Consider the following 255,672-nt stretch of genomic DNA (forward strand, 5'->3'; position numbering starts at 1 on the left):
AGAAGTGATCCTGGCAATTACAGGCCGGTAAGTCTAACATCAGTACAAGAGAAATTAGTTGAAACTATAGTAAAGAATGAAATTGTCAGACACATGGATGAATATAATTTGAGGGAAAGTCAACATGGTTTCTGTAAAGGAAAATCATGCCTTACTAATCTGCTAGAGTTCTTTGAGGGGGTCAACAAACATGTGGACAAAGGGGATCCAATGGATATAGTATACTTAGATTTCCAGAAAACCTTTGTCATAACCATGAAGGCTCACCAGCAGCCTGGTGGCTAAGGGGTCTCCTGTTCCTAGCCAGGTATCTGGTCAGCTAATAGTAATGCAGATAGGAATTTCAAACTGGGACAAAGGAATTTTTAAACTTTTCTCTCCTTTGTCAGAGTCAGAACAGTTTCTTTCAGGTAACATGGAGATGCGAGGCCATCTCTTTCTCCAAGGAAAGTCTTTTCACAATATGGGCAAAGTTTAGTTAACCCATCAGGTTTTATTGTTTTATGGTTTGGAAATTTGGAACTGATGTCTGAGCTGTTAAAAATGTTTTTTCTCTCTGGCTAGGGAGAGACGTAGACACGCTGGAGGGCAGGGATAGGGTCCAGAATGACCTAGACAGATTAGATGATTGGGCCAAAAGAAATCTGATGAGGTTCAAAAAGGACAAGTGTAGAGTCCTGCACTTGGGACGGAAGAATCCCAAGCATTGTTAAACGCTGGGGACCGACTGGTTAAGAAGCAATTCTGCAGAAAAGGACCTGGGGATTACAGTGGATGAGAAACTGGATATGAGTCAACACTGTGCCCTTGTAGCCAAGAAGGCTAATGGCATATTAATGGCCAGCAGATCCAGAGAAGTGATTATTTCCCTTTATTTGGCTCTAGTGAGGCCACATCTGGAGTGTCCAGTTCTGGGTCCCCCACTAGAGAAAGGATGTGGATGCATTGGAGAGGGTCCAGCAGAGGGCAACCAAAGTGATTAGGGGTTGGAGCACATGAGGAGAGGATGAGGGATTTGGGTTTGTTTAGTCTGCAGAAGAGAAGAGTGAGGGGAGATTTTATAGCAGCTTTCAACTTCTTGAAGGGAGGTTATAAAGAGGATGGAGAAAGGCTGTTCTCAGTAGTGGCAGATGGCAGAACAAGGAGCAATGGGCTCAAGTTGCAATGGGGGAGGTTTAGGTTGGATATTAGGAAAAACTATTTCACTAGGAGAGTGGTGAAGCACTGGAATGGGTTCCCCAGGAAGGGGGTGGACTCTCTATCCCTAGAAGTTTTTAAATCTTGGCTTGACAAAGCCCTGGCAGGGTTGATTTAGTTGGGATTGGTCCTGCCTTGGGCAAGGGGCTTGGCTTGATTACCTCCTGAGGTCTCTTCCAGTCTATGATTTTATGAAGCTTTCTAACCCAGGGAATTTTCTCTGAGTATATCAATTGGTGGCCCTTACTATCTAGCCACCTTAACTATGCTTGCAACGGTAGTATTGATAATAGAAGTTTGGGCTTTTTTTCTAATTAACCGGTATTGGTTAATTTTTGTGTCCTGGTGTTATCTTAGGGATGAAATTTCCCAAGTGATTTCTTCCCTGGCTTTCTTACAAATACTTGGGTGATGGTAGTGGATATTCCCCGAAGTCCGCGTAGTAGGATTTTGAGGGGGAAGTTTTTGTACCAAAGCCTGTAGAGATAAGGTTTTGGGGTTCTTTTGTGGATCCCCCACTTCTGGTTCAAAAAAGAGCTGGATACCCCTTCATGGACCTAATCTCCATGAATCTATTAGCCAGGATTGGTAGGAATGGTGTCCTTAGCCTCTGTTTCTCTGGAGGTGGGTGACAGGATCACGTGAAGATTACCTGTTGTGTTCCCTCCCTCTGGGGTATCTGGTATTGGCCACTGGGCTAGATGGACTTTGATCTGATTCAGTATGGCCGTTCTTATGTTTTAGAGTTTGTCTCTTCATTAGGAATGTACGTGACTTGTTGGCTACCTGGTAAGAGGTTATTGGGTAGCTGAATCACTACTTGACTACAAGCAAGAGGGGGAGAGGGAAGCAGGAACCAGTGCTGGGGGGGTTCCAGTTTAAATGCTGGTTCCCTCCCACAGTGTGCTGGGGAAAGAGGAAGGCCGGGAGCAGCAGAGCCACAGCAGGGTTGGTGCTTGCTACATTGAAAAAGGCAGAGCCACAGCTGTCCAGGCTGGAGTTGCTAGGTGTCCAGTTTTTGCCTGTACTGCGTCTTCTGTCTGATAAAAAGAAGAAGAAAACAGCGGACATGTCAAACATGCGGCATTTTCTGTATTTTCTGTTTTTCACGGAGGGAAGGCCAGCAGGGACATTCTTCCCCTGCCACGTCTGGCGGGGGCAGGGGACAGGGGCATTTAAAGACGCAGTGACTTTTTTTTTTTCCGCTCAACCAATTTTTTTCCCTGCCATGTTTGGGATTGTTTGTGGGAGCATCTGGAAACTCGAGCGGGACAAGGCGTGAGCGGTGACTGCTGCGTCCCAGCGTGGGACGCGCCTGGCACCCGCCTCCTCCCCAGCTCCGCTCCGCCGCCAGGGCCCGGCTCTGCACTCGCCGCCTGCACTGGGCCCGGGACCCTGCAGCGCAGCCAATGACCCGGCCACGCCTTCCCCGGCAGCCGCAGGCGCGACCCGCAAGGGGGCGCCCTGGGGCAAGGGACAGGAGGCAACCCAGGCCCAACCGCGATTGCCCGTTGCTAGGCGACAGGAAGGGGCGGGGCAGCCCCGCCCCCGGGGCGCTCACTGCCCAATGAGCGAGCAGGGCCGGAGCGCTCTGCGCAAGCGCAGTGGGCCCGACGGCCTGGCTTGCCTGAGGTGGCGGCCATGGCCGGGCCCCAAGTGCGGAAGCACCGGCGCACCACGCTGGAGCGGGCCGAGAAGCTCCTCTCCGAGTGCTACTTCCCCGACTGCAACCTCCGGGGCAGGTGGGAGCCGGGCCGGGGCCGGGGCTTCGGCTTCTCCCCCCGCCCCTGCGCTGCCGAGTGCGCGCGAGCCCCGCGCGTTCCAGGGCTCTGACGCGGCGCGCGCCTCGGTGAGCCCCGCCCTGCAGCGGGGGCAGCTCGGGACGGGGCGCGCGCCGCTGCTCTGAGTCCGGCCCCTGCAACCTGCCTTTAACCCCCCGGGGGCGCTGCTGCTCCCCCCCCTCCCCTCCCGCGGCTGCTTCCTCTGCAGCTGGGCTGGTCGGGTCCAGTGCTGCTGCCTCCGGAGTGTCCCGCTGCAGGGCCGAGGGTCTCCTCTCCGCCGACGCCCAGACTCACTGGAGTGAATAGTGATAGAGATGCAGCCGGGTTAGTCTGGGGTAGCTGAAGCAAAATGCAGGACAATGCAGCACTTTAAAGACTAACAAGATGGTTTATTAGGTGATGAGCTTTCGTGGGCCAGACCCACTTCCTCAGATCAAATAGTGGATGAAAATAGTCACAACCATATATACCAAAGGATACAATTAAAAAAATGAACACATATGAAAAGGACAAATCACATTTCAGAACAGAAGGGGGATGCCTGTGAGTTAATGATATTAGAGGTGGGGAAGGGTAGATGTCTGTGAGTTAATAGTGTTAGAGGTGATAATTAGGGAAGCTATCTTTGTAATGGGTAAGATAGCTGGAGTCTTTGTTCAGGCCTCCGCAGAGAGTGTCGAATTTTAGCATGAAGTTAATAGGGCTTCCTTCTCTACAGATGCATTGCAGGGCTGGGGCCTGAAACTGCATGCCCAGGAAACTCAATGTGAGATCAGCCATATTGCCACACAGGCGTGTATCCCCTTCCACCCCTGCCCATCAGGTGCAGAGGAGTCAGGCAGGCTGGGCTGGGTGGGAGAAAGTGGGAATCTACCAGTCTCAGATTGATACATCTGTTCTCACCGTTAGTTCTCTGCTTACACTCACTACTCAGACAGCAGCACAGTGTAGCCACCACTACTGTGGGGTGATAGCTTAAGAGAGACACCTTCAATATTTTTTAAAAAAATCCTTCTATCATATTTTCCTGGAGAAGAAATCATAGACGGTCAAAAATCTTAGTTCATGTGTGTACACTAATTACAGTGTAACCCCCTTCATAACTCACATGAAATGAGGACTGCATGGTGCTGTTTGAAAAGTGCAATTTCTATCTGGGCTCTACATTTCTTCCTGCGCAGCTAGTATCTTTGAAATCTGTACAAGTAGATAATTGTACTATGTTACCTTTGTACCTAGTTCATGTGAGTACACTTAGGAACAGATCCTCAGCAAGTGTCAATTGTCACAGCTTCATCTTATGCTAATATAAGGAATACCTGTTCTAGCCTTTGCTTGAAAAGAGCTTTCTAGAATTTCTGTCCTTTAAATAGAAACAAAAGGGAAATGTTGTTAGAGCATGGTGATCAATTGTTCTTTGCGTCTGCTGAGGTCAAGTTTAGTTTGCAGCAAGGGAGATTTAAGAGGTACAGTTGGAAAAACTTTATAATGATAATTAAGTTCTGGAGCAGGTTACCTAGAGAAATTGTAGAATCGATGTCATTGGGGATCTTTAATGGTCCAAGTTTATTTGGCCCTTTTTCAGCACAGAAAGCTGGGCTAGAGATTCTATATGGTTTGTGGGAACAAAGAAAAATCCCCATGGGTTGGCATTTGTGGGAGTGAAAACATACAAGGCGCAGATACAGTTGCTCTGCCGCTGATGGTGTTCACATTCCATGCTGGGCACTCAGGCTTGTCAGGCTAACGCAGAAATGTAATGGTTAGTTTTTTAAAACACGGGGGTTTTATTTTAATGGAATGTTTATGTATTCTTGGACCTCCGGGGGGGGGGGGGGGGACAAGTGTGGCAAAACTTTAGCCTTGGTTGGGAGACTTGAAGACTGATCCTAGTACCTCAAGGTGTTTTGCTTTATTGCCTATCATCTTTACTGCAGGCTTTTTGGGGACACCTACCCTTTGGTGTCCCTCTCCTGCTTCCAGAGCCCACAGCGAATCCCATATGATGAAGCTGTCAGACAAGAATTCAGACCTGTGAAAGTTGGGGACTCCTTTGGACCTACGTAAGTATCAGCCTTAGAGGAACAAGATGACCTGGGAGTTTGAATTGATTTTTAACTGTCTTTTATTTAAATGAGGTAGTGATGTGAAGTCACCATTGTTTTTGCTCCTTGAGGACACAATGAGCTGGGTGTGTGATATTTCATTTTTTACTGGGGCTTCATGAAATAGGGTTGATTTAGTCTCTTGTCCCCCCTTCTGAGACTTTTTCCTGTCTAGTGGGTAGCTGGTATTTTCCTGCAATTACAATCTCCTCTGGTCTCACCCCACCTGTAATGTAAGACCCCCTTTGTGTGCATCTTCTGCTTCCAGCATGGCAGCTCCTTTGTCTCCATGGAATTGCTGCCTCCTGCACTGCCGAGCCCTCCTGGATTGGAGAATGCCATGAAAATGGGGCTACTGTTATCTCTGTGTCCTGATTTCTCTGAGACAGTGGGTCAAACTGCTATTAGACAGCTGGATGGTCCACCTGGCAACTGTCTGAGATGCCCTAGCTCGTTGGGGACCTGGGTGGAATGTGTAGGTGTGTGTAGATCCAGTTCCTAGGAGACATTCATCAAGGGGGTAAAAGCCTGAATGAGCTGTGGAGAACAAAGTGCCCATGGATGTTCCTGATGAGTCTCGCTTGATGTGTATCAGTATGGGATGCTTGTTATGCTGCTGAGCATGCTCTGTCGTACCAGATCTACACAGAGCAGACCTGTCTTGGGGGCTGTCAGTTCAGTGTTTTTCACTCCTGTTAAAATATAAAAGGAGGAGCTGTCCCCTGCGTGCGTTTGAGCATTGGCACGTGTGTGTCCTGCTTGGCTTCTTCACAGACGTCCTTCGAGATTCTACTGAGGCTGTGATAGCATGTTTGTGTTAGCCTTGCACTGGGAAATACTTCCTCATGCATGGCTCAGCATGAGTTCTGGAGTATATGGGCCTGTCTTTGCCAGGTGGTGGACCTGCTGGTTTAAAGTGGAGCTTAGCATCCCCAGGGAATGGACGGGAAAGGAAGTGCACCTCCTGTGGGAGAGCGACGGGGAGGGGATGGTGTGGCGGGACACACAGCCAGTCCAGGTAAGTGCATGTGTCTGTGCTAGATCTAACTTAGAACTAGGCCAGGGGAATTGCTGCAGTCAGAGCTGAGTCTGTGACGTATCCTCTGTCTCAGCCCTCAGAAGGGGGCTGTAGGAATTCCCTGCCCTTTGTTACGTGGCTTGAACCAGACTGGATTTTAATTTCCTCTAAGTACCTAGCATGTCCCTGGTTTGTGGATTTTTTTTAATACAATATTTCTGATCATTGGCAGGGAATCCCCACGGACTTGGGATTAACGCTAGTGTAGCAGCAGCTCTCCAGGGAAAACCGGCCCTTTCCATGGTGTTTTCAGTGTGTGTTTGTCAGGGGATAGAGACTTGTCCTGTTGAGGATGAGCTAAATCTCCTTCATTTGACAGGGCACTGCAAATGCTCTTTGTGCTAGTCCTGTAGGCAAACAGCGAGCACAGCTCTCTGTAAGCACCACTCCATGATAATCTGCTATGTGTCCAAAGGGGCCCTTCTGCTGTTCTGGATCGACAAGCCAGGGGTTAGCGACTGTGTATTGCTGCAGAATGGCAGCTGTTCCCATTGAATCTGTGTTAATCTCTCTGATGTGGGTGTTGTCATGGTGCTATTTTAATGTCCCTTCTCCCTGTCTTGATACACAGGGTTTGACGAAAGAAGGGGAGAAGACCAGCTATATCCTGACAGAAGCCCTCAAAGAGACAGACCCTCACAGGTGGGCATTGATGCTTGCAGAAATTCAGGGAATCCCTCACCCTGCACTAGTTGGAGGGCCCAGGAGACACGCCTGGTGTAGCCGTACCACATGCTTCTGGACATGCCAAGGGACAAGTGCTCAGGTCTCTCTTTTCAGAGCTGTGTGAGGAACGGTGGTGCAGTGTTGTCCCTAGGGCTGTCAATTAATGCGTGTTAATGCAGGGCAGAGTTAATGCGTTCAAAAAATGAACACGTGTTAATCGCACGCATTTTTCATGGAGCCCGGGATCAGCTGTGCGTCGCTGACCCTTTGAAACGCTGCCACAGACTTTCAAAGGGGCAGCACCGTGGAGAGCCTGGGGTCAGCTGGAGTCCCCAACTCACCCTGGTTTCTGAGGCATGTCGAAGGGGCAGCACCACATGGAGGCCAGTATCAGCACTATACGCTTTGTGTTCTGTGTTGTAATTGAAATCAGTATGTTTGAAGATGTAGAAAACACCCACAAATATTTAAATAGATAGTAGTCGTCTTGTTTAACAGCGCAATCAATCACAATTAATTTTTTAATTGCTTGACAGCCCTAGTTGTCACCCATTGGCTGCTCCGCACATGAGGTGACATCTGGCTGGATGACAATGGCAAGGATTATCACTGTGCTTCAGGGTGTGAACGGCTCACTAGCTAGGACCAGGGCGAAGTGCGTCCCCCATGGGATAGTGTTGCAGTTCGGTGGGTGTAATATGCCTGTCTCGGGAGCACTGGCCATCCTAAGATGGGATACTAGGCTAGACGGGCCGTTGGTCTGGCTGCTCCGACTGTTCCTCTGCTTGGGGCAGATCTTGTTTCCTACTCTCACTCTGAGAACACAGCGAGTTGCCCATTGACCTCAGGTGACTTCTGTTTCCGTTTCTGCAGTCTTACTGTCTACGTGGAAGTTGCCTGCAATGGTCTCTTCGGGGCAGGAAAAGGCAGCCTCATTGCACCTCCTGACCCTGAGAAGAAGTTCACCCTGAATCAGGCGGAACTTGTGGTCTTCCACAGGGATGTCTATGAGCTGCTGGTGGATTTTGAGATACTAGTGGACATGGCCAAGGTAAATACTTTAATCCTCAATCTCTCTTCTCCAGCTCCTCTACATTCCTCCCCACTCCTTTTTTATGACTCCCTTGGATTGTCCTCCTTCCCCAGCACGCCAGTCTCCACCAAAAAGACCTGAAGGAGGGAACAGGTATTTGCCATGGTAACTTTTGTGCAGCTGGAAGTGTCGTCTTTGTCTCCTAATGCCAGCTGACAGCCGCAGAGTGCCAAGAAGCATACACTAGGTGAAGGAAACGCCACTTGGGCTCTGTATTGTGTTGGGCTACGTGTGTCCTTGGGATAGAGGCAGGCGGTTGGTAGGACATAGCTAAGGGGCTGTCCACATGTGCAGTTGCATTCGGATGGCTGAGTCAGGAGTCGGCCCTTGCCTCATATAGATGCTCAGCCTGTCCAGTATAACCGAGTTGCTGAGCTGAGCTTCTGTCGCTTCTCACTCTTGCCTTCCTGCAGTTCCTCGGGGAGGAAAACCAGCGGAGCTTCCAGGCGCTGTACGTGGCCAATCAGATGGTTAATCTGCTTGACGTCACGGACCCCGCTACCTTCCCTGCAGCGCGGCAGCTCGCTTCCTCCATCTTCAGCCAGAAGAACGGAGACAGCCAGCACACGATCCACGCGATGGGGCACTGCCACATCGATTCTGGTAAGAACGGCCCAGGCGTCGCGTGCCTACTGACAGGCCTGTGGTTGGCAGGGCTAGCCAGTGATGTTGGGTGCTGCTAGAGGGGAACAGCTCCCAGATGATCAGGCACTGAGGGAGCTGTGGAAGTGACGCTCTGAGCCTCTAGGGCAGGGGTTGCTGACACTCAGAAAAATCAGTCAGGGGCTGCACACAAGTGAGAAGCAAAAAACCCAACCCTCACTGACGTGGCCCCCACTGAGAAGGAGAAAGACTTTCCCCACATTCCCCTCACACACCAGAGCTTAGGCAGGCCCAGGCTAGTAGATTTTGTGGGCTCCAGCCCCACAGAGGGACAGCAGGGGGGCAGGAGCACCAGTGCGGGCTCCCCAATGCTGAGGGGGAGCCCCAAGCCTTGGGGGTTGGATCCAGGCAAGCTGGGGGCCACATCCGGCTCTCGGGCCTCAGGTTTCCCACCCCTGCTCTAGGGGAAGGGAGAGGGACGTCGTGGCTATCAGTTACAAAATGTGCACAGCCATGTCGTCTTGGCTGGACTGCCACAGGGCTGAAGGCTTCTTTTACAAAGGGGCATGTCGAAGCCTTCCGTTGCCAGGCCCCTAGAGTTCAAATTCCCAGTGGGGTTTTCCCACGCCAGGCTGTTGTGGGGGAGAGGGAGTGAGGTCCCCAGGAGAGGCAGCAGCCCTGTGAGCCGGGGACTGCTCAGGACTTACAACCATGCTTCAATCCATTGCGGTTTTAATAGCATGATTTCCCCATGGCTTCAGTAGCCCTCGGTATATACAATATACAGCAGCCGTACATACAGTAACGGCCATTTAAAATGAAAAGGCCACATGGCCACAGGGAGATCAGCCTGCCCCTGTCCCTGCAGCCTGGCTGTGGCCATACGAGGAGTCTGTCCGCAAGTGCGCTCGCAGCTGGGTGACTGTCATACGCCTGATGGAGAAGAACCCGGAGTTCACGTTTGTCTGCTCACAGGTGAGTTCGCATCTTCAGGTGGGCAGCGAAACACCTGGAACAAAGGCAGTGCATGTTCTGTGGAGCTGGAAGGGGCTGCGGTGTGTGCAAAGGGGGACTGCTTCGTTCATGGGCTCCAAGTTGCTTCTACCATGCTCCCAATCCTTGGTGCAGAGAGATTAGTGCCCAAGCCTCGTGCACAGTAAGAGTAGGGATGGTAAAGACTAATCAGCTGGTTGATTATCCAATAAGCAAATGCTTATGCTAGTTGCTTCTCCCTCTTTGCTGCCTCTATCAGATTGAGGCAGCAAGGGGAGGAAAAGGGGGGTACTTTGGCAGTGCCGCAGGGAGCCTGGGCTCTGTGTGGCGGTGTTTCAAAGGGGCAGCACCACAGGGAGCCCGGGGTCAGCTGAAGTCCTCAGCTGACCCCAAGCTCCATGCAGCGCTAAGCCTGGGATCAGCTGTGCGGTGCTGCTGCATTGAAATGCCACCACAGCATTTCAATGGGTCAGCGCCCACGGAGCTCAGGATCAGCTGTGCATGGAGTGTGGGGTCAGCTGGGGAGTCCCCAGCTGATCCTGGGTTCTGTGTGGCGCTGCCCCTTTGAAACGCTATGGCGGCATTTCAAAGGGGCAGCGCCGCCCTATCGACTAATCGAATAGTTGATGCAAAAAATGCATCGACTATTCGATTAGTGAAATACACGCTACTTAAGATCCTTAACAGAGAGTTGTCCTGCCAGGCCTACCCAGTCATGCTAGCACTGAGCTTCAACGCCTGCAGAAAATGCAGGTTGTCAGCTGCAAGCCAGAAGTTTTATACAAATTGGCGAGAGGCATGTTTTCTCCCTGAAGCTTGTGGGGTAGGGGAACCTCCGTATGTGTTTATGGCTCTGTCTTCTCTGCAGGCCCAGCAGTTTGAGTGGGTGAGGAACCGGTATCCTGGCCTGTATGCTCAGATTCAGGACTTTGCCAAAGAAGGGCGGTTCATACCTGTCGGCGGCACCTGGGTAGAAATGGTAAGAACACAGCAGCTCTTCTGCACTGGTCTGACCGGATCAGTCACCGAGTCCCAGACACCTTCTCTTCAGAGTGCTCTGCTCAGACCCTCAGGAGAGGGGCTTTGGACCCACACCCTAGCCCAGGGAGCCCTGTCACGCTAACCCTGCCATCTGGGAACCGTGGGATAGCGTTGCAGTTTGGTGGGTGTAGGATGCCTGTCTCTGAAGCCCTGGCCACCCTAAGACACGATGCCAGATTAGACGGGCCATTGGTCTGGCTGCTCCGACCGTTCCTCTGCTCATGGGCTGCTGTGGGGCACAGTGGGGTGGCCGCTCCCCTTTCTCTGCTGGCAATGGGAACGGATCTGCACAGAATTCCTCAGGGCTGCTCTTGTCTACAGGACGGGAATCTTCCCAGTGGCGAATCCATGGTGCGTCAGTTCCTGCTGGGACAGCGGTTTTTCCAGCAGCAGTTTGGGAGGCTCTGCTCAGAGGTACGTCTTCCTCCTAAGTGGATCCTCTACGTGATCTCTCTCTATGGGAGGGAGCTGCGCAGTGTGGACCCTTCCAGAACTGATATTCCCAGTGTTCCTGCTTCGTTCTTGGGGGGACACGCTCGCTTAGGAGTGAACTCTTCGTATGAATGGGGCCCATCGCTGTAGTATTGGAGTTCTTTCCGTCTCTTGTAGCTATCCTCATGCACTCCTGGGGGTAGAACATTCTCATTGTACAGATGGGGATTCTGAGGCACAAACAAGCAAAGTGACTGGGCCAGGGATATACAGGAAGCTTGTGGCAGAGCAGGGACTTGACACCAGGTCTCCCAAGGACTGATGTGTTGGGCCAGCCTCAAGAAATTCCAGCCAGAGGCTGCTAGGGCACTGGTTGTATCAGTGCTGCATTCCTCCTCCTACTCCCCAGCACCTACTACCTAGCAGTATTTTCACCAGTTTGGGGGCCCTTGTGCAGGGCAGTAGGACCGAATATACAGCACCTCCAGAACTTGGGCCTGTTCCCATCTCGGCCCTGGAGGTGTGAGGGGAGATGGGTGTGCCTGGCTCGGATGGGAGTTGGGTTTCTCACGTGCTCTCTTCTCTTCTCTCCCAGTTCTGGCTGCCCGACACGTTTGGCTACTCAGCCCAGCTGCCCCAGCTGATGCGTGGCTGTGGGATACGACGGTTCCTCACTCAGAAACTCAGCTGGAGCCTGGTGAACACCTTCCCGGTGAGCTGGGCTTCCCTGCGTGTGTATTGAGTCTGCCCAGTGGGCTTGCCCATGGCCGATCCTCCCCCAGCTGACCTGTTCCTTCGGCTCTTTGGGCATAGGCCCTCGGACAGAGAGCTCACCTGGTATATGGGGCACTGACCTCGGTTGGTTCTGGAGCCCTGGGAGTGGCCTGGAGATCGCATCTAAAGTCCTGCCCGACAAAGACGCTTCCTCCACTTTCTGTTGCTTCCTACTAGCCAATAAGAAAGGCCTTGCGAGGGCAGCGACAGAACTGGAGAGACACAGCCCTAGTGGCCGCTCTCTTATTCTATCCCCTGACAGCTCCTAAAATGTCAGTCGGAGTCTCCGGCTCCTTGCCCTGCCCAGCCCAGCCTGGCCTATCCTGGACAGTAGGGCAGCGCGAGAGGAGCCATGATCCTACCCTTGCACTTGCCAAGAGCTGCAGGAAGAGGGGGAGGAATGTGACCCAGTCCAAAGCCTCCTGTTCTGCTGATTTCCCTGCTTCTTTGCTTGGCATTTGGTTTTGATTCAGCCCAGGCCTGTAAATTCTGTGTAGCAAAGTGCATGTGCCGAGGACAATTGACTGTGTGCCAGCAGTCGATGCCTTAAGTGACTGTCAGTAGAGGACTGAGGGAGGGTACCCATGGACTGTAGGCTTGTACAACGTGTGTTTGGACGTGCGGGTGTGATCCATGCACAGGCTGTATATGCGGGCTAGTCCGTTTGTGTGTATGAGGCTGCCTGGCTCAGGCATCTCCTAGCCCACAACCAGGCTCCGGACCACATCGTGGTAAGATGCTGAGTCAGGAAGACCAAGAAGTTTGAAAAATGAATGGTGGGCAACCTGAAGCTTCTTTTCAGTAACTCTTGGACTAAGGCATTCCCTTCTCGCTGTTCTGGGAGGCTGTAACAGATGCCCTTTTGGTGACGTTTTCCTCTCTTCCAGCACAGCACCTTTTTCTGGGAAGGCATAGACGGCTCCCAAGTTCTGACCCATTTCCCGCCAGGCAATTCCTATGGGCTACAAGGTCAAGTGGAGGAGGTGAGTGATGTGACGTCGAGGGCAGATGGCGTATGCATCTGCCTGTCTTGCTGTACCCAGCTTGCAAGGGAGTGTCCCCGCCATCTGGGACGTAAGCAAAGGCTGTTGGAGGGGAGTGCCATGTGGCGCGGGGGCGGGGAAAGGTGACAGGCTGAGCAGGTGGCGACTTGGGACGTTTGGAGCAAAGCCCAGATTTGGCTGGCTGCGCAGTGTCAGGGCCTGGACTTGTTACCGTTAGCTGCATTTTAAAGATAGAGTCACAAGGGAGAGGGGAGCTGATGAGTCACTGCAGGAGAGGTCTCAGCTCCTCCAGCCTCTGTGTCCCTTGGCCCGGGTGAAAGTATTCCATGAGGCGGAGCCAGAACGAGAACGATCACAGTGGGAAGGCAGCAAGCTAGTGCCTGATCTTTATGCCCGCAGGGCTCTCCGGGTCGTGACTGGGCAAGGGCCTGACACCACGTGTGCTGTGTGTGCGCAATCTCCTCTAGATGCTGAAAACCATGAACAACAACAGAGACAAGGGCCAGGTGAACCACAGCACCGCGCTCTTTGGGTTTGGAGACGGAGGCGGCGGCCCCACCCAGAAGATGCTGGACAGGCTGACAAGAATGAGAGACATAGATGGGTTACCCAGGTCCGCGGAGACTCTGCCTTCTCTCCTTGCGCATCCTTCAAAGTCCATGCCAGCTGCTGACTCTCGGGAGTGTTCGGCGAACCCCTTGGGCCCTAGCGTGGTGGAGCGTGGGGCTGATGATTCACGACGGAGGCCGTCACTTTTCCATGGCTCCTCGTTCCCTGGGCAGGGGGCAGGAGTTGCTCAGCTCAGCCTGTCTGGTCACACCCTGCATTTCTCCCCCATAGGGTTCAGATGTCCACACCGGATCAGTTTTTCTCTGTGCTGGAGAAGGAAGAGCCCCAGCTGTGCACCTGGATAGGAGAATTGTTCCTGGAGCTGCACAACGGCACTTATACGACCCAGGCCCAGGTTGCCACTTGACCGGGGCAGGGAGAGGAAATAAGGGGTAGAAACTATCTAGGTCAGGGAGGGAAAGCTGGGCTAGCGAGCGGGCTTCCTTCATCTCATTGGGCCGCAAGCTTGTTGTAGCCACGATGCTGTCCCGGGACAGAGGAGCTTTGCTACCTGCACTTGCTTGCGTACCTAGAATTTTCAGGATGCGCCGATGGAACCACAGCAGTGCTGTGATTGCTGTGAGCTCCCCTGGCAGCCAAACCTGCCTGCAGCAACAGTAAGCAAAATGTAGAACCCAGATGGGCCGCAGGTTGCCCACCATGGCACTGATCTAGATCAGTGTTAACTCTGACTGTACCACACGCTTCTGCTCTGAATCCACCTCCTTGGCATGCCGTCCTTTGTGCAATTTAGCACCATAGTAGGACACACAAACCTTGTGAGTCTCTAGAGCGATGAGCCCATTTTAATTTTCCTGGTTTGTCCAATTCACGTTACCAGGACAGAGCCCAATGTCCTATTGATCAGTGCTCTGGCTACACTGGGAAAATGAACAGAAAACTCTCATCTAACTTGAGCCCTAGTTAGACTAGCCTTCTGCAGACAGCCCATTTTTAATGACATATTTTTTAGCCCTGTGTTGAGCAGGTCTGCACTGAGTTCAAATATAAACACATCCTCCTCTTTCTAGTCGGTTCTGCTTGCTAGGCCTCATGCACTGGCCCAGGATTGGTGGGTTGGGTTTTTAGCACTGCTGGGCAATGCTGTTTAATTCACAGACCTTAAGTCTCAGCTTTAAACTATTTCTAAGGGTTTCTTTGAAGTGTGTTTGAAAATTTGAGGGATGCTCTTGTTTGGACCAGAGATGAACAGAAGTTGCTCATTAGGATCTCGGGTTGATTGCTCGAGTCAGAAGAGCGCTGGAGAAGATACCCCCAGAGAAAAGAGAATCTCATTGCTAGCTGTAAATTTATAATAGCTACAGTCTGCATTATGATGCCTGAACTAGTGTTTTGCTTACAGCTGGCAAAAATCTCTGATGCAGATCTTGCTAAAAACCTGTTTTGTTCTGCTTTGGGATCAGATAAAGAAAGAGAATCGGGAGTGCGAGCGGATACTCCATGATGTTGAAGTACTGAGTAGTTTTGCTCTGACCCAGAACAGTACCTTCCCATATCCTTCCAGCAAACTGGAGCATCTCTGGAGGTAAAGTAGCTCGTCCGAGTGTCATCCTCGGTTGAATAAAGCCGCAGGGATAATTAAAGCCCTCAGTGGCTACAAAAATTTGGATCTGCATCTGTGATGCTTAACAGATGCAGATCCAAGTTGTTATATGTATCTGCACCAGTACTCTACCTCAGTGTTAGAGCACTGCAACAGACAGGTTTAGAAGAATTTCTTCTATGGACAAGTATATCGTAGTTCATAGAGTTTAAGGCTAGAAGGGTCCATTAGATCATCTGACCTCCTGACTCTCCCAGGCCATTAGACAAAAACGTGTGGAGCCCAGGAAGCTAAAATACTGTGGCCACAGACAGAGGCCGAGATGCCACCAGTGCCCGAGGCTGCGGCCTTTGTGGGGAATTGAAGAACCAAGTACTTTTGCTTCTGTGAGTTCCCAGCCGTGCGCAAAGAAAACTCCCGGCTAGGGATGTTAAAAATGGTGTGTTTGGGTAAGCATGTAGCCCCTGAAATGTTTAGCGGTTACATGTTTACACGCAAGGGGGCAGGTGGGAGCCAGCTCCCCGCAAGCACTGGCTCCCACTTGCCCCTCCCCACCACCTTTGATAGGCAGCCGTGCTGGGGGGAGGGAAGGCGGCTCTGTGGGAGCTGGTATGCACAGAGAGCTGGCTTGAAAGCCACTTCCCATGTGTACTGGCTCCCACCTGCCACCCCCTCATGCTGCTGCCTCTTCTCCTGAGCACCCACTCCCACCTGCACCCCACGCTGCTGCCTCTGTGGGAGGCAGTGCGGGGGGGCAGGCAGTTCCAGGAATGGGGAGCCAGCTCCCCATCTACCCCCCATTCCTGTGGCTTCTGATACAGATGCAGCGGGGTGTGGGGGGAGGCTGCTTATCGGTTAACTGTAAACGAGTACACGGCTAGTCCCAGAAGAAGGCCAGGAGATGCCTGGCTCAGCTGACTGCTAAGAGAGCTCAGGGCCTGCGAGCCGGCTGCTCTTTTCTTGTCTCCAATAACAGCAGAGCAGGGCCCAGCAGAATAGGCTGAAACGAACGTTTCAGAATAGGCTGAACGAAGCCAGCAGGCCAGTTACCACATGCATGGGAGAATTGCCTGACGGGTGCGGTCCCCATCGGTCTGCTGCCAGATACAAAGGCTTTGGCCACTAGAATGAGGGGGCCGTAGTTCATTTACGGCGAGATTAATCTATTGCTCTCTTCTGGTGCTTGCCTCGATCCCCTCTGCTCAGGCTGCTGCTCCTGAATCAGTTTCATGACGTGCTGCCGGGCAGCTGCATCCAGCTAGTTGTGGAGGATGCCCTGAGGTATTACGCAGGTGAGGAGTGATTTGTGCAAGTGGTTTGGATTCATTGTAACACTCCACCAGGTGGGCTTTGAAAGGGCTTGGTCCTGCTTTCTGACCTGATGCCTCACCTGCTTTGGTCACGGTTTGGTTTTGTTCCAACCCCGAGAGATGCTGTTGGTGTTGATAATCACCAACAGGTCCTGACCTGCTGTCCTGCTCCGCACATCCTGCTTCCTACTCAGGCTAGTAGGAGGAATGATGCCGGCTGCGCCAACTGCACTCAGCCAGTCTGCCTTACGCCCCTTGTTGATACCCAGATTATACAGGTTCCACCATGTCTGGTTCCTGCCGGTGACGACTCCGGTGACACTGGCGTAGATGGTATATGTGAAGGGTGGCTTTGAGCAGTGGGCACGGGGAGGATTGCTGGGAAGGTGCAGAGATTCATCGTTTCCAAGGCCAGCAGGAACCATTGTGATCTTCTCAGGCTTTAAAGTTAGACAGGACCATCACGTTCATCACCTCCTGCACTTGGTAGGCCACAGAGCCTCATCCACCCACTCCTGTAGTAGGCCCATCATCTCTGGCTGGGTTACTGAAAGCCTTGAATCATGGCTTAAAGACTTCAAGTTACAGAGAATCCATCATTTGCACTGGTTCAAGCAGCAAGTAACTCATGGTTTGTGCTGCAGAGACAGCAAAAAACCTCCCGGGACTTTGCTAATCTTACCCTTCCTGACCCCAAATGTGGCGATCAGTTAGACCATGAGCATGTGGGCGAGACCCGTCCGCCAGACAGCTGGGAAAGAATTCACTGACCTCCAGTATGACACGGGGTGGAGAACTTGTGAAAAAGAATTCCCAGAGCAGATATTTTAGAAGAAAAATCCATCCTTGATTTAAAACTTGTCAGTGATGGGGAATTCTGTTGGTAGGTTGTTCCAGAGGGTAATTCCCTTCATTGTTAACAGTATTTTCTGGCCAGTCTGAATTTGCATGGGAGATGGAGAATGTTAGTGTGGTGGAAGGAGGGAGAGCAGGGCTTAACTGGAAAAAATACAGCTCACGATTAGTGGATGGGAGTTGGGAGAGTAGCAATAGAGAGAACTTGTTTCCTACGATTAGGCGTGGCAGGGCGGATGGACAGGCAGCTCTGAGACCCGCTGCATCCTTTCTCCCACTCCCTGGGCTTTTGGTGCGTCTCTAGAGGGCCCGGCTGCCAACTTTGTGTAATTAATAAGAGTCTGCTCTGAGATGCCTTTTCTTTGCCCAGAAATCCGTCACGTTGGCACTCTGCTCCACGAAGACGCTCTTCAGTCCTTGTTTGGAAAACTTTTGCCGACTGGTCCAGAGACAGCAGAAAGCCTCCTTGTTCTAAACACTTTGCCCTGGGAACGGACTGAAGTCATCTCCAGGACCGGAGAAGAGACCTTAGGTGCCATTGTCCTGCCTGCCTAAAGATTTCGAGATCATCCCCCACAAAGCCCAGCGGAACGCCAAATCCCCAAAGGGAAGGACGGGTAGGGAGGTGGGCCAGGAAAAATAGACCCACAAAGCAATGGCTGGCTAATTGCAGCCACACAGAGCCTTTGCCCCCTCACTGCTGAGGGAGACGCTGGCTTATCCATGCTCTCTAGATCAGGGTTACCCAGGATCTCTAGGAACAGGCTCCATCTCCCTCAGCACCACATGGAAAAGTTATTCTCGTGGGCAGTTCTGGACCTCCGAGCAGAGGGGAGGTGTTTCCTAGTGACAAAGGGACAGGAGAGAGGGCGTCTCTCTGAAAGGGAAACACGTCTGAGTGAGCTGCTCTGCCTCTCTTCCTTTCAGCCCTGGTGAAGGTGCCTAGCATGGGCTACTCTGCCGTGAAGGATTCCTTAACACCGCCTCATCCCGTGACAGTGGTGAAGCAGGTAAGCCGCTCTGGGGGTTCCTCACACTCGCACCAGGAAGCTCCATGGGTAAAGCCCCCAAGCGGCGTTTGCAAAGACCGTGTTCAGTGGCATTTCTCCCTCCCTGCCCCCGGCACTTTGGCAGAGGGGGACTCTGTGCTCTCCTCTGATTCTTTCCTCTTCCTCGCCAGGCGGATGGCTCTGTTACCATGGAGAACGGGGTGATCGCAGCTCACCTGGACTCCATGGGACGCGTGATATCGCTTTGCTTGGTGCACTCGGGGAGGTAGGACCGTCAGTGTTGGGGTTTATTGTGGCTGCGCCTGAGGGCCAACGCAGGTTGGGGCCCCCTTGTGCCAGGCACCGCGCGAACACGGGAGCAGATGGACCCTGCCCCAGAAAGCTGACGGTCTACAGGCTTTTTAACACTCGTAGAATATGGATCTGCTCTCACTCAAACCATCTCAGTGATTCCATCTCGGCTGGCAGCTGGGGCAGTGAAATGCAGTGGGGAGTAATCTGAAGCCTCCTCTTCCCCTCAGTTTCATTATATCTGAGGTCTCTTGTGGGGCTGACCATCAGCCTGCCAAATGAAGGGCTGGTTCCTTTTTTGAGGGGATTCCCTGGGGCAGCCTGCAACTGTGGGACCACTGCGCTCCCCCAACTCTCCAGCCTGGGCTGTCTCTCCCGGGGCTTTGCTAGCGGCAAACAGCAACCCCCCAGGCGCTGTGGAGGTCAGCACCCCCGGCTGGATTGCCTGCATGCTCTCAGAGCCCTCCTGAATCACACAGGGAGGCACCCCCAGCTCCCACCACCGCACCTCAGGAATATACAGCCTGCAAGTAGAAGTGGACTTTCCCCAGCCTTTGTAGAACCTGAGCAAATTTACCACACGCTTCAGGCAAACTCGCTGGTAAAGATTAACAGTTGAACAAATATATTGACTATAAAAGGTAGATTCCAAGTGACTTTTAAGTGGCAGGCAAAAATCTCAGAGTGAGTTACCAAAAAACTGAACTGTAAGCGCACAGTCTGAGCGCTTGAGCCTGTTAGACTAGGCAACACTAAGAACCGTGGTGTCCAGCATGCTAGCCGCTAGCCACATGTGGCTGGCCAGTTGAGTGTGGCTAGTTTGCTATAGCAGCAGCCGCTGTAATGGCTACTGCTTCAGAACTGGTTGGACACCACGGCTCTAAAATAAGCAGTTTTCCTCACCCCATTGGAGATTGCAGTTCATAGGACACAGGGTCACCCTGGAAACCCGGGCTAGTCCCCTCGGTTGGAATCTTCTCCGTGTCCATGACGCTTGCCGCAGGGGAGGAGGTGCGAGAAAGGCTAAGCAGGGCTCTTGTGGTCTTTCTTACAGCCTCACTCCCATAAGTCTAGGTGTGTCTGGTGGGCCTTGCTGAGTCCCCAGGCAAGATTGAACAATTACCCTCAGCCGGGTAAGTCACTGAATTGTAGCTCCCTTGCTGGACAATGGCTCTTGATGGTTATTGTGACACCTGCCCAGGCATTGATCACGCCCCTTGCTGTTATCTCTGGGAAGCTAATATCTGGCTGATTCTCCAACCTACAGCCTGTTTTAGTGACAACCATACAACACATCGCTTTGTGTGCCCATGGAACAGTGACTGTCACCAGATCATACCTTCCCTGATACCTTACATGACATGCTTTATGTGCAAGATCACCATTCTATAGAAATGAGGAATATGGGGTTTCAGGTGCTCCTCCAAGGTATGGAACATCACACGTTTCACCACCTAGTATCCTGCCAGAGAACTTAAAGCAGCAGGTGTCTGTTTCCAGGCTAGTGGAAAGTTGTGGCATCTACCCGTGCTGATCCTCTGCCTCATGCCTTTGTTTCAGAGAGTCGGTCCAGGATGGCCACTGTGCTAACCAGTTTGTGATATTTGATGACATTCCCTTGTACTGGGATGCTTGGGATGCGATGGATTATCACCTGGAAACCAGGTAGGTGAGCAGTGCATTGTGAGTACTTCTTTAGGACGCTGCAAAGCTCTTTGCTTCTTGGTATTATAGCAACAAACCAGCTTTGCAGAGAGAGGACTAAGCTTGGGATGCCATGTGCTTGTCCTTCCCGGCCCTGTGTGTCCAGGGAGTAGCGTGGACTAGATCACACAGCCTCGGAGGAGTTCTGAGCTCAGAAGAAGGCTGCCATAGGGTTACCTGGAAAGTTTCTCTATCACCCCCTCCCCCTGTCTCCCAAGTGTCGGAGCCTTACGTTAACTTTTAGAACTCAGAGCTGTCACCTCCTGAATCCGAACCCTTATGCTTGACGTCTGTTTTAGGAAGCCAATCACATCTCTTCTGAAGCCCCTGGAAATCGTCCTAGCTGGGGGCCTGCGTGGAAGCGTGAAATTCTCTCTGCAGATCAGTGAGCGGAGTGTCATCACCCAGGAGGTGATCCTGGATGCCATGTGTCCTTATCTTCGGTTCCTGACCCAGGTGCGGAAAGGCCTGTGCGGCCACACCCTCCTTATCGGACTGCGGGGCGGGGGAAGGGAGGAGAATCCCAGTGTTGAGAGAGGTGTGTGCACGCACACACACACACACACCCACCCCTTTAAAGCACAAAGCCCAGGCCTCGCCTTGCACCCAATGATGAACTGGAAGGCAGCGCAGCCTGTGGAAGCCATGCACAGCACGCTGAGTGAGCAGGCAGCTGCGTTCAGCACCAGCGAGTAGCCCCAGGGCGAGTGCATTGCCTGGAGGTGGCAAAGAAGCGGCTCACTGGGGCGAGGTCCGAGGAAAGGTTGCTTCCTAGACAGGCCAAGGCTGGAACTGGAGGGAGAGTGCTCTTGACTGCTTCGGTGTATGGCCAAGAACAGGGGCAGATGACCATTTTGTGGGGTCCAGGCAGCACAATTTTGCGGGGCCCCCCTTTGCCACGGCGCATGCACGGTGGCGCCACGGCGCATGCACAGGGCTTCTTGAAGCACGGGGCCCGGGGTGGCCGCCCCGCTCGCCCTGCCCTATACCCGCCCCTGGCCAAGAAGCAGCCAAGATAGCGAATGCAGGTAACCAGAGGCCTCAGCTGCCTCTCCTGGATGCCCGTTCCCAGCCAGCATACGCAAAGCACCGGGAAAGAGCTTCGAGATGGTTTTATCTGTCTTCCCACATTCCAAGGGCAACAGTTTTAGCCCTTGCTTGATACTTTCCTGCTGCTGTCCTTGAACCAGGTCTCTGCTGGGTAGGCATGGATGGTCGGTGCAGCTGGGACTGGGGGAGGCAGGCCCCCAGCCCCACCCCCATCATGGGGAGGGGAAGAGTACGTGCGCCCCAGCCTCTCCGGAGGAGCAGGGACAGAGGAGGTCGTGTGGTCCAAGCCTCCTTGGCCCCCAGAGCAGTGGGAAGAGAGGCAGCCTTGTGGCCCCAGCCCCCCAGAGCAGCGGGGAGGGTGGGCAGCACGTGCCCTGAGCCACGCCGGAGCACGTGCCCGAGCCACGCCGGAGCACGTGCCCTGAGCCACGCCGGAGCACAGGGAGGGCGGGCGCTGGGGGCAGTAACACTCTGCCCCCCAGAACGCCCGCAGCCGGTGTTCTGGGGCGGAGTGTGGGCGGGGCCAGGCTAGCTGATTGAGAAGGCAAAGCCTGCCCCCGCCTAAGCCACCGGACACCCACGTGGGTAACTTCCTAGCAGACAATGGGAGTTCCTGAGGGAGCTGCATGGGGGAGCCACTGTGGTGAAGCCGCCGTCTCCCCCACAATGACCTGAGCCTCCTGTTGGCTGCCACGGTTGCTGCAGGTGGACTGGAATGAGGCTCACCGATTCCTGAAGGTGGAGTTCCCCTTGCGGGTTCGGAGCATGAATGCAACGTATGAGATTCAGTTTGGGCACCTGCAGAGGCCGACGCACTGGAACACGTCCTGGGACTGGGCTCGATTCGAGGTGAGAGGGCAGCGGCCAGGCCCAGCACGCTGGGTAGAAATAGCCCCGGTAGATCGACACCGTCCCTCCCTTCGCCTCCCCACATGCCCCGAGAACAGCTCCTCGTGGGGCTTGCTCAACACTGAACTCCTGCAGGGACAGGCTCCCTTAGGGGCTGGGGGGGCAAATCCACCTGGAGCAGGTTCCCCGTATCCCAAGAGAGCAGGGACCCCAGTGAGAACAAAAGCTGGAGGCACCGAGTCAAACCCTTCCTAGCGAGGGCACAGATACATCGTACGTTGCCACAGCAAAGGGCCAGCTTCCCCCTGGCCAGTCGCGCGCACCCTCCGGGATCCAGAGCGGGGCTCAGCTGCCTTGGCCTGCGCTTTGCTGCTGTGGGAGCTGCCCAGCGGCAGAGGAGGTCACGTTTCTGTCTGTGGGTCATGTGGTTCCCCGAGCTGGGGAGTTTGAGTCCTGGCCTCGCTGCAGCTGCTGGTCAGTTTGATGAAGGAGCCCGAGCTGCCTTTCCGGCACGGGGCTAGCTTTCCCTTATGTGCCTGGCTGGCCCCAGGGGCCTTTGTCTGCCTCCGCAGCCACCCCCTATGTTGGTGATCAGCAGGCCAGTTTGTGGCGCCTGCCTTGTCCGGGGTGACAGCCAGGCCGGTGGTTCCCCCCAGGTGTGGAGTCACAAGTGGATGGACCTGTCGGAGCACGGCTTCGGGGTGGCCCTGCTGAACGACTGCAAATACGGCGCGTCGGTGCACAGGAGCGTGATGACCCTCTCGCTGTGAGTGGCGGGGGCGGGCCGGGCCGGGGCGCTTGGTTTCCCAGTTCTGCTCGCTGGGGATGCTTCCAGCCCGCGTGCACTGGAAACAGAAGCCCTAGTGCAGTTTGTCCCCCAGTTGTAGCGGGATCAGCTGCCTGCCCATTCTGCCAGGTACGGAGATAGCTTGCCTGCAACAGTGAGGCCTGCCTGCCACGAGGGCTTGCCTGCGCTTGCAGCTCCGTGCGCTCCACGGCCGGATCTGCTTCTCGAATGCTCTGATCCTAGCGGGTGACCCGTCCGGACAGAACGTGTCCTGTGAGCGCCGCGGGCGTTCGCTCTCATGGCAGGACTCCCCGCAGCACTGCCACGGAGCCTGCGGGGCAGGGCGCAGGAGACCCTGCTGCGAGACGGGGTGGCAGGGCGGCTTGACGCTAGCCAGGGCTGTGCACGTGGACTCGCGCTTTCAGGGAGCGGGGCTGGGTTTAGTCACGGCCAGGGGAAGAGGCTCCACTCCATTAATCCGCCCCTCTCCTCCAGGCTGAGAGCCCCAAAGTCACCTGATGCCACTGCAGATATTGGGCACCATCAGTTCACCTACGCCGTGATGCCCCACAGGGGTGAGTTTTGGGGATGGAGCCGATGGTACAGATGTGCCCCATAGAGACGGCCAGTTCATGAAGGGAGCCCGTGGGGCAAAGATGAGCCACTCCCCGGTATGGGACAGAGTGTGTGCAGCTGTTTCTCGAACTGCTCTGTGCTTAGCTCCTGGTTGTATTCTCTGCGCAGGCTCCTTCCAGGAGGCGGGTGTAATCCATTGTGCCTACAGTTTGAACTACCCTCTGCACACTATTCCTGTTGTCTCGGTGCCATGTCCAGCCTGGAGCGCCTTCTCCGTGGACTCCCCAGCTGTGGTGCTAGAAACCGTCAAACAGGCAGGTGCCCCCAAGAGGGATGCGCTGAAGGCAGCCAGCCGTGGTGTCCACAGACACACAGCACTGGTGTTAGCCTCATGCTTTGTTACCGCGCTTGGGATTGACAGAGGCCAAGTCCCTTGCGGGCGAGTTCTCGCTACACTGGCAGGGCAGGCAGTGTGGGTTAGTGGTTACAGCAGGGGTCTGGGAATCGGGCTGCCTCGCCTGCTGTTTGGACTTAGGAAAGTCACGCTAGCCAAAACCATGAGAAGCTGCTACTGCTCTGGGTTCTTCCATTTTTAGGCACCCAACTTGCAGTGCCTTGGGCCTGATGCTCAGAGCTGCTGAGTGCCCACAAATCCAGTCGGCTTTGCTGGGCGGAGACCTGGCCAAGCTCCTGGGGGAGGCTCCTAAACTCTTCCCACTGGATTTCCACCTGTTTAAAGGGTGAACCCAAACTGCTGTTTCCCACTGAGGGTGGGCGGGGCACTGTACTGTCTAGGCAACGTACGTTAGTGCCTAGAGTGCTGCACTAGGGCTAGCCCCAGCTCTGCCACAGGTACAGCCTGCACGTAGGTACAGCCCTTCCCCTCTCTGTGCCTCAGTTTCCCTGTCTGTACTCAGGATGATGATACTCCCCCCTTTGTAAGCATTTGGAGAGCAGGTATTAGCAGTTCTCTTGCTGCTCCTGAGAATAATGTTTCTCTGTCCATGAAGGCTGAGGACAGGCTGGACAGCCTGGTGTTGAGGCTGTATGAGTCATATGGCAGCACAGTGGTCACATGGCTCCGGACTGCCCTTCCCATCAAGGAAGCAATTGAGTAAGTAGGTGGGGAAGGAGGAGGCTTCTGTGAGACCTTGTATTCTGGAGCCTCAGCTTCATTCGCCTTCTCTTCCTTCCCCAGCTGTGACCTCCTGGAACGGCCGGACCCCAGCAGCCATCTGCCACTGGGGGAGCATGGCCTAACACTCTCCTTTACGCCGTTCCAAGTGCGCTCTCTCCTCCTGATCTTGAGGCAGTAAGAGGGCGACTGCTGCTGGCAGCCCGGCCCCTATCCCAAAACCGGGCAGAGCTCCCCATGCTCTGGGCGGTTCGCTAGCTGCTCAAACCACGGGCGCTTCGGCACCATGACGACACAGCCGAGGTGATGAAGAATGCACCGTCCGTCTCTGTGTGCTCCAAGCAGACAGCACTGGGCAGAGATGGGCTGCGGTGGAGGGCGTGTCTGCGCTGATTCTGAGTGTAAATGCCTGACTGGTGGGGCACTAACTTGGGGGCGAGGACCACAGTGAGCATCCTGAATAGAGTCCTTCCCCTTTCAGGCGAGTGGTGCAGGGGTTTGATCCTGGATATGATCAGAATCGGTTTCTTTTACTCCATGTCCTACAGCGCTACAGGCCTGTGCTTCCTAACGAGTTTTCTTCCAATCGCTAACACTGGCAACTTCACTTTTTCTCCAGAGATGCAGCTGCTTTCTGTAAAACCTAAAGAAAAGCCTGGATCAGTTGCAGAGTAAAGCTCTGACTGACTCTTGCCTGTGGCCCTTCACTCAGCCCAGCACAAGGCAGGTCATAAAATCCCTAGTGTAGGAGCTGCAAAGGGACCCAGGCTCCTCAGACCTATTTTTAGGCTCCAAGCTCCTGTTTAGCTGCTGTCTAACCCTGCAGGTAGCCTAGGTTTTGCAGAAGTTCCCTTGCTGCCTGGGTCTCTGCCTGTTCACAGGTGCATTGTTGCCTCACTCAGGGTATCCAGCACCTGCCTCCCACCCCACAGGGAGGGAGCAAGAAGTCCTGGCTGTGGCCCACTGGCATGGGGAGAGGCAGCCTAGCTGCACGGGACAACCCAAAAGTCCCTGCCTGTCAGCTGGAGTCCAGAGCAGCGATGGGGAACCTGCGGCCCAGCGGCGTTCTACATGTGGCCCGCCAGACACTTTGTTCACTGTTGCCCATGGGCAGGGCTGTCCAATTCTGCTGGTTTCTGTCGGGTTTTTCCTGACTGTGTGACCAGGCAGGTAGGGCAAGCAAAGGCCCCCACGCTGAGAGCCTGGCGCTCCCTGTCCCAGTGCTGCCCTAGTTCAGTCAGCCCCCCAGTGCCCACTTAGCACAATACCCCATCCCGGGAATGCATCTTGATTAAGACGCCTGGCGGCCCCCTGCGCCAAAGGATGTTGCATAAAAAGCTTGAGCCTACTTGATTTTACACAAATACACTAAACTGTAAGGTCTGAGGTTTTAAACTGCAACTCATTGTAACCTTTGTCAAACCTTGCACCTTGCTGTAATCTTTGTAAAACTCAGCCATCTTGTTTGTAACTTGCTCTAAACTGCATTCTCCTCACACCCTGAGTGAATGAAGAGAGGAGGGTGTGGGTGTGTTTTTGAGGTTGCAATGCTGAGGCTGGAGCACATGGTGATGGGTCATCAGAGACTGCTGCTTTGCTGGATAAAGGGAAGTCTGGGCATGCTCCCTGGTGCCAAGGTATGAGAGTCTCAGGGGACATACAGATACAATATAAAAGGAGTGGGCACACAAGTGAGACTCTTTCTTCCCCTGCTCCTGAGAAGTTCCTCTCTACAGCAAGACTGTGTCTACACTGGTGTGATCTTGCGCAAAAGTAGCCGCTTTTGCACAAAAACTTGCTGCCTGTCTACTCGGGCCACATGTTCTTGCGCAACTAAACTGACGTTCTAATGTATAAAATATGGGCTTCTTGCACCAGAACTCTGATGCTCCTGCTCAGGAATAAGCCCTTTTGCACAACTGTTCTTGTGCAAGAGGCCAGTGTAGACAGGCAACATGAATTTCTTGTGCCAGAAAGCCCTGTGGTTAAAATGGCCATCAGAGCTTTCTTACGTAAGAGTGTGTCCACACTGCTATGGGTGCTCTTGTGCAAAAGTACATCCCTTGCGTAAGAAGCTGCCAATGTAGATGTAGCCCTAGTCTCTTTCCTGACCAGCTCCCCAGCCATGATCAGAGAGAGAGACCCTCCAGGATCTACATTCTTTGGCTCCTTCTGCAGCTCATATGCCTGTGTAAGTAGGAATGAAGGGGTGTGAATGGATGGAGGGGGGTGTGTGTGAGAGAGAGTGAGAGCTGGTTCCCTTTAGTTTAAACCTGTAGTGGCAGCTCTATTGTCTTTGGTTTTACCTTGTAGTGCAAACAGTGGAGTGCTAATTCCTCAAGCAACAAACCCATGCTAGTGTAATCCGGGGGTGAGTAACAAAGGAGGCTGCTTGTACCAGCCGCTCTCCTGCGTTCGTGCTGGCAGGAGACCCCTAGTACAAAGCTCCCCTCTGATGAGAAGGGATTTGAGCAGGGGTTTGCTTCTGCTCCGGTAGGTGCCCTGACCCTAGGACAGGCAGCTGGAATCTCCTGCCCTTGTTTCACTTTGACTAATTAACAAGGCCAGACACAGGGAGGGAGGGATGTGCTGCACTGCAGAGCCACTTGCCATGCTCACAGCTGCATGCCCCTGCTCTCCAGCCCCAGCCAGTGTGCATGGGCTGGTGGCTTTCTCTCAATTTGCTCCCCTTAGCAAACACCTCAGGGGCCAGAGACGCTGCTGCCGTCTCACAGGGCTGGGGGGGGCTCCTGTGCTGCTGCCTGGAAGCAGGATTGAACCAGGGCCCTGCTATCTCAGGGGCCCCCTTTTAATTATTTATTGAAAAGTCATCGCTCCCTCATTTGGCCCCAGTGGTGCCATAAGTGAGGCTCCTGCCTCCTCTCCCCCCCCCCCCCGGGCCTTGAACCCACCTGTCAGGGAGGCCTCCCCCTACCCCCAGTGAGTGGGAGAACCCCCTTCAAGCAGCCAGAGGTGCCTGCAAAGGTGGGGGGTGGTCCCCCTCTTGGGCCATGCATGGGGGAAATGGAAAGAATCGCTCGTCGAAGCCACTCTTCCCACGGGAGACTAGAACTAGGACCCGTGAGCCAGCTACCCAGCAGACTACAGAGCAGAGCACCTTTGGCTAGTTACCTTTGCTCCTTACACCCAGGCCCCTTGCCTCCCCCACCCAGAGTCTGAGTGGGGCTATGACAGTCTGGGAGCTGCAGCCAAAAGCCAGGCCCCCTGGGCCAGCAGCGAGGACCCTAGGCACAGCATGGAGAACCAGGGTGCAGGGCTGGCAGCCAGAGTCTTGGATGGAGGACCTGCAGCTAGTGCACTGGGTGGATCATGGCATGGGCTGCTGGTGCACTTCATGCAGAGCCCAATCCCAAGTGCAACACCAACAGCTGGAGCCCCAGACACAGAGCAGCTTGCCTCTCTTACACTGCTGTGCTGTGAAAACAGCTGCTCCTGGGCCAGGCACTAGCCCCCCCCCCCCCCCCCCCAGCTGAGTGATCTGAGTGCTCTTAGCCAGCCATTCCTGCATGGCATTGCAGCATGCTGCCAGCACCTGCCTCATCCCAGGCATGGCCCTAGACATGGCCATCCTGTAGGGTCCAGCTCCTGGACAAGACAACCACCTGGAATGTCCATTTCATTCATAGAAAATGATACAGCGTTTCCCCAAACACTTCACTTCATATGCACACGGATTTCGATAAAAGTTTAACTACAAACAGGTTACTTGGAACCATATAACCTTTCTGAGGCACAAAAATCAGACGTGATCCCAAAGAACTCAAAGGTAAAATGCAAACGCACAGCTAACGTAAGTGAACTTTAAGCCTATGGTGAGAGCAACCATATTGCTTTAAAGTCATCTGGCTGGATTCTTCCCCAGTCTGGAGGCAGGCCCCATCCCCTCAGGCCAGTAATGCTTTGTCTTTCCAATGCGGATGCTGTGAGTGGAGATAAGGAAAGAGAACACTACTCTGGGGCCTCTGTTCCTTGTTTTTATCTTTTCCTCTTTAGAGGATCTCCTCCAGCAGGAGTTCAGGTGACAGTTTGTTTAGCCCAAACTGTTCCACTGCCCAGCTGTAAATTTCTTGCACATATCTTTTAGCTGATTAAGCAGCCTTTCTTTGGAAGGAAGATAGTCTATTTGATTATGCTGACAGTTGGTGGCACTATGGCCTAGTTTTGGTGTCTGGGGCCCAAATTTAAAGCTGTTTTTCTAAATTTGGAACATGTCTGAATAACACCATAGAATTTTATAAAACTTTACATGTAGGCTACGTCTAGACTGGCATGATTTTCTGGAAATGCTTTTAACGGAAAAGTTTTCCATTAAGAGCATCTAGATTGGCACAGACGCTTTTCTGCAAAAGCACTTTAGATTGGCACGGACACTTTTCCGCAAAAAGTGCTTTTGCAGAAAAGCGTCCGTGCCAATCTAGATGCGCTTTTCAGCAAAAAAGCCCCGATCGCCATTTTCGCAATGGGGGCTTTTTTGCGGAAAACAAATCTCTGCTGTCTACACTGGCCCTTTTGCGCAAAAGTTTTTCAGAAAAAGACTTTTGCCTGAACGGGAGCAGCATCGTATTTCCGCAAAAGCACTGACAATCTTACATGAGGTCATCAGTACTTTTACGGAAATTCAAGTGGCCAGTGTAGACAGCTGGCAAGTTTTTCTGGAAAAGCGACTGCTTTTCTGGAAAAACTGGCCAGTCTAGACACAGCCGTAGTGTTGCTGCACATGTTTTACCAGAACAATAATGTTCAGCAGATTATGTGATTTCAGATGATATTGTACAAGGCACACTTTGTACACGAGCTTGATAGTTTTGTAAAATTGGTAAGCATTTTCGACTGCCCTTCAGCTTCTCTGCAAGGCTACGTCTACACTGGCAGCTTTTTGTGCAAGAGCATCCATGGCAGTGTAGACGCTCTTCCGCAAGAAAGCTCTAATGGGTGAGCCTGCCTTATCCCCACTACACCACCACCCAGGAGCCACCTGAGGTAAGCAGTGCCCACATCCCGAACTCCTGCCCCAGTCACGAACCCCTTCCCGCACATCACGCCCCAAACACCATCCCAGAGCCTGCACCAAGAACCCTTCCTACATCCCAAATGCCTGCCCCTCTCACACTCCACATCCCTTAATCCAACAGCCTGCATCCCAACCCGGTGAAACTGATCTCCTGCTTAGAAAGGTTGGAGACTCCTGGTTTAGGAAAAGGTTTTATTGTTCACACTAAAATCCAATGACTAAAAGCACTGACAGCTGGGTGGCAGCAGCACACGCTGGAGAGGCTGGCCCAGCGGCTGAGCCTGTGACCTCAGGGCATTGCTCTCCGGGCAGCCCAGATCGAGGGACTCGTTCCACACAGCAGCCAGGCGTCGGCACATCCCCAGTTCTGAGAAGAGCCACCTTGGCTGTCCTGCCTTCTTTTCCCTTCCCCTCCTGTGCTCAGGGACATCAGTGGGGACAGCAAGATGGAGACGAGCACGGCCACTGCCCCAAGACTGCACATGGGAACAAAGCGATCCCCTCTTCAGATGAGTCTCTGCTGCCACACACGATAAAACGCTGCTGCTCTGCCACGCTCAGCCCTCCTGCAGAGCAAAGGGCAGAGACCCTGGGACCAGCCAGGGCAATAAAAACATCTGCAGAATAAAAACCCGTAACCGAGCAGGGAGGCTGATGCTGCAGCTTTCCCACCATTTTGCGGGGCAGGGGCTCTTGTGGCGGTTGCTTGGAGCCCCCGCAGCGAACCACCTCCGAGAAGGAGCGAAGCAGAGTACGGCGGGCACATCCGCCTCAGTTACCCCAGCAGCTGCTCCCAGCGCGTTCCCCCAGCACGTGCAGCAGTAGCAAGCGAGTTACTCCAGGCAGGAGCAAGGGCAGACGCCGGGCCAGACCAGTCATTCAGCCTTCACCCGCCTGGACCTAGTGGCAGCAGCAGCTGTTCCTAAGAGAGGGGAGGAAGTTGGAGCAGTGAGAGGACAAAGTTTGACAGTCCATCTGCCTGCTCCCTGCGGCAGGGGAAATTCACGTCCTCAAAGGGGGAGGCTGAAGGGGGCAGAGACTCTGGGGGGGGGGGGGGGGGGGGGGGAGGGGAAGGGGTGCCAATTTCCTCCTAGTACAACTCAGATCTCAGTCCTGGCCAGATCCTCTCCTTCCTCCCCATGACTGCAGGTGGGGTCCTCAGAGCCAACCCCAGCACCCCTCGATTAACCCCTCCCCCCAGCCCCTCACGACCAGACCCTCTGGGTCGATCCCCGTCCCATGCTTGTACTGGAGCCAATGCGGAGCCCTAACCTGCGCTCCTCCGAGCCGGCACCCGCCTCTTCGCAGCTGAAGCAGGAGCTTCCCTCGCGGGCGGCTCTTGACTGGCCGCCGCTTTCCTTCTGGGCCTGGTGCTGGGCTCTCTTGCTTCAGAAGCCTTGCCATGCTCAGCTCCTGGGACCAGCTCTTTCCCCTTCTTCCTGCCAGATCGAGTTACTCCCTTCTCTTGGCAGCTGCTGCTCTTCGGCCTTCTCTTGGCTGCCGGCTTTGTGACCTACGCAGGGGATTGAAACAGGCAGAGAGAAGTGACACTTGCTTCTTCTGGGGACCTGTCATAACCCAGAGTGCTGGCCTCCTAGCCAAGTGAGTGGTCAGCCAATAGAGATGCAGGTAGGAATTTCAAACTGGGACAAAGGAATTTTTGGATTTCCCTCCTTTGTCTCTGGGCAGTTCTCTCTAGATCCTGAGGGAGACAGAAGACATGTCTCTCTCCAAGAAAAAGACTCTTCATAATGTGTAAGTAGAGTAAAGTCTACATAAATCTGTCAGGTTTTATTGTTTTCTGGTTTGGGAATTTGGATCTGATGTCTGTGCTGTTAGAAATGGGTTTTCCTCGCTTTTGCAACTCAGCCATGGAGGATTACCATGAGCTCAGGACTATGTCTAGACTGGCAAGTTTTTCCGCAAAATCAGCTGCTTTTGTGGAAAAACTTGCCAGCTGTCTATACTGGCTGCTTGAATTTCCGCAAGAACACTGACTTCCTACTGTAAGAAATCAGTGCTTCTTGCAGAAATACTATTCTGCTCCCGTTTGGGCAAAAGCCCTCTTGCACAAATGATTTGCGCAAGAGGGCCAGTGTAGACAGCACAGTACTGTTTTGTGCAAAAAAGCCCCGATGGCTAAAATGGCGATCAGGGCTTTTTTGCGCAAAAGCGCATCTAGATTGGCACAGACGCTTTTCCACAAAAAGTGCTTTTGCGGAAAAGCATCCATGCCAATCTAGACGCTCTTTTCTGCAAATGCCTTTAACAGAAAAGTTCTCTGTTAAAAGCATTTGCGGAAAATCATGCCATTCTAGATGCAGCCTATGAGTATATTAATTGGTGGCTCTTACCATCTAGCCATTACAACTATACTTGTAACTGGGGTATTGTTTTAATAATAAAAGATTATTTTCTTTTTCTAAGTAGCCGGTATTGGTTCATTTGTGTGTCCTGGAAGGTCTGTCTGTATATCTACCTGCCTGACAGAGGCAGCCATAAGAGACTCTAGTTTGTTTCTCTCTTTTTCAAGCTCTTTTGGGAAGAGAGCTTGGGGTGCCCGGGGCTTGGTTTCATGTCCATCCCTGTTTGTGGTTTCAAAAGCACTTGATGGTAGCAGCAGATTTTTATTCCCCAAAATCTAGGTTTTTAGGATTGGGGGGGGGGGAGTGGGGCGAGTTTTATACCAAAGCCTGGAGAGATCAGGTTTTGGGGTCCTTTTGCGGGCCCCCACTTCTGCATTTATTGTGCCAGAGTAGGGAACAGCCTTGACAGGACCTCACTAGAACCTCTGGTGCCCAGGGGAGCCAGGGGCAAAGGCTGTTGAGGGAAGTGCCGGAGCTGTTCTGGGATCAGCCTACAGCTGCACGGCTTTAGCCATCCGTGCTATGGAGTTTGCTCCACACACTTCAGGAGGCAGCAAGCCGGGCAGGTTTTAAAACGTGGCTGGCCTAATGTCAGGTGCGGAGTTTGGCCTTGTTCTCCCCAAAAGTCTGCTCCTCAGGACACGTCACTAGCTCCTCACACAGCCACCCCCAGGCCTTACAATAAAGCCCCACAGAATATCAGGCGCTGCGCCAGGCAGAGACAGCGGCACGGCACTGGCTTTGGAGCAGAGACCTCGGCTGCTCTGTCTGCACCGCACCTTGTGCGGCGAGCTCCTGGGCTGGCCCGGCAGCTCTATCAGAACAAACATGATTCTCTAGTACAGGCAGACACAGGCATTTTACAATCTGCCCCTCAGAGTGTGTCAGGTTGTCTGAGGATTTGCAAATAGTTAAACAACAGGGAACAGATGAGCCGTTTCACTCTGAACTCAAACACAGGCAGCAGGATCCGTAACAGGTGCAACAGCAGCTGTTTGGAGAAAACATCTCCCATGGACTGCAGCAGCTAAACACAGCTGCATTAGGGCCAGACTTCAGATGCTTCCTTTTTCCGGTCGCTCAACTTGTGTTGTTCCAGACATAACTTGACCCTGTTTGTGATTTGTCCCTTACTTGAGGAACACACATTTGTGGTGCATTACTCACCTTCAAACGGAAGGCGAAACAACACCTGGACAATAGACGTGTGTTTCTTTAATCCCACCCAGAGATCAGCAGAGACTACCGAAAATAAAACAGCCTCTGTTCTTCCTGCCCTGAGTTCGCTTTGTCGGGGAACGAGCTTAATGAGAGGGTGAGGCTGAGATCCCAGCTATCAGAACCTCTCTGGAATCCTGAGCCTCTCTACAGAGATGCGTACACAAAGAGAACACGCACATGCACACCAAGGGTGAGGCTACGCACCAGTGAAGCGGCCGCAACTTAGGGGGCTAGTAGAGAGAGGTGATATTGTCCAGGGAGCGGTTACAGGACAGGCGGGGGAGTTTGGGTTCTATTCAAGCCCCAGTTCACTGACCCCCCCCCCAATGGAAACACATTGGGGAACGGGGAGGGATCGGTTTTCTCATCTGGAAAATGGGAATAGTGGGGGCTGTGAAGGCTGATTTGATGTTTTGCATCTTCCATTCAAGGATCCAGTGACATGCACAATGGGGGCAGCAGGAGAATGACTCTGGGAGTAGAGAGCCCCCCAAACCCCAGACAGGAGAGACTCTAGACTAAGGCTCGGTACCTTTGGATTCGGAGGCTCGGGGTCAGCTGTCACACGTGAGCTCTTCTTGCGGGACTTTTCTCCTGCATGAGAGAAAGACTACCTGAGCGCGGGCAACTCATGAGGCTAGAGAGGGACCTGGCTGCAGCTGAGCCAGGTCTAATCCCCAGCCCTCTCCTCTGGGAAGAGAAGCTCCCCCGTTGGCCTAGGAGCTTGGAGATGGCTCTGAGGGTGGTTGGACACGGCTGGCCTGGTTTTGGGACATCTTGCCTGGCCTGCACACGAAGTGAGCGTACGGGGGGTGCTCAGAGCGGGCCGGGTGGCGGACTCTCCCTCCACAGAGCAGGCATAGCACAGAGCAGGACAGTGCAAGCTACTCCACAGTCATGCGCAAGGACACTCGGAGGATGCACAGGGGCTGCCAACAACGAGACCCTTGGAGACGCACGTTCTCCTTTCACCCGCCCACCGAACTGCCACTCGGCGTAACCGTACTGGCCTGGATTCGGGGCAGCGAGCTACCGTTTGAGAAGTGTCGCTTGTTCCCTGATCCGCAATAAACACGGAGGAAGTGACGGAGCTCCCTGTCTCTCCCAAGCTACCCAGGAGCAGAGAACCCTGCGAAGCGTGGAGGAGCAAAACTGACGTTCACCTTTCGGGGCCATAGGTCCAGGCTCCCCCTGCAAAGGAAGGAAGAGCTTTTAGACAATATCCTAACCCAATGCAAAGGGCCCTCGAAACCCCCCTCGGGCACTGAAGGGCTCAGCAACGCTGCTGGACCCACTAGCAGGGGCAGCAGAGCACTAGCCGCAGCTACAGGCAGTGACAGGACAGAGTCTTGCAGCTACAGCTGGCTCAGTGCAGTGTAAGAGTGCTAGACTGGGCGTCTGTGGTTCTCAGTTCTTCGGGTTCTGCTTCACTCCACTAGGGAGCTAAGAGTTTTACTGGTTAACTGATAAGCATTAACTAACAGGTTAACCTTGATGGTTAAACTGGACCACCATGGGGAGCCCACAGGGCTGGTGGTGCCAGCAGCCGCCGAGAGCCGTGGGGCTGGAACCCTCAGGGCCAGCAGCCCATGTAGCATCTAGCCATGGAACCGACTGAATTTCGAGTGATTACACAGTGGGTTTAAAAGAAAAAAAAAATCACATCCCCTACTCTCCACCCTTCCTCCAAGTTGCCTAGGTGGGCAGGGCGGGCTCTCCAGAGCACATCTGGTCCCCCTGCTGGCGAGCGGATCTCAGAGACCTCCACGTCGCTAAGGATAGACTGTGCCAGGCCAAGCCAATGTCCTGCCAGTCTCCTCTTGGAGCAGAGCCCCAAGGTAGGGGGAGCAATCACGACACAAGCCCTTTGAAATGCAAACCCCCATGGTTCAGACCTTACTGCACTCTTGCAAGGGCTGCACAGAGTCCTCTCTCCCTGTCCCAGCCCAACGCCACATACCCAGCCCACCCCAGAGCCTGCACAGCCCTGCCTTGACCACAGTGTGGATCTCCAAAAAGCAAAACCTGGGCCTGTCTCAAGTCTGGTGCACATACCCTGCAGGCAAGGTTTGGGAGGGAGAAGCTTTGAGAGGCAGGAATGTTTTGCATAATAATTCAGATTAGGCGGTACAGTGAGACCACGTCAAGACCACACGACAATCAACCTAGTACTGGTACTTCTGTTTCTGATCAGTAAAAGTTACAGATGCGGCCATAAAACTGTTAACTATGCACATAGTTTTTGCAACATCCTGAGTAGCAGGATGTTCCCCAAATAGTGCATTGGCATTGCATGTATTTTACATAATCAATTGGTAAATATTATAAGAACGACCAAGTCTCGCTTTGCTATAAAATGGGCTTATTAAGAAGCAGTCCTTTTTTGTAAGGGACAAAGTTGCTGAGGGCGGGGGCGTGGGGAGAGGAAGCCACGCATACCGTCACAAAAAAAGCACTGGTAAAAAGAATCGATGGGAGGGAGGGAGCCATAGTCCTGCTCGTCATAACTAGAAGTAAAAAGACCCTTCACACCCGCTATATCAGTGCATGGCGTCCAAACGGGTGGGAATCAAAGGGACCACGACCTCTTGCCTGGTACTGTAGGTAGCATATGGGTGAAGTGTAAGTGAACTAGGCTCTATTATTGTATTACAGTAGATCTTCTATTAATTGCTTTTGCATTGCTTTGGCCTGTATTAATTGCTTTAGAATGGATAGTTGTTAAGGTTTAAATTGTATAGTCATTGTTCTTAAGGCTTGTAAAATGTGAACAACTGCATTAACTGCTTAACACTTGCAGTAAATCAGAAAGTGGTTAAGTCTCTCTGGAGTGTCCTGGTTTCCCTTGGATCTAAAATAAATGGAACCACACAACACACACACACCCAGCCAAAGCCCTCACCTCCCTATGCCCCAACCCTCTATCCCAGTCCTGAACCTCTTTCCGCACTCTGAACCCCTCAGCCTTTGCCCCGCCCCACATCATCTCCATGTAGGGGCACAAAACAAAATTCACCCCGCTCATATGGGAGAAATCAGAGGGCACATGGCTCCTACCTGAAACCAGATGGTCCTGCCATTGCCATCGCGCAGCGACCGCATGCCAGGCACATAGTAGCACTGCAGCCATGCCTCGAAGGCAGCGCTGTCATCCGAGTGCTCCGGGCCATAGCCCTTCCCTCCTGATGGGCACAAAAACAAGCATCCGGAAAAACACTGAGCAGCCACAGAAGTGAGGGGCCGATCAGCTGTGGGCTTTGCTCTGCGCTATCCTGACCCCTGCTGGGGGTACCAGCAAGGATCCGCTTTCTGCCCCTTCCAGGGGTTCTCTCACCCCCAGCGGGGGATGGCTTGGAGACAGATTTGCACCTTCGCAGCCTGCTCGCACGTGGTTTGAAAGCATTCAGCTCTTAAGAGCCTGGCGTTTCTCAGCTTCTATTGGAGGATGGAGACAGCAACTACTCTGACCCCCCCCCCACGGGTGTCAGTCTGACCCAGGGGAAAGTTCCTTCCTGCCCCCAAATATGGCAACTAGTTAGACCCTGAGCATGGGGGCAAAACCCAGCAGGCAGATTCCTGGGAAAGAATTGTCGGGAATAGCTCAGAGTGTTCCCCTGCTGTATCCTGTTTCTGGTGGCTGGGGATTTTTGCTCTGGGCCTGTGGCAATCGCTACCCGTTGAAAGCCATGCCATTTCAGAGTGAGGGAAGTCGCTCCTGCAGCCCAACAGGAAGGCCTAGGGTTCCCCATCCTCCCACGCAAAACCCAGCCGCCTCCCACTCCTGCAAACACAGCGTCCGAGCGTTTTCAGAACCTGCTTCCTGCTACCCCTGCCCCAACCCTCCTGAGCAGGGCTCCAGCCCTTCCCTCCTCCATCACAGAGGCAGCAGGGATCCAATCCCAACTGCCAGATCTCAGTGCGGCTCCGTCACCCCCGTCCACAGGCTCCATGGCCCGCTCCAGGGCAGGAGCCTGCAGCCACCTCCTTACCCATGCGAACGACCTCCATGGGCACCACGTGGCAGAGCTCCAGCAGGTCTGGATTCTCCCGCTTTAGCTTCACTTTCTTGCTCAAGGTCAGGCCAGGGCTCTGCGGGGTTTGAGAGGAGGAGATTCAAAGGGGCAGCCCACCAAGCCCAAGCCAGCCCCCTCCCTTGCAGCCCTTCTCCACCCAGCCAGGCCCCTCTCCTCCCTGCCAGTTTCAGTGAGGCAGCTGGAGCAAAGACAGCTCAGGTCAGCCGTGCCACTCGGCCTGCCTGGTGGGCCTGCCCCAAGCCCTTTTACAGCTGCAGGTTCCACAAAAACGCACCCAGCCTCGTGCCCTCCTGGCAGCCAAGCCAGCCTGCTCCACTCTCCCCTATTTCCCTTACCAGAGACCTAACCCCGCCCAATCCACCTTCCTGGTCTCCAGTGCTAAATGCTCCCGGTTTCCTGTGGCCAGGCCAAGTTGAGCCCTGGAGGCACAGGCCGGGCTAACTCCATGGACTCAGCAGGGGCAGCTGCAGCCGAGAAGGACTCCGATCTGCAGCTCTCCAGTGCCCACTGCCCTATTTCAGCCCACGCATGGGTGAATGGCGCCTGTACGCCCAAGCCCCCTTACGGCTGGGATGCATCGCTGACTGCGCCGGAGGCATTTGTAGCTTAACAGCTGCTACAGACCGGCCGGGGGAGGGGCCAGGGAAAGGCTGATCAGACAGAAACTGTCTTTCGGGGTTTTTAAAAATAGCTACTTCCCCTCCACGGCCACTGGAGCAGAATAGGCAGATTTGGAGCCTAAGCTACCGTGATTCCATTACGCGTGGGGCAATGTCACACCAAGTTAGGACCTCTGGCTCAGAACCCCAAAGGGAGTTAGGCTCCTCCTTTCCGTTTAAGCAATGGAAGTTCAGTGCCTAAATACCTTGGTGTATATGGAGATTGGCTGGGGGAGGGAACAGTAAAGTGACCGAACTATGCAGGTGGCTACTGCACAAGGCAGAGCACAGTTCCCCTCAAAGGACGGTGCGCACACAATGCGGGAGCCAGAGATGTATTGGCCAGGACACGATTAGCAAGCCAGCTCGATGTGCAGAGCAACTCCTGGGAGTTAAAGGCAACGGAGTGGACGTTTGTGGAGCCTCAGTCCTCCCAAAGGCCCCAAAGGCCTCCAACGTGCTCTATCCCCTCGCTATATCCCACGAGGGCATCCTTCACGGAGGAGCCAAACGCAGTCACTTGTGCTCTGAACTGCGGCAACTGTTAAAGAGCCTGCAGTGGGGCCGCGCACGGGAGGGAAGAATTCTGTCCCCTGCTCAAGCTGCGTGGCCAACAGAGGCAGCCAGAACGCAGTCTCCAGAGCTGGGATTCGACCCGGGGCCGGGCTGACATCCCTGTATGGACAGGGCTCCAGGGGACCACATGGACTTGCGCTGCAGCTCTCGGAAAACACCCCTTCCAGCAGCACAGCGACTCCAGACCCGGCCTGACTCGGAGCCGTTCACTCAACAGGCTACACGGCTCTCCACATGTGCCAGCCGTGGAAACCACGCATGCAATGATCTGGCTGAGCCAGGCCCACACATCCCTGGGGGGTAAGGCCCAAAGAATTCATCTGAGAAGGGAGTTTGAGAGACACGGATCAGCCCCTGAAGCATCTGGCCTCCTGGTTCAGGATGAAGAACCACCTCCAAGACAGCAGCCACTTCTAACAAGAACAAAGAGTAACGGGCCCCAAACCAGAAGTGGTGGAAATTCCAAGGTTAAAGCTACAAGTCACGAGTGGGGGGCTGCAGGAAGTCCGAGAGCCACCGACGTGGTCATGCCCCATGCGCTGTGATCCTCAGGTGCTACGGTCCAAGCTCTGAACCTGGAGTTCTCTGTGACGATTGGAACGTGTCTGAACCTTTTCCACCCGCCTCACCTGCTTTGGATGCTGAAGAGCCTCTAGCACCGTCCGTGCCTTCTCAAAGGGAGGGATCTTTAACCTAGGAAAGGCCACCGGTTACGTGAGGACCCCAATGCAGTGGCAACTAGCACCAACGGAGCCCCGGCAAAGGGGAGCAAGTTGCCGATGCAGCGGGGAACAGCAGCGGCTTTCCACTCTTGTGAGCTGGATGTGATTTATGCAGTGAAACATTGGCGCATTCAGACAGCCCGCTGTAAATCATCTGCCTCGCCCCAGGCAAGGTCCCAGACTGAAAGCGTCACTGCGGGCCAGACCCCAGAGGCCTAGCATATTTAGTCCAGTCAGAAAAAACACAAACAAAAGCTCAGAATTATTTGGCACGAGTCTAGTGCGAGCACAGCAGAGAGCTCAGAGCGGAGGTGCGCTGGCCACACCATGCGGGTACTTAATGCTGGAACGGCCGTGGGCTTGCTGGATTTTAGAGAGGGAAATGGGCAGCCCATCAAAAGTGTAGACCCACATGGTGCTGGTCTTGCAGCTCCAGGGGTGGGAATCCCAAGGTCTGGCTATCTATTTACTGCGTAAAAGGGGCACGAGCAACCTCACGCTCTCACAACCCCTAGGGCAGGGCTAACACTTCCACTGTATGCACAGGGAAACTGAGGCACAGGGAGGCTGCAGGATTGTCTATATAGGGAATTCAGACCAGTTAACTGAAACTATGAAGTTACAACACATCAGTTCAAGTGTGGCTCATTCATAAGTAAACTGGAATGCATGTGAACTTCACTTCTTTAGTTATTCCACCTGGATTTTCCCCAGTATCCCTGTGTAAACAAGCCTGGCTTGCTCCAGATCCCACAGGGAGCCAGGGTGGAACAGGGAATTGGACCCACATCTCCATCGGGCTGGCCTCCTCTTCTCCACTCAGCCCCCTACTCACCTGTAGAGAATCTCAGCTCGGAGGTAGTTGCCAATCCCATTGAAAAACTTCTGATTTAACAGGGCTTCACAGATGGGCTTGTTGAAAGCCTTGTCAGACAGATTCTTCAGCACGTTCTCCCTGGAAGACAGCAGGGCTGGTCAGGCAGGCTTTCAGCTGGGGGGGGGGGGGGAGAAGAGGCAGAGAAGGCCCCTACCCCGTCAGAGGTTTCCAACATGGTAACCAAGAGGGGTGTGGTTGTTCTCCAGTGGGGGCCTCTGCTGCAGAAGGGTCTGCCTCCGAACACAATCAGCATGGAGAAGTGAAACTAAATGATGGAGGTTGTGGTCTTGTGGGAACAATTGAAACCTGGAGGAGTGGGGGGTTCTTATAGCAGGACTGTAACTATATAGATGTGAACAGTCTGTGTAGGAGAGAGAGAAGGGAGCAGCATTATGGTAAGAGAGGTGCAAGCTGGTAACGATATAGGCAAAACTCCTTTTTCGGGGGGTAAGATACAGGGATAACCTGCTGGTCCCTTAGCAGGAACAGCACACACATTTGCAGTTCCAGGGGTGTACGTTCCATGAATTCAGCCTCATAGGGAAGGGGTTCCCAGAACGCAGCAGCTCTAAAGGTCCTGGGGTCCAGGCAAGCCAACGAAAAGACTGAGCATGAAAAGAGGAAGCACTGAAGATGCAGCACAGCGCGAAGAAGGCTGGAGGAACAGTAAGAGCCATGGCCATTAAGACATGGAAGGCTGAACTCTGAACCGGATGAATACAAAACATGAAGAGCTGCTCTAAAGTCTGCATACAGGAGCGCAAAGAGATAACGCAATATGAACTTTTGGAGTCAGGAAAGGCTTGCAGGAAGAGACAAGGGTACAAGGAATGCTGCCAACGGGCAGTAAATTAAAGCAGCCACACAGAAATGCACTGATGAGTAGCTCATTCATCAATGAGGAGGGAGGTGAAACTAACAAGGACTCACAAAGACTGAGCTAAGGGGATCCTTTTATGTAATATGTAATCTGCTCCGGGAATTGACCAACAAACTCACCGAGCCTGCGACTACTGAATGGGACACAATCCAGGAAAGGTAGGTTTCGGAATACGAGGGGGGGGGGGAAGATCGCAAAGGAAGTGGTGGAAACCCCAGTGCTCAGCAGATCCAAAACTAATTCTGAAAATCCACTAATAAACAAACCACATGGCGCTTGGGCAGACCAGCATGCATGTGTGGTTCCGACAACCCAACGATCCCTTTCAATCTGAGGCTTCTCTCAGTCTGTGGGGCACCCTTCAGCTATGAATTCTACCTGTGAATACAAAGTGGGCACTTTGGCCTACAGCCTCTAAGGTAGTTAAGCCTTTTCAAAAGACGTTAGGAGCCTCCGTACCTCTGAGGACCCAGCCCCTTGGCCTGCCAAGCTACAAAGTCCCTCCCTGCCCTCCGAGGGGTTTTGCTGGTGTTAAATTAGCTACAGCAGGATTCTCCCTTTCTTGCACTGCTTCATGACTGTGATAGATGAACAATAACAGTAAAAAATTCACTTGAACAAGACAATACCACGGCCCACTGGGCATTCTTTCACAGTCAATTAACAGAGGAGCCCCAGCTTTTCGCAAGCCTTTCACTTTGCATAACAGACATCTTCTCCAATTGGTACCTCGTTCATTCCCCACCATTCAGAACCCCAGCTTCCCCGGCTCAGTTCTCAATATGATGAATGGAAGGATCAGGATGGTAATCTGCATAGCCACTGGAGACCCAGTGGTGTATGGGTAACATCTCTCCGCTGTGCTCATCCCTCTTCTAACCTTATGATGTTTTTGCTGTTTGCTTGTTACACAAGACAAAAACCATGCCGTAAGGTGTTTAAACCAAGCCCATTCCCTCTTTCATAGCAAGATCTCTGGGAATGCAAAGCATCAGACAAACCAGGCTTCAACCCAAGAGAGTTTCCATAAATGTGAGCTACAAGTGTTCCTGTAATAGCGAAAGGCCCAGTCAGATAATCCAACAGTGAAGTCTATCATTCCTGTCCCTTCCCTTGACACACACTTTCTGAGGCAGAGAGGGTAGCTCTCACCTGAATTTCTCGTACTCCAGCATCACACATGGCCCTCGGTCCAGCTGCCACGTCCCGTCCACTTCCCACCTCCCAAAGCGCCTGAAATCCACGAAGCAGAGGGCTCGGCGCGGGCTCTCCTTGGTGTAAAACCGCAGGTGGGCATGTTTGGGCAGCTCAGCCTCAGGGGTGAACTTGAAGCTGCCCGACATCCCAAAGCGGAAAACTACATCCATGGGCTGCTGAGGTCCGTTCTGGCTTTGCCCTGCCCTGCCCCTCTCTCTGCCGGGGAGCACCTTGTTCTCCTCTTTGAGGGGCATCAGGGTCAGCTTGACCTCCTTGCCCCGGGAGACGGCAGAGATCACGTACGCGTCGCTTTCAAACGGCACCTCGGGGTTCTTGCTCACTTCAGACTTCTCCACCTTCCCAGAGAAGATGAGCCCTGCACATACCGTGTTGATGTAGCAGCTGGCCAGGTGCAGCTCGGGGCCCTCTGGCATCTTGGATACCTGTCCAAACAGCAGCAAGACCCTGGCATAAGACAGAGCAGCTAGGGTAGCATATGCACCGTACCAGCCGAGCGGGAAGCTCGCTCAGTCCCTAGCTTTGCCGAGCCCTCCTGCCCAGTGAATACGGACACAGCAGCAGATGTGCAGGGGCCGCTGCCAGGCTGGGCCTAGGGATGCCACTGAGGTTGGGAACTGGGGATGGGGCCACCTGGCCATGGGCAGAGCCACCAGCCCCTTCCATGAGGAGCCAGGGCACAGCCAGGACAAGGGCACCGCCAGGGCCTGGGGCCAGCAAAGGAGATGGGCTCTGGGTCGCCTCAGCCAGGAAGCTCCTCACAGGAGCCCGGGCTTCCCCCGCCCCCAGCCTGCCCCCCCACCAGCTCCCCTAACTTGCAGCCTGCCCCCCAACTCCCAGCCTGCCCCCCGCCTAACCCCCCCAGCTCCCAGCCTGCCCCCCCAGCTCCCAGCCTGCCCCCCGCCTAACCCCCCCAACTCCCAGCCTGCCCCCCGCCTAACCCCCCCCAACTCCCAGCCCGCCCCCCCCACTCCCAGCCCGCCCCCCGCCTAACCCCCCCAACTCCCAGCCCGCCCCCCGCCTAACCCCCCCAACTCCCAGCCCGCCCCCCGCCTAACCCCCCCAACTCCCAGCCCGCCCCCCGCCTAACCCCCCCAACTCCCAGCCGGCCCCCCCCACTCCCAGCCCGCCCCCCGCCCCCCGCCTAACCCCCCCCAACTCCCAGCCCGCCCCCCGCCCCCCGCCTAACCCCCCCCAACTCCCAGCCCGCCCCCCCCACTCCCAGCCCGCCCCCCGCCTAACCCCCCCAACTCCCAGCCCGCCCCCCCCACTCCGAGCCCGCCCCCCGCCTAACCCCCCCCACTCCCAGCCCGCCCCCCGCCCCCCGCCTAACCCCCCCCCCCAACTCCCAGCCCGCCCCCCCCACTCCGAGCCCGCCCCCCGCCTAACCCCCCCAACTCCCAGCCGGCCCCCCCCACTCCCAGCCCGCCCCCCGCCTAACCCCCCCAACTCCCAGCCAGCCCCCCCACTCCCAGCCCGCGGCAGCCTGGCCGGTCACTGCCCACAACCCCCCAAGCCCCCTCCCGCACCAACCCGGCTCAGCAGCGGGCTCCAGACAGTTACACAACCCGCCCCGTGAGCACAGAGCCGGCTCGCCCCGCCCCCTGCCCATTCCTCACGTGAGCCCAGGGCCGAGCCCCACCAGGCATCTGAGCGCGCGCTCGCCCTGTTCCGTCAGCAACCGCAGAGTTCAAGAGGCCCCGGGAGGGGCGGGGCAGCGCGGGGCACGATGGGAGTTGTAGTGTCGTAGGGAGCCTCAGCCTGCGGGGCGGGCGCTCTCCAGCAGCGCGGCCTGACTCGGGCTGGGGCTGAGATTGTCCTCCGGCCCCTGCCCCGCCCCACCGCCCCGCGCCTCCCGCTCCCGCACCGACCCCACCTCTACTGCACGGGCCCCCCGCTCCCCCCTGCCTGCACCCGCCGCATCCACCTACTGCACGGGCCCCCCGCTCCCCCCTGCCTGCACCCGCCCCAGCCACCTACTGCACGGGCCCCCCGCTCCCGCCTGCCTGCACCCGCCCCAGCCACCTACTGCACGGGCCCCCCGCTCCCCCCTGCCTGCACCCGCCCCAGCCACCTACTGCACGGGCCCCCCGCTCCCGCCTGCCTGCACCCGCCCCAGCCACCTACTGCACGGGCCCCCCGCTCCCCCCTGCCTGCACCCGCCGCATCCACCTACTGCACGGGCCCCCCGCTCCCCCCTGCCTGCACCCGCCCCAGCCACCTACTGCACGGGCCCCCCGCTCCCCCCTGCCCTGCACCCGCCCCAGCCACCTACTGCACGGGCCCCCCCGCTCCCCCCTGCCCTGCACCCGCCCCAGCCACCTACTGCACGGGCCCCCCCGCTCCCCCCTGCCTGCACCCGCCCCAGCCACCTACTGCACGGGCCCCCCGCTCCCCCCTGCCTGCACCCGCCCCAGCCACCTACTGCACGGGCCCCCCCGCTCCCCCCTGCCTGCACCCGCCGCATCCACCTACTGCACGGGCCCCCCGCTCCCCCCTGCCCTGCCCCCGCCCCAGCCACCTACTGCACGGGCCCCCCGCTCCCCCCTGCCCTGCCCCCGCCCCAGCCACCTACTGCACGGGCCCCCCCGCTCCCCCCTGCCCCGCCCCCGCCACCTACTGCACGGCCCCCCCGCTCCCCCCTGCCCCACCCCCGCCACCTACTGCACGGGCCCCCCCGCTCCCGCCTGCCTGCACCCGCCGCATCCACCTACTGCACGGGCCCCCCGCTGCCCCCTGCCTGCACCCGCCCCAGCCACCTACTGCACGGGTCCCCCGCTCCCGCCTGCCTGCACCCGCCCCAGCCACCTACTGCACGGGCCCCCCGCTCCCGCCTGCCTGCACCCGCCGCATCCACCTACTGCACGGGCCCCCCGCTCCCCCCTGCCTGCACCCGCCGCATCCACCTACTGCACGGGCCCCCCGCTCCCGCCTGCCTGCACCCGCCGCATCCACCTACTGCACGGGCCCCCCGCTCCCCCCTGCCTGCACCCGCCCCAGCCACTTACTGCAGGGGCCCCCCCGCTCCCCTGCACCCACCCCAGCCACCTACTGCGCAGGCTCCCCACTGCCCTGCACCCACCCCACCCACCTACTGCGCAGGCTCCCCGCTCCCCACCCACCTACTGCACGGGCCCCCTACTGCCCCACTTTCAAGTAGGAATAAGAAATCTTCCGGAAAAGGCTTTATTTTCTGGAGAATAACGTCTAGACTGGCGCTTTTCTCCGGCTTTTCCCCAAGCTGGAAAAAAGCGTCAGCCATGTTAATGCAAATGCCGTGGGGGATATTTAAATCCCCTGCAGATTTGCCTATTCCAACGTGCTACATTAGCATCTCTTTTCTGGAAGGGATGCCAGCGTAGACACAGCCCCACTGTTTTGTCCTCATTACACCTCTCCCAAGCTCATGTTCTATGAAGTTGGCATCTCTTCATCTGTGGGCGGCTGGGAATTGCAGCCCACGCTGCAGGCAGGTCAGTGTCTTGTCTGTATGTGGCTGTGCCCTTCTCCAATTTTTCTAGGGTCCCCTCATTTAATGATTTGTCAATTAGTTCAGTTCTGTTGAGTTAACAGTATCCCCTCCCCTCAGCTCCATTAGGAGGAAGCCAGAATCACCTCAGAGCCTCCACTTCCTCCCTGTCATTTCCTGCCTCATGAGCCCCTGCCCGCTGTAACAGAGTCACTACAGAGCCAGCCTCCGTGTCCAGGGGTGTTTATTTTAAATGACAAGATTCAGCTCCAGCCAAGAGACTCCTGCCATTCTAGGCAGAGGAAGCAGACTGCACATTGGCAAAAACCTGCAGCCACCATGGACAGTTTCAGCCAAGCCTTCTCTCCTGCCCAAGAGAGAAAGACATTCAATGAGGACTAGGAACTTCTCCACCCCTCACCCTGCCCACCTAGACGACATGGCCAATGCACAAAGTGCAGCCATCTGTACATGTTGTGTGCACCATTATCCATACCCAAGTGGAGTTTGTCTGCCTGACAGGACAGGTGCCTCCGTTATAAATCACCACTCAAGATCCACCACTGCCCAGCTTGCCAGTAGGTGCTTCAGCCAGCAGCTCAGCCAGCCAGAACATGCTACAAGCAATGAGGCCATTGGAGGTCTCCTGTAAGCTAGACAATTGATACCCTCTGACGCCATCTCCTCTGTGATGCTGCCTTCCTTGCTTCCATACGATCTGTTAGGAGATTCCTGGATCCTCTGTAGGCATCCATGATGACTAGGGGGCCCACCATAACATCAGCTTCTGCTTCTGCTTCTCTCCTGGAAGGGGAACCTGTGAGGGGCAGAGGCAGAAGCAGCAAGAACCCATTGAGTTTGCTGTTAGTCTCACTGTGGGATGAGAGACTGAACCACGCAACTTACCATGTCTGGAAACCACATCTCTTTGGAAGGGCTTTCCTGGCCATCTCTTTGAAGGCTTCGCTCTCCTGGTCTGCCTTCCAAGCAGGCCACAGTTCCCAGTCTCACAGCACCTGCAGATGTTTCTGGTGCCCTCCACTGGAGACCAGCTGACACAGAACAGGAACAGGGGAGAAGCCTGAGCCAGGCTGCTGTTCCTATCCCTCCCCAAGGGTGTTCTAGATACTCACAAGTTGCCTGCTTTGTTGTAGGAACAAGCCTTGCTCAAGGGACCTGGGGCTTGCTCGGCTGCAGTGACTTTCAGGTGGCAGGTGAGATAAATCTGGAGGGAAGTGGATGAGTTAGGACCATTGCAGGGGACAGCAGCACTCGCTTAGTGTGAGGAAACGCACTTGAAGCGGAAGTCTGGGAGCTCACCAAGTTCCTGGCATCCCCTGCAAACCTGAACACATCCACCATGAACTGCAGCGTGTCCTGCCTGGGCCGGGGGGATACGAAGGCAGAGGAGGCATCATCTGATCTCCCATCCACCAGGCACCTGGACACAAGAGTCTGGTTAGGAAGAGCCCCACCCACACTAGGTAGATCTGAGACTCAGGAGGGCTCCTAGCTCTTACCCGTAGAAGTCAATAACAGCGTAGCGGGGAGAGGAGTGCCTGTCCGGGCTCAGGGTGGCCACACAGCTGTCCACAAAGATCCTCAGAGCCACGTGGCTCCCAGAGCTGACCTCCGCCTGGATGTGCATGACCTCCCCCAGCTGGAAGCCATTGGAGGCTCTCTCCACGCTCCAGTCATCTGCAAGACAAGCTCACCGTGAGCAGGGCAGGCAGGCAGGCAGGGCTGGGCTCCCGGAAGGGGCTTCCCACCTACCATTCATCAGGCGCAGGGAGAAACCCAGCCTCTCCTCTGCAGACAGGGTGGAGCTGAAGGGAACCCACGTCGGCTTGATGGCCTTACTGCTCACGTTGTCCTTCCTGGGAGAGGACCAAACCTCAGTCACCCTTCCGGCGCTCACAACAGGGCCCAAATGGGAGGGAGGGGACCGGGCGTCTCAGACTCACCTGGGGTAGTGGCACCCAATGGGGATCACAGCTGGGCCGGTTCTCAGGATCACTGGGTTGCTGGCAGGGGTGGGGTTATAGTTCAGGCTTGTGCTGTACACCAGGGAGTCCGGGGTCATCTGGGACAAGCCAGACACAGAAGGGTTAACACTAGCGCGCAGGGCATTTCAAACCCCGGAGAGGCTACTGCGTTGGAGGGAGGACGTTAGAGGGGAGGGAGATGAGCGTTCAGATACTAGGGCTGCCATAGCCATACGAGCACCACGGCTGTGCCATTTGGCACAGCTCTAGTCACCACTTCCCTCTGTGCACTTTGTGAAGGGACCTCCCTCTCCCCCACCTATCATCTGCTTTTGGGCCAAGTTTCTGTCCCTGGCTCGCCTAGCACCTAGGTAGAGCTCAGCCAAATGCCAGCCAGTGAATGAGCCTGAGAGATCCTGTCTGGAGAGCAGGACTCGGGACCTCCCAGGCAAGCTGGATCTGGCCCTCAAGGCTCACCCCCCTCCCAGTATTGGGGAGCCCACACGGCATTCTCCCCCCCACACATCTGCCTGCAGCACACAGCTACTAGGTGGAACCCAAGTTACAGTGGGGGAGGTCTAGGTTGGATATGAGGAAAAACTATTTCCCTAGGAGGGTGGGGAAGCACTGGGATGGGTGCCCTAGGGGGGGGGGGGGGAGAATCTCCATCCCTAGAGTCTTTTAAGTCCCAGCTTGACAAAGCCCTGCCTGGGATGATTGAGTTGGGTTGGTCCTGCCTTGGCAGGGGGCTGGACTCAGTGACCCCCTGAGGTCTCTTCCAGCTCTGGGATTCTGTGAACCCGCTGGCTGCTGCTGCGTGAGGGGAACATGGGGCGTGTCTTTCTGGCTCAGTCAGTGAGGGGTAGTTTGCTTGTTTTTTGTACTTCGCTTGTGCCCCCCCCCCCAGCTAATTTTTCTGTGGGTCAGTGCCCCCCTCTCTCCCCGCCCAAACAAAGGTCCCTCACCCCAGAGGAGGAGTCTCCAGACCAAGTTTGAGCAGGGCATCCAGAAATAAAGCCTGCCTGAGCCACCAGCCTGCCCTGTGCTGGCTCCACTCACAAGCCTGCTTTGGGAGCAGAGCTGGGCAGGTTCTTGGACTGGTGCCTGGGACAGGAGACGCAGACGACGCTCTCAGGAAAGACTGGGAGCTATTCCCTGCCTCCATTTTTAACACCATCAGACAAGAAAGTGGGGGGAGGGCCAGCAGGGGCTCCCAGCCTGCATGAATCCTTACCCGCAATGCGCTGCCACACTCATGGAGCCCAGCTACAAAGGTCACCGTGTTCGCCGCAGCATCGAGGGAAGTGAACCGGCAGGCGGCCGGGCCAAGGCTCAGGTCAGCAGCTCTGATCAGGCGCCCGGTCCCAAAGAGATCCCTGTGCACCGTGATCACCATCTGAGCCGCCTCACACTGCAGTACCACAGGCTGTGGTGGGGACACAGCCCTGGGCTGGGCAGCAGCAACCTGAGCCCAGGGGTAGGGCCGGGCCAGAGAGGGCACATGGGGCTGTCTGCGAGGGGGCTCCGCCCTGGGGGTGGGTCTCCAAATGGCTGAGTCTCTCCTAGAGAAATCCCAGGGATTGTAACAGGCCACCCCACTGACAGCCCAGCACAGGAAAGCAAAGCCCAGGCCACCACCATACCCCATCCTGCCTGCTGCAAACCCAGCACAGAGAGCCACTGCTGCTCTGGGCCCTTTATACCCTGCACCTAAACCAGCTCCCAGCTGCCCCAGGGAATTAACACCCTCCCGGGACTGCAGGCAGCTGAGCCCAATCACACCCTGGGGCAGGGAAAGAGGAGGATCCTTGGGATTTGCCCCACCTGGTAGTCAGCTCATTACTGGCACGCGGGGGAATCCAGCCCTGTTTCACTCCAAGAAAGGCTAAGGGCACCCCTGCCCCACAGTTCCAGTTACAGGCCTGTCAGCCCTGGGTTTGGTGCCACTGTGACCCACAAGCCACCCAGCAAAGTCTGTAGGTGCCGAACTTCGCTCAGGGCCCCCTAGGCCCTGAGCAGTGATCTCCCAGCTAAGCCCAGCGCAAGCCATGAGCCAGGGAACTTAGGTGTCTGGCTGCCTTGTCACACGTGGGCCCGTGTGCTAGCTGAGCTGCTTATCAGAGTGGGTCCCAGCCCCAGTTCCTCTGGAGGTGGCAGCCACCCTGTTGCTTTTAGCCAAGTGGTCAGAGCATTCACCTGCGGTGTGGGAGACCCAGGTTTGATCCCTGCTGCAGAGGGGGGAGAATGTGAACAGGGTGGCCCACCTCTCAAGGGACTGCTCAGGCCACTGAACTACGGGGAGTTTAGCTGTGTGACACCCATCATCTCTCCCACTAACACTCTTCTGTTGTGGATACATCATCAGAGGGACCAGACCTTCATGCTCCCGCTGGGTTACAGCAGCATGCCTGGACACTTGCACTCGCTCTCAGGGCTGGCTGTTTCACTGTGGCTATGCACAACGCTGAAATCTCTTCCGGAGAAACGCGTTCTCTCTCTAGTAGCCGCATAAAGAGAGGCCTTCCCAGCTGGGCAGTCACCTTCCAGGGTTGGAGTGGAGTTTTGCAGAGTTAACACCCCAGAACTGCCCCGATTTCTCCCCTGCCCCGGAATGGTTTGTTTTTCAAAGCAGGAGAGGGACTTTCCTGAGGGGAGGATCCATGTAAAACGGGGATAGGGACTGTGAGACTTCACAGGGCAGCCAGGGCTGCCTCCTGTAGGAGGGAGCCTGGCCTGTTCCAGGTGGGTACTAGCTCACCAAGACCACCAGCCCATCAAGCACTCTCATCTGGATCAGCACAGCCCTCTCTTTCACCTTGCAGGTGGGCAATCAATGTGCCCCAGGCTTCGAGTCCCTGCAAAGTGGCCAGCTGTGGGGTCGAGCCCCTGCCCACTGGCTGCCCACAGAAATCCCAGATCCTGTTTCCAAAGGACAGCGCACCTCCCTTTACCAGTTAGGCCTTCACTCACTGCTCTTGTAGCACACACTGCTCCTGAGTTCCATCACAAAGCCAAAGGATATTTATTTCAGCCAGAATAGAGATTCAAATAAAACCCATTGTGAGAGCTGCAAATACACACCTAGCTACGACACATCATAACCCATGCTCAACGAACAGGGTCTCCTCCAGCCTAAAAAAGTGTCTTTCACCCAAGTTCTCACCAGCATTTTAAGCCAAGCCTGGCATGAGAGTCCTTTTCGTGATGTGAACTCGCTGTCACTTTACGTCCTAGGCAAATGATGTCAGGGGGTCTCTTTCCCCTAGCGTGCACCAGAACACACCCTTGATGTTTCCTTCTAGCTACGTCCCCCCTCCAATGTTTACTTCTCCCTCTTCGTTTCTTTCTGAACTCTCCACCAACTCTTCATTAGCTTTTAACTTAGATTGCCAATGGAATAGTCCACTAAGGAAATAACACACACACCCTGTCCATAGGGGTTTGTTTCAAGACCTGGGGGCTGTGTATAAACTGGCAAGTTTTTCCAGAAAAGCAGCTGCTTTTGCAGAAAAACTTGCCAGCTGTCTACACTGGCCACTTGAATTTCCACAAGAACACTGATGATCTCATGTAAGATTGTCTGTGTTCTTGCGGAAATGCTATGCTGGTTCCGTTTGGGCAAAAGCCCTCTTGCGCAAATGCTTTTGCGCAAGAGGGCCAGGTAGACAACGTGGTATTGTTTTGCGCAAAAAATCCCCGATGGTGAAAATGGCGATCGGGGCTTTCTTGCGCAAAACCGTGTCTAGATTGGCACAGACGCTTTTCCACAAAAGCAGCTGCTTTTGTGGAAAAGCATCCATGCCAATCTAGACGCTCTTTTCCGCAAATGCTTTTAACGGAAAAACTTTTCCGTTAAAAGCATTTGTGGAAAATCATGCCAGTCTAGACGTAGCCACTAACTCTGAGAGGCCTGTTGTAACTACAAAGTCTGACGAACCTAATTTTCAGTGCGCCTCACATATTTCCCATACATGCTTCTTGCAGTGGTGATGATGACTGCTGTAACCCAGGCTTTCATTAGATACCTTACATGACATTCTTCTGGTGAACCTGCCCTCTGCTAGCTGGCATCAAGCAGTTCTTGAGCCATAGGTATCCTACTGGAGTCTAGGGGCCTGCATCAAAGGCAAGCTCGAAAAACGAGTCCACATGAAGTTATTCGGTTTTATCTCTGGTTTGCTGGAGCACCCAATGGGACTGCTGCAAGCCCTGCATGGAATGGGAGGCTATGTCTACACTGGTGGGTTCTTGTGCCAGAAATATGCAAATGAGGCTAAGCATGGAATATCGCTGAGCCTCATTTGCATATCTAATGAGCCGCCATTTTTGCGGAAGAGGCTCTTGCGCCAGAAGGAGCATCTACACTGCTCCTTCTTGTGCAAGAAAAACCCTCTTGCGCAATGCTGCTACGCTGATTATTTTCAGGAAGAACGGCATTGCGCAAGAGGGTTTTTCTTGCGCAAGAAGGGGCAGCGTAGACGCTCCTTCTGGCGCAAGAACCTCTTCCGCAAAAATGTTGGCTCATTAGATATGCAAATGAGGCTCAGTGATATTCCACGCTTAGCCTCATTTGCATATTTCTGGTGCAAGAACCCACCAGTGTAGACAAAGCCACAGTGTCTCTAGAACAAGATGTAATGGGGAAAGAACAGGTTAGGAACTATTTAGAAAAGCTAAACATACATAAATCCATGCTTCCGGACTTAATACATCCAAGGGTACTGAGGGAGTTGGCAATTGTCATTGAGGAGCCTTTGGCCATCATCTTTGAAAAGTTGTGGAGATCAGGAAAGATCCCAGATGATTGGAAAAAGTCAAATAAAGTGCCCATCTTTAAGAAAGGGAAGAAGGATGATCCAGGGAACTATAGGCCGGTCAGTCTTACCTCAGTCCCTGGAAAAATCATGGCGGGGATCCTCAAGGAATCCATTTTGAAGCACTTCGAAGAGGGGAAGGTGATCAGGAATAGTCAGCATGGATTCATGAAGGACAAGTCGTGCCTGATCACTCTGATTAGCTTCTATGATGAGGCAACTGGCTCTGTGGATATGGGGAAGTCAGTGGCTGTGATATACCTTGACTTTAGCAAGGCTTTTGATACGGTCTCCCACAATATTCTTGCCAGCAAGTTAAGGGAATGTGGATTAGATAAATGGACGGTAAGATGGCTAGAAGGCCGGGCCCAGCGGTTAGTGATCAACGGCTCAGTGTCAGGATGGCGGTCGGTTTCTAGCGGAGTGCCCCACGGTTCAGTTCTGGGACCAGTTTTGTTCAACATCTTTATTAACGACCTGGATGAGGGGATGGATTGCATCCTCAGCAAGTTTGCAGATGACACTAAGCTAGGGGGAGAGGTAGATATGCTGGAGGGCAGGGATAGGGTCTAGAGTGATTTAGACAAATTGGAGGATTGGGCCACAAGAAATCTGATGAGGTTCAACAAGGACAAGTGTAGAGTTCTGCACTTGGGACGGAAGAATCCCAAGCATTGGTACAGGCTGGGGACTGAATGGCTAAGTAGCAGTTCAGCAGAAAAGGACCTGGGGATTACAGTGGATGAGAAGCTGGACATGAGTCAACAGTGGGCCCTTGTAGCCAAGACGGCTAATGGCATATTAGGTTGCATTAAGGGGAGCATTGTCCATCGATTCAGAGATGTGATTATTCCTCTTTATTCGGCTCTGGTGAGGCCACATCTGGAGTATTGTGTCCAGTTCTGGGCCCCCGATTACAGGAAGGATGTGGATGCATTGGAGAGGGTCCAGTGAAGGGCAACCAAGATGATTAGGGGGCTAGAGCATATGACCTACGAGGAGAGACTGAGGGATTTGGGTTTGTTTAGTCTGCAGAAGAGAAGAGTGAGGGGGGATTTGACAGCAGCCTTCAACTTCCTGAAGGGAGGTTCCAAAGAGACTGGAGAAAGGCTGTTCTCAGTAGTGACAGATGGCAGAACAAGGAGCAATGGTCTCAAGTTGCGATGGGAGAGGTCCAGTTGGATATTAGTAATAACTATTTTACTAGGAGGATGGTGAAGCAAGATTTTGGAGTGCTCTTGTGGGCCCCCAACTTCTGCATTCATCATGCCAGAGTGGGGAACAGCCTTGACAGCAAGTTACGAATAAAACCCAGGTCTCAGTTACAGAGGACCCCAGTCTCAGCCATGCTGCTGTCTCAAATGGATGCATGAGGTTAATGTGCTCTGTATAGAATCATAGAGCTGGAAGAGACCTTAGAAGGTCATCAGGTCCAGCCCCCTGCCCTAGGCAGGATCAATCCCAACTAAATCAACCCAGCCAGGGCTTTGTCAAGCCGAGACTTAAAAATCTCTAGGGATGGAGACTCCACCCCCTCCCTAGGGAACCTATCCCAGTGCTTCACCACCCTCCTAGGGAAATAGTTTTTCCTCATATCCAACCTGGACCTCTCCCACCACAACTTGAGACCATTGCTCCTTGTTCTGCCATCTGTCACTACTGAGAACAGCCTCTCTCCATCCTCTTTGGAACCTCCCTTCAGGAAGTCAAAGGGGATATCAAATCCCCCCTCATTCTTCTCTATCCACTGTGCTACTCAAGAAACCCAGATTCTCTGCATTATATCTGCCAAGCAGCTACGAGGCCCACTGGCAGAAATATTAGGTCAAGAGGCAGAGGACTGTGGCCAAATCAAGTGTCTACCAATGAGACAAATTTGGCTCTACATGATCAAATTGCTCTTTTTCCAGTTTAGAGCAGGTTGCAGCTGCATTTCTATTAAAAAATCCCATAAATGGTGCCACCTTTCACCAAGGCACCCCCAGATGCTGGAAGATCAGCAGGTTGGGTGCAGCACCTTCAAGCATTGAACTCAGTCTTCTCATGCCGTAGAAGCAATATTTGGGGAAGTTGGCTACTAAATTGGGCTTAGCAGCACCGGCCATCTCTCCTGTAGCTGTGTGGGACACAGAGCCAGGCCATATCAGAGCCTTCGCTGGGAAACAAGGCCTGCTGTTTGTCTAGGTACATTCAGCTACATTGGGGAGGAAGAGGAACAAGGTGAACACAGAAAGAAGGGAGATGTGAGGGATGTCAGGCCCCCCTCCCACCCGGGACGCTCCAAGGCCCAAGAGGGAGGACTCCAAGACTAGGTCTACACTGGGGGGGTTCTTGCACAAGAATGACTGTTCTTCCGCAGAGCATCCACACTGCCCGCCTGCTCTTGCTCAAGAAGATTTAGAGTATGGCTTTGGAAGACAGGGCTTCTTGCACAAGAACTATGCTCTTTAACAAGTGTAAGCTCTCTTGTGCAAGAAGGTAGTGTAGATGTGTGACGTAGTGGGGGTACCTGGCTGGTTTCTATGCTGCTGGCTCTGGGGGAACCCCCACTGGCTGCTGTGGGTACCACGACCCAGCAAAACAGGATGAGTCACTATGCAAACCAGTGGCCAGACACCCCCCATGGAGAGGAACAAAGGAAGGTGGAATGCTGCCTTGGCTGGGGGGCAGGGCTGGAAGTTAGTTAGTTGGTTGGTGGCTGTCTGTGAGGATGGATGAGACAGCCTAGGGAGAGGAGCTGGAGTTTAGGGGCCCAGTCTCCCCCATCTCAAGGGGGCCTGAGGCATCCTAGCCCAGTTCCTGTAACCAGATTACATCTGTGCTGCGCTGTGCTGGAGGAGCAATAAACCACCCTCAATTCCACTGGCTGGTACAGTCTGTTTGTGCCATTTCGGGGTGCAGGAGACGGGGAACCCCCAACGTGCCGTCACAAGATGCACGGCAGAGGTTTCTCGCACAAGAAAGCCCTATGGCTAAAATGGCCATCAGAGCTTTCTTGCACGAGAGCATCCACACTGCCATGGATGCTCTTGTGCAAAAGCACATGACCATGTGGATGCGTTCTTGCACAAGAACCTGCCAGTGTAGACATTGCCCAAGGAAGAAGAAATGTGCACCTACAGCACAGGGGCTGGCTCAGCTGGAGGGACAAGAACAGCAGGATCAAGGAAATATGTAGTGGAGCCAATGGTGCGGTGGTTCAGACACCAGCTTGGCCTTCAAGACACCCAAGTTAGAATTCCATACTGTGCCAAGGCCTTTCTGGGCAACCCCTGCCCTTCCCCATGTGCTGAGAGAGCCATTTGATGGCGAGTGTGAGGTGCTCCAAGAGGAGCTAACTCCCCCCAAATCAGCACCTTTATAGCTGACTGAGGTATGCAGCCAGCCTGCAGGGGTCACTGCTCAGAGTGGTGCATTTACTTGAGGAAAGGGGGCTGCTACAGAGAGCTAGAAGTGCACAGCAGCCTGTTCCCTGTACCCCCTTCCTCCCCCCCCCCCCCCCCCGCCCCCTGCAGACAGGGCTTCTTGTTTGTCCAGCCTGGGCTCTGTTTGAGCAAGCGAGCTCTTGGCCCAGAGGAGGGTCGGCTGCATTCTCCACTGTGAGGGCACAGAGCCCTTCAGACGTGGGTTAGAGGAGGCTGCCCTGGTTGTGTGGTCAGCTTAGAGCAGGCCTCACAGATCTGCAAGTCATGGCCCAGACGTAGCACAAACAGGATCTTTGAGCCCATTTCTGCCTGGGGCCTGTAGCCCTCTGGCCTACACGGCTAGAGTCGCAGAACGCCCAGGGGAGGGGATTTTAGTCCATGAGGAGGAAAGACCTGGTTAGCCTGCTTGCATTAGACAAGGATCAGGGGGAAGTTACCCTAGATCACCTAAGGCTAGAGTCAGCCAGCACTCCCTCTTGGAGTCTGGTTCACATTGAGGGCGCTGTGGCTGGAGGCTGATTTGTGTTCTCCCTACTGCGGAAGCCCTGTAGTGTCTTGCTGCTAGCTGGACATGCACAGATGGAGAGAGGTGAAACTCCACCACCATTTGTCAAGGATAGGCAAAGATAAAGATAACTAGAGGTCCTACCACAACATCTGCCTCAGCTTCCCTCACCAAGGGGTCACCTGTATCAGGGAAAAGAAATTATGGTGTCTTTCATTAGTCATATTTCAGACAACCCCTGGACCTTCAGCTTGGCTAGCAGAGCTGGCTCTGAGCAGAGCTGTGTGGTGATTAGGTCTCTACCTATTAACACCAATTCTAGACCCTACCATGCCTGGAAGCGACATGTCTCTGGAAGCGCCTCCTTGGCCGTCTGTCCACAGGGCCAACTCTCCCAGATTGTCCTCCAATCAACGCACAGTTCCCGGTCTCGCAGCACCTGCAGATGTTTCTGGTGCCCTCCACTGGAGACCAGCTGACACAGAACAGGAATAGGGGAGAAGTCTGAGCCAGGCTGCTGTTCCTATCCCTCCCCAAGGGTGTTCTAGGCTACTCACAAGTTGCCTGCTTTGTTGTAGGAACAAGCCTTGCTCAAGGGGTCTGGGGCTTGCTCGGCTGCAGTGACTTTCAGGTGGCAGGTGAGATAGATCTGGAGGGAAGTGGATGAGTTAGGACCATTGCAGGGGACACCAGCACTTAGTGTGAGGAAACGCACTTGAAGCGGAAGCCAGGAACTTGGTGAGCTCCCAGACATCTCCTGCAAACCTGAACACATCCACCACGAACTGCAGTATGTCCTGCCCGGGCCGGGGGGATACGAAGGCAGAGGAAGCATCATCTGATCTCCCATCCACCAGGCACCTGGACACAAGAGTCTGGTTAGGAAGAGCCCCACCCACGCTAGGTAGATCTGAGACTCAGGAGGGCTCCCAGCTCTTACCCGTGGAAGTCAATAACAGCATAGCTGGGAGAGGAGTGCCTGTCCGGGCTCAGGGTGGCCACACAGCTGTCCACAAAGATCCTCAGAGCCACGTGGCTCCCAGAGCTGACTTCCGCCTGGATGTGCATGACCTCCCCCAGCTGGAAGCCATTGGGGGTGCTCTCCGCGCTCCAATCATCTGGAAGACAAGCTCACCGTGAGCAGAGCAGGCAAGCAGGGCTGGGCTCCTGGAAGGGGCCTCCCACCTACCATTCATCAGGCGCAGGGAGAAACCCAGCCTCTCCTCTGCAGACAGGGTGGAGCTGAAGGGAACCCACGTTGGCTTGATGGCCTTACTGCTCACGTTGTCCTTCCTGGGAGAGGAGCAAACCTCAGTCACTGAGCCGGTGCCCACAGCAGGGCCCGAATGGGAGGGAGGGGACTGGGCGTCTCAGACTCACCTGGGGTAGTGGTACCCAATGGGATCACAGCTGGGCCGGTTCTCAGGATCACTGGGTTGCTGGCAGGGGTGGGGTTATAGTTCAGGCTTGTGCTGTACACCAGGGAGTCCGGGGTCATCTGGGACGAGCCAGACACAGAAGGGTTAATAATGCACCCTTGGCAGGCAGAGACCCAGTGACACATTTCCTATTAATGGAAAGCCCTTCAACTCATGGAGCAACCATGGTTGGGAGGTCTCAGAGCTCACGCCCAAGGACGACATCCTGTAGGCCCCAGTGCTGCAGCTGTGCTCACCATCTCTACTGCTTTAGCTCCCTCCTTCCGTCACTGTGGACGAGCCAGTTTCCTGCCAATAGGGCTGACACGTTCTGGGAGACAAGTGACATCTCACTCCCTTTGGCCACTCCAGTTCTGCTGGGAGTCACCGGTCTCCTGGCAGGAACAAGCAACACAACTGCTGTTGCTTCCTGGAACAGGAAATCTCCCCTTCCTTGCAAGAGGACAATCCCAGGGGCATGGCTCAGCTCCCGGGTCTCAAGGGAGAGGCCATCACTCAAAGGGGAACTGATAGCAGTGGTCTCTTTAGCCCTGCAAGCAGGGGAAACTGGAAACTCAGCCTATGGCTCTAGGTAGTCAGGTGTCTGGATGCTAAGAGAAGAGATGGGCCTAGAGCCACACATCACAGCACCATGCATCACAGAAAGTTGCTAAGGCCTGCATGATGGGATGGCTCAAGATACCCATCTGAAGCTACCTTACCTGCAAGGCGCTGCCACACTCATGGAGCCCAGCTACAAAGGTCACCGTGTTCGCCGCAGCATCGAGGGACATGAACCGGCAGGTGGCCGGGCTAAGGCTCAGGACAGCAGCTCTGATCAGGCGCCCGGTCCCAAAGAGATCCCTGTGCACCGTGATCACCATCTGAGCCTCCTCACACTGCACCATGACAGACTGCAGCAGGGACACAGCCCTGGCCCGGGCCAGAGAGGGCACATGGGGCTGTCTGCGAGGGGGTTCCGCCCTGGGGGTGGATCTCCAAATGGCTGAGTCTCTCCTAGAGAAATACCAGGGATTGTAACAGGCCACCCCACTGACAGCCCACCTGCATTCTGCTACAAAGACCTTTTACATCTGCACTTGAAAGGGAATCCTCTGAACTGTCATTCATGTTAAAATTCGACACTCTCCAAAAAGGAATGAACAAACACTCAAGCTATCTTACCCATTACCAAGATAGCTTCCCCAATTATCAACTCTAATACCATTAACTCACAAACATCCCACTCTCCCCACCTCTAATATCATCAATTCACAGACACTTACCTTCCTTCCTTCCCCCCCCCCCTGCATCCCTCTCCTGTTCTGAAATGTGATTTGTCCTTTTCATATGTGTTCATTTTTTTTAATTGTATCCTTTGGTATATATGGTTGTGACTATTTTCTTCCACTATTTAATCTGAGGAAGTGGGTCTGGCCCACGAAAGCTCATCATCTAATAAACCATCTTGTTAGTCTTTAAAGTGCTACATTGTCCTGCATTTTGCTTCAGCTACCCCAGACCAACACGGCTACATTTCTATCACTATTCTGAACGCACTGTGTGCTCACAAGAGCATTTGCAACCCAGGCCTTGGATGGGCAGATGGACCAACGCTCATCAGTAAGAAACCCTTGGACCATTCAGCTGAGTGCTGAGTGCCTGGAAGCAGCCTCTCTCACAATGCCCCTGGGCCAGCACATCCTCAAAGGGATTTAGGTGACCATAGGGAGTTAAGAACATGAGAACGGCCATATTGGGTCAGACCAATGGTCATCCAGTCCAGTATCCTGTCTGCCGACCGTAGTCAATACCAGGTGCCCCAGAGGGAGGGATCACAACAGGTAATCCTTACATGCTTCCTCCCCTGTCTACCACCTCCAGACAAAAAGAGACTAGGGACACTATTTCTACCCATCCTGACTAACAGCCATTGCTGGGCCTAACCTCCATGAATCTATCTAGCTCTTTTTTGAGCCCTGTTAAAGTCCTAGTCTTCATCACATCCTCTGGCAAGGAGTTCCATAGGTTAACTGTGCACTGAGTGAAGAAAAACTTCCTTTTGTTCTTTTAAACCTGCCTATTAATTTCATTTGGTGACCCCTAGTTCTTTATTAATTATAATTTATTATAATTAATTATAATTATATTATATTATATTATATTATGTAAATAACTTTTCCTTATTCATTTTTTCCACACCAGTCATGATTGTATAGACCTCTATCATATTCCCCCTTAGTCACTTCTTTTTTAAGTGGAAAAGTCCAAATCTTTTTAATCTCTCTTCATACGGGACCCGTTCTAAACCCCTCATCATTTTTGTTACCCTTTTCTGAATCTTTTCCAATGCCAATATCACTTTTTGGGAGTTAGGCACCTAAATCCCTTTTGAGGAGCTAGGTTTGAAATTTTCCAGGTAAGTGAGATGAGTGAGCATTTCTGCAGCATTTCTCCTTTGTGCCCATCTCGCTCACACTCCTGAGCAAGCAGGATGCACCCTCGGCAGAGAAGGGACCGAAACAGCCAATGCAATGGGGCCAGTACAATGTTCCCTTGAACCTGTTCTATCCACGTGCAATTTATTTTCCCAGCCGTTTGTGAATTATTGTTTCCATGGCCTGAGGCACGTTCTCATGTGCACCACGAGTGGAAATACAAACCCGTGCTGTGGGCGCTCTGCTAATCAGCCAGGTGGCATTTGAAGTTCTCCTGAGCGGCCGCACAAGCGCCCAGCTTGGGGCGAAGGGGGTCCAGCGTTGCAGCTGGGGGTTGGGTGGTGAGATTCTCCCCTATTCGCAATTGCATTGGAAACAGCTTGACATGTTCTCACCCTGTCTACCCCCAACACACACACACACACACTCTGGTCTTGGTCCATCCTCTCTGACCCAGGTGGTATCCAGGTGCGCCTTTCGTGGCAGCGCCCCGAGAAGTGGAGATTGAGCTCTCGTTCAGTAGGCCAAGACCCTGGAAGGTGTCTGGGCACCTAACTCCCAGAGGAGTCGCCTACAGAGCTGTGAGGAGCTGGAGCCACAGCAGGATCGGGGCCTGCTGCTCCCCTGTCTGGCACCTTCTCAAAACAGGAGCTTTTTGTGCCACTTGGCACAGGTATAAATGACCATCGGGTGGAGTCAGGCCCTGATTCGTGGGGTGGGATTCCAACCCTGAGACTCCCCTGTGTGCAGCCTGAAGAGTTTTTTAAGGGAAGGAAAGCAGAGGGGGCATCTCTGGCTGCTACAGAGCTGGGGTAATGGCTGTACCCTAGCCCTCCTCCTGGCCTCAACTACAGGGGCCAGGCTAGAGGCAGGAAAGGGTGAGCCAAGGGTCAGGAGGGGAAGGGCTGGACTGCCCCCTGCTTGCTGGGGTCCTGGGAAAGAGCGTCACTTAGTGCTGGCTGCTCAAACATTCAGCAGGGCCAGCCCAGCCCCCAATTGCTTTGGAGACAGCTGCAGCTCTGAGGCTGCTTTGCCTTCCTGGCCCACGAGGAGGGATGGAGGTCTGAACCAGACCCTTGACCGTTGGTGTAGCAATGACCAGCACCCCTTGCTCCTGCAGTAGCAATGTGCTGCCAAAGCACACTGGAGACCCAGGAGCCCATATTGCCTTCTGACCCCCGCTGCCGGGGTGAGGGGTGCACTGAATAAAGGGAGACGCTGGGGAATCTTTGTCCGAACCGTAACCACATAGCAAACCAACCTCTGTCCGCTGTTACTGGAATCGTTTGCCCCTGAAGTCTCCTGAGCTAACCTGTGCCATTGGAAATGGAGGGCTGGGGGTAAGCTGAGGCCTGAGTGGAGAACCGGGATGCACTGGGTCCCAGGAACCGTCCCAAGCGTGCCTGAAAGCAGCTAGAATCTGGTGCGTTCCAACAGCAGGACACTTGCTCTGCAGAAGTACTTAGCTGAGGCTCGTGGATTGCATTCCTCTCCGGCAAGGGGGATTTAAGAGAATCCTGGTGGGCGGGGAGCTAGAGACTCCATCAAAGGCCGGGAACTCCCCACCACAGCCCTCTCTTCACCTGTGGGGCAGAGGTTCAGCATGGGTTGCCTGCTAGCCCCCTCTTGCATATCGTTGCCCTACAAGCTCATGGAGCCAGTCCCAGCCGCTAGGTCCCCTGTGTGATTTCAGCTCCTGCTGGCCAGAGATCATCAAATGTAGAAGTCTTGGGGCAAACAGCAGAACACACAATCTCTGCCCCCTAGGGATGAAATCCAGATGCCTCCTGGGACTCTGCAAAGCTCAGTTAGGTTAATTAAGAGCACTCAATCAACTGGTTTTCACTAATGACTCTGACCACCAGCAAGAGCATCTGGGTTTCAGGGGCTGCTAGAGAAGGGGTGTGTGTGACACGTGTGGGTTGGATTAAAGCTTTCAGTGCAGTGACCTGAGACCTGCGGGTGGGGACCACCAATCCCCAGGACTTGGGGCAAACCTCCAGTACTTCTGCACCAACCCAGAGCTGGTCTGGCTGAGGAGGGTGAATTGCTATTTGCTGGTGCTAACAGCACGATGTGTTATTTTACACACAAAGGCCACGTTGCCATGTGTAATTATTGCCAGAGGCCATGTGTTATTTTACACACAAAGGCCATGTGGCTGTGTGTTATTGCCAGAGGCCATGTATTATGTTACACACAAAGGCCACATGTTATTGCCAGAGGCCGTGTATTATTTTACACACAAAGGCCACATGTTATTGCCAGAGGCTGTGTGTTATTTTACACACAAAGGCCGTGTGGCTGTGTGTTGTTATTGCCAGAGGCCGTGTGTTATTTTACACACAAAACGTCTAGTTGAGTCTCCCCTGACCTCAAAATGCTCCCAATAAAGCGCACAGGCAAGGGCCCAAGCAGATAGATATGGGGGCACCAAAGCCTCCAGCCCTCGTGTTTTCCAGCCTCCTCATTTCCCAAGCCCAGCCCCTGCCCTTCAGTTCAACAGCTGGTGCGCCCCAACGGGGCCTGATTTAAATAGGTTTGGCAGGCAAATGTGCACATGGGATCCAGGCCTAATTTGTATCCTCAGAATTTGATTTAAATTTCATATGCAAATCAAGGCCCATTAGAGGCCTGTAATAAATCCTCACCTCCCCCTGCCCACCTAGAGTTGACCCCCTTCCTAGTTGTAAATGTGCACATGTGACTGCACATACATGCTTTTTGCATGTGCCCACCTAGCACAAGTGTTTCATGCATAGCTGTGGTCGTGGCCTTCTCCCTCTGGTAGGTCCTAGCTAAGCTCTGGACAAACTACAGCATGAAGTGGGAGGGGTTTTCTAGGATTACCAGAGCACTTTGCAGCTGAACAGGGTCCATGCTTGCCCTATGACACCTGCATGGATAATCAGGGAAAACTGGTGCAAAAAGACTGCCATTGAAAAGAGTAAATCTGAGTTGACTAGAACTATTTAGCACCTCACAGCTGAGGCCTATTTTCCTCTTGCACCTGCAAAGCCCTGTGGGCCTTTCAAAACTGACTTGTTGGCATGGGGGGAGGGTAAAGATCATGCCATGCACCAGTCATCTGCACCCAACAGAGCAGGGCAGATAGAGCAGGGGAAGTACCTTGCACTTACTGAAGAATGAGTAGCACAGGAATGGATTCACACTCTCAGCCATGTTCTGGGTTTCTTTACTGTGGCCAAGGAGCAGAAATAAGCTGGTAAAGATGGGGTTTAAAAAGGCAGCAGGATGATGGGATGGGACATGCAGCAAGAGGGGAAGCTGAGAGCTGGTGCAGGAAGAGGCTATTTCTGTACTGGGATGATGACTGTTCCACAGGTTCTAGGGCCCTGGAGGGTGCAGCACCTCACTCCAGCAATGCATGGGGCTTCCCTGCCTCTCTTCCTGCAGATACTACTTCTGATGAGGAAGCAGAGGCAGATACAGAGATGAGCTGGTGTCCACCCACCATCTGGGGAAAGTAGAAGACATGCACAAAAGTCAGCATGGGGGGGCACGCAGCTGGCCCCAATTACTGCACCAGGCCCAACCATTAGGTCTCTGCCCCACTTGGGACATCCCTGGGGAGGTGCCACCCTAAAGGCACACTAGTCCCACAGCAGCCCTTCCGCTGCCTCAGGCACAGTAGGTAAGACCAAGGACTCCTGGAGGCAGCCCTGTAATTCCCTCGGAAGATGCAGTAGGCCTGCCAGGGACACCTGTGCTTGTATCACACTGATCACCTGGCTGCTCTGTAGAACTCCATTGCCCCAGCCCCCTCAAACATTTCCCCTCAGCAAATGGATTAGGCCAGGGAGCATGGCCTCTGAAATGTGCAGGCTACATGCCTGGCTCCAGGCTGAGCCACCATGTCTGCTTCGGGCTCCCCTACAGCCCACCCCACCAGTGGCACCAGCCTCTCTGGCACCCTGGCCGGCTCTACTTGCAGCTGCCAGCTAGATCTGGTACCCTATGCTCTTGCTCCCTGTACTCCTGTAACAGATGAGGTCACAGCCATCTTACAAGATATCAGGGTATGAAGTGTGGAATCTGACTCTTCCAAAGCCAGTCAAGGCCTGACTTGCATCATCTTTGTTCCCCCCACCCCCAAGAGAGCCTTTCGTCCCTAAACTGTTCCAGCTTCAGCTCAGCAGCACTAGCATTGGCCCTGCTTTCCTGGGCAGAATGGAGACAGCCCATCAGAACCTGGTCTAGGATGGTCCAAACATTGACTCTCCTCAGCTAGGGGCAAAGGTCTCCTCAGCCATCCCTCTCCTTGCTGGAGACAGCTGTGCAGCTGCTTGACTAGATGTTTCCTTGTGCAGCTGCAAGAAGGAACCTTGCTGTAGGCCCCACAAGGTTCTTCGGCAGCAGCTCAACCAAACTGGTTCCCTGACTCTTGTTTGCAGAATTAGTGCAACGCCCCCACCACCACAAGTTTACCTTGAAGAGGACCATGGCTAGCAAGAGTTTTCTGCTAAGCACCTGCTGTCAGGCAGCTTGATATTCTCAGCAAGAGACAGACTAGACTGCCGGCAGAGCTAGCTGGCTCCTTTCATCCTCCTTCTACTGTGGAGGGGTGGGAGAAGGGTGCTTTGCCTGGGCAGGCAGCAGATTGCTCCAAGGAGGCTTTATTAGCACTGCTGAGTACCATGGAAGGGTTCTCATTTAAGAGCAGAATCTGGAACATTGTTGGAGCTCCAAGCTAGCTTGCAGCCTGCCCTCTATGACCTCACAATAAGCACATGCCAGAGTCGTGTATTCTTAGACTGTTTATTTAGAATCACACAGTACATTCCGAAAGGCTCGCCACAAACCTGAGAAAAGCATCTAAAAATGGACACAAGTTAAATCCATTTGCTGTGAGGAAAGAAAAAGAGTCTGTTGGCAGGGAAACCTATACCAGCAGCATAGAAATAGAAGTCAATTGTCACTCGTCAGTCTGCTACCTTCAGCCTCATGCTTCTCTTCTCCCCTCCCCCCCAAAAAGCTACAACATCTGATGACTACACTAGGAGTCTAAAGACAGCCAATTGGATGTCGGTTTAGCCATTGCAGGAGAGAGTGCAGACTGATGCAGAAGTAACTGTGCCATTACCCTGTCATCAAGTTGCTGCTCTGAAGGCCAGAAGAGGAGGAGCTCTAAGGGAATGGTGCTTAAGATTGCTAAATAGGGGACTACCCCCCTTCTTGAGCCAGGTTGCCAGTAGATTCTCAGCTTCCTCAGAAGCTCTGAGCTGGCACCTGCCACCCCAGCTTGACAGGTGACTTCATTCAAATCAGCCAGCCAAGGAAACAGCCTGTCTCAGTGACTCCTGCAGACTGGCCATTTCCACATCCCAGGGGTGCATCCACCAAATAAGAGGACGTGGTCAGGCATCACCTGGGAAGGGAATCTGCCCCACACTTAGAGAATTACTCCCAGAACAAAGGAGTCATGGATGGCACTTAAGAGACTGGCCCTCTAAGAGGGGAGTGTGAAGGGAGGAGGCCTCACTTGCGCATGCCAGCAGCTTCCAGTGGGTTTGCCTAAACTGGCAGGGACAGACCAAGGAAGTCTGAGCTACACCAAAGTTTTTGGGAAACAAGTGAGCTACACTAAGGCCTCCCATCTAAGAGCTGGTTTGAGGGACTGCACCACCTCTGCAGCTTAGCCCTGGGGTGCTCTGACATCCTTCTGTGTCTTAGGCCAGATGCCCTCCTGCTCAAGGAGCTCAGCTAGTTTAAGTAACCACAAGGCTGCCCTCTGTAGAGTTACAGAAACTAGGCATCTTAAGCCGCCTAGTCACAGCAGCCATGAGAAGGGGACATGGCCCTGGATCTTTGCTAGCTACCGAGTGTCTGTAACAAGTAGGCCACCATTTAAAAACAGAGTTTAAAATATTAAGTCAAATGCACTCACAAGACAACTTCATCTCCCAGGGGGATTTCTACTGGAGTCATGCAGAGCTGAGGCATTTCACACTGAGAACCTAAACAGAACTCTTGCAGGCCCAGAGACCCTTCATCCAGGAGTTTCTAGGTTGATCGAAGTCTGCTTCCTCTCATTCCCTTGAGGGCTAGCTGCTCTTACAAGAGCTCTGTGCACAATTTAAACATCTGAGTGATCAGGTCTTCGGTTTATTTTAGCACCGTAGCTCTTCAAGGAGGGAGAAGGGGGTCACTTCTTCCACCAGAAGTTAGGCAGGTTAGACGGGTGCTTCTACCTCCCTCTAGAAGCAGAGAAAGGAAGCCAGTTGCAGCTACTTTTGTAGTTCTATAGTAGAGAGTTTATTCAGGGTGCAGATAGGAAAGGCTCGTTGCCTACAGCTGAGAAAGCCTGCACCCGCCAAAGTATTTCAGAAGCAGTCACATGTGGAAAGCAGCATGAACTGACACCCCCACCATAGAGTGAGTTTTGAATCTTCTTGTTTCTACAGAAGAGAGTTAGGCCCATGAGGCAGGTGCAAGAACTTGCATGTTGCATCTTCAGTCTCCGGCTGAGTGTTTTGGAGTGTACGAGTGTCTGCCCTCATCCTGCAGGAGGGAAGAGTGAAAGTCACATCCCTAGAGGTCTGCCCGCGAGCTACAAAGCATCCTCCCCCCACCCAAGAGACTTTCCTTTGGGACCTGGTACTCAGCAGCCTCTTGTGCTACAAGAGTGAGTCCCTCATGAAGGGGGTCTCCAGGGCCTTCGAGAGGGAGTCTATCCAGGTGCAATGAGTTCACATTCCTACTCCAGCAAGGAGTAGCTAACTACACTGCGTACTAGCCAGTGCTGAAACAGCCCCAACCTGGCCCTTCTCTCAGCTTGGAAGGACCACACATCTTAAGGTTAGAAGGGTATGAAGCCACAGGGGATTGTAGTGAGGAAGTGGAAAATTCAGATCCTAGCTGTCTGAGGGAAGTGTAATAAACAAGACAAGCTGCGCTCTGGGACATGGGTAGGAAAGCCCTAAAGAGTAGTGGGGTTTGGAAAGCCCAGTAACCAGCAACATTGTAGCATCCCTAGACCACCGGTGCCCTTGATTAAGGCTTTTTACTATTTTTAACCAGGCCCCAAAACTCATCTGTGCTCTCCCATCCTTGGAGGGATACTTGCCTCTTCGATGGCAGAGCGGAATCCTTTGTTATCCAGTTCAAAGGTCTGTGTCCCTGCTTCAGGGTCTCTCCCACCCTGAATTATAGCCGTGTGATGCCAGCCAAAGAGTCCAGAATTCAGGTACTAATCATGGGGGGGGGGGGGGGGGAGAAAAAAGTTAATTATCTGCAAGGGAAGAGATCTTTGCCTGCAGGCTAGTGAACCACAAACAACTCTATGCTGTGGGCACTGGGGTGGGCCAGCCCATTCAGTGGCTTAGAAGCAGGCTACCTGACAAGCACATGCTCCAAGACAAGAGGCAGGCAGCAGACACTTGGAAATGGAGCAGTATATTCCAACTCTGCTTGGTGAGCTACATGTGAAGTAAGCAGGGACTGAGACTAGCAAGTCATCCAAGGAAGACTAGAATCAAGGGCTGTGTCTAGACTGGCAAGTTTCCGCAAAAGTGGCTGCTTTTGTGCAAAAACTTGCCAGCCTGTCTACACTGGCCACTTGATTTTGCGCAAGAGCACTGATGTTCTACGGTCTGAAATCAGTGCTTCTTGCGCAAGTCCTTTTCCGGAAATGCTTTCAGGCAAGAGGGCCAGGGTAGACAGCTCGACTGTTTTGTGCAAAAGAGCCCCAATGGCAAAAGTGGCGATCAGGCCTTTCTTGTGCAAAAACAGTGTCTAGATTGACATGGATGCTTTTCCGCAAAAACTTTGTGGAAAAGCATCCATGCCAATCTAGATGCTCTTTTCTGCAGATGCTTTTAATGGAAAAGCTCCAGTCTAGACATAGCCATGCTGACTAGTGGGTGCATCACAAGTGTTCTACTTCTATTGCTCAAGAGCAAGTTACCAAGCTCCCTGCTGTGCCTCATTCTGCCACGTGCCAGTGAGGACTGGTAGACAAGGGTGTTGAACAGCGGTGAGCATTCCGAGAAGGTCTACATGTTGGTGTGACCTCTTGCTTTGGCCAGGGTGTGTTAATACCCCGGATCTGCTGGGTCTGAACATTCCTGTAACCTGAGTGCTACTGAAGGGACTGGAGAGGACCCACATCATTGCACTGCAACTTCAGATACGCCTCTGCAGAAGCTTACGGAGCATCACTGCCATCTTACCAGCAGAGTCATGATGGGAATGGCAGCAACAACAAGGCCACACATAATAATAATTGCCACACCATAGCCAGGGAAGCTTGGATACATGAAGGGAGGTTCCAGTGTGTCACCTAGAGTAAAGGGAGATAGTTAGAGCACTGCCTAATAGCCTCAGGGCTGCCAATGAAAGCCAGCCTCCTGCCCTGTCCAGACTGATCACTAGATCTTTTTTAGCCGGCTACTATAACCTCTATGGGTGCAGTTCCTACTCTATTGGCTCTATCAGGAGGCCTCCCTCCCATCCTTCCCTCTCCAGAGGAAGGCGTCTTGGCCTGTAGATTAGGCCAATCATGGTGGGCTGTTCAAATGGCTAGTCATGATGGCAGCTGGCTCCACCACTGCCTCAGGGGGTCTCTTCTGGGCAGAGGGAAGGTCTCAAGCCTCAACAGGCAGCAGAAAGCCTGACCAGCTCTTCCGTTTTGGTGGGAAGGAATTGCTGATTCTACGTGCGCCCCACCCAAAAGCACATGTAGAATCCATGTGGGGTTGTGGTTCTGCTCTTGAAGTTTAACATTGGAGCAGGGAGCTTCAGTCCGGAGGCCTGTGCTGCAGCTACACCTTGCCATTGTAACGAGACTGCAGCGGGGGGACTGGACCAGTTCTGAAGGACTCCTGTAGAACACCTAGATCCCCCAATAGTCTTACCTGCCACATGGAAAGAGTATGGGTCCACCTGGAAGCCTGACCCAGCCAGCATGTCATCCGGGCCAACTGAGAGGAGGAGCGTCTGCAGGACGTCTGCACTGGAAGGGGCAGGGTGCTGGAACACAACATCCCCGTGGCAGCTCAGGGAGCCGCTTCTGTTGAGACAAGCAGACTCTAGTGAAGCAGAGGAGCAGTCACCCAGAAGGCCATGGGTACTCCAGGCTTGAGCGCTAGACCCCACGGCCTCCCACCTAGGCCTGCATCCCAGGATCATTTCTTAGACGCCTAAGTTGTCAGAAGAATTAAGATCTGCTGGCCCTTATGAGGAAACAGCAAGCCTCTGGCTAGATAGTAACTCAAGGTTGGGGGAATTTAGTAGGTGCTCATAGCTTACAATGGGGAGTCAAGCTTTTTTAATGCAGATCATAGTAGGGTAGAAGCCCAGACTGTTGGGGTCCCTGTTCTGTCTCTACAGCCAAGTGTCAGCCACTGTTAGCATCTTCCAAACCACCTTAGGGGATCTTAGAGTTCAAGTCCCACACATCTGCCACCTATGGCGTAGCTAAGAGAAGCAGAGCTTTTACTCACAGGAGGTCTCGAATGACCACTTGCAGGAGGCTTTGGTACTTCCTCAGGGTGTGTGTCAGCTGGAAGAATGGACCAGAGTTAGACAGTCTAGTCCCTGCCCCCCTTCTGTCCCACCATGCAGCCCCTACCACCAAGGTTGAGAGAACATCTGTATCCAGTTTGTTCTGAAGGAGGCCACTTTCCCCAGCAGGCATCAGAGCCAAGCTTAAGGAGCTTTATCCACCAGCTAAGTTGGCCTTGTTGGAACACCCACAATTCTATGTCTGGAGTAACTCCTGTGCCCTCCGTTCACGTTAATATTCTTGCTCGAGCCTGGAATTCTACTAGATCCTCATACGTGGGCTTCCCAATATGCTAGGTCTGAGCTTCAAAGCTCACTGACTAGAGCTGGATTCAGACTGGGACACCACTTAAAGGCAACCCCAGTGCTTTATTGTAACACCTAGTTCAGTGTGCTCCTTCCCCAGGACAGGGGTAGGGAACCTTTTGGGTTAGAGGCTGCTGACCTGCAGAGAATTCAGTTGGGGCCACACAAAAGTGAGACGCAAGGGTTTAAAAGAGTGGAAAGACACTCCTCACATTTTCACACCAGAGCCTGGGGGCCCCTGGCTAGTACCCTGTGGGCCCCTTAGGCTCTGGGTGGGGCTAAGAGTGAGGGGGAGGGTCTGTGGGAGGGGAGGCTGCTAGAAAACAAGCTTGGAGTGTGGGATCTGTGCAGGAAGGAGGGTGTAGGAGTGGGCAAAGGTTGGTAAGCCTGGGAAGATGGGGGGGTCTGGGCAGGGGTGGGATGCAGGAGCCGTTTCTTCCCCCACCCATGGATTGGAGCCTGACTTGCTTTGCCTGAATCCAGCAAGAGAAGCTTGGAGGTTTACCCCCACTGCAGCTGGGATGTGTCACCCCAGCTGTGTGGAGAGTGTGAGAGGGCTGGCACTCTAGCCCCATCTTCCCTGTGCTGGGGGAACCCCAACCCTCAGGGGCTGGATACAGGCAAGCTGGGGGCCAGATTTGGCCCCCCAAGCCTTAGGTTTCTTACCCCTGCCCTAGGAGGCGTAGGCCAAGGCCTCTATTCAGGATTAGGCTGAAGCCTGGAATTAATGCTTTCTAGATTCCTCCTTAGATCTCAAGAGGGATTCTACAGGGTCCCCTCTTCATCCCTAAACATCTGATTACACAAGGCTGGGGTGGGAATTGCAGGCTGGAAGCCAGGCATGCCTACCACGTCAGCCAGGGACCTGGTGACACTCTGGTGTTCCACAGAAGAATGATCCAGCAGCTTCTCATCGACCATCCAGTTGTTGATCAGGAAGGAAATGGGGAAAACCTGCAAGTTCAGCCTTGCATCTGGAATTGGGGAAGAGATCAGAGCTAGACAAGTGTCATGGCCTCTGCCAGCCAAGCAACAGTGCTAGAGGGAAGGGTACCCACCAGCCACAGAGAGAGTTGTCAAGTCTACGGAGTAGTTAACAAGAGCCCTCAGTGCCTGTAGAATCTGGCTGATGTCAGCATGAGCTTGTGTGTCAACATAGGCTTCCCCACTGATCTCCAGGTCACCTTTGATGTCCCTGGACAAAGGAAAGAGTTTTAGCAGGGCAAAGGTAAGAACCGGCAGAGGTCTGGAGGCTTGGCCACCCTCTTGCAGCTTCCTCCCCGCCCCACTTCAGCATCTGAGGAAGCAAGTTGGAGCTCAGGATAACCTGACAAATGTGTTAGTCTTTGAAGTGCCACCAGACTCCTTGTTAGTCTGTTTCAAGAAACCAGAGCCATGAGCACAGCTATCTCTGGGACACTACAATGGGTTGCTAGAATGTAGCTGCAACTGCTCCAGCAGGGTCATTCCTATTTCGTAATCCCACTAGGGAGGCCTAAGCTTTTGCCTGTCACTCTTGCAATCCCACAAGACCTGCTGCCCCAATAGCAGAAGTGGGTCAAGTGTATTTAGTTGCAGGCAAGATCCTGTGGGCAACAGCCCAGCTGGAAAAGTTGCTAAGTTCTGAGATTGGAAGGAAGGTTTATTAGTGGTAAACAGACTTTACTAGCATGGGGAAACCTGCCTAACAGAATTTAAGATTTGTGGGTGGGAATGAGAGACATGCAAGAAACAGTACAGGACCAGGATTAAAAGTAGAGCCCTGCATGAGATAGTTTCACAGCAGTTGCATGAAAGTGGATGATCAATGCCTTTGCCCTCATCCTTTAAGTGACTTGGATCTCTGCCACTGCTGCTGACTATTTCTGCTTCCACACTGGCTCCAGCCTAGTCTAGTGCCCAGCATGCTGCTCCCGGCATTGCATCACATGGTGTTCCACTATCTCCAATGTCATGAGGCAGATCTCAAAGGGAGTGGATGCACCACAGTACAGAGGCTTTGTAGTCCCACCTCATAGGTCGACTTGTCTCAAGCTGGACTTAGCCGTACTTCTACCCATCCCCCCCATGTTCAATACTCAATGCACAAGGATGATACGTGTAGTGTTGGATTCTTGCCTGTACTTCACTGCTTCCATTTCTTCCCCCGGTCCTGCATCTCATGAAGGCCAACAAATTGTTAGTTCCCAGGACTGCCACTGAAGGCAGGGAGCATTTGGCAGCCAGATAACTCTGGATGACTGACCTCTCATGGTTAACCAGATGCATGAATTGTAGTGCATGGAGATCTTGCCGTTCATAGAAATCATAGAACTGGAAGAGACCTCAGAAGGTCATCAAGTCCAGCCCCCTGCTCTAGGCAGGACCAATTCCAACTAAATCAGCCCGGCCAGGGCTTTGTCAAGCCAAGACTTAAACACCTCTAGGGATAGAGACTCCACTACTTCCCTAGGGAACCCATCCCAGTGCTTCACCACCCTCCTAGTGAAATAGTAGTGACAGATGGCAGAACAAGGAGCAATGGTCTCAAGTTGTGGTGGGAGAGGTCCAGGTTGGATATTAGGAAAAAATGAGTACAGCCTCTCTCCATCCTCTTTTGATAGCAGCCTTCAACTTCCTGAAGGGAGGTTCCAATCCCCCCTCACTCTTCTCTTCTGCAGACTAAACAGACCCAAGTCCCTCAGCCTCTCCTCATAGGTCATATGCTCCAGCCCCCTAATCATTTTAGTTGCCCTCTGCTGGACCCTCTCCAATGTGTCCACATCCTTTTTGTAGTGGGGGGGCCCAGAACTGGACACAATACTCCTGATGTGGCCTCAAAGCCGAATAAAGGGGAATAATGACATCTCTGGATCTGCTGGCAGTGTTCCTCCTAATGCACCCTAATATGCCATTAGCCTTTTTGGCTACAAGGGCCCACAGTTGGCCATAGGACTGCTCTCCTGAATCAATGGAAGTTGGAAACTGCTGAACTGTTACTAGGTTCACTGCAGAGGACACTTGAGGCCCCATTTCTCCCCACACCCCTCAAGTGCTCTAGCCTTGTGGAGTCAAATGAAGACTATTTGGCTCAGGGCTATACCACTGGCTCTCCCATGCCAGGGAGTGGCTGCTTCTACGTAAGCCTGGAGCTCTAAGGTGGCACCAGCATTGGGTGAATTTTCTGTACCTGAGTCTGACAATGGAGAACTTCTTCACTTTGTACAGGGTGCCCAGAGACTGAACCACCTACAGAGGAGAGAGGACAGTTACTTTCCTAGTTTCTCCAGCCTTCCCCAACCCTTCTTCCAGAGGAAGGATTCAGCAGGCCCCTTGGGCACAGAAGCATGAAGAACTGAACTGTGAACATCTGTCAGGTCCCCTGCCATCTCTCATATGCTGCTATTTCCTTTCACCTTAGTGGTGCTAGATTGGTGCTCTAGTAATCTGTGTATTATCTCCAGCTGTAGGGATCTGATTTGCTCCAATAGCCTCTACTTGTAGGGCACTAAGATCTCTGCTAGTGCTAGCAAATCTCCACTTTGCATGAGTCAAGTGACAGACCCAAGATATCAAGAGCCCCCATTCCCATACCTTAGCCATGAGGTGGTCATTTCTATTGCATGGGGGGGGGGGGGGGGGAGGGGAGAAGAGAAGGAGCTCCTCAATCACAGAGTTACCATACCACATCATTTAGTTGGTCCAGAGGGCCCTGGCTGCGCACGCCACCGAATGCTGCAATCGAACCCAGCCTCAGAGCAGTAAAGGAGACCAACAGCTTTTCTGGTTCTAGATTCTCCAGGCTGAAACCTAGATGAGGGAGGCAAAAGGGCTGAGGTGTTCCCTGTGAAGGCATCCCTACAACGGTTACCTCAGCAAATGCAGTTTAGCCATGGAGCAGTTAAAGAAACAGGACACAGTTTCCTGAACCCCAGTATGGGATGTATTGCTTAGGTCTACAAGCAAACACTTCTTCCCCTCAACACCCAATTTTGTTGGGTCACTGTATGTGGGTGCCAGATGTCACCTCTGACAGACACATGCCACCTGGCTTTGTTATTGAAGTGCAGGTTTGACGGTACCTATGGCCATCTGGGAATGGAAATGAATTGAGGGAAGTTCTGCTCTACATGGTGTTGCATTGCAGTGACCGGTGCTCACCATTTGAGCGGACAGATGTGACATCCACTCTCCAGTCATAAAAGGTGTCCATTTTCCTTTCCACTTCTGTGACAACTGTACGGATGAGGTCTGAGTTTGTGGGAGCAGGGCCATCTTCCTGGAATAGAGCCTCGCTCTCAACAATGACAGAGCCATTCCTGTGAGGTCAAGGAAACAGTGGGTTAGGGGTGTTCTATTAACCTGATGGGCTGTATTTACATAGCACCTGATACCAGTCATTGCTTTGCAGAGGCTGTTCCAAAAGGACCCCCTTTTAAAATGAACTCAGCATGCCCTCCATGTATTAGTCAGCCAATTGCCACCTGCTGTCTGTTCTACTAGTGTGTTCCCAGCCAGTTTCTATTCCTTGGCAAGTCATCCAAACTGAGGTACTTGATCAAGAACGAGATCTGTTGGTTACTCCCTCCCCACTCCCACAAGGTTCACCCTCTCCCCTGGGTAGCTTACAACAAAAGCTAGCAATGGAACCAATGCACTCTTAAAGCCTAGTTTCTCAGTTGAATAGTACCTCCCCCAGACGGCATGGGGTGAGTTTTGTAAGATACTCACAAAAACTGGAGAATGTTCACTTGGAGGAAGTTCTTGTAGTTGGAGAACATCTTGTTTAGCTGGAAACAATAAGAGCCACTGGCTGAGAACAGATTGTTCCACAACAGCTACTTCATTGTCAACAGTGAGGGGTTACTGGAAGTGCAGTCAGACTTGTAAGAACATGGACTAGTTTGCACAGAGCCAGGGAGTAGTTATCACTAGTTCTTAGATTGGGAGTGAGTGGAGCTTCAGGGCAGACTATTTAAGTATAGAGTCTAGGGGGATACAATCCAGACCCACATGGACTAACAGGAAATGCCGTCTCAGCATTGCCATGCATGGAACAGAGTTTGCCTTACCACGGGCCAAGCACTGGAGCTACCTTAGCGATCCTCACCATAAGGGGACTGGAGACTAAAGCCCCTTGCTTACAGGTAGTCATGACCAACATCGGCCAAAGAGGCAACATGTGCAGGCCCGTGTGAGTGCAAACCTGTCCCCTCCCGACCCACTCTTGCCCAAGGGCCTGGTAAATCTGTTGGCCCTCCTAAGTGGTGCATTGGATACCAATCCACAGGAGTATTAGTTCGATACTCCCCCACCCCAGGAAAGGTCTATCTAGCCCACAAGGAGACAGAGGAGAAGAGTCTAAATTGCTGATGACAAGCTACAACCAGGGAGCCACATTAGGTTCTGGAAGCTGACTGACTTCTAAAGAGTTGGCTTTTAAGAATTCCACTTACAGTTAATTTCACTTCCTTCTCCAGCTTCTTGTAGACATCTGAATACTTGTTCTTCAGGAGCTCTGTGTAGGCAGCCCCAAGGAGGCGGAACTGCAGAGGTAGGATATGCACAGGTGACTTAGGTCTGCTTGCTGGCCCACTCTTCGGCTTAGGGGAGAAGCTCGGTTTTGAAGCCTTGGATTCAAGTTTTGAAGTGTGACCCTTTTCGATTGTCGCCACCCGCTTGGCAGTCGCTGCAGCTGTGGCTAGGTTCTGCCTTGCAGCCATTGTTCTAGTTAACACATGAAGGCCTGTTTTAGCTGTTGACCCATGTCGGGAGCTTAGAAGCAAGCGGGTTGACAAGACTGAAGTAGGGAGTCTAAGCGGTGTTGGTGCATTGCTCCTGTTCCAAGGCATCAGCTGAGTTGGCTTTGGTAGAATAGGAAGCTGCAGGCCAGGTGTGGCAGGAGTTCTGGCACTAGTTAGCAGGGCTGTTCTCTTTGCTGTGGGTGGAATTCTGGCAGCAGTGTGAAGGGAAGTCACCCCACTAGGTTTGGCTTCAGCGAGGGGCTGGAAAACAGGAGCCTTGGGTCCAGAAGTCAGGGGAAGGTTTGTAAGTTGTGCAGTTCTTTGTGCTGGAGGCAGTGGCAGTGAAGCAGCTGTTCTGGTTTTGGCTGGGGTAGCCTTGGACACAGCTGTGCTGATTGAGGTCCGCCCAAGAGCAGGCGGTGTCACCCCACTGATGTTAGCTGCCTTAGTGGACACCTCTTTTACTTTGTGTTTTCCCAACATTGCTGAGGTGGGCTTCCATTCTGAAGGTGCAGCTCTAGCAGAGGCTGCCGGGACAGGCCTTTGAGTATGTTCCAGTGCAGTTGGGGTTGGGGCAGCAAGCAATGCATGCCCTGTTCTGTTCAGGTACAGGGAAGTGGAATGGGTCTCCACCATGCCACTTGTATCATTTTTAGAGGGCAACACAAGGACGGTCTTTCTCTGTGGAGAAGTCGGCACCTGTGGCCCTCGCCAGAGGGCTGTCCTGCTAGGCAGAGATGTGGTTGAGTGGGATAGGACCAAGTCAGCTGGGGTGGATGGCTCTCTCCTCATTCCTGGTCTGCGGAGTGAATACGGCTTACGTGCTGGCTGAGCAAGTGGCTTTGCTGAACTGGAGCGGGAAAGCAGCTCGGTTGTCGTAGCACCACTTGACATGCTGAGAGGGAGCTCGGAGGAACCAGGAGGTACTTCAGTCTGCTCTTTCATAAGGGGCGTCACAGTTTCAGCCAATTCCCCATGGAGGATGGCACTGGTGATGTTTGCAGCTGTCCTGCCTCCTGAGACACTAGGGGAGGTCTCAGGGCAGCAAGCAGCCGTACTGGACTGAGTTCTTGGGCCTGTGCTAATAGGCAGCATGTGGGGTGGAGAATAGGCTGCAGTATCTTCATGCAAGAAGGCTGCAGTAGGCTTCACACTGCTTGTGACTGCAGGGTAGGTCAGTGCCTGACTGGTACCAGCAAGTGGTGACTCATCTGAGCCAGATGTTCCTCTCATTGGCTCCAGAGATGAAGGAACTATTATTAGATAGTCATGAGCATGTGTGACAGCAGGGTTAGGAGAACCCTTTTCTTCCACAGCTGTGCTAAGGGCAGCAGACTCCCAGACTGGACAATTAGTGGAACCAGAAATCACTTCAGTCATGTGCTCTTTTGGTCTAGTACCCAGCTGCCTTACCGGATGAGTTCTTCCAGGGGAAGTGCTAGCAGTCTCCACATCAATTTTAAGGGGCTCATAGGGATGTATGGCTTCATAAAGGCCAATTCCAGTTGCAGCCAGCAAGGGAGCATTGGTAATAGCATCAGTCAGCTGAGAAATATCACTGACTACAGCATCACTTTGAGAGCGAGATCTAGTTACTGGACTATGAGGGACCCCAAGGAGACCCTGTTCTGAAGAGGACTCTGGAGTGGTCATTTCCAGCACTGGAGAGCTCAATGTGTCACGCTCAACCGGAATGTTTGATATTCCTGGTGAACTAGGAGTTTGAGTTAACAGATGGCCCAGTCCAGCAGTGGCTGGCTTGGGAACAGAGTGCCTATGAGGCCTGGTTCCTCTGTGTCCTGGCAGAGCAGTAGGGAGAGTTGTCCCTCCACCACTCTGCAAAGGAAGCCCAGATGGTACCTCTGAGCTTGCCTGCACCACACCCTCAAGAGCTACCTTTAGTGGTGAAGCTGAAGCACCAGATGGGGCATGCAATTGTGCAGTAGGGCTGACGTGTATGGGTAATGCTGGCTGAGTAGGTAACTCACTAACAGGGGGTGTGACAGCAGTGAGCATCTCCCTGATCCCTACCCCTTCAGTGGGGCCTGCTAAGGTGTCTGGAACAGTAAGGGGGCTGAGAGAGGGGTGTTCTGTGAAGTGGCTCAGGTCACCCACATGCAGTGGCACAGAAGCAGAGGTGCTGGTGGGTCGTCTCATAGATCCTGGGGCTGGGGGCAGGTTAGTGGATTGGGACATACTAGCAGAAGCACTCCATGTGAATTTAGTCACATCTGACAGCCTAGTGGAACTGTGTCCCTGGGTGGACATGGTTACAGTAGGGGATGCCTCCAGGGAACTTTCTCTGGAAGGAGAGGCTGGCAGAGACACTGGCTGTGTCCCAGGGACAGTGCTGAGCCACACTGGCTCCACACGAGCAGCCTCACCACTGGCTTTGAGGGAGGAACCTGGTCGCCTATGGGTGATCAGTTCTGCAGGGCCTGAGCTAGTCACTTCCAGAGGAGACATGGAATCTGGCAAGTGGGTACTCAGGGTTAAGTTACTCTGTGTGGGAGCAGCTGCTGGGCTGGTTGGCAGGGTAGAACTTGTGATCAGTGACATTAAGTAGGATGGTTCTTTGCTTGCCCTGTATGTCTGAGGAGGAGAGGGCAGGAGTTTAAGCAAGACAGTGGCACTAGTTTTAGTGGCCTTCTGATCTCTGCTAGTGCTGGGAGCCATGGGCATGGCAGAGTGGGTTGTTTTATACAGACCCCATGCCTCACTAGTGAGACTGTCTGCAGCAGCTGGTTGCTTTGTACCAGAGCTTGGACTTAAACGAGCAAGGGAGACAGCATCTGGAGAAGCACGTAGTGGCTGTGCAGATGCCTTTGGAGTGGAGTGCAATGGGTCATAGTGCATAGTGCTAGTATCTGTCCCAAGCACCATCAGTTCTGAGATATTAGCTGGTACCACTTCAGCATTAGAGTCCATTGCTTCAATGGCCACTTTGGATGCCTGTAGGGAAGGCAACCGCAGGTCCCCCTTGGAGGATGCCTGCAGCCCCTTAGGGGAAAGCTTTGGGGAGCCTGTAATTTTAGCTTGTGCCCCAAGGGCCAGAGATGTGTCGAGTTTCAGAGTGCTCAAGTTGATGCCATGCTGGTCCTCGGCAGCTCCCGGTTTATAATCCAGACTTGCTCTTCCATCAAGTGTGAATGCAAAAAGTGCAGAGAACAGGCTCAAGTCATTCCATGTGGCTTCTGGGAGGCGTAGCTGGTCTGTGGGGGCTGCAGAATCTGCCTGCAAGCTTCTAGTGTGTGGCTCCTCCTGCACAGCATGCAAGCCAGTGTGTCTTTTTTCCATGTAGTTCAGTACGTGGTGGCTGGGAGTCATCAAGATGCTGCCAGTATTATTCTGGGACACGACTAAGTCAGGCTGCAAGGGTGAAGATGTAGGCACAGTGGCAAGAGGGTTCTGGCAGGGAGACACTGAAGACCCTTTGTTACATGCAGTGGTACTAGCAAGGAAGCAGGTGACCATAGCCAAAATGATTTGCCATCCATGTCCTCTGGCAGGCATCAAGGCAGCTGCAGGGCCTGGTGTTACTCTCATGGCTCCTCTTCTTCCTAGGGGAGCCCTTGTAGTATCTTGCCCTGAAGGGTCATCCAGATTTGGCGGTCCTGCCCCATGATTTATCATGGGCACTTGCATCATGGCAGCTCAGCTGCGAAAATCAAGAGATTAGCTATTTAAGTCTGCAGTTCTTCCCAGTTAAGGTAGCAGCTAGCTGAGCAATCCCAGTCCAAGGAATCCACTAGCCCAGATGGAGGGAAGCCCAAACTAACTCCTTTTATAAGCTGGGAAAGATCAGCACTCCAGAGGTTGAGCCAATGAGTGTCTTGCTGTCTACTAGTCAAGACCTACAGTGGGTTTTCCATAGCTACCCTCCCCCTAAAAAACACACTCCTTCCCCTCTCCTTCATTCAGGGCTTTAAGCCATGATGGTTTCAAACCAAGCAGTTCTTCAATTTCTCAGCTAGAGTCAGTTTAACATGGGAGAAATAGAAGTGTCTTTCCTCCTATCTAGTGCTGGCAGTGACCAAGAAAAAGCCAGAGCCTCATGGTCTCACCACATTTGTATTGCAGCAGAAGTTGTCTATTAAACTAGTAACTCTAAGAGCCAGCTATGTTAAGTGGTTTAAAATAGTTGAGTACTCATGTTTACATGGCATCTCAGAAGATGCAACCATGCAGAATATAAGCTTTGGGATGGATTAGAGAGGTGCCTTCCTCCCCAGATCACAGCTACAGAGAGCCCTATTCTGGAAGGAGGAAGGGTGGGGGTTTTAGTCCCATTTCCCCCCCCACCCCACTGATTACAGAAACTGGGAGGCACCAACACATTCAGATGGGACCAGACACGGAGGCAGGAAGGAAAGGGATGTGGGACCATTTCCAGAGGATATGGCTGCACCCCTGCTGGCAGATCAGCACTTCCATCAAATTAATATGCTGGCTTGATAGGAAAGTCTGAAACCTGGGAGCCATAAAAAGGCATCTATACCATGTAGCCATTTTAAGAGCTTTAGCAGCTTCTCGCCTGCTTCCAGTGGGGCCACCATCACAAGGTTAACACTCTATAGACAGCAGGCACTAGAGGGGCTAAGGAAAAGAGGGCAGGTGCCAATTCCAAATCCTGAGGAAGAGGCCTTCGTTATTAGGCAATATCACCACTACAGCCTCCCAGATCACATGTGTGCTGGCTATACAGGAATCAGGCTGGTTTGTACTTGACTGGCTACACTATAGTGCCACAGCCCATTCCACTAGAGCTAAGCATACTCAGACGTAACAGAGGCATATACAAGCTGGGATGCACCCCCTAGTGTGTAGTAGAGGCATAGGCTAGCTGCTGGTAGGTGCTTAGCTTTAGTATGCTATCTGTGTACAGCAGGGACTGCAATGGCCACCCAGGCTAAGCCTCTGGGTCTCGAAGACTTGTAAAGCAAGTCTAATGCCAAGGTGGAAGCAGCCCTTGTAGGCACAGCAAGAGTCAAGCCCAAGAAGCAGCTTCAGCTAGTGGAAGATACTATGCACTTGTATACTGAGGGGCTCTATGAAGCTTTACTGAAGGAGTAATAAGCATTGGTGAGACTAGAGTTATAACCAGCTACAGCCATAAGAAACACATGGCTACACAATAGGAGAGAGCTCTAAACATTAGGCTAGGCATTCTAGGTTAGAGTTAACTAGTGGGAGAAAGGAAGCCAATTGTAGGCTAAGAAAAACCCTAAAGTAAGGCTGCCCCTTCCAAAGCCAGGTAGGGCTAAAGCCACTAGGAGAGACACATACACACAGGAAGATAGAGGAGTACTAAGTCTCAATGCCTAGCTGCTTGTTCTCAGAGCTGTTTTCTACAGCAGTTTAGAACACCAGCTTCTTCCCCCCTCCCCCAGTGCTTTTATGGCTTTTTCCTCAGACTACAGCTATCAAGTAGACCATGAACGCAAGCCCAGGAAAATGGAGCTCAGCTGTCTCTCAACAAGTTCACACTTCTCTGAGAAGAAGCCTAGACATCATAACCCAGGGCTCCTGACAAGCCACTTATAGACACACACATAATTAGGCTAGCTACCTAGGACAGTGGTTTCCCTTGGGCATGGCATGAAGGGACCCAGTCAAACCTTACAGGCCACAGACATTAGAATTAACACTTGTAGCCAGACTGACTCCTAGCCAAGCCCCAGCACAGGGATTTCTGTGCACAAAACCAGTTATGCTTTCAGAAGGCACACCAGAGCCTAAGCAATCATTTTATCCCAACCCCTTAACCACTCTGCTTTTTCAACAACCCTCCACGGAGTCTTACCTTAGAGCTGCTGCCCAGTCACCCACACACAGGAGAAGGGTACAAGCAGCAGCTCAGAGACCTGCTCTTTTATTTCATTGGCACTGAGTTGTGGGGGATGGGTGTGCAAGAAGGAAGTAACAGCTGAGGCCCAGGTGGCCCGGTTCCTGGTTAACCCACTTTGCACCTCCCCATGTGAAAGCTCTTCCCACCACAATGAGAGGGAGGAGGAATCCACATTTTCTGTGAGGCTTTGGCTGCAGGAACTGGGCAGTGTGTGTCATTTTCCCCCAGCCCATCTCCCTCCAGACACAACACGAGCGCCTCACAATGCCATGCCTGTCTGGACAGGCCCTTAACATATTGCTGCTGTGATGCATGGGTGGAAGGGTTGCACCGGTTGGCCTCTCTAGCTCCAAAAGGGGGTGTGGAATTTGAAGGCAGCAACATATTGCTGCTCCCTCACTATTTACTACTGAAAGAGCTGCAGAGCAAAGATAGACTTGGGATCGCAATTCAGTGTGGCCCAGCACAGGGAAATAAGTCTGGAGCGAGATGATGAGAGCTAGGCTAAAGGACAGCTAAGGAGACTGGTCCTAGCTCTGACAATTTTGCATCAGTGGGCAACAAGTGTGTGTCCAGGATAAGTCTATGTAATATGGAGATAGACCTAGCTCATAGAGTTGGAAGGGACCTCAAAAGATCATCAAGTCCAGTCCTCTGCCTTCACAACAAGACCAAGTACCATCCTGGCAGATTTGCCCCAGATCCCTAAATGGCCTCCTCAAGGACTGAACTCACAACCCTGAGTTTAGCAGGCCACTGCTCAAACCCCTCAGCTATCTCTCCTGAGACCAAAAGATGTACCTGTCAGTGTTTGAAAGATTAGAATGAAAGAGCATTTGAAGTGACAGGATAAAACCTTTCTGTTCAGGCACCAAGTGGACCATCTAAACTCAGGATGGCTAACAGCTGTTCAGAAGCTCATGTGGATGGGTCGGGCTCCTAGTGGACAGGTGGCCAAGTTAAAAACACAGCTGTCATTCTAACTGGCCCTATTTGAGCAGGAAATGCCAGGACTGACTGGTTAGTGAGCTCAATCCTAGAGGTGGTTGCTCCAACGTTATGGTAGTTGGGGGGACAGGTGCCATGTTAGCCAACAAACCAGGGATTCATCCTGAGACCTGCAAAGCCTTTAAACAAAATCCTACACAGGGTGTTAGAGCCAGCTTATCCCCCTACCTCCGAGCAGTAGCAGACCCACATCCTCTGTGGAGCACTACAGAGAGGGTCTTGTAATGCACATTTGCCAGTGGCTTACTTTTGCACTGCTCCCATCTGTCCTGGAGCTAACGAGAGGTCTTTGGTCTCTAGGAGTATCAATCTAGCATACTTCTTGAAAATTTGCATTCTGTCCTTCCCTCCCCCCAGGATTGTTTTAGCACACTCATTGCGAGTTCTGGGCTAGCAGCTTGCCTGCTGAATTGATCTAGAACATTATATCAGCTTGTGGAACAGCATCTAGCTAGACCACTGTAATATTCAGAGAGCCAGGAACTATAGCTACTCCACTTCTTGGTCCCCTGTTTCCCTTGACTAGCAATACCATTTACAGATATATTTTCAGTACCTCTCAGCAAATCACAGGTCACTTTGTTAAATAGCTGAGTATATAAGCTGCTAGCTAGTGTATAAACCAGTGTGAGCTGCATCCTGCTTCTAGCTGGCTCCACATTTCTGTAGCACCCTGGATAAGTCACTCAACTCCATCTCAGCTTCCTGTGCTGGGGAGAATAACAATGCAGATGTTTTGTGAGGCCTAATTCATTAATGTTTGTCCAGTGCATTGTGAAGATGCTATAGCTATGCAAGGTGAAGTTGTTTTATAAGCACCTGTTCTTTCTAGATGTCCGTGCTGCGTGACATTTGAAATGAAACTGGATTGTTCCTGACTGGTGGGCATCACAGGGCCTGGGCGTCATACTGCTGCATACTCACCGGCTGTGTCTAGACTGGCAAGTTTTTCTGCAAAAGCAGGTGCTTTTGCGGAAAAACTTGCCAGCTGTCTACACTGGCCGCTTGAATTTCTGCAAGAACACTGACTTCCTACTGTCTGAAATCAGCGCTTCTTGAGGAAATACTATGCTGCTCCCGTTCGGGCAAAAGTCCTTTTGCGCAAAGCTTTTGCGTAAAAGGGCCAGTGTAGACAGCTCAGATTTGTTTTGCGCAAAAAAGCCCCGATTGCGAAAATGGCGATCGGGGCTTTTTTCGGAAAAGCGCGTCTAGATTGGCACGGACGCTTTTCTGCAAAAGCACTTCTTGCGGAAAAGCGTCCGTGCCAATCTAGACGCTTTTTTCCACAAATGCTTTTAACAGAAAACTTTTCTGTTAAAAGCATTTGCGGAAAATCACGCCAGTCTAGACGTAGCCACCGTGTCAGAGCCCAACGTCAGAAACTGTTATCTGAATCATACTGGTTTGACAAATAGAAATGTTCATTTGCTGGTTAACCATTCATGTGGTTGTTATGTATTACACAGTAATGAGGGTCTGCTGATTAAGTTATTATTAAGGCAGGTGTAGACTGGGTCGGGAACTCTTAAGAAACCCCACTTTCCAACTGAGGCATGAGAGCCTCAGGAGGCCAATAGACTTGCTTCTTTTAAATCTCCTAGCCAACTCTGTTTAGCCTAAGGGCGACCCTGCCTCAGATGAGGTACAGGAGGCATGAGGTGATTTGGTTTGCTCTGGGGCTACCTCTGAGAGGATAAACAAATCACTGCTTTTCAGCGTATCTGACTTTGCTGGGTTCCTGCTATCCCCCCATCAGGTACAAAGAAGGCGACAATCAAAGCTTTGAGACTGACTTCCAGAGGGTGAAGAGAGAAAATACCTCAGTGCAGAGCCTGGACTGAAACTGCCACTGTTGTGGAGAATTAAAATTACATCATTCAAATATAGTATTGGGTACCAGGAAGTCTCTGCTGACCCTTTACTCCATTAAGATATAGCTTAATGGTTAAAAATACACAGATGGATCAGGATAGAGTCAGCTCCATGCACCCTGGGTGTAGGCCCATCTCCCTCTTTCTCAGCCACCACAGGTTTGAATGGCTATTTCTCGCTATCATAAAGACATTTTTCACTCAGGGTAACTAGCTGACAGTCCTCCAGAGATATCAGGCCAGCGGATGGGTCAGATTAAATATCTTCATGGAGACAGAGATGCAGACTCAGGCAAGCAGCCATCTTGCTGGCCCTCTGCTGTTGATAACTGCTGGGGGACACAATCAACCTTGCAACTGGTGTCCCACACCCCGTTCAGAGGAACCAAGTGTTCCCACCCATAATAATCCTGCAGGTTTGGGTTTCCTCCGATCAGGATCTATCGCCCATTTGGTCACTGACAGGAAGGGGAGGGAGGTTGGTGATGAAAGTGCAGTTGACACACAAAAGTTGACATACAAAAATGAAAAATGGTCAAATCCGTTTTTCTGTCTCACGTTGTCAACATTTCATGGCCACATGGCTAGCTCAACTGTTGACCGATAGAGCAAAGCACTGTGGGGAAGTATTGTGTGAAGCCAGAGATGATCCCTGCACCTCGCTTGTGTGAGGTATACGGACAAGGCTGCCAGGGACAGGACTTTGTGACGCCCTCTTCCCAGCACTCCACACTGTGGGAAGAGCTGCTGGGATCACTCGGGCACAAAGCTGGTGCCTGTTGGTTTGAACCACATTGACTGTGGGTGCTACCGGAGAGGCGCCCCTGCTGCACTCCATTCCCATAGGGTGATGGATCCTGGCGACCTCTCCTGTGGTGTCTTTTCCTCCTACCCACCCCAACCCCATTGACCAGGACCACCACCTCTCCACGGCTTCATTCCTGACCCGTCAAGTTCTGCTGTTCCATGAGCCATGGCACTCAAAACCTCAGTGTCACAGATAGACTGATCCAACTGGCTGGGCTGTTCTTCAGATCGGGAACTAGACCCTGCCCTCTCCACCTCCTCCATTCACCCTTCCTTTGCTGCTGTTGCAGTCTTCTCTTAGCTGTGTAATCTCCACAAAGAGCATCAGGAGGAGCAGAGAGAGGCCCTAGACTCTCGGATCCATCTGGGTAAGAAACATATTCCCCTTTCCCAGAGAAGGAGATCGCAGCTGGGGGAATCCAGGCCTAGCACTCTATTCCCTTCCCCACATGCCTTGCAGGCCAGGGGTGACCAACAGTGAGTCATTTTGCAGTTCGCTTGTTCCTGGGGGAGTTGCTCACCTTCCTACTTAGAATGTTGAACAAGGTTGAGGAAGAGGTTACCTGTGCCAGTCTCTTCATTCTGGACTGGATAGTCCGATCCAACAGTAAGTGACTCCACAGCGAGGCCTCACTTTGGAGATGTTATGGCCCAGTTTAACCCCAGCCCTGCTGAGCCATGGTCAGTGTCTCTTACAGTTTCCAAAATGACACACTACACAGGGGAGCCGTTCCTAGCCCTGGGGCCAGCCCTGCAGAGTGCAAGCGTGAAGGTGAATGTGGAACCATGGCTCACAGTGCTAACATGGCTCATCGGCACAGCCTGCCGGTGAAGAGCCTGCCAGGAACTTGGGCATCACAACACAGGGCCCATCTGTGCACCATAGTGTAGGGCAGAAGATGGGGCAAACAAGAATCCTAGGCAGCACGGCTCCCATTGCTGGGTTGCGTTTCAGCAAGCAAGAGAGGATCCCAGCCTAGCTTGGGAGGGGAAAAGGCCCCTCCACACTGTGTGCAAGTCATCTTCATTTCTGCCTGGGTCTGGCAGGTCAGAGAAGTTCTTGCCTACTTTATCCAATGGGGTAGCATGAGCTAATGGGGAGATCCACGGCAAAACCCTTGATTTCCTTCCTAGTGCGTCAGTGCGCCTGGACCTTCGACAGCATGGTAAGACTCCACACAGCCCTTAGTGATGGGAGTGCATGGCCAGGGCAGAATATGGTGACAAGGGGTAGGGAAGGTGAGGCAATTGCAGATGGAGGAGGGGCAGCAAATAGTTTTTGGGAACTGGAGCCAGCACACTCCAGCTACAGATGGAAGTGGGTACACTGAAGATAGTGGTTTTTCTCCTAGTCCCTGAGCCCTCTCCACAGCAGCCATCCTGGCTCTGCTCCTCGTGCTGGCTTCCTTCAGTGAGCCCCCAGTTCACACCCCAGGGATCGTCCACACTCCTGGAGACTAGGCCATGCCCTTCTATGCTTTGGATCTGGTCTTCACCAGGCAGAAGGGTGAGTCCTAAGCTGGCTCTGCACAGCCCCTGAGCTGACCATGGAGCCCTGAAGCCAACGCTGCACCTTTCCCCTTCACGCTGTAGGGTGGGACTGTTGTTTTTCTTTGTGCTTACAGAGTTTGTATGTGCTCTTATTAAAGTGACAGTCTGATTCCTTAAGGCCACCTCAAGGTTCGGTGTTTTTAACATTGATTCTTTGTGCACCTTTCCCCTGCTGTCGCTGCAGACAAGGGGTAGGGAAAGAGGATACTTTTTATTTTTAATTTTTTGCTGCAGCTTTTGGCTACAACTTTGGCTGGATTTTATTTAAAAACATGTTAAACTTTGTAAAGCACTGAGGTACCTTATGACTTTAATGCTAAATACTAAAGCAGAACAACACTAATCGCCTGTGCCTGGCAAAAAGTGTTGTCAATTTTGCAACTCGGCAGGAGTCAAATGGATTTTTAGCATCATTATTTAAAAAAACAAGACATGGCCCGTGGCTCACTGGGCTTACGATAGCCAGAGCTTTTTCACTGGCTCACGGGACTGCTGGGTAGGAGCAGGAACCATGGCTCCCGACCACAGGGTCAGAGTTAGTGTCTGCTTCCATGAACTTCTGGGTCTGGGCACAGTAGCTGCTGTCTCTCCATGGACGGATAGGTCTGGACACAGCTGACAACTCACTGACTCCTAGTGGTGAGAGCTGTCAAAATACACAACCTCCACAGGCTTAAAGCCTAGGTCTTCCAAGAACCTTTCGGCCTCAGCTGGATTTGCTTCCACAACGTCACAGAGAGCAGCTTCCCCTGCCACAAGATCAATGGATCTCTACCAAACACATAATCACAGCAATAAAATTGCGATAAAAAAATCAGGCGTCCAGCCTGTGGTTGTAATAAGGGGGAAATTAAAAATTAAAATTAGGGAATAATTAAAGGACCCCTGTTAATAATCCTGCAGGTCTGGGTTTTCATGAATCAGGATGGATCACCCGTTTGGCTGCTGACAGGAAGGGAGAGAGAGAGAGACAGTAAGATACTCAGGGTATGTCTACACTACAGTGCTATTTCACATTAACTTAATTCGAATTAAGCTAATTTGAAATAACGCATCTATAAACAAAAACTATTTCGAAATAGAGTTTTGCTATTTCAAAATAGCATGTCCACACTGAGTGGACCCTGAACTGAAGTTAAGGCTGGCTGGAACCAGTGCCGGCAGGGCATTAGGTTAGGACTTGGTGTGTGGGGCTGCTGCCTGAGGCTAACCGAGCTCCATGCTTAAAGGGATCCTACCCCCACCTGGATAGACAGTTCTCAGGGTTCCCCGCTTGCTTGTCTCCCTCGATGAGGGACAGCAAAGCAGTCCTGTCTTGGAGTGCCCTGAGTGCCCATATTCAGGACACCACAGCACTCGGCCACATGGAGCCAGAGCTGCCCCTGGGCACACCGGTGCATCTCGTGGGGTCGTTGCCATCAGCCCGGCTGCACTTGCTGCAGGCTGCCATCCGGGGGGGGGAGGGTCCATCGCAGGGCTGTCAGGATCCAGAAGGTCCTGAGGGAGAGCTTCTACCCCGAGGAGTCCTCAGAGCCTCCCCGGTCCTCCCCACAGGGGGCTCATGTTCCATTCCTCCCTCATGTCCTTCCACTTACCCCTCCCTAGCTTCCCTTCCTGATGTAAAATAAAAGACATATATGTTCAAAAATAGAAACTGGGCTTATTGAACAAAAGTAAGGAGGGGGGAAGAATCGCTGGGAGACTGGGAAAAGGAGGTGGGAGAGGGGAAGGGGAAACCTGGGAGGAGGGAGCTAGAAGGGGGAAGCAAGGGGAAGAAGGGGGAGGGGAAGCTCAGGGCTCGGGGTCTCACCAAACCAACTTGACTTTCATGCTAACCTGCTCCTGGGTTCGCATGTGGCCTTTGGTGGCCAGGCTGGCAGCTATCCTGCCACACACGGCCATGTTCCTCCATCTAGGGCTGAGATCATGGAAGTTGGGGGCATCCCCCCCAAACTTGAATAAGGTCCATGATCTCCACCCTGAACCAGGAAGGCGCCCACCTTTTCCAGCCCATCAGGCTCCTGGGAGCTGGCAGACTGTTCCTGGGGAGTGGTGGAGGGCTGGCTGCCAGTGGCTTGCTGGCTCATGTTTTTGGGCCCCGGTGGCCACTGCTGGCTCAGGGCTGGCAGGCTTGGAGCTGGCACGGCACTGTGGCCAGGGTCTATCCCTTTAATGGCTCCGGGCTGGGGGAGAGGAGAGTAAGTTTTCCTGGTTGTGCCCAGAGTGGCCACCAGGGCTCCCTGGGAAGGGCTGGAGGCCCCCTATTTTGAATTAAGTGTCTACACAGCACTTAATTCGAAATAGCTATTTCGAATTTGGGGTTACTCCTCATAGAATGAGGTTTGCCAAATTCAAAATAAGGGCTCCACTATTTCGAATTTATTTTGAAATAGCGGTTTGCCTGTGTAGACGCTATTAAAATTAATTCGAAATAACTGCTGTTATTTCAAATTAACTTTATAGTGTAGACAAACTCTCAGATATTTGTTTTAAATAGCAAGAAAAACTGCTTGGCAGGTTTGTGTTTGTTAGGTGTGATGTCTGGGATCCCTTTTCCCTCACAGATGATGGTTAAAACATCCTATATTTAACAGGTCAAGTTTTCCTCAGGTCACCAAGGCTGAGAGTCTGGAATTGAACTCAGACCTACAACTGCATCTGGTGAAATAGTACAGGAGAAACTCAGCACTGCTGCTAACGGGACAGATTCGGAGAAGTCAGTCTGGTTTTGTATCACTTTAACTACGGTAACTAAGATGTTTTCAGGCTCTCTCGGTGGGTCTTGATCGGAAGAGACGAATGTGGACGTGGACTGTCACCACAGAGGACAGTGTCTCAGAATTCACATTCAGGGCATTTATACTCTCTGGTATTTGGGCAGATTAGTGGTCACCTGACCAAGCTCTTTTCCTGCCTTTTTCCAACAGCCTTAATAACACTGCAAAACAACTGGGTAGGCATAAATTTCCCTTAAATGGTGTAAATGGCTTAAACTGCAGCAAGGGAGGTTTAGGTTGGACATTAGGAAAAACTTCCCAACTGTCAGGGTGGTTAAACACTGGAATAAATTGCCCAGGGAGGTTGTGGAATCTCCATCTCTGGAGATATTTAAGAGTAGGTTAGATAAATGTCTATCAGGGATGGTCTAGACAGTATTTGGTCCTGCCATGAGGGCAGGGGACTGGACTCAATGACCTCTCGAGGTCCCTTCCAGTCCTGGTATTCTATGATTCTATGAAATACATAAGTATCTGGGTACATCAGGCTCTCAGGCCTGGCCTCTCTCATTACTGCCTGGCAAAGGACCTAGTTTCTAGGAGCGGAATGTATTTTATGCTGCATTGGTTTATTATTGTAACAGGAGGGTCTCACATTACCTGGTGAATAATCAACATCTCCTGCAGCACTTTTTTTTTATGAGAGACTTCCCACCCAATTACTAAATGTAAACCTACTTAGCTTACAAGAGCTGAAAATATCAGGTCGTACCATTATAAAAGGAAGGCACTTCTAAATTCAGAAGGAATTTTGGATGTGCACAGAACACAGGATTGGTTCCTGCATGGTAACAGAACTGCAGTCAAGTGGAACCATTTTCAGTTTGTGTGATTAGAGGATATCTGGATCCATATTGCAAGACTGTCCCACGCAATGAGGAAAAACTGAGGAGCCTTTATCGCTCTTTTGTTCCATTCTTCGTTTCTGTGGGGAAATCACCAGTGCAATGTTACTGTCTTCTTTTAAAAAGAAAACTAAAACAACACCAACAAAACAAAAAACTGGTAATGGTGACTGAAAATAGCAACTCCAGTCAGTTAGCACGCGGCAGATTACCAGTACTCGTTGCTCAACTGTATTGTACAACAAATTACAGTGGATCAGTATTTCATTTTGGAGAAATGTTGTAACAGCCTAAATTGAGCTTGAACACTTCTGTCCAAATCTGGAAGGCAAGTGCTAGACTCCACTTCTGAATATTAGATAAACCTTGAAAAGAAATTTCTGCTTCCGTGGCTGTGGAAATTGAGTCAAATCCTCCTGCAAACCAGGTACTTTGCTAGTTTTCAGACTGAGGTGCATTGTCTACTCCCGTGGTTCCCAAACTTTTTGGCATCACGCCCCCCTTCTTGATTTTTGAAAAAACCCTCATGCCGCCCCTGCCAAAAAAAAAAAGCAGCAAAACTTGTTGAGAAAAAAAAAAGGAAATGAGCGGGCAGCAAAACTTGATGGGAGGGGAGGGGAGGCTGGGTCGCCTCACACCCCCCTGGAATTTCTTCACACACCCCAGTTTGGAAACCCATGGTCTACTCAGTCCATCTAATTTCTTCCTTGGAAGTAGCCAGCCACGGACAGCAGCATCCCTAAACCAGTCTGGGGAAGGTTTCTGAGGGCGAGATCTGGGCACAAGCTACTCCCAGTGCGCACACATTCCCTACCCACCGCACCCCCCCCCCTTCCAACAGCCAACAGCAAACTGCTGTGTTGGGATCTCACAGCTTCCCCCATCCCTCCCGCTCCCTTTCCTGTTGCTAACGGCCAAAGGAGTGCTGGGACACATAGTCCCTTCCCTACTCCAGGGCCTGCTTTCTAGGCAGTGATCTGACCAAGGAATTACTTGGGTTGGTCGGTTACGTCAGCAGGGTCCTCTCTCCTCAGCCCTTTGGGCTCCCACTGGGCAGAACCAGCTGCCTTCCAAATTGGGTTGGGTCTCTCAGTCACCAGGAAACTGGCTGCTAGAGTCCCCATCTCCAGGCTGTTGTCTAGGGGTCCAGGCTGCTAGGTGACATCACAGCTGCAATAACTTACCCTCTCTCACCAGCTGGTTAAGCATGCCGGGAGACTGAGGCTCACACAAACTATTCATGTAAAGCACTACAAAAATCCTCACTTCATCACAGAGGGAACCTACAGAACAGTGCAATTTATCCATGGATCCATCCCCCGGTCGCTGGGTCCCAGCCTCTGGCAATCAGAGGTTTAACGGCACCCAAAGCATGGGATTTCATCCCTGACCATCTTGCCTGAAAACTGTTGATTGACGTATCCTCCAAGGACTGATTTACTCTTTTAAACCTAGTTATATTGTTGGCCTGCACAACATCCCTTGCCAACATGTTACACAGGTTGACTGTGCACTGTGTGAAGTACTCTCTGAAAGATGGCAACAGTCAATGTAAGCAACACAGTATCTACAACTGATACTGCGTTGACCTAACTACATCGATGTAAGCGCTACAGCTCTTGCAGTTAAGCTGGTGTTGTGAGCGAGTTACATCAGTAGCATATGTATTTTAGTGTAGATGTTTACAGAGTTAGGGCATCATAAACTGCCTTACGTCAACCTAACTCTGTAGGGTAGACCAAGCCTTTGTTTTCTATCTTTACCTGATTATTGATCCATGAGAGGTATTTCTCTGTTATCCCATGATTGACTATTTTGCATAAGAGCCTTGTGAAGTAAGGAAGGTACAGAATGACAAATGACTGCAATGAATTAATGGGTTGGATTTTAGTGTCATGTAGAAAGTGTTTGAGCTTGTAATATCCTTTCAATGCTCTAAGCTGAAAGGTGTAAATTGGGGAGCATACTCTATAGAAAGTGAAGGTTACAATGTTGCAGAAATTGGGTTCCTGCAGACTGGTATAGTGAAATTTTGTCCTGTACAGTATTATTGGCTTTTAGCTATAACCCCAACTGATACTTGTCTCTTGAATTCATTTAATATCAAAATGTGGTTATGCAACGGACTATACACTTAAATAACTGTGGCCTTGGGCAGTGCCTATGTCAGGGGAATTCTCCTCTGGCCCCTTGCAATATTTTACATCCTCTCTGTACCACTTCAGCAGTGCATAGTTGGAGGCTGCACTTGGGGGTCCAATGGTATGGTCGCCTCCTCTCCTAAGAAATTAGGGTCAACAGCTGTGGAGTAGCAGTGGTTGAGGTCGAGGAAAACTAAATGCAGTTTGATCGTCTGCAGCATTTTCAAAAAGGGATGGTGGCAAAGTGCAAATATAAGAAAGACCCAGTCAACATTCAACAGGGTAGCAAGGTCTTCTCCTGCTCCCACTGTAATAGAACAGCCTTCTGCTTCAGTAGAAACAGGATAAAACTCCAAAGGCCACTTTGTTTGTGTATGTACATCTGTGTACTGAAGCAAACAGGATTTAGCCTACGCCACATCGCCTAACTTATAAGGCATCGAACTGGGCTTCTAGGGCTCTGGTATTATTTCTGGCTTTGTCACTGATAGACTTTTGGCAAGGTGTTTTCCCTCCCTGTTCCTGTTTCCCCTCTCACTCATCAGATTTAGATTACAGGCTCTTCATGCACGGAACATTTCTGACTCTGGATGCAGATAGTGCCTTACACAACTGGGCCAGTGATACATTGGGTCAGGTGCTATTTTAACAACACAGATAATGAAAAATCCAGAGTATTCAGAAACAAACCAAAACACTTTAATCAGGGCGAGGCACCTTTTAAGGTGGTCTTCTTACAAAATATTAAATAAAATGAAGGACTCTCTCCCACTTCAACTCTATACAAAAAAATTACAATATTATTTACAAACACTGGTCTCCGACTCACTTTACAATGCTACTCACAGACTGCACATGGCAAGAGTGCAAGAACGGCACAGAGAACCCCTCCTTCCAAGTCACCTGCACGCTCCGTACAAACATTTTAAAAATAAAATGGTACTCAAGGCAGCAGCAGTGACTGCCTCCAGAAGCAAGAAAACACCATTGTGGAAAGAACAGTCCACTGGTTTTAGTTTTGTCAATTTAAAATAAATACTTCCTGTAGTGGAAAAAAATCTCTTAACTTGTTCCTCTGCTCCCCCAACTGTGTGTGTAGAGTCTTTAAAGGCCTCTGCTTGTATACTTATCCACCAGGCAACAGCCAGTCCTGATTGGTTGCCTTGTGAAGCATAGATGTGTCAGTTCTTAGCCATTCACTTCAGCTGAGGAGGGGGAGACTTCACTACTGCGTCTGGAATCATTACAGTGTGATAGGAAGTGAAATGATTGCTGTTCTGAAGACGTATCTGAGGTCCTTCTCCTCCATCTGACCCCCATTGTATTGGTACATTATGAGAGTCCCCATTTCCTTGTCAAGTAAAAAGGATCTTCACCAGTATGTGCATTCCCTCAGAGCTCCTTGAAAGACAGCCCAGAGTGAGCATCCAAGACCTGCATTGTAATCGGGTTGGAAAAAAAAAATCAGTCTTTATAACCCACACAGAACGTCTTTCAGCTACGACATAGGAATTGAGTTCCTAACCGGTGACACCATCTCACTCCACCTGGATCCAGCAAAGTTAACAGGTGAAGCCGAAAGTTTAAATAAATTAAACAAAACAAAACAAACAGACCCACAACTTCAAGGCAGCAGCTCCTTACAAAGGTAAGTTCATAATGTTTGTAAAATGTTTTCATTTAAAATAACAAAATCAGTCCTGTAACTGTGGAAGTCAGACTCGATATTCTGTATAATCTCTGCAGCCCTTCATGATTAAAAAGGACAGGATGTTAAAGCAAGAAGCTCCATTTAATTAATAGAATACCTATAAAGTAGAAGGGAAAAGCAAATATTGGCTGAGCATTTCAATGAAGATGTGTAGGTAGTAGTAGTTAGAGCACCTCCCTGCTTGTTAGCTTTTCTTCCTTTAGGGCACAAGGTGAAGGTCGTCACCCCCACCCCCCCCCCCACTACAGACACTGAAACCAAACAACCCCGTTATTAAAAAAGGCTACTTCTGCAAATCAGATCAGCTACAGATCAGCCAGTCTAGGCTGAAAGGAACAAGGTCTAAAATCAGCAATGGAACACTGAACCAGCTACTGCCTCTGTCCCAGCGAATTAGTGCTGTGCAGTCTGAAGTCTTCTTAAAAAGCACCCACCAGCAATCCCACTCATGCTGCTCCGGGACCAACGGGGCTGCTGACATGAGCTGGCTTAGCCTGCCTCTTGTAGAGAGGTTCCAGGTCCATGGAAAATGCACTTTCAAAACCCACTACAGAATATTAAACTAAAAGGGAATATAAAAAAAACCAAGCAACTGTGTGAGTTGGGGGCAGGAGGAGGTATAGATGGACCAGATTCAGCACCCGTTTAGATCCTGTGGAAGCTCAAGCATAGTGTGTAGTAAATCACAACATTTGACTGTAAGAGGCAGATCCTGCTCCAAGGAAAGCCATGGCCAGACTCCATGGCAACAGAATAAAGCCTCGTGTCGAATTGTAACTCAGCTTCAAGGCTTTTGTGTCTCCAGCAGTCCAGCAGATAGCCAGGAGGGATCGCTCTTTTGTACGGCAGCCTGCACCAATCACCAGTCGGGTGAGCGTGAAAGAGCCGAAATACATTCTAGCTGAGAACAGAAACAGACGAGCGTGGTTGGGAGGCTGTATAAAGAGAGACGGCCCAGCAGACGCAGGTAGGAGCAGAGATGAAAAGAAAGGGTGCCTAGTGGAAGAACAGAGTGGCCTCACTTCTTTGCTGTATTCCTGAGCTACCTGTGCTTGGTGTGGTGCCCTCTATATGCTGCTGGGGTTGAGAGCCCAGCTTCCAGAAAAGAGACTGGTCTCCCCAGTGGGGGATGTCCACACCAATAAGGAAAGATGGGACATTATGGAGCAGAGACCAGCTTCCCCCTGGCCTTCTGTGTGGAATTTATCTCCCAGACTTCCTGCTATAGGCACAAGGCACAGTGGTGCTTTGGTGTCCAGTAGGGGGAGCAAGGGTGCCGGGTGCGGAGGAAGGAATGATTGCATTTCGTCGAGGCATTTCTCTCCACACTGGGTGCGTTTAGGCCGTTGACAGAGCGGGGAGCCTGGTGGGGAAGACAACAAAGCAAGCCCCAGGCTCTTTTCTTTGAGTTGGAGCCAACAGTGCGGTGAGCCACAGGACTGGCCAAGGCCACGTTCACTCATCCACTTTCAGCCAGCCCTTCTTATAGTCTTGCAGGATCTCCAGGTAGTATTGCCACTCGGGCTCGCTGTCATACTTCACCTCATACACAGTCTTGAGGGGGTCCTTGTGACGCTTGTGGATTCTGAGCACCACCCCCTGGTACCAGGCCTCTGTCTTGTCCTTCTCCTCGTACAGATGTTTGATCCGCTTGCCCACCAGTTCTGGGTACCTGGATGGGGAGGTTGAACTCTCTGCCTTGTGCCTGAAGGTTTTGCTGAGGAGGGAGCAGCCTTGCCTTGAAGCTACACCCCTCCCTTTTATCCCCCTAGTGCCACGGAGAGCAGTCCTCTGCACTCCATGAAGGACCCTCTGGAATTTGATCTGGACCACTGAGTTCCGGAGGTGAAGAACCCTTGATGTGCTCCTAGTCTTCCTGGATGCCTTACTGGTCAGCTTCAGCTGAAGGGTCCTACAAGGCTTGTGGGTTTGGAGAAGTTGCCTCTTGGCATCAGAGGACAGTGAGAGTCTATTTGGCTTTGAATCCAAGGAGCTGGGAACAACTTGGGAAGATGCTTTTCCGTCCTTGAGCAAAGAGTCCCCCTCATCAGGAGAGGGGCAGCTTCCCTGAGGCTTCTCATCAAGCAGCTGGGTTTGCTCAGGCTCCATGGCAGCAGCTTCCTCCTGGAAAGGAGACCCCTGCTTAGATGAGGTCACAAACTTTCCTTTCCTGGGCTTCCCCTTGGACAAGCTGGCTGGCATTCTGGCTATTGCACCCATCAGCCTTCCATTCACTTTCTTCTTCAGGTAACCCACTGTTCCTTCTTTGCTTTCAGCCATCAGAGTGCCTGCACCAGGTTCACCTAGGTGAGGAAGAGAGGACATGGTCAGTAAAGTCAGCACCTTCAGCTGTTTACGACAAAGCTCTCAGTGCAATGCCTGAACCACGGGAGGACAACAGCTGCAGCAACTGAAGCCAGAGGCACACCATAGAATTTCAATCCTAGTCTGCTAGGCCACATGCAATGGGTTCCATCTCCTCCTCCTATGGGGCTCCCTTCCAATGACCTGAAAGAGCCTGATAAATGCTCCATAAAATCCAGCCCCTGTAAAGATGGAGCATTCCCTGCTGCATTCCTCTGACGGCAGTGCCTAGGAGAACTCCTTCACATTGAGGAGGGAGAAGAGAGCATACCCTTGTACTGTGGTAACCCCCACCCCAGGACTAGGATGGGGAATTTGAACCTATGCCATTCGCTACTGGTGGAGACTCTACCATGGGTTTTAAATGGCTGTCATGGAAGTGATACCTTCAGATTATAGTGATTCTAGCAATACTGTGCTAATGCCAAAACCTGGGCTTTACTGGTTCCTGCACCAGCATGATTTAAACATGGCCTGCTTGTTCTGCAGCTCTTCAGTTTTCAGTTAAAGGATCAGGGTAACCTTCATAGCTTGGATAGGAAGCCACCTCTGTGCTGCTCCTCCCTGTTCTAGCTCCTGCTTTCCCCCCAAGCGCATCAGGAAATGGAAGCTGTCACAGAACGATAAGATCTGATCTAGGATATCACAGAAGTGTGGGGCTGGGAGAGGCCTTGAGAGGTCATCGAGTCCATTTGCCCCCACTGAGACAGGGGGACTATACTTTGACTGTCCCTATTTGTCTAAACTGTTCTTTTAAACTTCCAGCGTTTGTGACCTAGTCCAGTGCTTACTGGTCTTCAGTGCTAGAAAGTTTTTCCAACATAATCCAACCTAAATGTCCCTTGTTGCAAACTAAGCTGATTAATTCTTGTCCAGCCATTGGAAAACAGTCAATCACCATCCTCTGAAAAAGACACAAATCAGATCTCCCCGGCCTTCTTTCCCCTAGACCAGTGATCTCCAACCTTTTTAAGCACAAGATCATTTTTCTGAATATAAGCGCAATCCAGGATCTACCTCACACCCGAATACCCTTGCCTCACCTCCTTTTTGCCCCTTCTCAAAGGCCCTGCCCCTGCTCACTCAGTCCTCCCTCAGCCCCCCATCCTTCCTGCTTTTCATCAGGCAGAGGGTTGGACCGCAGACTCAGGTCTTGGGTTAAGGGACTTGGAGTTGCTCTGATCAGAGCCTGGGGCAGGGAGTTGGGGTGAAGGAGGAAGTTCAGGGGACAGGCACTGTAAGGGAGTTTGGGTCTGGGGTAGCTCAGGGCTAGGGCAGGGGCTTGGGGCCTAGGAGGGGTTTATGACTGGGGCAGGGGCTCTGGATGCAGGCTCCAGCTGGACACTGCTTACCACAGGTGATGCAGTGGGGCTAAGGCAGGCTCGCCCCTGCACCACTCTCAAAAGCAGGCAGCAAACTCCCTCCATCCCAGGCCCTGTTGTGCCCCCCTCCATTCTGTGGAGATAAGCTACAGGGCAGGAGAGGAGGCCCTCTGACATCAGCGCCCGCTCCTCTTCCTTCCCTGCCCAGCAAGTGGGGGAAGGCGGAGGCAGCTCTAAGGCAAAGGGCAGAAGGTGCACAGCAGTGGGAGGAGGGGCAGCGGAAGTGCCAGCATTTGATAGCCTCTTGGCCAAACCAGTCAAGATCCCCTGTCAGAGGCTCCAAGATCTACCAGCAGGTCCCGATATACTGGTTGGTGACCACTGCCCTAGATTAAACATGCCCTGTCTTTCTTCCTTTCCTCATAGGTAGGGCCCTGCCTTTTCCATTTTTATTGTCTCACCCTTTCCAGGAATGTATCTGTGTTTATTACTACAACAAAAACAGGTGAAAAAACTATTGAGAATTTTTCTGGGTAAATATTGGGGTTTATTTTGGAGGACAGAAGAATGGGAAGGGGAATATAGATTGCACTAGATTAATACGTTGATTAATAAAATTCAACATGGTTTGCTACAGATCTTAAAACTCTTAATACGCAATCTCTATATATTGTTTTAAGAAAACAATATAGCTCTAATCCCCAAATCAAACTTTTCATTTGAATAAGCAATTTACTGTTGTAGACTTAGAATGGTTAGCCTGTACATATTATAATTGGGCCACACCATTTGAAGTGCAGACACTCAACTTCATCCTTTTATTGGTTCTGATTTTTTTTTTTAACTTTCAAAGGCTTCCTTGTGTTCTGAGACATATACTGATACAGATTTTCATTTTCGTCTCAGTTTAGTGTCAGGTTTTTAAACCATTACCTGCTGACAGCTTGAAAAGTGCATATGGCAGGAGTGAGTTTCAGAAGTACACATGCTTCAGAGCTTGCGTGCATGCCTCTTTGTTTACTGGATACGACTTCTAACCTCATATGTAGCCTTGCTTCAACAGGCCACTTTGCATATGCTTACAGAAGAATGTAGTATCGCACATACATCTCAAACAATGTGTGTGAAAAAAACCAAGAATTTTTTTACATAATTGACAGATATAAAGGTAGGGTGAAAACTGAAGAAAAATGCTTTTATAAAACCCAGCATTTTTCCAGTAAAAAATGGGTTTAAATTGAAACCAAAGGGCCTTCCTCATAGGCTAGCTTTTCCAAACCTCATAATTTTTTTGCTCTCCTCTGGAGCCTCTCCAATTTGCTCATGGCTTTCACAAAATGCAGTACCCCAGACTGGATACAGTACTTCAACGGAGGCCTCACCAACACTGAGTAAAGTGGAACAATTGCCTCCCGTGTCTTACATACAACACACTTAATTCATCTTAGAATCACAATTGCCTTTTTCACTGCAGCATCACACTGTTGTGTCACTCAATTTGAGATCCACTATAGGCCCCAAATCCTTTTCAGCAGCACTACTGTCTATCCTGCCATTCCCCAGTTTATATTAGTTACTTTATTTTTCCTTCTTAAGTCTAGTACTTTGCACTCGCCTTCCTTGCCTTTCATCCTGTTGATTTCAAACCAGCTCTTCAATTTGTCAAGACCTCTCTGAATTCTAGTACGTTGGAGGATGGGATTAGCAAGCCCTTAACGCATGGCATCATCGGCACATTGCAGCTATACTGCAAATGAAAATATCGAGTAGTACCAACCCAAGATCCACTCTTTGGGAGCCTCCTGAGGTGCATCCGCCAAGTTTAAGAGTGAGCCACTGAAAATGACTCTTGGAGTTGGGTCTTTCAACCCTATGTGTTAAAAAGGGAATTTGCAGAACTAACCAATGTTCTCTTAGTAAGAGTTTGAAGTTGTGACCAAGTAGTGTCCAATTAGTTTGGGTGGGATTTTCCAAGGATCCCAAAGGATTTGGGCATCCTTAAATTCCCGTGAAAGGGATTCATTCTGGATGAGATTTTTGAAGGGTATATTGAGAGGAAGAATATGTTGAGAATGATTCCAATTTGCCAACATGCTCTAGACCAGTCATTCCCTTTCATCTACCCCAGACAGACTGTTACATACACAAGGGCAGATGTTAGCCTGCTGTCCAGCATTGGGATGGAAAGCCAGGTGTTCCAACAACAGTGTCACTTCATCGCTGTGACCCACAAATAACAGGGGGGTTCTCCCAACCTCGTGGTTTCAGTGATTTTTAATATATTTAAAACACACACAAAGAACAAATACCTACTTGGAGGCATGCTGGCCAGCTTGTGAACTTGGACCTGTAAGAAATAAAGTTATTGGTAATCATCTGAAGCAGCAGCAAAGGTGACACTATTCAAAGGCTACTAGGAAGGGGCAGATGGAGCTAGTTACAGTAGCATCAAGGTCTCTACTTTGGAACAAGGAGAGACTTACACTTGGTTTCTTCAGGATGCAAATGTAGATTCCCGGTAGAAATTGGAACAAGCTCTTTCCCCTTAGCCACTCAGAGCCCTGCATGCCCTATTATTAATGTTGCAGAGGGATTTCATCAGGCCTATGGAGCCTGGCATAATCTTGGCTGATTTGCATTGGGACTGGTATGGAATGGAGGGTTCAATCCCACAAAGGGAAGAGCATCTCCAAACCAAAAGCATTCAGCACCTTCCAGGCCAGGCTCTGGAGCATGGCGAGTCCTTTGAAGATAAAATGGGAATCGTATCCCCACTATACGAGGGGCCTGGTTCAATATGCCTTCCTTGGGGGGCCTCTACGACATGGCAAGAGATGCTTCCCTTGCAGAAATCTAGGCTGGCTCTGGGTGCGGATGCTGACAACACACCATATTTCTGGTAATTAAGGCTTTCAGTGGAAATAAATCTGGTTAGCTCACACAGAACCCTTCCGACACATTCCATATAGGGATCAGACTCTAGAGACTTTGCCTTTGATTTAAGCTTGGCCAACTGCCTCTGCCTACATAAGATGATGCACGCTGAAGTCTCCAGAGATGGGCTGATGTCAATGACACATTCAGTGACTGTTCATTGTTGACAGCCATTGGCGGAATGGGAAGGACAGACCTCAACACCTCATTCCAACGCCAGGGCCTCCAGTGATGTAGTGCTCCTTTGGTTACTGCACTGCCAAGTAGGGAAGTGAATGTTTAACTGGTTAACCAGTGGGGGCTGGAGCAGCCCCCCCACCTGCCGTGGGCAGGGACATGTCAGCCCCACCAGAGTAGGGGGGCGGCTCCTGCCTAGCAGTACCCTCCTCCCCTCTCCCCGCTGCTCACCCCGTTTAATTGGTTAAACATAATGTTTAACGGGTTAACCAATGAAACCAGATTTTCCATCCCTGCTCCAAGGTCAGAGGGGCAAGCACACTCCTTATGAGGGGGATTTATCGTCAGCACTGGAGAAGCTGTGCCAGTGAAGACACTCTCAAGATATCTTAAATTTACAGAATAAAGGAGTAACAGCAAAGACCTCCAGCCTTCTCACCGATGGACCCTAGAGGCGACCAAAGCCCCAGGTCAGCAAAGCACAGACACGTGCTTCACATTAAACCTGTGCTAGGGATGTAAAACCCCATTTAATTGACTAACCGGTTAACCGAGTCAAGGGGACACGTCCACCAGGCTGGGGCAGCTTCCTCCCCAGGCAGGGGCTGCTCCAGTTCAACCAGAGCAGCCCCCGCCTGCACCACTGTGGGCAGAAGCTACATCGGCCAGGACACCCAAGCAGACCCTGTCTGCAGAGCATCTGGACCACAGGTAGGGGCTACTCCAGCCTGGTCGGAGCAGCCCCTGTCCATGGGTAACCGGTTCACCAGTCACATCCCTAACACGTGCTTCGTTGCTTTGCTGAACAGGCCCTAACGACTAGGAAGACATTTTAACCACCACAAAAACCAGGTGATTCATAGTCATAGCAGTTAGGGGGCAAGATTTTTCAAGATTCTTTGTGTTGTTTTTTAATTCCAATCCTCTGCTGTTACAGGCTCATAGGTGGACTGTTAGCAGCTCAGAACATCTACTTATAGGCCTGTTTGGGGATAACATTCACAGCCAAAGTGTACCAGAGCAATGCATTCAAACGGAGATGGTATCCCTGTCACAGGGACAGAATACGTCCCTTTAAAATTCAGGGACCACCCAAGATTGTAACCATCCACTTAAGATATAAAATACATGAAGAAAATATAGCCAGATGCAGTGCATAGGCAGAGCAGGACAATACATCTCACTTACAGTCTTCTACAGATAATATCAGAGCAGTTTGCTGCTTCCTTATGCCCCAAGCTGTAACCACATGTTGCTCTCCAGATTACAAGTTTCTCTCCTCACAACACAGGGCCCATATCCCAGCAGTGGTAGAAGATGCCATAGAAAAGCAAAAGGCGCTGCTATGGGCATATATTGCCCAACTTGGCCTACCCTGCCCCATGTTAAATAACCGCTCAGGCCCAAAAGGTAAAGCTACTGCATTTGAATCAGAACAACCATTCTGCTTCAGGTGCTGGTTTTAAGATTCCCTTCGTGTCTTCGTCCCTAGAGAACACCACATGACATGCAGCAATAAGGCCCTTGAACTAGAATCCTCGCTCCTGCTCAGCAGCAAGGGTCTATCTCCACTTGCTGGCTAGCAGCTGCCCATCCCCATGGACCCTGGTAGCAGTGAGCAAGACGTGAATGGCTGGCTTGGCGGATGGAACTTAGAAGCAGGCTATTATGTTTCATGGGCAGCGGCAGAGAGGGGAAAAGAGTGTTAAATGCCAGAAGCAGGACTGATGGCACCCCAAGTTACACTGTGACACTAACCCCTCCCTTCCCCCATATTCACACCCTGCCGGCTGCTGTAATAATCTGTATATATAAAACGCTTTGTGAGGTGTCGTTAAAAAACGCCCCACTAATCATGAATATCTGAGTGCAATGTGTGAAGACGTGACTCCAGTTTCTGTAAACCACATTATGCCAGAAAGAGTCAGCAAACATGGCTGGCCTAGACCAAAGGAATGTGTTTTCCACACGTGGGAGTTACTTCCAGTACTTTGGAAGTCAATAAGAATCTATTTGCATATTGCCTAACCAGACCCATCACGCTAACAAGGGGTGGAGGCAGGACTCACGTAACAGCTGAGGGAAAAGATAACATTGCATCTATGCCCAGCAGGAGAGAGGAACTAGGACTGCCAGGAGTCAACACTGGTGCAGGCTCCACATGCTGCCCCCACTGCAAGTGACAGCTCCACAGCCCCCATTGGCTAGGAACTGCAGCCAATAGGAGCTGTGAGGTGGCACCCGTGGGAGAGGGCAGCATGCAGAGCCGACTGGCCACCTCTGTGCCTTGGAGCCAGAGGACGTGTCGCAGCTTCCAGGAGCCACCTCAGGTAAAGTGCCCCTGGAGCCCATTTCACATCCCAAACACCTCCCCCAACCCTGAGCTCCCTCCCACACTTCAAACTTGCACCCCAACCACCTGTCCCAGTCCCGAGCTCCTTCTTACACCCCAAACACCCTGCACTCCCCAGCTGGAGCCCCCACCTCCTCTTGCGCCCCAACCCCTTGGTCCAACCCAGAGTCTCTTCCCATGCTCTGAATCCCCCCCAGTCCAGCTCACCCCAAACACCTCATCCCCATCCCATCCCAGCACCCTGCATCCAGCCTCCAGTTCAGTGAGAATGAATGAATGGGGGCAGGATCTCAGAGAAGGGGGGGCAAGGAGAAAGACAAGCGTGTTCAGTTTCTCCCAGAGAATACACTGTAAAGATTTATGGGTCTATAAGGATGGGAGGGAGGGGAGCCAGGAACCTTGAGGGATAAGCAATTGTATGCAATGTTGCAGTGTTATAAAAGTGTGCACAGCAAGGTCTTTTCTCAAAGCCAATGACACGCTGGTCAATGCCATTGTGAATTGTATCTATTAACACGACATGGGGAATCATGGAGGCTCATTGTACAGTGCCCAGTCAGGAGGGAACGTTACCTAAGTTCCAGAGCAGTCGCACAGCTGCCTATTTAGGAATAACGGCATTGCACAAGAGGGTTTTTCTTGCGCAAGAAGGGGCCGTGTAGACAGCTCCTTCTGGTGCAAGATCCTCTTCTGCAAAAATGGCAGCTCATTAGGTATGCAAATGAGGCTCAGCAATAGTCCACGCTTAGCCTCATTTGCAGGGCTTGACAAACTATAGAATCGACTCGCCCGTGGCGAGTAGATTTCAGCCGCGTGCCCCGTTTACCGGCGGCGCGCGCATGCACAATGCGGCTCTTGCGCATGCGCAGTGCGGGGCTGGTGAGCGGCGTTCGCCGCCGTTAGTCAAGCCCTGCTCATTTGCAGATTTCTTGCACAAGACGCCACGAGTGTATGGTATCCAACCAGTTCTGAAGCAATAGCCACTACGGCTACGTCTATACTGCAATGCTATTTCAGGATACCAGAGTATCCTGAAATAGCTATCGCGCGTCTTCAAAGCAAGCCCGTTATTTTGGGCTCTCGATTCTGACGTCCCCATAAACCTCATTCAACAAGGAGTAAGGGACGTTTCAGAATAGCGCTTTTTTTCAAAATTTGGCACTGTGTAGACCAGTGATCCCCAACACGGTGCCAACACGGGGGCATTCATGTGCACCCGCCAAGTGCTCGGGGCTGGCCTGGCCCTGGGCACGTGGCGCACGCATGGTGCTGGAGCCGGCCCCGGGCGCATGGCGCACGGCGAGCTCCGGCCCCAGGAGCGCCGCGAATTGGCCGCCTGCGCTCTGGGCGCGCAGCGCTTGGAGGAGGCCCCGCCCCCGGGCGCGCTGATATGGGGGGCCCCCGCCCCCAGGCGCGCTGCTATGGGGAGCCCCGCCCCCTGGCACCCGGCGGGTGTATGGCCACGCCCCCTGGCGCCCAGCAATCTCCAAAGGTTGGGGACCACTGGTGTAGACAGTGCTAAATGATGAAATAAACGACTTCGAACTAGCATCGAAATAAGATATGCAATTTGAGCTATGCAAATTGTGTATCTTATTTCAAGTTACGGTGTAGTGTAGATGTACCCCATAGAGGCTACTGCTATCGCGAACTAACCACACTCAACTGGTCAAGTAGTCACATGTGGCTAGCAGTGTTCCCTCTAAGGTGCGCGGCAGCACAGTTTCACAGGTGATGAATCAACCCCTCCCAGTCAGTCAGCTCAATGCACGGACCACTGAGCCTCCGACTGAGCAGGGCCAATTAATCACCCGTAAAGCTGTGCTGCCGTGCAACTTAGAGGGAACGCTGGTGGCTAGTGTGTTGGACACCACGGTTTTAGACTTCTAGATGTGTGTTATCACACTTGTTTCACTTGTAACCTTTCTAGCTTTATTCTTTCTACTTGGCATCACTTGTATCCTATTATTAATAAATAGGTTTTATTCTTACTATAAATCAACTCAGTGAAGTGTTTCAAGGGGAGTGTGTTCACCCTAGTTACAGTAATGAAATCTCATGCGTTTTTGTGCCTCTAGAGGAAGAAATCAACCTTATTTCTCTGAGCTGTCCAGGAGTGAGCTGGGCACATTGTTTTGGGGAAATTCAGGAATGGAAGTCTGTTGGGGTCACTCTGATGGTTGTAACCAAGGCTGGTGGAAGCCAGAAGGAGATGGTTGACCAGCCTGCTCTGTCCCCATTCAGCATATGCCATACACCCTAGCCCCCTCATTCTCAGCCCCCTTGCCTCCCTTGCTAGCAGGGCACTGGGGCAGCTGGCTGCAACATCGTCTATGCATGTTTGGGGGCTGGTTCTGCCTTCAATTCCCCTGACACAACAGCCTTGGGGCAAGGGCAGGAGCAGAGCTGGCAATGGAATCCAGGCACCTCACTACATGACATTCCAAGCAGGCCTGAGGGCAGACGTGGAGGGATGGGCACATTTACAAGCATCACATGAGACGCCCAACACGGGGTCAACTGAGGTAAACCAGTAGAGGGCAGGATGAGAATCTGGCCCACAGCCATTCCAGAGCTGTCCATCTTGTCTAGAGGCAGCATAGCATGCCCAAAGGATGTCACTAACGATAGCATGTGTCAATTGCAAGACGTATCATTCAGCCTCTTGAAATTATAGTTTTGAACCCTCCACCCATTGAATGTTAAAATGTGGGGCTTAGCTGGCTGTGGCCGAATACTACTGAAAACTAGTGATAGACTCCCACACTATTTACATCGGGGGGGGGAGACCTTTTTTGGGTTAGGGGCTACTGAGCACAGAAAAATCAGAAGGGGCTGCACTCAGGTGAGAATAACCCCCCCCCCCAAAAAAAACCCCCACAAACCCCTCACTGATGTGGCCCCCGACCGAGAAAGAGAAAGACACTCCCCGGCATTCTCTTGACACAGCAGAGCCTTGGGGGTCCCAGGCTAGTAGATTTTGTGTGCCCCAGGGGCTATAGGTTCCCTAATACTTGAGGGGGGAGCCCCGAGCCTTGGGGGCTGGATCCAAACAAGCCGGGGCCACATCTGGCTCCCAGGCCTGAGGTTCTCCACCCCTCATTTACATTTTAAAAGTTTTAAGAGGGAACTCTTAAAAAAGCCTCCTATTTCGAGTTTTTTCAGCCCCATCCATACTATGGTTAAAAGTGGGCTTAGACAGGGCCTTCCCCCCCAAAAAGATAAAACAGATAAGAAAAGCCCATTCTGAAAGTTCCCACCTCTCAAATTTTTGGGTGATTTGGAACCTCTAAGAAATCATGAGAGTCCGATTCCAAGGGGATCCTGCATGGCCCTAACTCAATGCGAATGCTTTTGGAAATGTCACCATAGAGTTTTTTCTACTTCTCCTTTTTGATCTGTCCTCCCGTCTCTTGCTCTCCTTTTCTTCCACTCACCTCTCTTCTATCCTTCCCTCTCCATTTACTGCTCTTTTCAATATGCCTGTAAACATTTTAATGCTTCTTCACTCATGTCTCCAAAATGGAGAGATAGCGAGAGGGAAGGGAAAGACAATTAGCCCACCGAATGCTGCCAGTAATTATCCAGCTTCTCTGGGCTCCTTACTGAACTACCGCTCCTGGTTTCGGAACACCTAGAAGCAGAGCGCACATCTCTGGCTCAGATGCATTGCACAACCCACTGCGTGCAAGGGACATCGTAACCTGGGCAGAACATCGCTGCCTGACGTCACTCCAGGCAGTTATTAATTCCCCACAAGAATTTCATTCCTGCCAATAGGCTAGACTGCAAGAGCCTGGTGCTGAGTTACGCCACATGCCCTTGTATTAGCATCTGGAAGGCTTCCTGGAGCCAGACTAGAGATGTAAAATTTCAATTAATTGGCTAATCGGTTAGTTGATGCAATTTGCATCGACTATTCAATTAGTCAATACGGGCACCTCCGCATTTGAAGTGTAGCAACAGCCCCAGGGCCATTGCTATACTTCAAAGGCGAAAGCGCTGCGGGGAGCGTGGGGCCAGCAGGGGACTCAAGCAGTCCCCGGCTGGCCCTGTACTCCCTGTGGCATTTCAAAGCAGCAGCGCCGCAGGGAGCCCGGAGTCAGCTGGGGACTCCCAGCTGGCCCCAGGCTGCATGTGACATTTCAAAGCGGCAGTGCTACAGGGAGCCTGAGTCTGGCCCCAGCTGCATGCAGCATTGCTGGTTAGAAGCACTCCCTCCTCTCCCCGCCCCCCCCCCCTCCCCCCGGCTGCCTCTTTCTGATAGATGCAGCACGGGTGGGGGGAAGCGACTAGTCTGTTGACTATCCGATAAGCATTTGCTTATCACATAGTCCACTAGTCGTTCACATCCCTAAGCCAGACAGTAGCTGGATCTTTACAGTCATATGCACAGAGAGCTATTTGCAAACCCGCACAGGGAGCGCCTAATCTCGGCTGCAAGTGGTCCGCTATGGACTGAGGTGAAAGCTGTCAAGCGCGATGAATGATTCTGGGAGCCTTTTGTTTTTGAGACCCAAACTGAGACCTGATGTCCCGAAAGTGCCTTCTAAAAGTCAATCCCCCTGATGGGGTGCCAAGGTAGGTACCACAAAATGGTATCACACGAAGTCACTCGTCATTTTGGAAAGCGAGCGTTACAGAGCCACTACCGTGTTTAGGCTAGCTTCTATAGAGCCTTGCATCTCCCCCACAAATCTGCATTTCCTTATTCTTCTCCCGTAGCTCCAACTTAACGCCACATCAACAGACACTGGTCTCCATTCTAATCCTCCTGCACTGGGTGTGTTGGCCAAGTGGGAGAGCCTGTAATTCAGGAACTGCCAAGATGGAGCCTTTGCACGGGAATTCGTTGTGTCGCAAGCACCGACCGGTGACATCACACCCCCGGAGGAGTCAGATGCAGGGGGAGGCAGGCTGCTTGGAAAGGAGGTGGTTGACCTGTCCACTAATGAGAGTGATGGGGAAAGGGAATGCAGGAGAAAGACAGAATCAACCCCAGGGGTGGGAAAAGGTTAATGGAGATTTATCATGACTTACCGAGCTGTTGCCTGACACAGTCATGCCAATGGAGATTCAGAAGGTCGGGGTAGATGTCCGGCAGCTGTTTCAGGGCAAGCAGCTTCAGCATCCTGGAAGTGCAGCACTTAAGCTCCAAATCCCTCAAAAGCTTCTCCTCCGAGAGCGTGGTGGGGCGCAGCTCCACCTTGTGTTCCTGCAGCACGTGGTCCACAGATGCTCCAGACAGCTTCGGGAACAGCTTCTCCTTCACCACATGAATGGGGATGAAGATGGCACCTGCTCGAACCACATGTGGGAAGGGGCACTTGCGAGTGAACATGAAGGTCTCCAACTGAGACAGCAGCTTGCTGAGGAGCACACTGATATCCTTGAAACCCAGCCAGATCTCCTTGCCTTTGGAGGGTTTCAGGGCTTCCAGGATCCGGGAACCATTCTTGGGTTTGAGTGCAGATTTCGAACTCTCCTTCTGCTCCCCATCCAGCTCCACCCTCCTCAGCCACTGCTTGAGGAGCTCCAGAGAGGTCCCAGACACAAAATATGAAATCCTGCTGCAGAGAGAGACGTGCAATGCAGTGAAATATTGTCCGGACGAGGTCTGCTGGGCAGGGGATTCACAGTTGCTGGGCAGCGAGACGTTGGCCTCTCCCAGTGCCGGGGAGGCTTCTGGGGCACTGGGGGGCAGAGGCTTTGAAATGTCAGGCAGTTTCAGATAAAGGCATGTCATCTGCAAGGGTTGGGTGTTGGCCTGGGGACCCTGCATTGCTGCCAGGGAGCTGTTGGCCTGGGTGGCCGCCGGGGGGCCCTGCATCACTGCCAAGGAGCTGATGGTTTGGGTGGCCACTGGGGGACTGTTTGTCACTGCCGGGGAGCTGTTGGCCTGGGTGGCCACTGAAGGACTGTGTGAGACTGACAGGGAGCTGTTGGCCTGGCACGTTGCTGGGGGGTCCTGCATTGCTGCCGGGGAGCTGTTGGCCTTACAAGTTTCCAGGGGGTCTTGTGTTGCTGCTGAGGAGCTGTTGGCCTGGGTGGCCACTGGGGGACCCTGCATCACTGCTGGGGAGCTGTTGGCCTGGCGGGTTGCTGTAGGATCCTGCGTCACTGCCGGGGAGCTGTTGGCCTGGGTGGCCACCAGGGGACCCTGTGTCGCTGCCGGGGAGCTGTTGGCCTGATGGGTTGCCATGGGGTCCTGTGTCGCTGCTGGGGGACTGTTGGCCTGGGTGGCTGCCAGGGGACCCTGTGTCACTGCTGGAGGGCTGTTGGTCTGGGCGGCTGCTGGAGTAACCTGCATGGCTGACGGGGAACTGTTGGTCTGCACTGGGGGCACTGCATATGCTGAGCTAGATTTCAAGATTTTGTATTTTTTGAACATGAAGGCTGCCGAGCTCTGAAAGTTGCTCTGGTCCCTTGGCAAAGGCAAGGTCTGGGGCTTGGAACGCTCACACACTCCCTGCTTTCTGAGTGGTCCCTCTTTCTCCTCCTCCTCTCCTCTTTCTCCCTTCAGGGTCACCTCGCTGTGTCCGGCTGGGCTCAGAAGATCATTGGCCTTTGGTAGCTCTTTTCTCAAGCTGAGGTCTAGCACGACATCATCTTGGGCAAGCTCCCTGGCCCCGGTGCCAACTGGAGAGCTGATGCTGCTGGTCTGTGGCTCGTTCCTTGCTGGCAGGCTGTAGGGTGGAATCTTTGGCTTGTAGCTCTCACAAGTTTTGTTGTAACAGCTTCCCTCCCGCTGTGTGGCAGGGAGGTTTTCACCCATCCCCATCTCTGCTTTCAGGGCCTGGGTTTCTTCTTTTCCATTAGGACGCCCTGTGGAATCCTTGGCAGAAAGTGGCTCGGAGACAGCCTTACAGTCTCCACTTCCCAGGCTCTTTCCCAAGGGGGACTCTTTCTCTCGGTGACCTTTCGAGAAGGGAATCTCCGCCGACTCTTTGGACCCTTCTATGTAGTCCCGATAAGGTGCCAGGCTGAAGACATTGTTGATAACTGGCATAGGTGGGGAGGAGGGAAGAGAATTCTCAGCGTCTTTCAGGCTTTTCAGTCTCTCCTCAGAAGAGGCAATCTGGTCTTTGACCTTGGACGGTTCTTTTCTGTGGTGGTGGTTATGCAAAACTGGACTATCAGTAATGACAATGGGAGCTCCTAACGGAGCTTTGTGAATCCCCGCATTTCTGTCCGTAGGCTCTTTCATGGATAAACTGGACCTTCTCTCCAAGTGGGGTTGTTCCTTCCCATGCAGGCTGGGATGTTCTGTCTGACAGAGGTCCAGCCTGTAGCCTGGCTCTCTGCTAGATAGTGCTTCCGTGAGCCCTTCGCAGCCCTCGGATAACCGATCTAGAGCACCGATTGATTGGAAAGCACTGTGCTGGCTACCAACCTGTTTGTTTCGGGTGCTCTCCCTTACCGGTTGAGTCCCATGAGACAGAGTTCCTGGACTGCTGATGTGTCGATCGTGAGCAGCATCCATATTGGCTAAGGAGGCATTGTACAAAGCCATGTCAGAAGGGGCAAAAACCAAACTGGGATTCTGCTGCAGGTAGTCCGCTTTGCAGATGGAATTCTGCCGGAGCACAGGCTCTCTAGAAAGAACTCCAGGGTTCAGAGCTGGAGAGGCCCCTGGAATTGGACCAGCTGGGCTATATACGTAGCTCTCCAGGGGGCTGGCATAGTAGCCCCTAGGGGAATGATGCCTCAGGTAAGTGCTAGGAAAGGACCGAAGTTCCCCACTTCCTGGAAAGTTGGATCCTTTGTAGCCCCCTGCAGCGGGCAAGGTCGACAGAGTACTGTTCTGTTCCTCAGCACGAGGGGCCTCCGGACAGAGCAGCATCTGCTTGTGTGCGGTCAGCGGGTAGTGAGAAATGGAGTAGCAAGCTGGAGATCTCTCCCGATAGGCTGCTGCTTGGGAATGGGCCAGGGGGCTGGCAGCGGCAGGCTGCAGCTTGGACCATGGAGATACGTCGGTGACCCTTTTCTGGCTGCTGTACATGGCAGGGTAGTTTGCTTCAAGGAAGGAGGTGCCTGGATGTGCTCTGTATTTCTCAAATGCTGCATGGTAAGGCGGAAAGCCGACAGGGGCTGCTACCGTCTCTTTAGCATGTAGCCCCGCACGCTGGTGTAACTGCAGAAGGCTGGCATCAGGGTGATGGGCTCTCTTGGGTGCAGCAGTCCCACAGTGTTGGTCTTTCGGGTGGATATGGTGCCCTGAGGAGACTGGGGTCGGTACAGTCCATTCCACTTCCAACGGCCTCTTCTGCGTGCTCTCCATTGGAGGCTGTAAGGACACAGAAGTCCGGGGGTCCACATAGCAAAGAGGGTTTCTATAAACTGGCTTGGGCACTGCCAAGGTGGTGCGGCCCGGAGGCGCCTGGGCAATTGCTTTGTTTACAAGCACGGGTTTTGGCACTGGGAAGGCATGGCCCTGAGCCTGCTGCGTGTGATTTGCCCACTTCTCCTGAACAATCAGCAGGTCTCGGACCATGCTGTCCTTCCCCTTGTCGGCACCAGAGTGCCGTAGTCTGACCCCCAGGCTCTCAGTGCCTCGGCCATACAGCAGGCAGTTCATCAGTGCACCATCTGTCCTCATGTGCTGGCTGACAGCAGTACCTGGATATTGCAGGTAAGGGGCGGCGGGGCTCCAATGCATCAGAGACTCATTCCCTTCAGGGCTTTGCAGGGGGTAAGAAAAGTAGGTTCCCTTGTAGCTGAAATGGTTTTCAGAGCCATTACTAGGCAAGGAGCTCGATTTACATAAGCCTGTGGGAAGGACACAACTGGGCTCTGTCTCCAGCCGAGGTAACTTGTAGGTCAGAGGGTCCAAGTCTTCTAAGTGTCGTTTCCCAGCCATTATAAGTCACTCTCCACCTTGCGTCCTGGCTGCCCAATCAGGGATTCACTCTGATTTGCCTGAAAGAGAGAAGAAAAAGGAAACCAGTCATTTAAGTAAAGGGAGCCGCACCCCAGCCACACACAGAAACTTGCAAAAGCCTTTCCACGTGATTTATCATTGGCAACAACTGAGGGGAACCAGAGGTGTAAAATGAAGGCAGCAGTTCAGTTTCATGAGAAATACAAAATGTATCTGCCAGCACCATGTCCCGATACCAAGGAAAGAGGCCTGGAAAGGTCTTCCCCAGATGGGGACGTTCTACTCTGGAATTGAAGCCAAGGAGACTTGCATAGTTTGTGGCATCATTAGTGATAATCAGGGCTTGACAAACGGCAGCGAAAGCCGCTGGCTAGCCCCGCACTGCGCACGCGCAAGAGCTGCACTGCGCCGGTAAACAAGGCGTGCGGCTGAAATCTACTCGCCACGGGCGAGTAGATTCTATAGTTTGTTGAGCCCTGGTGATAATTAAACTGAAATCCTTTGTGTTTAGCACTATCAGTATTGCAAGAGCAACGCAGCAGCATCCCAGAATTTCCAACACAATGGACGTTGCTTTTGCTCGGGCAGTTTTTGCTCATTGGCTGGAGGAACTGCTATACCTCTTTCTAAAATGTTTTGGTAGGCAATAGTTTATTAAATTTCACATACAATGCTCAAAGGTTTTAATGGCAGCCTAATGCAGATGATACATGGCTCAGTGACAGATGACAGAGTACCCTAGTCTACTATGAACAGATTTCCCTATAGTATCAGCAGGGATGGTATTTTAATTTGACATCACTTGCTCTTCTTATCCATATTTCAGGGGTTGTCTGCCTTTTTTCACATGGCTCAGTGTATTCAGTTGTAATGTGTTCTCATGTCAGCAGAGGGAGCTATAGGACCATTACCACAACTATTTCAGAACACCTGGAAATGCAAATTAACATCAAGACTATGCTGATGAATTTTTCTTTTGGTTTATTATCGAGGGTCCAGGATTTTCTTAGCAGGATCTACTGCACACACAGAATGTGACTAGAAGGGAAAAGGGGGGAGGAAGGGGGAAGAAAGAAAGTGGGGATAAAATAAAGGTCTTGTCTACATATGGGAAACTGACCAGCACCGCTATTTTGGCATAACTTCTCTCTGGGGATATGCTATTTCAAAATAAAAGTAATTTTATTCCAAATAGTTACTCTGCTTTAGAAGAGGAGTAAATATTCCAAAATAAAGTCACTATGGGTGTGTCTACACTAGCCTCCTAGTTCGATCTAAATTGCAAATGAAGCGTGGGATTTAAATATCCCGTGCCTCATTAGCATGTTCCCGGCCGGTCACCATTTTAGAAATTGACTAGCCCGAAGTAACTGCCCGCGTCTACACGCGGCAGTGAAATGGGATTCCGAATTAAAGCCCTAACTCGAATTAGCTGTTATTCCTCCTGCAATGAAGTTTACCAGCTAATTCAAGTTAGGGCTTTAATTCGGAATCCCATTTCACTGCCGCGTGTAGACATGGGCGGTTACTTCGGGCTAGTCAATTTCTAAAATGGCGACTGGTCGGGAACATGCTAATGAAGTGTGGGATATTTAAATCCCGTGCTTCATTTGCAATTTCGGTTGCCCTCATTAGCTTCCCTAGATCGAACTAGTGGGCTAGTGTAGACATACCCTATTACTTCAGATTAGAGCATGCACACAGGTAGGTACTGCAGAGTAGTTTCTCTGGTCCAAATTTTCCTGTACAGGGAAGCCCTTGGAGTGTTTAAAGAATGAGCTGCAGAGGATTAACAAAAGTCCACATGAAAGATAAAAAGCGGCGAGGAGTCCTGTGGCACCTTATAGACTAACTGAAGGGTTGGAGCATAAGCTTTTGTGGGCAAAGACCCACTTCGTGCATGCATCTGACGAAGTGGGTCTTTGCCCACGAAAGCTTATGCTCCAACCCTTCAGTTAGTCTATGAAGTGCCACAGGACTCCTCGCCGCTTTTTTGCGGATTCAGACTAACACGGCTATCCCTCTGATGAAAGATCAAGAGGCCCAAAAGATTTTTTAATCCCACTTTTCAACCTCTTTTTATACATAATAAAAAAAGGCAAACATTTTAAGGGACTATTGTGATCTGAACATCTATGTAACTCGGTCCAGAGAATTTCGTCTTTTGAATCCTGCATCTAAGCCAGCAGTCTGTAGCCAAACTAAAGCAAATCTTTTCAGAAGACATCCAACATGCATTCAAAAGCTTTGTGCCTGATTTTCCCCCTCCACTGCTTTTTCCCTCTTCAATGAGAGTAATATTCAGTTTTCAATGTCACACAGGACTCTTCCATGTAAGAGAGAAAAGGCTGTTTCTTTGCAGTATCTAACCAGAGTCACATTAACTGTGGAGATGAAATGATGGTTTCTCTGTGCATTTCCTGAGAAGATTAATTTGGAATCTGAATTGCGTGGCAGAGAACTTCCCTCCTCCTTTACTCAGCTGGTTAACTGACTAACTTGTCCTTTAAGTAGTCTGCTGCTTTAAAATATATCAGTTCTCACCCCAAAACTCTAAATTGTCAGAGGGGTAGCTGAGTTAGTCTGTAACAGGAAAATGCTTAAAAAACAACAAATAGTTTGGTAGCACCTTAAAGACTAACAAAACATGGAGATTGTATCATGAGCTTTCATGGGCACAACCCACTTCTTCAGATTATAAAATGTTATATTCAAAATAAGAGTTTAGTGGTTAAGTACTAAAATCCTCTCCAATTTGTTTCTCTCTCCCCCTTCCTTCCCCCTTTAGTTTCAACAACTTTTTCTTTTGGGGAGGGAAAACTATTTCCTCGGGTCATTGCACATATTCAAGATTGCGGGGGAAGGAGGAAGGATTCTGCGCTTATTTCATTTTCCCTTGTGTTTGAGAATCACGGTTTTCCCCGTTATGCCCTGTGGAACCAGCTGTCAAGGGAAATGGTGGAGTCGTCACCTCTTGATGTCTTCATATGAAGACCAGCTGCCTTTCCAGGAAGATGCACTTTTAGCCACACAATTTATTGGGCTCAATTACAGCGGCAAAGGGCCGAAATCCTCAGGCCTGTATTGTCTATGAAATGCTTCCCTGTAAAACAGCTGGGTTGTTTAGGGCCATGCAGAACTGGAATAAACCACCCTGTCACTGACACAGGGATCTTTAAACTGAGCAGATTGTGTACCTCTACCCCCCAAAGCCAACTGGATGGTGGGATTTCATTGGGGTAGATTCATCCCTGGGGTGATGCAACTGAAGTCAGGAATTCATCTGACCCATTGCCTCACTGAGCAGCAGCTGGTTGCGCACTTGCTGCACATGATCACACTTCCTGGGGCAGGACACAATCCAGGGGAGATAAGAGACTTGGGGTGGGGAGGAGGAAAGAGGGTGAGAAAACCTCCCTTGGTAGCCTGAGCATGGGTTTTGCAGCTTGGTTTCTGCTTTCCCTAGGAAGCTGTGCACAGCACCTACTTCCTCAGGAGAATAATAGGGTGATTGTTAGTCCCAGGCCCTTGTGTTCTGTGCTGGACAAATGCCTACCCTTGCCCTGGGCAGCCAATTGTACTGGGTTCCAGACAGCCGCCCTGCCCAGGAAAGGTGCTTGTCATCTTGGGAAGGACCATCACTCGGAAGCCATTTGATTGGCTGTATGGCTGGTCCAACTCCAAGGGAACAACAGATTTTCTGCATGGAGCCCATGGGTGGGGGGGAGACTTGTTGGAAGGGGGAGGCAGCTCTTCCCAGCTAGAAACAGACTACTTGGGAGCAGGTCTCTGTTCAGAGCACAGGGAAGCAGGGCAGAATCTATCTAGGGTCGCCAGCTGTCCAGTCTCCGACCAGAAAGTGTGGCTGACCAGACACCAAAAGTCTGGTTACTGCAGGCAGCTGGAAGGCGTCAGGTCATCAACCCGCACCAGACCCTGCTCAGCCGGAGCTGCTTCTCATGGACCGGCAGGCATGGCTGCAGCTTCTGTCCCAGCCCTGGAGCAGAGGAGCCCAACTGGGAAGATGAGAGAGAGCAATGGGCCTACAGCGAGGGGAAGAGGCAGAGCAGGGCCGGGGCCAGTTTTCAGCAGCTACAAAGTCAGCAGTCCTGGGCTCTGCCCAGCCTGGAACACTGAGGAACTGCAGAGTCTCAGAAGGGGAGATCCAACAGGGGGAGGGAGCTCGGGAGCTTTCCGAGATCTGTAGCTCCCGAGTGTTTTTTTACAGGCAGGAGGGTTTGGCTAAGAAATTCCTTTGCCACAGCTGCTCTCCCTGCCGGATCAGCCGAGAAGCCCAGAGAGCCCGCAGCCTCGCTACAGGACGCTCAGGAGATCTCGGGCACTGGCTTCGGCATCACTGGTGGCACCCTGCCTCCCAAGGAGTCCGACAGGAAGGCCAAGCCCAGAGCGCCTCTTATGGGGCCCACGCGGCAAACCCTGGCAGGACTCTGCCCAGACGCACCTGGCTGAGAAGCACTTGAGATCCAGCACTTGGATCCACTCACAACTGACCGATGACTGTCCAGTAATGAACAGCCAGTCATCTCCAGACTCCCAGAGAAGCCTGGCTGGAATTTACATGGCACTGCAGCAACACGAGCAGGGGTGGGCAAAAAGGCCTCAGAGGCACGGATCCGGCTCGCAGGGGCCCTGCCGCTTCCCCCACCCCCAGGCCAATCAGGACCCGGGGGGGGGGGGGGGGGGAGGCGCGTGAAGTCTCCTTCCGCCCTGCCCCCGCTCTGCAAGGCATGTGCCACACTTAGAAGCCCACGGTGCTTCTGTCAGGGTGGGAGGAGGCTTCACGCGCTCCCCCGCCCCCAAGCCCTGATTGGGTGGGGAGCGGGCGGGGGAGAGCGCACGAAGTTTCCTTCCGCCCTGCGAGGGGCGCAGTGCTCCTAAGCACCGAGGGGCGCAGTGCTCCCAAGCACCGCACGCGCCTTGCAGGACGGAGGAGGGGGGTAGTGGAGGAGACTGCGTGTGCTCCCCTGCCCCCAGGCCAATCAGGGTTTGGGGGCGGAGGAGTATGCGAAGTCTCCTTCTGCCCTGCAAGGGGTTCAGCGCTTAAAGTCAACCTGCTGCTCAGCTAGCGGTTGATTCTAAGCGCAGCGCTCCCTTACAGGGCGGGGGCAGGGAGCGAGAGATTTCACGTGCTCCCCCCTCCCCAGGCCCTGATTGACCTGGAGGCAGCAGGGGGGAGCATGAGAAGTCTCTTCCCACTGCCAGGGGCATGGGTACCTAGAGGGAACCACCAGCTGTTCTGAAGAGCTGGCAGTTCTCTGGGGGGGGGGAGGGGGAGAGAGAAGAGACTTTGTGCACTCCCCAGACCAATCAGGTTCTCTGGGTGGGAAAGCACAGAAGTGTCCTAGCCCCTCCTCTTCTTCCTGAGGCCCCGCCCCTTCCAGGGCAGCCTGGGACCACTTCAAAAATTTCTCAAGGGGCCCCCGGTCAAAAATTATTGCCCACCCTTGAACAAGACTCATGCACCTGCCCTTATGTAACAGAGAGTCTGACAGACGGACAGTCACATGCCCTTCATGTCTCACCTTTCTCCTCATACCCAGGAAGCCAGTGCCTGGGAATTGGTGAGTCAATGTGATCAGGAGGCTCCTCAGCAATTTACCTTTAACCGCCTTTACTAAAAAAGCACCTTAATGATGCTGGCTGTTTATAGTGCTAAAGTCCTCGACCATGTGATACCTTCCACACTCCCATTCCCTTCTTCTCCAGCCCCTGAGAGAAGAGAGCTGATAAAGACAGATGTCAGTTAGATAAACATGTAGCACTCTTATCAGAGGATCTGCAAGGTCTTTGCAAACGGCTTCACAACACCCTTGTTATCAGGTCTTGTATGCAGATGGAGAAACTGAGTCATTGCGAAATAGGAAGCCACTGGCCTGAAGTCCAATGGAGTTATAGGCAGAGCTGGGATTAGAACCTGGTGATGCTTCCCGGTTTAGCAAGACGAACCCTAAGTAGGTCCAAACAGGAGAGCAGCTTTTCTGACTTTGAGAGTATTGGATGCCATCTTGTTGCCCTCTCGGGGGGGTAAGAGACTCAAACTTCAACATTCAGCACCCGGTACAAACGTACTTGGTTTGAGTGTCCAGGTTATGGAGTGGGAGGCGTTTGCACCTATCTTTAGTGAAGACAGAAGAACACAAAGGTGGGCTTTTTGGCAGGCTGTAAGCTCCGTCTTGCTATTGGCATAAGACACAACTAAGCACTCAGCAGAGAGGGCCTTTGGGCATGTGTTTCAAGTGGAGTTTATGTTGAAATCCATCTATCGTGACCACGTGGGAGCAAATTTTGTAGCTGGGATTCCATATATTTGTCCTTCCCAGTTTTCACATGGTCATGATGCACCTTCTGGAAAACAGAGGTGAAGAATAGAGAGATCCTCAGATTTTACGGCCTTCCTGTGGTTTTCCCCTCATCTCTGCTTTCTGTAAATTCCAAACTTTTGTAATTAAAAAAAAAAGGGTAAAAAATTATGCAGTCAGGCTGCAATAACAATGGCAGCAGATACAATACCATTCAGTTTTGTTGCTAATGCAAGACCATCATCCTACCTCCAAGCGACACAGGAGCCAATTGCTTGGCATCATAAGATCGTGACAATGCTGTGGCAATTTTAGCAGGCAGGGCCCAACTCACATAAGTAATCCTCACAATGAAGACATACTGGCTGCTGAGATTAACCCAGCCTTGCAGAAAACAATAGGAGAAGGGAAAACCTTCCCTTCTGCGCATCCCGTTCTCCTTCGTGGATGTATGAATGTCAAAACCTAAGTTATTCTAATGCCATTAATTATTTTTAATGCAGCAAATTCCTTTAACTGAAAAACCTCAGCCCTCCAATACATTAATAAATACTGCATTCCTGCAACAGTGTGTTTATTACTTGAAATGCAGAAAGGACTTTTTCCCCTCTCCAGTTCTTAATGGGTTTGTGTGTCAGTTCATAGGCGGTTCTTTGTAGACATTCTTATCGCAGTATTTCCATTTGATTACATTTGCTTTAAGGCTGTTGCCAACTTGGCAGTTGTTAACAGTCACTGAGTGAGCAATATCTAAACTCATTATTATGAGACACTACTCTTGAAGCTTGAACTGTGAGAAGTTTTGCCCTCCTGAGGAGGGTTAAGAAGACTGGGGGGAGGGGAGAGGAAGGGCTAGGTTTTCTCTTCCCATCATTACTGCCACTCAGTGTGTAGACTCTCTGGGCCAGATTCATGAATAGCAGGGTGGGTAAATATTTTTCTTTTAACAGCAAATCTCAAATAAACGGCCCATCTGATAATTAATCTGTGGTTGAATTTTGACAAGTAGCCTTAGCAATAGATTACAATTTCCACTATTGATAAAACACAACAGGATGAACAAGCTGGATAAGTGGTAAGTGTTGTTAAAAGCAGTTTGCATGAACTTTTTGTAATATTTGAACACATTACTATTAGAAGTGGTAGGGGGAACCCTTTTCCTTGTATAGTTCAGCTGCCTCCACGGGGATTATACCTTTAGGTCCAACTCCTGCCTTACACATACAAGTGGTGCCAACAAAGCCAATGAAACTACTTCAATGAGGAAGGTTGATAAGTTTGTGGTCCTATGAGTTACAAAACTGATAAGCACCTGGCACAGATAAAGCTACAAAAACAAAGGCTATTGTCTCATCCTTTGCGTGTAGGAAGCGGGGGCAAAGGGAAATGCCTGAATGAATTTCAACACGTGCGGTGGCCTTTGTGAGCGATTTTGAAACCTCTCACAAACTATCACTGGGGAGAAAGGTGGGCGGATGAAATAGATGTAGTCCTGTTTTCGGATGGGTTTTTCCCAGAAGCGGGGAGGGGGAAGGGAGGAAGAGAAGCCATGCTCTGAAACAGAAAGTGGGGAAGCGCATACAACTTGTTGGTCACAATCAGCTTCATCTGACACATTTCTGAGGTTCCCACCCTGCTGCCTTCCCCCCCACAAGACAGAAATTAAACGAAACCACCCAGCACATGGCTGCCATCTCTGGCCACAGAGCCTGCTCAGGATGTTTCATAAATATGTTTTCGTTGTGACAACTCAGAACAAGTACAACTGTGTCTATCATTCAGCCCTCGGGGGGCCGAGCCCTCACGAGGCCTTCACAATACAGCCGCCCCGCCTTTCCTCCACATGATTAGATGACCCACAGATCTATATAGCAATAACAAGTGTCAGTCTCTCGGATCGGCCTCTCTCCTCCTACCCCCATGTGGTATGACGAAGTGATCAAGTCCCAGCCAATCCAAAAGAGACAGGTAGCAACAAGCCAAGAAATATCTACCCACTTTTTTTTTTAACTCTCATCCACGCGCCAGTTGTCTAGATCTAAGGACAGGAGTCTTATAGTCCTATCACACCTACTCTAAGTACAGCTCCCATGAGGGTGAGAGCAGCTGCTTCTTGGGGCTGACAGAGGAGTGTATCAGTAATTGGCCAGGAGATTAGGTGGATCATAATTAAGTTCTCTCATAATTAAGTTTCCAACCTATCATTAAACAGATTTTCAGTCACTCCCAGGCAGATCCTCTTCAGTTTCTACACTCTTTATCAGCAGTTTTCCCAACGACTAGAGAGCCTCCTCTAAAGCTCTAGCTGTGCAGCTGGGCCCCAGAAGTACATGGGAACACAAGATTCTGGGGGCAGGGACAAGATATGGATGGCCAGATAGAGACAGGGGAGCCAACGGATGGAAAATGGGGGAGGACTGCAGCCTCCGGTCTGTACTGTTTTGAGAGAAGCAAGGTGAGTGAGGCTGTGTCTTTGGTAGGGCCAACTTCTGTTGGAGAGAGACATGCTTTGAAACTCCCCAGAGCTTGTCTTCAGGCCAGCATTTTGCTCAGCTCAGCACTGACAGTTCCCCGCTCACTGAGAATACTTGCGAATGGGATTGGACTGACAGTTCCCACGACAAAAACTCGACAGCCCACTGTGGTGACTAGAGCCAGCCACACCCGCTGGATTTGAACTAGCTGCCTAAAGAGGTGGGAGCCAGTCAATCCTATTGCTAGGACCTCGATCCATTTATAACTTGCAAATACATAAGAAACTGGGCACTGTTCTGGGGAACACTAGAGGCAGCTGCCATGTAAAACCAAAACGGACACTGTATGAAATAGGCAGCCTGCAAACTCAAGGTCAGATTTTCCAGCATAAGCATGTTCCAATGTTGCTCAAAAGCTGCTGGAATTCTCTCCGCAATTCTGGGAGTTTCTGTACAGCTGCAATATCAGTTTAGCGATGACAGAGTTCCCTGGAGATCACGTCCCAGTAACCTCTCCAGCAGACTTTGACGTAGGGTCCAAGTTTGCAATGAGGTCAGCGGGAGGATCAGGAATGGAAGGTTCAAGGTACAAGCCTTTACTCGCATTTCACAGCTTCTTCTCCTGCATCTTTCAAATGGTGAGGCAGAGCAAAGTCAAGTTTTCCCTTTAACCAAATGCACTGTTTCGAGTTGAGGTTAAGAAGCTGGGTACTCACCTACACACACATGCCCCTACTTGCAGCGGAGGATCATTTTTATTGCAAACAGGAGAATTATTTCCAAGTCCCACAAGTAAGCAAGAATTCTCTCTGCCTGGGTGTGGAACCGGCCCAATAAGGCAGGAAAACAATTAAGTGTGCTTGGTGTCCAAAAGAGAGAGCTTTATCGGACTGCTTGTAGCAAATAAGCAACAAAGCTAGGACAATACCTGCAAGAAATGACTCTGCTATGTACAGACCCGGTTCAAACAGACATACGTGTTTAATTGACTGTATAACAAGCCAAGACATATGCCTTTTAGAGCTGGTGGCCACTTAAAGACAGGCACAAAGTAATAAATATTTAAGTCTGACTGTACTTGCTATAATGAGCTATTAAAGAATTAAGGAAAACTGAAGCAGAAACAGAGCCAAAAGCTCAACCATGTGCACACGTATCATTTCCATGCCATTTATTCAATATACACACATTCACACAAATGGCATTTCCTAAACTCTGCCCACAGAGCCCCTTTGTTGATGCAAACACTATAGCTACCATAAAAATAAACCTTACTGACCACAGATCTGTTCATGCAATGCCTGTTGATTTCAATGGGAGCTGAAAGCAGGTTTGGCCCACCAGACACATTGTACATAAACCACAGGAACCTAAACTCTCCATACATGGGTAAGAAGCTGTAACTGAAGCCTGAAGCCCATTATTCTCTTCACCATCCAACGAGAAACAGATGATCTGTAGGAATTAATAAAAACCCAGTACAGTCGGGGGGAGGAGCCTACCGGGGGATGGGAAAACTCGCTGCTCTCCATAGCATATATAACTACTGTGTCAGGGGGCGGATTAGGACCAGCCCCTTTTCAAAGGCTTATATTACCAGTTGCTGAAAGTTATTCTCATGGCCACAGGCCAGGCTCCAGTCATTTTATCGCTACTAAAGAATGATGAAATGGAAGAGAAATAAGAAACACACAAAGGGCCTTTTTAATGATCAGATTATAGAAGAATCTATACGCAGCAATTTTTAATTTGAGAACTCTTCCTCTCTAGCAATTGTGCTGGCACACGTGCTGCGACCCCTCCAAACCCCAGGAAGAAAAGGCGACGTGTAATACAAGATGAGGGCTATTTATTTTCGTAACGGAGAGATTTCTTTAAAACCAAGTGGTTCCAGTTGGTAAAGAAAAAAGCAGGATCGTGCCACGAGACATCACAGAATGATTCTGAGAAGCACATTTTTGGCATTAGTCCAAATCCACCGAGTAGACTAAACAACTCTCTAAAAGCCTGGGTGATGCCCAAGAAAGGGGGATGGGATGGCCAAAGAGCCCGCCGCCTCGGAGCCCCACGCTGGCTTCTGCACAGTCGCTGCAGGGTTCCCTAGGGCGGCAGGAGCCACATTTACCTCTGCAGTTTCTATTCCCCCGGCGGCCAGTAATCTGATGCAATAACAGATCTTTCGGTTCCTCTCCGCTCCCGGCCCCACACGGCAAGCTCCGCGGCGGCTTGTCAGGCGGGGGAGAGGCGCTAGGGAGGGCAGTGCTGACGTGACTTCTGCCCCAGCCCTAGGTTGCGCGACTGGCAGTGCCCATCTCGGCTGAGCGGGGGGGCAGCCGGGGACGGCCCAGCAAGAGACCGACGTGTCTCGCCTGGCCCGCGGCACGTTGCCCTGACGTGACCGGCTGGCAGCTGAGCTTACCTGTGGCTGCTGGTGCCGGGTTCGGCTGCTCCCCGCAGGCAAACTGGCCTTCCCCAGGCGCATGGTCCGCAGCCAGCGGGGGTTCTGCGCGCGGGGCAGGGCGCTCCGCAGCCACACCTGGGTCCCCCTCTCGCCAGACCCGCCGTGCGCTCCCAGCCGCGCCGCATCCACCTCCGAGCAGGACAGCCCCAGGAGCGCCGGTCCCAGTCCCCCGGTGTCCGGGTGAGAGCGAGCGGGGCAGGCAGGCATCCAGGGCTCCGCGGTCCGTCCTGGCCAGCTCTTCCTCCCGGGCTGCTCCGGATCAGGAGGGGAAGAACACGCTCCAGCGCAGGGACTGGCGGGGAGGCGCTGCCGGCCTGAGCAGAGCCCGCTGCATTGTCAAGAGGAAGTCAGTGGGAGGAAGGGGAAGGGGGGCAGGAGCAGGGGGCCCTAGGGAGAGGGTGGGGAAGAGGGAGGAGTTGGCAGGGAAGACGGGCTGGCGGCGCGGCGCGGCGGGCTGAGATTGTGCGCCCAGCCTGGGCGTGGGGGTGCCGAGACTCGCCGTTTCGCGGCCACAGGCAGGGACTTCGCCTCCCTCGCGGGAGAGTCAGGGCGCTGCGCGGGCCCGGCTCCGGCACGGGCTGCGGAGCAGCGCAGGAGCTGTGCCAAAGCCAGGGCATGGACAGCCTGGGGCCGGGCCCCGGCTCGGGGTGCGCCCTGCAGAGCCGGCCAGGGGGCTGGCTGGCAGCAAGGGTGGACTGGGCTGACCTGGTGCTTTTCCCCTCCGGGCAGGGTGCTGGGGCTCCAGGAACAAACTGGTCCTGTCTGAGCTCTGGCAGGGGGTCAGCACCCGCCCTGGGCAGCCTCTCTGCAGGTGTTCTGAGTCCCCTGCAGGGCAGGCAGCCAGGACCTCATCTGCCTCCCCAGCCAGGGCAGGGTGTGAGGGGGAAGCCAGGGGGCACCAGCCACATGACCCCTCCCCCTACCTAGGGGACGGATCCCTCTCCCCCAGGCCCTACCTCTCCCCCCAGCAGAGACAGCCCCGAGGGGCGGGTGACAGATCCTGCACTCACAGGCAGTGACAGGAGAAGCAGAGCATTGTGGCCCCAGCTTGCTCCTCTCCCACTTGCTGCTGGTGAGTGTAGGGTGTTTTAGTCAGAGGCTGGGATTGGGAAACAGGGGAGGGATCACTTGATGATTCCCTGTTCTGTTCACTCCCTCTGGGGCACCTGGCACGGGCCCCGGCCACTATCAGAAGACAGGATACTGAGCTAGACGGACCTATAGTCTGACCCAGCCTGGCTGTTCGTAGGTCCTGCAGGAGGGTGTCCCAGCCTTCACCCTCCAGAACTCACACTTGGACCCGCGCCCTGCAAGCCCTGCAGCACGCCGTCTGAGCTGGCTGCATGGTGGCCCACCGGGCTGCTGCCAAACCACACCCAGGAGACATCTGTGCATGCTCATGCTTCACACCATCCACTTCCTTGCCCTTTTGCCCTGCCCTGAGAGCAGGTGGCAGGACATGTACCACCTGCAGCAAGCGAGCCTGTACTCCAGCCACAGCCCACTAGGAATATTAGTTGGTGGCTCCTCTGCAGGGTATGAGCGGAGGCATGTACCTGGCATAGTCCACAAACTCCCTTAACTCCTGTCCTGGCACTGAGATCCCAGTGCTTGTCTCTGTAGGGTGCATTAGGTTTTAGAGGAGCTGGAAGAGGGGCTGCAACCTCTTACTGAGATCCTGGTTGCATTTCTCCCCACATCTCCTGATGCACACACACACAGCCCCACAACGTCACACAGCCTCTGTAGCAACCTTCTCCTGGCACTGGCCAAGGTGCCATACATCATACCAGGAGGAGAGAGCAGGATAGGAAAGTGCTTACTGACTGTCGGGTTTATTTCCGTTCCCTTGTTCAGTCATGTCTCAGAGCACAATTCCTTATGCCCTATACACCTTTGGAGGAACAACCGTTGTTGTAGGGGAAGCTCTGCTCCGTGTCCTTCAGCAACAGCCACTGCCTTTACCTTTGACCTCACTCCCATGAGTCTTTTTCCATTTGTGGTCCCCAGAAATCAGTTGGGACCTGGGCTTCGTGGTTCCTCGTCCTCAGTTAAAGATGAGAGCTGCCTGTTCCCAATACTAAAGCAGCACTAGAACTTCAACCCACAACTGACTGGTCATTGGTTGAGGTTTAAAGCCCCACTTAACATATGAGCTGGAACAACCACTAAGGAAGACCAGTGTAGAACCACTCTGAAATGAGGAACCCTCACTTCTGTGCCATGCTAGTGAGAGTTGTCCAGCCCCAAACTGCACCGAGGCTCATAAATGGATTGGTTTTCTATTGAAGAATGATCTCACTAGAGAGCCAACTGCTCTTGTCTCTCGGAGCACGTGCAGGAAGCGGGCTGAGCAATGGCATCAGCGTCTAAGAATTTAAACTTTCGCTCAAAACAAAAAACACGTCACTTCTGACTGTGAACCATGTAGTGTGTCTTCTTGAATCAGCAGGTAGCTTTGAATAGTAATTTGAGTCATTCTTAGAGCGATGTTTTATTCATCTCAGTCACATGTTAACTCTGGAGCCTACAGCTTGTTGTTAATTTCATCACTTCTGTTACCAGGATCATCTAGCTATTCCAGGCCTGCATGTAGATTTTGTTGATTCTGGAAAGAGCTCAAGTAGAACAAACACACCCTTACTCTGTCCAACCCCAACAAACTGATTTCTGGGCATGAGTTTACAACGCAGTTTATTTCTGATAAGTACAGCCCTGTAGTCACACACACACACACACACACACACACACACACACACACGCACACACACACACAATTCTTTCTTCCCCGTGAACTGAGCTATAAAGAGAAAGATAACCAAGTGGAGGCCAAAGATCATTCTCCCGTCTCTCCTCTTCCCCAAGGAAAGAGTTGTATTTTTAAAAACACTCCCAGACATGAGACTACTTATTTTGTCTTTTGCCAGTGGGAGGAAATAGTTGCGTCACGATGACGCTACTTTCTGCATCAGCCCATGATAACATCTTGTCCTCGCCTAATGGTGCAACATCCTATTAGAAGCCAAGAGGTCATGTGCTGGCACTGCCAGGGAGTCCTAAAATAAACGGAGGGCTTGTAACCGGCCTATGTGGACAGAGCCATGAAATCTAGGACTTCTCTTTTGAAGTTCTGAGCAGCCAGCAATATGTATTAACAGGGGGCTCAGAATAAGATCCCCTGGGAACATTTTTACAGTGGTGCGGATCATTATAGATTAGCATGTAGAATAGTGGTAGAAATGTAGCCGTGTTAGTGTTTTTTGTTATAGATTAGGACAACATTCTTCAGTTTAAGGAGGGGAGGAGTCGGTATAACACCACTTTGCAAACAGACAGATGTTAAAAGCCTGATACTTCACTGCCTTGCTCTATTTGCCTTCATGCAGAGGGCACACAAGACTTCCAGCCTGATGTGACAGTTTGTAGTATAACAGTTTCTGGGAGGGAGGGGGGGGAACTGCTGAAAGGGTAGAATCAGGGCAAATATCTTAGAAACAGGACTATTTACAACCCAAGACTGGAGGTCCTCCACTATAAGGCAGAAACCGATCAAAGATCACTTCAGGTGCCACACTGGTCAGCAAGATGTCACCCAAGCAACCCCTTTGGACACTCCAGCTTTACCTGTGCCATAACCAGCACCACACCTTACTTAGATGAGAGATTATGAAAACCGACCTCACCAACTCCTGATCCCAAAGGACCAGCCACATTCCCAGGCCAGTTTATACCTTAGGTCTTATCCAAAAGAACACCATATCAGTCCTTTAGAATCTAAAGGTTTATTATTAAAGAGAAAGAAAAGGTTGAGAGCAGAACTGTTAAAGAAGTCACATTACATACACCAATCACAAGGTTCCCCGTGGAGGCTCTTAGGAGAGATGGAATACACTGGAGTACATCCTTTGTTAAGATGGGTTAACAATTCTTCCAGGCCCAATTCAAAGCAAAGCTGCTTCTGAAGTGGAAGATCCCCTACGGTCCTTTTCACAATCTTGCCCACTGTGTGAAGGTATCTCCCAAAATGGAATATGTGACATGAGCAAGTTACCTGTTCATGTCCTTTTTAGGCAAGCGACCATGGGGTACATACATGCTTGACTGCAAGTTTGCAGCAGAATTCCACAGATGTGTATTGGCAACACTTAAGGGCCAATATCCATGATGGCTACTCATTTGAGTAGGCCCCGTTCACAATAGGTGGGCAAGGCCTCTTGCTGTATCCCAGAAGCAAATACTTGAAATACCAGTACATAGCCAATACTTACAACTTTAAATACACAATTCATACATGCATGTGAATAGCATAAACAGAATCAGAAAAAGCATCAGCACCTCGCCTGGCCCACTTAGTTCAAAATTTGGGGCAAACATCCCAACAGCAGGTACAACCCTCATCTGCGTGTCCATGTTAAAATCCAGTAACGTCACACAGTATTTACATGCACTTCACACAAGTAAATGTGACTACACAAGGCATCAGTCCCAAGTGCATTTCTTGCCATTGATATTTAGCCCTTATCCTCTTCAGAGAGCTGTGCAAACATTAGCTAGCCAGTAATTCATCCTCACCTTACTCCAGGAAGTGTTATTTTTGTTATTCAGAAAGAGATATTAAGAGGGTAAATGACTTCCCCAATAAGCCAGTGGTAAGGGCAGAATTAGAACTCACAGATGCCACTCAGCAATGCTGTGTCCTTCTCATCATACAGAGCACTGAAGAGTGGATGGTGAATTGCCACCATAAAATGTTTCATTGCTAGGTGATACCACTGCCACATTCCCCCAGGGTCTTACAGGGTCTCACCTACCTTTCTGTCTAAGCTCAGTCAGCCGCCACTAGATCAGGTCTGGAGCAATAATGAGGAAGCAGCCTACCAGCCAGCTCCTTCTCTGTATGCACTGCCTCCTGGCCCCCCTCTTCTCCTATGTACTGCAGGAGCTGAGTGCTACTCTTGTACAGTGGCAAAGCATGAAGAACAGATAACTAATAGCAGTTCACCACCAGCAGTAGCTCTTCTTTAAATAGGAGGAGGTGGCAAGAGCCAATTTGTTGCATGTCCAAATGCTGTTCATCTGGAGATAGGCTGGGTACAACAATACAGGTGTATTGCAATTAGAATAATAGAATCATAGAGCTGGAAGAGACCTCAGGAGGTCATCAAGCCCAGCCCCCTGCCCAAAGCAGGACCATTTCCAATTAAATCAACCTAGCCAGGGCTTTGTCAAGCTGAGACTTAAAAACCTCTAGGGATGCAGATTCCACCACCTCTCTAGGGAACCCATCCCAGTGCTTCCCCACCCGCCTAGGGAAATAGCTTTTCCTAATAGCCAACCTAGACCTCCCCCACTTGACTGGATTACATGGGCTAGTATATAACTGAAGCCATCCCCCATGTGAGCCCACTGTTAAATCAGGTTAGTCATGGCAAACATTGATTTAGTTTACTAAAGCAAAGGGCATTAAATTAAGGGATTTAATTACATTGATTTGGAAACTGACATATCTGAATCTGCAATCTCTATACAAAGAACAACCATAAAATAATCAGCAGTGATGAAATTAGCCATTTTGGCATTCACAGTTCTAGTACTAAGATGCTGGGTTAACACCCCATTGAGATGAATGAAATCAGTTCACACTTTAGAATATATGTAAAAATAAGTGTAGGGAGAAAAAGGGGGGCAATATCTCCTCTACCCTCTCCACTTCTAGTGAGGTCCAAGAGGAGAAGTGAGGGGGGAAATGGCTGATATTAGCTAAATTACCAGTCTCAAAAAAAACAACAACAACAAAAAAAAAAACGGATTATTCATTTGGACATCAATTATAAAGTGTGCCTCTTACCTCCTTGCCAGTTCTCAGAGGGACGAGCATCCCAGCTAGCACATTAAAAAAAAACAAAACCCGAACATTTCAGTAAATAAGACAGCCATTTTAACTTAGCTCATAAGAACACTGAGTTTGTGGAGATACAACACAATGCCACCAGTTTAGATGTGAGAGGGCACAGACTTAGTGCGCTAATATGATTCTATGATTAAACACTCTTGGCCCTGGTCTACACTAGGACCTTAGTCAGAAATAACCCTGCCCCAAGTTCGAATTAGTGTCCACACTACCAAGCCCGTTATTTCGTAATAACGGGCCATTGAATTCAAACTCTGTAGTCCTGCCTTTCATCAGGAATAATTCTAATTATGAATTTCTAAGTCCAAAATAATGTTGGTATTAGGGTTGCCAGATGGTTTCAACAAAAATACTGGACACACTTGACATTACATCACAATCCACATTACATCTTATTTAGAAAATACCGGACATTTCTATTTTCTCACTTGGCTTCCTGAACAGAAAGCTCAAATACTGGACTGTTCAGTTCAAAACCGAACACCTGGCAACCCTAGTTGGTGTGGACGCTCCTGTGCCACTAATTTGAATTAATTGGGTTTCTGGGGCTATTTCAGGATACCCAAAACAGCTATTCCATGTCTTTTGAGCTCGCCTGTTATTTCGAAATATAATAGACTCGCTTTTCCGACATCTCGGTAAACCTCATTCCACGAGGAGTAAGGGACGTTTTGGAATAGCAATATATTTCAAAATAAGTGCTGTGTAGACAGCGCCAAATTTTGAAATAAGCTTTTTCAAAATGGACTCGAAATAAGCTACGCAAATTTGCATAGCTTAAAATGTGTAGCTTATTTCAAGTTACGTGTGCAGTGTAGACGCACCCAGTGAGGCCTTCCGCAGCTCCCCAGCGGGCTTCCTGGGGCTCAGAGTCCAAAGTAGCAAGTCCATATTAACGGAACCTGCCTCGGACTAATTTTGATGCTTCCCAATATTGAGGACGTGCAAGTTTGAACTTGTTAAATCGGGAATTCTTAAGTCAAATTTAGTAATATCGAAATAATTTCCTAGTATAGACATGGACTTGGAGGAGAAAAAGAAAAGAATATCTATTAAGAAAATATGTTGTTTTAAGGTTTATATTTTTGGCTACTGGTTCAATATACATGCCTAGAAATGACTGCATTTTTGTAAAAAACTTGTAATGAAAAATGGCTTTTGTTTTGTTCAAGAACGCCATGAAAAACTTCAAAAAACAACAAATAGTCTTCCAGCACCTTAAAGACTAGTAAAAAATGGAGATGGTATCATGAGCTTTCATGGGCACAACCCATTCATCTGAAGTGGGTTGTGCCCATGAGAGCTCATGATACCATCTCCATTTTTTGCTAGTCTCTAAGGTGCTGCAAGACTATTTGTTATTTTAAGTTTTTTCAATTACAGACTAACCCCTCAGAAACTTTTCAGGTAAAATCAATTTTTAATCTCATTCAAACTTTCCACAGAATATATTTACTTTTTTTGATCAGTTGAAATGTGTTGCATAAACTTTTGAGGATATTGCTGTTACATATCAGTAATGAGGAAAGTATATAAAAAATGTCAAGTAAAATGCTTGTTGTTACTTAATGGGGAGGGGGGAGAGAGGGGAGGCCAGGCCAGCCCCAGCTCTCCCCCCAGCTGTCAGGTGGGGAGGTTGGGCGGGGGGGGGGGAGGGAAGTGAGGCTAGGCCAGACTTGGCTGCTCTCGACTTGCACCAGCCCTCACTCTACTCTTTCCCCCTCACACCAGCCCCAGCACTCCCCCTGACCCATCATGGGAGTGGGGGGGGGCGCTGGGCCAATGCCTCTCCATCCCCCAGCTCTCCCCCTCCCGCGTGTCAACCTTGGCTCCCTAGCACTGACAAAAGGAAGGGGGGGGCGAAGGTAGGAGAAGGCAGGCTGGATGCAGAGTGATGTGATGATGTCACTCTCATTCCACAGGAAAAATTTTATGTATAGCGAGAGATACGTGCTTAAGTACTTTCTTGAACTGGGGCCTTAAAACCACTGTTTGAGTCCCTCTGTCAAACTCAGGGGCTTTGTCTTTCTTTATTTTCTTCAACAGATTTAAGTAATATGTTTGACAGTAAGGTCGGATAATAAAAGTGGAATAGTTTAGAAGAGTCTGCATAGATAGAATCTCAGCTCTTTCTAGATATACCAGTGGTAATTTTTACCATCTTGTTGTGTTTTCTTTTAATTGGCCAAGTATATAATTCTACATTGATATCTTCACTTGAATATATATATATTTGGATTCACATTCATTAAAAGCAACAATAAGGTAATAAGCTTTCTTATTTGCACATATACATATTAGAGCTCATTGAACTTTAATTATACTCTAATGGCACAAAATTCACTTATTTAGTAGGACCAATGAGAATCCATCAATATTTGATATGTATAATAACATCATTGCACTATGAAAGCATTCCACTAGACAAAAAAATCAAAGCATAAAATATTCTTCAGCCAGTTAGAAAATGTACTTACAAACCAAGTCTCTTTAAAAGATGCACCATGAAGATTCATGCCACACACTCAAAAGTCTCTTTTGTATCTGTTTCAGATTCCTGGGGAAAATAAGCTTGGTGAACAACTGTTAACTATTGCTGTGAGCATTATTTTGTACTTGCCAGACAGGATCACAACTGAAAAACTAACGTGCCTTTCCGCAGTGAGAAGTGATTGTGTGAAAACAGCATGATGGTGTATTCCATGCTTTTGTCTTTTGATGATGCCCATAGCAAATTTGTCCATAGTGCAATATATGTTATGACTATTTCCATTCATAAAAATGTATCTTTATTTCTAGATATATATGTAGTATCTCCTTTCATAACATTAAGACTTATATTTAAATATTTTCCCCTCATTTTTAGTAGTTTTACTTTGGGTAAGTTTGTTTTCCATCTCTTGAATTATATTTTTCCCCTATAAAGAACTTTTGATTGCTGCTGGATATGGCAAAGGGCCTCTCTACAGCCTCCTCTGTTTTTCAGGGAAGTAATAAACAGGTGCAGTTTTATTTTGACTTTTTCTAAAATAAATATTGGTTGTTATAATATTTCCTCCCAAGACTTAGAATCATTAAGACCTATTATATTCTGTTGTGGGTTCCTTTACCTCATTCACCACTCTAATATCTGAAGTATCTTTTCCTTTTTCTGGGGCCTGGTCTACACTAGAACCTTATTTTGAACAGTGATAGAAATGTAGCCGTGTTAGTCTGGTGTAGCTGAAACAAAATACAGGACTATGTAGTGCTTTAAAGACTACGACACCACAGTACAAATCAACAATGGAAAATTAGACACCACCCTCTACAGAAAACCCACTGACTCATACAGCTACCTACATGCTTCCAGCTCCCATCCAGCACACACCATATGATCCATCGTCTATATAGCCAAGCCCTTCGATACAACCGCATCTGCTCTAATCCTATCGACAGAGACCAGAAACTTCAGGATCTCTACCAAGCATTTATAAACCTCAACTACCCACCCGGAGAAATAAAAAAGCAAATCGAAAGAGCCAAACGAATACCTAGAAACCATCTACTACAAGACAGACCCAAGAAAACCAACAATAGAACACCACTTGTCATCACCTACAGCTCCCAACTTAAACCTGTCCAACACATTATCAATAAATTACAGCCTATACTGGAACAGGACACTAAACTCCAAGAAGCTCTGGGAGACAGACCCATAGTCTCCTATAGACAACCACCTAACCTCAAGATGATTCTTACCAACAACCACAGGATATACCACACTAATACCAACCCTGGTACTTTCCCTTGCAACAAACACCGTTGCCAGCTTTGTCCACATATTCACTCTGCTGACACCATTATTGGGCCTAACCAAATGAGTTATAAGATCAAGAACACATATTCCTGCGCATCCAGAAATATAATTTATGCTATCATGTGCCGAAAGTGTCTGTCTGCTATGTACATTGGACAAACGTCTCAGACACGTCGCCAAAGAATCAATGCCCACAAAACAGATATTAGACAGGATCACAAAGAAAAAACAGTTTCTTGCCATTTCAACCAGAAAGGACACTGTCTCAATGACCTAATCACATGCATCCTACTCCAGAAGACTTTCAAATCTGCACTTGAAAGGGAATCCTCTGAACTGGCATTCATGCTAAAATTCGACACTCTCTGCAGGGGGCTGAACAAAGACCCCAACTACCTTACCCATTACAAAGATAGCTTCCCCAATTATCACCTCTAATACCATTAGCTCACAGACATCTACCCTTCCCCACCTCTAATATCATTAACTCACAGACATTTACCTTCTTTCCCCCCCCCTTCTAGGCAGAGGTTTAAGCTGAAACCAAAAAAAAAAAAAAAAAAAAAAAGCCATTCTTAAATCAAAACAGGTATCCCCACACAGGTGTCTGCCCTGCTTTCACTCAATCAGCCTTCATATTCATTCCTTCTCAAGATCCTCCATGGCAGGGACACACAGATTTCAGGGGTTCAGGAGCCAAATTAGCAAACAACATTACCCAAAAGAGTCACAGTAGTGTGAATTCCTCCTCCTCCCCTCCCCTCCCCATTTCCTACAGTACTATTCATACCACAGCACAATGGCTGACCCGACAAAGGTGCTGGGACAGTTTTTATTGTGGGGTGCTGAGAACCATTGAACCAAGCAGTACACCCTGGCTGCGTCTAGACTGGCAAGTTTTTCTGCAAAAGCGACTGCTTTTACACAAAAACTTGCCAGCTGTCTATACTGGCCGCTTGATTTTGCGCAAAAGCACTGACGTTCTACTGTCCAAAATCAGTGCTTCTTGCGCAAATGCTTTGACGTTCCCATTCGGGCAAAAGCCCTTTTCCGGAAATATTTTTGCACAAGAGGGCCAGTGTAGGCAGCTCAGGACTGTTTTGTGCAAAAAAGCCCCAATGGCGATTGGGGCTTTCTTGGGCAAAACCACATCTAGATTGGCATGGACGCTTACTTTTTGCAGAAAAGCGTCCGTGCCAATCTAGATGCTCTTTTCCACAAATGCTTTTAACAGAAAAACTTTTCCGTTAAAAACATTTGCGGAAAATCATGCCAGTCTAGACGTAGCCCCTGTATATAATGGAAACCACTTAAAGCCAGGGTGTGCGACAGCACCCCTAGCTCCAGCACCTCCTCAAGTATTATTAGATCATCTGCAATTGGCTAATAACCTAGTAAACGCATCCTGATTGGTTAATAATTAAATCACAGCACTTTAATATCATGTCCTGCAGAGAGCCAGAAGAGAGGCATTAAAGAGACACTTGTGGCTCCCAGACCTCAGTCAGGATATTGCTGCTCCGTGGTCGGAGACACTGCACCTCCTTCTCTAAAGCGGCATCATTGCTGCCAAAAAGGTGCTGAGGGAGAGGTCACAGCAAGATCACTGGCGTGCCATGGTTATGTCCCTGTGAAGCCTTAGTGAAAACAAGGCTTGTAGTGTTTACAGCGGGGTAGCTAGGCAAGGGTGCTGGACCAACCTCCTGGTTACTGGAATGACTACAGAGCCTTGTCTGCACCATGAGTTACAGTAACACGATTGTTATCTAGCCGAAGGGGGAAAATATCTTTTTTTGGCAGACGAGACAATGCCTGAGAGTCTGAGTTAGTGCTTTCGGCACGGCTGTAGCTGCATCTACACTGGGCAAAAAGCTTTAGTGTAGGGAGGCCATGTCACCTTGAGCATCTGAGGTGTGCCTGGGATAAAAGCAGCAGGAGGCGTGAGGGTTGTCAAAGTTAGAAACCACACCTGCATTGAGGCTTCTCAGGCACGGCAGCAATCACTCTTATCTTCAGCTTCATCACTTGGGTGACTGTATCTGTGGTTTGCCGTCTCTAGGCTGAGAGCACTCGGGAACCACGCTGGCTTCAGATTTCTGCCACGGGGCCTCCCTTCCTTGCTGCTGTGCCTTACAGCTACAGGTTTCGTGGAGACCGCTTATTTTTTTAGTCCTGGCCAACTAATTGTCCCCTCAAGTCAACTCCCTACTAGTTGGGGTCAGATATTTCTAAGCTGTATGTAGTGCATGAAGCTCTTCATGTGCCAAAGGGCACAGGGCATGGAGGAGGGAGAACATCAGGGTTGACAGGAATCCTCTGGGCCAGATGTTTACACAGTAGGGCACCAAACAGTGACATGGGCGGTCTCTACCACCAGCCAGTACTTCCCTGCTCATCCTAGTCACGGCAAAACATCTGTATTTAGCTACACTGGAAACTATGTTTTTAACGTCTTGAAGTTATAGGCAGGTCACAAGGAGATGACTGGCCCTAGATAGATTCTGTTCAGGCAGAGGAGAGGAGATGCTTATCTCTCTAGTCAGATGTTTATTTGCAGATGCTGACTCCTCCCCTCTCTTTTAAATTAGTCAGATGCTAATTAAGAGAAAGGGAGGCCACTGGGAAGAACAATCAGCAGGGTGTGTCCTCTGACTAACAATCAAAGGGCTGTTTTGATATACAGTATGTGGGATTACAAAGCGGTGCGGGGGCAGGCGAAATCATTCCAGGAAAAGGCAGGAAGACGACAGTCTAACGTGGCTGTAATACACTAGAATCATTTGGGGAGGAGTGTGGTATATGCACATGGTATGATCTAAACCAGTGGTCCCCAACGCGGTGCCCACAGGCACCATGGTGCCCACCGGGGCATTTATGCGCGCCCACCTAATGACCAGGGCTAGCCTGAGCCATTCTTGCACCCCCGGCTCGACGCACGGCGCATGCACTGCCCCCTCTCCCAGGCCCGCAGCACATGTGCAGCCCCCGCTCCCAGGCACACGGCAGCCCCAAAACATTGGGGACCACTGCTAGACTACGAAGAAGCTGTGTCCCCTGCCCTCTAACATAGGGAGCCCTTTATACTACAGTGCTGGAGTTGCTTCCACTCCTGGATTGTTCACAAACAGCCTCCAGCATGCAAGTCACTTCCAGCCAGGTCTCAAAGATACTACAGTCTGAAAGATACCACAGCGATACCAGCACACCCCCCATTTTCCCCAGAAACGTGTTTTACCTACAGCCCAGCCTTGTCCCTGGACCATACGAACTCCTATCCCGGCCCTCATTCTAATAACAAGACTTGTGTGTATCATTTCTGTTGCCCCACTGAAATTTTCCCCAAACACGTCAATTCAAACACACTGGGGTTAGGTTTTAAGTGAACACAAGTAACGAGACCTAAATGTCAAAAATGGTTACAACTAAGAACACGATTAGTGCCTAACTTAAACCTGGGTTCAGCCAGCATTCCCTTCCTATCTCCCATCCAACACCGTTTCTTTTGTGCTTCAGGTGTTGTCAATGCGGTGGGAAGATAAAGGAGGGATCACTTGGGGCACCTGCGCCTTGTTTTTTATAGTCTTTGCCCTCATTTAAGGAGTATCTCCAGCTGGGACCCTGGAATCAGGCAGACTGACTGGAAACTCTGTGCTCTTTCTGTACATAGATGTTGATTTTTTGCCCATCTCCCTTTTCCTGCCAATGAATAGCCACTTAGCACATGATGGCCCATTTGACCTTCTTTATAGCCAGCTGAAGGCATCAGCTTACTCTTTGTCACTGAGGAACTAACTTTGGCCACGCCCCAGATTTGGAATACCCTTTAGTAATTGTAACACTGTACAAAAGAAAGGTGACCCCGGCTGTATCACCGCTGCGGCACAGTGATGGTAAATCTTGAGCAAGTAATGTTGTGTAAGGTAGCATTGGAAAAGTTACAAATCGCACTTATATCTCAAACTTACATTTCTGGAGAAACACCCCAGCACATTTACATCAAGGTTACCTAGCCTGCCCATTAAGGACAATCAGCTCTTCCAGGAATCCCTCCAGAGGTCTCTTCAGGCAGCACATAGGCAATGATGGCCTCATGACTCAGCCAGGCACATATGACCCAGGACTCCATGTCTGAGCCAGTATTGAAGATGTATCAACTGCAGACTGACATCATTCTTGGTCTTCAATCCTGCTCCATTTTTTCCAGACTGATTTTTTTAACGAAAAGGAAGTTTTGAACAAAGGACTGACAACCGCCAGTCTTTCGGGGTGATTCAGAGACACTTGTTGCAAGCCAGCAGAATTACCATCAATGCTATCATCCTGAAATGGATTCAGGATATAGTCTTGGAAATAGATTGTAATGGATATGATTCCTTTAACCCTTCAATAACTTTTAAAATTAATCTTTACTTAGTTGACTAAAGATTGCCTACAATGCGGTATTTGATAAGTAAAAGTACATGTGGATGTGGAGGTGAGTGTCTGATCCTTTGAGATGGGAAGAACCTAATGTGTGGGGAATTGTGTTTTTTAATAACCTTTCACCACTAAGATCAGTTGTCTGGGTGGTAACCAGCGGCTGGTGTGCTGAGGGATTGTTGTAGCACTACCCTAGTTCACAGAGAGCCACACAAGAGCTCACTTCTGTTACTGGCTTGCAAAAAATCTTACAATAGAATATACCACCAGTTTTGGGATGTGTCCCAAATTCAGAACAGACTGTAGTAAACATGGCACTCTCAGCTGTGCCCCAAATCAGAAAGTGTTCCAGTAACGCCATACAGTGGAATCTTATATACAGTGTTGCCATAGTTTAATCAGGACAATAATGATCAGCAAATTATGAGTTTTCAAATGACACCTCACAAGGCATAATTTGTACAAGGATTACTATAGTAGTGTGCAACAGTGGTGATTTTAACTACCGTATGTCACCTCAACAAGGGATGCAGAGATTAAATTTCTTAACACTACAAGTGACTATCTTATGAAGCAGCTTTGTCATGAAACCCACAAGGGGAGAGGCCATTCCCAATTTAGTCCTAAGTCAAACATCCGATTTAGTCCAAGAGTTGAATATAGCTAAACCACTCAGTAATAGCAACCTTCATGTAATTAAATTTAAAACCTTTGTAGGGGGGGAAAAAAAAAAAAGCTAAAGTTACTGTTGTGGGTTTCTTTAATTTAAAAAGGGGGAATTTCACAAAAAAATGAGGAGGTTAAACAGAAATTAAAAGGAACAGTCAGAAAGGTGAAATGTCTGCAGACTGCAAGGAGACTATTGAAAAACTCCATCACGAAGGCTCAAACTCAATGTATACCCCAAATCACAAACAAGTGCCAACCAAAGCACAAAAAGCCAGGAGAGGTTTTTACTAAAATTATTTGTTCAGCACCAAAGTACTGTACAGCACACACTAGGAATGTAAAGGGTTAATTAGTCTACCGGGTGATGCTTTCTAAGTAGCCAGGTAAGTGGCGGTCTAGCAAGGCTGCTCCACCTCTGCTGGGCCCACCGTGAGGTGTGTGGGGCCTGACCCCAGCCAGATCAGCCCCATAGGTTTATTCTAGCCTGGCCCTCTACAAATCTGGACCCCAGTTAACTGGTTAGACTATTAACATTTCACCATTTTAACATTTCAAAGAGGCATTTACATCCCTAGCACACACAGCATGAGCTGGTGTTCATGTGGCAAGCAAGACAGACATTCTGCAGATGGGATGCACTGAAGGTCAGGGAGGGAATATGTACAATTCCTGCCCCCTCCCCCCCACCAGTTTCTGTCTAGATTGTAAGCTTCTTGGGGCAGGGACTTCCTCATTCTGGGCAGGCCCCTTTCACAATGGGGCTGCTAGTGAGGTTGGTACCTTTCCAGTATTGTGATACATTATAGTACAGATTGTGTTCTAATAATGCTCTTGGAATGGTGGAGGAGTGATGGATACAAGAACATGGTCTGATCGCTCATGTCAGTCATTAATTGCCATAGTAACAAGAGGAAAATGACTGGTAAAATTACTAAAAAGGTGACCTCCGGCCCCTTTGGTTTCTAAGTTGAGCTGTCCCTCCCTCCACCCCCTCAAAAAAAAAAGGGGGGCATTCCAAAAACCTGTGATCCAAATTCAGAGAGCTGGAGCCAGCTCCAAATACCATGGCTCAGCCCACTGACCTCTCTCGGAGTTGGAGTTGTATCCACAGTGGCTGCGTGCTCCATCACAGAACCCACCCCACGTGCTTGTGATGGGCCCCTCTGCTGGCAGTCACAGGAGAAACGTGGACACGCAGTGGCTGGGTGGCGTTTCAGGAGCATTGGGGACTGGCCATTAAAGCTGGGCTGTGCAGAGGCACTTGGAGGGGGCTGTTGGAGTGTGGGGAGGGTGGGGAGAGTTACCTCACACCCATTCCCCCACAGCACCAGGCGGCCCAGCCTACAAGAATGTGCCTAGGATGGCCTTAGAGACAGTGGTTTTATGGCTCATTACAACAATTTGTAACACACCCTGCTGCTAATGCTTTATTGCCCACTTCATTTTAAGCTGTCTCTTACAGCATGTGTGAACCTTTCACCCTTAATCTGTCCCACCTTGTATTTAGCTCAGACACTCCCCTGGCCTCCCCCAGACCGGAGGAGGATCTCTCTGAAACACCAAAGCTAGTCCCTTCCCTTCCAGCACATGAAAGATCCTGCCTCCCCGACCCGGCCCATTTGTTTACTCATCGCTGAAACAGCTCCTGCCCAGCCACCCCACCCCCTCCACGTTTTCTAAGGGAAAAACCACAAGTTTCTGACCAGCTTGACTTCTGGCTAGGGCAGGAACTGGTGGCAGCCCACCTTGTGCAAAGCTATTGTTTTAGGGTGGCATTTTTAACAGGGCCTAGTGGAGTGATGTGCCCAATCTCCCCTAACACTCAATGCGGTTTGAGCAGCTAACACCCACCACCTCCATTTTGAAAGACCCATTTCGGTCTTTGCAGGCCTGGCAAAGAGCCTGCCCCCGCCACGTGCTTCTGCGATAGAGTCAGATCCTCTGGGTGAGTCACTGACATCCTCCAATCTTGCTTCTCTGACTTCAGATTACAGAGAATCTACGAGTTTTACACTAATTCAAACCAGATTCTGGCTCCACACTGCACCATGTTATCCCGGACGATCTCCATGCAGAAAGTGGAGAACAGCGGTCTCCAGCCTTTAAGCACGAGATCACTTTTTGAAGTTAAGTCCAATCCGGGATCTACTTCAAACCCACATACCCGGGCCCCGCCTCCTCCCCCACCCCTGCTCTGAGGTCCCACCTTGCTCACTCTCTCTCCCCCGCACCCTGCACAGCAAGCAGAAAGCTCTTAGGAGGCATTCCAAGGGAGAGGGCAGAAGCATAGCAGTGGGGGTGGGGCAGCCGAAATGCTGGCAGGCGATAGCCTCCTGGCGAAACCAGTTAGGCTCCCAAATCTACCAGTAGATCCAGATCTACTGGCTGGTCCAGGGGTGGCCCGTGGACCTAGGCCAACTAGGCAGTTGCCTAGGGCGCCGCAGGCTCAGGTGCCTGATGATGACGTTGCCCCGTGATTACATCATGGCTAATGATGGCCGTGCAGGTGGGGGCGCAGATCGCACCTTCCGCCTAGAGCGCCAGCTGCCGCAGCTGGCCTCAGGCCGCTCCTGCTGGTGACCACTGGGCTAGATTTGTATTTCCTTCCTCACTTTAGATTTTTCAAGAAAACTGCAGATTTTTGTGGCCAGCCCCAACTTGCATAGAATGCCCAGAAACCCTGCCCCCCACCCCCCACAACCCTTGCAGGTGCTGCTGCCCTGGGAATTGGTTGACTTGAGGTGCAGGCAATGACCCACCCAACCTGTGTTGGGAAAGAAGGCAAGACACACTTGCATTTTGCCAGCTGCCTGAATGAAACCCCATGAGCAGCCGGGAGCAGAGACGGACCATGATCCTCCTCCCTGAGCATTTCCTGCAGTGGGGATGCTACTTGTTCCCTCCGTATATTGAGGTGGGGAGCGGCCAGGTGAGAGCGACGTGGCCAGTTCTCCTTCCTGCAAAGGAGTCACTGTGGCAGCGCAGGGAATCAAGGCAGCAGCTAGGTGTCAAAAGGCTGCTCCTGTACAGCCTAGACAAGCCTTCCCCACCTCCCCTCCCATCCCATGGATCCATGCCTGGCTGCTAGGCCCAACATGCAGACCTTACAGCGGGGAGAGAGGCTACCAAAGATCACCGCTGCACTGACCGTGGGTCATCCTGAACTCACAAGGTTTCACGTTGTGAAAACAGATTTCTTCCTGCAGCCAACACTGATTTCAAGTTGTCCTCCACCCGCCAAGGACACTGGAGGCACAAAACAAGCTCATCCCTGTACCCCTCCCCCACTCCAAGCCTTTAGGGCAAACCTTCCAATCGCCCTGCCAGTTCGCCAGAAACCTCGAGGCTCTTGCATCATCCCCTGGTTTCCTTCCCATTTCATTGTGTCCCGGTTGCTGTATGTGAATGGCGGGAAGAGGAGTTTGGGGAGTGCCGAGCAAGGCGGGAGAGGGACTTCTGCTGGCTGGGGGACAGATCACAGCGCCACGGCAGTGGGACTGAAGAGTGACTCAACGCTAGGGCCGTGCCAGGACTTTCCCCTCATATCAGTAACAGGAGCAGGTTCTTGGCAGCCACCTTTTGCTTTCCTTGGGTATCCAAGCAACACTGCCAGCAAGTGCTCCCAGAGTGGAGGCCTGAGATGGGGAGGGCTCAGACTGGGGTGGCTGGAAACAGAATCTGCTTGTGGAAAACACGAGCTTCCTCTCGCTGTTTAAGAATCCCTGGTGGCAACTCTCCCGGGGGGAGCAGCTCTCGGAGCTGGGCGGCTGTGGGTGGGACCAGGCCCCGCTGAGGGGCCTCCCCGCAGGTATGACACAGCAGGATGCTGAATGTGATTCACAGGGGCAAGAGTCTAGAGCAGCCCTTTGTCGCGGCCTGGCCCGGTGCCCACACGTGCCCATTCTGAATCAGATACAGCGAACTCTGGCGCAGGCTCAGACATTGAGCAAGGAGCCTGCTGCTCTCCCAGGCTGCAATCGAAACCCAAGGCAAAGGGGATGAACTGGGGTGTAGCTCGCCCCTGCTCCATTAACTCCAGTGGAGTGACACCTCAGAGGACCTTGGCCCTCAGGTATACAGCCACCGGACGTGCAGAGGCTGGGATGGCATCTCACGAGCATCGGTAACTGGTAATTAAAACTGTGCAGTGATGAGGCACCTGGAGGGTGCGCGTTGGAGTGTCTGGAGAGTGCGAAGAGTTACCTCACGCTGATTCCCCAACGGGCCGGACTAATTGGCCCCTGTGCCTCTGGTAATGATGTAAACGCCACAGGAGCCGATAACTGAGCCCAGGGTGCGAAAGAGGAAAGAGAAGGGAGCAGAAAATGCAAAGCAGGAGTTTGCAGGACTGGAAGTCTACAGAACAAAGAGGATGCCTCCAAAATAGAAGAGGGAGGAACCAGAGGAGGGTAAAGAATTGCAGAGACATGCCTGCAGCAGGAAAGCTTTAGGCTCAGACCCTCGGCTAGTGTAAAGCAGGACTTCTGCACCAAGTGGGGATACGCTCCCCAAGCTTTTCGGGGGGGGGCATTTCTTTAGTCCCTCCCATCAGGACAGCAAAACTCCTTACAGAGATCAAGGAAGTACACTTCATTCCATCCCACTCAAATGGCTACTCCCGAGAGCCCTTTGGATGCTGCAAAATCTAGGTTTGCAAGTAGTCACTGGAATTCAGAACAGCTGTTTGCTTTAGGCCACCTTCCTGCCCTCCTTGTTAGGGACCCGTGACCAGTTCCCTTTTGTTTGCCTGATTGTTTGTTTAAAAAACTGCCATTCCCTCCAAACAGCCAGCTATTTGCATGTGAACAAGGAAACCTTTCCCCTCATCATCTGTTACTCTCCTGTTTAACACCTCTTCCCCAGTGAGGAATTACACTGCAACATAGGTTAAGAGGGAGCCCCATTACAAAGAGAAAAGAGTACCAGGAAGAGTTCTGCGGGCTCCACAGCCTGTCTTGCACCCACAGAAGTTTGTCCAAGGGGATGAATTTTGAGAATTGGACGTGGACAAGCTGCCAGCGGTTACAGAGGGTGGTTAATGTAGGTTTCTCTCTGCAGTGCTGTATTACCGACTGAGTGATTGTCTTTAATAGAGCTGGTTATTTGACATCAGTGTTAACCTAATCTTGCTCCCTCCTGGTAAATGCTACAGGATTAGCATTTTGGTTTCGGTTATCCAACTGTAAACAAAAGCCAGTCACCTTTGTGGCAGAGAAGACAAAGCCTTACTCTGTTGTAGCCAATGCCAGTTTTTTCATGGATTTTAAAAGTCAAAAGGGATCATTAATCTGACCTGTCTAAGCCAGGCCAGCAAATTCCTTCTAGGTACTCCTGGTTTCAGCCAATAACTTGGGTTTCACTCAGCAGTTCTGCCACAGAATCATCCTGCCTCAATTTGAGCGTAGGGTTGCCAGATATTTTTTCTGAAATTACCGAACAAAAACCAAAAACAAACAAACAAAGACATGCCAGGAAAGGTTTTTTTTTTTTTTGCTTGACAAAAAGGACCCCAAGAGCTGTTGAGGAAAAAAAAGACCCCGAGAGTTGTTAAAAAGAAACCACCATGGCCCCTTTAAAAACCGCGTAGTGAGGCTTTTTGGCCCTAACACGTTGCTGGCGGCTGACTGCCATCTTGCCTCCCTGAGCTGGGCCAGACAGCTCCCTGGTGAGCAATAGGGTTTCCAGGCTGCCTCTGTATTGAGACGGTCAGCCCAGGATTTTCACCTCCTCACCGGGGAGGAGGGAAAGAGGGGGGAAGGAAATCAGAAAATACTGGACATTTTAGGGGTCTGGTATTTTCTGAATTTTTTACTGGACAGAAGGTGAAAATAACAGACTGTCTGGTTTAACACCAGACACCTGGCAACCGTATGGCCATACTGGGTCAGACCAAAGGTCCATCTAGCCCAGTATCCTGTCTTCCAACAGCAGCCAATGCCAGATGCCCCAGAGGGAGTGAAAACAACAGGTAATTATCACTTGATCCTTGGTCATTCATTTCCAGCATCTGACAAACAGAGGCTAGGTACACCATTCCTGCCCATCCTGGACATAATAGCCATTGATGGATATAGCCTCCAAGAATATCTCTAGTTCTTTCTTGGACTCTATTAGTGTCTTCACTACATCCTCTGGCAAGGAGTTCCACCAGTTGACAATTTGCAAACAAAGATGGAAGTGGGTGAAGAACTCAGCCCTTCTTGCTCCCAAACATCAAGTCATTGGCAATTACCAAATGATCGTTAGGGAAGACTCAGGCTATGTCTAGACTTCAAGGATCTATTGGAAAGAGGTACACAAAATGTGCTCCGCAATTTGCATACCTTTCTCTGATAGGGTTTTCCAAAATTTGGCCCAGTGTAGACAGGCCAAATTTTGGAAAGCCTCCTCTTTCGGAAGAGTCCTCTTTCCATGAGGAAGGCAGGGCTTCCAAAAAAGCACGTCTGCCCCCCCCCCCAAAAAAGCAGAAGAGCAGATGTGTTCCCAGGATGCGGCAGAGTTTTTCCAGGATCTCTCTGGTACCCTAGAAAAAACCCATAGTCTAGAAGATGTAGCCTAAGGTAAAACAGAGCTGTTTGAACCATGAACAAATGAGGTACTTCACTATATTTGCAAATAGATACACAGCCTTTGTTCAGTGGGCCAAGTCTATAGAACTGGGAGTATTCAGAGCATCAGGAGATAGTCAGCATTTCCAGGTGCCAAAGCTGGCAAGGGCTAAGTGGTGGCTTTAGCCCTGTGTCAGGGGACAGGTGTGGGTTGAGCCGGCCTGGTCTGATTCCCACTGAGTACAACTAGATGGAATTATCAGAGTGGATTTTTGCCAGTGGTTCCCTGGCAAAAAAAACTGTGCAAATTTCCCCTAATTTTTCCATCAGCTCTGGCCACCCAGAGCCCCAATTCATCCCTTCTTGCTTCAAGATGGGCCAGGAAAAAGTGGATTAGCTCAGCCCCAAACCACAGGGTTTAGCCATCAGCTGCTAATTCTGCCATGGTCTAGTAACACAGACATTTGAGTGGGCTTCAGCAAGCACGGCCCTCTGAGGTCCACGGGGAGCAGCTCATACACCGTTTGCACTGATTTCACCTTTTGAAGGCTTTCTTCCCAACTCTGAAGGCAGAGACCCTCAGGGAAACAAAGGGAGCTTTTTTCCTATGGGAGGCTTTTCAGCCCTGAGCAGGGATCTGAGGCAATTTACAAATAAATCCAATGACACGGCAATTTGTGCACCTGTGCAATCACCATACACCACGGCGCCGGGACAGAACATCAGTGCCCATTGCCTTGTGAATCACGTGCATTTGTTCAACGACAGCCTACCTGAAACAGTTTCTTTTCATGCGATGGAACGATCGTGCCTTTATAAACTGTTGCCGATGTTGTGGGCCAACTTCTTCGCTGATGTCAGCCCCCTAACTCAAGTGGAGGCACAAAGAATTTGCCCTAATAACTTTGAACATCTCTCCAAGTCAGGACATGCTCACTCCTGGACCAAACCCCCTGCCCAGCTATTCCCAGCCCAGTGCCTGGCCAGATTCATGAAGTCCCTGATTTTCCAGACTAGCTGTGCTTCCAAGCTGAGTGCCTCTGAGAGCTGGGCCTTGGGGAGAGGTTTTCAGGCAGACAATACCCTTGATGAGGTGCTAATTATTGAGTTAATTGGAGTAAGATCTACAGATGGTCTTAATTTAAATTTTACAGCATGCAGGCTCCCCTAGCTCAGCCTGTCCAGGCTCTTGCATCATTTGTGAACGCTGGTGAAACAACATCAGCGTGGGTGGGGGAAGATAGGAAAGGGGATGCAGGCAGCAGGGGCTAGGGGACAGAATGGGGAAAGAATGTAGAGACCCAGGGAAGGGAGGAAGGATCTAAGCTACAACGCATGTGCCCCATCAGCCCTCATTAGTGTGAGGGGGAGTGAGGGGGCGATGTTCCCCTCCATCTCCCTGGAGTCACCGTGCTAGGGGAGGGTGCATAACGAACTCCCAGGGGCACCATTATCCTGGTGTAGAGGAGAGGTCTCGGAGTTCAAGGCTGGTACGATTAGCTAGCGGGGAGTAAAAGGAGCCCGGGGTGAGGCATGGGCCCTGGCAGCCCGATCCAAAGCCCATCAGAGGCTTTGTCTACACTTGTAAGTTTAAAGAGCAGCCACAGCCATGTAGGCACGGCACCAGCACCAGGCTCTTCCACCGCTCTAGCGCAGGGACAGGGCTGGCACTCACAAAATCTACTAGGCTGGGCCCCGGTAGGCTCTGGTGTGTGAGGGGAATGTGGGGAGCGTCTTTCTCCTTCACAGATGGGGGCCACCTCAGTGAGAGTTTGTTTTTATTAAACTTTTCACTTGGGAGTCACTGACCCACAGAAAAATCAGTCGGGGGCCACATACGACCCAAAAAGAGGTTCCCTACACCTCCACAAAGAGAGCAGCTAGTAGCACTGGGAGCCTGTTTACACTGGCGCATGACAGCACCGTAACTTGCTGCGCTGAGGAGGGGGGTGTTTTTTCACACCCCCAACCGAGACCGTTACAGCACAGGACAGAGGCTGTGTAGACAAGCTCAGAGTCAGTAGACAGACTGACTAGGATGGGCTTTGGATCAGGCCCTTTCTGAGCTCCCATTTGTCCTGGAAAGGCCTCTTCTCATTGGTCACAATTGGTGACCTCTCCTCAGCGTGCAAGTAGCACGAACGTGCTGCAAAGACATTGCTAGGCTGGTGGAGCATCTACCACTGGGGAAAGGTCCGTGTGCCGAGAATCTATCATTCAAAGCACCGACAAGCCCCACACGTGCCTCCCAGCTGATCTTGCCAGCAGATGCATTACAAACAAGCATAAAGCGACGAGCTCCTGTCTGCCGTGCCAGCCCCAGAGACACGGTTACCCGAGACCTCCTGGGGGAGGCAAGATAATGTCACACCCTGTCTACTTGTGCCACAGGCTTACGCGCCTCAGAAGCCAAGCCCACTTCGGTTGGCTGGTTATTGTTTGTACTTCATGCACCCAGGAAAGCTCAGTGCAGACTAGGGCTGTTAAATATCGGTTAAAAGACTAGTCGATTAACCTCAGGAATTCTTATCAGTTACTCGATTATTCTATCGTACCCAGGGATGGTGCCGGCAGCCAGCGCACTCCGGATCCACTCCTGAGGTGTCCCCGTCACCCTGCGCTGCTGCCTCTGTAACAGAGGCAGCAACGTGCGGTGCCAGGCAGGAGCTGGGCCGTGAGGGGAGGCAGTTTCAAAACCGGCTCCCCTCACAGACTGGCTTCCTGTTGTCCCACGCTGCTGTCTCAGGCACAGAGGTAGCAGCACAGGGTGGCAGCAGCCCCTCACCGGGAGGGGCAGGTCTCAGCTCCCAGACCTGGCACAAGCCGGAACTGAGCGGAGTTGCCTGCCCACCTGGCTCCTAATACTTTAAATGCAGCGCCGCAGCGGGGATAGATCCCAGACCCAGTGCGAGCCAGGACTGAGCCGAGCTGCTGGCCAGCCTGCTACAATATGTACTGGCGGGGAAGAGGGAGGAAATGCGTGTAGTCTATAGCATTGACCTATAAGCTTTTGCTTATTGGTTAATCAACGACACTATTACATCCCTAGTTCAGACTCGGATTGGGAAGGTCAGCGATTGACAGCTCCTAGTCCCGCTTTCCTCCCCGCATGGCTGAGGAGACAAGTGTCACTACAGCGCAGGTCACATGGCCAGGAGTCGCTCAGTCATGCATTCAAACAGAGGGTCTTCTCCATTACTCATCCTTTTCTATGCCCAGCATTTTTGCAGGGGTACTCTGTTGCCCTACTGCATTTCTGGGAGCTGATCCTTGAAGTAAGGGGAGGGCCTGAAATATAAGCCCATGTATCACGGGCCTGGTATGACGCCTGAAGCCTAGACTTTGCTAATGTAGAGCAAAGCTAAACTGTGAGCAAGAGGCAGACCCCTACTCACAGAACTTGGCACGAACAGGGCTGAGAGTGCAACACACTAATTGGTAATAGACCCAGGTGTAGAACAGTGATAGAAATGTAGCCGTGTTAGTCTGGTGTAGCTGATGCAAAAAATAGGACGATGTAGCACTTTAAAGACTAACAAGATGGTTTATTAGGTGATGAGCTTTCGTGGGCCTGACCCACTTCCTCAGATCAAATAGTGGAAGAAAATTGTCGCAACCATATATATCAAAGGATAGAATTAAAAAAAAAAAAGAACACATATGAAAAGGACAAATCAAATTTCAGAACAGAAGGGGAATAGGAGGGAGGTAAATGTCTGTGAACTAATGATATTAGAGGTGATAATTGGGGAAGCTATTTTTGTAATGGGTAAGATAATTAGAGTCTTTATTCAAACTTAGGCGTAAAGTGTCGAATTTAAGCATGAATGACAGTTCAGAGGATTCTCTTTCAAGTGTAGTCTTAAAAGGCCTTTGAAGCAGGATGCAGGTAATCAAGTTGTTGAGACAATGTCCTTTCTGGTTGAAATGGCAAGAAACTGTTTTTTCTTTGTGATCCTGTCTAATATCTGCAAGGGAAAGTACCAGGTTTGGTATTAGTGTGGTATGTCCTGTGGTTGTTGGTAAGAATCATCTTGAGGTTAGGCGGTTGTTTATAGGAGACTATGGGTCTGTCTCCCAGAGCCTCTTGGGCTACGTCTACACTGGCATGATTTTCTGGAAATGCTTTTAACGGAAAAGTTTTCCGTTAAAAGAATTTTTGGAAAAGCACGTCTAGATTGGCAGGACGCTTTTCTGGAAAAGCATCCGTGGCCAATCTAGATGCGCTTTTCCACAAAAAAGCCCCGATCACCATTTTCGCAATCGGGGCTTTTTTGCAGAAAACAGTACTGCTGTCTACACTGGCCTTTTTGCGCAAAAGTCTTTAGGAAAAAGACTTTTGCCCGAACGGGAGCAGCATAGTATTTCCGGAAAAATCACTGACGATCTTACATGAGATCGTCAGTGCTTTTCCGGAAATTCAAGCAGCCAGTGTAGACAGCTGGCAAGTTTTTCCGGAAAAGCGGCTGATTTTCCGGAAAAACTTGCCAGTCTAGACACACCGTTGGAGTTTAGTATCCTGTTCCAGTATAGGCTGTAGTTTATTGATAATGTGTTGGACAGGTTTAAGTTGGGGGCTGTAGGTGATGACAAGTGGTGTTCTATAGACAACCACCTAACCTCAGGATGATTCTTACCAACAACCACAGGACATACCACACTAATACCAACCCTGGTACTTTCCCTTGCAACAAACCCCGTTGCCAGCTTTGTCCACATATTCACTCTGCTGATATCATTATTGGGCCTAACCAAATGAGTTATAAGATCAAGAACACATATTCCTGCGCATCCAGAAATATAATTTATGCTATCATGTGCCGAAAATGTCCGTCTGTTATGTACATTGGACAAACGTTTCAGACATTTCGCCAAAGGATCAATGCCCACAAAACAGATATTAGACAGGATCACACAGAAAAAACAGTTTCTTGCCATTTCAACCAGAAAGGACATTGTCTCAAGGACTTGATTACCTGCATTCTGCTTCAAAGGCCTTTTAAGACTGCACTTGAAAGATAATCCTCTGAACTGTCATTCATGCTTAAATTCGACACTTTACGCCTAAGTTTGAATAAAGACTCTAATTATCTTACCCATTACAAAGATAGCTTACAACAATACTCCTGTTGTAACAGGATATTATTACAACAATACTCCTGTTGCAAGCATAATGACTAGATAGGAAGGTAACAAAATATACTCATGGAGAAACTCCATGGCTGTGTCTACACTGGCATGAATTTCCAGAACTGCTTAAAACAGAATACTATTCCATTTTCAGGTTTTCCGGAAGAGGACCGTCTACATTGGCAGGCTGCTTTTCCGGAAAAGCCCTTTTTCTGGAAAAGCATCTGTGGCCAATGTAGACGCGCTTTTCCGGAAAAGAGCCCCGATCGCCATTTTCGCGATTGGGGCTTTTTTCCGGAAAAGACTACTGTGCTGTCTACACTGGCCCTTTTCTGGAACAGTGTTCCGGAATAAGGACTTATGCCCGAGTGGGAGCAGAATAGTTTTTCTGGAATAGTGGCTGATTTTGTACAGTAGAGCGTCGTTGCTTTTCCGGAAATTCAAGGGCCAGTGTAGACAGCTCGCAGCTTATTCCGGAAAAGTGGCTGATTTTCCGGAATAAGTGGCCCAGTGTAGACACAGCCCCCGGGCCTAGAACTTGGTTACAAAGAAAAGCCAAAACATCTTTTAAACAGTGCCAGATCTCAGATCCCATACCCAACCCTTAAAACAATAAAGCCTAACGAAACTACCTAAACTTTACCCTACTCACAGAAAATGAAGAATGGTGTCTTGGCGAGAGAGAGAGAGAGAGAGAGAGAGAGAGAGAGAGATGCTTGTCCCTCTCTGTAGCTGCAGAGAACACATCCGGAGAAACAAAAGGGAGAAAGGAAAAAAAACCCAATTCCTTTGTCCCAGTTTGAAAGTCCCACCTACATTCCTACTGGTCACTCCACCTGGCTAGGTGTAGTTAACCCCTTAATCCCCAGGCTGCTGGCTAACCCTCATAATCATGACAGGGGGCTCTCTTGGAGTCTGCTGTGTGGACTACTTGTGCGAAGTCAGTACAACACACAGGAGGAGCACACACACACGCAGCCAGGCTGTTATCACAGATGGAGGAGGAGACCTGTTGGGACACCACAACCGTGACTTCAAACTCCTACAACCAGATGAGGGCCCGATCCCTCTCTCTCAGTGACTCACAGAAATGCGAGCAGCATTTGGCACCGCGTGTGCGGGGATTGCCATTCGCATTAAGGCCTAAGCTTTGTGGAGTCATTTCCATTGACTTTTACGGTGGCTGGGATCAGGTCCCCAGAAAAGATGCTTGACTGTTGCCCTTGCCACTCTCCTTTCATTGGTCAGATCGTTTGCTAGTCCCATTCCCCATAGCCATGTAACTCCAGCCCATGGTGCCCACAGAGCGCCAGCAAGTTCTGTCTTGGCTCTGGGCAAGGATGGACCCCGCAGGAAGGTTTCAGAGACAGGCCCCAGAATGCAGCGGTTTCCAATTGAAGCAGCAGTGATGAGGGGCTGGGATGCAGGGAGCCGACTGACAGGACTGCGGAGAATCAGGAAGCAAGAGCCATAGACACTAGAGAGGCAAGAGGAGGTTTCCGAACACAGAGGTTTTGAGCTCTCCTATACGTGCCGGCAGGGCAGACTAATGAGAAGAAAGCCAGGTCCCTCTCCTGGAGCGCTAACAAGCTCCCAGGGATGAGGCAATCATGCTGAAATGCTAGCCCCCAGAGGCAGACGCTATTCCAGCTTGTTAAATCAAGCAAAGAGCAGCCATTCCCTCAACCCCCTGCCCAGAGTGCAGACAGCCCAGGAAAGGCTGTCCGGGAAGAGCTCCGTGTTTCTCGCTCCACACAGCCTGAAGATGAACCGCTCCAGCAGTCCGCGGTGAGAGACACCTAGTTCCCGAACCATAAATAAAGTTAGAGCTGCTTGGTGTCATTTGGCCCTTCAAAGGCGAGCGCCACCGTGCAACAGAACAAGTGCCTCCCGTCCAAGTGCTCTGATGTATTCAAAAAGCCGGATTTTTTTTGAAAAAGTGGTTTGCTAAAGGCCTCCTTGGGGACTCTGGGTATGTCTAGACTACAAGCCTCTTTCGAAAGAGAGCGTCTAGACTGCAACTTCTTCTTTCGAGAAAGTGAGCCGCTTTTTCAAGAGAGCACCCAGGCAGTCTGGATGCTCTGTTTCGAAAAAGCCCTGTTTGCATTCAAGAATGCCTTTTTTCGAAAGAACACTTTCGAAAAAAGGCGTTCTTTCTCATGAAATGAGGAATACCGCCGTTGAAAGAAAAGCCGCGTTCTTTCAATTTAATTTCGAAAGAACACGGCAGTAGTCTAGACGCAGGTGAAGTTTTCGAAAAAACCCTGCAGTCTAGACACAGCCTAGGAGAAGAGCACCAACCGACTTCTCAGTCCTTGATGGAAGAGGCAGGGCTATTGTCTTGCAGACGTTCTTAGGCACTTGAATTTAATAAGCATTTTCCAAAGGAACAATGTTTGAAACAGCCTGAATTAAAAGCACTTCTCTCAACCAGGTTTCGTTTGGTTGGTGTCTGTGATATTCTTACTAGGTTTTTAATTGTCCACTGAGTCTTCTAGGGAAAACAGGTCAGCAAGACTCAATTACTAATGTAAAAAGAGCAAAACACCCTTTGAGACTTGTTTAATCACCATAAAGCAGCAAGAGAAAGCACTATTTTCCCCCACGCGGGTCACCTGTAAGTGTCAACAAAAGGTATTCCTTCATCCGGCTTGTCTCTCAAAGTGTCAATAAACTCTTTGAGAACTTAAGTTATCAGGAAGTGTCTCGGGAGAAGTTTATAGCAGACAGGAGGTGAAACTGCAAACAATATCAGTTTTATAGTCAAACAGCTTCCGCAAATGTCTCAGATTCTGGGAATCCCCTGAAAGTTCGCTGATAGCTGTCCAATTTACAGCCAGTCTTTTTTTCCTTCTACTGGCAGGTAAGAGACCCAATATATTATTTCCGCTCCTGATGACCTTCTCACCCAGCTGACTAGGATTTTCAGGCAATTTATCCTGGAACACTGTTAGGGGAAACTGAGTCATACACTGTGATGTGACTTGCCCAACCTCATGTTGCTGGCTGGTGGTGAAGCCAGGAGTAGATCCCAAGGGTGATCTTTGGGGCTGGCAGCACTGAGCTTGCAAATGCAAGGGGAGGGGCGGATAGGGGAGCTGCAAGCCATCTGTGTGCCTTTCCGATCCTGGGTTTGTCTAAAGGGCAAAGTCTTGCACAACACTCCTGGGGGCCTGCCCGAGTTTGCACCACCTAGGGAGGATGCATATGGGCCAAAACACAGCCCAGAACCTCAGCATCACTACATGCTGTGGCCCCATGCTCCAGCCCAGCCCCGAACACAAACCCGTTATACAAGGGCAGCCATACAGCCCTCCCACTTAGTGCCTGCACTGGGGGACTCCTCTCCTCACCCAATCTGGGGCTTTTAGAGACCCTTTGCCATTGCTCTGTTAGTTGGTGTCATGGGTGCTGGAAGTAGGGTGCTGGGGGGATGGTAGCACCCCTTGGCTTGAAGTGGTTTCCCTCATGTACAGGGTTACAGTTGGGTTTAATGGCTCTTGGTACCCCCGCCATGCAAATTGTTCCAGCCTCCCAGCTGGTGTAATGGGGCCAGAGCAGGCCTTGGGACCTCACCTAATAGCTCCCACTGCTATGTAATTGGTAACAGCAGCAGCACGCTGGTGGGGATGTTACGCCATACTTGACATGCTGATGGCAACGCAACGATAAACTGCCCCTTTCTAGCTCTTTCCTCCAGCTGAGCGGCCAGTGCAGCCTTGCTACCCCTCCCCAGAGCTGGACGACAAAGGCGAGTGGTTCTTTTCCCTCCCCGATAGGAGGAGCTTTCCCTGTCCACACAGCAGCGAGCCCGGCCATCAGACCTCGCCCTGCTGCGTTCGGAGCTGGAGCGGCTCTCTCACCTCAGGAAGAGCCAGGCAGGTTGGAGGAGTCCAGGGCAAGCCGAGGAGGCCAAAAAGAAACATGAGAGCCAGACACTCACCCCCAAACTGCACCCCTTGGCAGAATGAAGGCAAAACCACGTCCGGGGACTTTTATGGGACAGAGTCGGTGTCAGGGGCAGTGGAGCCTCTTCAACACCCAGCAGGAAAATTTCAGCTTTTCGAGCAAGTCCCACTGAAAACCAGCCCTCTTGCTTGAGAGGGAATTCCAGTGGATTCTAACCATTTGTGATTAGAAGAGCCAGGCTTTTGGGGGGAGTTGACTCATTGAACCATTCCTGTCCCCAGGGGGCACCACGCATACAGCATACATGCAAGAGCAGGCCTCAAATGGCCCCACAGGTACATACACGGCACTCTGGGAGTCCATTTGCTGTCTCTAACTGCAGGCTGAGGGGCAAATCAGTCAGTCCCTCCCTGTCGCCATCCCAGAGAACCCCTCCCCAGCATGGCCCAACATTGCAGCTTGCCTGCTTCACCTCCTCCTTCAGCCTGCTCCAGGCATACACATGGCTTGGCTCTGCAGTAGGCTTGCCAGATGCTTTCACCAAAAATCCCAAACATGGCCAAAAAACAAAACAAAAAAACCACACAGGATACTAAACTTGTTGAGGGGGGGGGGGGGGGGGGGAGCGCTGCACCTTTAAGAATCCCCATGCTTTTTGCTCCCCCTACCTTCGCCAGACACAGATGCGGTAGGGGAAGATTATCCCTGCCGGTCTTCCGTCTGAGAGAAACTGGACAGGGGCCAGAAAAAACAGACTGTCCGGGTGAAAACCGGACATCTAGCAACCCTACTCTGCAGCCAAGGCACTTCAGAGCACAACATCCCTTCCAGGGTAACCGAGCCCCCAGTCCAAGAACACCAAAGAGTCCTGCTGGCATCAGCCTTCAGTCCCCTTCCTCACACACAAGCCTCCTGCCTCCAGAGACTGTCTACTCACCGGCTCCTGGGCACCAGTCAGCCCAGCTCTGTCCTCCCACCAAGGGCTTCTGGCAAGCTTCAACCAGTGTCTTCCCCTACGCCACCAAAGTCTCTCCAAAGCTAACTGCTAGGCCTGGGCTTTCCTCTTTTTAAGCTCCACGGGTGGCAGAGATGCATCAGGGTGGGGCTAAGTGAACACGGCTGACGGATTCAAGGCCACCAGCCCTTAAAGGAGCACCCCCCTCTATTACAATGGAATCAGGAATCTGACAACCGAGGACTCTTCAGTCTCGCAGAGAAAGGTACCAAAACCCACCGCTGGGAGATGAAGCTGGACACAGTTGGACTTGACACAAGGCCCACAATTTGAACAGTGAGAGTAATTAGCCCTTGGGAAAACTTACCAAAAGGTTCCCGGTAGAGTCTCCGTTGCTGGCAATTTTAAAATAAAGATTGGGTTTTTCCCTTAAAGCTGGCCCTGGTTCAAAAAGGGATGTTCTCTGTTGCATGGGAGGTCAAGCGAGATGACCATAGTTTGAATCCAGCTGTGATCAACAGTCTTAGCCATCTGAGAGCCATTCGCCGGCCAGTATGAAATGATTTCTAGTCTTTCTCCAGGTCCCTGAGGACAGCTTTCCCCCATCACAGAAACTACAAACAAGGACTGTCCGAACCAGCGTGGAGACTGAAGCATTGTCCTCTCTTTGGGGATGGTTCATCTGATATAGGGCTGTGGCACGTTGCTCAGAGGCTGCTACTTTGCCTCTTCCCCCTCAAGGGTTGATTTTGGTTGTCTTATCTTGCACCTTTCACTTGGGCAGAATTCACGCCAAATTCACGCATGCGTGCACACACAGACACAGTTATTGGTAAGCACATCAGTACTCTTTTGTACCACCCGTACTGAACTTGTGAGGCTCACTGTCCCTCAAGACTGCACTTGAAAGAGAATCCTCTGAACTGTTATTCATGCTTAAAATTCAACACTTTACACTTGGGTCTGAATAAGGACTCTAATTACCTTACCCATTACAAAGATAGCTTCCCCAATTATCACCTCTAATATCATTAGCTCACAGACATTTACCTCCCCCCCCATGCCTCTTCTGTTCTGAAATTTGATTTGTCCTTTTCATATGTGTTCATTTTTTTAATTGTATTCTTTGGAATATATGGTTGTGACAATTTTCTTCCACTATTTGATCTGAGGAAGTGGGTCTGGCCCACGAAAGCTCATCACCTAATAAACCATCTTGTTAGTCTTTAAAGTGCTACATAGTCCTCTATTTTGTTTCAGCTAGACCAGACTAACACGACTACATTTCTATCACTGTCCCAATAAAGCATTACGAAGACCATCTCAGCATTCCAAAAAGGATCAGGTGTTTATATAAGTAATGAGAAACCTTCCAGTGACATTCGATGGGATGTAAAATTCATAAGTGATAAAAGCCATCATGCTTCAGCCAGCCACTGCCTTCTTGGGGTCCCTTGTACTTTCCCTTGAGGCATCTGGTCCTGGGCCCTGTCAGAGATGGGACACTGGGCTGGATGGACAGTTTGTCTGTCAATCCGTTTGTCTGTCAATTCCTTCCCTCCCATCTGCATAAAAATATGGCCTACTGCTATAATATGACCTGACCCGACCTGGCCTGGCTGCAGGCTCAGTTTGAGACATTGTCCTAACAAATCCTTCCAAAAATTACCATTACGAAACTTCTGAAAACAACGGGGTTGTGCAATAAACTGTCTATTATAAAAAATGTGAAACCAAATTCAGTTGCAACCAGTCGGGAAATCTGAAAGCTCCAGCCACACTGACTAAGCTATTGCTACCACAGTTACACACGGTCTTCTCTTCCAGAAGGGTTACAGCGAGATTTACCGTCACACCTGGAGCTGAGTGGTAACGAGGCAAAGTGAACGCTACGCCAATGTCCAGCTTTGACCTCGCCTAGTTTAGTTCATGGTAAAACTCCAGAACCTTCTCTCCACTGAGGTTTTACAATGAGCTAGACCTAAAGTATGTGAGTTACCAGATGGTAAAAACACACCAGTTTGTAGCAGTGAAGCCAAAGCCACAATTTGGCTGTTAGGAGGGATCGTGAATCAGGACTTTGACAGCTCTTGGCATTTTAACTAGAAGGAAAGCTGAGCTACTTCCTGGAACATGGCTGGCAGGGACCAAAACAGACAAGCTCAGGAATTGGGGGCTGAGCGGATCACTTGGAAAAGCATGTGACAGGTGGATGATCTGTTTCAGTGATTTGGCTGTCAGATCCCAGGACTGAGTCAACTGTTGCAAAATCTTTCTTTCTTTCTTTCTTTCTTTCTTTCTTTCTTTCTTTCTTTCTTTCTTTCTTTCTTTCTTTCTTTCTTTCTTTCTTTCACGACGGGGCAAGAAAAAGTTTGCAAGCATAATTCTAATGTACAATAGTTCCAGGCCTGGTCTATTTTAGATAACTTGTGACTCAATTAGTCTGAAATCAATCTGGCTATCCCAGTACCCTCCCTGCCCCCGTCTTGAATCAAGCTTGAATCCATTTAGTGGAATGTGTGTTTAAATGCAATTTAAACAAATTTTAAAACCACTCAATTACCCCAGTGCAAGCTCACCACCACAAAAAAGACCTGAGCATGAATGAGTAAGTGCAAATTACTGCATTCATCTAAATGGGGTGTTGACTCCCGAGCCTAGCAATCACATTTAGGGACCAGTTTTCCAAAGCTTTAAATGCACTATTTTGTGACTGATTAGTGCAGTTAATCACTGAAGTTGTACACACAAAGGCTATGTCTACACTATAGCCTCTTACGCAAAAACATATGCAAATGAGGCGAAGTGTGGAATATCACTGTGCCTCGTTTGCATAATTAACGAGGCTCCGTTTTTGCACAAGAGGTTTTTGCGCAACCCCCCGCCGCCTTCTGCAACAGCTGTTCTTCCTGAAAAAATGCAGAAGAACGGCTTTTGTGCAAAAGGGGGCTTTTGCGCAAAAGCTTCTTTTGCAAAAACGGAGCCTCATTAATTATGCAAATGAGGCATGGCTATATTCCATGCTTTGCCTCATTTGCATATGTTTTTGCGCAAGAGGCTATAGTGTAGACATAGCCAAAGAGGGCAACTGAGTGCACATGTGGCTAAATAAGGGCAGACATCCTAAAAATGCCCAACTAGCTGTCAAGTATCTTCTCAGATAACATTCCTGTGCAGAGGTGCCGAATCCCCCAGTTCCTGAGGGGTACTTGGTCCTTGCTCCACCCCAGGCCCTGCCCCCACTGGAAACCTTACCCTGAGCCACACTCCACCTCTCCCTGTCCGTGCTCCTTCCCCTTTTCCCCATGCCTCCTGAATGCTGCTGAAAGGCTGATTACACCAGGCAGGTGCTGCTGGGATGGAGTGGGAGGAGCTGTTCGGCAGGACTTTTGCCAGTCTCTTTTCCAACCCCAGAGTACCCACGGATTTGGCGCCTGCGTTCCTGTGGATGCAATGCATGAGCTGAGTGAGCTTTCTCCTCGTCACATTCTCTTCCCTAATAATAAATCATTATTGATGCCAACACCCCAGGATCTCACCGTGCTTTTGCCCACCTGAGAGCCAAGCCAGTGTCACGATCTCCATTTTGGAGCAAGGGAAATAGAGGCACAGAGAAGTGATGTGACTCTTCACAGATTCATCCAGCAGGGATGCTTAGATCAGCGTATCTGACCCCCTCTGTGACACAGACCTGAGAATTTCTCAGGGTTACCCCTGCACTGAGCCCCAAAACTTGCATTTGTGTCTGTACAGCACCTCGCACTATGGGGCTCTGATTTCGGCTGGGGCCTCCAGATGACACTGCAAACCATAACAAAGCAGCTGGCTTGATACCTGAGCTGTGATTTGCAGAAATGAAGGTGCACAGAGATGTGCTCATGTACCTGATTTGCACGCATCAGTCCTGCCGAGCAGAGGTAGCAATCGCAAACCATTGGCTCCTGCAATCACAAATGTCCTACATGCCATTCTGATCTATGGCTGCCAGGAAGCTTGTAGCTTCCGCCCTCTAAAGATCAGTTCACCCATGTGCCAAGGGACCAGAAGGGCAACCACCTAGGGAGAAGGGACGGGGGAGCTGGGAGAACTGGAGATAGCATTCCCATTGTGGCATAGTACCTGTCCCTGCCTGGCCCCTCCAGGAGAAGTCAAGGCTGTGGAGAGCCAGTGGGGATGGGGACAGCACCACACTCTTGGCAGAGCTAAATTCTGCCTTGCAAGGAAGGTGTCGAATGCTGCTTGATTTATCACCCACTGGAAGCCCCATTACCGCAGGGCCAGGAAACCAGCCATGTGGCGGGAGAGGAAATATCTGCAGCAGAGCAGCCGCAGCTGGAGGAGCCAAGTAAGAGTGTACCGGACTCGATGCTGGAGCTGAGGTTCCAGACCAAGCCCCAGCCTGGCAACGCCGGTCACAACGACCGGGTCGGTGCCTCCCTTGAATGTGGGCGACGCGGTGACATTGCATCATGGGCCATGGCGTAACATCAAACCATTGTCTGTGTCACTGGGTGGTGCCGCGTGGAGCCGAGGGGACTGGGCCTTCCCTGCAGCCATCCTGGAAGAGCCTTTCTGACTTGTCGGCTGCCGGCCTAGCGTGGACCCCAAAGCCTGACCCCTCTGTCGTGCCTGCTCCTGCTCTTCCGCTCTGCCCGGGGCTCGGTGTGGAACTGAGACAGAGAGGAGAAGGGACACCAATCCAGGTTCCAGTGTGCCGAGCTCAGAGCCAGATTGCAGGTCAGGCCTCTCACGAGCCTGCCCACAGCACCTCGGCCCCGGCCCCTGCGGAGCCCCACAGACGGAGCCAGCTGTGCAGGGGCAGAGGTTTCTGCTTCTGACAAGAGTCCTGCCCTCCCCCCCCACGCCCTACTGAAATGACACATCACCCAAGGCGAGAAGGGCAGTGGCTGCTTCTCTGCAGCCCCTGCCTCATCTCAGGGCCCCTGTCAAACCCAGCACCTCCCACATCGGCCAGCAGCACTTCCCCTTGCCTGGGTCCAGCCACCTCCCTCCTGACCACAGCAGCGGCGGGGGGGAGGGGATGAGAGGGGGACACAGCAGGGGATGTAGGCTTGAGGCACAAGAGCAGCGCTGGAAGCCAGCCCCAGCAACCGACACAAGACTGCAGTAGCCATGTCCACAGAGCTGGGCCAGACAGGCCGCTGACCCACTGGCTGGGGTGGGTCCCGCATGCTTGGCCTCCCAGGCCAGTGCAATTAGCCGCCGCATCAGAGTATCTGTCCTGGCCAGGGTACGTCCAGAGGAAACCTCCAGGTATGTCAGCAAGTTTCTCTGGCCACCCATCCCTGAGGACACCACCTCCCTCCCCAAGCGGCTTGGCAGGCCCTTCTCCCAGGTGCTGAGGTTCAGAGGGGCTGACGGGCCAGTGAAGGGCGAGCTAGTGGTGCTTAGTTGCTCGCAAGAAACCTGCAGGCGAGTCTCAGCTTTCATTGAATGCTGCAAGCAGCCCCTGCCTAGCTCTTCCACTCACAGAGAAACACTTGTCAATGCGCCCTGAGCTCTGCAAAACAGCAGGCTGTAGTGGGGTGGCTGCCCCACTCTGGCTGGAAGGGGTTAAAGTAGGCTGGAGGGAGGTTGACCAGAGGCCTGGCCAATTAGAGAGAGGGGCTTAGAAGGAGCCAATCAAAAGGCAGCTTGCGGTGGCAGCCTGGTTATAAGGAGCTGCTCATCAGACCAGAGGGCAGTTGGGTCATGACTAGGGAAGGTGCAGGACTAGTTCCCAAGAGAAAGCATCTTGGATAGAGCAGTGCTGGGCAGGCTCAGGAGAATGAGCAAGTGGGGGGGGGGGAGGGTTGACTTTGATACAGGGACCTTTATGGACTGTGGCTTCGTCTGAGGTATGGGGCTGCAGTTGGGCCACAGTGGCAGAGGGCGAGGCCGGGGACTTCTGATACCCAAGGAAGGGGGTGAGAGATGGGTGTGGAGGGCGCTGCTGGAGGGCAGAGGACGCCATGGGCCCGATTGTGATGCAGGTCCAAAGAGACCCAGCAAAGCGGGGGAGTGACAATGGGCAAGACACTGGCCAGCAGGAGTGCTGTGACAGTGAGTCTCAACCGACTACACAGCCCATGTTTTCAGCTGAGTGCAAATCTTCCTAGCTCCACCTGAGACGGAGCTGGCCCACACCCCTGTTGCACAGATATTCAGGCCTGCCCATGAAAGCCTACACAGCTAGGGTGTGTCTAAACTACATGGCTCCGTCGATGGAGCCATGTAGATTAGGCTGATTGGCAAAGGGAAATGAAGCCGCGATTTAAATAATCGCCGCTTCATTTAAATTTAAATGGCTGCCACGCTGAGCCGACAAACAGCTGATCAGCTGTTTGTCGGTGCGCTAGTCTGGACGCTCCCGCGCCAACCTGAAAGCCCTTTATCAACCTCCCCGTTATGCCTCGTAGGATGAGGTTTACCGGGGTGGTCGATAAAGGGCTTTCATGTCGGAAGGGGAGCGTCCAGACTAGCGCGCTGAGCCGACAAACAACTGATCAGCTGTTTGTCGGCTCAGCGTGGCAGCCATTTAAATTTAAATGAAGCGGCGATTATTTAAATCGCTGCTTCATTTCCCTCTGCCAAACAAACAAATCTACATGGCTCCATCGACTCACTGCCCATCTCTCTGGTGTTTCTTTGATTGTCTCTGTTTGTTTGGCCTGTTTGTTTGTGGCCTGCTGGGCAGTTTGGGTTTGCATGGGGCTCAACACGCAACCCACAGGTGGGATCCTTTGAACATGACATCCACTGGGAACACTCTCCACAATGATGAGGCATCTCCTAGGCAGGGTGAGCACTGAAAGATGCAAGCGGACAGGCTGGCTGGAACTAGGGTTACCAGATGGTTTACCCAAAAATACCAACCCCCCCGCCCTCACAAAAAAAAACACAGAAGAAAAAATTCTATGGAGGGGAAAAAAAGGGGGAGACCAAAGTTGTTGAGAAAAAAAAAATAAAATAAAATAAAACAGCATTAAAACAGCTTTAAGTGCCTGAAGAGTCAGAATAGGGATAGCAAGATGGGAGAAGTTGAGCACTAAGACCCAGGGAAGGCTTCAGTCCTTTAGTCTTTTTGCTGGCCACCATTTTGTTTTCTTCATGGAACCAGAATGCAGCTTCCCTGTGGAACCAGGTAAGCAGGGGGGCCGGGGCCGGACCCAGTTGCTGAGTATGTCGTAGGGTTGCCAGGCATCCGGTACTTTTGCTTCCTGTCTGGGAAAAAAATCTGAAAATACCAAACATTTTAGGTGTCCGGTATTTTCTGGATTTTTTACTGGACAGGAGGCAAAAATACTGGACTGTCCAGGTCAAGACTGGACACCTGGTAACCCTCACTGGAACAAACAGGTACAGGGTGTTGGCGTTTCTAGCCCCCAGGGAGGAGATGCCAGGAGTGCGGGGGCATTGCAGAAAGTGCTGGCTGCTTAGCCTTGTGGGCAGAGCCTGAGAGGTGCGGACTGGCTCTCACTGGCCACGTTTGGGTCCAGCGCCACGGCTTAAGGCTTAATCTTTGTATTCATGCCTGTCCACGTGAAAGAAGCTATTTGCATCTATTTTTGCAACCACACTTAAGTCACAGTCCTCAGCATGATCCATGAGTATCATCGTGGCCCCCGGAGCTTCCAAAGTTGAGTTGCCCTGTATTACTACATACATTGGGGAGCAACAGGAGGGGGGCAAGTAGAGGGGAAAAGGCAAGGAAACTGGATTCATGCTGGCTGGAAGCTCACCCCAATAAACATCGAATTGTTTGCATTTCCGGACGTCGGGCACTGCTGTTCTCTGCTCCCAGAAGAAGGCCCAGGGGAAGGAGAGGGAGAGGAGACAAGCTCTCTGACAACTAACAACAGCTCAGAACATGCCCGCCAGGAGGAAAACGCCACACGGGCACAAGGAAGCTTTGCTCCAGCATGTGGACTTTCCTACTTTTCCTGGCCCACAGGACCTTCCTTCCTAATGGGGCAACTGGTACTGGCTGTGGGGATGCTCCCCCAGTGGACAGTGGGGCCGACAACCTTGCTGGACCCCTGGGCAAGGTGTGGGGGGGCTTGCGCCGTGACCCCAGGAGGGGCGGGGCCTCAGGTGGAAGGGGCGGGTTTTGGGCAGCCAGCCCTCCATGCTGCCCAAAGCGCAGCATGTGGCACCTTCCCCCCAGCCCTAAGAGCTGCCCGGAGCGCATCATGTGGTGCTCCAGGGCTGATTAAACGGCCTGGGGCTCTAGATGCTGCTGCTGCTGCAATAGCAGCACCGGCATCTGGGAGCTCCAGGCTCTTTTGATTTTCTGCTCCCCCCTCCCTCCCACCCGCCTCCATCAGCAGGCCTGCAAGTGGAACAAACATCCCAGATCTCCTCCCTTATCACCCCGCATGCAGAGAAATACTAAACAGAGATGTAAATACGAATGAGCGTTTTTTTTAAAAGTCCACATACACTTTTCCCCCAAAAGAAAGAATCGTGATTCATGGATGCTAGATGCTCGCCCAGGGAGGTCCCAGACCCCAGTGACGGGTACACGGGAACCAGAAGAGAAGTTCTTGTGCAGAAGAAAAGCTAAAAGATGTCTATGGATAGTGTGAGGAATAGGACGCGACCAAGTACTCCCAAGAACAGCCAGTCCCATCACCTGCAATCTGGCCTTGGCTTGGATTCTTCTCCTTTTGTTCTTGTTCCAGGACCCTGGTCAGGTTGATGGGGGAGGATGGAGAGAGAGGAGGAAGGGAGAGGGGGAGGGAGAGGGGTTACTTGCAGGACATTCTTGCTAGTTCATTTCCCACAATTCATTTTCTCTCTCCCCTGCAGAACTTCCTCCTTCTCCCCCTAGGTCCCCTGATCTCTACAAAGCCCCATTCTTAAGCCGTTGGCCAACACCTGCAAACAACATCATCCACTGTGCCCCGTTAGCGACATGAAACAACGCTGGAACCCTGTTCCAAAACGATGGCTCGGCCTCGGGGAAAGCACAAGAGGCTGCAGCAAAATAATCTCCCCAGCCTCCAAGCCGTCGCTGGGGAGAGCCTTTTACGGCACACGCACTCCTGCTCCTGACAAATACGGAACAACAAGTCTGAGACTGCGGGACTGGGCTGGCAGCTGCTAATGAGGGCCATGATGTAACTCTGGGGCAGGCTTGCATGAGATCAGCCGGAGGAAGTTGCAGCATCTCCACACGACTTGTTTACTTCTTGTTTGCCTTGGGGTGGCACAGGACAATGCTCCGCAATTCACATGGCCCCCTCCCCTCCTCCTACCCCCGGACTGCGCCCATCACGTTTATTTAAAGGCAGAAAGACCGGCCAGCATAATGCACCGCCGGCTCCTTCCACCCACTCTCTGCAGCAGCTGAGGGTGGCATTTATTGCTAAGCTAGCCAATTAGCAGCCTGGACTCTGAGGGGCGAGCGATTTGGTTGCTGTGAACCTGCAGCTCCCTCCCATAAAAGGCTGTGCATTAATGGGATGATGTGAAAACCACAGAGGGGGAGGCAGACTCCAGGCACCAGCAAAAGACAGGGCTTGGGCACAGGTGGAGTTGATGGGAACCAGAATGGACAAACTATCCCCTGGCTGTTAAAAGCTGAACTAAGCTAAGCTCCCCTGATTGGACCCAGAAGTGAATTTTTAGAGGCTTGAAGGGCAGGGTCGTAACTGACATTTTTGGAGACGAGCTTCTAGAACTAAACCCCCAGATCCAAACTCCCCCAAACCTGGCAGATGCTTGCAGTGTCGGAACCTGGCTTTGTTTGAAAGAAGAAGAGGGCACGGAGTGGGCAGAGCAGATGGGTCTATGCCCCCCCCCTCCATTTCAGCGTGCAGAGCAGGCGTTTCAGGGCAAGGAGCAGTGTCTGGATTAGTCAGAAGTGCTTTCTGCAGGCTGACCTTACAACTGGCAATCAAACGTCCCGGCCTGCCCCAGATCCTAGCCTGCTAGTCCTCTGATGTTGAAATGGAAAAGATGGAGGCTCCCCTAGGGGCGTGGTGGAAAAGCCTGTGGATGTGGTTGTCAGCGCTCCAGCTGCTGGCCCATGCAACGGGCAGGGCGGGGGAGAGGGATGTCCAAAGCAGCGCACTCAGCCTTGGCGTGCCTGGGCCCATGCCTGATGCGGAGGTGCAGAGCTGCGGGGCGGGGGCAGTGTGCCGATGGTGCAGCCAGGCGCAAGCCGAATGTTCCGGCAGGAAGGGGTGCTGAGGCTATACGGGCTGGGCCAAGCAGCTTGGCCTGCAGAAAGGAAGAGTGGGGTGGACACGTTGGGAAGGGCGACAACGGAGCAACACCGGCAGCTGAGAACGTGGCTGGATAGACAGGCAAGTCCGGACACATGTCCGTGCCCCAGCCTGGAGCGTCATGCACACGCCTGGCTTTTTGCTTGCCGTGCAGAGAACTCCCTCACTTGTCGCAGGGAGGAGAAAGGGAGAAACTCCCAGGCAGCCCAAACCAATGGCAGGGAAGCTGCTGAATCTGACGGGGAGCCGACAGCCAGACAAGTCTGCACAGACCACTTCCAAGGAAGCGGAAGTGCCTTTCTTCCATGACCTTTAACCCCCAAAGCGCCCTGCAGGGCTTGTTTTTCAAACATAACCCTGGGCAAATCCTTCTGCCTGACTCACAGGTTGGTCGCACGCGTCTGAGCACGTCGCTCTATGGAACTGTGCGTCCCAAACCGGATTGAGAGGACGCGAGGATCTGCTGCAACAGACCCCCAGGGGAATGAATTCTGCTTCCAACAAGGCTTGTTGTGTATGCTGGGTGGGCTGGATTAGTGCAAGTGCACGATGGGCTGGGGTCTAGGGACCTGGCTTCTGGAGTCCTGGGATTCCATCCGTGTCCCAGCTTTCACTTAAAAACTACCTTTTTCTAGCCTACACGGAGGGAGAGAATAGCTTGGAACTGTGACCGGAGTGTAACGGAGCCCTGACAGGCTGTGGCAGGCACCTTGACGTCCAGCATTTTAGCTCTGAAATCTGCTGCGCCAAGAAGCGATGGCCTGGGGGTAGGACCATTGGGACCCTTTGTGCTGGATGCTCAAGGCCCTCGGATCCCCCCAATCGGGCTGTGCGTGTGTGCAAGGTGTGGCAGTGGCAGTTTTGCTCAGATGCGTTCTCAGTGTTAAAACCCTAAGAGAGGCCACACTGGGTCAGACCAAAGGTCCATCTACCCCAGTGTCCTGTCTGCCAACAGCGGCCGATGCCAGATGCCCCAGGGGGAGTGAACAGAACAGGTAACATCAAGTCATCCCTCCTGTCACCCATTCCCAGCCTCTGACAAACAGGCTAGGAACATCATTCTTACCCATCCTAGCTAATAGCCATTGACGGACTTAACCTCCATGAATGTATCTAGTTTTTTTTTGAACTCTATTCAAGTCCTGGTCTTCACAACCTCCTCTGGCAAGGAGTTCCACAGGCCTACCATGCGCTGTGTGAAGAAAAACTTCCTTTTGTTCGTTTTAAACTTGCTACTTACTAATTTCATTTAATTCTTAAGTTATGGGAACCATTAAATAACTTTTCCTTATTCACTTATTCCACAGCAGCCATTTTATAGACCTCTAGCCTATTCTCCTTAGTCTCCTCTTTTCTAAGCTGAAAAGTCCCAGTCTTTTGAATCTCTCTTCATATGGCACCCATTCTAAACCCCTCATAATTTTTGTTGCCCTTTTCTGAACCTTTTCCAATGCCAATATAGCTCTTTTGAGATGAAGTGACAGCCTCTCTACGCAGTATTCGAGGTGTGGGCATCCCATGGTTTTATACAGCGTCAGTAAGATATTCTCTGTCTTATTCTCTGTCCCTTTTTAAATTATTCCTAACATTGTTTGCTTTTTTGACCGCCGCTGCACACTGAACTCTGACCCTGCATGGGAATTGTTTAAGGCTGAGTTGTCTGTTGCACTAATTGGCAGATCCAGCCATGTAGGAATAGCTTTTCTTAACTCATATTTATGTAGCCAATACCATGCATTTTTAAAGGCGCTGAACTTAGGCTAATTGAACTTCACTCCCAGCAAGCTCTGCACTGGATACTTGTTCCACGGCGTTGCTCTCATTGCTGGTGCGTGTAGAAATGGCGAAGGACAAAAGAGGGTTTTGTTGAGGTTTGCTAGATTAATGAGCAATTCTTACAATTGTTGCCGTTTGCAAGAAATAATTGGGCACAGATGTCCAGGAACCTTGAGAAGCAGGTACAAACTGGATGAGAAAGACAGATAGGATCCATAATGAGACAATGGAATTTAGGGAGTTTCCTTTCCATTGTAAACACCAGAGGGGGTGAGTTATGGGTTTTGGAGCGGACTGTGGGTAAGGAATTGTTAACCTTTGCTGGTCTGTCTGTGCTCCTACGCTGCTACTTCATAAACTGAACTGAGCTTGATGGTTTGATCTTTTGTCTCACTAATGGTCTAAAATCAAACCCTATCACTCTGCTCTAAGGGGCGATTGCTGGGTGCCTTCTAGGTGCCCAATCACCCCTCTCTGCAATCCTGGCAGGGGAACCGTGCCCCCGGGCCATAGCCGGGGTGCACAGCTAGCAGCTGGAAGCTGCTGTAGCCCCACTGCACCATCAGTGGTGGCACCAGGGGATCCCAGGAGGCAGGCAGGGCCAGGAGATGGGGGGGGGCGGAGGGGGCGGGCAGATGCTTAAACTGCAGCAAAGGAGGTTTAGGTTGCACATTAGGAAAAACTTCCTAACTGTCAGGGTTAAAACACTGGAATCAATTGCCTAGGGAGGTTGTGGAATCTCCATCTCTGGAGATATTGAAGAGCAGGTTGGACAGACACCTGTCAGGGATGATCTAGATGGTGCGTGGTCCTGCCGTGAGGGCAGGGGACTGGACTGGATGACTCTCGAGGTCCCTTCCCGTTCTACTGTTCTGTGATTCTATGGCTGTGGTCAAGGGAAAGTTCATGTGCACCTCTTTGCTCCAATACTTCCTGGCTGCTGGAATGGCCCCTAGGGCTGTGGCCCTGGACACCCCACAAAATGAAGGAACCCCCAAAAGATGGTATAAGGCCCCTCTTTTCCTCCCCTCCGAAGTTCTGGGCTGGCCTGAGCCAGGGGAGGAGTGCCCATTTCTGTGGGGCCCAGAGCGCTTATGTACACCGCAGCATTAGAGAGTGGACTCCTGCTGATCCACGCTAACGAGGAAGAATGTTCCGGGGTTCTGCAGCGTGATATGGCCTCAGATCAGCAGCCTCGTAGCAACTTTTTCCTCCCTTTTCACTTGCCTCCAGCAAACCTCCTGCCTAAAAGGCCCAGAGACCCCTCTGCATGGTGGCGGGTATCAGAAGCTGGGGGGCGGGAGAGGGGGAGCAATGCCTTCCCAAACTGCCAGGAGTGGCCCTGCCCACACTCTGCCCCCAGACACCTCTCCCCCCACTTCAGCGCAGCTCCCTCCTGTCTCCTGGGGCTGCCTGGACTACCGCTGAGCAAGGGTGGGAACGCCTACCCTCCCTGTGCTCCAGAGCCTGCCTTCCCCATTCTCCGGGGCTGGGGGGGCTGCACACCACCCCAGGAGGGTGCGGGAGGGGGGCCTGCTCTTGCAGCGAGAGGGCTTGTCTCCTGGGCTGGGGCCTTGGGCAGAAGGAGCAGGGCTAGGAGCCTGCCTTCCCCAGCTCTAGGTTCACCCACGGCCCTCTCCCTTGTCATTCAAATCTTCTGGGAGGTGCCCCCCGGCGGCGTCTCCTCCCCCAGCCTCGCGCCCTCCCCAGGAAGTTGCTGCTCCCTCTGCGCTAGGGATGCCGAGGCTGCATTGGGAGGCGTCTCCTCGGCTGGGAGGAAGGGGGAAGACCTCCGCCAGGCCCACTGTGCTCCCCAGCTCACCAGAGGGGCGGCTGGAGCTCAGCAGGGGAGCTCCCCCTCCCAGAGGCTGCAGAAGCGCCGGGGCCGCGGGCCGCGGCTGCTCCCTGCCCTGCGTGGCGGGGCTGGAGAGGAGCCCAGAAGCTCTTGCGCTGACAGGCCCTTTGAAATCAGCATTCCATTAACTTCAAAGAGCGGGGCGAGGGAGTCGGGCCTGCTGCAGGCGGGGGAAGGGGCAGCGTGGGCCGACCCGCCGCTCTGAGCCCAACCTCAGACCCGCTCAGCTCCCCCGCCTGCACGGCACCATGAGCGGCACGGCCGACTGGGCCAGCCAGGACAGAGCCGGCAGGCAGCGCTCTGGGCCCCACGCTCTGAACATGCACACGCCATCGCTGCCTAACCCAGCTTCAGCCCCCGGACAGGGGGACCCACCGCCCAACCCCCCCCACAGCCCTGCTTCCGGTTCCCAGGGCTGGCGTAAGGAACAGCACTCAGGAGAATGATCTGTGGCCACGAGATCCCCCTCCCTTCCTTACCCATGAGTGGCAAGGCGCGATATGAAAACACCTGGCACAGTGGGCCCTGCCTCTCCTCTCTGGGTTGGAGGACCGGAGGGGGCCTGAGCGGGCGCTGAGGGATGGTGCACAGTGCGGTCTGCTGGTTTCTTTCCCGTGCAGTCTCCATTCAGTGCAGTGTAGGGCCGGCCACGGACAGGGCAGAATTATGGAGCCAGTGTAAAACCACCACAAAAGTAGCAAGGCCACATTGTCCTTGGCAATGGGGTTTGATCCGGGAGTGTCTCTTGCACCCACAGGCGCTCAGCGCCAATCCTGGGGTGGGCAGCAGGCAGGAGAAACTTCTCTCCTGTCTCGCGGCCTTTCAAGAGTCACAGATTTTAAGGCTGGAAGGGACCATTGGGATCTTCCAGCCTGACCCCCTATATAGCACAGGCCAGAGACAAGGGGCGGGGTGCAGCCAAGTGTCCCGGGATGCCGCTTGCTCTTCTCTCAGGGAGCGAGGGGAAAGTCCGCAGCTTGCCTGCGCTCCTCTCCTTCCCGGCTGGTGTGGGGAGGGGGCGGAGGAGTAAGTGAGGCAAGCTGTGTGCTTCCCCCTCACTCTCTGGGGAAAAAGAGCGAGCAGCATCCCAGCCTGATTGGCTGTAGCACCCCCTGTCCTCCCAAAATGGTCCTCTTGGCCAGAGACCTGCGTGGGACCTGGCAGAAGTGCCTCATGCCAATATCCTCACTGGGTCAAACAAAGAATTTTGGGCTTGTTGGGGGGTGCTTGTGTGCCCCAGGTTGGCAGTACCCCCCCCCCCCAGCGGTGAATGTTCAGGGCTGTTCTGCCTAGTGGCTACAGTTGCTTGGCAATGTTCCCTGTAAGCTGAGCACTTGGGTGGCTGCCCAGGAGAGAGTCAGGTGCCACCCAGCTGGTGAGCAGAGCTCCCATAGCCGGCAGCATGTGTTTCTACTGGTGGTGCACATTTGCACATGCCTTGGTGCGCAGAACAAAATTTTATTCCATCCACAGATGGAAAAAAAGTACAGGGAACATTGGTCCATAGTATTATTGCCCAATGGCAAATGTCACAGGCCACTCTGCCTAGAGGTGATAGACCAGGCGGGAGTGGGTCAGGGAACTCCACACACCCAACTCCACCAGGTGCTGACCCAGGGCCCTGCGAAGCAGTAGGCCATATACAAGCCTTGGTTCTGGTATCCTTAACTCATCATGCCCCCGAGTCTCGTTCCACACCTGTTCCCTCTGCTCAGTCTTGGGGTCTCTTCTGGCTTTCTCTCCTGTTTGTCTCTGGAACCCAAGTTGTTGCCCTCAGCTCCCGGGGCCGATGGGCTGCCAGGGCTTGGCCAGGAGGCTGCTGTACCCATCTGCTTTCCTCCTAGTCAGCCTGACTGGTCTGAGCTGCTCCCTTTTGAATGCTCCCGCCACTGGGAGCATGCCCAGCAGAGGTGAGGGGGTGAATCCAGAGCAGCCCTATAACCCTCGCCTTGCCAGTGCAGGGTTGATACATTCTGCCCCAGGGCTGCATTTGGTGGGATGCCAACTCCCATGTTTGCCACGGATGTAAGAAGCTGGGGAGCCAGTTTTCAGTTAGAGCAAAAGCCAGGGAATCAAAAGTCTGGGTTCCGTTTTGGGTGATCAGTTGACTCCCTGTGTGAGCAAGTCGCAGCACTCTGGCCTCAGTTTCCCCACCTGTGTAGAAGGGAGAACACTAATAACTCCCTCACAGGGTTGGCTAATGTTGGTCAATTCTGGTGCTTCGCAGGCAGTTGAAGTGCACTGCTGCGTCAACGATCCAAGCAGGGGTGGGGCTACATCTGCATGAAACAAGCAAACAAGCACCCTATTGCCCCATGCAACGGTGCCCCAACAATTCTACACCGAAAGGAAGGAGCCCAGGAGGGAAATGCAGGATAAAGCTTCCAGGTCTGGGGGGCTGCGGGAGACATCTCACTGCTGAGGGGTTGGCTTGTGCTTCCTCACGACTGCCCGCAGAACCAGACATGGCAATAACCTTTAACACTAAGGCTCTCTCTCCACCCTTTCTCAGCATTTGCTGGAGCAGTGGCCGGGAGTGTCCTTGCTTAGCTTGTGGAGTGTTCCATTTTGGGCCCTGTTCTTCATGCCTTGTTGTATTTAAAGCCAAATATGGAGACATTCCGCAATCCCAGACGCCCTGCAGAATTTTCACGCCAGCTGACTGATGGGTGTGGTGGAGAAGCTCACTGTGAAGGCTGAGTTCCTGTCTGTCCACGTGGCCTATCCTGAAAGTTTACTCAGGCCTGATCCTGGAAGATGCTGAGCTCCTGTGACCCCTGTTGAAGTGCATGGGACTGAGGAGTCTGAGCTGCAACCCATGAGCTTCCCAGGGAGTTTTGCCCAGGTCAGGATGGATTAAGAACCAAGGGAGGATTTCAGGATTTGGCCCCAGGTAAGGAACAAAGTGAGGCAGCAGAGATCCAAGAGAATCCCAGGCCTGAGCTTCCACCATTGATACGTCGTTAGCTCCAGGGCTACGTCTAGACTGGCATGATTTTCCGCAAATGCTTTTAACGGAAAAGTTTTTCCGTTAAAAGCATTTGCGGAAAAGAGCGTCTAAATTGGCACGGACGCTTTTCCGCAAAAGCACTTTTTGCGGAAAAGCGTCTGTGCCAATCTAGACGCGGTTTTGCACAAGAAAGCCATTTTCGCGATCGGAGCTTTTTTGCGCAAAACAATACCGCGTTGTCTACACTGGCCCTCTTGCGCAAAAGCATTTGCACAAGAGGGCTTTTGCCCGAACGGGAGCAGTATAGTATTTCCGCAAGAACACAGACAATCTTACATGAGATCCTCAGTGTTCTTGTGGAAATTCAAGCGGCCAGTGTGGACAGCTGGCAAGTTTTTCCTCAAAAGCAGCTGCTTTTGCAGAAAAACTTGCCAGTCTAGACGCAGCCCAGATGAATAATCCGAATGCAGCATCTTGGTGCTCTCTTGACTTCACGTGGGGCTTTCCAGTCCACATCCTTCAAGTCCTGCACCTCCAAGCACAGCTCAGTCCACTCCCTGCCCATTCTGGAGACATGCCATGCAAGCGGAGGAACATCCTCCGCCAAGAGCTGCACCCTTGCTGGAGATTTCCTGCCCCATGACTTCCGCACGAAACCCAGTTACGGGCAGAAATGCTGGCTTCTCTGGGAACAACCTCCCCCTCTGTCTCTGAGCTAGCCAGGACACTTGTAGACCAACGCCAAGCCCTGGCATTGTCAGGACATGGGAGACACCTGGCCTCTGTGCTTTGTTTGAGCAGCTTATCTTATCTTGCCATCATCTAATTTGCTGCAGTAATTGTGTGTCTGGTGCAGTCAGGCTGGCCTGACCTCCTCTGCGGCTGCAGGGAGGGGCAGGCCCGTTGGACGTAGTTGGTGTGATCGTTTTCCCTGGGACATCTTGGATCTGACCAAACCCTGGAACCTCGCAACAGCTCAGCTGCACTGTCCAGTGGGTTGGGGGGCCGGAGGCTCCCCCGTCGCCTGCTCCAGGGGAACAGAGGGCTCTCTGCCTCCTGGCCTCTTAGAAGATGTGAGTCAGGCCACCTTTCAGTCTGAGGAGTCACAGATCTGACCCTGGCACTGTGATCCTTTACACCGCGCCCATTCGTCATGGTGCAGGTGGAAGAGGGGCCTTGCTGGCTGGACGTATTAACCAGGGCAGGGGGAAAACTCTTGGCACTGTCGTCTGATGCTGCTCAGAAGAGCATGAGAGCAGCTATATCGGGACAGATCAGTGCCCCATCCAGCCCACTAGCCTGTCTTCCGACAGGGGCCAGTACCAGAGCCAGTGCCCTGAACAGGGCAGTTGGGTGCCCCACCGTTCCCCGCCAGGATCTGGCATCACAGGTCTGGGGGCACGTCGCGCCTGGGGCTCCTTTCCTGGTCATCTTGGCTCATAATACCAATGATGGACCTGGCCTTCATTGGTGACAGGGGAAGGAGGGGGCACTGGCCCCGCCTCTCCCTGCTCCTTGCTCCATTCTGCCCTAATCCCGCCCCTCCCCAGCACTGCCCGGAGCCGCCCGGCCTGCACCTTCTCCACCGCCGCTGCTGCTGGTGGGGGTTGAGGCATGCCACATGGAGTGGACTCCTTCTGTCGGCACTGGCCCTAGCCCCTCCAGCTTCGGCATGCACCCCCATGCGTCGCCAGTGCCTTCATGAAAAAGCACGTCCTCATATTTGTATTAAACTTGCTGCCTATTCATTTCCTCGGGCGACCCCTGACGTTTGGATTGCGGGAGAAGTGACTGTACGCTTAGCTCTATGGCCAGCTCTCCAGCAATCCCCCTTGTTCTCGAGGGGTCTGCTCGCCCGAGACAAGCGCCTCGCTCTCTCAGGACGAGTTTGCAACGGAGCATGGTCAGCTGTGCTGTGCTTGAGGTCACCTGCGCTGCAGGCCAGCTGTTTGGAAAACAGCCACACCATGCTCCCATACTTGGGACTGCACCAACGTATTCTAGTTCCTGGCGCAGCTTGCGAGAGCCCAGGGTCGTGGGAAAATCTGTAAAGTCTTGTGGGCCCCAAAGAGACTGGTGGGAGTGCTGTGAGCAAGAGACGTGAGACCAGCCTTCCTGCACAGGGGTGGGTGGTAGTGCTGATTTCATGGGTTGCAAATATTCAGGGAGGCCGACAGCGCTGCACTCCCAGAAGGGGCTTGGCCCTGGGCAGAGGGGGCAGGAGGTGGAGCAGGCAGTCCAGCGCGTGGCCCTCGCTCCCAGCCCTCAGAGCTGCCCGGACCATGTGCTCCGGTGCTCCGAGGGGCAATGTAAAGGCAATGTGAATTGCCAGCCTCCAGGGCAACTGCCGGCTTCACCCCCTCCCTGGCAGTGAGCGAGCCTGCAGATACGACTTGCAGTTTCTAAGTCAATTATTTAAAGGGAGAGTGATTCTTAAAGGTGATGAGTTACAGAGAGAATTCATAGACTTGTAAGACCAAAAGGAACCATACTGATGATCTACACCAGTGTTTTCCAAATGGTGTTCCAGGGAACCCTGGGGTTCCGCGAAGTGAAAATAAGGGTTCCGCGAGAAAATTCCATTACAATAACATGTTGTTATTAAAATAAAATAATAATAATAAATATGAAGCATTTATGAATTTTATTGAAACCAGTTTTCATTTGTGTTGATCTCATGTCCTTGTTTAGCATTTGTTTATTATTATCCTTACTTATTTGTGGTCTACTTTTTCAGCTTCATATATAAGACCACCATTAGGGGTTCCACAAAATTCTTTTGAGTTTAAAAGGGTTCCGTGGCCAAATAAAATTGGGAAACACTGCTTCTACTCTGAGCTCCTGCATAACAAAAGCCGGAGAACCTATGTCTGCAGGAGCTTCATGGCTCCCTTTGGAGTGCCGGCTCCTGTTAGCATTTCAACTTCAACCCCCCATGCCACACTGGAAGAATGAGATGAATTCTGTTCTGCCGCCTGCTGACACTTTAAAAATGATCGTGTCACTGGCAAGATGATGGGGAGAAGGCGGGATGCACAAGGCGCTGAACTGGGACTCAGGAAGTCAGGCTCAGTCCCTGACTCTTCCACAGGCCCCCTGTGTAATCATGGGCAAGTCACTGCTCCTCTGTGCAGAGGGTCGCCAAGCATCCAGTGTTGACCCCGACAGTCCAGCATTTTCGCCTCCTGTCCGGTAAAAAAGTCCAGAAAATACCGGACACCTAAAATGTCCTAAAATGTCTGGGATTTTCTGGGTTTTTTTCCCTGCCAGGAGGCGAAAATACCAGACACCAGACAACCCTACAACACACTCAACAACTGGGCCCAGCCCCCACCCCCGGACCTGCTGCTCCCTTCTGGCTCAACCAACAAGATGGCCACCAGAAAAAAGCCTAAAGACCTGAGCAAGGGGAAGCAATGCCTTCCCTGGGTCTTAGTGATCAACCGCTCCTCTCCTGCTCCCTATTTTGACTCTTCATGCACTTAAAGGGGCCATGCTGTTTTAATGCTGTTTTAATTTAATTTGTTTGTTTGTTTGTTTAATAACTCTTGGGGTCCCTTTTTTTTTTCTTAACAACTTTGGTCTCTCCTCCCCCTTTTTTCCCCCCCTCAACAGAATTTTTTCCTGGGTGTTTTTTTTGAGGGGTGGGGGAGGGGGTTGGTATTTTTGGTTAAACCATCTGGCAACCCTATCTGTGCGTCACCTCCCTGCCTGTAAAATGGGGGGCTGATGCAGCCTTTGTCCGTGTTGCACGTTGACTATAAATGCTTGAGCAAGGGATGATTTTTTCAGTGTACATGTGCAGTCCCTAGCACGATGGCCCCAGAATCTTGGTCGGCACCACGGTCCTGTGGTCAGGGCTGTGTAACAAACGAAAGGATTGTCCCGCCTTCTTTCTCCAGTCAGCTAATTACCATGGTCCAGATTTCAGAACCCCAGGCAAAGACCAAGGATCCCAGCGGGTCTACGCCTGCCTCGTGAACACCCACAAATGGATTGTTAATTCATTTACAGCCTATTATAACGATGAGCTGTAAAGCTGAGAGAGGGTTTTCCTTGCCTCTGCTCTCCTTGGCACTGTTTGCACAGAGCGCTGCCGGGAGCATTTGAACAGTTTGCCAGGAAACAGTCAGGGAAAACCTTTCTGCACTTAGTATTGCCCAAGGGATGCCCACGCTGCCACCACTCGCCAAGTTGCATTGCCAATAGCACCATGGGAAAGCTTCAGGGGTAGCCGAGTTAGTCTGTGCAGGTTCAACTTAAAAAACAACCAATGGTCTGGTAGCACTTCATAAACTAACAAAACACATAGATGGCATCATGAGCTTCTGTGGGCACAGCCCGCTTCTTCAGAAGGTTCAGTCGGTATGAGATCCGTCCCCCGCGCTGCTGGGCCAATCTGCTTGAGCGATCACCGGAAAACAACTAGCAAAACAATTCAGCCGCTCCCCAATTGAGTAACCACGTCTGATCTTCTCAACATTCCCGCTTTTAATTCCAGGTGGACAGCATGTGCCTCGGGGCTTTGTCCTGAGCTGCTGTGTCATGTCACCGGCTTTCCTTGCTGTGTCACCCTACAGTGTGGCATTAAACAGCAGTCACAGCCTAGAGGTAGGTTCATTTCAGTTGTGAGTAGCTACATCCAGGTGGGGGAGGTAAGGCCTGGGGGCCAGATGCAGCCCTTGGTTTGCGTGGACCTGGCTCGGGGCTCCCCCCAGCACTGGGGAGCCTGCAATGGCACTCTGGCCACCCTCTTATGGGGCTGGAGCACACAAAATCTACTAGCCGTGCTGTGGTATGGGAGGAGAATGTGGGGAGTGTCTTTTTCCTTCTCAGTTGGGGGGGGTCACGTCAATGAGATTATTATTATTATTTTGCTTCTCACTTGTGTGCAACCCCAGACTGATTTTTCAGCAGCCCCCAACCCAAAACAATTCCCCGCCGCAGGCTACATACAGCAACCAGCATGCAACATTTGTGGTGCCCTGTGATCTGTGAGTGAAACCCCCTCTACAGCATATGCCTTTCCCCTCCCTCCCCCCTTATCTTTGACCAGTACGAATGTTCTCCCCTGGCTGACTCCGCTGTTTCTCCTTGTGTGGGTTTAACTACAGGAAACAAGTCACTGCCCTTACCTCTCGCCGCGCACACACGCAATTCATATTCCAACTGCTAGTGTGGAAGCCCGTCCCTTCTAGTCCAAACAGCACCTTGGCAGCTTGGCACCCACCCCCTGTCACAATGCGGGGGCTGAGGGTTCCTTGGAACACGCTCCCGCCTCAGCTTTCTGCTGTATAAAGGGGCAGAGCCAAGGAACCGCGGCTGCATTTCTCAGTCTGACAGTGCAGTCAAAACGCAGAGGAGAGAGAGTTCCCGATCCAATGGGTCCGTGCCCCTGCCGCTCCTTCCTCTGTGCCCCAAAGCAGCCTCCCCCCTTGCCCCGGCACAACCTTATTGCCGTGAAGCCTGATCAAAGGGGTTGAAAATGGTGCTCATCAAAGGGCCTGCGTGCAGAACAGCATGTGGCTGGCCAGGGACGATGATGCCAAATGGCCTTTGGGAGACTGCAACCGCGCAGGTCTGAACTCACTAGCGAAAGGGTTGGGAGGAGTGTTAGGAAAGCCGTAATGCACCCAGGCTTCTGCAATGGGCCTGCTGGGTGACAGGCAAGGCACGGCCATGCTTCGTGCCTCAGTTTCCCCAGCCGTCAAATCCTGTGTAGATACAAAACTGGTACCCGCATCCACAATAATACGCCACGGATATCCACCTCCACAGCAGCGGCTGCAGATACCTGAGGAGCTCTGAGGATCTGCAGGGCGCTACGAAAGGGAATCCCGCTCCTGCCCTCCATTGTACAGCGCTTGGACTTGATGGCTGAGAAGTGCCCCACCACATGCTCCAAGTGTCTCTAAGGGCTGGGGAGAGGGGGGGACATTGTGGCACACTCCAGGCTAGCGGTCCCTGCCCCCACCCCTTCTGTCAATGGCCCCGCCCCTTCCAGGAGCGCAAAGCCTCCCCCCCTCACCTTGCTAAGGGGCCCGTAGAGGCTGTTGGTGCCCCAATAAGGATAACTGCTGTTTGATTTTCCTTGGAGGTTGCGCTAGCCGGGTACCCATGGTGGGAGTTCCGGCCTGGGGATGCTGAGCCCTCTGCTTCCTCATCTGCTCCTCCCCTGGTGCCAAGTCCTGAAATCCTCCATCCTTCCTCAGGCAAAGGAATGGGGCTCAGCCCGTTCCACGAGCAGCCCCCCTCAGTCCCGGTAACGTCAGTGGGAGTTCTGGGAGCTCCGTATCTCTCAGGATCAGACTGCAGGACATGGAGCCTGGGCAGCAGAAGGGAACTCAGCTGGCCCGCAGGCGCCTGGGATCGCAGTGTCTCAGGACTGGGCTACGGTGCCTCGTCTCTAAAGCTTTTCAAGCTTTAATTGCCCACGGGATACCGAGAACGGGGCCTAAGCGAAGCCACAAAACCCCCAGTCGGCGCACTACAAATGCTGAAAAAGGCGGGGGAGTCGGAGGTGATCGCTGGCTCTGGTACGGTAGCTGCGGGCAGCCATTAGGAAACATTCATCCTGCCCAGCCCACCCCATGGGAGTTTTATCCGTCTGGGCTCCTTCCTTTCGGCGTATACTTCGTAGGGGTACCGCTGCCCGGGGACGTAGGGCGCTCGTCTCAGCAGCTGCAGCCCTGCTTGGAACTCTTCCGCACGGATCCACAATTTACCAACACTGATCAACCCTCACAAAATCCATCAGCATCAGGCCCGTCGACGGGGGAGGAAAGGGAAGGGGACAGTGGCCCCGGGGCTCCCAGGCGGTGCCGCTGCTACACTGGTAGTGGTGGTGGCCAGAGCCCCAGGCCCCATGCTTACCTGGTTCCCCAAAGCTGCCGGCACAAAATGGCTGCTGGCTAAAAGACCTAGGGGAAGCAATGCTTTCCCTGGGTCTTAGTGCTCAACCATGCCCCTGTTCCTATCCCTGCACTCACTCTTAAAGGGGACATGCTGTCTTAATGCTGCTTTATTTTAATTTTTTTTTTTTTTGGCTTAATAAGTCCTTGGAGTCCTCTTTTTTTTTTCTTTTGCTCAACAACTTTGGTCTCCTCCCTCCCCCTTTTTTTCCCCCTTCAACAGAATTTTTTCCCGGTGTTTTTTGGGGGGGGAGGGAGGGTGTTCAGTATTTTTGTTTCAACCATTTGGCAACCCTAGCAGCAGCTGTAAATCTGCATCCAGACAAGCTGGATGAGAAGCTGCTGCTTTTACAGGGTCCTTTTTCAGAGGCCAGCTGCATTTCCCTGGTGCCTTGCCCTAGCGGTGGTTTTCCCCTTCCGAGCAGGGTGGGGCTACTAGAATGAATCCAGCTTGTTGTACAAAATGTTATCTCCCTGCCTGCCACTGCTACTCACTTTGCTAGTGTCCCTACAAGGCCCGGCCAGCCCACAGTCACAGAGAGCTGAAGCTGGGTGGTTTGGGCAGCAGCGTGTGAGTCCCCAGCACTGTGTTCTCCACACGCTGCCAGCTGGAAAATTAACCCTCCGGCTTCAGGCTTTAAGCTGAGCCCTAACCACAAACATCCCTCATCCCTCAGCTGCCACATAGTCAGCAAAATCTCTTCCTCTGGTAAATAGCCCCAGGGAACATCAGCTGGGGAGGCTTCGGAGCCCTTTCTCTCCATGCCAGCCATTGTTCACCAGAACAAACTGTTCCACCTAGCAACTGAGAGTGGGTGGGACTTCCCCCGAACTTCGCTGGAAGAGAGGCTGCGAAAGAACCACAGAGGTTGGCCGGAGACTTTCCTCACCTTTCGCCTCCATTTTATTTACCACAGTCTGGTTTCAACTTGCTCGAGACCCACACTGCAATTTGGGAGCAATTCTGGAGCAAAGCAGAGCTGTATTCGTTGGACTGTGAATGTCTTCTTCCAAGGACACAGGCTTCACTAGCCTTGGCGAAGCGCAACTCTCCCTCATGCTCTGTCCTCCCCCTCCTCCCTTAGCCTGGACATCCTGCAGAGGCCAGCGGTGCTACCCCAGAACTGCTCCTTTGGCCCCCTCCCATCTCCCGTCACACTCCTCGGAGCAGGAGTGCCCCCTCGAAACGCTTCCCACTCCCCAAAGAAAGACTTTGCAGCGCCATGACAGCGGATTGGCTAGCTCAGCTTGATAATCATTTCAAAGGGATCAGTTCTTCAAAAATCTGAGAGCCATTCACAACAGGCGCTTGAATGATTGGGCCCTTTTTGAGGTAACAATCTGCTCAAATCAATAGCCTGTCTTTTCCAAGACAAGTACCCCTTTCATAAGAACAGCCAGACTGGGTGAGACCAAAGGTCCATCTAACGCAGTACCCTGTCTGCTGACAGTGGCCAATGCCAGTTGCCCCAGAAGGAGGGAACACAACAAGTAATCTTCACATGATCCCCTCTGTCACCCATTTCCAGACAAAAAATGTTTTCAGTGGGAAGACATTTAAAGGTGAGTATTTTTAAACCTCAGGGACCACATTCATAGAAACATAGAACACCAGAACTCGAGAGGCCATCAAGTTTAGTCCCCTACCCTCATGGCAGGACCAAGCACCGTCTAGATCATCCCTGATAGATGTCTATCCAACTTGCTCTGAAATATCTCCAATGATGAAGCTTCCATAACCTTCGTAGGCAATTTATTCCAGTGTTTAACTCCCCTAACAGTTAGGAAGATTTTCCTAATGTCCAATCTAAACCTCCCTTGCTGCAGTTTAAGCCCATTGCTTAGGGTTGCCACATATCCGGTTTTGAACCAGACAGTCCAGGATTTGAGCTTTCTGTTCAGGAAACAAAGAAAACATAAATGAGAAAATATAAATGTCCGGTATTTTCTAAATAAGATGTAACGTGGATTGTGATGTAATGTCAAGTGTGTCCAGTATTTTTGTTGAAAACATCTGGCAACCCTACCATTGCTTCTTGTTGTATCCTCAGAAGTCAAGGAGAATAATTTTTCTCCCGTCTCCTTGAAACACCCTTTTAGATACTTGAAAACTGCTATCATGTCCCCTCTCAGTCTTCTCTTTTCTAAACTCAGCAAACCCAATTCTTTCAGTCTTCCTTCATAGCTCCTGTTTTCTAGACCTTTCATCATTTTTGCTGCTCTTCTCGGGAACTTCTCCAATTTCTGCACATCCAGTGGTGAAAATAACTTAACATTTCTTACAGGTGCCGTCCTATTGTAAGAGAGGACGCTGCCAGCTTTTTAAATAGCTCCCTGCTGGCTTTTGCTGCAGCTCAGCCAGTTTTTGCTGGAGTTGTGCACCAGGGCGCACCCACTTATTTCATTTCTGTCCACATCTTTCTTGAAACGTGGTGCCCAGAACTGGACACAATACTCCAACTGAGGCCTAATCAGCACAGAGTAGAGCGGAAGAATGACTTCTCAGGTCTTGCTCACAACACTCCTGTTAATGAGTACCAGAATCGTGTTTGTTTGTTTGCAACAGTGTCACATTGTTGATTCATATGAGCTTGTGGTCCATTATGACCTTAGATCTCTTTCAACAGTATTCCTTCCTAGACAGTCACTTCCCATTTTGTATGAGTGAAACTGATTGTTTCACTAAGTGGTGTTCTTTGCATTTGTCCTTATTAAACGTCATCCTGTTTACCTCAGACCATTTCTCCAGTTTGTCCAGATTATTTTGAATTATGACCCTGTCCTCCAAAGCACTTGCAACCCCTCCCCCCAGCTTGGTGTCATCTGCAAACTTAATAATCGTACTCTCTATACCATGATCTAAATCATTGATGAAGATATTGAACAGTACCGGTCCCAAAGCAGATCCCTGCGGAACCCCACTTGTTATGCCCTTCCAGCATGACTGTGACCCATTAATAATTACTCTCTGAGAACGGTTGTCCAGCCAGTTATGCACCCATTTTCAATTGCCTCGTTCCTTGTGCAGATTATTTACACAGTGTAAATCGAGTGGAAACTGCTACCTGTTGAGAATCGCAATGACTGAGGCCCACTTTGGACTGGTGTACATGACTGCAAAAGGTGCCAGACAATGGAGGATGAAGCCCAAGAATAGAGAAGAGCTCAGTCCAAATGTCAAGTTTGGTACCTCAACTTTAGGGAAGTCTGCATCCATATCCCAACATGCCTGCTGGGCCTCCCGGCTCATCCCTCTCAGGCTTATCACTTCTGTAGGTTATTGGGGGAAAGAACATGCAGTCCCTCCCTGTCGCTGGCCATACTGGTCAATGGGCTATGGTTTGCAGACTGAATATTGGAGGTCTGTGTGTGTGGAAGCTCTCTCTAGACAGCTGGGTGGAAAAGGAGTCTCACAGGGGAAAACAGAAACTGGCTGGCTAGAATTAAGGGGCTGGTAAACAGAGATAAAACCATGGCCCAGACCTCAGTTACCAAAACACACAAGCCTGGGCATCACAAACAACAAGGAGAGCTTTTGTGTTTTGTTTGCAAAGATGTCAAACATGGGGAACACACAGCTTGGCAAGTCTAAACCTGTGAGCTTAACTCTTGCAACAAGTCCTAAAAATGAACAAATGGCTGGTATTGCTCTAGGGCAGATGGCAAGAAGCACTAAGTGGAGTGAAAAACACCCCACCCGGAAAGCGGAAGAAATAGTTTTCTGCAAGACAAAATAGCAGAATAAGCAAAATAATCTACCTGATCTCTATCTTGTGACTGCTGTAATTAACCGGTGGGCCTACTGGACTGGGGTGTCAGTTAAATAGGCTGGCTCCTCTGCCAGTATAAATCAGCACAGCCAAGGGTGTGGCAAGATACCTAGAGAGAGCAAGATTTTGGTTTTTTTTATACTAGTCAGTGAGTGAATTACTAGAGAAGGAGCTCAGTGGGATAAACAGCCTGTTCCTTTGTTACCATGTAAAAGAGAAACTCTGTGACTCCATTACATAGAAACAATAAGCAGGTTGATTTAACTGATGTAAAAACAAATCAAACCTAAGCGAGGATGTGTCTACACAGCACCTAAAGTCGAAATAAGATACGCAATTTGCACTACGTAAATTGTGTATCTTATTTCAATTCTATTTTGAAATAGCTTCTTTTGAAATTTGGCGCGTCTACACATTGCCAAGTTTTAAAATAATATCCTATTTTGAGACATCCCTTAATCCTCATGGAACAAGGGCTACAGGGATGCCGAAATAGCATATCCGTTATTTCGAAATAACAGGCAGCTTGTTAAGATGCAGGTATCCCGAAATAGCTGCGCAATGTAGACGTACCCCAAGAGAACACTTTCACGGTAGTGACTAGAATGGGTTAGCGGCCCATGGTCTTACCGTTAAGGCAATGGACCAGGACTCAAGAAATCCACATTCTGTTCCTCACTCTGCCAGAGACTCTGTGGGACCTGAGAAGTCACTTCTCTGTAAGGTTTAAGCACTAGAACAAGTGCTGACAGAAATGGTGAGTTGTGCATTCCTTGAGCTCAAGCCTGGATTCTTCTATGGCAGAGATGGTTTAGTCAGACACAAGGTGCTGGGTTCGGTATAGGAGTCACTAGGCGAAATGTGATGGCTTGTGATATACTGAAGGTCAGACCAGAGATCTAATGGTCACTTCTGGCCTTAAAATCAGTACATCTATGAAAATCTCTCTGGCTAAAAATTTCAACAGTACCTCAGTGTTTGTGGAGCCAAAGTCCCATTTCAAAAAGTAACTTAGCTACTTTACAAGTATGCTTGCTCTTCCCGTGCCGGTCAGGCTATGTCTACATTACAGAGTTTTTTTGGAAAAAGCTGTTTTTCCTAAAAAAAACTTCACGTACGTCCACACTGTAATCGCCTTCTTTTGAAAAAAAATTGAAAGATCGGAGGGGTTTTTCCGACATTGGTAAACCTCTTTCTACGAGGAAGAAGCCTTTTTCTGAAAGAGCTCTTTTGGAAAAAGATGCGTGTGGACGGGGAAGAGGGAGTTCTTTCACAAGAAGAGGAAAGAGGAAAAAGCCCAGGTGCCCTGATGGCCATTCCACCCATAGTAATCACAGCTTACATGAGAGAGAGCATCCGTTCAGTGTGGACACTTTCTTTTGTAAAAGCAGATCGCTTTTTCGATGTGCTTTGGCAGTGTGGACACTCTCTTTCAGAAGACATTTTTTCAGAAGATCTCTTCTAAAAAAAGGTTCTTCCCAAAGAAGCCTGCAGTCTAGATGTAGCCTCATTGTCAGGGAGGGAGAGGAAAGTGCACAGCTGGTCTGTTCCCTGCCCTCCCCAGCCAGAGTGAGAAATGCAGCAGACTGTGCACTACCCCTCACTCCCTGAAAGTGGGCGGGGGAGGAGGGGAACAGCCAGCAGCATGCTGGTTTGAATTTGGGGAGGGTTTTCTGCCCCCCTGACTTCCCCACATGGCACTGGGCTGAAGCAGTCCCACACCACTGGGGTGGGGGCTTCCCCCTTTCTCCTGCTACCTGCCTGCTGCTTAGCATGGCAGCCTTCAGGAGAGCTCCAGGAGTTGGGCTGGGACTGCCCCACCTCCTCCTGCAGCCAGGCGCCCCAGCCGGCCAGCTACTTCTTGCCGTAAGGGGGCACCGGGGTGGACTGGCTTACATGCACCTCTGCTCATAGGCCAATTCACTTGCGTGTGACTATCAAAGGAGTGAAATGTATTAGGATATATTCAGGCCAAGTCACTTGTGTGTTAATGGAGCTAAGAGGAGATGTTAATGATAGTTTTTGCCTATTTATAGCCTGGTATTAACTATTACTTTACATTTACATTATGCATAACAGGCAACAAAATAATCCTAGAACACAGTGTGTATTAATGTGGGAGTGTATTCAGGTGGGAGAAGTTCATGAAAACTAGTGGAATGTTACTTGCATTGTTTTCACTTATCTATTCCTATAGTAATGGCAGGTGTGATGGTGTATTTCATATTCTTTATGGAAATATGTTTCTGAATATGAATATGCATGATTCAAATATGCTTTATCCAAAATATTTCATGTAAAATATCATTTAAAATCTTATAATCTGCTGAATGTGTATATTCTATTTGTATGCATGTACCACTCCTGAGTTTGAAGTTATAACTATGAAATATAAATTAGCTTACTAATCTAGATGTATAAAGTGAGGGCCATTAGTGGTACTCAAGGAACTTAATGGCCTGGTGCTTAGGACAATGATCTGTGAATAGTTTGCTTTTCTTGTAAGCCTGGACTATGGCAGGTCCTGCCAAGACATGTGGCCAGGTCACCGGATGCTGGAACCCATTTTGGAGGCTGTACTTTTCCACTGAAGGTGAGAAAAGTTTAAACTGAATACAAAGGATCCTTGCCTTTGGCAACAAGCATATAAAGGGAGGAAGGAAGCCAAACATTTGGGGCTGTGCTCAGACTCCAGGACACACTGGTTTACTATCTAAGTCAAGATGTCTGCTACAACCACCTGGAACTGAACATTAAGAAGGATCAGGCCTGAGTTGGGAAACCTTGCTTGTTTTTTCTTAGCTAATAAATCTTTAGTTACCTATAGAATTGGCTGCCAATGTTGTCGTTGCTTTAAGATCTGAAATACTAATTGATTTGGGATAAATGGCTGTTCATTAGGGACAGGGAGAAACCTAATGTGGTGTGATTTTAGGTTTAAATAGTCTTTTATATCTAAGTCCAGGTGGTCTGGGTGGCAAAATAGACAGGTGTTCGCATTCATTACTGGCTTAGTGAAATCCAATAATGGAATATACCATCAGTTTGGCACTGAGAGGTAGGTGCTCACAGTGGCGAGTCACTCCACACAGTGTGACAGCTTCCCTTCAAGTCAATAGGAGCTTTACCATTGACTTCAATGGCAGTAGGGTCAGGTTCAGAAGTAGTACGTTTAACCCACTCCCATTATAATCAGTGGAAAGATTCTCATTGACTTCACTGGGAGTTGTATTGGGCCTATACTGTATACATATCTTACCAGGGACACCAAGGCCCCATGAAAGGCTAGATCGGTCAATCACAACCGAACCCACAAAAACTCAAACCTATTTAAGGCATTTGGAGGGAGCACAGAAAATGGCAGGTGAGCCAAATTTCTAGGAACATTTGTGGATGAACCAAGTCCCATAATGCTTTGTATCTATAATCCTTTGTTCTCAGTCTAAATCTTAGGATACTGTAGAATAATGGAACATGTGTGACCTCTTGCTCTGACCTGTTGACCTTCAGAAAATAGGCTCAGATGCCCAGGAAAGGTAAAAGGGGAATGAATACTCCTTGCTACTGAAGTATTCCATGATTGATGAGATAATGACTTGTTGACAGATGTTGTTAGCTTCTCCATTAAGTAAATTGAAAGAATCTCCATCAGTTAATAGGTCATGAGATGGAATTTTCTTTGTCTCTTTTTCATAAACAAGTAGAGTGTATATAAAGGGCTGAAGTTCTGAAAGACAGTTGAGATGGACCAGACGGCAGGACTACTTCCAGTGTATTTACCTTTTTCTATCATGCTGATTAACCATTGATCACTCATGAACAAACTGATTAAGCCTGATTATCGGATCTCTTATTAATAGCAGAATCAAATATTCTGCTAACACAAATAATCGTTATAATGGAGCGGTGCTTTGTAAACTCTATTCAGTTCTCAGCTCAGGCTGTACAGTATGGCTACGTCTACATTGCAAGGTTTTTGCACAAAAACATCCGTTTTTGCATAAAAACCTGCGGAGTGTCCACACTTCAAATACGCTTTTGCGCAAGTAAATCAACAGTAAAATGGCATAAGAGAGGGCTTTTGCTGATGTAGGTAAACCTCCTTTTACGAGGCATAACTCCTTTTTGCACTACAGTTGTTGCACAAAAAGGCAAGTGTGGTCACTCTGCAGGAGTTTCTTGCGCAAATAAAACCTATCCAAAAAAGCACAGGTGCCCTGATGGCCATTCTGTGAATGGCCATCAGAGCTTTCTTGCACAAGAGCATCCATACAGTGTGGAAGCTCTCTTGCGCAAAAACTTTTGAGATGTGGCCACGCTTTTGTGCAAGAAGTTTTTGCGGAAGATCTCTTCTGCAAAAAGCTTCTTGTGCAAAAACCCTGCAGTGTAGATGTAGCCTTAGTGAGCACCACAAGTGGAAAATAGCTCAGCCATTCCTGCGTCCGGCAATCAAGGGCAAGCATGGGTGCTAGATACCCATTCATTGAAGGTATCTATCTAGGCAAGCACAGCAAACTTGTCCATGACCTGCAAATCCCTCTTGACCTGCCTGGCTTTCCCAATCATGATTCAGGTCCAAAAATGTGGGCTCCAGGACATTCGCCAACATGATGGTCAAGTGACGCTGTCGGTAATTAACTAGTTTCAAATCCAGGACCTGTCTGTTACTACTATAGTATCGGTGAGCAATTTTCCTTCCTAATGGAAAAAATCTCTATAAATTAAATGCGGAGTCTTAAAGCCACCTCATCATCGGCAGTGCAAGTAAACAAAAGTTCTTCGTTCGGGAGGGGGCGAGAACACCAGCTAAGAAGAGGGGCGCGTGACCTCCCCAAGAGACCCCCAGATGACTCCACCCTGCCCCCAGCTCTTCCCCCCTCCTCTCCATTCCACCTTAGATGGGAGGGAAGGGGGCCAAGGCTGATATGGCAGCCAGAGGAGCTGATGGGAGTTCTGGTCCTTTCCCTGCTGCTCCTCCCACCAGGACACGGGGCAGAACTCCCAGCCCCTTTGCAGAGCTCTGGCGTCTTCGTGTTCAAGGCTAGAGAGGCAGGGCTGCTCCTTCCCCTGTTGGAAGGGGCAGTGGGGAAGATTGTCTCAGCCCGTCTTGCCCCATTGCTCATCATCCACCTTCAAGCTCCTCTTCAGAGCTCTCCTTTGCCTTGGTGCCTCCCAGAAACTTGATATGGGTGAGGAGGCTGGTGTGCACAGACCACTCCAATATTAGCTCATTGTGCTCTTCTGCCTGGCTGTAGCCACCTGTTGTTGGACGCTCCTTGGGACAGGGGCCATCTCTTTGTTTGGTGTTTATACAGCAGGAAGCACAACAGAGACTAGTCCATAATTAGGTAGCTTGGTGGGGATAATCAGGCCTCTTCCTCCTCCTTCGCTGGCATGGCCTTATCCGCTGTCATGACTGGCCAGAGGTACAATGGCACCTGACCTAGAAAGTTATCCAGACACTACAACTGAACATCCCCTGGTTCACGCCTTCACCTGCTATCAAATCAGAGTTAACTTCCTAGGAACCATGGCAACACATAAGTGCCCTTCTCGCTGATGAAAGAAAATAGCACAGCATTTGGAATTGCTCTTGTGTAACAGCGATAAGGTGGCTGCGGTAATATCTTTTATTGGGCCAACTTCTGTTGGGGAGGGAGATAAGCTTTGGAGCTCGCACAGACTGGTGTGGTGGAAAGCCAGACATTGTGAATATTTATCTTGGCAAGCACAGGAAACCTGCGAACGGCATGTCAATCTCCTCTTTTCTGTGCAGCAATTTTCAATGCCTGGAAGAAAACATAAAGAAGGGAACAGCTTAGCTCTCCCCGCCATGACGTTTCTGGATTCAGGTCCAAAAATATGGGCTGTAGAACATTTCCCAGCCAGGGGAGGATTCTTGAAGAAGAGTTGTGTGTCCGCACCAAAGCATGTCTCTCTCACCAACAGACGGTGACCCAATAAAAGATAGTGCCACATCCACCAGGTCTCTCTGATATCCGGTTGGAGAGTAGAACTCACATACAAGAATTGCCATTCTGATCAGAACAGCTTTCTGTCTAGCCCAGGACTTTTGCACTGACAAAGGCCAGTAAGCCGGTTGCACAGCCAGGTCATTGCTTCCCTTCGGAGTTGCTCTTGCTGGAGGGGAATTGAGGCTATCTTCTTGCCTTCCAGGTCAGTACAGACTTACAGAGCCTCGTTCTGTTCTGAATAATCAGGAAGGCCAACAGCTTCCATGGGAAACTGGGCAAAGTGTGAAGGGGGCCCAGCCGGTCTGGGGGACTCTTCCGAGACTGCGGGATGAAGTGTGGGGCTGGGAAGGAAGTAGCCATGGCAGGTAAGTTCGCTTGTCTTGGATGATGGGTGGGACATTAGGATATGGTTTTGAGGGGATAGAGAGGGGCTGGCCCATGAAAGGGAAGCAGAGAGAGCCTGGGGACTGGAAACAGGAGCGGACAGAGGCACAGGGCCAACTTCATGGTGGATGAAAGCTGACGCAACCCTTGTTGACTTCAGTGACTAGGCTGAACTTGGTACAACCACGGGGAAAAGGCCTCTTGCTAGAGATCGAAAGAGAATGAAAGAGTGAGATAAAGAGGGAGGAGAGGCAGTCAGCAGACAGAGACGGAGAAGTAAAAATACAAACAGATTAAAAAAGGGAGTGGACAGAAACAGAAAGAGTGAGGGAGCAGCAGGAACCCAGATAAATACTGGAAAAGAGAGATAAAGCGCCGGTAGCTGGACCACGCTGCAAGAGAGTGTTTCAAAAAGCTTTTACCCATGGTCAGGAAATGTGTTGGCAGCAAATGAGTTCAGCGGACGCTGGGAATTTACCTGATCCCTGCTGGCTTAGGGAACAGGGTCTGTCTTCAAAGAGCCCTTCTGCCGCACATCACAACAAACTCTCTCAAACCCACCTTACATCCTGCGGGGGGTGAAGCACACAAAATCTACTAGGCTGCCCCCTCTGAGGCTCTAGTGTGTGAGGGGAATGTGAGGAGTATCTTTTTCCTTCTCAGTTGGAGGACATGTCAGTGAGGTGTGTGGGGGAGAGGAGGTTTGCTTCTCTTTTGTGCGTGGCCCCCAACTGATTTTTGGTGGATCAGAGGCTTCGACCCAACAAAAGTTCCCCATTCCTGATTTAGTTAGTTCCCAAGTTAAGGTTTAAATGCGATTTAGGTCTTGTCTACATGGGGAAATTATTCTGGGACAAAAGTAAGTGTGTGAAAGAACAACAGTTAGGGTATGTCTAGACTACAGGGTTTTGTCGACAGAAGTTTTGTCGACAGACACTGTCGACAAAGCTTCTGTCAACAAAGAGTGTCTAGACTACATCCAGTTCCGTCGACAAAGCAAGCCGCTTTGTCGACATAACAGTGTGGAAGCAAAGGACCGTGTAGATGCAATAATGCCTTCTGTCGACAGAACCCTGTCGACAAAAGGCGTTATTCCTCGTAGAATGAGGTTTACATACGTTGACAAAACTGCTGAGTTTTGTCGATGTTATGTCGACATAACTCAAAGGCAGTGTGGACGCAGGTATAGTTTTGTCGACAAAAGTCCACTTTTGTCAACAAAACCCTGTAGTCTAGACACACCCCTATATTCCTGCAGCCCAGGAGTAACATCTCTGTATAGATGCTCAATCTGGAATAAAAATGCCTTTTTTCTATCTTATTTTATTCATTTCCAAACTGGAAGAGGCACTATTCCAAAACAGCTATCATGGAATAACTCGTTCTACAGTAGGCATTCCGCTCAGATTCCCCATATATAGCTAACCCCTAATGTGACGCATGCACCTGATGCTGATCCTCCCCAGGAGGGCGAATGTTGCACTAATGTGATTATGGTATGGAAACAGGAGCTCAGAACTTTCTCCCCGACTTATCCATTCGTTTCCTTTACCTCTACATGCCTCGCTTTTCCCGTCTGTAACATTCCTTACCAGCCCTCTTTGGGACGATGAATTCCTTCACGTTTGCAAAGCGTTGTGAGATCTTCCCAAAAAGATTCCCTGGAGGTGGAGTCCGCTGAGGTGGAAGAGTGAGTAGACACTTTTCTTGTCTCCTTTGGGCTAACAGAGAACTCTTTGCAATTGCTGGTTAGGAGCCCAGGTTTGGATTGATCTACAGCTGAGAAACCGCCCTAGGCAGAACATTTCCTCCCATTTCTCCAACACTCACAAATTTACATGTCTCCTAGCTTGGCTTCTTCCTCTAATTTCATGCATCTGGGATGGGCCGTCCCAGCCTTGCATCACCAGGAAATACAGACAGCTAGAGATGGGTCAAGCTTTACCCACACTTTTTCATTGCTTTGCCCTCAAAGAAGGGTTTCCATTATTCTTGTGACTCCTGGCCCATCTGGCAAGCAGAAAACAGAGCCCATGTCCCAAAGCCAAAAGAGCTTCCTGAACCCTGGTCTCTTTGTGCCCAGGGAGGGGTAATGATTTAGAGGCCCCAAAAGGAATCGACGTAAATGAAGCACGCGATGAGTAAGTAGATGCAGTCAGAGTTTGGCAGCATTTAAAAGGATTACAGATAGAATTACTGAGGCTTGAAGAGACTGGTTAACCTTATTGTCAAGGTGACATGCATGGACTCAGGCCCTGCAAAGTTAATAAATGAGCTAATGTAAAGGCGGTTAATTGGCTGGTGAGACTGCAGGGCATTCTCAGGGCAGGCATAAGTCTTTCCTTTGTCTTGTTTCCTTGTTCCCTATGCATGCCTGGCCTTGTTTGCGCCTCACTGATGCCTCCCTGCCCCCTTCTTTAGTGTCCTGGGTGTTGGGAAGATTTTCATCCCCTTCCACACGAGGTGTTTCAGTGGCTGTGATGTGGAGAGGGCTCCCTGCCTGCCGCAGGCACCTGCTGCCTGTTAGCTCTCCAGAAAGGGTGACCTTTCCTAGATGCAGAACTTTGAAAGCTGGGAAGAGGGACAGTTAGAATCAACTCGTCTGAGTTGTTTGAACTCCCGCTGGCCTACCCGCTCGCACTCCCAGAGAGGTAGATCTGAATGCTGCTGTTGCACTGGCAGATAATGATCGTGTCACCCATTTTTTGAGCCAAGAAATTGGTCGCAGTTTGGGACTCGGAGAATGTTCCAACTGGGAACAGAAATTGCTGATGGAGTCTGGTATTTTCATAGAATCCTAGAGCTGGAAGAGACCTCAGAAGGTCATCAAGGCCAGCCCCCTGCCCAAGGCAGGACCAATCCCAACTAAATCAACCCAGCCAGGGCTTTGCCAAGCCGGGACTTAGAAACCTCTAGGGATGGAGATTCCACCCCCTCCCTAGGGAACCCATCCCAGTGCCTCCCCACCCGCCTAGGGAAATAGTTTTTCCTAATGTCCGACGTAGACCTCCCCCACTGCAACTTGATCATTGCTCCTTGTTCTGCCATCCGTCACTACTGAGAACAGCCTCTCTCCATCCTCTTTGGAACCCTCTTCAGGAAGTTGAAGGCTGTTATCAAATCCCCCCTCACTCTTCTCTTCTGCAGATTAAATAAGCCCAAATCCCTCATCCTCTCCTCGTATGTCATGTGCTCCAACTCCCTCTGCTGGACCCTCTCCAAATGCGTCCACATCCTTTCTGTAGTGGGGGGCCAAGAACTGGACACGATACTCCAGATGTGGCCTCACCAGAGCCGAATAAAGGGGAATTATCACTTCTCTGGATCTGCTGGCAATGCTCCTCCTAATGCACCCGAATATGCCATTAACCTTCCTGGCTACAAGGGCCCACTGTTGACTCATATCCAGCTTCTCACCCACTGTAACCCCCAGGTCCTTTTCTGCTGAACTGCTGCTTAGCCAGTCAGTCCCCAACCTGTAACAATGCTTGGGATTCTTCCATCCCAAGTGCAGGACTCTCCACGTGTCCTTGTTGAACCTCATCAGGTATCTTTTGGCCCAATCCTCTAATCTGGCTAGGTCACTCTGGATGCTATCCCTGCCCTCTAACATATCTACCTCTCCCCATAGCTTAGTGTCATCTGCAAATTTGCTGAGGGTGCATTTCATCCCTTCATCCAGGTCATTAATAAAGATGTTGCACAAACCCGATCCAAGAACAGATCCTTGGGGCACTCTGCTTGACACTGACCAACAACCTAACATCAAGCCGTTGGTCCTGACAGTCTAGCCAGCTTTCTATTCCCCTTATAGTCTATTTATCCAATACTTCCTTAACTTGCTAGCAAGAATATTGTGGGAGACCATATCAAAAGCTTTGCTAAAGTGAAGGTATATTGCATCCACTGACTTCTCCATGTCCATAGAGCCAGTTACCTCATCATAGAAGCTAATCAGATTGGTCAGGCATGACTTGCCCTTGGTAAATCCATGATCACATTCCCCTCTTCCAAGTTCTTCAAAATGGGTTCCTTGAGGATCCCCTCCATGATTTTTCTGGGGACTGGGATAAGGCTGTAGTTCCCTGGATTGTCCTTCTTCCCTTTTTTAAAGATGGGCACTACATTTGTCTTTTTCCAGTCATCTAGGATCTCTCCCGATCTCCATGGGTTTTCAAAGATAATGGCCAAAGGCTTCTCAATGACGTTTGCCAACTCCCTTAGTACCCTCGGATGCATTAAATCCGGACCCATGGATTTGTGTATGTCTAGCTTTTCTAAATAGTTCTTAACCTGTTTTTTCTCCACTGAGGACTGTCCACCTCCTTCCCATACTGTGTTGCCTAGTGCATTTGTCTGGGAGCTGACCTTGTCTGTGAAGACGGAAGCAAAAAAAGCATTGAGTATTTCAGCTTTTCCCACTTCATCAGTTACTAGGTTACTTCCCTCATCCATTAAGGGCCCCACACCCTCTCTGATCACCCTCTTATTGCTAACATGCCTGTAGAAACCTTTCTTGTTACCCTTCACGCATCCCTTGCTAGCTGCAATTCCAGTTGCACTCTCGCCTTCCTGATTACTCCCCTGCATTCTCGAGCAATATATTTATAGTCTTCCCTAGTCCTCTGTCCAAGTTTCCACTTCTTATAAGTTTATTTTTTGTGTTTAAGCTCATCAAGGATTTCCCTGGTAAGCCAATCTGATTGCCTATCATATTTGCTTGTCTTAATGAACATCGGGATGGTTTCTTTCTGTGCCTTTAATAAGGCTTCTTTGAAATACAGCCAGTTCTTCTGGACTCCTTTCCCTTTCACATTAACATCCCAGGGGATCCTGCCCATCAGTTCTCTGAGGGAGTCAAAGTCTGTTTTTCTGAAGTCCAGGGTGTGTATTTTGCTGTCTGCCTTTCTTTCTTTCTTTGGTCAGGATCCTGAAATAGACCATCTCATGATCACCGCCACCCACATCTACTTCCCCTACTAACTCCTCCATGTTTGTAGCAGCAGGCCAATGCCATCTTGTTTCTTTGCAAGCAATGTATAACTTTCTGCTTCTCCGCACGCAGGAGGAATCAAAATCAAGAGAGTTTCCTAGCTCACCGGCTCGGATTTCTTTCAGGCAGCACCCCCAAGCTAGAACCTTTCATTACACTTTTTCCAGGGTTGCACCTAGCTGACCGGCTGCTGTGTGGCCTGCTTTCTCTGTTCTCTCTGTGCAATAAAACACCTACAGCTGGCCCACGTCAGCTGACTCCAGCTTGCAGGGCGAGGGCCGCAGGGCTAAAGAACTGTGGCGTGGGTGGTGAGGCCCCTGCAAGTGGGTAGGCCTCAGACCCCAGACTCCAGCCCAAGCCTGAATGTCCATTTTAGAGCTCCACAGCCCCAGCCCGAGTTAGCAGACATGGCCACAAGTGGCCATGAGATTCAGGGCCACAAGTCTCATAGGATAGACATCCTCTTTTCGGCCTCTTGCCGGGTTTTGATTTGCCAGGGCATCTGTGGCCATCTCTGACCCCATTTTGAACAGGACCGGGCAAACTGTGCAGCCAGTCTCTTTCCATGGGGTTTTAATAATGGCCCATGATGCATCTGCAGTCAACATGGGTATGTCTACACTACCACCCTAGTTCGAACTAGGGTGGTTAATGTAGGCAACCGGAGTTGCAAATGAAGCCCGGGATTTGAATTTCCCGGGCTTCATTTGCATATTGCTGGGCGCTGCCGTTTTTAAATGTCCTCTAGTTCGGACTCCGTGCCCGCGGCTACACGCAGCACGAACTAGGTAGTTCGGATGAGGCTTCCTATTCCGAACTACCGTTACTCCTCGTGGAACAAGGTGTACCGGTAGTTCGGAATAGGAAGCCTAATCCGAACTACCTAGTTCGCGCCGCGTGTAGCTGCGGGCACGGAGTCCGAACTAGCGGACATTTAAAAATGGCGGCGCCCGGCAATATGCAAATGAAGCCCGGGAAATTCAAATCCCGGGCTTCATTTGCAACTCCGGTTGCCTGCATTAACCACCCTAGTTTGAACTAGGGTGGTAGTGTAGACATACCCCATCAGACTATGTGGTGTATCGCTGTCAAGAGCCTACCGGTTAATTTTGGTAGCCGGTTCCCGCCTCTGCACCTAGTCGATGATGATGTTGTTAAGTCTTGGGGACTTGGGGCATAGAGTGACGATGATCAGGCTCCTTAACTGTTCCTCACAGCAATCTTACGCACAGGGCGTCTCGGAGCAGATTTCATTCAACCCAGAACAAAGTTGAACCCAACGTTTAACAATATTCTACCTGTAGCCCAGTGGGGCACAAAAAGGGGGAGGGCTTGTCCCCCTTGGGGTCAGTCACTCTGACCCACTACACAGCACCCCGTCTATAGTCAGAGTCCTTATGCACCCACCCTTGTTCCGGGCGGGCCAACAACATATTCCCAAGCACCATCCTCCGGCCCAACCCTACGTCAAGGAGGAGGTAACAGGCAACCAGAGAGTACAGGGAAGCAGCTATAAGTCTGAGTCCTGGTTCAGGGCAGGCAGCAATAAAGCAGTCTATAAATCTGAGCCCTGGTTCAGGGCGGGGCTGCAGGGAAACAGTTTGTATGCCCAAGCTCTGGTTCAGTTTAGAAGTAGCTCAAGGCCCATTTGCAACAGCTCCAGCCGGGTCCCCTTGCTCGGGTGGGGGTGTGGCAGATGCAGGCGGTTGAACAGGAACAGCCGAGGGGGGAGACTGCCACTCGAGAGCGGGGTAACAGGGGGTGTACAGGCCCACCCACTCCACTATGTCCCAGCCCAGAGCCCTAACAGCAGCAGAGCAGACGGCTGCTGGATCAGCAGGGATCCGTGCCGAGACACATTGACCTGCTGCTGCTAGGTCAGCGGTGGTCTGTACTGAAACCCACTGACCCTCTGCTAGACCAGTTCGACTATCCCTGGGCTGTTTCCATTTCCCCCCTCGGGTTGTACCTGGATCTGGGGCTGGTCTCTGGACAGCGTGGTTTGGAGTCCTCCAGCCAGTCAAACAAACTCTCCGGGCAGTTCTCCAGTGGTGCGCCTGGTGGCCCAAGCCAGTTGTCAGCTTCCTCAGGGCCTAGCTCCTTGCTTGGTTATGCTGTGGAGGTTTTGGGCTTCCTTCCTGGCTGGGGCCTGACAGGCCTTTCTGGCAGGCCTTTTATAGCCCTGGCCCCGCCTCCTGGCTTCCGCCCAGGTGAGTTGCTAGGGCCGGGTGCTGCCCACCAAGGCTCAGGGTGGGGCTCCTTCCCCTCGGGGTCAGTGGGTGGCCACTCCAACTCACTACACTACCCTAGAACTTTTAGAACAGAACATAAGAACATAAGAACGGCAGTACTGGGTCAGACCAAAGGTCCATCTAGCCCAGTAGCCTGTCTGCCGACAGTGGCCAGCACCAGGTACCCCAGAGAGGGTGGACTGAAGACAATGATCAAGCAATTTGTCTCCTGCCATCCATCTCCAAACAGAGGCCAGGGACAAACAGAGGCCTCTGACAAACAGAGGCCGGGGACACCATTTCTATCCCCTGGCTAATAGCCTTTTATGGACCTAACCTCCATGAAATTATCTAGCTTCTCTTTAAACTCTGTTATAGTCCTAGCCTTCACAGCCTCCTGTGGCAAGGAGTTCCACAGGTTGACTACACACTGTGTGAAGAAGAACTTTCTTTTATTAGTTTTAAACCTGCTCCCCATTAACTTCATTTGGTGTCCTCTAGTTCTTCTGTTATGGGAACTAATAAATAATAACAACTTTTGCATTCCAACGGTAGCCCCTTCCTGAATATAGACTTCACAGTCATTGCCTGGCCTGCAGCAGAATACCACTGTAAAGCCCTGATCAGACTCACACCCCGTACTGCCTGGGCTCCAGTGATGATTCATCCTAATTTTAGACAATGGAATCTTATTAGCAGAGATGAATGAACAATTCCCAATGCCTGCCCTAGTCCAGTGGTTCCCAAACTGTGATCTAGGCAGCGCTGGCTGGTCTAGGGATGTAAGCGACTAGTCGACCAGTGACGTGACTAGTCGTTCCCCCCACCCCTTGCTGCCTCTATCAGAGAGAAGCCAAGTGGGGGGCAGGAGCTGGTGTTGGGGGGAGCCGGCTTAAAAACTGCATGGGGGGCAGAAGAGGCAGGGGGGCAGGGGAGGTAGAGGCACAGTAGGAAACAGCGTGAGCGTGGACTAAAGCGGTCTCTGCTCACGCCACTTCTGCTGCAATTCTGCTTTTGAAATGTACAAGAGCCCCAGCGGGCAGGCCAGGGATATAAAAGGCTCAGGCGTGGCAGGGAGCATGGGGCTAGTCCACCATTTGCCCCACACTCCCTGTGGGGCTTCCAATTTTGAACTGTAGCAAGAGCCCAGTTCAAAGGTGGAGACACCTTTGTAGACTAATGGAATAGTCAATGGAAAGCCCATCGACTATTGGACTAGTTAATTAATCTAAATTTAACATCCCTAGGCTGGTTTCATGGTCCTGGTTCCTCTTTCTTTCCAGCTACTGAATCCCATTAAAAGGCAGCTAGCGATACATTAAATAGTGCCCTAACATTACTGTATGTATACGCAATTATTGGAGGTGCCAGAGTAGCGTTATGCAAACACGGAGAGGCGGGCTGCATGACAGCCAATCAGAGAGGACGGGCTCCAGGAGACAATCAGTCTTTAAAGAGGCAGTTCACAACAAGTGCGTGAGAACCTCTAACTTGTTCACTGAATTTATCGCCTCGTTTTGCATTCACAGAGAGCCTGCAGGGTCAGCTCTTCTTTAATGTGTTACTTAAAACTATGATCTGAAGAACTTCTGTAAATAAGTCTTGGTTCCTTGCCGCCATGGGAGCAGTTCATTTTTAACACATCACGGTAAAGTTATTGCAATGTACAAGCTGTCGGATGTGTATTCTGCTGTTGGAAGGAGCGATTTGTAACTACGACTCTGGAATGGTACTCACAGAATCCCTTGTCTGACCTTATCTCGTGCCATTTAACTCCTCCATGCCTCACTCACTCATTTGTAAACTAGAGACAATAATTCTGCCCTTGTTATTCGATTGCTAGTATTGTTGAGCCAGGCAGGCATGGTTTCTCCCTGTGCATCCGTACAGTGCCCTGCACAATAGGGCCTTGCACAGTTGCAGCCACTAGATAATAGAATATACACAATACAGACAGGTTCCTCAGATGTGTGGGTCAATTTCATGTAGATTTGAAAATGCAAACAGAGAAAATTATTATAAAATTGAATTGTGCCTAGCCCTGGAAAATCTGTTGCATGGGACAAGCCTCCCTCTCCCCCACCTCGGGGCAAAATGTGCACTGTATTTCCTAACAGAATGTATCTGCCACTAGCGACATCCTGGATTTAGTAGACAGTGGATCATAACTTTACTGTTAGCCCACGCAGGATAATTAATCATGAATCCATTAGCACGCGCGTCTTTTATCTCTCCTGTCCTGCCCAGTTCTCATCATGGACATGCCTTTTGGGGATCCCGCTGACTGCCTCATGCTTCAGTTAATGAGCGGCCGGCTTGGGAGGATTGGCTGGCTGCAGTTGCTCTTGGAGCGCGGCCCGGGGTCAAAGTGAGATGTCAGGAGATTCTCATAATTAGCCAGCTTAACTTGAAGGCGTTTCAAAGGAAAAACAACAGCAGAAAGAGCCCATTGTGAGCGAGATCTGGGGCTGCGTTGGCTGGGACAGAGGCATCCTTCATGTTTCTTCTTTGCTGCTGAGACCAAGGGAAAAATAACCGGAGAGGAAGAAGGGAGAGAAGTCCCCACGGGGAAGGGGGTGGGGGATCTCACAAGTGCTTGCTCTGTAATTGTTCATTCTGCGCTTACAGAAGACCATGGTAAGGCTGCCTGTGACATCCAGGGCAGCTGAGCTGGCCAGTGCTCTGAGCTTCTGAAAACTGCCCCACGATTAACAACCCAGTTTATCACTACAGGAGACTTCAGTAGATTGGAGTGACACTCCTGGAAGGACCAGGTGCGGCACTGAGTGCTCTGATCTTCCCCTGGAGTCAGTGGGAGACATGGGCCCGCAGCACCGCGCAGGATCCGGCTGTAAATAAATCTATGTATTATATATATTTCTTCAGATGACTTGACACTGTGCCTCTCCATATAACTTTGTAACTTTGTATTAGAACCCTATATAGAAAACTTGTAGAAAACTGAAAATATAGTTAAAGTGGTAAAATGTCTTTTGCTAGGAGTAGAATAAGATTTTCCCCCATTCTCTTCCCCCCCACTCTGTAATCAATTGCCCTGTTGAATGAATGAGGTGTGAATGAGTAAGACTTGGGAGCCAAGCACCTCCAGACAGCTACACCAGTTGAAGAGGGGGTGGAAGCCAGACCCAAGGTGTCAAGTGGGCTCAAGATAGAAGAGCAGACATATTGATGGCCTTGGGGATTAGAAGCAGGCACCTTCTTTGGAAAACACCCTCTCTGCAGCACAAAGGGACCAACCGACACAGACCCAGAGTTTGAATCTGGGATATATTTGCATATGAGAGGGCTGCTATAAAAGTGAGGTGTCTTGCAGAGGACCCCGGGTTTCGTCTTGTCACCATCAGAGCATCGATCCGGATCGGCAGAAGCCTGGCTCCACCCCTCCCCCATCTAACTCACCTGCCAGTGAAGTTAAGGGGAGCAACTCATTGGTAACAACAGCAGGACAGAGTGTGCTTATATGTGTGTGTGTGTGTGTGAGTGCATGAGTAACATATATATATATATATATATATATATATATATCATATGCATATGATAAGTATTGATTATTCTATGTGTGATCAATAAATGTGGCATGTTGCCTTATCCCCCTGAAAAAGATCCCGAGTACTTCTTTTAAGTACAACACGGCTAGTGGAATACTCCGAGGATTACAGATGGGTTTCCTGAGTGAACTGTGATTGGATGCCTTCCGCGCCTGTTGCCTAAACGCAGAGTCAGAACTGCACAGCTGGGCGCCAAAGTCCCGGCACTGCCAACAGCAAATGGCAACCCTCTTCTAGACCTAGGGCTAAGTACCTGGGTTATAGCCAGGATCCACAGGACCTGGGGCGAGAGGTCAAAGCAGAAAGCCAGCCCCCCATGCCAAACCAGCAGCCCTGCTTCCTTCTCCAGATGGATCAACCCTCCTTGAACCCCACTAACAGGTGGACTCAACCTGGGACCTTTGGAGCTTCATGCCTGAGCCACTACCTCAGGAGGTAACCGCCAGCTGGCTCTCAGCTGTGGCTGTAGAGCAGACGCTGTTGTGGTCTTGGTGCCATGACATGGCCTAGTGCACCACACTCAGCAAGTGTGTGGGGTACAACCGCACATAAGCTCCTTGCATGTCCCCCAAGGAGGCTGCATACTACGACAAAGGATGAATGGACACAAATCAGACCTCAGAACTGGTAATACACAGACAGCTGTCAGAGCATACTTTAACCTACCTGGTTAGTGGACAAATGCACTCATTAATGGATTTCAAAGTAGCCATTCTTCTGGAAAGGAATTTCAAAAACCAAGTACCTAGAGAAACTGCAGAACTGGCCTTTACATGCAAACTTGACACTCTTTCATGGTCTGAACAAAGGCTGTGTCTAGACTACATGGCTCCATCAATGGAGCCATGTAGATGAGGGTTGTAGGCAAAGGGAAATGAAGCCGCGATTTAAATAATCGCGACTTCATTTAAACTTACATGGCTGCCGCGCTGAGCCGACAAACAAATGATCAGCTGTTTGCCGGCTCAGCGCGCTAGTCTGGATGCTCCCGCGCCGACCTGAAAGCCCTTTGTCGACATCCCTGTTATGCCTCGTAGGATGAGGTTTACCGGGGATGTCGATAAAAGGCTTTCATTTCGACAAGGGAGCGTCCAGACTACGCGCTGAGCCGGCAAACAGCTGATCAGCTGTTTATCGGCTCAGCGCGGCAGCCATTTAAATTTAAATGAAGACGCGATTATTTAAATCGCGGCTTCATTTCCCTTTGCAAAAAAAACAAATCTACATGGCTCCGTCGACGGAGCTATGTAGTTTAGACGTACCCAAAGACATGAACTGGATGGGCTATTATATTCAATGCCCTAATGACATCAAAAGCTAAGTATGGGACACTTCCAGCCCACTCAATTACCCTCATTAGCACCAGCACTCCAACTGGCAGATATTTCCACCCCCTCCTTTCTTTTTCTATGATGTACTGTGAAGTTTCCCCTTTTTTTCTCTCCACTCTCCTCATCTGAGCAAGTGGGTTTCGCCCACCAAAGCTCCTGATACTATAAATATTTGTGTTAGTCTCTAAGATGCCACAGGACAACTTGTTTTCTTTAAAGTTACAGACTAACATGGCTTCTCTCTGAGAACACAAAGGAAAGTCACTGATGTGGCGATAGCGTGGGCTTGAGCCTTCCCAGGCCAAGGCTGGCCCATCGAATCCAGGCCAAGAATCCAAGAACTTGACACACAGTTTTCACTACAGTGCACTTTTGGCATCATCAAGGGCACAGACACGGGGCCAATGCCAGGACCTAGGGATCAGAGCCTGGCGTGGAGTCTGGTTCTTGGCGCTGTGGGTCTGACCGTCACACTTGCAGGAATGTGGGCAATCCTGCGGACAGCCCCAATCTCCCCACACACTTGCGTGTTGCCTTTCTCCTGTGAACACCTCTCAGCAACCCATGGACAAAGGATGGTCTTGGGGTTACAGCACTGCAGAAATCTGGCTTCCATAAACTTCCTGCAGGGCCTTGGAATCTTTTGTCTGTCTTCTAATTAGATCAGATCATCTCCCCTGCTGACTGCCCTGAGTTCTCTAATGAGAATTAAGCGTGCAGGACTGGGTCCAGGAAGATTAGTGCCCGGAAACAAGGATCACAATCACAGAGAGCTCCCGGCCCTTCCGATTGCAGCTCGACAGCAGGGAATAACAATATTTACCTATGTGAGGGCTTGTTCTATGGCACTGTGAAGTTCTAAAGTGCTGTGCAGCCAAACTCTTCAAACCCAGAAACCTCAGCTTTGTCTACGCTGAGAGATAAGGTCACATTTATTAAGGTCGATTTTTAGCACCCGATTTTGTAAAGTCAAAGGTGCATGTGCCCACTATGCACAAGAATTCAACGCAGTTCAAAGTAGTGCGTCCCCAGTAGGGTGGCTACTGTCAGCTTGGACAGTGATGCACTGTGGGTAGTTATCCCATTGTTCCTGAGCCCCTTTGCATTCTGGGTTATGTTCCCAGTGCACTCTGGGATCAAAACTGTGTAGCGGGTGGTTCTGGGTACACGTCATCAGTGTCCCATAATGCACTCATCTTCTCCCCCCCACCCTCCACTTGAAAGCAACAGCAGTCTTTTTGTGACCTTTTTTCCCCCTGGTCATCCACACAAATGTCATAGCAGCGTAAGCATGGAACCCATTGAGGATCCTGTTGAGCATTAAAGCATTATGGCAATCATTTTAACCATGGTGAGTGTATCCAGACAGGCCCACCCACCTGCCTGGCCGCTACCTTGCGGCCCTGGCTGGGAGCTGCCTGGCCATGCAGGGCAGCCAACCACAGCATGCCACCTTGGGTCCCGCAAACTCTTTGGCTGGGCCTGGATCCAGAGCATAGCCAGGGTCCGCCGGAATGAGGAACATGAATGTACACTTCTGCAATGGGTTCCTTAGGCAGGGGGTGGAATCTCCATCCCTAGAGGTTTTTAAGTCCCTGGTTGGGATTGGTCCTGCTTTGGGCGGGGGGCTAGACTCGATGACTCCTGAGGTCTCTTCCAGCCCTGGGATTCTAGGATTCTGTGAAGCACTTGAGTTGAGTAACAGGGCAATCCTGCCAGCATTCGATCCTCTGGACACAGTGGAATGCCAGTTCTGGGGCCGAGACAAGCACAGACTGGTGGGACCACAAAGTGATGTAGCTATGGGACGATCAGCAGTGGCTGCAAATCTTTCGCATATGGACGGCTACTTTCATGGAAGTTTGCACATTGCTTTGCCCTGCCCTGAAGTGCAAGAATACCAGAATGAGACCCGCTGTGACAATGCAGAAGTGAGTGGCAGCTCCCAGACAGCTACCGGTTAGTTGCTTACACTCCTGTATCCATATTTCAGCTCCTAAATGAAATAGTCTGACTTTCAAAAGTGCACAACAATCAACCCCTCTCACCAACCTTAGAAGCGGGGGTTACTCAGCACTTCTGGAAAGCAGGCTACTTATGCAGAAGCCTCAACAGGGGCTTCTAAGAATCCTGCCCTAGGATTCTATGAGGCAATGACTCAAAGGCCCAACTCTCTAGCTTCCTAAATCATGTCTGGTAAGTGAGAAATATGAATGCATGATTATTGGCTGAGCTCGCGAGGCCTCATACTCAACATGACACGTCTCTGTTTGGATGTGACCAGGTAACCTTCAAATGCTGAATCCAAGCAATCCAAAGGGCTAGGGAACAGTCTAGGTATCAAGGAACACAACCCTACAGATCTGGGTGAAAAGTTGAAAGCAGGAAATGGAACCACCCACAACTGATTAGCTAAGCTCGCAGCTTCAAACACCTGTGTAATTGCCTATAGATCAAAGGACCTGTTGATAACAGCCATTAACACCTTCCCCCATAACAACAGTCCCCCCCTCCCCCCCCCCCCCCCCCCCGCCATCCCTCCTGCACACAAGGTCTGCCCTTCCTCCCAATACAGTTTTAAAATATTGCCATTCTGAAAGAGAAAAGGATGGGGAGTGGGGTGGAGCAGAGGAAAGAGGACATAAGGGAGTGAGCACACAGAGCGCCCCGTATGAGGCAGAGAATGGGGGCTCTGGGATGGGAAGAAGGGGGCATACAGCTCTCCTGGCATGGGAAGAGTGGAGGATCCTGGCAGGGGAGAGAGAAAGGAGGAATGGGGGTAAAGAAGGTTCACATGGGGCAGAGAATGGCAGGGGCGGGGGGCACTCAGAGCCCCTGGTGTTGGGAGGATAGGTGACTTTGGCAGGGGGAAAAGGGGAGAAAAGAGAGAACCTGAAACATGAACCCGGTGTAAGACCTGAGGCCTGAACCAAAGTTATGCTCTGAGCAAAAGTCAGGGCCTGTCAAAAAGTAGGTGCTTGCCTGCAAGGTCAGTGCCCAGTGTATGATCTTACTGTGTGGTGTCTACAACACACTGAACATGCCAACACATGCCGGCAGGCCAGCACAGGGACACCCCGGCCCAGCATATGCGTTTGACAGACAGAGGACTAGGGAAGTGTGGTCAGAAACATAAGGCGTAAAGTACGAAGGCAGCTGGTGAATATGGGGGTTTTATCTGAAGCCTCAGAAGACGGGTACCAGGAAAGATGACAAACATGACATGAAATACAGGAGGCGGTTGGTAAATTGTTTATCCCAAATTATCTGTCTCCATCTATGCAGGCTGGAACGCCTTAGTTTCACCCTTTGTCTGGCCTACACGGAGACAGGCCTGAGCCTGTCCATTGTAGGGGAACACTTGTAGCACATCTCTGGCACGAGGGCCATGCTTTGTTAACAATAAACCTGGCAGAGCTGTGGTCTCTTTGGGCAGTTGATCAAGATGTGCTGAGCCAGCTACCTGGCCAGAACCAACAACAGGTGGATGAGCGGGAGGGGGCAGAGTTAGAATGGGGAGAGGGAGCGGGAGTGGATGGACACAGAGGGATGAGGGATGGTGAGTGAGGGGTTGCAGAAGAGGGGGATGGAGGAGTGGCACCAAAGGAGCTTCTGGGAGGATGGAAGGGAACCCGAGGGGTGTGCTGTGAATGCAGCCAACAGAAGCAACAAAGGGCATGACCCTCTTGTATTTTTAACATAACACGCATTAGAAGGAGACAGAGAAGTTTTCTAAATATGGAAACGGCAAAAAACTTTCCCAAAACACAAAATGACCCCAAATCTGCAGACACAAACAAGGTCACGAGGCAACATGGCAAAACAGAACCAGACTCTGATATGAGCTAAAACCGTGTTTCTCAACCAGTGGTACAAGTACCCTTGGGATACTCGAGAGAAATCTGCGGGGTACAGCAACATAACTAAAATTTGAAGAAAACTGAATTTTGGTTTTAAGTTTTACAGCGCTTTATTATTTTTGTACTTTTTACACCGGAAAATGTCATCATCTGCTCAGCTACGATTAAGTTGTTTAAACAAATGTGTTGCAATGGTAGAAAAAAATACCTGTGTGTCTGAAAACTGCAGGTACTGGGGGTACTTACCATTTTTTTTTAAAAGGGGGATACTTATTTTTTTAAAGGGGCACTACATAAAAAAAAGATTGAGAAACACTGAGCTAAAAAATGCAAAGTGAGGTTCAGCTGTGACGCAGCAAGTAAAAGAGGGAGAAAAATCACATCCTAGTCTGTCCGGAGACCACAAAATGAGAACAATTCACTCCTGTGGATCTTGGTTTCTGAGGCAATGGAATGCCAACTCTTGTGCAATGCTATTGATTAAATGGCAGCTAAAAGGCAAAGCTGTATCTGGGTTTGCTTTGCTTGGTGGGTAATAAGATTGTCTGATTTGCAGATGTCATATTTTGTGGGTTCAAAATGCCAGCCGGTATATTTGAGCTTTGCAGGGTGGTTATTTCTCTGCAGGAGTGGTACTTCCCTTTACGACCTGGGGCCTGCAGAAATTCACTGCGAGGGGTGTGGTGAACTGGGGTCTTTCAAAGCCTGTGAAATTCTCATCAGTGGTGGAGTAGTCACCCTGGTATCTTGGGAAAATTCCCATTCAGGAAAATGGACTCTTGCTCCCTAAATTCTGTCTGCTGTCAGGGTCCTTGTATCTGGAACTGGGCTGAGAAAACAAGGCTTTTTGGAGGAGAAAACTGGTTTTGTGGTTAGAGCATGGGCCACGCAGAAGTTCCTCAAGGGCTGTGCAGGCACTCGGGTCAGCCATGGAAGGGTACCTCTTCCTCTAGGGCAGCCTGAATCCCAAATCCCTCATCACTGGCCCCACCCCAGAGCCCTTTCCCCCAGCTGCAGCCCTCACCTCTCCTGCACCCTGACCCTCTGCCCCATCCCTGAACTCTCTCCCACTCACTGAACCCCTCGGGCCCACCTTTGCCACCCAGCACCTCCATACTGGTGCACACACAAAATTCATTCCCCACATGTATGGGAAAAATGAGGGGGAATATTGCTTGGGATTCAGGAGATCCCCATTCAATTCTGGGCTCTGCCACAGATTTTGTGTAACACCTTGGGCACGTCACTTATGGTCAGATTTCCAAGTCTTCATCACCTGCAGTTCCCAATAAGAACAAAAGGGTCTCTTGGGGGGCTGAGGACGTCTAAGAATGGCCAGCTCATTTGTGCCTAAGGGGGAGCAGAATTCTTCTGAAATTCAGCCATTAGTCTGGGGACGTTGATTCTTACATTGCTCACGTCCGGGTTATGGAGAATTAAACTGCCAGTTTTTATGAAGTATTTTGAAATCCCCTGGTGAAAAGCTTGGTTTCTGAGTAGATTGGATCACCCTTGTTCCCAGACTGGTTCAGCCCCTGCCTGGTTACTGATTGATTTTCTTTCTCCAGATAAATTCACTGGCTACAATCTTGGCTCACTGAAGTCAATGACGAGCCTGTCCCAGGCTACCGGCGCATTAAGCAATTTCTATAAAACAGCCCGTAACATATTAACTCTACCGCTCTGCCCTGAAGGAAAACGTAGGTCTCCTAAAATACTTCCTAAAATACCCCGGGCAAGGGGCATGATTCTCCACTGCCCTACGACTCCTTTATGGATCTGGCCCAGTGGGCATGCTGGTCATGCGTGTGGGAGAGCTGACGCGGTCAGAGCACTACTGTGCACTAGCTCTTTCTGGGTGTTTACGTGAAACTATGCTCGAGCAAAATGTGAGCTCGTTAGAGAGGGTCCCAGCTGGGCCCAGAATTCTGGGCATGCCCCATTTGTGCTTCTCAGCTGGAATAGAGAACCTAGCTCAACATCTTCCAGCCCATCCCCCACAGACTGAAACTATCCTTTTAATTACATAAGAACATAAGCGCAGCCACACTTGGTCAGATCAATGGTCCATCTAGCCCGGTATCCTGTCTGCCAACAGTGACCAATACCAGATGCCCCAGCGGGGGGGAACACAACAGGGAATCCTCATGATTCCTCCCTTGTCACCCATTTCCAGATTGATGCTCCAAATCCTTTGGCAACCTCCCCAGAAAAGCCTGGGCAATCAAATGGGACCTGTAACATACGCTAACAGAGCAAGGGCACATCAGTAAGAACTGGTTCTCCAAAGTACCCTACCCTATCCTTATGCCCAGGAGCAAAAGCAGTAACACAGAACAAGGGGAGAAACAGCTAAGCAGAGGGAGCAGAGGACACAACAGAAATGGGGTTTCAATGATTTTTGCAGAATTTGAGGGGGAGGGTGGGAACGAGAGTCAGTAAAGTTCTACTGAAGTCAGAGATGTTTAAGTCAGCTGTTTGATTCAGCAGTTAAGCAACACACACATTCCTTGCCAGTTGTTCACAGCGAGCGAAGATTGTGAAATCAATTGATTGCATAAAAACAGATGTTAACATTTTTGCAACCCAAAAACATGAAGGCATGAAAAATACATTCCCCATGTGATGCCTTCAAGTGTCTCCTGCCCACACATAGATGCTAATGAGAATCAGCAACATGAATGAAAGAGGGAAGATGGCCAAGGAACAGCCAGACAACAAGAAGTGGTAGCTGGCCTTTCATTGCATCTCATAGACAGCTAACTCATAAAGTAGGCCTGTGAACCACTGAAATCCTACCCCGGCGGGCTGTTAATTGTACTGGACTTCTGCATGGGGGCACATTTCATCCTGCAAGCAAAGGACAGGACTCTAGTGATTTGTATGACCAGTCTGCATTGTCATTTTTAACCTCCATGTCCCTCTAAGGGGGGGGGAAGAGGCATCAAACACGACTTCCCTCCTGTCCATCTCCAGCAACTGACCAAGTGGAAGATAAAGATCGGGGGGGAGGGGGCTTAGATCAAACAGGAGGGGTGACCTGGTGAAGGGGATAATCCCTGACGAGCATTATTCTCTGAACAAAACAGGTTCCAATGTCCAGTGTCCAAGGCTCCATATACCCAAGCACAGTCTGCTTGTCATGTATATACCTCACTCAGCATCATGTTAACGGTGACAGACCAACCACCACATCCTTCAGTGCAGTCACTGTGGTTCTAGTATATAGATCCCTGCTTTCTACATTATTTTGTGGAACCTTAAACATGGAATGAGCTAATCCAGTCTCTGCTGGGTTTGTAATGTGCCCATGACCATCACGCAGGGGCCAATGCATGACTACATATCAATTTGAATCTCATTTTAAAAGTTTTAAAACATTCATCAGATGTAGCAACGGGTCACACCTACCTGAAATTCATGCCCAATACAGCTGATCTGAAAAAGAGGCAAAAACAACAGTGAAATACACACATACCCAAACAAAAAGTACATGTAAATGTCTCTTTTCAAGGCAATTTGCTACTTTTGTGGCTGATGCACAAAAAATTATGGATCTATGCAATATATTGCAAAAGAACACTTTAAAAGCCATTTGGCTAGATCCAAAGTTGGTGTAAATTGGCTTCACTTCATGCAGTTGATGGATTTACATGGGCTGAAGTTCTGGATTTTTAATACACTCCAGACATTTTTTATATTTACTATTGTTTTCTGGAGAATCCAGAGGAGCATTAAAATGGAAGAGATGTTATCTAACTTTCAGTAGAAGAAAAACTCATCAATTGTTACATTTGCCAATAGCTTCAGCAGGCTCCTATGGTCTGTTATCCCTCACATGAGGACCGGCCTCGACAATGAAGGGGAAGAGGAGGATAGGATGCTTGGTTCTTATCGGATAAATAAAGCTCCCGCATTTGTTACTGAAATGAACAAATGAATCTAAAACCTCCAGGACCCTATAAATGAATCTGAAACCTCCAGGACCTGAGCAGCTGTGTTTTGTGCTATGCTCTGTGGAGAACAATGAGACCTGAGATGTCACTGGTGGAAGAGTTCTATTTGACCACCCAGGCCATCATCCCCTGACTGGTGCAAATGTATTACCACACTCTCCAGTTTACAGGCCTTGTTTTCAGGAGGCGCAGAGGATCACGAATACTGATGAACAAGCCTGTGCCTGCCTCATCTGAAATTACACGTGACGTGGCCACAGACGGGACTTTCCCAGTTGAACTGTGCCCTTTCCCGACCTGGAGCGATGGGCATTGGAGGAGGGAGGTCTCCTACGGAGAGCTCTCTTCCCATGCTGAATGGACAGGGTACCGTCTCCACAGCATCATCCTCCATATGAAAGTCCTTCTCCTGGTGGTCCAGGATGGAGCCTTCAGCTCAAAGTCAGGCCGAGTCAAGTAGGTGTTTTCCTGCAGGCTCCTGGGTGGTTCACACACTGAAGCAAGAGCTGCTGCAAAATAGCACAGGATGTTTCATGCTTCCTGCAGGCTCTGTGCAGCCAGAGAGTTGCCCAGTTCTGCCTGGGGCCAGTTCACCCTGTAAGTTATGACCAAGGCTGAACAGGACAGCCAACAATTGCCGATACTGACATGATGCTGCACACAGCCAGCCTTGGTTTACACTGATTGTTAAACCATGTTCGGTATCACAGTAGTAACAGGGTAGTTCAGACCCAGTGACGTTAACGTAAGGTGGCCACTTGTGCACCCCCCGAACATCTGCTGTTCAGATACTACCAGGAGTGGTGTGATCCCACCCCACCGGTGGGAACTCATGTGTAGTGAGTGTGAGGTCCTGTTGTTTTGGGGGCAGAGAAGTGCACTCCTCAGAATGGCATCCCCCGTCTGTGACACTGGACAAAACTTGTTTGATCTCAATAGCAGACAGGGGGCAGAGCATTTAAAACCGGACTGTCCAGTTAAAACCTGCCTATTTAATGTAGACGAGGCCTTTACTGATCACCAGACCAGAGCTGTATCACCAGCTAAGCATCAGCATAGCTGTGTTTGGGACCGGTGGCACCAGATTCTCTCGCCCATCTCCTCTCATGACCTCAGTAACACCCCCCCCCCCCTCCCCAGGTAGGAAGGAGATAGCAGTGTTGTCACCATAAACTGAACGGCAGGCACTAAGAACAAAGGCTTCCCCAGAACATGAGCTGGGTTTGGAATTTGTACATCCAGGATTTGGAAAGACTCTCTGAGCCAGCAAAACAAACATTACCAAAGAGTTACTGAGTCATATCAACAAGCAACTAATTAAAACATTAAATAAATCTTACATGGACATAACCTTTCTATTTAAACACCGTCCGGGCTGGATTGGCTCCAAGGCATCTGATCCAGTGGGGCTTATGATCCTCTTTCGATGTGCTGCAATCAAAGGCTTGTTTGTGCCTGGGTTATTTTTCTCCTTCTTATTCTTCTATTATTTATTTGTGTAGTTGAAATTTCTGCTGGTGAAAGGTGCCAGCTTGAAAAGCATGACAGCTAGAGTCCCCTTTATCCACACAGCAGGTATGGCACTGGCAGTAATTGCCTCGTAGCTCTACTCAAGAATACACTTCCAAACACTTGACTCAGGAGACCCAGATTCTAGTTTTGGTTTTGTCACTGGCCAATCAGGTGACACTAGGCAAGTCACTTTGGCTCCCTGTGCTTCAATTTCCCCATCAGTAAAATAGAACTAATGATCCTCACCTTGTTTGTAAAATGCTTTGGGTGTGTCTACACTTCAGGGTTAAACTCGAAACAAGCGATGCAATTTGAGCCACACTAATTGCGTAGCTTAAGTCGAAATAGCTTATTTCCAATTTGGGAACATCTCCACAGCACTTATTCCAAAATAGAGCACTCTTCCTCCAACTTCCCATACTCCTCGTACAATAAGGCTGTGTCTACACTGGCCACTTATTCCGGAAAATCAGCCGCTTTTCTGGAATAACGTGCCAGCTGTCTACTACACTAGCCCCTTGAATTTCCGGAAAAGCACTGACGATCTACTGTAAAATCAACAGTGCTTTTCCCGAAAAACTATGCTGCTCCCATTCAGGCAAAAGTCCTTTTCCGGAAAACTGTTCCAGAAAAGGGCCAGTGTAGACAGCACAGATTTCTTTTCCACAAAAAAGCCCCGATCGCAAAAATGATGATCGGGGCTTTTTTGCGGAAAAGCGCGTCTACATTGGCATGAACGCTTTTCCGGAAAAAGTGCTTTTCCGGAAAAGCATCCTGCCAATGTAGACGCGCTTTTTCCGGAAATACTTATAATGGAAAACTGTTCCGTTTTAAGCATTTCCGGAAAAGGATGCCAGTGTAGACGTAGCCTAAGAGTTATAGGAGTAGGAGTAAGCAGTTCTCCAGCTCGACATTATTTCAACATTATGTCGAAATACCTTCTTGTGTATAGACACAGACTAAATTGTTTTGGAATCACGTCTGTGATTCTGAAATAATGCTGCTGTGCAGACAGAGCTATTGAGAGACGAAAAACACTATGTGATGAAAAACACTATGTAAGAGCTGGGTGCTATTACGGTTTTATTAGAGATGGATGTAAGAAGCACAGTTTGAAACTGGATCTGAATTTTCCTCAAGTTTGGAGCAATTTAGATTTGGGGTAATAAGAACAATACCACCCCACTGTAGCACCTTTAACAGTATGGCCTCAAAAGTTCAAAAATCATGCGTAAGCCTTAAAAATATATTTTTTTAATCGTGAGATTTGTTGTAAGATCATATAATTTAGGTCTTTTTACTTGCCTTCAGGTATTTGGGTTCACATTTTTGAGTGTCTGTCACCAATCAGGAGAGCGAGAATCCTTAAAATAAAAACAAAACAGGAGTTTCTCATGTGATCAGATGAATCCAGAATCTGAGGCTTTAAGAAAAGCACCAAATATTGTGAGACTTACAACCAGTATGTGAGAGTTAGAAGTACAGGAACACGAGGGCTTCAGAAATCTGAAAGATCAAAGCTCAGAATGCCCCAGAGAAGGCGGCACTGTGTTGCCAAGTCTCAAGAATGTATCACAAAACTTGCACTATTCCGTGGTTTCTTGAAGTCCCAGCATCTGGATTATGTTTATGTGAGAATCGCAGCATGTGGAGGGGTGGAGGGGGAGGGAATAAGCCTCTTGCACTCGTGGTTACTGACAGAAACTTGAAAATATGACCCAAGTCTATAGGCACAGGAACAAGAATAAATAATAAAACAAGCCCCAAATTACCATTTAAAAAATCCTCAAGATTTGAAGTCAATTTCATGATTTTTGACTGCTTGCTCTCCCTTCTAGAGTGCAACATGGATATACCAAGGCCACAAGGTCCACACAACCAGTCACTGCGATGGCTTAGGCAGGCCCTCTCAGAGAATGACAGAGGCCCGGGCCACCTTGGCTATGTCTACACGGCACAATTTTTTTGGAATAACCTATTCCAGAATAATTATTCTGAAACTAGCCAATTAGCCCATCATAAAACAGGATTTTCAGGTCTCTCCTCCACATTCTATTCCCTATCTCGCTCTTCTCTCCTGAGCCTCCGGTCTCTCGCTCCATCTCTCTCTCTCTTCTCCCTCCCTCCTACTGCCTCCCCATCTCTCTCTCAGCCCTCCTCTGTCTCCTACCTCTCTCTCCATCTCTCTTTCTCTTCTCCTCCCTCTCCTGCCTCTCACTCTCTTTCTCTTCTCCCTCTCCTGCCTCTCGCTCCCTCTTCTCCTCCTGCCTCTCACTGTCTCTTTCTCTTCTCCTCCCCCTCCTGCCTCTCACTCCCTCTTCTCCTCCTGCCTCTCACTGTCTCTTTCTCTTCTCCTCCCTCTCCTGCCTCTCACTCTTTTTCTCTTCTCCCCCCTCACCTGCTTCTCACTCTCTTTCTCTTCTCCCCCTCCTGCCTCTCACTCTCTTTCTCTTCTCCCCCTCCTGCTTCTCACTCTCTTTCTCTTCTCCCCCTCCTGCTTCTCACTCTCTTTCTCTTCTCCCTCTCCTGCCTCTCGCTCCCTCTTCTCCTCCTGCCTCTCACTGTCTCTTTCTCTTCTCCTCCCCCTCCTGCATGGGGAGCGCGGAGCCCAAACGGCTGTTTGTGCTGCTTGCCCCCACACAGCAGCCCGGCTGAGTGTCTGCCTATGAGCTCCAGCTGCCCCCCTGCACCATTTCCCTTCACCCCAGCACTGATCCTGCAGCCTCCCAGTTGTCCTCCTCCTCCCCCTCCCCTTCGTTCCCCCGCCCTTCCCCCGGCCAGGCTCAGCGCCCAGCCCCCACTCACAGGTGCTAACTACAGGACTGAGCGGGGGTGGGCATGGAGCAGGCAGCTAAAGAGAAGCGGCACTTTCCCCTCAAAAGTGCCGCTTCTCTCCAGCTGGCTGTGCAGCTGCTTGTGCTCCTCCAGCCTGCGCCTCCCTCCCGGGCCCACTCCAGGTTGAGAACTCTCCTGGGCTGGTTGGACCAGATGTCAGCACAGTAAGGACATGATGGAGGGTCCAGGACCCGCCCCCGTCCGTGTACGTCAGTGCCCTGCCCCCCTTTGCCTTCCAATGGCGCTCGGCTGGGCCACTGCAGGGGAGCCCAAACAGCCGCTTGCTCCCCTGTGGCAGCCCAGCTGAGTGGCGCAGAAGTCAGCTGAGCACCACGGTGGGAGGCAAAGGGGGGCGGAGTGGTGACATTCACGGCCAGGGGGCGAGGCCTGGAGCCGCTGTCAGGCCGCACGTCACCACCCCGCCCCCATTCACCTCCCGCCATGGCACTCGGCTGACTTCTGTGCCGCTCAGCAGGGCCGCCGCGCAGGAGCAAGAAGCGCAAGCGGCTGTTTGGGCCCCGCGCTCTCCATGCAGCACCCCTGTGCTGCATGGGGAGTGCGGATCCTAAACAGCTGCTTGCTCCCATACTGCAGCCTGGCTGAGTGGCGCAGAAGTCAGCTGAGCGTCACAGCGGGAGGCAACAGCGCCGCCCAGAGGGAACAGCTAGCGTTTCAGTGTTACAGAGTCTCAGACATTGGGCTATTATATATATGATAGCTTATTTAGAAATAGCACGTCTACATTGCAGGGAAGCCTCAAAATTAGTCCAAGCCAGGCTTTCTTAATGTAGACATGCTATCTCGATTTATAGCCCCAGGAGCAATAACTTAGAATGCCCTGGTGAGGGGCTATTTTGAAATAGCAGAAGTAGAGCATCTACATACACCTTATTTTGAAGCTATTTTGGAATAGGTATTATTTTTCCTAGAATAAGATTTACAGAAGTTGGAATAAGCCGTCCATTATTTCAAAATTATTTCGAAATAACAGAATTGCTGTGTAGACGCTCACATAGTTATTTTGAAATAACTTTGCTGTGTAGACACACCCTTTGAGTACAGAGGCCCCAGCCCCAGGCCCCAACATATCTAACTTCTCATCCACAGGGTCATACTAAAACCAAAAGAATATATGAAAACGAACACTTGAGACATTTATTTATTAACGATTAAGTCATTATACCAATAGCATGTATACTAAAAAGGTAACTTTAATTGTGAGATTCCACTGCAAACAAAACAAAATGCTTGTCTGGTTTTGTTGTGTGTGCAAACTCATTTATAATTGAAGAAAAATCTAATTTACTTGCAACATCACGGCTAATGTTAAGCATTGCGAGCCTATTCAAACGCCTCATTGTAGAATGATAGTTCTTTATTTGTTTTAACACGTTGAATGTGCATTCCTGAAGCCACTGACACAGAGACTGACAAAAATACGTAATGCAATTGCGATATTAGGAAATACAGTCGACACGCTGAGATAAAATATTTCTTGAAGCAGTTCATTTGGCTTACTGTCCGATTTAAAGTTGGTGGAATGTGTACATTTCAGGAAGATGATCTCAACACAGAGATCTCTTGAAATGTCATTGTTGTACCTTTGTTGAATCTGTTCAGCTGCTGAATTTAGAGCTTCATCACTTAGTTCTCTGAACTCCCTTAGAAATCCAAAAAAAATTGTCACAGTGACTCAAATCAATGTGTAAGACCACATTTGATGGTGTCAATAATAACAACAACAACAAGAAGAAATTGATTCAATAGTACCTTTCTGCATCAGACTGAGATGTTAAGCTGCGATTGGTGAAAAACTCAGATGAAATGTCAATACCTTATGCCACTGATTTGGATTCAGAAAGAATTGCGTCCCATTGATCATGAATCTTTTGAATATCTTTAAAAAGTCGTTCAACATTATCCCCCTCAGCAGCTAATGTAGCATTGTGTGCTTCAATTACCAGATTAGTTTTGTGAATTATTTTTAGCAGCTTCATCCACATGGACAACATTAAAATGTATTCAAATTGATGTATACTTCTGAATTAACTTAAACTCAGTGTGAGCCTGTGCTGTGAGAGTAAGAGATTCAAGCTCACTTAAAAAGCCTCTCTCACAGAGTCCAAACACTGTGCAGCAACTGGTTTAATGCCATCATTTTGTGCTGACCATCTCGTTGTCAACATGCCATGGAGAGAAACAGGCAGATGCTGCTTCAGAATTTCTCCACTTTTGAGGGCTGCTACTGAAGAGCATGTACAGTTGTTGGACTGTTCCAAGTATGTGATTGTTTCCTTGCTTGATTCAGTGCATGCAACGCTGACAAGATTTAGTGTGTGGTTGTCACAACTGTAGAAAATACAATTTGGATTTTGCTCAAGAAGGACTGCATGTACTCCATTGTACTTTCCAGCCATATTGGATCCATTGTCATAGGTTTGGCCAATGCAGACTTGAAAATTTAATTTGAAGCCTTCCAGAATTTCTAATACATGAGCAGTGATTTCTTTTCCAGTTTTTTCGTGAAATTATTGAACAAAATGAATTGTTCTTCAGTTGAAACCTTTGAACTTCCTGCAATTTTAACATATCAAACAACCAATGTCGTCTGTTCTTTATTAGAACAGTCTGGAGTTGCATCAATAAAACTGAAAAGTACTTCGCATGTTGTATCTCTTCAAGAAGTGTTGTTTGCATAAATGTCCCAATAAACTGGAACCAAACAAAGCCAGTCCCTGTTCAGAAAGAAAAAGAATGATATTCAATATGCGCTTAAGGAATTTTTTCCAGTTATCAATTTCTGTGTTTATTTCACCCAGGAATAAGTTTTCAATTGAACTGTCCACTAGTGCTGCTTTACTAGCTCATTTCCATGTAACATAGTATCTTTATGCGATACTGAAGTTTCATGTGCAGGTATTCAGTCTTTCAAATTCCTCCAACCTCTACTGATGCTCCAACTAGATGAATCAGACAGTACTGATGCATTTGAAGTATTACTGTTAAAAATGAAACAGGGTAAACAGTACAGAGCCTGCTTTTCCATGCTCCAACAAAGCCAGTCTCTTGTGTAGATCTCTCCATCTGAAAGAGATTTTATCTGCAGATGAGTGGGAAAAGCACGATTCTTATCAAGAAATCCAATATCAAGGTCTGATGCCACTGTTGTTACACCGTGTCCTGTGCTTGTCATAAGTTCTTGCTGCGTGGCATCTCCGAGGTCCTCATTTTCTGCCTGTACAGTCTCTAAATTGAGCATAAAACCTGTATCTATTGCTACTATTGGCATTTCTGTGTCTTGATTAATGACCTCCTCATTTTGAGGCAGTGGCATTGAAATGTCAGTTGTGGGTACAAAGTTTTCATCATCAAAACTGGAATTGTCACTGACAGTATGGTCACCGTCTAATGGCTGAGGCATCTTTTCTGAGAAATGATGTTATTGGTTTTAAACTTTTAACTGTTGCTTCTCTCGATTGTTTTTGCTGTCTCTTACTTGCACCACTTTCAAATCCTTGTTTCATTTTTATAAAGGGGTTCTTTTAAAACACAGTAACACATAATAAATTAATTCACTAAAGGCTATTAGTTATGCAAAATTTTAATTGTATATACTTCACAATTCATATTATATAATAGCAGTTTGGGGGTGTTATTTACTACGGCCTTCATAGCCTTATTTCAAAGTCTTGAAATTTTCTCTAACATGTTTCCACTATTAAATTCCGTTAATAACTGGCGTGTTATTATGAATATGAACACAGAGCGATTGCCAGATTAAATAAAAAGTGTATTAAACAATTAGAATTACAAGTTTATTATCACAAAAAAGCCTTTGAAGGTGAATCTAAAACTGGATGAAGAGGTAGCTTACTGTTGAGCCTGATATAGTGATTGTATATGAAAACACACAAGAAAAAACAGGAATACGAAAATCTATGCAGAGATAAACATCTAATTTAAAGGTTGAACTCACCCTCAGAGCAAGCAAAATCACTTTACAAGAACAGAATTAATTATGACTTTCAAAACCTCTAAACCATGCAAAGACTGTAAACAGTGTTTCATAACATAGAATCACTAATCACAGATGCTACTCCAGTCAGGCAGATGAAAACTCAGATGTGACTGAAAAATTGGTGAAGGCCCAGGTCCCACAATGATTGAAATCAGCATCTGTGCTGCTCTTCTGGAGGGTTGTTACCAAAACTCTGTGCCTTGGCTGGGAGAGTCCTGAGGTTCTGGCCTAGGCACTCAGGAGCTGAAAGGGAGTGAAAGGAAATGGAACTGGACGGCTGGTGGTTGGGTGCCCCAGAGGGTAAGTAGACAGGCTCAGTGGCATGATCAGCACACCGGGTGACAGTCCCAGGGAGATCTCTGTGAGCCAACCTGCATAGGACACTCATTTCAGCTACCAACTCTTTCTTAGCTGAAACATTCGGTCAGTTGCATAATCTTTGGTCAGTTAGGGTACCAAGAGTGTTTCAATAGCAGAGGGGCGCACATAATTTTTCTGAGCTAGGCAATGACTTTAAGCACATGTTTGTCCAAATGGACTCTTTGGACACGTGGGTTCATTCACTGCCACACACCAAGTGCACTTCTGCTGGTTTTGTATTTGTGCAGCACTCAGCATTGAGTGGACCCTGAATCGAAGGTAAGGCTGGCTGGAACCAGTGCCGACAGGGCATCAGGGTCGGACTTAGAGTGTGCGGCTGCTGCCTCAGGCTATCCAAGGTCTGTGCTTAAAAGAACCCTACCCCCATCCCAGACAGTTCTCAGGTTTCTCTGCTTGCTGGTCTACCTCGCTGAGGGACAGCAAAGCATTTGTATCTCGGAGTGCTCTGCCTGCCCTCACTCGGGACACCACAGCACTCTGCAACATGGAACCAGACCTGCCCCTGGAGACTCTGCTGCATCTCGTGGATATGTTGCTAGCAGCCTGGCTGCACTGTCTGCAGGCTGCCATCCGGGAGGACCATCGAGGGGCTGTCAGGATCCAGGGGGCATTGCGGGAGAGCTTCCACCCTGAGGAGCACTAACAGTCTGCCCCCTCTGCCCCACTGGGGCCTTGTGCCTCATTCCTCCCTCTCATCCTTCTACTTACCCTTCCCTAGCACCCCCTTCCTGATGTCAAATAAAATGCACTTCTGTCTCAAAAATACAAATTCTGGGGAGATGAAACTCTGGGGAGATTGGGAAGGGTGGCGGGAGAGGGGAGAAGAAAGGGTGGGAGAGGGGAGGGGGAAAACTTGGAGGAGGGAGCTGGAAGGGGGAAGCAAGGGGAAGAAGGGGGAGGGGAAGCTCAGCACTCAGGGGTAGGGGTCTCGCTGGGCCAACTGCCTCCCAGCACCATGGGGGAGGGGCCCTCGGCATCCCGGGGGAATGGGGAGGAGGGTGCAGAGGTTGAGGTGGGGGGTGTGGAGATTGAGGAAGAAGAGGTGGGGGGGGAGGAGTGGGAGGAGGAACAGTAGCTGGGGGGGCAGCAGGCACAGGACCAGCACGGGGCAGCATGCTCTGCACCAGGGCCTGCAGATGGTGACAGATGGCACGACCCTGGGCAAGCAGCTCCCGCAGGAACTCCCAGTCATCTTGTGCCTGCTGCTCCATGATCTGGGTCTGGGCTTGTAGGGCCTGGAGGTGCTTCTCTCTGCTCCCCTGCTGCGTGGTGGTGGTCCTGCTGAGGCCACGGGTGCGGGAGCATGTCCCGGGTGGGGTGGTGCGCCCTGCACGAGCAGCTGGTGCGGCTGTAGAGAAAGAAGAGAAGTGGTCAGTTCTCCCTGGGGACACAGTGGATGATGCCCACCCCCCACTGCGAGGTGAAGGCGACTGTGCCCTGCACTGTCAGAGCCGATGTGCTTGCACAGAGGCCATGTTCGTCGTGTCCGGCTCTGCCCAGGAGTGGGAGCTGACCCGAGACCGCACCTGTGACCCTGTGCTGTGTATAGTACGGCCGGGGCGGGGGGAAGATGTCTCCTCCCCCTGCATAGAGGGGGCGTGTGAAGGGAGGGTGTCCTGCTGTGTCCCGCCCTGAGGTCGGGAGCGTGTTGGGTCTCTTCATACACGTGTGGCTATCGGGCCACGGCCCCTGGGTGGCATGCAGCTGGAGCCACCTGCCCAAGGGTGGCACGGTAGGTGCCCACATGTGCACAGGTGGCTGGGTGATCCGTGAGAGGCATGGCCCACACGCGAGGTACCTGGTTTCCCTTCCCACCTCCCCCCTGGGTAGGGGACAGTGCTAGCACTTACCTGGCATGACCTTGCTGACTCCAGTACCAGGACAGCTGGTAGTGGCCTCTGTGTTGTGCCCAGGTCAGGGCCCTCAGCTCCCGGCTCTCTGCCCCCCAGGCTGGCGCAGACCACCCTACCCCCCCAGGATTCAGTCGAGGGCAGGAAAGTAGGGGCAGGTGGCAGCCCCTGCTGCAGCGCCGCCCCTGGTGGCCCTGGCGTATGCCAGCCGCAGCTCCTTATCTTTCAGGCACACCTGCTCTTGGGTGCACCCATGTCCCTTGCGGGCCATGGTGGCCACTATGCGGCCACAGATGGCAGCATTCCTCCAACTGGTGCAGAGATCATGGACATTGGGGGCCTCCCCCGACACCTCAATGAAGTCCATGACCTCTGCACCAGTCCAGGTGGGCGTGCACCGTCTATGGCCCCTGGGTGCTGGGGGACGGGGCAGAGGACAGCTGGCTGCCACTGTGTGGCCACTGGGTGAGGGGCTGTGGCTACTGGCAGGCCACGAGGTCCACGCTGTCCACACTAGACCAGGTGGGTGCCCACCTCTTGCGGTCCTGGCCGGGCTCCCGAGAGCCACCAGCCTGGTCCCGGGAAGAGGCGGAGGGCTGGGGGGCATCGGGTGGCTGGCTCGAGCCGTGCCAGGTGCAGGGTCTGCTGGCTGGGTGCTGGCAGGCTTGCACCTGGCACGGGCACCATAGCCAGCCCGTGCCCCTTTAAGGGCTCCGGGGCTGGGAGGGGGGCAGAAGAGTTTCCCTGGTGGTGCCCAGAGTGGCCACCAGGGAAAGCTGAGAAAGCCAAATTACTCATCATTCACCAGCCAAGTCACATTCACTTTGTACATGCTTCTCACCTGCAACCGCTATGCACCAATACCATAAAAAGCTGCCCATTCTGTGAACAAGTTAGAAATTAGTTAGGAAAGTTCAATGTATCCCGGCTGGCTGGGCCTTATGAAATTTGTCCTACAGGACTTAAGGAACTAACTAAAGCAATCTCAGAAATATTAGTGACTATCTTGAAATAGGGCCAGGTGAGACCCCCACGGACTAGAGAATGGCAAACACTCTGCCTATCTTTAAAAAGGGGGAGGCGTGACCCTGGAAAGTTATGGACCAGTCAACCTGGCTTTGATACCTGGAAAGAATCATAGAATCATAGAGCTGGAAGAGACCTCAGAAGGTCATCAAATCCAGCCCCCTGCCCAAGGCAGGACCAGTCCCAACTCAATCATCCCAGCCAGGGCTTTGTCAAGCTGAGACTTAAAAACCTCTTGGGATGGAGATTCCCCCCCTGCCTAGAGATCCCATCCCAGTGCTTCCCCATCCTACTAGTGAAATAGTTTGTCCTAATATCCAACCTAGACCTCCCCCACTGGAACAAGTGATTAAACAGTCCATTTGTAAGCATCTACAGAAGAGAAGAGTATGGGGGGATTTGACAGCAGCCTTCAACTCCCTGAAGGGGGGTTCCAAAGAGGATGGAGAGAGGCTGTTCTCAATGGAGACAGATGGCAAAACAAGGAGCAATGGTCTCAAGTTGTAGTGCGGGAGGTCTAGGTTGGACATCAGGAAAAACTATTTCCCTAGGAGGGTGGTAAAGCACTGGGATGCATTTCCTGGAGGTTTTTAAGTCTTGGCTTTACAAAGCCCTGGCTGGGATGATTTAGTTTGGATTGGTGCTGCTTTTAGCACGGGGCTGGACTTGAAGACCTCGTGAAGTCTCTTCCAACCCTATAATTCTATTATTTAACTAGAGACTACTAGAATAAGTACTAGCCAATATGAATTGTCAAGATCAAATCACACCAGACCAATCTAATTTCCTTCTTTGACTGGTTTACTGACCTAGTAGATAGGGGATGGGGAAGCAGTAGATTAATATATCTTAGTTTTAGTAAGACTTTTGACATTTGTCCTACAAGCAAATGAAGGACATGCTGTCTAGATTAAATTACTATAAGACGGGTGCCCAGCTGGTTGAAAAAACTTACTCAGAGAGTAATTATCGTGATTCGCTGTCAAACCAGGAGGATGTATTTAATGTGGTCCTGGGTACAGTACAATTCAGCATTTCCATGATGACTTGCATAACGGAGTGCAGAGTAAGCTTAGAAAACTTGTGGCCAAGATCAAACTAAGAGGGGTTACAGCACTTTGGAGTCAAGTATCAGAGGGGTAGCCATGTTAGTCTGAATCTGCAAAAGCAGCGAGGAGTCCTGTGGCACCTTATAGACTAACCAAAGTGTTGGAGCATAAGCTTTCGTGGGCAAAGACCCACTTCATCAGATGCATGTCATCTGACGAAGTGGGTCTTTGCCCACGAAAGCTTATGCTCCAACACTTTGGTTAGTCTATAAGGTGCCACAGGACTCCTCAGCACTTTGGAGGACAGAATTAGAATTTTGAATGACACTGGCATCTGGAGATTTGGTCCCGAAATCAACAAGAAGCAATTAAATAAAGCCAAGTGCAAAGTACTATACGTAGGAAGAAAAGAAATCAAATGTGCAATCACAAAGTGGTGCTGGCCACCACTGGAAATGCTGAACTAGGTGAACCATGAGTTTGATTCAGTCTGGCCATTCCTATGTTCCTATGAAACAAGTTGTTGGTTTCTAGTAGGGTGACCAGATAGCAGGTTAAATTGGAACAAGAGTGAGGGTAACAGGCACCTATAAGACAAAACCCCAAAATATCAGGACAGTCCCTATAAAATCTGGACATCTGATTACTCTAGTTTCAATCCAGTTCCAGTGGACATTACAGTTGGTACCACCCGGCTCCGAGAGGCCAAGATTGAAAGGATCCAGAGGATGAATGCCCCTTTTAACCCCCAGAATTGGGTCCTTGCTCAGGGTGGATGCCCTTTGCAGAGAGGTGTAAAAGCTTCCATGTGCTCTCCCTGCACCAGTGATAGAGGGAGGGCTCCCGTCTCCAGGGCTGTCAGTCTGGTGCCTTTCCTCAGTGGCTAAAGCAATCTAAAACATGATCACAGACACTCCAGAGAGCAAACAGCTGTTTGAACTCATGAGCTGGAACAGAAGACAGAAGTCACTGGGGCAGCTAGCAAGAAGGCTCATTCCTTCAGGGAGCACGAGAAGGGGCGGTTGCCATCGTCAATGTAGAGTTGATATAGATGCGAAAGACTCTAACAGGACCATCTTTATCTTCCATGTGAAACGTTAGCTAATGGCCTTGTTGCATCAAAGATCATTCAACTCAATCTACTCCTTGTTCTTGTAGCTCCCTTTACTCCCTACCAAAACCTAGGAAAACAGACTGACCCTTCTTTCACTGGTTTTAAACAAATGCTTCTATAGCTGCCATGGGCCGGTGCCATGGCTGGCAGAGTTGGTCACTGCGAGAAGGGTTAATAGATGATGAAACTGGAGGAGCGAGTTGTTTTCCTGCTGATGATGGGGGGGGGGAGATTCTTTGGGGAGAACAATGGCATGCTCACAAGGCTGGTGGCTTGCCAACTCTCCAGGCTCAATTGTCACCACGTCCCTGCCAGGCAGCCTGTGTATCTGTAATTACAGGGCCTGACACATGATCAGGCTGCAAATAATTCCCTGAAACAGCTGGGAACAAACAATCATTAGAGTCTGAACTGCTGCGAGTCATTCCAAAGCATCTAGTGGCTTCACGGCACAAGGAGCAGGATAGAGGGTGGAATTTACAGTTCAAAAGCCACGCCTGGTTTCTGGCCCAGGCAGTGGTGCTATTTTCTAGCACTCGGGATCTAAATTGGCATTTAGAGCATTAAACTGGCATTTAGAAAAAGATTAGGCCAAATAAGCCCCATTGTGGGGGAGCCTGGACTACCCTGCCTCAGCAATAACTGGTGATGTCTGCCTTGTCCAAAGTGTGGCTTTCTGACCTGTTTCAAGTCTGGTGCAACAAAGCACGCAGGCAGGGCCCGAGAGTCAGGAACTGTTTTGCATAACAATGCAGATTAAATAAACATGGTGCACGAGACCATGTCAAGAACACACAGGAGAAGCAGCCTTGTGCTGGGAGTTTTTTCTGATCAGCAAAAAGGACAGATGTAGCCATGAAACTGTCAACTGCGCACACAGCAGTAACATCCGGAGTAGCAGGATGTACCCCAAATAGAGGCATTGGGCATGTTACATATCCTACACAATATGTCATCAATTGGTAAATATTATTAGAACGACCAAGTCTCTCTCAGCTATAAATTGGGTTTAGTAAGAACAATCGATGGGAGAGAATGGGCAGGACTGACCCACATATCCTGCTCGATGTAACTAGAAGTGATTAGGCCCCACACCGGCTATGTCAGTGGCATTCCAAAGCGTGGGAAAAGACGGAACCACAACCTCCGGCCTGGCACTGTAGGTAGCATACGAGTGAAGTGTAAGTGAATTAGGCTTTATTATTGTATATAGTAGACCTTTTAGTAAATGTTTTCACATTGCTTTGTGCTGTATTCATTGTTTTAGAATCTATAGTATTTAAGGTTTAAATTGTAAAGTCATTGTTCTTAAGGCTTGTAAAACTTAAACAACTGTATTAACTGCTTAACGCTGGCAATAAATCAGAAAGTGGTTCAGTAGCCCTGAAGTGTACGGGTTTCCCTTGGATCTAAAATAAATCGAACCCCACGACAGCCATCACAAACACGTTCTCCCAGACTGGAAATGAAGACAGGGCATCTCCCTCATTCAGTGCTTCTCAAGTCGTGGCTCAGGAACCCAAAGAGGGTTGTGACCCCATTTTAGTGGGCTGTTACACTTGCTGGGGCCTGTGGCTGAAGTCCAAGCTACCCTGCCCAGGGCTGAAGACCGCAAGTTTTGGTGTTCCCTAGGGCAGTGGAGCTTGGGTTTTGGCTCCCCTGCCTATGGCGGTGGGGTTCAGGCTTCAGTCCCTCTTCCTGGGGTCATGTAATAATTTTGGTTGTGAGACGGGGGTCGCGGTGCAATTAACTTGGAGAAACGCTGGTCTAGCTCAGTCAGGCAGGAGGCATGGACTTTGCATGGGAATTGCTGGGTGAAGTTTCCCGGCCTGTGCTACGTAGGAGGTCAGACAAATGATCATAACGGTCCCTTCTGTAGAATAGTGATAGAGATGTAGCCGTGTTGGTCTGGGGTAGCTGAAGCAAAATGCAGGACAATGTAGCACTTTAAAGACTAACAAGATGGTTTATTAGATGAGCTTTCGTGGGCCAGACCCACTTCCTCAGATCAAATAGTGGAAGAAAGTAGTCACAACCATATATACCAAAGGATACAATTTAAAAAAATGAACAAATATGAAAAGGACAAATCACATTGCAGAACAGGAGGAGGATGGATGCAGGGCAGGGAGGGGGGGGGAGGAAGGAAGGTAAGTGTCTGTGAATTGATGATATTAGAGGTAGGGAGAGTGGGATGTTTGTGAGTTAATGGTATTAGAGGTGATAATTGGGGAAACTGTCTTGGTAATGGGTGAGATAGTTCAAATGTTTGTTAAGTCCTTTTTGTAAAGTGTCGAATTTTAACATGAATGACAGTTCAGAGGATTCCCTTTCAATTGCAGATGTAAAAGGTCTTTGTAGCAGAATGCAGGTGGTTAAGTCATTGAGAGAGTGTCCTTTCTGGTTAAAATGGCAAGAAACTGTTTTCTCTTTGTGATCTTGTCTGATATCTGTTTTGTGGGCATTAATCCTTTGGCGAAGTGTCTGAGATGTTTGTCCAATGTACATAGCAGACGGACACTTTCGGCACATGATAGCATAGATTATATTTCTGGATGCGCAGGAATATGTGTTCTTGATCTTATAATTCACTTGGTTAGGTCCAATAATGGTATCAGCAGAATGAATATCTGTAGTGGACAATAGTTGGCAGCTTCTATGGAAAAGCCAAAGAAAAACCAAGTCCCCTCTCCCTTTGAAGAGATGGTTCCTTCCAGATCAAGGCTGACGCAAACTGACAGCCAGCAGAGAAGCCTGTATTGCTTCTACCCAATGAGCTACCCTCTCTCTGAGGCTGTCGGTCCAGCACCCCCCTCACTGGTGCCCATGGATATCAATGGAAAGGCTCCCAACGATCTCAACAGACATTGGATCAAATACCTCCATCCACTTAAAAGATGATCAGGGACTTTATGTGCTAGAATGTAAACCATTAAGGGGGGACATGATAGCGGTTTTCAAATATCTAAAAGGGTGTCACAAGGAGGAAGGCGAAAATTTGTTCCTCTTGGTTTCTGAGGACAGGACAAGGAGTAATGGGCTTAAAGTGCAGCAGGGGAGGTTTAGATGGGACATTAGGAAAAAATTCCTAACTGTCAGGGTGGTCAAATATTGGAATAAATTGCCAAGGGAGGTGGTGGAATCTCCCTCTCTGGAGATATTTAAGAACAGGTTAGATAGACATCTGTCAGGGATGGTGTAGACGGAGCTTGATCCTGCCTTGAGGGCGGGGGGCTGGACTCGATGACCTCTCGAGGTCCCTTCCAGTCCTATTATTCTATGATTCTATGATTCTATGAAACCAGGGGACAAACCCATCTCTGGTGTCCTTACTCCCGCTTCAGTGCAGTTATACCAGGGATGAATGGGTCCCCATGCCCTGTGTTTGAGAACAGCGAAAGGTGATCCCTCCTGAATAGTCCCACCTTATTGGTGTTCCCTGTCCCATTCCTGCGTGGCCTAACATTGACTTTGTCATTGTCACTGACGTTGACTTTGTCATTGACTTCACATGGGCTCCCCGATAGCTCCAGGCCCAGTTCAGCAAAGCACACACTTCATCCCATCCATAGTCAGCAGAGCACTTAAGCACATGTTTAAACAAAACATATGCTTAAGTCCCACAGAGGCTAATGGGCTTACATCATGTTATTAATATGTTAGTATTAACCTGGTCAGTCCTTTTCTTTTTGTATATTTGACTCATTTAAATATGAACTATTCTTCAGAATCTTTATGATATTAACAAAGAGAATATTTTAATTCTAAGGCCCAGCATACTAGCCTTTAACCGGCAAGTAACCCTATTCAGGAATTCTATGCATTAGGCTGTATCTAATAATCTTTGGCGTCTCTATGTCTATACAATTCCAGATGTTCGTGGAAAGCATCCCATTTATATATATAGCATTTCCTATTGGGGAATCAAAAGGGAAGAATGATTATGGAGGAAGGAGGATATGAAAGACTAAATGTCATCAGAGCATATGGTTCCCGGAGAGCACTTTTGGCAAAGAGGAGTCTCTGTGTAAATACTCTATATAACGACGGAAGTTTTGGAAATTAATTGGGAAACGAAATTGCGCGTCTCATCAGTTACAGCAAAGAAGAGCCAGCTCCTTACCTTCAGCAAGGGTGGTAATGTAGCTATTCTTTCTGTATTCTGGACAGTGCCATACTAATCTCTGATTGACAATTCTTGATCAAATAATTCCAATTGCGCCTGTTGCTTGACAATCATCCTTCACTTCAGACACATGGCGTGTGCTTAGCTGAACAGAGATGCACCACGCCGGCTGATGCTATGTGGGGGTGGTGGCCAGGCTGGGAAGAGTTTCATTTCAAAGAGTAGATTAAGCGGTGACTTGATTACAGCGTATAAGTACTGTGACAGGGCCAGGCCAGAGGATACAAGAGCATAATGGAAGGGACGTATATCAGCTTCAGCCTGAGTAAGACTCTGTTCCCAGGGTAACTGGCAGGAGCTAGTCCAGAACCAGTGAGAACTTGCCTGAGTCAATCAGGGCAACTGAGCACCTGGAGCTAATTAAGTGGCTTGCAGAATCCAGTGCGCCTAGGCTAGTTAGAACACCTGGGGCCAATTAAAGAACCAGTTGAGCCTGGTTATAAAAAGACTTCTCTGCAGTTAGCACGCAAGGAGCTGAGAGGACAGAGGGAGCGCTGCAAGGAGCTTAGGAGGAACAAGCACCAGTGGCTAGTAGGAGGAAGAGCCTGAGGTGTAGGAAGAGGCTCAGGGGTTTTGTAGCTATCTCTCAGCTATTGCTGGAGACTCTTAGAGGCAGCTACCCACCCAATTCCCTATTTCAGGGGTGGCCAACCTGCGACTTGTGAGCTACATGAGGCTCTTCAAAGGAAAAATTGTGGCTCCCGCACCCGTGGCTGTTCTGTGTTCCCCTGCTCTGACCCTTTTTCTTTGTCTGGTCAAGGCGCCACTTCGGGCAGCGAGATCTGATGCTGCGGCCGACAGAAGCGTGCTTGGGCCACAGGCGGCTCTTAAAGGGGCAGCATTTTTTCCTCCCTCAACAACTTCTTTTCCTTGGCTCTTTGCACTGTATCCACCACTATTCTGGCTCTATCTGTAACGGGTTGGCCACCCCTGTCCTATTTCCACTCAGGGAAAAGACTGGCCGGGGAAAAGAAAGGGTTTTACCCAGCCCTGTATCATTTGGGGGGTCCACCAAGAATATAGAGTTTGGTTTCCCTCTAGACCTTATGCTGGCCAATGATTAAAGTAGCTCAACAAACAACAAGCAGATGCCCTAGATGTGGTTCCTAAATTGAGGGCTTCTGTGAGCCACTGAGGTGAGCAATCTGCCTGAAAGGACAGGACCCACCAAGTTCGAGTAGAAGCTTTGTCACAATACCTGCATAGGAAAGAATATTTAATAAGGCTTTCATATGGCTCTGCAGTCTAGCCATAAACTGTACAAGACAATTCAATAGCTGGAAGGAAGAGCCAGCTAAATTCTGATTGGAAATATGGCCTACATTTTTAACAGTGAAAGTAATTATCCATTGGAACAGCTTCCCAAGGTTCCTGGTGGAGTCTCCATCAGTGACAATTTTGTAATCAAGAATGGATATTTTAAAAAAAAAAAGCTGCTCTAGAAAATATTTTGGGGATGGTCTCTGGCTTGTATGACACAGCTGGTCAGACTAAATGATCACAGTGGTGCCTTCTGGCCTTGGAATCTAGGAATCTCTTAAATATGTGGGTTCTAGAGAAAGTGCTTTTTGAGCCAGTGTTTATCAGCTATTGTTATTTTAAAATGATGGATGTGCACCCTAGGCCTTAATAACACAGGCTAATTATGGAGGCTATAATAAGGTTTGATGATTAAGGTTGTAATGGTATTTGCCCTTAGAGCAGAAATTAAGGATTCAATTATTTGCTGATGTAAACGGGGAAACTTCACTGAAGACAATAGGGGGGCATCTATTTACACTAGCGGAGAATGTGCCTGCTTATCTCTAGTTATGTATCCTTTCCAAACGTACAGACCTTATTCTGTGAGCACAGAATGACTTTTTTGAGAATATAAAGGGAAATCCTGAATTAGTTTGAATGATATTTTTAATTGGTTCCTTTGAGAAATTTTCTTTAAAGTGTAAGGAGGATTCACTGGAAGCTTTCTCAGATGTGGACTGGGAGTTGTGAATCTTTAATAGATAGACTGTAGTGTCTAATCCAGGGCTATTCGACACGCGGGTGGGATCCTTTGAACATGGCCTCCACTGAGAACACACTCCACAACGGCGAGGCGTCTCCCCGGAGGGGAGAGTACTGAAAGAGCAAGTGGCAAGCTGGCTGGAACAGACGGGTACAGGGTGTGGGAGCACAGGGACATTGTGTGAAAGAAGCTATTTGCATATATATTTGCATGTATAAGCAACCACACTTAAGTTGCGGCCGTCAGCATGTGCTGTATCATTGTGGCCCCCAGGGGTTCCAAAGCTGAGCAACCCTGGTCTAATCTTTAACAAAGATAGCACTTAATTAGCTCAAGTGCCTAGCTCAAAAGCTAACCAAAAAGCAAGCAAGAGTTTTAAACAGACTGGCTAAAAATCCTTTCCTTTTTCAGTTAATCAAATTTCCCTGGCGTCGGATCTCTGGTGCCAGAATTTTACCAACTCTCCAGCTGTCTACAGAGATTTTCAGGAAAAATGCGGAGACAAGACCTAAACTTCTAGTTTAAAAAAGAAGAAACTAAAAAGTGATCAAAGAAATCATTTTGGCCTTCTTTAGAGATTAAAAAGCAATCAGCCAATCAATCAATCAATTAATAAATCAATCAAGACCATACTGAACATTTCCAGTGCTTTACAGATCACCGTCCAGAAGCAATTGTATGGCCTATTCTCAGACTCTCTCACCCTCGGTATGAGGTCTACAGAAATACAGATTGGGCCTCATTCTCAGTTACATGTAGGCCCCTTTACATGACTCTGGAAGTGTAAAGATGGCTTAAATAGCACCCTGAAAATATCCCTCATTCATGGGGCTTCCCTGCTTGGCTGGGTGTACAGCGGGCATAAGGGCTGTACATCGGATTTACTCCTAACTCATCCCAAGCACAGAAAGTGTCAGGAACATGGCCAACGTACACTGCACTATGGTTGTTCTCTGCTTCCCAAGACCTACACGGGGCCCTGGAAAACAAAGTGTAAATTAGAGCTACTTCTGGGCTGCTCTAACTTACACCAGAGGCACTAGAACAACATTACTTGTTACTTAACCTGTCTCTGCTGCACGGGCAGGAACTGAGTAACTGAGAATTGAGCAGAAGAAAGGTAACGTATGCAAAGCAATTAGCAGCATTTTTCTGCACTCAAAAAAAATGCAGAGAGTGCAGAAACAAGCAACCAACCAGCATGAGCAAGATGGCTTGGCGCAAGTTTTCTCACGGTGCCAAGAAACAAAAGGCCCCAAACTTTCCTCTTCCGAGTGGCATTGTTTGTAAAATCTCTGGTGATTGCTGTGGTCTGACTCACAAGCAGAGCCAGACACTTTCCCTTTTATATAGTGCCAGGTGAGGAACACCTACCACGCCAACGCCACACTCAGGTGAGGTGAGACATTAACTCTGTCCTGCATGAGGAACAAAACCCCAGCCCTTCAGTGAAAAGGATTCAGCCAGACAGAGCTGCCTGGGGAAGAGAAGGAAAGTTTTCCCACAGCAGCATCAGGGACAGGTAAAGATTCCATCTGGGAAAGCTTCTAGACTCTGTCAACTAAAAGGACAGGTGGGAAAGTGAACGACCCAAGAACAGGTGTGCGCCTTGGAACGTTTGGTGGGTCCAGTACGGTACAGCTTATTATTTCAGCGCCTCGCAGGAATGTGCTTGGGTAGGACTATCTGGGCCGAATTAGCATTGGCAGCTGGAATATCCCAACTCGCCTGCTCTGGCAGCTCAATTCTGCTTCTTCAAAAAGCAAGTGCTATTCCCAGCCCCCGCCATCCCCACACCACCAAATATGCCTGCAGACCCTCATGCCTGGCACAGCAGTGAGAGGGCTCCCTGAGAGCCTTCACACTAGACAAAGCACCTAGGTCCACCCCAGAGTGGGCAGGAAATGTGCCATGCCCAGCATCCTACCCCTTACAAATGCATTTGAAATAATGCTGGCCCTGGAAGATGCCCTTGAGGGGGTGGATTCCAGAGCTCAGGGCCTTTGCAGAGATGAGCCTTCACTTCCCTTCCCACCCCACTCCCCACTCAAGGTTTCAGACTGGCCACGTTAGTGGTTCCAATCTCACCACGTTTGATTAATGAAGGCGTGACAGTCGGAGGGAATGAGATACATCAATGGCCCAGCCCAGAGCAGGAAAGAACTTGTAGTTAAGGCTGCAGGAAAGGGCCACAACCAAGAAAACCTGCCCAGACAGCGAAGTGAAAGAAACACAAATAACTGTCCCCCTGTTTCACTCACTGCTTTTAGTAATCACAGCTGTTTTCACTTCTCCCTAGAGCCTATGATTGTTCTTCTGAGGTTCAGTTTTGGTTCCTCTTACCTTCCCCTCTTCCCTATTTTGAGGCCTAGTTTCCAAACCACCTCAGCTTTTACTTCCAGCTTCTTACCACAGAAATCCCGTTAGTTCCCATGCATGACACTGACTAAACTCTAAGCGGGTACAAAACCTGTGGAGGGGTAGGAAGTCCCGCAGAAAGCACCCCCAGCTGCTAGGTTTTGGCATCTTGCCCACAAGAACTAGATACAAAGATGGGAGGATTCAGATTCACCAATGCCCCAGTTCTCTCTCCCTGAGATAGATGCAATACACCAACCTGAGCCTAATCGGTGCTCAGCGCTCCACAGCAGTGGTTCTCTGCTAGGAGTCTGGGACCTGCTGGGGGGGCCACAAGCAGGTTTCAAGGGGTCCTCCAAGCAGGGCCAATATTAAACTGGCTTGGGTCCAGGGCAGAAAGCCGAAGTCCCACCACATGGAGCTGAAGGTTGGGGCCCTGAGACCTACCACCCGGGGCTGAAGCCAAAGCCTGAGCAGCTGAGCTTCATGGGGACCCATGTGGCATGAGGTGCCAGGCAATTTTGCCCTGCTTGCTACCCACTAATGCCAGCCCTGGCTTTTATACTCAAAAGAATAGTTGTTGTGACACAGGTGGGCCATGGACTTCACAGCACATTGAGGGTGGGGGGCTTAAAAGGGTTGAGGACCCCTGCTCTACAGGAAGGTGAAACCCGCTGTCATCACTGTGGTCTGGGGAAAGGCGTTCCTGATCCTAACTCCAGAGAAGCAGAAGAGGAGGATGGGAAATCAAAGCCAAAGTCGGGTGGAGGGGATCCTATTAGTGACCTTGACGTTCTAGGGCAGAAGCTTCCTGGCGTGGGCAGGACAAAGGGAGGGCCCAGGAAAGAAAAGGTTCCTTTGGGATTCCTAAGCCCACAATAACAAATCCAGGCCCGATTCACTCCTGGTCTAAACTCCGCCGATGAGCCATAAGGTTTGTCCTACAAATCATTCTCTGAATTTCAGATACAGACCATGGGCTCCTACGTACTGTGTGGATGAAGGATGCTGATGGCCACTGCCGGCCTGGGAATTCATCTGACAAACTGACATGGCTTATTCCATGACTTATCTTTCCCCAGTATGAATATTGTCTCAAACCAGAGGTCAGTGCCAGGCTGTGACTTGCCTGTGCCTGTCTACCAAGTGAAAAGCGTCTCACACCATCTTCTATCTTGGCATCATCTCTTAGGTTCCTGACCCAGTTTTTCCAGAGAGATTTTTTTACAAGTCGCTCAACTCACTGCTGAGCTGAGGCGCCAAAGCGATGAGCATGTGTTGACCACATGCACTCATCAGCTTTTCAGAGGAAGAGGAGGAAGTAACTAGAATAGGCAAATGTGTGAAGCTACTGCAAGGAATGTAACTAGCAAGGTCAGCATCCTCACTCGTCTGGCCGGCAGGGTTCCCTTGGCTGGTGTCAGCTCTTCTGATTATCAGCTGCCCAAACAGTGTGAGGAAGAATGACCATGTGAGTCAGCTGAACGAGCTGAGCCTAGCAACATCAGCGGAACATGGCAACTACAACTTTGTTCTTCGGTTTATTTTTGGACCGATAAATGCAAATGATTAAGAATAAATAAATATTGACTTCCAGTAAGTAACCATCAGGGTTCAGTGACCACAGGGGGAAAGACTGGACCTTTTGCTGCAGGTCAGTGACCACTGAAAGGGAATATAAATCTTGAAACTCATCAAAACAGAAAGTTAATGGACCAGATCCAACACCCCGACCCTTCTGCACACAGTGCTCTTTAGAAGACAGTAGGCAATAGAGGATTTAAGCCACTCCAATCCTTAAATTGCCACTACGGTCCAAAGGGTCAGCTTAGAGTATCCATGGGTCTGTTCTACTTTGTCCTGGCTGCCTAGAGACACAAGGGACAGCTCCAGCTGCCAGAGTTCAGCTGGATTCAACGGCACCCCAGCTATGCTCCCTATGCCAGGGGGTGGGGAGAGAGGGAGCCAGTCACCATGCCAGCAGTAAGCCAGCTGGGGACTCCCCCATGCTCATCCTCAGGCAGCCAGAGCAGTTGGCTTCCTGGCACCTTGAGCTCCTGGACTGATGCAAAGTGGCTGCAGTGCAGGACAGGAGCTGACCTAATACACTTTGCTACATGCATCCCAGGAGCAATGTTTTCAATAGAAACGTCTAAATCTGAGCCCATGATTTTGTGTACACATAAAAAGAACATATTTGCACAGGCAAATGATGTTTTGCTATGCAAATCTGGCCGACTGACAACTACCTACTGGTGATTATGTGAAAATACAAGGTGCTTGCTTGCACAGCTTTGATCCCCTCCATTTCAGAAAGCCATTTGAGACTTCCAGGAAAGTGAAGCTCTTGAGCATCAAAAAAGAAAAAAAGAAAGAAAGAAAGTGGTTGTTTTAAAGGGTAAAGGTGGTGGAGGTTCAGAAAAAAAACTTTGATGAGGCTATTAGAGAACAGGAATTTGCATGTGACATCCTATTGTCTCATTAGTGGTGAAAATAATCATTTTCACTCGGCTGTAAAACAGGTAGATACGCTGGAGGGCAGGGATAGGGTCCAGAGTGACCTGGACAGATTAGAGGATTGGGCCAAAAGAAATCTGATGAGGTTCAACAAGGACAAGTGCAGAGCCCTGCACTTGCGATGGAAGAATCCCAAGCATTGTTACAGGCTGGGAACTGAATGGCTAAGTAGCAGTTCTGCAGAAAAGGCCCTGGGGACGACAGTGGATGAGAAGCTGGCTATGAGTCAACACTGTGCCCTTGTAGCGAAGAAGGCTAATGGCATACTAGGGAGCATTAGGAGGAGCATTTGCCAGCAGATCCAGAGAAGTGATTATTCCCCTTTATTCGGCTATGGTGAGGCCACATCTGGAGTATCGTGTCCAGTTCTGGGCCCCCCACTACAAAAAGGATGTGGACACATTGGAGAGGGTCCAGCGGAGGGAGACCAAAATGATTAGGGGGCTGGAGCGCATGACCGATGAGGAGAGACTGAGGGCTTTGGGTTTGTTTAGTCTGCAGAAGAGAAGAGTGAGGGGGGATTTGAGAGCAGCCTTCAACTTCCTGAAGGGAGGTTCCAAAGAGGATGGAGAGAGGCTGCTCTCAGTAGTGACAGGTGGCAGAACAAGGAGCAATGGGCTCAAGTTATAGTGGGAGAGGTCTAGGTTGGATTAGGAAAAACTATGTCACAAGGAGGGTGTTGAAGCACTGGAATGGGTTCCCTAGGGAGGTGATGGAATCGCCATCCCTAAAGGTTTTCAAGTCTCAGTTTGACAAAGCCCTGGCTGGGTTGATTTCGTTGGGGTTGGTCCTGCTTTGGGCAGGGGGCTGGACTTGATTACCTCCTGAGGTCTCTTCCAGCTCTATGATTCTAAATCACAATTCAATCACTGATGAGAAGGAATGTAACGTAGTAGACAGTGCACTGGACAGGGACTAGGACTGCCCATTTATTCCTTCCTCTGCTACTGACTTGTTGGGTGGCATTGGGCATATCATCTTTCTCTTCCTCAGTTTCCACATCTGTGGAAATAGGTGGCAATAGGAATCTTGATCTACTTTGTAAAAGGCTTTGAGAGCCACAGATGAGAAGTGCTAGGTATTATTCTTAAATTTACAGCTTTATAGGTTAAAAGCTCCAGCCCTGAGCCATCAACGCCTGTGGAAATAAACAACCGCAAGGATCTGACTTGACATAAGACTGTCACCAGCCAGTCATAAGACACAATTTTCTTCCTTGTGTAACTAATATAGAGTGATTACTTCATGTTCATTCAGCACCTTTCCCACAAGATGTTTCTACAGTCATATACTGGAGGCCGCCTTTACTGAAATAGAAACCTTCTCTGGGGTGGGATGCAGTTTGTGGTTTACCAGCCCCAGGGGCACTGCATGACATTTGTGATGATCCAGCTAAACTGAGAGGGGAGATTGAGGATGATATTGGAGTGAGCATTTTGTCACATCACCACAAGTAAAACCTTTCCCTACTGTCTTATGGAAAGTGCTGTGGGATTGCTGGCCTTGCCAAAGGCAGCACTGAGAAGCAGTTACACCACCACCTAGGAATGAGGAATCTCTGGGTTCTGTGTTTGATGCAGCCACTTCTGGGTAACCGGGAGCAAGATTTTCAGCAGTACTGAGAACTCCCAATGCCAATCAAGTCAGAGGAATTTAGACTGGATCAGATCATGGCAGTCCTTTATTTTGTATCACAATATTGGCCAGCACGAGACGCTTCAGAGGAAGGTACATGAATCCCACATAAGCAAATGCTAAATAATCTACCCTCCCCCCATCAAGGGCCCTTCTCAACCTCTAACTCCTTTCCAAATGCTCTTATTTTCTCCTTAACTATAACAACTCTGGATATTCTTCTTGTCCAAATGTCTAATCCTCTTTGAAGTTTACCAAGTTCTTGACCTAAACAACATCTGGTGGCAATGAGTTCCACAGTCTAACAATATGTTATGTGAAAAAGAATTCCCTTTGAGCAGGGATTCCCTTAACTTTCCCCCCTTCAATATCACTGAAGTCTGTGGGAACTGGGTTGCTTAGCAGTTGTGAAAAAAACAGGCCTTTCTGCTTTTCTGTACAATGGGAAAATAATTCTCCCCTATTCCATGACATAGGTAGGGTGCTGGAACAATTCATGAATTTGTGTTAGTATTAGTACTAATGTTCTTTCAACAAAAAATGCCCTATACAAATATGCAGGACAATCCATGGGCACATGTAGAATTCAGGGCAGTGTAGGGCACCACTACATTTGGAGCAGGGGTGCACCAAATTTAGTGGTGCCTTACGCAACTGCATGCTGTGTATGTCTAGGATAGTAGGGACCCAAATATGGGTCGCCATTACATTTCAAAAGGGTCACCAACTGTCTCCCTAGGTGGCTCTTTCCTCCCTCCTCCCCCAGCTTTTGAATTGCTTTGGGTCACCAAGTCTTCCTGAATTGTCAAAATGGGTCCTCATCTGGAAAAGGTTGGGAACTGCTGGTCTAGTAGGATGGAGCTCAGAGTGTGCGGCTCAGTCCACCTTTGTTATAATTACTATTGATTTGTATTGTGGTACAGACCAGAAACCAGTCATGGATATGGAGCCCTTTGTACTTAGATGAACCATGCCCCTACGGTTTACGGGATAAAAAGACAGATGGCTTCTCTCTTGAGCTTTCATAAAAGAGCTAGATACATTCATGGGAGGTAGGTCCACCAATGGCTGGGATAGTGTCCTTAGCAGGGGCGGCCCGTGGCTATAGGCAGACTCGGCCGCCGCCGCCCGGGGCGCCCGATGATAACATCACGGGGGCGCCTGCCAATGACGTCAGTGCATTGATGGCCCTGCAGGCGGGGGCGCCAATCGCGCACTCTGCCTGGGGCACCAGCTGCCGCAGCCGGCCTCGAGCTGCTCCTGGTCTTAGCCTCTGTTTGCCAGAAGCTGAGAATGAGCAACCGGAGTGGGATCACTTAATGTTCCCTGTTCTGTTCACTTCCTCTGGGACACCTGGCATTGGCCACTGTTGAAAACCAGAATCCTGGGCTGGGAATTTTCAGATGAGTTTCCTTTAGTTCGGTGTCCACAGCAAACTAGATGGACTTTTGCTCTGACCCAGTACTGCTGTTCTTACATTCTTACAAAAAAGGGACTTTTTTTTTAAACTGAAACAAACATGCTGAGATCTACTGACCTCACTTCACACATCCATGGCGCTTATCACACATCAACATCCAGATGGTAGCAGTTTACAGATACTACCGATCTGGACCAAACACAAAGAGACTAAAGGTAAAAGGCTCCACATTGCCTAAGCCAGCCAATTCCTGATACTTAGAGCTCGTTAGCCTTTAGATATATTTAATCCATACCCTTAGTAGGGAAAGGAAAATAAAATACTGCGAGCTCACAAAATGCTCCTCAGCACATCTTGGCAAGCAGGCCCGTGATGTGCAAGGACTGTGCAAAATACAATGCCCAAAAGCTGAATCAGCAACTCTATCTGCTTGGTCTACCCTTTGATCCCTGGGAGACACACACCAAACCCTCTCACACTTTATAAAGGCTTAGAATAAACGGTAACAAATATGCAAGGCCAGTTTGCAAATGATTTGCATGTGGTATTGACATTTGCAAACACAGCCTTCACCTGCCTTTGAGCTTTGGACCGTATCTTCCCACAGAGCCTATAAAATCCCCCACCTGCGTAAGTCCACAAAAGATCAGTCTGTTAACAGTGAAAGGTGGGAGAGGCTACAATGCCATCAGAAAGAAAACATCAAAATCTTTTTTGGGGGGAGGAGGGGAAATGTCTTCAGATTTCTCACTTTCTCTGTTAGTCATGTCTGACCTGCATTATTGGGCACCCAGCACCACAAACGTGCATGGTATTTTCCCTATTCAGCAGCAGAAAATCCCACCTTTGTTCAGTCTAACCTTGCAAATTTCTGCTGATACTCCCATCTGATGACCACTGCACCACCATGCTAATGATCAAACCTACCAATGAAGTCCTGGTGAGTAACCTATTCAGGAAAATATTCAAATCCTGGGAGTTGTGGAAATGGGTTGCTATTCAGCTCTTCAAATATCCAAGAGGAATGTAGAAGCCCTGGCCCAATCAAGCATTCCCCAAGTCCCTCCTTTGTCCCCATAAGAAAAGGGGAGAAGTGGGTACCTGCTCCCTGCAATTCAGAAAGTGAGAACCTCTTCCTCCACCAAGCAAAGAGAAAAAAGCAGCTCCTCTCAGGCATCGGGTGTGTGTATTCTCTGCGTCCAGCGTCCTGCACAATGGTGGTACAAATGGATTCAGATCACTAGGCGTTTCAGTAAAACAAATGGAAATCAGCAACATGCAAACAAACATAATTGCTGCTTCTGAGACAGGAGCTGTCAAATGACCTTTCAGGAGACTTTAGGGAAGATGCATCAGCGACAGATAGGATCACAGGAGTCCCCTTAGGGCTGTCACCTAGTGTGCTGATCATTCCATTGAGCCTGCCTACCAGCCCTCTGGGACACCCCACCACTCTATCCCGCTGGGCCAGAAGCTCTGGTGTCCCCCAGCCAAGGCACAGAGTTGGGGTAACGGCCCCCAGCAAAGCAACACACATGGAACCTGCTCAGCTCTGGGAGGGCTCAGCTACAGACCCTGGACAACATCCAGAAACACAACCCTCAAAAGGGACCAAATAAATCCATCTTACTCTGTATAAAAGTCTTATGCTAACAGTTGTTCTAATCACCTTTTTTTCCACAGGGCCCAATCTTTCCCCCGTTCAGTTTCATATGTTTCCAGCAGGCATCTTGGGTGGTATGTGGGGATCTCCGGGGCCTCGGGCAACTTCCCCATTATTTATTTTCTCATATTTATATTCCTTTTGCCCAAGGCGGGAATTCGTTGTGTTCAGTTCAAATGTTTCTCACATGGAGTGGAAAAGTACTAGATCCAAAATGGGTTCCAGCATCAGGTGCCTTCGGCACATGTCTTTGTGGAACCAACCGCAGTTTGGGCTTCTGGGAAAAACAAAGCTATTCACAGATCATTAGTTTGAATACCGAGCCATTATTTTTCTGGAAGATCACAGGTGGCCCTCATTAGCACATTTAGAATTATAAACATCTTCACACTTCACATTTCTAACTTCTCATACAAGAACGATACATGCACAGAAATAGAACATACCCATTCAGCAGCTTGTAACTTTAAAAATGCTACGACATGATGCATTCTGCCTAAAGCATTTTCAAGCGATGTATATTCATATGCCAAATTTCATAAAACCCGGAGCCCGGGACAGCATCCCCTCAGAATGACAAGGGCTTCTCACAGCCACTGCAGGTATCTCTTACAAGCCATGGCTAGGAGTTGTCCAAGGCCTTGCAAGTTGGCCTCCAAGTGAAGAAAAAAAAAATCACTAACACAGAACATGGTCATATTTGATTTGATTTATATCTTCCAGGGATCTCAGTCTGTTGCACAGCTGAAGTTTATGACAATTCAAGAATGTTGAACAGGCTCAGTCGGAATTATTTAACCACAGAGTATCAGAAATCAGTACAGTATTGGACAGAATATAGTAATAGACACCTTGGATGTAAGGTAAAGAGCCCGCTGTTTCTAGTCTTCACTGTGATTGTATCCCATGGGGCTAGCCTGCTAGATTATATACCCTGTTTTCTTTCTTGGTTTGACAGATTTTATTCTTTCTGTGGTTCATGTTTTTCTACTGAATAATTCCCGTACACATTACTGCATTATACTTGAGTGTAACACAAGGAACCCACAATCCTGTATCCAGTATGAATTAGCTAGAGCTCGTTAGCATAAGTGTTCGTAACCTTTGGCATAGATAAATGGCCTACCGGCTACCCCTTATACTTTGGGGAACTGAATAGAGAACTGAATGTGTTTACCAAAATTTTGGAACATATTGGCAACCACAAGGTACGCCGCAGAACGTGGAAGTTATGATCAAGGCCCAAGTAACAGTTTTAAGAAAGATATGATCTATAGTAATATGTATGAATACTGTATGCTATAAATGGCAGCATATGCTAGGGTATAGAGTAAGTGCACCAGAAGATTTAGCTGGGCGAGGAAATAAAGATTTGGGTAGGGAAGGTTGGGCACTGATATGTGCTATTGATACCACCCTGATGTGAATATTCAGGGCAGCACCAGGACACTATGGGAGGGCGAACAATCATGCAGTGTGGTCACTTTTTCTCTTAGTTACCTTCACTCAAGCCATCAGCTTGGCTTTTGCAATAGAGCTGGATCAAGGAAAGCTGCTGGCTGCATCCAGTCCATGTGCGCTGCCTGGTTGGGGGGAGGAAGGAAAAGTCATGACTTTGAGATGGCTATGGGGTGCAGAGGGAGGTGGGCATGGAGTTTCTTGGTCCCGCAGCCCAGCATTATGTCCTGGTGCATCTCTCTGTCCTTTCCCAGTTTGAACCCGAGCCTCTCTCCTCTCCACTTTCTCCTTCCCCCGGCTGTCTGCAAACATAATCCTCCTGCTTACGGTCTCACTTTCTGATGCAGCATCTCCTGGAACATGTCATCCCGAGTCCTCTTCTTTTTCCTCATCTGGCTCAAGAATTCTGCACGTATGGCTTTGCCGATCTCCCCGTCCACCGTCCCAGCAGCTGCACGACGCTGCCAGCATATTCACGGCAGAAACCAAAACGAGCTCCCTCCATTCGCTCCCCACAAGTTGCACGCTCCATGTTCTCACCTCTCCTTGGGCTGGACGCTGCGCGGCACAGCCATGGGGAATATGGCCCTGTGATGGGGGACAGCTCACAGGCATGAGCATGTGCGGATAGGGCAGCGGGACGGAATACGGGGCTCACTTTTCTCAGCTGGTGGTGATTTTAGCTGATACCTCACTCCTGAAGGTGACCGAGGCAGAGAGAGCACGTGAGCCATTAGCCGACGTACTGCAATGGTGCTTGCTGAAGTAATCGCTGAGTGGTGCAGGAAAGAAACAAGTCAGCCCTCCCCGGGGGATCTCCATGAAAGTGTCATTGAGCTCTCTACAGACGGTTCACGGGACATCACAGTGCACATCAGTTCCTCTGCATTCCAGAGGGGAGCCGTGATGGGGCGTTCCCTCCGCACGTGCCCAGAAAGAGGCAACACAGAGTGAGAAGGGGGCTAATTAAGCTAAGAAGCCACATCCAAGAGGTATCAGGAGGCCAAGTAGTCACCTGACAGTGCGGGAGCCCCACTGAGAGGACAGGAACCAGCTGGGCTGGGACTCTGCAAAGAGGAAATTGGCCGCAGAAGGAGGCTGCGTAGGACAAGGGAAATGCATTTGGATTGGCAAACCGCACAAGGACTAGCCAGGAAGTTAGGATGGGGGTGTGGGGCTCAGGGAAGGGCAGTAAAGTCTAAAAAGAAACAGATTTTGAGGGCTACCTAGACAGTGTCCGAGCCGCCGCCCGATGGCGAGTGGAGCCTCCCATCACAGGCATGGAATGCGGAGAGCAACTCTACCTCTCTTGGTTGTTTCACTACCTCTTCTACCACAAATAAAAAAGTAAATCAACAGGCATGTCCCATCACTGTCATTTCAGAGCAAACTACTTAAGGGTTCCTTCTTCTGCATCAGACTCGCCCATGCGTGACTGCCAGGACTGGCTGGAATCCAAATCACATCCTGGCTTGCTGCACCACTGGATCCCCTAGTTGCCTCTTGCGCATTCTCCTCCCCTTCCTCATCCATCTTCTCCGCCTCCTTGCTGTTCATGCCAGGGGTGTGTGATATGGGCCCCTCCAGAGTATCTCCAGGACTCTTGAAGGTGGCAGTAGGACCTCTGCCGAGGAGATCATACCTGTCACCTTTTTACAAAAAGCTGCAGTGTTCAGCTCCGCACCACATTGATTGTTGGCCTCTGCTGCCTTCTGGTGCCCCTATCCAAGCTCCTTGGCTTTCATGCAGCATTGCTACTAGTCCCTCTCTGAACCCTTTTCCTCAATGCCTGAGCAATGTGCTGATTGATGTCACCACTTCTATGGCTGGATCAGCGCTGTGTCTGCACGGCCTCCTCTCCCCAACACCTCTTGTGCACTCCGGGCATGAGCACACCTGCAGAGTCCAGCTGGCATGATCAACGGGGTAGACATGCACAATAGAGAGTTGCTAAGGGCATTCACCCAGCTGGGAAACCAGGAAAAGAAATTTGAAATATTCCCAGGGCTTTAAAGAGAGGGTCAGCTTCCTCTCCACCTGGCCAGCAGAGTTCACAATTGTGACCAGAACAGTCACCATGAGTCAGGTTCTGGAGAGCAATAATTGTCTAAGTAATGCTAAATTTACACTAATACTGCACTGGTCCAATTTCACCGACCTTTCTCTATGCTGCTTGGAGAGGTGATGTGAAATTGACATAGAGGGCCAGTTATGTTGGCAGGAATGAAATTTAAGTGTAAGCACATCCATAGCTAGGTCAATGCGAGCTGCCTTGTGTTGACCTAACCGGGTAGTGGAGCCTGGGCCAAAAAGCCCCTTCTTTGCCAAGAATACTCTCCCAGAAGCATATGTTCTGATGCCATTTTTTACATTCTGATGGATTTTCCTTTAGTAGCTGAACATTCTTAGTTTACCTGATTGATGTGTGAAGGTATAATTGCTTGCAGCTGAGAGGACTGACAGTTCAAGATATTTTTAGTGGGTCCTTCTTCCACCCATAATCATTCTTCCCTGTTGATTCCCCAATAGGAAACATCTGCCATAACATCCCTCATCAGTTTCCCATATGCTTATGTAAGCATGCTATAGATGTTGAGATGGTTCCCATTAATATCTAGAGTTCAATAGACATTTAGGTGCCAAGAATAGAGATAGCTTAATACATATGTAACTGCAGGCAGAACAGAACCTAGGACCTCAGTGTAGGAGCCTCTACAGCTTGAGCTATAAAGCCAGCTGGCTTTCTGCTTAGGCTGAGGAGCTCACTGGTTCTTATCTCTCGCTGTAAGCGCTGCTATACAGGACAGTGAACACCCACTAGCTGTGTACGTTACACATAGAATTCCCAAATAGGGTTACCTACAGGGTAAGGGCCAGCACGCTAGGCCTTACAATTCAAACACATTATTTTCTTAATATCAAAGATTCTAAAGAATAGAAAAATCAAATACATAAAAAGAAAAGGACTAAAAGACTTAATCCCAGCGGGTACTAGCAAGCTCAACACCACTTTCTGGATCCCTTACAGCAGTAGTTCTCAATAAACAAGGGGAATGTGTACTCTGGGGCTACGTCTACACTGGCAGCTTCTTGCACAAGAACTGTTTTGCGGAAGAGTTTGTGCGCAAAAAGTCTTCCACAAGAGTGCGTCTACACTGGCATGTGCTTTTGTGCAAGAGATGTGCTTTTGCGCAAGAGCGTCCATGGCAGTGTTGATGCTCTCTTGTGCAAGAAAGCTCTGTTGGCCATTTTAGCCATAGGAGTTTTTTGCGCAAGAAATTCATGTTGCCCGTCTACACTGTCCTCTTGCGCAATAGGGCTTATTCCTCGTGGGGAGAGGAATAACTCTTCCGGAAGAAGCCCTGTTTTCCTACGCTAGACTGTAAATTTACTTGCACAAGAACGCGCGTGCAAGAACTGTTCTTGGACAAGAAGCCGCCAGCGTAGACATAGCCTGGGGGTATACAGAGGTTTTCCAGGGGGTATATCAAATCTAGATATTTGCCAATATTCACAATAGGCTACATAAAAGCATGAGCGCCATCAATACAAACTACAGTTTCATACAGACAATGACTTGTTTCTTCTGCTCTATATGCTATACATGGAAATGTAAGTACAATATTTATATAAATTAAATCAGTATAAGACAATTGTATGGTAAAAATGAGAAAGTCAGCAATTTCTCATTAGTAGTGTGATATGGCACATTTATCTCTGATTGTGTATGCAAGTGGTGTATGTGGGGTACTTGGGGGTATGCAAGACAAATCAGATTTCTGCAAGGGGTAGTCTGGAAAGGCTGAGAGCCACTGTCAGAGCAACTCTGCCTCAGGAATTGACTCTAATCAGAAACCAAGGCAGAGAACAAACTTCTGTTGCTTGCATAGTTTCTGTGTTATACAGTACTGCCACTACACAGAATCCTGCACAACAACATCTAACAACATAGCGTATCTTCCCAAGACTGTACATTTGCTCTCACACTAAGAAAAATAAGTTGGAAGACTGTATGTAACAGCACCACCTGGTGACGCGAATATGATTAACCTGTGTCGCTGGCTTTTACAAGAATTACACCTTGAATTAGAATGTCTGCATGTCAAGCAGCGGTGTGATTTCCAGCTGGAGAAGATATACTTGTGCTAGCTCTAACTGAGCTAGAGTGCTAAAATTAAGAGTGTAGCCAAGGCAGCATAAGCCCCAGGAGAGGCTAGCGACCCCAAGCATGTGCGTATGGTCTTAAATAGGATTGTACTCAGGGCAGCTACCTGCCCTGCTGTTCATGCCACACACCTACAGTATTTTTAGGTGAAGTAGCATAGATATGTCTTCTCCAGCTAAGAATAACCCCTTCCAGCCCAAACCATAGACATCCCCTAGTGCCCACAATCAGCTCAGACATCTAAGGATTGTAACGTGACAGCATTATACACACTGCAGCCTTGTTGGGGAACACAGTGCAAACCAAAGAGATGGAACCTTCACCTAAAAGCTTTCAGCTGTCCCCACCCCAGTCATTCTTGATATTTTCAAAGACATGGTTACAACCTGGAGTCCAAACAAGCGGAAGATTTTTAATTAACTCATGCAGGGCTGCTCTTAGAGTTGCATGGACAATAATAAAGCAGCAGCAATGGCTAGGTCAGCCCTAGAAATGACTTGATATCCTGGTGCTGCTCAATTTCTCCATCTCTATGACGAGTTTCACTTTTAAGGATAAGGTTCTGTTTTCTGTTCTTCCAGTTTTAATGTCCTTTGTATAGCAGACACTTCTCTTTGCATCCGGCCAAACTGTGCCTCTTGAAACACTCAAGAGATGATTTTTCTTAAGTGCAGAATCAGTTTAATAATTTAGAAGGGTGCCATGATCGATTTTGATGGCATTCACCAGGGTTATAATGTTTGAGGCATATAATCCAGAAAGACTTTAGCCACAGAAAAAAAACACATAGAAAAATATTTTGGAAGCTAACACGCATGGAGACCAGTGTTGCCTGTAAGCTGAGCACTTGGGGAGCCACCCAGGAGAGATTCAGGTGCCATCCAGTTCAGTGGTTCCCAACCTTTTTTATACTGCAGATCAATAAACCCATTCACAAACTTTTGGTGGACTGGTAATATTTTGTATATTTGCATATTCATTATGCAAATGACAAATATGCAAATATACAAATAAAATGTTACCAGTCTGTCAAAATCCCCGCCCCACAAGGAACAACTGGCTTCAGCTCCAGTAGCTGCCATATGGCAGGTAACTGACCCAGATGAAGCCAGCTGTTGGCAGCAGCTCTGGGGCTGGAGTATACCCGGGCCTCAGAGTGCCTCAGTGCAAGCCCTAACCCCTAGAACCACTCTGCCCCTCAGTGCCAGACACTAACCCCAGAGTCCACTGCACCCCCCATGCAGCATCCCACCCTCAGAGCCCCCCAGTACCAGCCCCCCATGTCAAATGCCTCAGTGCCAGGCCCCTACCCCTTAGAGCCCCCACCACCAGACCCCCCCAGTGCCAGTCTCCCGTTTCCAGAGCCCCACTGCACCCAACCCTTCCAGAGCTTTCCCCAGTCCCCAATATTAGCCCTGCCCCCAGAGCCCTCACCTCTTACAGCGCCCCACCCCCAGACTCCCACCAACCCCTCAACTAGCCCTGAACTGCCTCCCAGCAGCCAGCTGAGCGTGGCTGCCCTAAGGCTGCCGTGCCAGGCTCCATGCAGCAAACTGCTCTTCCACATCCAGGAGGCAACCCTGCCACAGCCCCGTGCGAGTTGGCTGAGAGGTGGGCAGGACATGCCTCTTCCAACAGCTGCAGCAGGAGGGGAGGCGCTGGGTGGCGTACCCCAGCTCCAGCCCCCAAGCTACCACTGCCCAGCAGCTAGCGGTTCATGGCCCAGACTGGTGGATGGGAACCTCTGGCCCAACAGATTAACAGAGCACCCACATCCTACAGCTGGCAGCATGTGTTTCAACTGGTGGTGCACAACTGTACATGCCTTGTGCACATCAAATTTCTTCTGCCTATAGATGGAAAAACATAGAGGGAACACTGATGGAGAACCTTGATATATATATTTTTTTTGTTCTGCACTAAATAGAGGAAGTCCACAAATTATAAATGGGTCATGTTCCAAAAATTCGTTTGTAAGTCAGTTGTTTGGAACTCAGAATGCGGTTTCCCACAGAAACAGTTATACACGGTAGGCAGGTTCCCAGGCTAGCCCACAAAAGCCTATTTAACCCATCATGTAGCTGAAATACTGTAGATCTACAATGAAAACAGTAGAAATAGTTTCTTTAACCTTGAATGCTGAAGCCTGGGGAAAGGCAGCATTAGTTAGGGGATGAGGATGAAGCTAGATATCTTGAAGGGGACTTTTGGGTTTCCCCCGGCCATTACATCCCTCTCCCCCCACAACCCTGTCCTCCCCTCTCCATTCCCAACTCTCTGTTGCCCCAAACTCCTCGCCCCCATGGGCTGCACTCAACCCCAGTCACCGGGGGCAGCAAGGAGCACATGCACAGGCCAGAGGACTCCAGAGGAGCAGGGGGCAGCCATGCAGCTGGAGAGAAGCAGCCGTTTCCCCTTCAAAGCCCTGCTTCTCTCTAGCTGATGGCTGTGCAACCGCCCCTTGCTCCTCTGGAGTCCTCTGGCTAGCACTTGTGCTGCTCGCCACCATCTGTGTGCCTCTTGCCTGCTCCCCTGTGGCTAGGGCCATCCTTACCCATGCTCAGAATACACAGCTGAGTAGGGCATCCAAAAATTTGGGACACCACTGGGGCTTAATGTCCACCCTCTCTTCCTATCCCTGTTCTGTGGCTCTGCTTCCTCTGGAGAGGATCTAGTTAACTTAAACATGAAAAAGCCTGCTGGAACGATTAACAGAACATCCCATTTGTGAAAGAGCCATTCAAGAGGTAATGAAGCCATTTAATAGGCATTTGCCAACCCCAGGCACATACTGTCAGTTTCTTAATTTACTGTGGGAGTCGACAGGACCTTAGTTTAAAATTTGCTTTAAAAATATTTCAATAGTGTGTTGCTGAAGATCACAAAATCACATCTTTAAAATTATCCCCCAGGGTGCTGTTGAGCAGAGTTTAACAGTACTGCGTAGGGCCCCATAAAGCTGTAGGATGTGCCTGCCCATGGCTTCAGGTGAGCTTTTGTATGTACAGATAGATGTTCATAACTCAGATGTTTGTAACTAATAGAATCACAGAACCATAGAGCTGGAAGAGACCTCAGAACGTCATCAAGTCCAGCCCCCTGCTCTAGGCAGGACCAATCCCAACTAATCAACCCGGCCAGGGCTTTGTCAAGCCGAGACTTAAACACCTCTAGGGATGTAGACTCCACTAGTTCCCTAGGTAACCCATTCCAGTGCTTCCCCACCCTCCTAGGCTGTGTCTAGACTGGCATGATTTTCTGGAAATGCTTTTAACAGAAAAGTTTTCCGTTAAAAGCATTTTCGGAACAGAGCGTCTAGATTGGCACGGATGCTTTTCCGCAAAAGCACTTTTTGCAGAAAAGCGTCCGTGCCAATCTAGACGCGCTTTTCCGCAAAAAAGCCCCGATCGCCATTTTCGCAATCGGGGCTTTTTTGCGGAAAACAAATCTGAGCTGTCTACACTGGCCCTTTTTGCGCAAAAGTTTTGCGCAAAAGGACTTTTGCCCGAACGGGAGCAGCATAGTATTTCCGCAAGAACACTGACAATCTTACATGAGACCGTCAGTGCTTTTGCAGAAATTCAAGCGGCCAGTGTAGACAGCTGGCAAGTTTTTCCAGAAAAGCGGCTGATTTTTCGAAAAAACTGGCTAGTCTAGACAAAGCCCTAGTGAAATAGTTTTTCCTAATATCCAACCTGGACCTCTCCCACCACAACTTGAGACCATTGCTCTTTGTTCTGTCATCTGTCACTACTGAAAACAGCCTCTCTCCATCCAACTCAGGGAGTGCCTGGAGTGGTAACTCCTTGTTTTAGTCTAATTTGGAGAACAAACCTTTGTTTGAGGAATAATGTCATCGAGAATAGACATTATGGATCTCCCAACTCTGCCCTGATAGCTATGTTCAGGCACTTGTTTTCTTGGCGAATGTTGACAATTCTAAGTTCATAGAATCCTAGGGCTGGAAGAGACCTCAGGAGGTCATCAAGTCCAGCCCCCTGCCCAAAGCAGGACCAACCCAACTCAATCATCCCAGCCAGGGCTTTGTCAAGCCAGGAATTAAAAAAAAAAAAAAAAAGTTCTCCAGTTTTGGCAACTGCAGAAATTCAGAGGCCCAACTGCCTGGATATTCCAAAAATGGCCAATTTTACCAAGGTCTCAGGTTATTTTTCAGACATTTGAAATGATACCTGGTGGTGTTTTTGTGCTACCAGTTTAGTCATTGTGAAAAAGGTACGATGATGCCTGAAGTAATGACTCATTATTTAGTAACATCATTTACATCTGAAGAAGTGGGTTGCGCCCACGAAAGCTCACGATACCATCTACATGTTTTGTTGGTCTTTAAGGTGCTGCTAGACTATTCGTTGATTTTGAAGTTTTTCCAGTTACAGACATACTCGGCTACCCCTCTGAATCATTTATATCATCAGTCATATGTAAATCTGGTCTCTGTTCAATTGGTTCACCACAAATGAATATTTAAATCAGAGCTCATTTGCGGACAGCTTCTTATCTTGCTTACTACCTTGTGCTCTTTTGTTAATATAAGTAAGTGCAATTAGAGAGGTTTTGTAGTTATAGACAGTTGTGACAGAGGCCCACTGGCAAAGGATTCCCTGTTCTTTGTCATCAGCTCTCACCTCAGACCTGACAGGCTCATCCCACCAAACATGGTATTTATCCCTAAGGAATATCCCATAATGGGTCTACAGAAAGCTCATAGCTTGTCAAGACTCATAATTGTTGTGAGACGTATGTATGAGCAATACTTAAAGGGCAATGTGTTTATATTGAAAATATGCTTATGGAAGTTGGGAGTAAAAATTTAAAAAATTAGCCACCAGGATATCTTCGACTGCCTATTCCAGCAAGGGGGTACTATCGCCCAGCTCTGTCTGACCCATGATGCAATGCCAGGTGCTACAATTTAGCATTGCCCATATTGACACATATTTTCAATGGGAAACTATCAGAAATAAGGGCTGTTAAATCACTTAGAAGCTAAAAAAGAATCTTTGCAACAAAACAGGGACACACCCTGTCTACAACTAGAAACAAAAGATTGTTCTCAGTGCAACAATGAGGGGAAGAGTATCCTGCACCCATTCATTGAGGAAACCCCTTGAAAAGTTATCAGGAGCATTCATTAATGCTTGGGTGCTATTTTGTCTGAAATCAGCCAGTTTTGAAAATGACTAAATTTGCGGGGAGCAGAGGGAGGGGGCGCGATTTTATTTTATTAGATAGGAAAGGATACCCAAGTTGGCATTTTATGTTTTATATTGTAACAGCTTGTTTCCACCTCTCTACATTTAACGCTTGATTCTTTCTTAAGTAACCCTTAGCTTGGTTTATTCCAAGTGCCCCAAAGTACTGTGTGGCTTCCAGGAACAGTAGGGTAAAGGTAGACTGGGTGACACAGAACCTGTGGGTGCAGAGAATCTCGAATTTCTGGGAGCAGGGCCTGGATACCAGAGCGGAACAACTGAAAGGGATTCTGGGATTGAGAGCACCACTCACCACTATGCTGGTGCCTTTTCCTGGTCTCTCTGGGGATTAGCTCACCAGGTTGACACGCCTTCCCAGAGGTGCATGCTGCCACTCTCTTCCTCTGGTCTCTAGCTGCTCTCTCATTCCAGGGACTACAGTGTCCTCTTCAGAACTCTGGCCAGGTGACTCAGCATCCTCCTCTTCAGGGGTGCATCAAAGTCTTCCTTGCAGCATTCCTGAGCAGTCTTCCCAGTCAATGCCTCAGGTGTCACTCCTTCTGGGAACCCAGGCCCACGCTCCACTCAACTCAGCAATTCTGGGGTTTTCTCTCCAAGCCCTTGCTGCTCCCTCCCTGGACTGCTTCCTCCAACTCCTACCTCCCCTCCCTTTTTCTGGGAGTACCAGATCCAAACCCTCTTCCCTCCTCCAATGGAGGGACTGCCACTTACACATCTCCAAACACTCCTCCCTCTCCTGCAGGGAATGACTGCTCTTTCCCTGCAGCCGTCCCTGTCTGATGCCAGCTTCCTGGCTTTTTAGGCCCCACCTGTTCCTGCACAGCTGAACCTGTTTGCAATCAATTCTCTGCTCCCGAGGTGTTTCTGCAGGTGCCGCCTGTGGAGTTAATAGGCCTCTGTGGCCATCTTAATCCCTTCCTGTCCTGGATGGGGTGACACCCCATCATAGGGTGCACTGATTGGTAACCTGACAGGTGAAGGAAGGGCAGGCATAAGCCCAGAGGAGAGTGCTGCTGAGCAGCTGAAGGGCTGGCAGTATCAGGAAGCTGACACCCAGTTACCCCAAGTTTCCCTCTGGCTAAAAGCTGGAGTAGCAAAGTGACCCACAGTCCTGAGAATGTCACAACAATCATTGCGAGTGGGCCCTGAAGTGGGAGAGGATTTTTAACTCCAATACACCAAGGCTGTGTCTAGACTGGCAAGTTTTTCCGCAAAATCATCTGCTTTTGCGGAAAAACTTGCCAGCTGTCTACACTGGCCGCTTGAATTTCCGCAAAAGCACTGACGATCTCATGCTGCTCCCATTCGGGCAAAAGTCTTTTTCCAAAAAACTTTTGTGCAAAAGGGCCAGTGTAGACAGCTCAGATTTGTTTTCCGCAAAAAGCCCCGATCGCAAAAATGGCGATCAGGGCTTTTTTTGCGCAAAAGCGCGTCTAGATTGGCCATGGACGCTTTTCCGCAAAAAGTGCTTTTGCGGAAAAGCGTCCTGCCAATCTAGATGCACTTTTCCGAAAATGCTTTTAACGGAAAACTTTTCCGTTAAAAGCATTTCCGGAAAATCATGCCAGTGTAAACGTAGCCCAATTGCAGTGGAACTTCAGATGACAGACTTTGAATGTGCGTATCATCTGTTAGGCTGGTTGATGTGCCAGAAGCGCTCAGAAATTCCCCACTAGTTTGGACCAGCATTACTGCTACGCATGGCTGTTCAAGGCTACCAACTTGACAACACAAAATTACCCTTTGTCTTGTGATTCCTCAAAACAACAGTTCCGCTTCCACACTTCAGGTCCTATAAATATGCTGTTCCCAAGGGCCAGGTTCTGAGCCCCTTATGCAGGTTGAGTAGCATCTTTCCTCCAATCTGAGCGAAGCCACCAGAATTGGACACCGGATGAGATTCATTCCCCATTGACTAGTTCATTGTCTCTGTTGAACTTTTCTTGCTGTAGTCAGCATGGTTTTCCTATTACAGGGCAGGTATCTTGTTGTGACTCTGATGTTCTGTATATGAAGTATGGTTTTCTCTCTCCAAGGGTTCATCACATGACGGACTATGGCAGAATAAACTATTCCCGAATAGCTCCCCATGTGAACACTTATTCCAGAATAAGAATGTCCAGATGGGGCAGTGTGATGAGGCAGATCCCTATACCAGTTAGGAAGGGATTAAAGAGCTCCTCTGGTCAGAATTAGCCCCCATACTCCACTCCACCATGCTTATGAGGCTCATCAAGCCTGTGAAGGAATAGGCTCTTAAAACAAGCATCCCAGTTCAGCAAGGATGGCACAAGGAAGCAGAACTAGAATTCCCAGCCCCAGGAAAAACTTACTAAGATCCTGGCAGTAAACTGGGAGCAAGTGTATGGTAATTTATGCCCATGTTAAGGCCCCTTTGAATTGCCAGAGTGGAGTAGAGGGGTCTTAATATAAATGAGAATGTGGCCCTTATTCCCTGTCTGTGCTTGGGGTCAAGAACACCAGACATGGATGTGTATTGTGGGCAAGCGCTCTGTTTCTCGCTTCCACGAGCCTGCACCAAGGCACACTTCTGTAAAAGACTTCACGCCCAGCCTTCCTCTCCAAACTAGCTCTCACAGTGGAAATATTTCTGTGAACAAAGTTACTTTTTTGTGTAAAAAGCTAATTCAGTAGGAAGCCCAGAGGGAAGAGTATAAAAACATGACCATCTCCATTGCAGATTGATGTTATCACAATCTGACGCTCAAGGGCAGGAGATTTTTGTTTTGACCATAATTACCATTCTTAAGTGGTTGCCAGACACACCCTGGGAGTGTGATTCCACAACAACAATGCATGTCCTGTCACGCTTTGCTGCTCTAGTGAATCAGAGGCAGGATAACTTCTATCTGATGGGACAGTCTTCCCATGTCCCTTCCTGTTTCCATTCAAGCGACCATTACCTTCACACCTTTGAGCTGCCCGTCTTTACAGTATAGCAGCTACTGGTCCTTGCAGCCAACAACCACCTACCAGTTTGCACAGTAGATTCAGACTTCCACCTTCTCCCACTGCCTTTCCAGTTTTCCCCTGGTATGAGCGTTAATAACTTCAGAGCTTTGATGTCATCTCCTAGGACGGCACCCTCCACCCACCCTGTCCCTCTTCAGGGATGCCTCTCACGAGCATTTTTTCAATCAAGAGGTGTAGCAGTGTCTAGACTCAGAGCTTGGAACAATGGAAGTGATTCCTGCAGAACACGGTAAAGAACATGGTTATTTCCTTACTCCCAAGGTCCCATTCTGGAGCTGAGAGACCTCAACCAGTACCTAGGACCATTGACATCCCACATGGTCTCCCTAGCCTCAGATAGATCCTCGAGACTGGTACGTTGCCCTCAATCTTCATCTCCATCTTCAAGGGTCACAGGAGCTTCCTTCGCTTCACGGTGGGCCAGGAGCACTACCAGTTTGTGATTCTTCTTTGGTCTATCAGCAACTCCCAGGGTTTTCACCAAATGCATGTTGGTGGCTTACCTCTGGCTTCAGGGCATCCAGATCTTCCTGTATCTTGATGACAGGCTGGTCAAGGGCAGTTCCAGGTGTAGAGTCAAGTCACATTCCTGCTGTCACATTCTATGCTCTAGGCCTGCTAGTAAATGACAGAAAATCCTCGTTAATACTGGTACACAGGATAGAATTAATTGCGGTAGTATTAGACACCACGACTGCCAGGATATTCCTCCCCAGGCAGCGGTTTAGAGCCCAGCCAGACTTCATTGATGGGATCTTGGGGAACCCTCCAGGTTCCCCATAACAACAGCCAGGATGTGCCTGTGTCTCCTGGAACACATGGCGATGCGTACTTCTGTTGTCTCCCATGCCAGACTTCATACGTCTTCTCTGCAAACGTGGCTGGTCTCGGTCTTCTCCCAGACCAGAGGTCACTTGGACAAAGTTCTCTCCATCCCCAAAACTGTACTAACCTCCCTTCGGTGGTGGACCAATTTGCTGAAGGCCCTCCAAGGGGTCCCATTCCAGAGTCACCCTCCCACCACCAAGCTGTGCCGGATTCATTGGACCTCAGCTAGGGAGTCCATCTCAGGGATGTCATAGCTCAGGGCCTTTGGTTTCTAGAGGAGATGGTACTACATATCAACTACCTACCAGAGCTGTGCGTCTTGCTTACGTGGCCTTCTGCTCCTATCTGACAGGCAGGGCGGAATTACAGACAAGGCAGCCTCAATGTTCCACATCCACAGGCAGTTGGGAGCCTGTTCTTTGGCCCTCAAGCTATAGGACTTCTGTATCCAATGCAATATTGACCTCTAAGCTTGTCAGCTCCTGGGCGCACAGAACCCTCTCATGGATCACTTGAGACTTCTCTTCTCACTACAAGTGGACACTGCACACTGAGGTGGCCCACATGATGTTCCAGGCAAAGTGGTCCGAGTCCTTACAGATAATGCAGCCTTGACGTTTTATATCAACAGACAGAGGGGAGTCCGTTCTGTGACCCTCCGCCAGAATGGTGGAGGGGGGGGCTGTCCCAGGCCCTGTTCCCCCTAGGGATGGCCTTGGCTATGGACTGCCAAGATGCCACAAGGAGTAGCTAGACTGTTGCAGAAGGAGTCCCTTAAAAGGGGGATCCCAAATTGTGACACGACCGGAAGGCTGTACTATGAAGCAGAGGCAGTGACTGTAACTGCAGTGGGTCTGTAGGCAGAGATGAGAAAAGGAGAACCACCACCACACAACACACCTGCTGAACAGAGTTTAATTTCTGAGACGTCCAGCGGAAAGCGTCAGTGTGGTGAGCGACTCCATTCTGTTAAAAATTCATATAATATTACCTGAGGATTTTTTTGCCCAGTATTCTTCCTACCCCTTAAAGTTCTATTTCTGGAGAATCAAAGTATCCATATGAATTCCAACAAATATCACGGAATACTTAGTGGTGATGAAAGCGAACAGTACTTGTAAAGATACACCACACACCACAGAAATCTTTGGTTCTGGAAAATATTCAGTCAGATTTATAAGTGTACAGCGGGCACTATACAGTTCTTAGCAGCAACCAAGGCTCCAGCACTAGAGAACGTTCTAGTAGTATTCTCTGTTGGAGTGCTCTGTCGGTCTCTCCATCAACCACATAGTTCCAAGTTGGGCTCGTCATAGGCCTTGTGTCTGGGGATTCAAAGTCAACAGACAGCCACTCTATCTCTGCCTTCCACCTTGGGGGCAGTTTTTCTTCCCTTGGCTCACAGATGATGAATTCACAACAGGCAGCAATAGGCATTGGGATATCCCCACTCAGATTCAGAGGAGTAAGTAAACAATTCCAGTGTCCCTTCAATGTACCAAAAGCACATTAGACTGTCATTCTGCACCTGTTAAACTGATTGCTGAATCTTTCCTTGGGGCTGCAGAGGTGGCCAGTGAATGGAGCCAGGAGAGCAAGGAATACGTTGGGTCCCCCAGAATCAGTATTGCCTGTGAGAACCCGTCAGTAAGGAAAGACTCTTCCTGCTTGTAGCTTTCTGAACAATTCTGTGTTCTTAAAGATGCAAGTGTCATGCACCTTCCCTGACCAGCTCACATTGATATAGGTGAAGCGTTCCAGTGATCCACCAAAGCTTGCATAACCATAGTACTTTCCGTTGAGTGCTTTGTGACAAGGAGGGCTGATATCAAAATAGAGATTTCTACCTGTTCCCTGCAATTTGGGAACCCCATTGCTGCAACTCCATCCACTATTTCCTGCATATTGTCAAGAGCCACAGTCCTATGTAGCAGGGGACAGTTAATGACCCTACACATCTGCATGACAACAGCCCGCACTGTAGATTTTGCAACTCTTAAATGATTTCCCACTGACCAGTAGCAATTCAACTGTCCTATTACAATCCCCTTTATAAAATATTTGTGAAGTCTCAGTGCCAGCATTACATCCTTTTGATTTCAATGATTCCATGTCATTATGGAGCTACTGGAAGATTTACCCAGTGTTGCTCAGGTCTCTTACTCAATTTTTGTTTTTCTTCAGTTAAATCATTGCTCTGGAGTGGGGCTGGGGATGAGGGCTTCAGGATGCAGGTTGCACCAAGGAGAGAGGAGTTCTCCAGCCTCCTCTAACCATAGCAGTTTGGAGGCAGGTGAGAAGCACCTCGCAATAGCCACTGCAACACCAGCATACACAGCTGGGGGAGGGGTATGTCCCCAGCTGGTGCAGATCCCCTGCGCTCCTCAGAGTGATGAATGCAGCAAACCGTGCACTTGCCCTTTACGCTTCCTGACAAAAGGGAACAAAGAGCACTGTTCCCTTAAAATCGGGGTGGAAAGAGCTTCACCACCACCCCACATACACCCTCTCTAAAGGGTGCCGGGTAGTGGGGTGGGAAGACTTGAGGCTGGAGCAGTCCCATGGAATGTGTGCGCCCTCAGCCAGCCCCTTTTACATGCCTGGTGATTCTGTCTCTTACATATGGTTTTATGAGAAACAATCCCATTCCAGGCACAACCCATCTTCCTGGCACAGCCAAACCCTTACTTTGCTTTAAGTTATAAGAGGACACTAGATACCTAATTTGGTGGTCCTAGCTCTTACTGTTTAG

At 50.3% G+C, this 255,672-nt stretch overlaps 6 protein-coding genes across 13 annotated transcripts; 1 reads left to right on the forward strand and 5 right to left on the reverse strand.

The window, feature by feature from the left end:
- Positions 1 to 2,801: 2,801 nt before the first annotated feature.
- On the forward strand, positions 2,802 to 25,978 carry MAN2C1 (mannosidase alpha class 2C member 1). Of its 2 annotated transcripts, XM_075897395.1 has the most exons (26): positions 2,802 to 2,939; positions 4,916 to 5,041; positions 5,978 to 6,101; positions 6,733 to 6,803; positions 7,701 to 7,878; positions 8,334 to 8,523; positions 9,392 to 9,498; positions 10,385 to 10,495; positions 10,879 to 10,971; positions 11,585 to 11,701; positions 12,651 to 12,746; positions 13,235 to 13,380; positions 13,608 to 13,731; positions 14,801 to 14,922; positions 16,147 to 16,232; positions 17,476 to 17,637; positions 18,033 to 18,115; positions 18,286 to 18,380; positions 19,967 to 20,071; positions 20,410 to 20,566; positions 21,866 to 22,009; positions 22,666 to 22,775; positions 23,292 to 23,371; positions 23,541 to 23,686; positions 24,383 to 24,486; positions 24,571 to 25,978. In XM_075897395.1, the coding sequence occupies exons 1-26, from the start codon at positions 2,839 to 2,841 to the stop codon at positions 24,686 to 24,688; spliced, it is 3,096 nt and encodes a 1,031-aa protein (XP_075753510.1). In that variant the 5' UTR covers positions 2,802 to 2,838; the 3' UTR covers positions 24,689 to 25,978. The 2 variants fall into 2 exon arrangements, 1 of the variants encoding a protein (XP_075753510.1); XR_012895806.1 differs by lacking the exon at positions 23,292 to 23,371 and having other exon boundaries at positions 24,571 to 24,607.
- Positions 25,979 to 29,717: 3,739 nt separating this feature from the next.
- NEIL1 (nei like DNA glycosylase 1) lies at positions 29,718 to 43,898 on the reverse strand. Of its 4 annotated transcripts, none has more exons than XM_075897399.1 (10): positions 43,732 to 43,833; positions 42,027 to 42,514; positions 39,953 to 40,072; positions 39,025 to 39,088; positions 37,116 to 37,215; positions 36,184 to 36,308; positions 34,290 to 34,317; positions 33,659 to 33,720; positions 30,812 to 31,052; positions 29,718 to 30,461 (listed from the first exon to the last, which is right to left on the reverse strand). In XM_075897399.1, the coding sequence occupies exons 2-10, from the start codon at positions 42,503 to 42,505 to the stop codon at positions 30,415 to 30,417; spliced, it is 1,266 nt and encodes a 421-aa protein (XP_075753514.1). In that variant the 5' UTR covers positions 42,506 to 42,514; positions 43,732 to 43,833; the 3' UTR covers positions 29,718 to 30,414. The 4 variants fall into 4 exon arrangements, with proteins under 4 accessions (XP_075753514.1, XP_075753512.1, XP_075753513.1 ...); XM_075897397.1 differs by having other exon boundaries at positions 43,709 to 43,813; XM_075897398.1 differs by lacking the exon at positions 43,732 to 43,833 and adding an exon at positions 43,623 to 43,673.
- A 1,887-nt stretch (positions 43,899 to 45,785) lies between these two features.
- Positions 45,786 to 49,227, reverse strand: LOC102457888 (zona pellucida sperm-binding protein 3-like). Its single transcript, XM_075897401.1, has 9 exons — positions 48,778 to 49,227; positions 47,523 to 47,641; positions 47,332 to 47,435; positions 47,079 to 47,256; positions 46,879 to 46,999; positions 46,692 to 46,783; positions 46,465 to 46,610; positions 46,227 to 46,375; positions 45,786 to 45,925 (listed from the first exon to the last, which is right to left on the reverse strand). Exons 1-9 carry the CDS (start codon positions 49,189 to 49,191, stop codon positions 45,908 to 45,910), a joined length of 1,341 nt encoding a protein of 446 aa, XP_075753516.1. The 5' UTR covers positions 49,192 to 49,227; the 3' UTR covers positions 45,786 to 45,907.
- A 6,670-nt stretch (positions 49,228 to 55,897) lies between these two features.
- Positions 55,898 to 61,834, reverse strand: LOC102458137 (zona pellucida sperm-binding protein 3-like). The gene is made up of 7 exons (XM_075896772.1): positions 61,405 to 61,834; positions 58,428 to 58,722; positions 57,683 to 57,785; positions 57,477 to 57,605; positions 57,228 to 57,405; positions 56,845 to 57,148; positions 55,898 to 56,762 (listed from the first exon to the last, which is right to left on the reverse strand). The coding sequence occupies exons 2-6, from the start codon at positions 58,611 to 58,613 to the stop codon at positions 56,956 to 56,958; spliced, it is 789 nt and encodes a 262-aa protein (XP_075752887.1). The 5' UTR covers positions 58,614 to 58,722; positions 61,405 to 61,834; the 3' UTR covers positions 55,898 to 56,762; positions 56,845 to 56,955.
- A 1,489-nt stretch (positions 61,835 to 63,323) lies between these two features.
- LOC102458380 (uncharacterized) lies at positions 63,324 to 81,648 on the reverse strand. Its single transcript, XM_075897402.1, has 14 exons — positions 81,501 to 81,648; positions 75,410 to 79,355; positions 74,685 to 74,743; positions 74,115 to 74,272; positions 73,639 to 73,763; positions 73,144 to 73,202; positions 71,033 to 71,169; positions 70,824 to 70,948; positions 69,608 to 69,666; positions 69,020 to 69,174; positions 68,336 to 68,445; positions 67,231 to 67,353; positions 64,593 to 66,665; positions 63,324 to 63,621 (listed from the first exon to the last, which is right to left on the reverse strand). The coding sequence occupies exons 2-13, from the start codon at positions 79,343 to 79,345 to the stop codon at positions 66,618 to 66,620; spliced, it is 5,094 nt and encodes a 1,697-aa protein (XP_075753517.1). The 5' UTR covers positions 79,346 to 79,355; positions 81,501 to 81,648; the 3' UTR covers positions 63,324 to 63,621; positions 64,593 to 66,617.
- Positions 81,649 to 93,222: 11,574 nt separating this feature from the next.
- On the reverse strand, positions 93,223 to 145,815 carry C14H15orf39 (chromosome 14 C15orf39 homolog). 4 transcript variants are annotated; one of them, XM_006126262.4, is made up of 5 exons: positions 124,499 to 124,625; positions 123,501 to 123,870; positions 108,447 to 112,325; positions 100,256 to 100,289; positions 96,419 to 96,559 (listed from the first exon to the last, which is right to left on the reverse strand). In XM_006126262.4, the coding sequence occupies exons 3-5, from the start codon at positions 112,264 to 112,266 to the stop codon at positions 96,556 to 96,558; spliced, it is 3,858 nt and encodes a 1,285-aa protein (XP_006126324.2). In that variant the 5' UTR covers positions 112,267 to 112,325; positions 123,501 to 123,870; positions 124,499 to 124,625; the 3' UTR covers positions 96,419 to 96,555. The 4 variants fall into 4 exon arrangements, with proteins under 4 accessions (XP_006126322.2, XP_075753518.1, XP_006126323.2 ...); XM_006126260.4 differs by lacking the exon at positions 100,256 to 100,289 and having other exon boundaries at positions 93,223 to 96,559; XM_075897403.1 differs by lacking the exons at positions 100,256 to 100,289; positions 123,501 to 123,870; positions 124,499 to 124,625 and adding an exon at positions 145,662 to 145,815 and having other exon boundaries at positions 93,223 to 96,559.
- Between the last annotated feature and the right edge of the window lie 109,857 nt (positions 145,816 to 255,672).

Source organism: Pelodiscus sinensis, chromosome 14 (assembly GCF_049634645.1).
Source record: "Pelodiscus sinensis isolate JC-2024 chromosome 14, ASM4963464v1, whole genome shotgun sequence".
NCBI lineage: Eukaryota > Metazoa > Chordata > Testudines > Trionychidae > Pelodiscus > Pelodiscus sinensis.

What these genes read in the sequence shown, in the direction of transcription:
- MAN2C1 (XM_075897395.1), top strand. Translation starts at nt 2,839, where the DNA reads ATGGCCGGGCCCCAAGTGCGGAAGCACCGGCGCACCACGCTGGAGCGG. An exon ending in GGGACACACAGCCAGTCCAG is followed by an intron (nt 6,102 to 6,732) that starts GTAAGTGCATGT and finishes CTTGATACACAG; the next exon opens with GGTTTGACGAAAGAAGGGGA. An exon ending in TCACGTTTGTCTGCTCACAG is followed by an intron (nt 9,499 to 10,384) that starts GTGAGTTCGCAT and finishes TCTTCTCTGCAG; the next exon opens with GCCCAGCAGTTTGAGTGGGT.
- NEIL1 (XM_075897397.1), bottom strand. Translation starts at nt 43,738, where the DNA reads ATGCCTGGTGGGGCTCGGCCCTGGGCTCAC. An exon ending in TGGACCTATGGCCCCGAAAG is followed by an intron (nt 33,721 to 34,289) that starts GTGAACGTCAGT and finishes TCTCTCATGCAG; the next exon opens with GAGAAAAGTCCCGCAAGAAG. An exon ending in CCGAGCCTCCGAATCCAAAG is followed by an intron (nt 31,053 to 33,658) that starts GTACCGAGCCTT and finishes TCCCCTGCGTAG; the next exon opens with GTCACAAAGCCGGCAGCCAA.
- LOC102457888 (XM_075897401.1), bottom strand. Translation starts at nt 49,191, where the DNA reads ATGGGGTATGGTGGTGGCCTGGGCTTTGCTTTCCTGTGCTGGGCTGTC. An exon ending in ATTGGGTGCCACTACCCCAG is followed by an intron (nt 47,436 to 47,522) that starts GTGAGTCTGAGA and finishes GTCCTCTCCCAG; the next exon opens with GAAGGACAACGTGAGCAGTA. An exon ending in GCTGTTATTGACTTCTACGG is followed by an intron (nt 47,000 to 47,078) that starts GTAAGAGCTAGG and finishes TCTTGTGTCCAG; the next exon opens with GTGCCTGGTGGATGGGAGAT.
- LOC102458137 (XM_075896772.1), bottom strand. Translation starts at nt 58,613, where the DNA reads ATGGTGCAGTGTGAGGAGGCTCAGATGGTGATCACGGTGCACAGGGAT. An exon ending in AGTGTGGCAGCGCCTTGCAG is followed by an intron (nt 57,786 to 58,427) that starts GTAAGGTAGCTT and finishes GGCTCGTCCCAG; the next exon opens with ATGACCCCGGACTCCCTGGT. An exon ending in CCCAGCTGTGATCCCATTGG is followed by an intron (nt 57,606 to 57,682) that starts GTACCACTACCC and finishes GCACCGGCTCAG; the next exon opens with TGACTGAGGTTTGCTCCTCT.
- LOC102458380 (XM_075897402.1), bottom strand. Translation starts at nt 79,345, where the DNA reads ATGATGCAAGTGCCCATGATAAATCATGGGGCAGGACCGCCAAATCTG. An exon ending in CACATCTGTCCGCTCAAATG is followed by an intron (nt 73,764 to 74,114) that starts GTGAGCACCGGT and finishes TCCCTCATCTAG; the next exon opens with GTTTCAGCCTGGAGAATCTA. An exon ending in CCAGGTCCCTGGCTGACGTG is followed by an intron (nt 69,667 to 70,823) that starts GTAGGCATGCCT and finishes CCATTCTTCCAG; the next exon opens with CTGACACACACCCTGAGGAA.
- C14H15orf39 (XM_075897403.1), bottom strand. Translation starts at nt 112,266, where the DNA reads ATGGCTGGGAAACGACACTTAGAAGACTTGGACCCTCTGACCTACAAG. An exon ending in CTGTGTCAGGCAACAGCTCG is followed by an intron (nt 96,560 to 108,446) that starts GTAAGTCATGAT and finishes TTCCTCACCTAG; the next exon opens with GTGAACCTGGTGCAGGCACT.